Consider the following 288358-nt stretch of genomic DNA (forward strand, 5'->3'; position numbering starts at 1 on the left):
AATACTCTGTAAATAATTGCTGGATTAAGGTTTTCTGTGCTATTAATATTTTCTGTGCTATACAGGTACAGAGCTAATCTTGTACCTTTGAGCAGTTCCAGTGGATTTACAAGCATCAGTGTCCTTGCATATTTTTGCTTACAATCTCGCACTCTTTCAAGGGAAAGCAGCAGTTTTCAGAAGACAGAGCAATGACACACAGCTCTTAGTAAGTAATTATTGTGTATATTGAAAGAGAAGAAATAACCAGGAAGTTGGCAGAGTCTTTATTCTAAAATATTCCTCTCTAGATAAGAGACACTCATGGTTCCTGTCTGCATTAACTGCCGAATTAACAGCATCTAACAGAGCCAGGTAGAGCCATAACGTTGAAGTCTGCATGTGTAGCCATTTCCTCACTGTACAAGCAGGGGATGTACGTGGCAGTCAGCTGTACCCACACACACCTCTCTTTTCCTCTTCCTAGGCAACCCAGATAATAGGACTGTGATAAGAACATGCCCAAGGCATGCTCATTTGAGTACTGAGGGAGCTAGCAGAGCAGCTCACCAAACCATTCCCCAGCATTTATCAACAGTCATGGCTAACTGGGAAGGTTCCAGAAGGCTGGAGGTCAGCCAATGTGACACCCATCTACAAGAAGGGCAGGAAGGAGGATCTGGGAAACTACAGACCTATCAGACTGACCTCGGTGCTGGGGAGGGTTATGGAGCAGATCATCCTGAGCGCCATCACGCAGCATGTGCAGGAAAGCTGAGGCATCAGGCCCAGCCAGCATGAGGTTATGAAAGGCAGGTCCTGCTTGACAAACCGGATCTCCTTCTATGACATGACCCACCTAGTGGATGAGGGAAAGGCTGTGGATGTTGTCTACCTGCACCTTACTAAAGCCTTTGACACTATCTCCCACAGCATTCACCTGGAGGAACTGGCTGCTCATGGCTTGGATGGATGTGCTCTACACTGGGTTAAAAGCTGGCTGGATGGCTGAGCCCAAAGAGTGGCGGTGAATGGAGTTATATCCAGCTGCTTGCTGGTCACAAGTGGTGTTCCCCAGGGCTCAGTATTGGTGCCAGTTCAGTTTAATGTCTTTATCAATGATCTGGATGAGGGAATCAGGTGCACCCTCAGTAAGTTTGCAGGAAACACCAAGCTGGCCAGGAATATTGATCTGCTTCAGGGTAGGAAGGCTCTGCAGAGGGATCTGGACAGGCTGGAGTGATGGGCCAAGGCCAATTGCATGAAGTTCGACATGGAGAAGTGTCAGGTCCTGCACTTGGGCCACAACAACCCCACGCAACACTACAGGCTTGGGGAAGAGCGGCTGGAAAGCTGCCTGGTGGAAAGGGACCTGGGGGTGCTGGCTGACAGCAAGCTGAACAGGAGCCAGCCGTGTGCCCAGGTGACCAAGAAGGCCAACAGCATCCTGGCTTGTATCAGAAACAGTGTGGCCAGCAGGACAAGGGCAGGGATTGTCCCCCTGTACTCAGCACTGGTGAGGCCGCACCTCTAATACTGGGTTCAGTTTGGGGCCCCTCACTGCAAGAGGGATGTAGAAGTGCTGGAGCGTGTCCAGGGAACGGCAATGGAGCTGTTGAAGGGTCTGGAGAACAAGTCTTATGAGAAACAGCTGAGGAAAAAGCATAGAGAAAAGGAAGCTCAGGGGGACCTTACCACTCTCTCCAACTACCTGACAGGAGGCTGTAGCGAGGTGGGGGCCGGTCTCTTCTCCCAGATAACAAGCAACAGGACAAGAGGAAATGGCCTCAAGTTTGGCCAGGGGAGGTTTATATTGGATATTAGGAAAATTTCCTTCACCAAAAAGGTTTTCAAGCATTGGAACAAACTGCTCAGGGAGGTGGTGGAACCACCATCCCTGGAAGTGTTTAAAAAACGTCTATATGTGGTGCTTAGGGACATGGTTTATTGATGGACTTGGCAGTCCTGGGTTAACAGTTGGACTTGATGATCTTAAAGGTCTTCTCCAATCTAAACAATTCTATGATTCTATGATTCTCTAGCCAGAGTAGAGCCATTGATTGGAAATTATACTTCAGTATTTATATTTAAAATGGAGAAATCTGAAAGAATTGATCTGACCTCATTAACATGTAAGATTTTAGGATAAGCTCAGAATAACAAACAGAGAAGTGGATGAAAAAGGACAAAGCTCCCCAGGGTTCAGAAAAAAAGGTATCTCCTTTTTCATTTACCTCTTCACAGCTACTGATAACATCAGGCTAACTCATTTACTAGAGCATTCTACTTAAGGGACTGGTGCTTCTACCTACTTAGTTGTCTAAATTACATCTTTCAGTGTAGTTCACCCACTTATAGCATACTGGTAGTTTTCAAGAAAGACTCTTTTTGGTATGCCTAGGCTTCTCCCCAGTTTCTTCTATCTTTTGAAGTCTTGAAACTTAGTGTTCTACTAGGGCCCTACACTGGAATCTTCTCAGGGAAAATAAATAAATAAATAATGACAAATATGTTTATTTCCTGCTCACTGTAAAGCTTAAACCTTTCTACACTTCCCAAATGTACCTTCAAATACCTTGCGTTTTCTAGAAAGCAAAAAATTACATGGTTCTACCTAACTCCAACACAAAACACATACTAAGACATCTTTTCATCAAGATTTTCATCAAGTTTTTCATCAAGTTAACCCCTCTGCAGGTATGCCAAATCACTCATTTACTATACCTTCCTCCAGATGCAGCCATAAATGCTCTTTAAGCTCACAGGTTAACTAAAAACCTTTTCTCTGTGGAAGATAATGTAGGGTTGGATGAACATCTGATCACATATTGCTTTATGAAACAAAGATCCTTCTTAACAAATATATTTCTTTTAAAATAAAAGCTTTTTCTAAGGAAAGGGAAGAACAGTACATGTGAACTAGTATGATTTTTCAGGATATTCAATACACTGCATGCTGGGAGATTCTCAGTTCAGCTAAGAAAGGTGTGGGTTGTTCTGAGAAGCATGCAGAACCCATTAAATGGATAATGGCAAGTTACTTGGAGGAAGGATGTCAGACTAGAGGGAAGTTCTTAGTTAATCTTACTGAGTACACTATTAGTATTGGTCTCATTAATATTTCCATTCATGATCCTGATACGAAAAGCAGCAATGTGGTTATGGAACTTCTGAAGATGAGATCATTATATAGTAAGAAATGAGTCATCCTGATTACCAGAATAATTACTCTGAACTAAAATGCTAAGTACTTGTTTTTGCAACCAATGAATATCTCTGCTCTAACTTTGGAACCTGCTGGTTGAAAAAAGAGGAAAAGAAAGATCTAAGTGACTTAGCAAAGCCACAGAAATAATTTCACCATGAAATAGACAAATATAATTCTTATCAAAGGTGTTTAGCACAGCAGCGTAGTCACTAACATGGCTAAACAAGGTCTTGTGTATAATTTCAGTAAACCATGATCAAGTAAGATGAAACCAAACTTGAAGACATCTAGACAAGAACTATGAGAATAAGGAAGGAAATTAATATTTTATTTTATGACATAAAGCTTTGATTTATTTAGCTGGCTTAGAGATTATATTTTTGCATTCTAGAACTACATCAATGAAGATATACATGGTAGAAGGCAAAGAATCTTTTCAGCTACAGATAATGCTGAAGAAAGAACAAACGTGTCTAAAATTACTCTGTGAATATATGTAGGCTTAAAATTAGGTTTTTAATAATCAGAAAATTTCTACTTGGAACATCCTTCCAGTAGTTCAACTGGATTTTAAATGAGGTTTATTATTTTACAATTGAGATTACATGCTATTATCTGAAAAATCAAGGAAACAAACTTGTTAACCCAACAGTCCTTTCCAGTCTTATTCTTCCTATTATTAGAAAAAGAATTTGTCTGAGATGACACATTGATGAACAGAGTTTTGTGATCACTGTGAATTAAAAGTCTTCAATGGATCGATTAGTAGCAACACTGACAGCTAGCTCAGAGTTAGTCCTGTGGCCAAGAAGTTCCAACCTTGTAAAAAAAGAGATATTTTTTTTTTCACTTCAACAAATTCTACAGGCCATGTGGTTAGAAATTGCAGCCTCTTTTCTGCATTTCTGACACAACAATCTATTGTGAATAAGAAGAAGTGAGTTTTAATGCAGGGTTAAGAAGGGTGAAGAGCACAAATTGCATCAAGGAACTACAACACGCAGGGGCTTTGAGCCTTCCTCCACTTTCGTGTTGAGTTGTGTAAATATGGAGACTGTGAATGATTTGTAGGAGTGTGTGCACAGCCAACAGGGGAGCATCACCGTCTTTTTGAAAGATATTTTTGGCAAGAGGTGGGCTGTCCTGAGGTACTCCAATGTAGCTGTTGCCGACTTGAAGCTGTGTTTACAGACAGCTCTCCTCAAACCCAGCACGTACATTTGTATACATACTTGCATATTGACACTGTACATCTGGAAAAAACCACTCCAGATAAACATACAAGAATATTCCAAAGTGCTTCTGTTTACTGAGATAAGCCCACTCATGTACTTGGAAAGTAACAACTTTCCTGTGGTAACTGGGCTCGCAGTTTCTTGATGCTCCTCTTTAGGGTGGATTTGGTTCAGCTATCCTGGTACAGCATCCCAGTGCCAAGGCAGAACATGGATGTTCCTATCTTTTGTATTTCCTTGGTCTCCACCGCCTCCTCCTCCTTTGCATCCCGCTCTCTCCTCTCACCACCCACCTCTCCTGGAGCACTGCCCCGCCACAGGCCCGCACAGGCCCACCGGGCAGGCTGACCAGGGCCGCGCTGGGCTCTCACGGAGGATCCCCCGGCACAGCAGGCACGCCGGGGCTGACTGCCTGAGGCCCAAGCACCCTCCGCTCCTCTCGCTGTAGTGGACACCGGGCTGGCCGCTGTCTCCCCCAGCGAAGGCGGGCTGCTCCCTCCACCCCAGCCGCTGACATAAACCGGCCTCCTCCAAGCGCAGGGTTCTAAACAGCCCTAAGCCTCCCGGCCCCTGAGGTGGATCCTCCCTCCCCTGGGCCTCCCAACGCCTCAGGTAGAGCGAGGGGGAGCGCCGGCCCTCACCGGACCGTGCGGGCCGTCCGCGCCCCTCCGCCGCACCCCGAGCCGGGCCAGGGCCCGGCCGCGCCGCCGCGGGACGGCCGACAGCGGAGGGGGCGGCGGCGAGCGAGGGGCGGGCACTGCCGGGCCGCGTCCCCGGCGTGTGAGCATGCCGCGCCGGGAGGAGGGCGTCCTCGGCCGGGCCGGGGGAGGTTCGCTCTGAAGTTAGGGCCGGGGAGGGAGGAAGAGGGAGCGCTGCCGGAAGCGGCGGCGGCGCTGGGAGCCCGCGGTGCCCCGGGACAGCATGTAGCTGGGTGACAGCGACCGGAGCGCGCTGCCTCCGCCGCCAAGGGCCGTCTGCCTCGCCGCCGGCGCGGCGGGCGCCGGTGCAGCGGGTCGGGAGCCTCTCCGGGAAGGCGGAGCGGGACGGCAGTCGCTTCTCGCCTCTGCCCCGCTTTCCCCTGTGCCCTCAGCGCCGTCTCTCGGCGCGGCCCTCCTTCAGCCGCCCGCCTCTGCGCCGCCGGCCGGGGGCTGCGGCCGCTCCGCCGCTGCCATGGGGCTGCCCACGCTGGAGTTCAGCGACTCCTACTTGGACAGCCCGGATTTCAGGGAGCGCCTGAAGTGTCACGAGATCGAGCTGGAGAGGACGAACAAGTTCATCAAGGAGCTGATTAAGGACGGCAGCCTCCTCATCGGGGCCCTGCGAAGTGAGTCGGGCGGCCGGGCCGGGGCGCGGGGGAGCCGGGGGGCGGCGGGCAGGCGAGGGGGCTTCTTTTGTTTGAATGGGCGCCGGGAGCGGGCTCCCCTGCCGGCGGCCGCGGAAAAGCGCCTCGTCAACTTTCTCCCCCTCTCCCTCGCCGCTCCGCCTCGCCTCGCCTCGCCCGGCCGGCGGCGGGGCTGGGTGGGTTTCCCGGGAGAGCGGGGGCGGCGCGGGGCCCTGTCGCACCCTCCCCGGCGGGGCCGGGGCAGCGGCCGGGGCACGGGGTCCCGCCGGGGACTGGGGCGAGGGCTTGGGCGCTGAATGTCGCCGTGTAGAGCGCCGTACGGACCAGGCGTGCAGTGCTGCCGGGGGGGCTCGGCCTGGGGCGTCGGCCGTGCTCAGGTATCTTTAGGTAACGGAGATGTCCCTAAATCTCCAAAAGCAAAGCAAGACATCGAAGTGAATCCATGTGAAAGAGAGTTTCTCTCACACCTTTACATCCCGCCCGCCCCCCCTCCCCTCCCCCCCCCCCCATCCTGATGTAGTAGATTAACTTTTATGTATTTTGAAAGATTCTGAAAGAAGAGAAGAACAGGCAAGGGTGAACAGTTTTGTGCTTTTTTAAAGCTCCGTGAGTTGTGAGCTGACAGCTTCGCAGGGCATGAAAACGTCCCTCATGCTTTGAAAAGCATCGAGTGAAAACTAGCAATTGCCGTGAGCATTGCGCGACTGGGCTTGCCCTCCTCTCCTGTGACTCTGCCACCTACTTCTTGTCTTGAAGTCACCTAGGATCTCTCTTACCTGTTACCCAGAGCTTTCCTTCAGGTAGAGCAAGGAAGTAATTTACAGCTTCTCGCGCTGCAACATGAGATGTTCGAGGAAAAGAATCACTTTAATCCTCAAAAATATCTGCCACATTGACATGGTATGCTTTTTTTTAGTAGGATGAAGCACAGCAATGCTGCTTTTTATGTGAACAGGGAACAGGTGTTACTGTGAGCTTCTTAGCTCATGAGAAACCTACACTGATGCTAACCCGGAGTCCAAACCCAAAGTTTGTTTCTTTACCTGGGCTAGGAGGTCAAATTTCGGAGATTTTGTTTAGCCAACAGTAGGATTGAATGTTAACCGTTCTTGTTCGTGCATCAACTGTGTATAGTTTGTTTGCAGCATTGTTTTTACATAAAGCAGCTACTGTCTTTTTAAGACTTTTTTCATTAAGTGCATGTATTTCTGGAGACATCTCTGTTGTTGTGAGTAGCTGGATACAAATCTAGCATCTTATGTTACTTTGTATTAAATTCAATAAATTCATGTATCCATGGCCACAGAATGTGAGGTGATAGAATGCATAGAAAATCTGTCTGTATATATAGCTAAAAACTCAATGGTACATTATTCTTTGAGATCAAAGAGGTTTGGTTTTTAGTCATACCTTAAGTTTCTCTTTGCTAAAAAGCATTCTCCATGAAACAGGAGGCTTGAGCTTGTTTTAAGTGGTAAAATGTAAGTTTAATAAAAAATTACTGTTACAAACCTGGTCCTGTAAGATGGTATGCACAAATAGTAATGATAGGTTAGATGCCACATGGGTACTTTTTTTGACCTGGACTAGCACTGGAAATTGACTGCTTTTTATTTCAGATCAAATTCGAACAAATATAACTTTCTTCTTAAGTCATCAAAGACAGTTTGCTGTAGAAGGAGTATTGTTTTTTTGAAGGAATTTTTGTGAAGAATACTTTTGAGTCCTTGCTAATTTAGACCCTACATCTATCTACATGTTTAACAATTCTCTCCCTCTTTGAGGAGAAGCAGTATTTCTGTCTCAAGTAATGATTAACTTGTGAGTTCTCCTGATTTTTTAGAACTTTTTATTTCAAATGTTATTGTGTCTGACACAATGCTTATTGTATTCTATGTGCAACTTTAAAATGCTTTGTGCTATAGTGTCTTTTAGCCTTCGGAAAATAAGGTCTTTTCTAGTGTAGTAAGAAATATTTCTCCTTTTGTTCACTTCAGATCCCTTAGTTTCATTACCATGCTTTGCGCAGCATACTGCCTTCGTTCCTGTGTTAGGATAACTGGGGAAGTGTCTGTGTCTGGATTTTTCTCAACCAAGTAGAAAACCTGGCCTCATGCTGTACAGACTCTGGTGTAGATGCTACAAAGACAGTGTACCTGTTACAGCAAGTAGTGCTATCGTATGTTTCGTAGAGAGAACTTCTGACTCCTTAAAACATACTAGCTACTCAGGTTTAAAATGAGTGGAGTGTGAAATACTTGTGCAAGGCTTTGTGTGTGTGTGGGTTTTTTTTTTTTTTTTTTTGTCATTGAAAATGTAATCAAACAGGAGAGTAAGTAGTTGATGTCAGAGATGAACTCTTATGATTTGATCTTTGAATATCTAATAACCTACAGGCCCTGGAGAAAAATAGGCATTATTTCGATGTTTTATCTCTTTAGGTGATCTGGGATTTTTCATTTACCTACGTTTTGGAGGATCTGTTCTGTTGGGGGAAAAATCTAGACTGTGCTGAAGAGCTTCAGTGGAAATGAGTTTTGGAACGTGTCCTTCCTGCCCGTGTTTAGGGAAGAGACAGTGAAGCTGGCTCAATATGATTAGAAAATACTAGAATATTTTTTAAGTTGCCTAAATATAAGATACTATATGAAACCACAGTACGTGCGCTGTTTTTCAGGTGGAATTAAACTTCTATATTATAAAAGTTACAGAATACTAATTTGTGCACAGTCCAGTGTCTAAGAAGCTACTGTAAAAAGGCAATGTTTAGAAATACCTGACAGGAGATTCCACATAAATTGAAGGAAGAAGAGATATGCTTCTTGTAGTATGCAAACATTTTGCATTTTAATTGGAGTGGTCCCAGGGTAAGGTCAGACTTTATTTTAGTGTGGTTTTACTGCATTCATTCTGAGGAGTGCTGCTTTCCGAAGTAGTTATGCAGAGCTGTAATACTGTGTTCCATGAAGCAGCAGTTTATTGTGAATGCGGTGAGAACTGATAGTGATAGGATTCATACAAAATCCTCAGCAGCCTTTTCCTAGTGTTTTTTGCACAGTTTCCTTCTCTTTCTAAATATGTAAGACTCTGGGAGTACCCTAGGAGAGCACAGATTATATGGTCCAGTTCAGTTAGGTGTCAGCATTACATTTGTATGGCCATTGTGACTATTTCAGCCTTGTCCTACAATTAGTATTTGCAGTAAGGCTACGTTTTCTTTTTCGAATCAGCTGAGGTACTAAATACATTACTATCTCTTGAAAGGCTTAGCTTATGCATATAATAGGTGTTCCTATTATATTAAAAAAGTTATCTTTCAACAGAGGTTTAACTCTGTGTAGGCACAGTTAAGTAGTAGTATATAGTTTTCTTTGCACCTGGAGGAGGGTTTCTTTGTTGTTAACTTACGAATTAGGAAAAAAACCCACAAATGTCTTAGAAAAAAATATCTACAACTGGCCTTCTTGATCATTAAGTAATTGTTGATTTCATAACTTCTTCCAGCACCTAATTTAATGGTTCTTTCAGATGAGTGTTTAAAGTGCATATGCTTAAATGCTTCACATAGTGAGGTCCAGCTGTGGCTGGACTCCTGAAGCAAAATAGAAATTTTTCCTTCTCATTGATTCCAGATTGTTTTCAATTAAAACATCAAGTCTATTCTTCCTGTACTTTTTGCCAGTAGTGTACTTTGTAGTTGCTTTGTGAAAAAGCAGCCTAAACAAGGGTGCTGTCATATAGATTATATAGGAAATTTCATTATAGAATTACTTGTATGCTTTTAGTTTCCATAATAGGCCTACTGTTCTGCCAAAGTTAATGAATATTGTATTAAACAATCCAAAAAAGTAACTTGCATCTTGTATAGGTGATATCATGGCTTATTGCTGTTGCAGAAGCCTTCAGCTTTTCACCTTGATTTTTGAGGCCTTCCTCTCCATGTTGTCCTATTTTAGCAACAAGTTCATCTACTCAAAGATGCGAACTACATACGTTTTGGGTTGAAAGGTTGAAAGTTCAGTGGATTTGCAGCTGTTTTAAGTAATGCTGTAACTTTTTTGAGTGTGTTTTTTGTGATGTAAACAGTAATATAGAGCTATGTTGTCATATAAATAAGATTCAACAGATTATCTTTAGGAATTTGTAATTTAGTAGCAATTGCGATAGTTTATTTTCCTACTTAACATGTGGAGAAACAGACACGAGATGTAAATACCATCTTCTGTGGGGAGTGTGAGGGGGTATTTTTTACCAGGGTTTTATAGAAATTCCAAACAGAAAAGACTGTCTTGAAATTGTTTTGGCATACAGTTTTCAGGGATGATTTTCTTCTCTCATAAACCTAATTATAAAAATACAGTGATGTCTATATGTATGAAAATTTTGGGGTTAGCTGGCTGGGGGAAAAAAAAAAAAAAAGACAAAATTACAGCAGAAGAACCTGTGATCTTGTTATCTCTCCTGGGAATTTTTTTCATGTAAAAAACCCCAAGCTGTTTGTATCTTTCCAGAGAGATGCATTTTCCCAGATATCCTGGCCTCACATATTTTCATGAGATTGTATCTTTACAATGTCTTTTCCAGATTCTAACTGGAGCAGGACTGAGTTCATTGAATAATAACTGCTGAAGTTTGATAGTAATCATTCTCTTTTATTAATTTAGATTTTAGCTTCTTCATATTCCTTATGTGATACAATGATGGTGAACATGGAGTTGTAAAAGTATAGCATGCTAGTGAGAATTTCAGAAATAACTCATGTTGCCTTTGAAAACATTGCTTCTAGTTGTTTTAGTCCTATAATACAAAAATGCGTAACTTGCCTTTCATAGAATCATCGTAGAATCATAGAATCATTTAGGTTGGAAAAGACCTCTAAGATCAAGTCCAACTGCTAACCCAGTACTGCCAAGTCCACCACTAAACCATGTCCCTAAGTGCCACATCTACATGTCTTGTAAATACCTCCAGGAAGAGTGACTCAACCACTTCCCTGGGCAGTTTGTTCCAATGCTTGATAACCTTTTTGGTGAAGGATTTTTTCCTAATATCCAATATAAACCTCCCCTGGCCAAACTTGAGGCCATTTCCTCTTGTCCTGTTGCTTGTTATCTGGGAGAAGAGACCGGCCCCCACCTCGCTACAGCCTCCTGTCAGGTAGTTGGAGAGAGTGGTAAGGTCCCCCTGAGCTTCCTTTTCTCTATGCTTTTTCCTCAGCTGTTTCTCATAAGACTTGTTCTCCAGACCCTTCAACAGCTCCGTTGCCGTTCCCTGGACACGCTCCAGCACTTTTACATCCCTCTTGCAGTGAGGGGCCCCAAACTGAACCCAGTATTAGAGGTGCGGCCTCACCAGTGCTGAGTACAGGGGGACAATCCCTGCCCTTGTCCTGCTGGCCACTCGGTTTCTGATACAAGCCAGGATGCTGTTCACCTTCTTGGTCACCTGGGCACACAGCTGGCTCATGTTCAGCTTGCTGTCAGCCAGCACCCCCAGGTCCCTTTCCACCAGGCAGCTTTCCAGCCGCTCTTCCCCAAGCCTGTAGTGTTGCGTGGGGTTGTTGTGGCCCAAGTGCAGGACCTGACACTTCTCCATGTCGAACTTCATGCAATTTGCCTTGGCCCATCACTCCAGCCTGTCCAGATCCCTCTGCAGAGCCTTCCTACCCTGAAGCAGATCAATATTCCTGGCCAGCTTGGTGTTTCCTGCAAACTTACTGAGGGTGCACCTGATTCCCTCATCCAGATCATTGATAAAGACATTAAACTGAACTGGACTCATTGTGTTAGGGTTGGATGAGAGGCAGGGCATTACAACAGGTTACATTTCATTGTCTCTAAATACTTGATTCCCTTAGCAATTGACAAAAAAACCCCAATGTTTTCCATTAAAAGGAAGTTGAAATTCAGTAATTGGCATTAATGTTTTGAAGTCATCTGCTCCCTTGTTGTTCTGTTACTTCTGACAGGCATTTGTGCTGTCCTGCTCAACTTCTGCTGATGTCTAAGTTATCTATGGATTGGGGATGTAACTCAAAAACAATTCCAACTGCGTTCAGCCTTTCATGCAGAGATACCAATGATAAGCTGGTTCTTGGCCAGAGAAGGAGCCTAATTGCTTTCTCTAGTGTTTAAGCAGCTGCAGTCTCTTATCATGTTATCTTTAGCTAAATATATATGGAGAAAACAAATACTAGTATGTGGTGGACTGTTACAGAGCGCAGTATTTTCTATCACATGATTCATTTTGAACCAAGAATCCCTGCAAGTGAGTTCCCGTACTCTCAGTGACAACTACTGTGTTAATGAAGTCCTTGAATGGCTCAACATGGATGTTCTTGTGTTTTTGTATTGAAACAGGTATTCTTTAGAGAAATTTTGTAATCTGATTACCTCAGGTTACCTAAGGATTGGGTATGAGTTTCAAATACCATATGAAATGACAATTCTGCTTTAAGAAAATATGCAATTTTTTAAATAAGGATTTTCAAACTTTTAAACTGATTTCTGAAATGATCAAATTTAATCTGTTTCCTAATGGGCTTGCTGGCATGTTGTCTATTAAGTGCTTCATTTGCTGTGAATAAGATAAATGAATTCTATTAATAAGAGACCAGCTGCTTCATGAATATTGTCTTTACTACAATGGAAAATATGATGCTGTGGTCACTGAACTTGTACAGATCTCTTGGGTTTATGTGGGCAGAAGTGCTACAGCCATTTGCAGTTTCCTGTAATAGTAAATAATTTCATATCCATCCTCTTTGAAAAATACAGAGGACAATGCAGTCGTCCTTTCTACTGAATGATATGTAAAACAGTGCTATGTCTTTGTCTTCTGATTTTTTTCCTGTAGTCTCAAAACTGTAATAATAAATAAATTCAGAATATAGGAGAATTGGGTATCATGGATTTCCTTTGTTAAATCCAGTCTCCTGCTAGTGTAACATCATGAAATCCCTACTTGTCAAACTCCATTTTAAAAACATTTTTTATCTTTACTGTTTCTGCTAGAAGGCTGTTCTAGAACCTTGTTACTCTGAGGGTTGAGTAACTCATTAAAAATAAACTTACTCTGGAAATTCAAACTTGTTTATGCTCATTTTCCTTTCACTCAACATTTCTGTACTGCTGTTTACTTGAATTTGCTTGGGGAATAATCACATCCTTTTGCTAGACTGAACAAACTGTTCTTATCCTCTCTTCTAAGAGCTTCTCTCATTTCTTGTCATTTTAGTAGCTTTTTTCTAATTCTCTTTGAATTTGCTTTTAAGTGTTCAGGAGTTGAGAAGTAAAAGTAGGGGAAACAAAAGTAATATAATAATGTTCACAGGATAGTTCTTTGTTCATGTTCTGTGAGAACACTGATCATTAAAAAATCGGTGTTTACGTTGTTTTGACTATGTGGTGCTATGGATTCCTCGAGTGTATGATTAAAAGGTGAAAAAGTCTTGGAATCTTATAAGCAGTAGCAATGAAGTAAATACTAAACTGAAGAAAAATATCTTTACCTTCTTCCATATTAATATGACATTGGAGTACTGTTGGGCAGTAATCTAACCTCCTGTTGGCACCCTGTGAAGTGCAAATAACTTTCATTAGAAAGATAATATATTTCACAGCATGTTATGAACTCTGGGCTATGTTACAGTATCATTTTTAAGATCAGGGAAGTGATTTAAGTTGGTAACTTCCAACTGTCCTGAATTACGCAAACTCGTATTTCACAGGATGCCAAGAGCTTAAACAACATGTTGTTGTTGTGCTGGTGTTTTGTTTAGTATTATTCAGGCATGGGAAAATAGTATGGAAATTCGGTGTGTCTTCAGTAGTCTTATCTTCTTTTAGTTTAACATTCAAAGCAGGATAGAAGGTGCTGCAATGCTTAGATTGAATAGTTGGTACTGCTGCTGATGTTGCTTGATATTTTGCAGGTTGCTTACAGGAGAGAGGTTAGCATGTCACATGTGCATTGTAGTGTCTCTTTGCAGAGGTACTCTTGTTCCCTGAAAGATACTACATAAGTGAAAGTAGGTATCACCAGCAGGTTTATTTTTCCTCTGTAGAGAGCCTTCAAGTCAAATAATCATGATGAAAAATAAAACGGGTAACAATAGAAAGATGATCACTGAGGTCCGTTCCAACCTGATATTCTATGATTTGATCCTGTAGAATTACAAGGACAAATAAGCCTCTTACTTTGATTATTCTTGGCCTTCTGTGCTTTAGGAAAATCTTTCTTCTTTGGTTTCTTGTAGATGAGGACACTTCAAACATTTTTCTTCTATTCCCCACTGCTTTTTCTTTTCCTTCTTTTCCCCTCCTTTTCATAGATGGGAGTCCAGTGTTCTCTGTCAGTAATGCCTCCCTGCTCTGTGGTAGCAGCCAAGCTCTTCCAAAGTCAGAGTGGAAATGTTAAATCAGATTGGTCTCAACATTAGTCCTCAAATAATATCGACATTCCTCTTTTTGGGTGTTTGCCGGAAAGCCTTTTCCTAGTTGTATCTTATCTATATAGAATCATAGAATGGTTTGGGTTAGAAGGGACCTTAAAGAACATCCACCCGCCCTGCCACGGGCAGGGACACCTCCCACTAGACCAGGTTGCCCAAAGGCCCGTCCAGCCTGGCCTTGAGCACTGCCAGGGATGGGGCAGCCACAGCTGCTCTGGGCAGCCTGTGCCAGTGCCTCACCGCCCTCACAGTAAAGAATTCCTTCCTCATATCTAATGAAAATCTACCCTCTTTCAGTTTAAAGCCATTATCCCCTTGTCCTGTTGCTACAGGCCCAACCAAAAAAATCGATCCCCATCTGTCTTAAAAGCCCCCGTCAGGCACTGGCAGGCTGCTGTAAGGTCTCCCCAGAGCCTTTTCTTCTCCAGGCTGAACAACCCCAACTCTCTCAGCCTGGCTTTATAGGAGAGGTGCTCCAGCCTCTGATCATCTTTGTGGCCCTCCTCTGGACTCACTCCAACAGGTCCATGTCCTTCTTTTGTTGGGGATCCCAGAGCTGAATGCAGCACTCCAGGTGGGGTCTCATGAGAGCAGAGTAGGGGGGACAATCACCTTTCTCAACCTGTTGGTCGTGCTTCTTTTGATGCAGCTTAGGATACAGTTGGCTTCCTGGGCTGCAAGTGCATATTGCCCAGTCACGTTGAGCTTTTTGTCCACCAACACCACCATGCCTTTCTCCTCAGGGCTGCTCTCAATCCGTTCTCCACCCAGCCTGTATTTGTGCCTGGGATTGCTCTGACCCATGTGCAGGACCTTGCACTTGGCCTTGTGGAGCTTCATGAGGTTCACACAGGCCCATGTCTCAAGCCTGTCGAGGTCCCTCTGGGTGCTATCCTTCTGATACCTTCTAACATAAGCTGTAGTAACTTCCATACTTCTGTAAAGTCTGTTTTAGCATAAAGAAAAAGGTTCTAATGCCTCTTTAATAAAAAGTACAGTTAACATAATAAAGATTCTAGTTTGCTTTGTGTACTTAATGCTTTTGTGAATTGTGTCAGCTGCTGTGTTATTCATATAAAAAGCTTACTAATAGTTGTCAGTCAGTGCCTTCAAGAGTTGGGGACTGGTATTTCACACTATCTTACAGCTTGGATTCTCCAACTGAGTTGTGCTTTGAGAAGCCAGACTGCGGAGGCTAGGCAGAGGTGCAATAGTTGAAAACAGACCTGAGGAAAAGAATTGCTACCTTCCATTGGTAACAGTCTGGTTAAACAGGACTTGGTTTAAGCCACAACAAAGTAAGATGGATTAAAATAATCTTTGGGTGTATTCATTTTTTATTAACCATATGCACATACTTTTACTGAAATGCAATATGACTAGTGCTACTTTCCTGACACATCCCCCCCCATTTCAGTCCAATTATTGTCCAAGTCTGCTGGTAAAACTGGAAAAAATAGTGCAGCTTCCTAAGCATCATGAATGCCTAAAGAGATGTTTTTTGACTCATAAATCTCCATCTAGGAATTAGTATCTGAGTATATTGTACAGAATGTATATTAGGATCTATTCCCTTAATTTCATAAATTAGGTGATGTAATTCCATACCACTGAAGTAGCAAGAAAGTGAATGCACTTTTCTCAACATTGTTTCTCATTGATGACTGCCAGTGCTTTGCTTTAGTTTTTAGAGAGAATTTGCTTGCTGCTGCTTTTTGTTTTTAAAAAGTATGGTGAGACTTCTGTGTTGGAAAACTTGCTTTTCTTTTCCGAAAGTTGAATATTGTTAGAATCACAGCAAATGTCACTCTTTGTTGCCCATGTATAGTCTGTTTGGGGACCTTTTCAACAAATCAAGAAGTAGCAAATGTGGCCTGCCTACAGGCCAGTTAACTACTTTTCATAGTCAGTGTTGGTTAGCGGAGGAGGAAGATGAGTACATTTAATAAGCTGAACATGCACTTAGGGATGTGGTTTCGTGGTGGACTTAACAGTGCTAGGTTAATGGTTGGACTCTATGATCTTAAAGGTCTTTTCCAGCCTGAATGATTCTATCTTTCTGTGGGCTTGCAGGCTGACAGACGCCAGAAACGTATGATATCTGTAAGTATAAGTGGAAGGGGTTTATGGATATTGCCTATATTTATTGTGTTTATGGGTGTTGAGTCTGGTTCTGCTGCTTGTTTTCAGGAGAATGCTGGAAAATTGTGAAAAGTGAGAGAAGATCTTTGAATATATGAAAAGCATATGAAAATGCTCAAGCTCCTTAGAAACCACAAGCACCATAAAGTATATGTTTTTTGCAATTGCTTAATCTGAAGAGAAGGTTAAAGATTTATTTATATCACAGAAAAGAATCTTGATGGAATGTTTCTCTATCTAACAGATGAAGGCATATGAAGATCCAAGTGTTGGTAGAAGCTATACAAATTGATTAGAAACATCCAGCTGTAAAAGTTAGTAAGATATTTCCTGAAGACTGTGATGGACTTTTTATTGTTGGAAACTCTTAAACTGTTGGCTTATTTTTTTTTCAACTCCCTCCCCCCATGGCCTGGTACAGCCCCGTTCACTTAGACCTGTTGGATTTGAAGTCCTGAAACTCCTGTTGAATGGTAGCTGATCTTGTTGATAGTATTGGTTCCTTGTTGTCTTAGAAAGAAATATTTTCAGTCTGCTTTCAAGTCTTCAAGTTTACATTACTTGAATGTACATGTCTGTGTGGAACTTTGAAATCTAGAAAGAATACATCCTTAAGATGTTTTATAGTTTAATGTTTGTCACGTTTTAAAATGGTCAGTTCCTTCTGGTACTCTCCTTACTTTGTGTCATCATTGTGATTTGAAATGGAGGTGTTATGCTGTAACAACCGTCTTGTGAGGGTGGTTTTGGTGGGTTTTTTGGCTTTTTTTTTTTTTTAAGTGTGTGCTTTTTTCTTCTTCTTTTCTTTTCCCTTCTTAGTTTTGGATACTAGACTGCATGGCATATTTTAGTGTTTATACATGCATGTGCAAATATGCATTGAAACAAAACCAAACAGTTGAAGATGGTAATACTACCTTTATTTCCATATATATGGACACTGAATAAATATGTTCAGTTCAGCTTGCTATGCTATGTATGTAAAGATAGCAAAGTTAACATTTCTGAAAGTTCCTTAATGTTAGGGAAGTGGGGTTACAAGCTTAGCTTTGTTAGCCTCTTGAGATACAGATTGTCTGAAGTACTTCAAACATCTTAAAATTCTCACAGTTCTTGTTTATACATTGTTTTTTCATCTACTACCAAGACTGGTTTAATCGGGAAAAAGACAGATACACTGATTTAAAACCACAGAAGTGTGTCTCCAAGCAAATTCTTGTAGGCATAAATGTAAGGCTTGGCAATATACTTAATGACGTTTTCTCACAAATACAATTGGTATGGTTGGCTTTTTGCTGTGTGAGCTTAGAGCCGCTGCATCTTCATGCTGTTTGGGAGCCTAAGGTCACATGAGAAATCCAAAATATTTCATTTTATGAAGCAGGGTGTAGGCACAGCAGTGCATTTCCTGTTTATATAGCCAAATCTTTGTATGCCGAGAGACTTCCTGATACATTCAGGCAGGTTTTTTGAGTTGCACTTCAGCTGTAACTTTTTTTGCTTAGCTCATTGAAGATGCCATCATCTGCACCCTAGCCAGTATGCCACAACTCATTTGCCTGTGGGGAAGGGAACTGAGATGATACTTAGCAAAGTCTTACCACGTTTTGTTTATCCCAAGATTGCAGAATGGAAGATGAAAACGTTGACGCCTTGTTTAAGTCATTGGTTTAGCATTTCTTTATTCAGGTTTCATTGGAAAGCGAAAAAATACACGTTTTCTAACAGGCACAATTTCCCCATTCTTTTTCCTGTGTACTCCAAGAAGCAAATTGGTCTCTGGTCTAAGTAGCCCACAGATTCACAGGATCCACTTGCTTCCTTCGATTACATACAAACTGAAGAGCTTCTGATTTTTGTGTTGCACAGTATTGGTAACTGTTCTGTTTAGTGCCTTCTCTATGAAGTTGAAATACAGCAAGTTAAAAATATGATTATTCTTATTTTATTTACGTTGCCACAGCACAGAAATGACGTGATTCTTTGTTTTGTTGATTCAGTTCTTCTGCTCTTGTGTCTTAATGGAGTATATCCCAAATCTCCCTAGGAGTAGTGATTATCTTAGATTTACAAAAGTAATGTTGCAGATCACATCTTCTTTTCCACCAGCTTTCTGACAGTTTCCAAATAATTTGATAGTAAAATATGCATTACGCTAACTGTTACAATTCCTGTTATCACTGGCACTCCAGAGCCTCTTTGATTTGTCTTCTGTGAGAAGCTACAGTTTTTAATACAGCTTAAGACTTTATTTTACAATAAAAACACATTTTCATGCCTGCTTTTGTCACTTGTCTTGAGGAGTCATTATGAAGTACTGGCTACTGTGTTGCTGGGTTAAGTACCAGTCTTGCACTGGTTTTTTTTGAACATTTAATGTACCCAAAGATATTTCATGATATTTTGACAAACACTTCTCTTGTCCATTTGTAAATTAAAATGGCACTTAAACAAGAATATATTTGTACAAATGGAATGAAATACAGGACAGCAGTATTACTCTTTGTTAGTGAACACTAGTGGCTTGGGGGGTGATGTTTTAGTGGATTGATTTTTTTTTTTTGGTTTTGCCTATTTATTATTTTTTTTTAGTTTTCAAACATATTGATTGAAATCTTTGGGGTTTTTTTGTTGTTTTGTTTTTTTTTTTAATTTCTTTCCCTTTGTGGGATATGCAGGAGGGGCTGAGTGCAGTGAATAGGGACAGGGACTCTGAGCTTCTGTGCCAGTGGGAATTGGAGCTTCTGCATATCGAATTCTTGGCAGATAAAAAATTAGACCAGTTGAATGCCCAGTTCTTGCTTTCTTCTTGTCTCAGTTGTCCCACAGTAAAACAAAGCCTGTGGTTTTGGGGGATTTATCTTTAACTTCTGCCTATCTTTGTCTGTATAGATAGTAATTTTGTATGCCCTGTCTTTTACTGTATATATGCATGTGTTGAGTAATTTAAGCAGCAATTATGTATTAAGGGGAATTTCACTTCCATCTTAATTTCTATATATTTTGTATATATTTTATATATATATTTAATTTTTTTAAATTTAATTTAAAATTATTGACATTAACAAAATTATGATCTGTAAGTGTGTTAAATACTTTTATAAAGTTGTTTGGATTTGATTTGTCTACTTTAAAAAAGGCATTTTTTTATGTAGAAGGAGGAATCTTAAAACAGATGATTAGTACTTTGTAACAAAATAGCATAGAAGGAGTTGAGTATTTTTTTTCTGAAGCTAAAAAGATTATTCAGATAATATTTATCTGTTCAGTAGAATATGTCATACTGTCTAGTAAAAATTTTGTCATGCTGTTTTGTTAAACTTCATTAAGTGTGCTGGCTCTTTAAATATGAAGTCTGATACCCCATGAACTCCTTATTCATTGTATTTGTGCCTCTCTGAGACAAATTTAGAAGGAGGGATTTATCGTCGTTTTACTATTTGAGAGATCCAAGAGCTACTATGTGGCATTTGGTCTCTCCAAAAGCTGGTTTCTGCTTCTAAAAGGATGTCAAGTATATGAAAAGTTGGTGTTTTCTTAAAGAAACGAACAAAAAACCTTGACATGATAGAACACAAGAGCTTTTCCACTTCTGTAAAACCTGTTTGTTTCCCTATGGAACAAATTAATGCAGTAATTAAGTCCTATAATTACTGAAACACGGGTTCAGATTTTGTGAGGCTGCTTTACTTTAGAGATGTTTCAGCATCTCTTCAGTTTCAACACAACCGGTCGCGGTCACGTTGCCTTCAGACCTCCAGAATAAAACTGACCAGTCGGTGACCCGTGCAAAAGTACTTAGTTTCTAAAATATGTCAGACCCGGAGAACCTCTAAATTGCGGTAGCATTCTGCTAGTTCCCCCAAGCGTCCTCAAATAACCTCTTTTCAGAAGTGGTTTCATCTAACCTGGGTTTGAATCCAGGTTTCCTGTTAGGCTTCACAGCAGTCTGTGATAGCCAGTGGGGAGTTCCACAGTGTCAATATGCGCTGCAGGGTCAAAAGTTCGTCCTTTGTTGTATGCCTGCAGCTTGGTTATTTTATCTAATGATGGCGATTTTCGTTCTATGAGAAATAGTAACTGTTACCTATATGCATGGCCTCTCCTGGAGTTCATGTGGTTTGGATTTTATTTTTAAAGACCTTTCTTTTCTCTCTTCTTCCTTGCAGGTTTTGTTCCCCAGCTACTCCGAAAAATTCTCGTCTAGTTAGTTTCTGCTTTTAAACAATCAAATCTGTCCCTCTGATTGTCCTTTGTCAACCTTCTTTGTGTTTTCCTTATGGTAGCTGTGCCCTTCCTGAGATGCATTGCAAGAAACTTCATGAAATATTGAAGGCGTGAGTGAACGCATGAAATAATGATATTTTCTGCTTCGTGCTTTTTTTCCATACTAAACCTTAGTAATTTTGACTGTTGCTGATCATTGAGTTGACATTGTAAGAGAATGGTCTAAAGTGATTCCAAGATCTTTCCAGAATATTAAAGCTAATGTAAATCCCATCAGTATGTGAATGTAGTTATTTTTTTTTTTTCCTGTGTGCATTACTGTGTGCTTCCTAAACTTAATTTTCCCCTACTTACCTCCCTGACATTTAAGGTTGTGACATCCTTCTGCTTTTCAAGAAAGGAAAAAATAAAAGCTGATTATAAACATCTATATCAGCAGCAAAATATGTTACTCAGTGTTAACATCCTTTTTCCAATTTGATCTCCAGATTTTTTGATGGCTCTGATAAATAGTAAGGCTCCTTTGAGATCCAGAAAGAAATTACTTGGCAGGAAAGAGAAATGTCAAAAGTGATAATACAGAAAATCTACTAGAGTTTGATTCTGTTATAAGAAGCTGCAGCTGAGAAGTACTTGTTGCTGCCTTCTTGTTTAATTTTTCTTGCAGTAATCTTTTAGGCATACACTTGAGAGTTATCAGAGCTTCAACTTGCAAGTCTTAAGAAGCCAAAATTCTCTCAAGCCCTTCTACTTTGTTTATCTGTGGGGGGATGGTGAAAAAGAGAATCTGACTATTATTCACACTCAGAAAAGTGTTCTATTTTTTTCATTCAGTAGTACAAACCCATGAATTTTAAAATAAGTTTGTTAGGTATAGTTTGGGAAGCTGTGTATACCAGCTAGTAAGGTTAGCAGCTGCATCATCTCTTAGCCACTGGAGAATTCAGTTCAAGAAGACTTGTTAAGCTGAAAACTTTACTAAATTTTATTGCTAAGGCAGAACTTTTGAGGATCATTGCTGGATTTTTTCTTTGAAGGAAGATTTCATTTTTTGTGTTCGAAACAGGAGGAAGAAAGAAGGAGGGTGAGGGGGTGTGGGGAGCTGCAACCTGAGAACCTGAGTGTCATTACTGAGAAACCGGCACTGTAAGTCCTAGTTTTTGTTGGACTTAGTTGGTGCTTTTTCTTAGTAACTGTGTATGGTGTATGTATCTCGGTGGCCTCCAAGCCAGTAGGAAAAGAATGCTCAATAAGGCTATTTATGTCAAACTTTGTGTTAGTTCTCTCATCCATATTATTTATGATTACTGCTTCCCACACTAGTTTAGAGCACAGTCTTTACCCAGTTTATCATTAATATCCCACAGTGATCTTTTTTATTTTCTCTTCCAGCCATTATGAAAATTGACAGCAGAACACACAAGATTAATTTATATATTTAGCTTGAGGGTATGATAGCGAAGTTAAAGCTTATTAGCTCTTTGCTACTAAGTAATGAGCATGACCAGCTTGCACTGAGGTAGCTCCAATCATATCAGTGTTCTAGGTTTTTTTCTGTCCAAAGTGAATCCTAGGAGTATTGTTTTGTATTGAAAGATGCTTGTAAAAGGATTTAGCAAGCCTGTCTTTGTGAATAATTGGCTTGATAAAAGGCGTTATAATCCACTGTATATTTAGAGAGCCAGAGAATCACAGTCCTTATTAGGTGAGCTATTGCAACAGTCAGAAGGAGTCACTATGGACTGTCTTGACAATGTGTAGATTGGGGCATCCTTAATTCAGAAACAATTAACAAAACAGAATTGACTCCTTTGGTGAAACCATGTATTGCCCTGCATGTTAGAACCAAAGATATCTGTAAAAACATCTACTTATTGGATCTTGTAATTTTAAATAAAATAATTAAAAATAAATACATTAAAAGAACCTCACCTATCTATTGCTGTGTTTTTCTTCTCCCACAGCTGATATTTTAATGTGCTTTGTTTGCTAATTTCAAGGAAGCTAACATGAATGTTTTGGGAAGAAGGTGTTTTACTTGGCTGCTCATGCCGTCTCTTGAGTAATTCAAAGATCATAGGCTGTTCATTGATTCATATTTACTTACATGTTCAACTGGAGATGAAACAGCATTACAGTCAATACACATTGAGCTCTGAAAAGGCCATGCATTGAAGTTAAGCGTTTTACATGCTCATGAAAAGAAAAAATATTGTACTCAGAAGGCATTGTGTCCAAAATCCAAACTACTATGTTTGTGCTCTGATTGTTTGGTTCATATTTCTCATTGTGAACATCAAATGTTGCCTAGCTGATTTTTTTTTTTTTCCCCTTACAGTTCTTTCTGAACTTCCTTGAATTCCCTTACAGAGAATTCTGGTTCTGTTTTTAAAAGAATTGATGATTTCAGAATTGCATCCAGTTACAGAACTTGTTTAGTTTTAATCCTGCTAAGATTTCCCATATTTTTGTGAAAAGTTATAACTTCATGGAAATGTTCCCACTTGTGTTAAATGGAGGATAGAGAAGCCAATATGTTAAGTGCTGTTGGACTTTTGAAATGAAATCTACAACTTCTTTAAGCTGCTTTTCATTGAGAAAAAGGAAAGGAAGATGAGCTGGAATGGCAATTCATCCAGCCAACAAACTGAGCTATGCAGAGCTTGTGTTCCAAGTGCAACTTATGTTACGCTGAAGGGAGAATGATGTTATGGTGATGTTAGGGGCACTCTGCAGTCAGTCTTTGGTTAAAAATACAGGCCTAGGGTTAAACACCAAATTTTGTTTTATGAATACCTTAATAACAAGTAACTGGTTCAGGCTCAGAGCATTTCTGGTTTTTTCTTCATCCTCCCAGTGAATTATTGACGATTTACTGACTGTGTGTGGAAACAAGATGGATGTTTTCCAAGAGCATAGTTATCAGCTATTCCAGTGTGGGTTTGTATTTTTCAGGAAGGAGTTTTTCCCATTTCTCTTGGAGGAGACCTGTCCAGGTTTCCCCTAGAACTTGTGTACAAGCAAAGCAGCTCTCTATTTTCTGTCTCTTCAATATTCCTCTGAATATTGATTCTTGAGACTGAGCTATGATGAGGTTAGATTGAAATCTTAGTGTGAATTAATCGTAGTTAGTGGAAATTAACATGATTTTGCAAAAGAAAAATAAAATTTTGCAGCACCTGTAAACTAATGGAAACATGTTATATGCAAAACCCCTATAATAAAATTATTCATATGTAAACTGTTCTGATTAAGAAACATCAGAGTTTAATTGTGCAAACATTAATTGTTTTGTCCTGGTTTTGTTTCAGTCTTCTTTTGTGTGTTTTTTGAAAGATGCTTGAACTATAGTTTAGCAAGTGAGTTTTAAGTAAGCCTGTTCGTGTGTGGAGTGTTCCTCATTTTCTGGGAGACTGACTTGAAACAGATACAGAGCACTAACTAGTGCAGCTGGAGTAACTGGGCATTCTGCAGGGGCTGCTTTAAATGGATTAAAACAAGGTTGTGTTGCTTTTTTTTTTTTGTTTTATTTTTAATGAAATTAGGGGTTTCTTCTTTCCTTTTAATCTACAACTTTATTTTTTTTTTTAAATTATGCCCTGTTGGAAGAAAAACTTGCTGCTTTTGTAGGGACAGGGAAGTGTGAGGAGCTGCATTCTTTCCAGCTCTGGTTAGCATCTCCTGGTTTGAAGGAATGGCATCTGGAATAATGGGCATGAAGCAGGGAACCACAAGGGTCTGCCTAATCACCAGTTTGGTGTGTGGCCTTAGGCAGTCTTGCTTTCAGCTTCTCTGTCTGTCAGATAGGGTAATGATGCTGCATATGACATAGAAATACCCTTCTTTTACTGCCTTCCTGGACTTGGCTTCCATGAAGGCTGAGATAATTCTGTGTTCATTACAGGACTTGGATGGTATGCAGTATGCAATAGTGGGAGGCAGAAAGGAGAAAGCAGTACTGAACTCTGAGGAAAAAACAAGTATTGAATAGTTGTCCACATAGTGACTGCCTTCATGCTAAGAAGTAAGTCAGGAAAAGATATGAAGGAAGAGTGTTAAGATAATATGTGTGTGCAAGCACAGAGTATGAAAGGAGTAAAGCTGTATAATCAGTCCTTATTGAAGCCCAAATGGTAGCCTAAATCAACTTTTGTCAGCTATTTATTGATTAATGCAGTTATTTTTGCTGTTAAAAGTTATACTTTGTGTACCTCATAGCAGAAATCACTAAACAAGGCCTTGCTAGAAGGATTACAACCTTGTAGCGTGACTAAAGGCATAGTGGTCTACTTCCTCTGGCTCTGGAGCAGTTAATGATATAGCTTCCATCTACCCATCATCACTCATCCCCTGGAGGATGTCTGCCATGGTTCAGCCAACAAGACAGAACATCTTCATGATCTTTAATTTTGCAGTGTTCAGTCAGTTCCTCCTCCTTTGTTGTTGTCTGTTCCCAAAATAGGTGACCCTAGGTAGGTGGCTGAAGAGTGCTTACCCTTGATGACGTATTGGCTCATCCATAAGAGTGATAACCTCCTGCTAGCAGATGGTGGTGATCAGCTAACGGTGTCTTGAGACATTCAAGTTATTGCAAAACATATGTGTCCAAATCTTCCTACAAAGAGCATAAGAACAACTGTGCTGGGTCAGACCTGAGGCTTATCTGGCGTTACATCCTGTTTCTAGATACAAGCGACTGCTCTGCTGTGAGTTGTTTTTCTCTCACATGCAGCACTGACTGCCCAGGGTAGGAATAAGAACAGGCAGAATGTAGTGATGCTTCCGCTGCCTCTGGCGGTTTGGGGCTTGAAGATTTCCTGAGCAAGGGGTTATGTCTTTAATAGCTCTCAGTGGATTTTTCTTCTGTGAACTTGTCTAGTCCTTTCTTGAACCCACATAAATTTTTAATATCCACAGCATCCGGTGGCAGGGAGCTTCATGATTTAATTACATGTTTTAAGAAAAAGCATTGCCTGTATTTGTGTTGAGCTTGCTTCTTGCTGTGTTAGATGGCTTTTTGTTTTCACTTCGGAAAAGATAGCCATAGTTTCTGTAATGCTTGTAATATTGTAGAACTCTTATGGCTCCCCAGTTGTCTTTTTTTCAGGCTGACGACTGTGAGCGTGTTCCTTTAAACAAGATGTTCTCACCAGTTTAGTTTAACTTTCTTACCTTTCTTACTATGCGTACCTCATTTTCCCGTATCTTTCTCAAGTGTTTTGGGATGATGTCAAGTAGTAAGACAAAATCAGTACATAATGTTTAAATGTAGGTCTCTCATGGACTCGTAGAGTGGCATTAATGATATTTCTGTTCCTTTTCCCCAGTTTCAAATAATTACTAGTATTTTATTTGTTTCTTGACCAGGCCTGAGTTGAGTAATAAAACAAGCTAGTTATTATTTATCTGTTTTAATGACAAGGTCTTGTTCATGAGTGATAATAGTTAGTTCAGAACTCATTACACATGCTGTAATATAAACACTACTAGTACTAATGGATGGTAAGATTATTAATTAAAGGATATCACTCTGCCAGGAAGATAACAAGAGAATGTTGTCGTATGTTCGTAAATCTTTTTGTGACAGGAAAGTAGAACAAAATTCCAGAGAATTAAAAGTTGAAAAAACCACCAGTAGATAAAATATGTAGAAGCCTAGTTGGTCCTTCTTACAAGTTACTTGACTTAAGAAAAGCTAGGCAGACTTCAGCAAAACATCATTAAAGTTCCTTATTTTTGTCTGAGAAGTTAATTAAGTAAAAGAGTCCAGAGAAATGAACTTGAGGGATATTTCTCTCTTTCATGTAAAGTACAAACAGCCAGTTCTTTGAAATAGTTTTATATATAGAAACTTCATATGATTACTGCTTTTTACAGGGTTTATTTCTTTCCCTGTCTCGCTGAATGTAGTAAAACTGGAAAGTATGTAAGATACAAAAACTTTCATGACCATTAAGGAAATGATCACATGCAAATTGGAGTTATCTCCGAACTCCTTGGGAACACTTGAACACTTGATTCCCAAGCTGTACAAACAGGAGCTCACCTGGTGAAACAGATTGGTAGTTGTGCATTTCGTTATTTAATGAAGAGTATTTTGTGGCTGTTTTTCCCACTCATTATTAAAATGTAGGTAATTTGGTAACAGATTTTTGAGTTTAGAATACTGCAAGTGATTTAATTTAAACCCTCAGAAATGTATCTTTAAGACTTCTAAGTGCTTTCATGGCTCTTATCTTTGCATTTTCTGAATTCCTTTCATATTTTAAAGGTAGGAGAGGGTTTAACTAGCATATTAAGCTAGTTTGCTATATGAAACTGATGTGTATGGTATCCATTCTCCCTAAGCAGTGAGAAGTAGCTATATAGTGAACCATCTCTGTGGTGGACTGAGTGCAAGAAACTCCTTTAAGCCAAATTTGGTAAAGACACTTAGTGCCATTTAACTTCACTGGAAAAAATCCTGCTTGGTTTGAGATCTCAGTTCTTTCCTCCATGTCTGGAAGTGTATATCTAATTGTCTAAACAAATGTTACATACATCTGTTTGTGTGTGTCTGTATTAGGAAAAAAACCCAACCCACACAACCCTGTTAATGTGCAATAGTGAAGTTCATGTGAGTGTGATATTAGTTGTCTGATCAAAGGAATCTAATCAAGTGTTGTATTCCTAAGCTCTAAAAGCCTGAAAGAATTTCATATAGAAAGTGTTTCATTTCCTTTAAAGCAAAGTGGTAGTATTTTTTTTTTTAATGAGCTAAATATACACATTTTAATTCTTTTCCTCTCTCCTCCTCCTTCTGTTCTTACAAAACATTTTACTTTGTTGCCCAAGTGCAGAAAACTGCCAGGAAGAAGGGTGAGCAAAGCTTCTGTTTCCCATGACCCTCAACTCTAATGTTGTTCCAAGAGCTCACTACTTACAAATGCCTTGATAACTGCTTTCATTCCTTTCATCCCTCCCCCGCCATCCAACACAGGCCAATATGACCAGTCCTCTTTTGTGCAGCCCTCTTTGCGGAACAGGGGAATCTACTTAATGTAAAAATCGTGGCACATAAAAGCATTTGAAGATATATTGCAGGAATCTTTACAGCTAAAGATCTGCATGATAGTTGCTGTAGTGATTTCTTCTTGGTTTTCCTGGAAGCAGTTTCTTAGTAGCTCCCTGTTCATGCCAGAACCAACTCTATTTTTTAATTTTTTTCCCCTGGATATGTATTTGGATAGGGGTGCTAGTGGGAAATTGCATCTCATTATACACGTACACATAGGCAGCGCAGAACTGGCAGAACTGATCTTGCCCAAATAGTCAGAACTGTGGCTCCTTACAAATGCGTTGCAACTTAGGCATTAATTATATTGTGAAATAATATTATCATATATTGCTTTTTGTTTCACTGTCTGTAAATAGGAATATGCACCTTTAAAATTTCCCTGAATGTATTGTAAGGTTAAGAAGAAATAGAGAAAACTGTATTTTAAACTGCTACTAAAAGACCCACTGATGCACCAATACCTTACATTACACTAGAAATCTGGGAATTCCCGTGTTTTTTCTGACAACTCCTTGGCTGCCAGACAGGAAGTCACTCTGCTTTTTCAACCTCTGGCAACATCTGCTCTTAGTTTCTCTGTCCTTTTTTTGTGGTGCTTCTCTGCCTGCTCACTGCTCGCCATCTCTGGGATATGCAAGGAGGAGCAAGGAATGATGCAGCAAGCCTGATAAAGCATGTTTCAATGAAAGAAACTGGGAGGGAGAAGACTGGGCTGGACCCAGCTCTCTGGAAAAGGCTGACACTGTTCTGGGAAATAAACATCCATGGGGAGGGGGAAGAATGTGGAAGATCATGAAAAAGCATTTAAAATCCCCAGAAGGAGCAAGAGAAAGTATGTTGAGGGTCAAAGCAAATTTGCAGGGAAGAAAGTTAAGGAACCTAGGGTGGTTAACAGAGTGGTAGAACACTATGCAGAAGTTAAAGTAAAATGATATAGAAGAAGATACAAAAAACTGACAAGAACAACAAAACTGTTAACATTCTTTTTCCAGTTCTTTAGGATTTCTATATAATCGTACACTAAGGCTGCTTCAATAAGTGTTTGTCATTCAAATGATTGTTGAAACAAACCTGAAATTAATTGTATTTGAAAAAGGGAGGAATGTCATCATCTATGCAGTGTTTGATGTTCACCAAACAGTTCCACATGGCTGTGTGTCCTTGAATTGGACACCTTGGTGTGCTGTCTACATTAGTAGTACAGACATCTGAAAGAGGTTATACACTTCCATCTGAGATTTTAGAGCAGCCTTAAGTTACACCAACTTGAGATGTTGCACAAGGCTCTCACCAGTATTAATGTTAATACCCTTTTGTTGTGTGAGAATCAGTGTATGATGAAGACTACAGAACAAAAGGATCATCATGTGGCTCAGGTGTAACATCTTGCCACCATGACCCAGACTCTTCTGGTGTGTACAGTAACTTGGAGACCAGCAAATTGCATCTCTTTGGAAAGTGTAGCAAAATGTACTGAAAGGTATAGGAAAAGAATGGTATACAGCCATCAACTGAAGTAAGCAACCTGAATGTCAAATCTATAAATAAGTAGGAGGGAGTGATTATTTACTGTGTGTTATATCAGATATAATCTTAGCTTCTTCTCAGGTATATATCATGTGCTTTATGGAGTGGTTAAAAAGTTAAAGAGCTGTATCTTCCTGATACAGAACTATGGAATAGTTTTATAAAGGGACACAGGGAAAATACTGGAAGAGTACAGATGAGTGAGTACTGATTTTCAATTATTCGAGAATGGAAAAAAATGGAAATGTGCTTGTTCTTAAAGATTTATTCTTCTCTAACAGGGAAAAAATATTGGAATATTCCAGTATTGGAAATACTGGAATCCTAACTGTGGATGTTTGCCAAAAAGCTTTATTGAATGAAAAGAAGCATATCTGCAAAACTGGCATTCTATAGAGATGTTGTGGTTGAATGTAACTTAGAAAAATGTAATGTGTTAAAAATAGTACTAAGTTATACCCTACAGCCAATCTTTATAATTTCAAAACTAAAATGAAACCAAATGCTTTCTGAAACTTTTTGCCATATTTGTGGAAAATATTCAAAAACCTGCAGTTGGTAACAAAGGAAAATTTTCTGTTCTGCTTTTAACCTTGTGATCAGTCACTTATAAGGTTTTATTGTTGCGTTAATTCTGTGAATATGATTTGACAATTGGAAGGTTTAAACCCTAGTAATTCCATGCATAGTCTGTTTTCTTATCAAATGCAGCAGTATTGTTGAACAGTCTTATAAGCTAAAATATTGAGAAAGAAAGGATTTTTTAGCAATGGTGTAATGAGAAAATGCAAGAATGTGGGAGTATCAAAACAAAATAAAATGACACCACTTAATATGGCAAAGAGCTATGAAGTTATATATGTACCCTAATTTTAGAGAAGCAGATGTGCAGTACATACTGTGCGGTGTCCTCCACATTGACGGTTATAGGGCATACATTTTTAGTTGTATTTTTGTTCTTTCATGTGTTTGTAACTAGGCAAAATCAAAATGACTTGGTCATTTTATAGACTTTACAGTTTTTGTATATTAAACTAAAATTAACTGCTTTCTGTTCTTCTAATTATGTGAATAAAGTTAGATTTACACATTGATAGATGAAGTGAGTTTGGGGTAAGGACAGAAATAGTGAAAAGAGGGATGGGATATTACCAGAATTGTCTTTTGACTGCATAACATTATTTGGTTCAACAGTTATGTTTCTGGGAAGTTTTGGTATGATTTTTTCAAGCAAGCATGCAAATTTGGCCTAAAAAATTCCCCTCTCATTAAATATCACTGCTCTGTGCTTGGGGTGTCTTCTTCAAGAATGTATTGGTTTTAGTGCTTGTCCATAGAGAAAAACTGAGAATCTACAAAATACTGCATAAGTTTCTCATGTATAAAAATGTTGGTATTAATAGCTATGAAGTTTGTAGAAGATACAGAGTTTTCAATAGCTCTTGCATCATAGTGTTAAGAAAGTGGGGATTTTGTTGTATTTGATCAAGGGGATTTCTCAGTGCTTACTAGAATGAGAAAATAAATTGCACACTTTTCTCATGGAAATATTCCTGAGTAAGAAAATGACACTGAAAAATTTCAGACTGCTGTAGTGCCTTATTTAACCCCAGAGGAATGCAGCAACCATGGGCTATATGTTGACATACTCTGCTGATGTCCTTTCCTTGGAGATCATGAGAAAGAAATGAGCTTTCTGAAAGTAAGAGCAAAACATTGAGCCTAAGGTGGAAAAGTAATGTGGGATTGTTGGGGTAGGGGGTTGTTTATTTTAGTTGCTTATTATTGTTCCATGAATAGCAAGTTGGCAAAGAATACACACCAATGAAGCTAGCAAATAAAAAGGATAAAGAGTTCATTGATAGCAACAATGAAAGACTGTGTCAATACAGAGCAACGGCCCTTGTGTTGCAAAATCTTTGGCACTGGACACTGGATTCTGTATTTCTTTATGGTCTTTTCTTGTGGCTTCTTTGGAAGCCATTATGGCAAGTGGCCAGCATTAGCTCCATCTGCCCCTGCAGATAGCCTTTGTGCCAGCTTGCCCTGTGTTTTGCAAAATTAAGTTATTCTGCAGAAATTTGGAAAAAATGTGATCACTCCTAAAAAGATCTTTTTTTCTTCCTCTTTTTGTCTTCTTTTTTAAATATGACAATCAGAAGTTAATTTGATCCAGAAAATAATGCAGCTGAGAAATAAAGAATAACAAGTGTGTGTGTGTGTATGTAAATAATTTCATCAAATAGACTTCTAAAAATACAAGTGCCATGGACAGTATTCCATGCAATGGTGGTATAGGCTATGAACGATGTGTGGTAGGGAAGACTAGTATTGAAAGCCACTTGAAACTGAAGATGGCAGAAGCTATATCAGCTGACTATGCAGATTTTTGTGTGTGTTTAAAATGCATGTTAACATACATTTTTACATTGCTTTCTAACTATAGGTGATGAGGGCATGTGTCATGGTGGTGTTTTATTAAGCTGGGGTTACCTGTTCTGGCAGCAAAATTCAGAGTTGTTTTCATGTCCAGTTGAGGGGATTAATTGCAGTACTGAGGTATGTGCCAGCACCCCCATGCTAAGCATTGCTGCTGTGGGCTAATCTGTAAGTCCTTTACAGGTCCACTTGTTTGTGCTGACCTGCCATCATACACATTGTGAAAGTGGAAGATTTTCTGTATATGATAGTTACCTACAGCCAATGATTTACACGTATTTTTCACTTTAAAGCAGTAGTGAGTGACAGAGTGGAAAAAGGCAAAAATTGTGAAGAAAATGCGTTTTGGTGCTGTTTACTTAATTAAGACCAACAACTATGAAGCTGGGATTTTCAATGAGAAAGCCTTTAAGGTGGGAAGAAATTTGAAATATAGTAGTGATATATGCAATCTTGTATGCTCACTGCTTTTAACTGCTTAATCGTTCATTCTGCCTAAATATAATTGTACTGCCAGCTGCTGTGTTTACAGTCTATGATGTGGAAAAAGATGTCCCACTGTGACATGTTCTAGTTACAATCAAATTGACTGTAGCAAACACAGAAGCTGTTGAAGTTCAGTGCTTCTCAGTGGGGTGTTCTTGTTCCTCCAGCTTATTCCTGGCTGTTGATAAAGCTTGCCTCTGTGAAGCTCGTTCTCATATAAAATAACAAAACCAAGGCAGCTCCTGGTTTATCTTCACGGTAAAGAAGCATGTCATGAAGTATTTAAGGAGACGTGTCTGTCACAAGTATTTTTCTGTTAACTAGTGTTTTACAGATCTATATTTGTAATTCTGAAAGCCCTTTATTCACGTGTATGAATTTTTAATGTTTCCTTGCTTCCTTCAAAATAATATCTCGGTTAAACATCTACTTTTTCAACTGTTTAGATAACTTAGCCAGAAAAATTATTTATAGGATGAGAGTTGCTTATGAAATAAATCAAGAAAATAAATTTATTTGTAAAGCAATTAAAACAAAACCAAAAAACACAACAGTGACTCATTTTCAGGTACTGAGGAATAAATGTCAATTAACTAGATTAACTAGGTTCTCCGCATTTTAGCCATCTTATCAAGTACTCTGGCAATATTGTTCAGTTTCTGCTGTGTTTCATTCACATATGGCTCTTTAATGCTTGGGTTTTGTGAGTAGCTTGGATTTTAATAAACCTGTATGTCAGTGCATGACCAAATGAGATAGCTCATCAAGCATGGCACCACAATGCATATAGTCAAACTGTCTAAAGGTTTGAAATACTGAAGTTGACGGTACGTGGTCTCCTTTCCAGTCTTCAACTGTCCTGAAATTCAACTGACTGAAGAATTGCCTCTAATATCCTGCCAGCTCAGCCATTGCCCCCTTGCTTCTCCTGTCTTTGAAGCCATACGGTAATAACTAGCTTTGTGTCAGATCACCAGATACGTTACTGTTACTATTTTAGTCAGAGTGCCTGTTGTTTGAAGTCCCATTTACTGCATTCCAGCTGGCACTCAGGAGTTCATTTAGGCATGTTTAATCTTCTCACTAGGTTTCAACTGCTGTTTTTCTTTATTAACTCAGTGAATGATACCAGGCTTTTCCAGGATGATTGACATCAGTCAAGAACAGTGTTGGTTATAGGAACTCTTATTTGCTAATGAAGTCACCTTAGTAAGTAAGCAACTGGAAAGACTTTGGCTTTGATGTATTTGCTGAGAACGTTTTCTTGCAGACTGTAGGGATATTGGTCCTTTGCAAGTGCGTGAAGCTGTTGGACCTTGTTTGACTTCTGTCAAAAGCTTGGGCTTGCTTCTTTTCTTCCAGCCATCAGACTGGCAAAACCAAATAACTTTCCCACCCCAACCAAAAAAATTCTTTGTGCTTACCAACTTGTAGAAATCTAGTTAAGTTTCCTTATCTGTAGAACTGTATCCTTGTTGTGGAGGTTTGTGCCAAAACTAATATACTCACTCTTCTTTCCTTCTGATAATATCATCCATAATTTCATCACTTTATTGCAATGTATTGTTCTCTCCTCCTCCTCAAGGCTCTATATAAGAATTTATCTTATAATCTGTTTAGCAAATCTGGGACAAGAAAGTTGAAGAACAATTGTAGTTGAGACTACATCATAGTTTCATTACGGATATGAAAAGAATTATAGAATGGTTTGAGTTGGGAGGGACCTTAAAGATCACCTAGTTCCACCCCCCTGCCACGGGCAGGGACACCTCCCACTAGACCAGGTTGCCCAAAGCCCAACCAGCCTGGCCTTGAGCACTGCCAGGGATGGGGCAGCCACAGCTGCTCTGGGCAGCCTGTGCCAGTGCCTCACCGCCCTCACAGTAAAGAATTCCTTCCTCATATCTAATGAAAATCTACCCTCTTTCAGTTTAAAGCCATTATCCCCTTGTCCTGTTGCTACAGGCCCAACCAAAAAAATCGATCCCCATCTGTCTTAAAAGCCCCCGTCAGGCACTGGCAGGCTGCTGTAAGGTCTCCCCAGAGCCTTTTCTTCTCCAGGCTGAACAACCCCAACTCTCTCAGCCTGGCTTCATAGGAGAGGTGCTCCAGCCTCTGATCATCTTTGTGGCCCTCCTCTGGACTCACTCCAACAGGTCCATGTCCTTCTTTTGTTGGGGATCCCAGAGCTGAATGCAGCACTCCAGGTGGGGTCTCATGAGAGCAGAGTAGGGGGGACAATCACCTTTCTCAACCTGTTGGTCGTGCTTCTTTTGATGCAGCTTAGGATACAGTTGGCTTCCTGGGCTGCAAGTGCATATTGCCCAGTCACGTTGAGCTTTTTGTCCACCAACACCACCATGCCTTTCTCCTCAGGGCTGCTCTCAATCCGTTCTCCACCCAGCCTGTATTGGTGCCTGGGATTGCTCTGACCCATGTGCAGGACCTTGCACTTGGCCTTGTGGAGCTTCATGAGGTTCACACAGGCCCACGTCTCAAGCCTGTCGAGGTCCCTCTGGGTGGCATTCCTTCCTTCCAGCACACTGACTACACCACACAGTTGGTGTCATCGGCAAACTTGCTGAGGGTGCCCTCAGTCCTGCCATCCTGTATCCAGCATGTAAGGCCCTATCTGAAGCCTAAGTATTGTAATATACTACAGTTCAAATTAAATCCCTTTTGGCAGTTTGAAACAAAGTGAATATTAAATAAACCTGACTTCTGGGATAATGCAGAGTTTTTCTCCATATTTTTGTTGGGTAAATATATGTTAAGCGGATAGATAAAAATTATAAAACTTCAGGAAGAAGTACAATAGAGTAACATGTTTCCTGATTCCTCTATGTCTTTCCTGAATGGATGATGGCTTTTATTATCCTTTCATTAACATTATGATACTGATGGTTGGTGTTATATGTATCCAAATTTAATACTGGTCTTCTATTACTGTCTTATGGTTAAGCAGCAATTATCCTTTCATTGTTTCTGGTCACAATGTAGTATGCTTCTTTTAGTACTTCCTCTGTCAGAGCTTCAAATAAACTATATTGCTGGCCACTTGACTTGCTTCAACCTTTACTAAAACAGGCCACTCTGTCTTCTAATTACATCTACACTGTAAGTAGCCTGTAGATGGCTGCTCTTGACTATATGCCTTACTGTAAAACTTAACTGAATCCCCCTTTGGTTTTGGGGAAAACTGGGAACAGAAGGTAAGGTGCAGGTTGAGTATTGTCAGAAAATAAATGTTAACATGATTGTCAGTTAGAAATTCACCCCTCGGTCAGCTGAGGGATAACAGGGTCTGTTTTCAGTCTTTCACTGGCACCCAGAGAGATTGCTCTTTGAATGTGTGCAGAAGAGCAGGGGCAACAACACTTACGGTATCATTGAGACTTTTGGGCAGCCTTCCTTCCCTGGGTGATAGAGTTGTACTGTCAATAAAAGCTAAGGTTTTTATAGTAACTTAGAAGATCAGTTGACTCAGCTTGAAAGAGAATTTTTTTCCTGGGTGAAGTGAAATATCCTGCTTCATGTGGACTCCATGAGAAGAGGGACATGACTATCAAATGTACATTTTAGAAGCTGAGTAAGAGTGATTCTTGCAATGCTCCATAGCTTGCAGATGATAAAGCGGTGATTGGTTTGGTGTGGTGATTTAATTTCCTACATGTGGAAGGAGCAGGATGTATTGGGGGCTCTCAGTGGCATTAAGACTCTGGGGTATAAAGCGGTAAATGATATCTTGTAAAGCTAGACAAGGTCTCTGCTCCATCTTCTGCTCTTTTTTTTTTCTTTTCTTTTTTTTCTTTTTGTCCAGACAAGACAGGGTGCTAGTGGTATCATTTGCATTTTCTTGATTGAAGAGGCAGTTGCTGTTAAATCTGATTTAATTCAGTTTTGAATCTTTTTATGTCTTAAAGGAGGCCTGCTTACAGCAAAACTGGTCCTTTCTGTGACTAGTTAAATTTTGTAATCAAGTAAGGTGATGATGCTCTTAAGAAAGAAATTGATAAATGTGAAATTGCACTGCTTGGTCCAGTGTTGGTGGTTCAACTGCAAAGTTGAGCTTGGAGTTCTTACAGTGTAGCTCCTATTACAGCCTGTACAAAGCTGTCCAAGTAAGCTAGAATTTTCTGTAGAATAATATTTTTTTATATTTTCAGTTAAAATTAACTTTGTATAGAACCTGCAAATTAGTGTCATAGGAAGCATCTGACCTTGGAAACTCATTTTATGCCTTGCTACACTAAACAGCTTTAACCTTTAATATGGTATCTTCTGGTACTTTCAAGTTATTAGAATAGGTCTCATATAGAGGCAAAAATTTCCAAATGGAATCATTCTGGATGATTTTATCAAGTTATCTGATGAGCACTCTCATTCTTACTACATTCTTCATACCCACTATTTCAGAGTTAGGTTGAACATGCCTCCTTCAGGTTCAAAACATATAAGCATTAACGCTGTCTGATTTGCTGACACAATGAAAGAGAGGTCAGCATCTGTGTGTGACTAATCCAGGATATAAAATGGAGACTCCACCTTCGATATTTTTATCATTGGTTTTCCTTTCCCTTGACATTTGTTCCGCTGAGACCCTGCATGTGTAGAAGAGTGATAGGGAAGAGTCCATGCTCCTTTGTTTCCTTTCACATTCACAGAGATGCTGGTCATCAAGGGCAGCTATTAGATTGTCCAGAGGAAATATGCATTCCTATTAGTGATAATTAATTTTTACATTTCAGTGTACTTGCAATATAGAATCTTTTTCATTCAATCACCTTAAGGCCATATTATTTCTTTTGGCATCAATTAGCATGCAGCAATTTTATAGAAGGGTTTAGAACTCAATGTCGTAACTTGTAAGAGGCAACAATAAAACTGTTTCTTCCCTTTGAACTCGTAGCATCCTGCTGTGAACAAATCCATGTTTAAGTCTTTCTAACAGCTGTAGAACAATCAGTCACTTAGATATCAAAGATGTTGTATTTGCATAACCAGAGTGCCTCAGCTTATAAAGATCTATTTTGTTTTATCTATACAAACAGTAGGAAATACTTTGTGTTTAGCATCTGATTTGTTAATACATTTAATAATATAATCTTTACGTACAGCATAGTAGGATATGTTCAATAAGGATGCAATAATTCTGGGGAGCATTCTTTCCTGTTTTCCGTGCTTTTTATCAAAAAGACACAGAATCGTTTACCCAATTCCTTATACCCTAGTTATTTATCAGATCAGTTCTGGCAGGTATAGAATTCCTTACTCATACAAGAAAAAAGTTGTTCATGTCTGCATTGTCTAAAGACTGCTAGTTGGCTTGTTTGACTGCTGTACTCTATAGCTGGGTGTGGAAATATGAAAGCAACAGGCACTAAGTAAATACAAGGATAGGGCAAAATCTTGGCAGGGATTCTGTTGCTTGATAGTGGTTACCTTTAGTTAAAAAAGAATCCCCCCAAATCAGTCATCTTGCTGTGTGGATTCTTACTTGGAAGTGTTTGTAAGGTTTTCAAACCTTATTTCATTTGGGATAGTGGAATGGTTATTACTGTTGGAATTGTTCAAATTTAACTGACACTTTGTTTTGTTTTGTTTGTGTCTGGCTTGATTTAGGACATCAGGCCAATTTGTGTATTTAAATGCTAGTCAGTATTCCTGCCAGGAAAAAGGTTAGCCTTCTGATTTTGTGTCCAGCACTGAGTAAATGAGCATTTATGTCTTTACAGTAACAGAGGCTTAAGGACATCACAGAATCAAAAAATGGCTGGGATAGGAAGGGACCTCTGGAGGTCATCGGGTCCAACCCCCCTGCTCAAGCAGGGCCACCTAGGGCCAGTTACACAGCTCCATGTCCAGATGGCTTTTGAACATTCCCAAGGATGGAGACAGACAGAAACGTGATGCTTTTGAGATAGAATTTATTTGTTTATGTTCATAACTTATCCTTACTATTGACTTTTGATTACATTTAGAAAATCTAATTGCTAATTTTCCTGGCTTCAAAACAGATACCTTTTTCTTTTACATTATGTAATGCAATTACATTACATTTCTTTTACATATGTCCTCTAGGACATAGAGATTTATTGCTGGTTTTCTGGGCTCATCTGGACTGGTAATGGTTTTAAGTCTCAACCGAGTTCATTCATTATCACATTCATCTCTTCATTTGTCATTAGTATACCTGAAAAAGAAAAGAACAGATTTACGTGGTTACATTGATATTCTGTATTTACATTTTTGTTTTTGTAGTTGTTGGAGTGTGTACAATGCTAATGAAATTTTATGCTATGAAGTTTGGATTGCTTTGACATTTCTTTGGTTTGAAGGTCCACTCTGTGTAGTTCAGTGAAAATGGTGCTCATAATCCATGGACGATGTAGTTGATTGGCAAGCGCCTGTTCCATTTTTTCCATTCCATTTCTTTTACAAAGCTTTTACATAACACTGTATAATGTTTTAGTGTATTAGAAAACTTAGAATGTAAATCTTTTGAAAGTGTTTATGAAAGAAACTGTCATGAATTCTACTTTAATCTGGAAACTAAACTTGCAGTATTTTAAACAGTGGTCTAATTACATATGGAATTTACCACTAGACATTCATTTATTATATTAATTTCTTATTTTTCAAGAAGTACATAAATTCTTCAGTTGTCGACATAATATCTTTATTAATGTTTGAAATCTGGCATCAGTTTATTTCATAGGCTTCTGGGATAACTCAGGTGCTTTGATTTTGAAGTGGTGATGAGGTTTTTTGAAGGAAGTCACTGTCCAAAAAAGATACTAGAAAGGAAACTTCGTAAACAGAAAAAATGTTTCATGCATTTCTGGAGCCAACTTGTTCCAATGAAGTTGTAATGGGGTAATTCTGATTTGTTTTTAATTTTTTTTTCCTTTCTTGAATTTTAGATTTATCCATGGCAGTGCAAAAATTTTCACAGTCTTTACAAGATTTCCAGTTTGAGTGTATTGGAGATGCTGAAACTGATGATGAAATTAATATTGGTAAGTACATTCTGTGGTGTGATTGCAGTTAAATTTTATATTGTTTCTTATATATTTAATATGACGGCACATACATAGTGGGGCATTCACAGTTGTTTTTTTTAATGGAGCATGTAACAAAAATAGAAACATTTCAGTAAATAGAAATCATGCAAGACTAAAAGTATAAGTGAAAAACCTATGTCTTCATGACATAGCTTGATTCATTGTAGAGGAAAGTATCCAGCAGTACTTTGTCAACTGAATAAACTGTGAATCTTCCGAATTCTGCTTCTGTATTTAATTTTTAGCCATTTTTGCTGAGATATGAAAAGGTACATGAATTTCCTATGAAATAATATATGTCTCCAAAAAACACTTCAGTGCCTAGTAAGACACAGGAAGTATTTAAGGATCTAAACCCAAGAATATGTTCTTTACAACTTGTGCATTCCAAAGTATATAGTTGTCTGAACTTTTGCCGCTAAAATTTACTAGCTGCTTAATGTTCTCCCTCTGCACACATCCAAAACTTCTACATTCACAGAACTGAACAGCTCAGCTTGTCTTGAATGTAAGCTTCTTTAATATCATCAAAATAGTTTTCCCTCAGCAGACTCATCCTGGAAACATTACCAGGATTCAGAAATTCAGCCACTCTTACTACAAGGCATTGCTGTGGTTGCAGTGATGCTTTTGGGCAGTAGCGCAGCAACTGGAGTGCTGTAGCTCCCGTGGTGATAAACTTGGATTATAATCCATTTTTGGAATGGCTACATTCAGTGTCATGAGTCTTACATACCACATGGCCCCCATGTCTTTCCCAAACATCTCAGAGGAAGGAAAACGGTTGTTAAAGCGTAGTGGCTGCTAAAAATAAATAATTTGGCAGTACAAGAAGGAATGTAGGACTTATTAGTTTTTTGTTGTTGTTTTTTTGTTGTTTTTAATCTGTGTAATGCAGAGAGAAAACTCAGATTTAGGCTTTTCCAAGTGTCTCACTATATTTTCACGTCTCTTCTCCCTTAAATATTTCTCTTTTTCTGACTGAGTTACTAATCGTTGAACTAAAGGACTGAGCTGCTTGCTTTCACTGACAAGGTTTGCCTCATCCTCACCCTACAATACTGTGATAGTTAGGAGACTGTCATCAAAGATGGCTGGTATTGGGTCACTGTCTTCCACTCACCTTTGGCAGGGGTGTGGGAGGGGAGGTTTAATTTTACTGATATATACAAGTAGGGGAGTGAAACCACTGAGCTGCTTCTACTCAGGTATACAACTGCATACATTTTTCAGGTGTATCAAGATTGGAAAGAGACAAAAAATGAATGGTGTGTATGTTTTCTTTGACATTCTACATATTATTTATTTGCTTTTTAAGTTAGCTTGTTCATATTTTATGCATTTAAACTGAATCTACAGTATCTCAGTTATATGCCTTAGACTTGGTCAATAACTTTTTTAAACACGTAAGGTTTTGTGTTTAAAATGAGGTGGCTGAAGACAAAGACAAATTTCATTTTATTTGGAACCTAAATGTAGCAAAGAAAAGACATTTTATTGTTTGGACATTAAACAGGCATTTAAAACCATTTAGGAAAAAAACAGAGTTCATGAAGCTTGACAGCTGATTTATTTCAGTTAGAGCTTCAAAGAAGGGATTTCTAGCTTCTAAAGCACCCATTGCCTGATGGATTGTTACGTACATCAAAGAAAAGGTAAACTGACAGGAATCAAATTCAAGTCTGACAGAGCTTAAATGATACTGTGTGCTTTTATAGGGTAAGGCTCAATTTTTGATCTCCCTAAAGCAGTGACCTAGAATTTATCCATATCTTTAACATGCCCCAACAAGCTAGATGTTTGCTTATCATCAAAGACAGCTTTGTATAGATGAATCCTGCTCTCAGTGCCTCCTTCTGCTTTCACCTCCTTTTTTTTAAGAATATCTACAATTGTGCAGGCCACTTCAGTCTGCAACGATACTCCAACTTAATAAGGTTTGTATGAAACCAGTATATACATAGGGGCTTAACACAGGGACTACATTCTGAAGATTTTAAAATACATTTCTGTTTTAATCAGTGTTGGTGATCACCCTAATGCATCTTAGCATTAAAAATTTACCTTCTGAATAAGGCTTCTTCTGTCATGATGTTAGTTTTTTCTGTTTTTAAAAAAAAATCAACTATTTTCAAAAATGAAGTCTAAATGACTTCTTTTCTTTTTTTTTTTCTTCTTACCGGTAATAAGTGTTTGGAAGTGAGTTGCTAGCTTCATGAACATTTTTGTTTGAGGCAATGCTAGAATTGAAGGCCTCCTTTCAGCAGCTAAGCGCAACATAATTTTAATTTTTATTTTGCCAACCTGAGCTGTGGTAACAGCTTTCAGTTTTATTTGCATTTCCTGTAACCTGTGTTGTTCGAAGTGCTCTGTTTATACAACTCATCTATTCCAATAAGCCCATTACACAAAATTCATGAGAAGTAGTTTCAGTTAAACTCCTTGAAACAGTCAATAAAAACAGAATTATGATGGTGTTCTTCATATTTATTTTAATCCATTTATTATTTAATCCATTGATTTATTTGAGTTTTTTTTGTTTTCTTTCAATTCCTATCTTTGATTTCTGATTTTTATGATTTCTTACTTCAAAACGTTTAATTCTTCCATAGAAGTATTGTTGCTCTCTGACAAATAAAAATCTGCGTCTTTTCATGCATTTTAGGTATTCTTTCCATGCAGTTGCAAGTTACCCAGATTTATCTATGTAGTCACTTTCAGATGTAACATGCCCAGTTTAGAGTCAGACATTTTGTGTGTGGGTTGTAAGCTATTCCCCTGACTTTCTTGAATAAGCAGACTGTCTTATTCTTCTAAATCAGCTACAACTTTTTTTTTTTTTTTTTTTAACTGTGAACATCAAAGGATTTATGCTATAAAAAGCTTTTTCAGATTTTCAGATATTTGCCAGGAAATTTGGGTTGGGAAACAGTGCTCCTCAGCTTTACTAGCTTTTCTCATTTGAAAAATAAACAGCTAGCAACACTTGCCAGTGTTGTCTCTTCCTCTGTTTTGAAATGCACGTGGCAGCATGTGATCTGCAGCAACGCAAGGGTCATGATATTTGACAGGGCCATACTCATTAATAGTAGAACATGGATATTAGCTCCATTTGCCTGTGATTCAGCCAAGCTGTAATATTTTTGTGCAATTGAAAAGTTATGCAGAAAGTGGCATCTTTAAAGCAAAAATAACATGATGAATGGCAATGAATCATTAATACTAAAAAGGTATAGTGATGAAGGTTTGATGTAATTTACCTTTTCTCTAAGGAAAGGGTGTTGCTTCCCCCATATTACTAACAACTGTACCTTCCTCAGTCTGAAATAGCCAAGACTTGACAACATTTTGCCATTGACTCTTTTAGACATACTATCCTGTGCACAGTTACTCTCAGCCCCCTTTGTAATTAGTATTTTGCACAAAGATTAAATGCTTTAAATTTGGCAGTGAATGAATGTAAAGGTCAGTCATTTGCCATGCCCAGTGACAGTTTTGTGCAAAACTGATGCATCATTTTTACATGTTTCAAACCTTACAGGTAACAGAATGTTACACAGATGGGATAGGTGAAAAACCTATAATGTTAATGAGCAAGTGTCTTTTTCCTCAGCACACCCTGTGCAGGCATAAATTTTGTAAGGATAAGGTTTGCCCAGCTCCTCCTTTCTAGTACTATTCAGCTTGTGTCACCTGATTTCTTCCCCAAGAATCTCCCTGGTTTTATCCTCTTTTCTTCTGTTTCTGTTATCTGGATTGTGGCTGATACAGATGAAAATAATAAATATTTTTATTTAACTCCATGGCATCGTGTCATGTTTCTTTAACAAGTTCTTGTCTGTTTTGTATTACAGCTAGTTATAGATCAGTGAGATTTAATATTAGCAGTGTAAGACCATGCTCTTCAGAATTAATGGAAGCCAAGAAAAATAAATACATTCTGATATGTTGGCATTTTAGTTTAATATCTGCTTTTTATTAGTGTGTGCTATTTAGCAAAAACCATTGAAAGGCATGTGTATTTCACTCAGTTACTGCTGGGTTTGGATTTTTTTTTTTTTTCCTCTGAAGAGAATCATATTATGACAGATGTTTCAGGTAGCATCAGATGCTTGATTTAGAAATGTGCTAGGATTATGATCATCTATGAAATCTTTATTAAATGACCCACAAGGAATAGGTCAGAAATTCTAAGATGTGGCACCTTTCCTTGTGCGAACTGAATTCTCCTCTTGCTCCTAGCAGTTGTGGCTCATGTGATCTTGCTGACTCACACTTAAAGTCATTCATGGGGTTATTAAAATTGCTAGCAAATGACCATCTACAGAACTGTTAACTCATACCAGGCAATTATGTTGTATACGGCAGTTAGTTTCAAGTTGAACTTTGAAAAATCAACTAAAATGTACAGAGAAATAAATAAATAATAATTAAAAAAGCTTTAATAGTACTCGTTCGAGTCCACTGCAGTTTTCTTAATGCTGTCTTGTCTAAGTTGAGTAAGAGTGCCAAAAGCTCAGTCTTTTTTCTTGCACTGGGCATCCCTATGCACAATGCTTTTGAGTTAGCAGCTGCTCTGCCCTCTTGGAGAGCTTGTCAGAGGACAAGCATCCTGTCATTCAGAACAGCAAATCGATCTGTCTTTGGAAATTTGTATATAATCCTACACAAATAAGAGAAAAAAATCAGAAAGTTTCCTGCCCCCATCTCTTACAACAATGTAAAAGTTTAATTGGCATTAAGAGGTGCCAAATTCTGTTTTTTTCAAATGGTATAAACTATGCATGCAATGCATAAAATGAGAGACACAAAAAAAGAGAGATAGAGAAAGAGTGACAATTTCTTGGGAGCTTTATTCCTGCCTGAAGTGTGTGGAGGCAAAAATTGGCAAATCAATATGTGGACATTGCAGTCTTCAAATTAGGAGAGAGACTCTTTTGGAGCCACTCAGAGGCTAATCAGAAACCTCGGAAAGTTGCTGTCAAGCTAGTCACAATTTCAAGCCACTGGATCTCTATTGTTTCTTGTGTGCAATGGCTTCTTGCATTTGCCTGGCTGTTTTCAAATTAATTATTAAATGCCATTGAGCCACCTACGGTCTGAATCTCTTGCGTATCTTACAGATCATCTCTTTAATCACTTGAGGTTGTTCAAGAAACATCTTTTTAGGGTTCACGTTCTACCTGCTTTGCAGTGAATTCCCATTCATAACCACATTTCTGGATTGGAATTACCAAACAACAATTAAATCAAAACGAATTCCAGTGGCTTGGGTCTACTACTGCCTTATCCAAACCAAGGAAAGAGGAGGATCTTGCCACCACCTCCAGGTTAAAGTTGTGGGGGCGGACTTTTTTAGCATAGGTATCATCCCAATGACTTTTGTAGTGATTGAGTTTGTTGACCTTGTGGAACATATTAGAGACAAGCATATTTACAAAAGGCGTTTTTTTCAGATGGGTGGGGAAGGGTTGAGTTCTGAATTAGCATAGAAAGCTATTTGCGGCTGAGAGTGAATTTGCATAGAAAGATTGTATGCTGTTTTTCCACAGTAATTACCTGGCTAGATTTGCCAGCTCTTTTTCATCCAGTTGGAAGAATGAATTTTAAGATTAACTTTTTAGGTGACCTTCACTCTTTGCATGAGCTACTTTTAAGATCTGAATCACAGGAGAGAGTTGTTTGGTACTGCTATTGGACTATTTTTATCTACAAAAGTTAAACAGTAACAAATTATGGGAGGAACTCAGCGCAATCAGGGTGTGAAATGCCTGAAGTATTTGTTTAAAATCTGTTAAATCTGTTCCTACCATTATGTTTTTTAATCCCTGTTGCGTATTTAAACAAATGCCACCTGTTTCTGGAACACTATTGTTTCTTGACCCCAAGATATGAGTGATTTTATGCTAGTGCTAGGATCCCGGAGGCTTCGAAACAGCATCTTTACCAAAAAGAGAAGGCTGGCATTCTGTTAGACCAGCCAAGAGCTCTTGTCCTTTCTGTGGAAGGTCAAATGAGACTGACAAAGCAGGAAATAAAATAATGTTGCAATAGGCCTTTATCTGTGCAGAAGGAAAAGAGTAAATAAGATCAACAACACAGGCCTTGTTTTTAATTCTTCTTCAAGATATATATCAGAAGGTTAGAATTTGCATGCTTCTTTCCCTGTTTGCCTTAAGATGTGTATTCAAATGAGAAAAATTAGATTGGGGTGGCTGATGCAGTTACTGTTCTTCCTGTCTGTCCTACCCTTCTTCTGTGGCAGGAGTAGTTGGATGTGAAGCAGGAGATCTCCTGAGTCACTGCAGTTCACATCCTGGTGTGCTAAGGGAGTCTAATATTCATGCTAGTTCATTTTATTAAATTGGACTGCAAACTGTGGTGTCTCAGACTGCCACTTGCTGTTTACAGAAAGAGGCTGAGGCAGGCAGTGGGCAGCAATAGCTTTGGTTCTTCTGGTGCATTCTGCTAAGGAGGTTGGGTGAGTCAACATTCGACCTGAACAGCTGAGTAAACAAGTAGACAACTCCATGCCACTCATGGATTAAGACGCTGTGTCCCTCATTAATAGTTTGATCTTCTGTGCTCTTGTAGGTGCATTCTACGTTATTGTCCTCGTTCCATGCCTTCAACATACCTCTTCTTCCCTCTTTTATTACATAGCTTTGTTCTTTGTAGAGCTGGGCATCCCATTGGAAGTATGAGCGCCTATGGGGAGACAGTCTGAGGACAAGAGAATTGCGTTACAGGCTTGGTTTGAAAATAACTGGTCTGTACTGTAGCTGCATATAATACACTTGTAGTGAAAAGGCGTAACACTTTAGAGTTGTCAAGTTAGTATACCTCTTGAGCAATAGGCACTTGTTTGCAATAACAGGTAGTGGTTTGATCAGCTCAGCTTTGAGATACTCATCTTCAATTTTGAGCAAATAAGATAAAAGATTTTCATTTTCTAAAATCAAAATCCTTAGAGGTTAGAGTTTTAAGCACAGGAAGTCCTTGATCCCTTTGTAGACCTAAATTCCACAAAGCAATTATGGCAGACCTAACATGTGTTGAAGTATTTGGTGATATTTTACCTAATTAAAATATTTCACCATTCAAATAATAAATGCACTAGATTTTATAAATCAGAAAAAAGCCAGTATTGATGATTCTCAGCTGCATTCTGAGTACATTGGTTTTCCTTTTACTTCCCCTGTTTCAGCACGTGCAAAGAGCCACACACAAATAAGGTTTGTACAGCTGCAAAGATTGAACTATGAGTATTTTCCCCCTCATTTAGGATGTGCCTCTGAAGAATCAGAGATTGGCAAGCCTGAGATGTAATCATAATTACTTTTAACTCCTCTGTTTGTGGAATGCTGAGATTGAACGTTACTTTTGCAGCTGAAGATGATGTGTGTTGCCCAGTGGTTATTTCCCACATTGCCTTGTTGTTCAACTGTTCAGAAAACTTGAGCATGGAGTAGCAACTGTTTTCTCAGAATGAAAGTTTTACATGGAGAGTGGATTTATATTGTGATTCTTTTTAGTAGGAATGGGGGGGGTGGTAGGGAGGAAAGCAGGAGATTGAAAGAATCTGTGATTTAACCAGAATCCACCTTTGATTTTATCTATTTCTGAATAGTCCATGGCCTTTAAAGCTATTCTTCCTCTGACAGGCTGTGGATATCAGTTAAATCTGGAGAAGTTTGATCTGTTCAAATCAAAGGTTAATTGTTAATTTAGTTAAGGTAAAGATTAGTTAGATTAAATGGATTTTCACAGTATAGGAACTTAGGCTGTTATTTTCAATGGGTGCCAATTCAAGCTGCTAGGGCTTTGAAGTAAGTCTCCAGAAGTAATTTAAGATCACTTCATACCTGTTGGGCAAAAGCTAATGTATTGACTATTGTTCCCAACACCCTGCTGAGCTATGCAGCTATGGAGTTCAGCCCTAGGACTGCTGTGCATGTGGCTCCATCAGGTGGAAACGGAGGCTGATTTGTCTTTGGCAGATACAATTTTAAACCCTATTTTGTTGTGGCATAGAGATGCAGTATATCTTGATGACCACTTGTCTAAAACTGTTGATTCTTTATTCTGTGAGAACATGATGAAAGTAGATTTGTTGTGGCTAGTCCCAAAAGCCTCCGCTCCTTCACAGAAGTATAGAAGGAAGGAGAGAGACAAGAAAAGTGATTTACTGATTTGTGGAAAGGTTTTGATACAGTGCTCTGTGAGAGCAAGTGACTGCCTGGAAGATCCATTCAGTCACATGTTTCTAACAAAATGGAAGAAATTGCTTAGACCATTTAAAATGTTTCTGCTGTCCCTTCAGGATGCTACATTTTGGGAGCGGTGCTGTAGACTATTAATAGTCTAGAGTGGGATTTTTCTACCGCAGCTCTGCTAGTGTTGTATTGAAAAATTGTTGTGTTGAAGAATTCGTGCTGCAGAAGATAGATAAATTTCCAGATCGAATGATATATTTTCAAAATACTCGCTGCTTTTATGGTCAGAACACTAACACTGAGTAGATATACTGCAGCTGCTCTTTTAATAAAGTGTTAAAAGTGTGGTGGTGGTATTTGAATAATTGGTGTGGGTTTGTTTTGTTTCTGTTTTTAGTTACGTGCTGTGGGATAGACAGCCATTATAAATTTTAAAAATCTTTCAGTACTCTAGAGAATGTTTTGCCTTTGTTTGATCCGTTTTGAATTTTCTACTTGTATTTGCTTTGTGAGTTTCTGCATAAGTAGGGCATGGCAATTTACTGATAAGTTGTCAAGTAATTGGTTTTATTTAAATGGTGTAACGTTGCATGTCTTAAGGTTATCTCTCTGAGTATTGTGTCTGAGGAGCTAACAGTGGATCTGGAAATTCTAGATAACCTGACTTTCTTGCAAGTCTTCTTAGTTTGTGTATAAACATGTTGCTTTTTTTGTAGACTTTTGTTGAAAAGGAGTGGAGTGGAAAGTGTACTTGAAAGTATTTGTTTAAGCTTTGTACAAGGCTTATGTTTGCTTAAGTATTTGTGACACAATAGCTGCTTTTTAGAGCAAAGAGGTTTTGTGTATGATACTGTTTGTGCCTGGATTTAGATAGTTACACTGACAAAAGTCTGTTTCAATATAGCTCTGTAATGGGGAAAAGGATTTTTACTTCTAATAGTGGCCTTACGTTTTATGTTTCACGTATGTTTAGAAGAAAACCTTCATAAAATACCTTGCTATATTTGCTCTTTAAGTTGTGCAAGATGAAAATACTTGAGTTAAAATTCCAGTTGCCTAATATGGTATGTACGTATTACAGTGTACTTGCAAACACATCTTGCAAAGCTTTGGGCTTTGATGAAGCTTAGGTCTTGTTTTGTTGTGTTACATGGTTCGCATATTAAGTCTGCACTTTGAGGTACAGGTTTACTGTGGTCAGGCGGGAGGTTCCATTGTTCCAGTGGAACTTGCTGGCCTCTTCTGCTGGTTTGTCTTGCCTTTATAGTATGACAAAACCCAGAAGACTGGTCAGGGGAAATGCTTGCGCTTGGTATATGGCCAGCAAGAGAAGGCCTTTTAAACATCTGTTCATGGGGAACACTCCCTAAAAAAACATACAGGGATTGAATGCCATAAACCAGGGGAGGTGAAGTGGGAGACCGTTTCTGAATATGTCATAGTTGCATTGCTAGTTTTGTCGACTTGGGGAATTTGAAGCACATATTACTATCTCCTGTCCTAATACTTCAAAGAGCCAATAAACTCCAAATTATTATGTAGAGGACAAAATACCATTGTATTTACTCTGAGTTTACAGTGCTTTAACTCAAATGAAGTAGAAAAAAGCCTTGTGTTTTGTTTGTTTACATTTAGTTACATGGATTTCAGTAGCTGTGCTCTGATAAAGTTCTCTGCTGGCCAGTATATAGTGCAAGATGTGATCATATTAGGAGAATATGATTCTTGAAACAAGACTTTTATGCCCAAATTTATAATTTTGTCATTTTTCTTGCTTCCTCATTTGTGTAATTTATTTGCAAAAGTTTTAAACCAGGCATTTTCCAACTCTGTGTCTCTTTGTCTTTTATCATACTTTTCCCTCCTGATGGATGTATAATGCATTTGTTTGGCAGATTTGGATTTATTTTTGTAAGGTATCACATTGATTTTCAAGAATTGGAAAAAAATGGCAGAATATCTTGCCTCACAGTTCAAGGCAGGAATTGCCACAGGAAAAAAAATAATTACCACTGTAACTTGTGCTCCCTGGGAGGATCTAAGTCTTACAGCAATAGTTAATATTTGTTTTTCTTATGGGCATGTCTGTGTTAAGTCAGGATAAACTATCCTTGAAATTGGGTGGATTTTTTTGGGGGGGGGATTTATTTTTTAGTTCATCAGAGTTGAAAGTTCAGAGTCTGGATTAGGTAGAAATTGCTTCAAAATCTGAAAGATCATGGTAATAATTGGTAAAACATCATGGATTAAGCCCTTGCAGATTTTACTTACCAGATTAATCATGGAGCAAATAGTAAGAATGTTCATTTATTGAGTCCTAAATTGCTTCACTTTGTCTGCTCAGGTGTGTCTTGATTCTGTCACAGAAGCAGTACAGACCAGACAGAGTTGCCTCTACCTTCGTGTACCTTCTCATGATGGAAGTCTTTAAGGAAATTGGTGGTTATTGGGCCTGTGAATTTAAACCACTGTCTGCTGGCAGAGTTTGCTGTCAATTTGAGAATGTCTGTTGGGGTATTTCCGTGTAATTTGAAAACTTGTACGTTTGAATCTTTGCTTCAGCCCGTGTCTTTTACTATCAGAAGAACATTTCATTGTATTATAGGAAGGTACAAATAGCTTTTTTTTTTTTTTTCTGGTTCTGATGGAGGTTGTGGTAAATGTAAACACAGACTAAAGGAATGCATGAGGTCCTTATTATGGATCCATAAAATCTGTTACCCAGATTAGAGAAGTAAGAGGAACCAAATGCAGGATAAGGCAGCTGATCCAATGTTAATATTCCAAGTTTAAACGAGACTGAAACCCCATGAAGGAATGAACTGTTATCTTGTTATTTTAACTTTTTCCACAATGGAATCTTCTAACATCATTTGTCTTTTGACACCAATACTCAGTTTAAAGTTAAAGCACATCTGACATGCTGTCAGCTTACAAACTGGTATTTACATAAATGCCAAAGCAATATTACCTTAAACCTAAACAACAGAAGGCAGTTGCTCTTTTTCCTCTAATATCTTGGGAATGAAACGCAGAAGAGAATGAAATTGGTAAGAAAAACAGTGGTTTCAAATCCTGCACTCCTGTCCCCTTCTTTTGTCTTCTTTTCTGCTTTCCCAGTAAATATTACTTATGGTGCTGAGCTCAGACTCCCAAACTGAAGTTTCTCCAAAAATGTTTCCACTTGGAAACTGAGGGAAGTGGACCTAGGGTACCAGTAGCAGAGAAAATAGCAGCAGCCAATGAAAAATTAAAATCTGAGCAATAACTGGGAAAATTTAGTAGACATGTATTTGTCCAAATACAGCTTTTCTGAAAATCTGGTTAAGAAAAATGAAATACTGTTTTCTGTAGGAATTGTTGCCTTGCACTACTGTTTTCTTAATTTTATTCCACTGGTGCTCAGCCCGGTCAAATCTTGGTTATGAAATACTTATAAATTGCACGAATTATTTCAATTTGCATGCTAAGGTGTTGATCCTGCAGCTTGTTGCATTTGGGCTAAACTGCAATTCCATTTAAAGCTGTAGATAACTGTACACTTTTAATGTTTTATGGACTTTATTCAGTAGAAAAAAAGGAAGAAAAAGAATTGTTAACAAATCAGTCCAGGCTGTGACAGCGGTAAAAGAAAATCTGTGCTGTATAAATAGGGCTATATTTAAATTCATAGCAAACATCTTGAAAGACAAAGAGTATCAGAGGCTTTGAGAGCCCTATTTCAAGACTGTCCTCCTTTGGTTTTACATTTTGGCTTGTTGAAAACTTGCCATAGCGGTCATGTTTTGAGACATCCAGTTTAGTTACCTGCAGATACACACTAGAGATCCTATGTGGCTTTTTTTTTGACATCGCCAGTTCTTGTTAGGTAGAAAGTACTGAGAAATCAGATTATTGTCTCTTTATTCCAGATACTTGTGGCAGTCGGTCAGTGTTAATCTCAAATTTGTGATTTTTCTCTCTGATCAGGAAACCATTTGTTGTTCCTTTTGTGATACTTTCGTCCCCCATCCCCTGCCTTGTACTTTTTCAATATGGCTTAAAGCCGCAGAAAGAAGTATGGAAAATTTATTTGATGTGTTGTTTTTTTTTTTAAAAAAAACACCAACTGCTTGAAATGGCATTTGTGGTAGCAAATAATGCTAGTCATTACAATCTCTGGAAATATGTCTGTGCATTAGTAACTATTTAATAATATGTTTACTTTCATTTTAGAATTGGAAAAGAAAATTTCTTCTCCCAGCACTCATGGATCTTAAGTTTATTTTGCTTTGCTGCTGAACTCTATGAAACAAGTGTTTCCTTATGGAAATTTCCTTAAGGAAATTTCCTTATGGGTCTTAGGCCCATCTTGAATTCTGATTTAGTAACGTATTACTTCCTCGGAAAAACTCCCTTGGAGACTTTACTTGAAGTTCATGCTCAAGCATGAATTCAGAGCCTGCTATAAGATGCCTGTGCTAGACATGAACAGTTGTGGAGAGGATGTACTGGACTGACCTTCCTGCCAAAGTGTGTAAGGAGCAATGTACAGCACAGTCCTGGCATTTCCCCAGTCAGATCAGGAAGATATGAGGAAATCTGTGTCAGGCTTGCACATTTTTGCCTCCTATGCAGCAAGATCTTGCAAGAATAAATGATGTATTTCTGTATGCGTATTTTTGCCATGCTGGCATTCACGTATCTGAAGATAGTGGTGATATCTGCTTAGAATATTATAGAATGTTGTTTGATGTACTTCAGAGTATTTGAAAATTGCCTATGCGTTGTTTAAGACTGTGTCTGTAAGTAAAAGTTAAACCAACAGGCCATTTCACAGAAAAAAAAGTAATTTTTATTGTCTTCTACAGTAACTTTCCATCCTATCTCAGGCTGAACATACCCTTCCAAACTTGGCTTTATATCTTTAAATTTAGTATCAGTCATACAAAACTACTTCTTGGTTTCATACACATTGCTTTCCTTTTTCCATTAAATATAGATGGCCTCATACCTATTGTAACATCTAGTAGTGCACTGTAACACTACTCTTCAGTATTAAGCTAATTTTTGATAGAGTAGCTTCAATAGTGTCCATAGGCATGCTGTTTTAAGGTGATACATTGTCTACACACGTCTCTAACAAAAACTTCATAAAGGTTAAGTACATGGTTTTTCCCCCTATGAACCACAGGGCTGATTTTAATGCAGTAAACCAGAATTCTACCTAGAGCATAAATGAGGCCTATTTGTAATAATGCATTCTAGAAATTCAGATAAATAATTTTTTATCCTTTCTCATTTCTTCCTCATTCACTTAGTCCTACATTAAACTTCAGTTCTCTTTTGATTGTGTGAGTATAGTTGTTTGTGGAGCTGTACCATATTTTTGAAACGATAAGGATAAAAACCCAAATTGAACACATGCATGTTTTGGAAAAAAAAAAAAAAGACATTGTTCATCTACACCATTAAGGTTTAAGATGTTGGCACAGTTAGTTTGCTTCCTTATGAAGCAAATTAATTGAAAAACTTTTCATTTCAGTATAAAGAGGGTGTTTTGGTTGGTTTTTTTTTTTTTTTTATATAAAGTAATGGGAGCTATTTCTCCTGAACAAGGGAAGTTTTGCAGCAAATTATTGCTGGGTTGGGAGCACTCCAGAAAAAACAGCTGGTGATCTGTTTTAATTGTGATGAATGTGACCACAAGCATACAGCCGGGTACATATACGATTGTTTTTACATGTTGGGTGTAGCTTTTCACAGGCATAATTTCCATCATGATGCCAAGTGTATCTTACAAGTCCTTTGAACAGCCTTTAAATAAAAACCAGACAGTAAAACTATTTGGATTTTGTAAGCTAGTATCTACTAATGACTTAGAATAAAGTATTAACGCAGCACTTTGGTTTACTTAAAATGGCCCACCAATAACAATAATGCTTTTTGAAAATAATTAAAAATACCTTCATATTTAACGTTAGGTTACATATTGTATTTTATATTACCAGTATGTTTTCAGATTTTATTTCTTATCAGCACATTCCCTTGACATTTCCTCTTGTAAAATCCTTGACTCATCCTCCCCCCACCCCCCTTTTGTATTTACAAAAGTTTGCTGTAATTCTTCTGTGTCTGTTCTGATTAAAAAGAAGGGGAGGAAAGAAAACCTAAACTATTGCAGCATTAGTAAGAAAAGATTGTGACGCCTGTGCATAAATCCTGGGCTTCCTGGCAGACAGCAGCAGCCTGTCTCTGACTCAAAAGGTTCTGATTTTTAAATCTTCTGGGTTTTAACTGTGCAAAAGCATCTCATATTGTTATTGTTGAAATACTTGTTTCCTGTTGAGAATGGTGAATCCTGAATTAGGTGTGTGTACCCTGTGCCTTGGGTTTGTGCTGAAGTCCTGAGAGGGGGCTGCGTTGTGGAGGGGACTGGCACCCCTGCTGTGCTCTCCAGAGGTGTCCAACCCGCACGGGCAAGCTGTCCTGTCCTGTCCCGTCCTGGGAGCTCATGGCTCTGTATCCCTCCCTCTGCTCAGCCCAGCGCCCGAGTGAGGGGGGGCTGTCACCTGCCTGCAGCCAGAGGGGGGCTGTGGGAAAGGAGGGGAGGAGAAGGGAAAAACTTACAGTGGGAAAAGGGGAGCAATGGCTATCTTGCCTTCCCTTTAACACCTCCCGCTGCAGGTTCCAGCACAGATGAAGTTCTCTGGGGACAGACCCTGGCTTTTAATGAGGTCAGACTGAGTGAGGGTTGTATGGGGAGAAGGGTGTAATGACATGAAATATTCAGAAGTACTCAGTGGTATTGTAGGAGAGCTGATGGTGGTAAAGCCTCTTTTGACGTTATGCGGTGCCATTGCAAGGGCAGAAGAACCAGCGGGGTCACCAGAGGCCTCCGTGTTGCTGTGCTCTGTTGGTGTACTGGGCATGCATGCATCCTTCGTTACGGTCTGCATTACATGATGCACTTGTTCTCCCCGTGCACCTCCTTGAGCTGGGAAAGGACAGTCTGTGGCTTCGTGGGCATTGACTGGCACAAAAAGGGTGGGTGCAGGTGTTGGACAATGAACAGCAGAGGTGCCATCGCTATTGATACAAAGGTGTCTGCAACAAAAGTGTCTCTAGGATCAGGGGAATGGTTTGTCTTAGTACTGCTGAAGGGTATAGGTTCTGTGTTCTTAGTGAAACTTTGACCTTTCTAATCCCGCCACAAAGGTGAGGCAATGGGGAAGAAATGAAGACAGCTTGAGTCTTTAGCTGAGACACTGTATAGGTGACGTTTTATAAGTGCTAAAGATTGAGGAAAATCTTGATTTGCATATTTAAGAACATATTTTTATAGTTTCTTCTCAGTCTGTCCTGGTTTTATTTAATTTCTAAGCGAAAGTTTTGACTTTGAAACTAAAAGCCCTCTGGTTCTGCCTTGAAATTAGGAAGATGAATCAAAACCTTCTCTTACTGGGTAGGTGTGTTTGGTTGTTTGGTTTGTTTTTTTTTTTTTCCTCCTTCTCACATCTTCCAGTCATCCTTGTGCCCAGCTTCTGCTTCCTGCTGTTCTTCCTTTTACTGTATTTTCCCTCCTAAAATGCTGAGTGTTGCCTACCAGAGAGGATTTTTTTTTTTTCTTCACAACTCTATTGCTTTTACTTGCCTGTCCCCCACCCTTTCTATTTGATTTAGATAAAAACCTGTCCATATTTTGGGCTGGGAACTGGCAGTATTTGTGCTTGGCTGATGGAAGGTGTAAACTGTTAACTTCCTCATTGCATATGATGAAGAAAACTTTTTTCATGAACCTTTGTTTTATTAAAGATGGTTTTAATGATGTGTTCAAAAACTTAAGTGAAGAGTACCGTAAGGCTTGATGTGGGTATGGAAAACTTAAATTTCAGTAGGTTCTGGATCTGCTGACAGATATAGTGCTTGGTGTGGTCATTTATTTTTGAAATAGCTCTGTCATTGTGAGTGACTCCACAGTATAAAAGTGAAAAAAGGAGGGGGAATGGAGTTTTAACGTGTGACTGCAGTAACACATCATCTTGCGGTTAAAAATGACCAATTTCACTGAAATAATCTGGAAACAATTTCGTTTGCTGGCTTTACTAGAAAGTCAGATGCTTTTCTGAAGTGCATCCTAATTCCCTGAATAGGTAATAAAATTCAAGCAGTATGTTTATTTAGTTTATTTGAAAATATTAATATATTTTTTTAATGGTGGGTAAAGGATCACACTGCCATATGTGCAAGAGATGAACTGGTTCTGTCCCGTTTTCTACAGGCAAGGAGAGTTTCTTGTGAAGTTTTCAGGGATATCAGTGTGAAAATAAGAAATAGTTTGGCCATGTATGTTTGGCTCATGGTTTATTTAGTTTTTAGGGTTTTGTAATGGGTACATTGAATGTGCCTACCACTCAACAGACTTTTTATCAGGTAACTTAACCAGTCAGTTCATCATCTATTTCTTTATCTGGTTTTGACAGATGGGCCATTATGAAGTAACTCTAAGAGACTGAGTTAATTCAGTGGATAGCAAACTAAATTTTTGATATCAAGATGTAACTGTGATAAAGGCTGACCTGGTAAGTAACTGAAAGTCAGTAACTGAAAGACACAGCTGGTCGGCCTGAGTCACAGAGTTCAGAACTTTGTGCAGGAGGCCTAGGATTTCTTTTACTGAAAAGGTGGCAAAATGTTCTAGTGTTTGTGTTCTCAGGGAAAAATATTAAAGGAAAAGGCTCAAGACCCATCTGGATGGACATTGGGCTTACCAGGTGTACTTGGACTAAACAAAGAGCTCATGACTAATAACAGGGAAAAAAGAATTTGTCAGCAAAGAATTACTTGGAGGTCAAGGTATGCAGGTATAGCAGTATAGTTGCAAAGAATAGGCTATGTAAGGTCTTGCAGAAGAAATTGGAACAAACAGCGAAGTGTTCTTCAGCTGTAAAAGTTAAGAGCACAAGAAGAATACAAGGATGACTTCTGCAAGGTCCACGTGGGATAAAGGATAAAAATTATTTCAGTATGGTCCAAAAACTAAGGAGCAATTTGTGAATGCTGACAAGACAGTTAAGCTGGGTACTGGTTCCCTCTTGGAAGGTATTGGAACATAGCAGATCCTCTAAAAAATGTGCTTATTTCCTTAAAATTTTCAGGGCATTTTAGAGGGGATGAAGCTGTATTATTGGAGACTGACATATTTTGTAAAAACACTTGAGAAGATGGAAAAACAGAGAAGACGACAAAAGTTCTGTTAGCATACCCTCAGCAGTGTATGTCAGTGAACTGTGAAGACTTTTTCAAGCCTGTTCTTTTGAGAAATTCTTTAAGTTTTGTTTCCATTTTTTTCTCTTTCAAAGATGATTTAGATTGCCTCAAGATTGTTTTGAGAAGCTGTAGGATTTATGAATCTGCTTTCTGAGATCAGTGCTTTAAACCACGAAATTCAGCATCCTGTCATTGGCAGCAATTACTGCCAGATGCATCAGGAGAAAGTAAAAAGAGCTATTTAGCTCTCTTCACATTATTCTTCTCTTGCATTTTGTCTGTGGAACTGTGATGCTGAATTCTGAATAACCCATATGCCCTTCAGAAAGTAATATAAATGGAAAGACAGACTTTTCTAGAGAGATTGGCACCATTTCCTTACATGAGAATGAAACCTTAAGCGTTTTTGGAATGTTTTCCCTTTCTTGCCCTCTTTTATGGGTTAATACTTTTATTATGTTTCTGTTGATGTCTGCTATAGCCCTTTCACTTATATTTGAAGGCAGCGTTAAGCAAAGACTCTCTCACAGTTTTAACAGAATTCAAAGCTTGGCTTATAAATCAATCATCGGTTCTTGTCACCTGAGAGCTTGTAGCTGTAAAACATAAAGCCAAAGAGCTGCTAAACCTAAACTATTGGCATAAGTAACAGTTTCTTCTAAAATGATGACTTTCAAATTTTTACCTGAACATTTTTCATAGTTCTTGCAAATATTTATTGTTGCACTTTAATAGGAGAAATTAAATGTTTTTTTTTCTTTGCAGTGTCTTTCTGCTCCTATTGTGCTAATGTAAATTTTGTGGATGACTGTAGAATTCCTTGTTTTGAGACTGATCCTTGCATATTTCAGGAAAATCAGTTCGCTATATTCCATTTAAATATTTGTGATATGAGTCTTAAGACTGAGGTTCTTCTCCTTTGTTTTTTTTACCTGCTCTTGACCTGCTGCTTGCTTCAGTCTGTGCCTCATTTAATGACTACTGATTTCAGTGAAGTACCATATAAGAATAGAGTCTTACAAATACAGCTTCAATCCAAGTAGTGGACTCATCTGGTCTTAAAATGTCATTTTCACTAAGATGTTCTTTTTCTTTGTTTTCTTTTCAGCCCAGTCACTGAAAGAGTTTGCTCGGCTCCTGATTGCTGTTGAAGAGGAGAGGAGACGACTGGTAAGTTTGCTGGCAATAATATGTTACATTGGGCCTCTTTTTGTATATAATAGTACACTTTTCTACTATTCCTCCTGAAGTGCTGTTTTTATTTTTCTTATTTGTGTGGTAGATATTAAGTATTTCATAAGAATCACTTGAGATTCTGCAAAAGCAGAAATGTGCTAGTACAGACTGCAACACTTTTTAATGGAGTGTCCAGCCAAATACTTTTGCATTGATTTAAAAACTGTTCTATCACAAGTTCCTCCCTCCCTGCTCCCCACCCCAAATTAACATTTGAATGCTGCTTTCCTTTCCCCCATCTTCTCTTATTAGTCACAAGGTAAAGCAGTAAACTGTAAACAAATAGCTTATAGTGGAAATGTATATTGGTATTTATATATAATGAAGTACTTTTTGACTGTTGTCCAGTGAATGTATACCAGTAATCGAAGAATATGATAAATAAGTTGTAAGAAGAGAAACCAAATTCATCACCCCTAAGAAACTCTTGCAGAATATTATAGTTCAGACTTGTCAGGTTTGTCCTTTGTTATGGTATTCTTATTCCCTTTGGTTCCATACTGACAGATACACAGTATGCTTTCATTTGTATTTCTATTCAGATGTAACTTGGTTAAAGGAGTTTGAAGTGTATTCTTGTACAGGTATTTTTTTTTAAAAAATTCCACATAAGCAGTGAAACTACTTTTTTTACTTCCTTGGAAGTCGGTCATGAATAAAGAAATGAGGCAAGGATTAACCTCAGTAGGGTTTTTTTAAAATACTGTGAAAGTTTAACTAACTCATATCTATCCAATGACTATGTTGGTCCTGGTTTTCCTTCCTCTTTTGAGTACTTAGGGAGGTGAAGAAAAGGATTTTCTGATTCAGATTGGAAGAATTTTATTAATCCAGGAGGAGGTTTACATAGGGTTCTGTTATTCCTGGGAGTGAATGACCATAGAATTGGTCTCCCGCTATTTCTGTTTATGTTAAAATATTTTAAAGTGGCAAAATCATAAGCACTCATGTGGTGCAGTTCCATAGTTAATATCACCTAAACCTACAAAAGTGCAAAATATTTGCTTCATGCTCAGTACTTTTTCCTGGGTAGATGGAAGAGTGAGGTGACTGCTTGGTACTTAACACCTTAAAAGATGTTTACCAGAACACTTACTAATTATTTAGTTAAACAATGTTGCATATTAATAACTTTCCAGTTTAGTGTAAAGTTTATTGTGAGCTAATTTTAGAAAAAGCAATGAATGGGTGAAGGTTTTATTTTTCAAACTGGTAAGTCTTTCATAATATGTATACATAATTTCCCTTTTTTTTTTTTTTTTAACCCTCAGAGGAGACAATCCTTTTTTTCACTTGTAGAAGTTTCTGACCTCTCTATGGTTTTGAATTTGATCTTCCCATATAACGTTTTACTTTGTATCTTGTAGGACGGCCTTCAGAGTAAATAGGGGAAGGAAGCATTAATTAAGTGATGAAAAAAGACCAGTCAGCTAGAGAGATACTTGCTGTTCTGTTTCAGTATGACTTCAGTGGGAATGCATGGGTTGTATGGCTGAGTGTGGTGGGCTGACCCTGGCTGCAGGCCAGCTGCCCGCCGAAGATGCTGTACCGTTTGTTCCCTTCCCCAGCCCCGCATGGGGAGAGGAAATAAAATGAAGGGCTCATGGGTCGAGGTAAGGGCAGGGAGATTGTTCAGCACCGTCACGGGCAAAACAGTCTGGACATGGGGAAATCAGCTTAATTTGTTACGAATCAAAACAGAGTAGGATAATGAGAAATAAAACCAAATCTTAAAAACATCTTTCCCCTCCCCCTTCCTTCTTCCCAGGCTCAACTTTGCTCATGATTCTTCTGTCCTCTTAGCCCCCAGTGGAGCAGGGGATGGGGAATGGGGCTGCGGTCAGTCCCTGCCGCTCCTTTCTCCTCGCGGGGAGGCTCCTCACACTCTGCCCCTGCTCCAGCCCTGGTGCCCTTCCAGAGGGCGCAGCCCCTCAGGCCCGGCCGGCTCCAGCCCCCCCGGGGGCACCGGCCCTGCCCGCAGCCCGGCCCCGGCCCGGGCTCCTCCCCGCGGGGCCACGGGCCCTGCCCGGAGCCGGCCCCGGCGCGTCCCCCGCGGGTCACAGCCCCCCGCGGGCACCCCCTGCCCCGGGCTGCGGGGGGGAGCTGCTCCCCCGCGGGCTCCGTGGGCTGAGGGGCACAGCCTGCCCCGCCGGGGGCTGCCCTGCCGTGCCCTGCCCTGCCCTTCCCCGCGGGCTGCCGGGGAGCCTCTGCTGCGGCGCCCGGAGCCCCCCCGGCCTCCTCCGGCCCGGCCCGGCCCGGCCCTGCCCCGGGGGGCTGCGGGGCTGCTGCTCGCCCCTCCCGGCCCCCCTCGCTGCCGCCGCTGTTCCCCCCCGCGGGGGTTTTTCCCCTTCTCAGCCCCTTCTCCCCGCGGCGCTGCCCCCGCGGCTGCGGGGCTCGGCCTCGGCCAGCGGCGGGCCCGGCCTGGAGCCGGGGGGCAGCGGCTCTGCCGGCCGGGGGGAGCTGCCCGCAGCGGCGCGCACCGGCCGGCCCCGGCCCCAGCGCCTGGGCACGCGGCCCCGGCCCAGCACTGAGCTGTTGGATGCCATTGCAGGGTTAGAGACTTGGGTGAGATTTCAATCTCACAGGAGAATACTTTACAAATGGCTCTAAATTTAGTAGAATGCAGCCATCAAATCACTGTAAAGAAAGTGGCTAGTAGTATTCACGTGTGGAGAAGCTGCTTTTGATAGGGTATCATTTGCATCATCTTTTTGCTGAGTTTGAAATAACCCCGTTCTGTTTGTTTTTCAAACTGAATGCTCGTGCTGAGAGCATCAAGGGCACACAGTTATCATGGTAGTGGTATTTGAATAAGAAAATTCAGCAAACTTGGAGTTTCTCTGGTTTTAAAAAGTTTTAAAAAGCTGTCTGTTGGTGGAATTACTTTAATAGTTTATTCCAATAATAATTAAAGAATCACCTTTGGCAAAGGTGCTTGGTTTTTATTCTCTGGTTCTCTTGCTGTAGTTTTCTGCATGCCACCATAGAATGCAGAGGTCCTTGTGAGGATCAGTGTGCCATGCTATATGCTGAACAGATTGCTAGTAATAAGAGTTTTCTGCCTGACAAACTTGTGATTTAACTGTGAAATCTTCAAAGCTTTTTTTGCTTATTTCTGCGGAAGTATGGAGCATTATGCATACACTTTGATTTCTTCGCTGAAAGCACTTCAAGCCAGCCAATTTGCAGATTAGTGATGATTTTAGAAAAAGTTCTCAGCTGATGGGAAAGCTTAAGACAGGGCATGCAGGTCTTTAAGAATTTGATTTCCGTCTGTATAAAAAAAGAAAACTTGCAAAAGTGGATTTTTTAAAATAAAAGAAGCAACTTGTTCTTTTTGATATTGTGTAGAAGGCTTGAGAAAAACAGTCAATGTTGACACTGTTTATGGATACACTTCATCATACCATTTACAACTTTCTTTTAATTCTTGATGTATGTGACAGTAAAAGACAGTATTGTATCAGTGAATGCTGGATGTAAAGGAATACGGAATGACAGGTGTTCATTTTACTTATCAGAGCTTGTTTCCTTGCCTTGAATTTTATATTATTGATTTATGAGCATGCATATCAGTGCCTGCATCAGATTTGAATATGGAAAGTATTTATTTGTATCACCAATTTATTTCTCATCTGATGCCTATTAAATTCTTCAAAAGTAAAGTTATGTTTTTGTTTGTTTGTTTTTCTTGGTGAGCACAGTGTCAAGAGCGCTTGAACACTGAGTGTATAAATTGTTTCGAATAGCCAAAGAAATAGTTTGAGAGGTGCTTAGCAAGACTTCTTGCATAAAGAACCAAAAGGAACTTGGGGGTTTTTTTTCTTTAGAAGCTAATGAAACAAGGTATTAAGAACAACATTACTGGGAAAAAAACAGTGAAGTTTAAATAAAACTGTATCATAAATATTCTGTTGTCTAAAGCTTCACAGCCATTATTATTGGCAGCAGTAATAATGTGGTGATTATTGTAAGTCAGTTTCTTTTATCCTTGTCTTTTATTTCCTGATGCTAAAAGATTGACTAGTAGGCTTAGAAAAAATGGAGGTCATGCAGCAGACATTTCCTCTTAAAAAGCAAATAAATGAAAAAGTAACTTGCAAGACACCTTTTTTATGATATGCAGCCTTATGTTTGATATCTGCCATTTCGTGGTGGTGTTAATTTAATGATGATGCTGGAAAATAGTGCATTAAAAAACCCAACCAACCAAACAGCTCTGACTCTTGGGTTTTACAAGTAACATAAATAAGATTAAAAGTCAGATTCATCCCCGCTGCTTTTCCAATGACTTCAGCAACAAGCCACTAGGGAATGTAAAATAATGACCTCTATTTCCTAGTGATTATTAGGGAACAATAGAGAGGCTATATTTTAATTTCATGTGAATATTTGGATCCATATCAAGGGAACTTAATTAAAATAATTTCCTTCCACTCTCGCTGAATTTACATTGTTTCTGTTAAATACATTATATGCTACTTTATTTTAGAGATTCATGCATTGCTTATGTTTCCTGTTCATTTGATGATGTTAGTAAACTTTATAACAGGCAGAAATGTACTGGAAGTGATAGAAATTACTAATTCCTTTTCCTTTCATAGGATTATGCTGTGTTGACATAAGAATAGATTAATTGGTTCATGCTACTGATTTCCTCTTCTTTGAGATGCCCTATCAATTTGAAGCATTGAATGTGTTCTTGAGTGTTACGCTATCTTGAATGTAACTCCCTGATCATTTCTGGAAGTTTACTAAATCCCAAACAGAAATAGGTCTCTAACTGTTACATTCCTTCTTATTTACCCAAGTTTTTATGCGTTGCTGGCAAGTGATGAATGGTCCCAGAGATTTTCTTTCTGGCATTGTGAATCAGTGAGATGTGTATGGTTACTTTGAATTCTTGACCAATATTAAGTACTTCAGGGGATAGTACAAAAATGCTGAAGTGGATAGCTGTGCACTATGCTCAATGAATTAGGATTTTTTTCTATTATCTGTCTCTGTATCTCATAATCTTCATACTTCAGAGGGTATTCCATTGTTGTGGATTTTTTTTTTTTATTAACTGGATGTTCTCATTGTGGTTCTGTATTTGCCCTCACACAAGGGGTCTGATGCTATCTGCTTCCAGGGAGAGCATCAAAATATTCAGCTTCAAAAGCTGCACTTGAAGAAAAATAAATGTACTGTTAAAACTAGCTATCCACGGAATGGTACATAAAATCAGATACTGAAGGACACAGCATGTTGTTGAGCAGAATTAACCTTTTCCCTATAATGTGAAGTGGGTTACAGATTCCATCAGAAAAATAAGCAGTCTTCTATCCGCAGGTGCTCCTTATTACTTTCTTTATAAAGGGGAGAAATAAAATCACATACACCAGCACACTGAGACTACGAAGCATACACCTGACATTCTGTTTCACATGAGTTCTCTTAAAATGACAAAAAATAATGTATGATGGTGTTTTGATATACTTGGTAACTGCTCTCGGTGCTCTTCAGCTCTCATAGCAATTTTGGCATCAAAATTAATCTCTTTGGTAGGAACCTGCTTGCAAGGAGTCTGAAAGCATATTACTACAAATGAAGGAACACCACCACAAATAAGAGTATTTCTTCTATTTGCAATTAGGATTGGTTTGTTGTTTGGGGTTTTTTTGTTTGTTTGTGTTTCAGGCGCCCGCCCCCCCCTCCCCTTTTAAATTAATTAAAAAGCATCTCAAGGCTGGTTTTGGTAGGGGTTGTAGGGTTTTTTTCCTTACACTTAAGGTAACCTTTACAATATCCTATTGAGCAATTAAGGTAACATGTGCTGTGTTGTTCTTTGAAAGACTTTCTGAATTTGTGCATCAGACTAATAATTTGGAAGTACCCATTTGCTAAGTAACTGAGCTTTTCTATAGAACAAGGAGCAGTAAATCAGCACGGGTTTATTTTATTTTGTTATGAAAATTGTTTTTACATTTATTTATTCATTTATGATTTTCTTCCCCTTTTCTTCCTCCTACCCCAGGTGTGGTAGGCTACATATTTGATATTAATTGCAGAAGAAATCCATATCTTTGGTAAGCGGAATTCTGCAAGATAGGAAAATACTGACTTGAATGGTTATGTTCTTTTCTATTTTTTTTTTTTTTGACCAAGTTTTAGAAATTATTGGGAAAATTCTTGAAAACAAATCACATAACTACATACAACTTGTTTTGGTGAACCTTCATTTTGAATGCTTGCTATACTCATTTCTGGTCAGAAAGCATGTAGATTAGAAAAGATACAGAGAGACGACAAGGAAGGCTAGACACTTGGAAGCTCAAGGCAAGAAGAGACTGTCTGCAAGGAGGACTTTATTTCATATAAATTAGATTAATGTTATTTAGAGGCCTGGGATTCATTAATTGCAATGACATATCTCACCACCCTTTAAAAATTTTGGCAGATCAGACCTACTAGTCCTCAGCAACAGGTTAACAGTTGTCCTTGAAATTAAATTTTTTTTGTTTTCTGATACAGTTGTCAGTTTTACTCCCTAAGAACTAACCAGAACAAACATTTCAAGCCTTACTTCAAATATAACTAAACATTTCTGTTCACTATGACCCTGCTTGCTGCCCAGTTCTCCCATTGCCTTTTATCAGAGACTCTTCTGCTCCACTTCCTGATCTGAGCCATTTGCAAATACCATGACAAATGAGTGAAAAAGACAAAAGGAAAAAAGCACCTCATCCTTTGCTCTTCTGTTACTGAGTATATCACTAGAGAATTTATTCTGTATGCAGGGTTGAGGTATCAGTGCCAAATCTCTATGTTCCCACCAGCACAATTTTTTTTCATGCCTTCAAGTGGACAGGAAAGGTCTGCAGAGTAGGGCAATGCATCAGCAGATTATGTCCTAGTCCTCTTTTTGCCTTCTGGGCAAGGGAATTTGGGATCTAAAGGACTGGTTTGGGGAAATGCCTACTTCTAAGAGCTCAAAAGGGTAGTTGCTTTGCTAGAAGAAAACAAAATCTGCAACATTTAAGGACAGTGGTGCCTTAGAGTGCAGAGATCGGTGGTTGCCGCTTCATCCCTTTTTACTGTAAATTGCTCCTGGAAGTCTTTGGACTTGGATTACTCGCTAGCATTGGAGAGCTTAGTAGAGTATCTGCAGCCTCACTGTCTTTCTGCTTCCTTTTTGTCCACTGGAATTTGTCTCAGATTCCAAGCTGTGAAAAGACTTTGTTGATACAGATGAGATTTGCCTAAGATATGGTTGCATGTACGTTGTAGACATCTACATTTTTTTTCCAGTCTAGACTAACATTATGGAGTCTGTAGCAAGAAATGGGAATTTTTCAGATATTGTCAACCTTAAGAAGATGCTTGAAAAGTAATTTACTGATAGTGTGTGCAAATTATTCTTTTTGGGACATGTTTGAATTTTTTCCTTCTAGAAGGTTAATTTGGGTGAATCTTCAGTTTTTGTGGAAGATGCTAATTTATTCCATTTATTTTAGTTTATAGAATAATTTTTGCTTATGATTTTCATTTGTCTCTTCTGTAGAAAAATGTGGTTTGTCCTTAACTTACATAATGTAATATGAATTCTCATTTTTAGACTATGTAATACTATTTTGTTGGGACTTTTGCCTGTTAGCCTTCGAAATATTGCAGAAGAGCGACAATGTAGTCAGCAGCAGTGTATAGTTTTCTACTGTGTTTTAGCTCTGGAATGATTGTAGAACCTGTGCTACAGAAAATTTCAACTACAGAATGGTTTTCAGAACCAGCTTTCTGTCCCAAATCTGAATCAGCTTTGTGTCTCATGTACTGTCAATGTAAAAACTGGGAGGTAGCTCAAGTAGAGTTCAGTGACACCTAGAAGAATGTTTTTGTATTCATATTGTGCATTTGTAGAGTATTTCTTGGACCCTTTAAGAAAATGTCCAGTCTTCCCTGTTGTGTTGGTACAAGTGTTTGTGTAACTGTGTAGTGAACATAACTGGAGAAGTAATCCAGCTGGAAAAATAATTCCTTTGGCCCTGACTTTTTATCAGCTCTTTGCCCTCACTTCAGTGCACACATGGAAAAGGGTGACTTTCTGAGCCAGAATTATTTATCAAGAAGATAGTAATTCCTTTGATATAATTGCTGTCAAAAAGATACTAGAACTATACCTTCACTTGCCTATAGATGTTATCTGTGACCACTATAACTGATAAATTAAATCAAGAAGTAATAGGCCTATTTCTGTCATGCAGGCTTCCTAGAGAGCAGGTCTGCAATGCGATCCTTTGGTTTGTTCTTGTTGAGGAAGAACTCACAATGTGGCTTTTCCCCCTTGCTGTGTTTTGGGCTAAAAGGAATCCTGTTTGCTCTCTTTCTCTGCACCACTCAAGTACAAAAATATACGTGTTCAGTGAATGTTTCTTGGCATTTGTACTCAATTAAAAAAGAAAAATATAGAGTAATAAGAGTAATAAAAGTAAACAGCTCACGCTTTGTTATTAATGTAGTTTAACACCTAACATCTGTATGTATGCATAGACATTTCTGAACTTTCCCCAAATAAAAAGCCACATACTAGGCCAGACAATTTGAATACAAAACTATGGGTGCTCTTAGTACAGAGCATTAAACTGGCTCTTCCAGATGACACTGTGTCAGCTTCCATAATTTTCTCAAATAATAATGTCTATGAATGCACATGGAGCTCTTAGTGTTACTTTTCAGTTTTACACTTGGTACATTCCTAATTTGTTTAAAGTATAGTTCTAATTTATCTAATAATTTTCATTATTTAAAATAATTTGTTCCATTATTTTTGTGGAAATGAAGACAAAATATGGAAGTCATGCTGTGACATTTGATTATGATATTTAAAAGATGAATTGATTTCACTAGAAACTAGTTGCATTAGTCCCTCTCATCCCTCTTACATTCTTGTTACTGCCCACCTGTTGACAACTGAGGATTGAAAATATAGGTCCCTGCTTCTTTAACTTTGTAGAAAGTACTTCTGGAATCATTTTGCAATGGCAGAGCAATTAATGCAGAATTTGCTCAGAGTTTCATGATGATGAAGCCGACAGAGAACCTACTATTCATGTTTTGCATTGTGTTCCTTCACAGCTTTCTCTTTTTTTTTTTCTTTGAAAATGTTAATTGTTTCCTATCGATATGAATGCCCACACTGAAGAACATTTGCATATGCACAGCCTTTTGCACCCTATCCTGCTCAGCCTGGTCCTAGATAATTCCATTGCCTCCTGAACCTGCCAGTTGAGGAAGAAAGCAATCTGGCTATTTTTAGAGACAGTCTTTGCTATTTTCCAAGATAGTTATCCGAGCGTTGAATTGCAACATAGTTGTTTTCTTGTAGTAAACATTTTTTATTGTTAGTGATGTGAAGCATAGTTCTGTCATGTTGATCTCTGCTGTTTTGTGTTGGTTGGTTAGCTGGGATCAAACAGGGAGCACCTGTCTGTCTCATGGGGGCCAAGAGACTGTGAGCAGGGCCCAGAGGACTGTTCAAGAGGAAAGGAAAGGGTAGTGGAAATAAGGGGCTTCACTAGCTCTGGTGTGAACCTGTACATGTACCTGTAACATCTTACACAAATGGTGCAAAAAACCTTAAGAAGGCTTTGATAATTAGTGTCCTTATAGTATTTGCTCTTCAGTTTTCTGCAGAAAACGGGGAAGAAGAAGATCTGTTTATTTTTAAAATAACAATGTGTGTTGCAGGACTGCCACACGTTAGATTCATATAATTAACTATTACAGTTTTTCCTGCTTTCTATATTCAGGGTGCTTGTATTTGCATTTATCTCTGTATAGGTATCTGACTAGGAAGGTGCTAGGATGATTGTTCCTTATTACAATGTAAAATGATTACAGGGGTCTTTAATCTTTGGTCTGTGAAGCATTTTATTAAAAGATCTGCCAGCTTGCTGTAAACAATCCCATGATTTTTGGTGTTCTGGCAAGCTGGCTTGGTGTCTTAGTAACGTTCTTTGCAGTTCTTAATTGACTTAATTGAGTTTGTCAGTGACTGCAACAAGAATAGGATGTGATTATTAAAAACCAATCATTAAAACAGTAACACATGGCCAAATTTCTGAAAACTTCTGGCTGACTTTGCAGCATTTTTCAGTTAGGAGAGAACATTCATAAAATGAGATTGCTTGCCATTCCCAATTTTGAAGAGTATTATTGAGAGACAGAGATATGAAATCATCCCTCCAGTAAAAGCGCGAAATAAGGGACTACTTGGAAAGCCACGTGGTACTTCTCATTTTATAAATCTAATATGTTCTTGATTTCATACACTCATTCCATGTTCCCTGTGTTTCAATGCATGTAATCTTGCATTACAGGACAGCACCTTCCCAAACTGTTTTGCGAGGCATTCACTGAGCAGTGTGGCTGGAAGGAGTTTATTTTAATGACATTCTAGTCTTCACAGAACTGCAGCTAGTTGCTATTTCAGCTTTCAACACAGTCACTAACCGAGTGTCTTCTCAGGTGACTGTTGACAGAGAAAAAGAAAAAGATGTTTGTACTTCTGAATAAGTATTTTTAAAGGAGCCTGAGTTTTGCTGGATCAGCCAACCTTACAACCTTAAAGTATCACACATTTATCTTGTGACTGCAGAGGGAGGAAATGGAGCTTCTTGCAGCAGAATGTGTGCTGTACCCGTTACTGACATGTCAGAACATGCTGTTACCTGACAGTCTACCACTGTCTTAATTTTTTTAATGGATTTTGGATTTATCTGTGCTTCTCCCAGTAGTATGAAAAATCGTACTTCATTCCTACAAACGACTTGGGTTTGATTTTTTTCTTCATTTAATCTGATCTCTTTAATGGTTTGAAGTCCCTGTATTTGTGTTCTTATTCAGTGAATTGGGAAATGTGTTTAAAAACAGAAAACAACACAAGCACTTTATGTACCAAAGGGTAATAGAAACAAAGATACCTTTATTTAAAACAAACAAACACCGCAAAAAAACCCAAACAAACCACCTTTCCACTAGAAAGCAAGGTATTCTCCCTTGGGGAGCACGTAATCTGCACAGGCCCATAGCTGCCTTATGCACAAAGGTGTTTTATTTGAAGTGTTCTCATTAGGCTGTTGTCTTAAGGTTTGCAGAACACTTAGATTGCTTTTGTTAATTCTTTTCAAAAGTCTCTAGAAGCTCCAGTTGTTGTTACTCTGACAAACATTAAGTGCATCTTCCCAGGAAAGTGCTTTTACTTTGAACTAAGACTGAAATAGATGAACTATTTTGTCTGTTTTTTTGGCAGCAATGCCAGTTTCTTATGTACCCACTTCAGAGAACTGACCTGGCTAAAAGCAAAGCAAAACAAACAACATTTTTTACTGGTTATTTTTCAACTGTGTTACCACAGACTGTTTCAGCATCACAACAACAGAGGGCAAAGGAAGCAGTTAAAGAGAGCATGAAGAAGCAATGCAAGATCAGCAGACTCTGTTTCAGCCGGCGTGACCACCAAAATAACTGTCTGCGGTCTCTCTCTCTGTGCAATGTTTGCTGCAGCCGTGCTGTTGCAACTGTTGTGGTCAAGGAAAGATGTTACTTTTCTGGTGGTAAAAGGAAATAATACCTGAAATCTCTAAGCCCCGGTGGTAACCTTTGAGTGACGGGGCCATGGAGTCTGGTAGCCTTAAGGATTAAAATATTGTGACAGCTGCTTCTTGGGATACCTGTCCTTCAGTAAATGCCTTTAAAGAAAGCATGCTAGACCTTTCTCTCCCCCTAAGCTGGCTCTTACACTATGTTTAGAGCTTTTTACATGCTAAATGAGAGCTTTCTAAATTGATTTATATTGTTAGTTATATTTGTGTGAGAGCAGAAAAAAGGATAAGAAACCTGTCTCTGATGCTTCTCCTAGCCCTTTTGCTCTAAATGTCTTGTCATGACACATGTCATCCCGTGTCCTGCATCCCTTTCTTACTTGTGTGCTGTTCCTAACATGCTCATTTTGAACTTTCACCACTGACAGTTGGTAGAACCTTCTAAATTATAATTCTTCAGCATGTGAGGGTTTAAAAACCTCTGAATGTTTTTCTGTGTGTCAGCTATCAGTAAAGATTTGCATGTATGCAGCCATAAAATTGTATTTCACAGTATGGAATTAACTTAAATTTTTCTATAAATCCATATAATATATTTTTGTATGAGTTTATTTATTATTATACCTGTTCTTTAAAGGAGCATTGCAACCTTTTCCTGTGGTTATAAGGAATTAGCCTGAACAGCTACATTGCACATTTCTAATTTATTCTTTAAATTTCACTGGCGGTACTGGAATGCTGTACACACAGTTAATGCTGTCAATAGCATGGACATATAAAAAGATTTTCTGTGGATCCTGTACCTACAAAAGTTTATTTTTGTCTGAATAGTTCAAATCTATGGCTAACATGCCTTTCTTCAGAAAATATCTTCAAAGTTCATACACGTGCTTATGTTTCCTGAAAAGATACATACTTCCAACGTCGGAGTTAACAGTTCCTGGGCATAGTACCATTACAAACAGCTTGGCTGATTTTGGCTGTATGCCTGGACATGTTCATTCATGAAAAAGTTGTTACAACAAAATACAACTTCTAATTGCATTCATCTCTTCAAATAGCTAGTTTCCTCAGTACTTTTATTATTTTTTTATTTTTTTTTTTAAGAATGATTTTGTGGCTTTGGTTTTGTTGGTATTGGAGAGATAATAAATACTAGGTTATTTGGATACTGCCATAGTTCTTGTATCAAGAACCAGACAAAGCACAGAAGCAAAGCATTTATCAGACTGCCCTTCTCAGTGTTTTCTTTCACAGCAAATGTGCAATATAATGCAAAGTGATTCCTGATAGCAACACATAGTACATATTAGCCCCACTTTTGCAGTTACTGGAATTGGCCCATGGAGACCTGCAGTGTCTGTGAAAATGAAAATTAATTTTCGTACTGGATGGTAGCAAAGTTTGGTCACAAATAGTTACTGCAGGGCCAACTATACTACCAGCACAACCCTGCCTGGCTGCTTAGTCAATTCTTGGCTTCACTTAGAGCAGCAGACAGCTAATACATGACAGCTAATAAACTGGTGCACACATGGTTGCGTAGTTCCCATGGCCACCACTTAGTCACTGATAAAGAGTTTTTACCTGGGACAGAAGCAATCATGTGAACCACTAAAAAAGTAGGTTGGTAGATCAGTAGCTAAGACCACATCCAGTGTGAACTGTTCACCTTGACTGCCAAGCTATGACTTGTCATTTCAAACAGGGCTCGATGATTGGGATTCCCAAAATAAATAAGAAGGCAAAGAGGAAAAATGATGGAGGTTTTTGATGAGTTCATAGGCCTGCATAGCTTTACGTTGTGCTCAGTTGTGTATGAGCCTTTCTTTGTCGCATTCTAAAGCTTTTTGGGATCAATTTTGTAACCAGCACAGATTTCACATAAAGTGCTTTGGATATTTATTCAAACCATCTCTAAGAGAGAAGTCACTTCTAACATCAGTGCTCTGGTTTGTCTATGGATTGGCATGTGTTTACCAAATATATTTCAGGTGCATGCATTTTGTATTTTAAACAATACTAGTAGTAACTTTCTGTGTGATTCTAGTGAGACCTCCATTAAGGGAAACCTGTTAGTATGAAATTATTTTCATGGGCCTACATCAGATACTTGTTTCCAAGGTGCCTGTTCCCAAAATGGCAAACAAAGAATAATACTTTAGGATAATATTACTATGATGAAAAGGAACAATTTCCAAATTATTTTTTTTTTAATTATTAAGGGGTACAGTGTCATTGTCTTTAACATGGTAGCGAGAGTTACATTTGCAACCCAGCTGGCAGAAGAAAATTTCAGTAAAGATTAGTCTAGCATAGTATCCTAAAAATGGCAAAAGCTGTTACAAGACCATCAATCCTGGGAATGTGGTGGCTTTTCAAAGCTGTGATAATATAATTGCACTATCTGCTGTAATTTGGAAGGTCCAATTTCCAAATCAGCATAGAAAACTGATGGGGCTACTAGCACTTAAAATCTAATGCTGTTTTCCCTACTGTAATTATCAAATAGGTTTGCTGGGTCTACAGATATTAGTAATGAAGTTTTGGTAGTTGATAACATCTGTATTCAAATGACAGTCATGACAAATGGCTGTGCATTTACACTGACTGTAGTTTACATAACCTATTAGTAGTGTGTCAAAAGTATGTTAGTAAATTGTAAGTAGTTAATGCATCCTTTACAAGCCTTTTCAGTGTCCTAATAAGCCAAACAAATCATAGTGGCAGAAATACATTAATACTTCAATATTGGTAGCATTTTAAGAGCAAAAAAAACCCAACACCTTTCTAAATTTTGACTCATATATGCGTAAGAAGCCAGGATTTTTCATATGTATATGAAAAAAATGCAGTGTATTTATTATAATAGATTAAACATTGACAGAATTGGAATAATTGTTCAAAAGAGTGTAGATACCTAAGCATATGTATAGATAACATATATATAACTTATCTGCTTCTGTGTTTATGTATTGTCCTCATCCTGTCACTTAGGCATTTTCAGAACTTGTTGAGTGTAAAAGCAATGAGCAAATGAAAGAGTGAGCTCAGGATCTGTTACAGCTTATTTCAGATGGTCTCATTTGCATTTTTTCTGCATGAGTTCCTGAAAAGAGAGAATTATAACTTCTCCATTTGTATGTTATTAGCAGATCTTTTATTTCTTTGTGTGGGAAGTGTATTTGCTGCTTACATAATCTAGCTAAGAAGAGGCAATCATCTGACAGGAAGACACTGGGAGAGACTTTAGGCTCAATGTCAGGAAAACTTACTCATGATGAGCTACGTTGTGAAATGCTTTGCCAAGGAAAACAGAAGTTTCTAAGGCACAAACTGAGATTGAGCCAAGTGTTGGAAAATGTAATGTAGAAACAGAGTAAGTATTTTCTATTACTCAGTGACCATGCATCCTTCTTAGCCTGAACCATGGTTAATCAGATTGTTGTTAAATATTGTTTAGTAACTTATTTCAAAAGATGCCTGTTGTGATAATGGGCTAAGAATACGGTGTATTTCTCAAGAAGACTTCCACTCTCTCTTTTTCAAGGTAGGGATTGTGGGGAAAAGGGAAACAATTGGAAGTTAGGCAATCTCTTATGAGTATCCGCTTTTCCAGTTGAATTTAAGAATTACCTTGTTGCCCTTAAAAACTACATTTTTCCAACGCCATTTTGTGTGAGGCTTTAAACAGATCGATTGCAGTATTTAGGAGCCTCAATTTTAATGGAGAGTTCTCTAGCTGGCCAGTTTTTGTTTGTTTCTTTCTTTTAAAGAAAATAAAACAAAGCTACCACTGTGTCAAATATAACCATTTCTGGCAACTTGAAAAATTTAAAACAAAATCCTAGCTCTAGTAAACAGTTCTGCCAACATCTTGGCTTCTTTGTTGGGTTATCCACTTGCTTATTTTTAGACTTGACTATTAAACTTCCATTTAGTTGGTTTTTTTTCTTTGTCTGTTTGTTTCTGTTGAAATTTTGGGGTGTTTGTTCTTATTTTGGACTCACGTTGCTGATGACATTTGGTCAGTCAAGCTTTTGATCTCTTTTAGAAGTCTTGCTAAAGAACAGATTGTCTATCTGCCTTAATGTCTCCAGCTTCTGTCTAGGAAGAAGACACCTGCACTCTGGCTTTCTGGTTTTTTTTAAGGCAGGCATATTTAGTCTGTTTCAGGAATTCTGACCAATGAAGCTTTTTTAAGTAAATGCTGTGGTGAGCTTAACAGCTCAACAACCCTTAAGGGATATTGTGTGCTAATTAAAAAACATTGATTTTACTTTTCATATAAGTCAGAAAGTTCTTACTTTGATTAGTTGTTCGTTTATTCCTTTATTGATTTCCAACTTTCCCTTTACATTGTAATGGACCTCAGAAGGAGGCCTCTTCAGGATGCATTCACTCCACTCTGGAGAAGTGTTGTTGTTGATGTCTGCACAGTGAGGGGAACAGGCCTGACTGCAAAATTTACAGATCAGGATTTGGAAGAGCAAAGAGACAAAGTAGTAAATGTACAGAACTGATCTGGGGTGACTTAAGTAGGTCTAACAGCCAGAGTGAAAGTGTATAGGAAGGTTTAAACCAGAGACTTTATAAAGTAAATCTTGTTGCTTATTTGCTAAGATTTATCTTTATCAGATATTTTCAGATAATTTCTGTAACTGTTCATGTGTTGAATTTTTTAAAATATGAAAAGAAAAAAGCCACACAAACTTTCCACCAAAACAGACGTTCCTTCACTTCTTAAATTGAAGCTTCCCCCCAAGTACAAGATTTGGTTTTGATGTGTCACTTTTTCTTCATAGGAAGAAAATACTTTCCTTGTGATAGAAGTTTAAGAAGTGAAAGTTACTTGTAACATAGTAATATATTTATATTTACCAAAGTACTCAACAGAATAATTTATCATTAAAAATGTTGTGAAGCATAGGTATACTTGAATTCTGAATCTATTTTTTCTTAATTAGTTCTGAGCTCCAGTTACGCTGTTTCCTGTGTTTATGTAGCCATTTCCCCCGTGATAATATGTAATCTAAACATTGAAGTTAAGGATTATTTTTGCTTGTTTGGAAATCCATAACGGGAGGAAAAACCAGAAAAGTTTTCTTCTGCTGGCTATCTGAAATGGCATTCTTGAGTTCTTTTTTGCTTTCATTGTGATTTGAACTCTGCCTATTCAATAGACATGCACTGTTTGTATTAATGGTAGAGATAAAAAGGTAAATACCCGAAGTTGTAACTACACAACTGAGCTGTTTTTCCTTCATTGTGGTTGTACTTGTGATTATCTTTTACAGTTTTCACTGAGTTACAATCCATGGAGTAAGCCATAAAAAGAAATGGCATCTCTTACCAGATGATTAGCTACCTACCATGACGATATGCATTGCTGATTTATGGCTGTCTTCTAAACATTTTCAGGATTTTGCTAAAGAAAAAAGAAGAAAGCAAACTGGGGCTTTTTTGATTTTTTTTTTGTATGTTTGTTTTGGTTTGGGTTTTGTTTTGCTGTTAGTTTTGTTTTGTTTTGTTTTTTTTAACATCAGGTAGTTCTTTTTCTTCAGGTGATATAAATAGTGCCCGTATAGTGTAGATGGAATACACGCAACAAAGGATTTCTCTAGTTATAAGTGTCCGAGGTGCTGTGTTCAAGTTGTTGTCTTCTGTTATTCACCCCTGGATACAAGGTAGTTACTTTTGAATAACACAATTTGTTGATAGACAGAAACTGATAATTTTGGTGAAAAACAGAAAACCAATAGGAGTAAAATGGTTTAGCTCTTTTAGTTATGAAACCTACAGCTTCAGTCATTTTTATAATTCTTCATAGATCAGAAAAAGTTACATGCATTCTTTAACACTTTATGAAGTGGTACCACCTATGCAGAAAATAATTCTTCTGACACAACTAAGCAGCAAGACTAAGAGACAGGAGAGACTAAGAAAAGGAGCAGAAAGGAAACATACAGAGTTTCCAGTTCATGTTGTAAGTTGACAGTAGCAACAAAAATCCCACTCAGTTCTTGCCCACTGAAGGGAAAACAGGAATACAGGACACAGAGAAATCAGAAGTGCTTTGAAGTGTGTCCATGTGCAGTGAAGGAGTAGATGGCCTACATGGTCTTTGTTACTGAAAGGGTTTTTAGGGAAAAGAAAACATTAGCATACCCTGAAAGGAGATGGATGAAAGCACAGGAGATACAAAAATGGAGCCCCATATGTGTGCAGTAAACTTATCCCAGTATATTATCCTCAAGTGGGCTTTTACAATCAATTACAAGCTGTAAGTCGGTTGGGTTTTTCCCTTTTCCTTTTTAACTTAACTGGCTATTAGCTTCTGTTAATCTATTTAAAACTCCTGTAGGGTTAAGGTGTGAATATTTTTCATACAAATGAAAAATATTTGGGGGAGACACACCTTAATGTACAGTGCTTTTGGCATTTGAATATTACTTTACAATGAACAGTGCATGTAGGGTTCAAGTATTCATAAGCAACCAGGCTCTTTGTAGTGTCCGCTCATTGCTCCTGCTTTTTCAGTGAAGTCACTGGGTGTAAGCATGCTCAGCATTGCAGACTCCTTCACTGCCTGTTCAGGAAAATGTCTTTGGTAATGATTTAACACTGCATTATAGTAAGTGAGTCTATTTAAAACCCCAAATCAAGGAAGTAAGTGGAGAAGAACCAGTTCATGCCTTTTGGCTTCTGATTTCTGAGCACAATGAAGATGAGACACTTCAGTGCTTTGTAAGGTTTTTATTGTCAGTACTTAAAACAGGACTTTTCTTGAACATATTCTTGTGAGAGTTTTCTAGAGGATCAACACATCTTAGAGTCTGACCGTAAACATATTTTACCTTCCTTTTTTTTACCTTACCTTTACCTTACCTGTAACTTACCTTTTACCTGTATTTTACCTTGCTTAAGGTTATCTGGCCAGGAACTGTTTTCAAGTGATCTCTTCCTTCTGTGAATTACATGTAACAACATCAGGGTCCCTCTTCTCCATCAATCAGACAGATGTAAACATCTTGCCCTTCAGATTCCTGACATTAACTCTCTGTAGCTGAGCTGAAGGAGTGATTGTGAGTTCCTTTGTAGGCACTCACCAGGCACATTTGGTATTTTCTTAATAAGTTCACACATCCTAGGTTCAGTATTATTTTTGAATGTTAGGAATCTTGAGTTCTCATTTTTGTCTTTGGCACACAGCGGTAGCTATGTTAGTTGCAAGAAGGGTAGTCCAAGCTGTATGAACCCTCCGGCTATTAAAGATTACTGACTCATAGAGACAGGTTTGTAGCTTGCCCTGTTTGTTTAAAATTCAATTCTTAGAACTGCGCTATAATGAACGTTTCCTAAAATTGATCTAGGCACCCTATTTTAGATGTACAGCTGTGGCCCGAGAACCTGAATTAAAGATGGCTTAATAAAGCATTACAGGAACTTAGCTGAAAATTCTGTTGATCTATAAGTTGCTTGAAGTAGATATGACATGCTTCATTTTCGCATTGCTTCAGTGGTGCTGCTAGTAGTAAAACATAAGTACTTTATGCTGTCACTAAGGTAGTAGTCCTCTGAATACCAGCAGGGAGATTTCTGAGCACTGAAGACCTCTTAGACACTTTCACGCCCGTAACCACTACCTCAGGAATCACCAACACCTTAAATTTTGCTCAGAAGCTAACAGGGAGCAGGTAAAAAAGGTTTGAGCACTGATACTTATTGAGTAATTTTATCAGCCTTCTCATAGCATCTCCCAGGGCACATTACAGAGCCTAGCTAGGAGTTGAGAAGGTCTGAAATAACCCCTGTGAACTCCAAGTAGGTAGAAAAAGCTGGTATCCTAAGCTTTTGTATCAGTGCCGGGATGCTACAAGTTTATTCTTCTGTTGCTGTTTAAGAACCCATGAGCAGCAGCCCCCACAGTAGGACTGGCCAGCTGGGACTGGCTTGCACAGACACTGTTAGTAATTCAGCAAAGTGCTTTTCATTGCATGTACTTCAGCAATGCAAAGTTCAAGCAGCACTTCCACCCTCCAAACTTTTATTGCTAATGAGGGCCCTTTATTCAAATCCGTTACTTGGCAAGGCATACTATGAGAGGAATGAAGTCAATTTTGTTAAAAGTTACTGTGGGAGGGCAGTAACAGCATTGTTAAAACCCATGTCTGGGCAATTCCCTTGGTACCATTCTTTGCATCCTGATTTCCCCATGAAGCCTAATTAACAACATGCCAGTATTTACATCTTTATTCAGTACTTGTAATACTTGGGATAGCGTTTGACATTTGGAATAGAGACTTGGCACATGAGAAGAGCTGTGCATTTTTTTTTTCATTATTTTATTCAGGCTACCAAGGGGGAAGGAGAGAAATAAGATGTAGGGAAGAAGTTAGATTTTGAAATAAACATTTTTCATATGGTATTAATCTTTGAATTTTTTGCCCCTACCGCTTTAACTACATTATAAAGCATAACCTATCTGAATTTTTTTGGACCCCTTTTGTACACAGGTGTTTTTTCTGGGGAGTATCTAATGTTTCAAGAAACGCAGGAGTCCTTTCCCAGCTTGTATGCTGAGTAGGAGAGCAGAGAGAAGTTATGTGCTGACTCTGCAAACACTTTCAAGTCTGAGACCTGATTTCCTTCAATTTAACACATATAACTAGTGTGTGTTCATTAATGGTCATAGTACTAGCTGTGCTCTTTAATAATTCACCTGGACTTTTTTTTTTCCTTGATACCAACCTCTGGCATTCAGTTTCATGAGGCCATTTTGTATTACTAGCACAATCTCATTTTTATTTATTAGTTATCAACTGCTGTCTTTCATTTCTCAATTTCCTTGTTTATCTTGTAAAATTTATTGTGGTGCCTTTCTTGAAGGCTATTTTCAATTCTATTTGTATTATTGGTAGATGGCAATACTTAAAGGTATACATTTTGTTATGTAATCTGTTATTATAAAGACCTTTTAAGTGTAAATTTTTGGTATAATAATTTTGTGGAAGAGTAAATATATTTTTAAAGTATGTATTTAGAACTTAGACATTTTTAAAGGTTAGCATCACATGGTTTTCCTCTTGTAATCTGAGTTTATAAAATACTATTGAATATGATGGGACCAGGAAAAGATAGTTTGACCTTATTTGGGTCAAATATTTGAGATATTTTAACCTGTCTCCTCATTCAAGTATCTAAAAAGAAAACTAAATCTAGCAGTCTTTTGAGATTTGCAGTCAAATAAAGAATTATAAGGAAAATAAGAGAATATCTGACTTCATACATGTATACATTTATACATATCCTTGTGCCTATATGTGGAACATGGCTCTTCTCAGTAATCCATTTTCTGAAGGCTTTTTTTCATGCATCTTGAGGATGTAAAACAGAATTAACCTAAAGGTGTTTGTAGCAATTTCACTTCAGCAGTTCACAATGCTTGAAAGGCATGTAACATTCCTCTGAGAACAAATCTGCTTTCTGTACACAGATGGCATTGTATGATATGGTGTAAATAATTTTTAAGGCTGTCTATAAAATGCATTAGACATCTCATTGCCACTACATGTTATCATAAGCATTTTTTTTCACTAGGTACGTGGCAGGTTTGTAGCCTCTGACTTTACTCTAGTTGGAGTGATTGGTAATACATATTTGCTGCACTTTCTCAACTCAGGAGGACAGTTTGAGCATCAGCTATTAAAAAGCCTTTAACAGTAAATTTGGTTTGTCAAACCAGACCATTTAGTAGAAGGTGATTATAATAAATGCAATTTCTGTTCCACATACAGTGGGAATTGAGTAGCTGCTTCTTGGTGCTGTTTAAAGTTGTTCTTGAAGTATTAGTGATCTGACAGTGCCCAAGAATCTTGTTTTTGTGACCAAGACAGATTAGCATACAAACATTAAAACTTAACTACTGTAAAGTAACAACGATTCTGAGAGTTTAAATATAATGATAGTTTCTCTTTAAATATTTATAAGGCAACAAAGACATTTTAAGCTTACTGCAAATTCTCAGATGTGGAATTTAAACCAGATGGAATGATATTTAGCCTTTCCCTCCGGAGACATCACAGGCAATGAATACATTGAGTTGATAGTTAAAGGGAAATAGCGTTAAAAGGAAGTATAAATGAACATATAGATAACATACTTTACCTAGATATACCAAACACCATTTTTCTGTCTTTAAAAACTTGTAATATATGGAAGTTTTGTGGCTAACTACTCTCTTTTGCCTGCAATGCTAAGTTCAGCCAGAAATAATCTGCCTCATTATGCAAAACAAGAACTGTTGAGATGCATATGAAACTTGCTGCCATAACTTCATGGTGCAAGTATTCTCACCTAAGTGCCTTATTTTCTTTCTCTATGTGCCTTGTCATTCACTGAGCAATGTCTAAAATCAGAATCCAGTCTTGCAGTCATTTAGTATTGTCTGTTATGATTGCAGTTCATAAAGAAATGAACAAGTCATTAAGAAAAATAATTGTAAGATGCTTGAAATCATTTGTAAGACCTGTTACTTCCTGTATAGTTCTGTTAAATACTTGTTATGTTGGGAACTCATCCTCTACTTCTGTAAGACCTTGCCATTAGATAACATAGTGGTGTTCCTGGATCAGTGTTATGAGAATAGGGTCAGATGGTGGAGCTTCTGATTTCTTAAGATCTGGGTTTTTTCTGTTGGTTTCCATGCTCAGGTTCAGTCAGACACCACTCCGCTGCCATGTTCCAGAGTCAACTGTTGAATACGGTGTCTTAATGTCTTAATATCCATTAATGACAGAAAACGTGAGTAGTAGAGACAGTGTGCTGATATGGGACTCTGCGACGTAGGGCAGGATGCTTATTTCTGACACTGAATAAAGTCCCATCTTAAAAAGAAATTATATGCAATGGCAAGTTTGGATTTTAACAGGAAAAATAGCTTAGATCAGACAAGCAGTTTTGAATGTGCCAGTTTCAGCACCCCACACATATATAGGTTGGTGGTAACTGTAATAACTATGCTAGAAATGAAGCAAATGAAAGGAAATCAAGAGGTATGATAATATTGTTTAATTTTGTGTCTGAGAATAAGCCATATACTGTATTACCTAATATAATCAAATTCAATTTATGTGTTCCCTATTTAACCTCACTTCAGAGTTAAAATATATTTGACTATTTTTTTCTTTTAAGTTCTGAAGCAATTTATTTGCTACACATTGTCTGTGGTACTTTGGTAATTTATTCTTCATTGGTTTAGGAGTATGACTGCATTTGTGGTTCAGGTCTTCAGTTGCATATTGGGAGGGCTGTGTACCTTTGTGAGTGTGACTTTGGGCTGTGAAATTAACTTCACAGTAACCTTTAGTGAATCCTGTAATGTCTATAACATTTATGCCATCTCTGTTGAATGCAGATGCTTTATGCTGAATGAGAAGCAACTCTTTTGTGCAGCCACAGATTTCTTTGGTCTCTCCTATAAACTTTAAATGGATTTGCAATATCCCTGAGTGAGAGCAGACTTGAGGCCCAGTGGCCCAGACATTCAAATGCTTTGTTTTGGAAATATCTAAATAATGTGGTACTTAGACTTTATACCTCTGCTCTGAATTATCTTCACGGAAGCAGAATAGCAAACTTGAGTTTGATTACAGAGAACCTAGCAATTCCATGATGTGATGCATCTTGTCTGAAAGGCATCCAAATGCATCACAGGAATTGTGTGGTGATTTTCCCCCATTGATTGGGAAGGGAAGCTTATGTGGCTGTATCAAGTGCAGAGACTGATCTAATGTTAAGTTAATTGCCTGGTAAGTTCTTGAGACTCTTTGTACTGGTGTCGTTGCTGAGATGGCAGTGTCCTCTGCCATATCTGGCTGTTGGTAGTTCCTGGACTGATTCATTAGGGGACACTTAAAATTCCCATATTTTGTGAGGGAGCTGTTATTTGAACTCAAAAATACTTTTTTTTTTCTTTCTTTCTCTATTCACTTAAGGCCAGTCCTTAAAGCTCGTATTTCTCTGTTGTTAGTTGGACCCCAAAGAAAGTTAACCAGTTTTAGTACGGAGTGGTCTCCAGGGTCCAGGATTTCAGGGTCATTCACAAGGCTTTGCTTCTGTGAGGATGACAGGAGCTTCTGCTCCACAGTCATTGCACACGTGAAGGATATTGGTGCCATCTTTAAATTACTGTTTTTTATGAAAGTGGTACCTGACCTTGGGATCTTTTGGGTGCTGAAGTACCATAAATATACTTTGCCATAGAGATCAATATGCCACAAAAAATGCAAGATACTTGAGAGTGGTTGGGCTGTATTTGGTAGGTACTCGCTATGTTGCACCCTCATCTGAGATAGCAGAGCTCTTCTTCATCTCATTTAGGAGCATGTGGAAATGGCTCAGAAAGCATACGCCTCAAGTTTGAGACTGTTGGGTGCGAAATGAATAAAGTGTGGCTTATATAAACACTTTATTTTTGATTCTTGTACTGCTGCAATGAAAATATTTTAAACTCAATTCGTTTCAATTATATGCTGTGCTTAATAGGGTAGAGGATAGTTTAAAAATAATTAAAAAAAAAGAAGATATTGTGATGGGGTATTTAAAAAATGATGTGTACTTGCTCATTCCTGCCTACAATTCCTCACAAATTGTACTGATTTCAAACTGTAACGTTTTCTTCCTTGCCTGGTACTTGAGAGGAACAAAGGAAACTACCAAATGGGAGAGAGAGCCCAAGAGGACCTCCTGGTATTCGATATTCTCCCCAGCTTATGAGACAAGGTCACATCTGGTTGGTGATTACAGAGATGGTCACAGTAAATGGCAAGGTTTGCTTGTTTTTATACTGTGTATAACACTCTTCTTAGCATGAGTGGGGCTGTTTTTCCTTTGATTTTTTTAATTGATTTTCTTTATTTTTTTTATTTCTTTTTCCCCTTCAAGTGCAGTCCTGGGAGTAATCCTTGAATTTGCTTCCCTCAGTGAGGTCCTTGGCTTTTCTTTGTTCCATTAGCACGTAAAATGGTACAAGTACAGTCCTGGTGCTCATCGTGCTTTCAAGAATGATGAAATGTTTCTTTTCATTCTCAGCTTGGGAATGTCGTATCTTTCTGTTAGTACTAGTCTCAATTACAGTTGGTGTGATACTCTCTACCTAACTTGCCCTGTAGCTTACCTGTACTGGAGACTGGTGGAGGAAAAAGCAGAGTTAAAATTAACATTGCTAGGCTCTTTATGTTGTGAAGGATCTTATCCTGTCTGGAAAAGGAGACAATAGTGTTTTGCACAAAAAGAAGTGAAAGAACTACAAAATGTGCAGGGTCTCTTTGTATTAAAGAGAAGTATCATTACCTTGATCTGTGTGAAAGATGCACTGTCTTGAAATACGCACAGTAATATAAATTTCTGCAATAGCTTGAACTGAAGGGTTTAACAGAACTGAACCTCTGATATAAAAAATAGCTTTTAAATCTTTATTTTCCCTTCTCCTTCAATCTCCAGTTCAACAGCACATGCCTCTTGGAATTTTCTTTTTTGTGTCTTTCCTTTTAAATTCCTGGAGTGCCACCATGGTTAAGCATGGAGTCACAGGAAGGGCAGCAGGTCAGGTTGAATGCTTGGCTAATTGTTGTGGGATTTGAATATAGCAGGGAAGTAAACTGTAGAGTTGGAGGTCTCCTGCTTGCATGGAATTCGCAGTGTCCTGAAGGAGGAAAGCCACATGGGTGGAAGGGAAGAAGGAGGCTGGTTGAGGACAAGAGTGGTGAGCCATCACCTCCAGCAAAGGAGTCCTGCATGGGTGGAGCTAAGGCATAACTGACTGCGGAACTGGAGACCTCTGACAGTGTTAGGGTCACTCTCTCCTTCAGTCCTCACCTTAATTTTTTCTGTGCCAGAAAGATTTGAGCTTTGCAGGAGAATCTGGTTTTGGTCAAGATACGGGATTGTCAAAATTCTATCAAAAGTATCCTAAATCGTCTCAGATCTTAAGGTCCACCAGCGATCTATGTTCCAAGATCAAATTTAGCTCTCCATAAATGAGGGGGTATGCTTTCTGGTAGCGCTTGTCTCTGTCTCAGCATCACTCAACAAAGAGAGTATGCCACCAGTTTCTTTTCAGATGAACATTAAAGGGTATCACTTCCCAGATGAAGGGGAAGATCAGGATCTCCTGGTTCATACAGGAGTGGATACATCATCTGTACTTGTCTCAAACTTTGTCAGTTTTTCATAGCCTGGAAGTAGGAAGAGGCATTGATGGGAGCAGAACAGGAGTTGATGCCCAAGCATTAAAGTACTACGGCATCATTAAAGGACACAGATAAAAAGACAGACCATTCTTTCTGTAGGACATTTGTCTCTGAAATATGAATGGTTTTAATGAAACCCCTATCTTACTTCATCTCTCCAAAAATCAATATTTCTGGAATAGTAAATACTTCTGAAAGTGTTTTTTTTTTTTAAAAAGAGGGGAGGGAATAACACAGACTCTGATGGCAAATACTTGGAAAGATAAAGCTTTCAAATCTAGCTTACCCACTCACGCATAATTACATGGTCTGAGGGGAAAAATGTATCAGGAAGACTTTTATTTATGAAGACCCCTACCAAGTAATTACAAAGTCAGGATACAGAAAACCTGAAATTATGATTGCAGTGTTAAGTTTCAAATACTAGATGTACAAGCATTTTTTTTTTTCCTGTGTATATATACACCTTATAGCAGTGTGCACTTGTTAGAATAAAAATGTTTAGGTTTAAAAAGTTGATGGTACAATCTGAGGCAGGAATATTCATGAAGACCAACTTTATCCAAGGGTGGATGATTTTTGTTCTGCTTGCTTTGTAATAAGTAGAGAAGAAAAACTTCTTGAGGAGACCTAACATCCAAAGTTAGATTCCTCCTCTATATTGTTCTTCAGAGGCGTGTTTCTTCCTCTAATGTTTCATGAGGACTCCGTAAGCAGACTTTTCTGTGCTAAAGACAGCATTTGTGCATATTCTCCTGTGTCATTTTTTGACTATTTGAAGGAACCGTCATTTCAGGTGTGACACTAATTACTATAGTAATTTATTTTTACACATAAGCTATGCAATATAGAAAATTAAAAATTAATGTTAACTTGAAAAAAGATGAGAAAAAAGTAATTTATTCAGCCATATATAAGTACTCCTGACCTTGATTGGCATGCGATTTATAAGCATCCCCTTGTGGCAGTGTATTAAGAACACTTGGTACAGCACTAGGTTTTTGCTTAGAAGCAGAATGTTGCCTCACCAATTCTACATGGAAGTGTCCAGCCGTTGTTATTACTAGTCCGTACTTAAGACTTTGTTATCTTCTGAACCTGCTTTACTGCCTGAATTTAAACTCAGCTTGAAATAACTGGCATTGTTAGTGATAATTAACACAAACTTGGATATTGTTTGATATCGTCTTTTTCTGTAAATGTAAGGGGATTAAGATAAACTTGAAATATATTTTTTTTGTTGTTGTTTTTTTAAATATGTGATTTGTCTGTGTAGAGTTTTCCGTACAGAGCTGTAAAAATATTTGTCCTACTAAGGTCAAGTAGTTACAGGCACTGAAATTCGAGTTACTAACTTTATGCAATATTTACACTTTTTAACTTTTAAAATAGAAAGTGGGACTTAAATAGATGACTGATTGTTTTAGCGACACGTGTATATTCTTTGTAGCATGTAAACCTGATCCATAACTAGCTTACATAAATGCCTGGTTGTCTGTGTTTGTTCTCTGCTATTGTATTTGAAGTTGTATTGATTAGGAGCTGTTGATACACACCACAGACTGAAAGAAGTGTTTTTTCTGACAGACCAGATGTTAGGAATTGGGGGAAGGATTTAAAATTAAATTATTTCTTGTTGTCTAGCAGAGCAGTATGTTTCTATATTAGAAATGCATTACTATGAATATATTAGCTATGAGATGTGTTCCCTTCTTTGAATGAATTGAATTGGTATTTTCTATGTGTCTTATACCAACATGAAGCAAATTAGTGTTTGTCATGAGTCACTATTTCAGGGAACTTGCTTTTATTTTCTATATGCAAGTGTGATAATTCTGTGTTCCAGTGAAAAGTACTTGTAGTGAATTTAGAGGGAAAAAAAAAAGTCTTTCCCAGACACAATATATAAACCAAAAGTTTTTCAAAGATAAAACATTTTGCTGTAATTCAGATAAGCTTGATATGATTCCTAATTCCATCACTCCAAAAGTGCCTCACTTGGTACTGTTACTGTCATCTTCTAGCAACTGGGAATTCTATTAATTCTCTCTGTGACCTACCTGGTCCTTAGCCCTACAAATAAAAATATAAAACTCAAAAGCTATTAACTGTTCTTTTTACTGCAATTTAATATTGTAGATTGCCAAGTGAAGCTCAAAGCTTGTAAAGTACTTCAAGGCTTAAAATTTCAGTTTCTGTGTTGGTTGTTATTACTTAATAATATTGAGCTGCAACAATATTCTAGTTAAATTTCTCTTTATATCCACTGTTTATATCATACCTAAGTAAAAGAAAATGAAGAAGAATTATGCATGTACATATCATTCACTACCTCAAATTCAGGGCTAGAAAACTCATTCAAAAAAATAACATTGACAAATTTAAGAAAATCTAAAACTATTTACCAAAATTTTATTCTTGCCTTTCTAACATAGTGTAATAATTAGAATTCTCATAATGTTTTTAGTTGATTTTACATTTTTTTCTTCATTCTACTGATGATTGAAATTTTTAGTAAAAAAGTTTTGAAAAATGCTAGTTTAAAATGTCTCCAAGTATAGATGTAGAGTTTCTCTGTGATGTGTGAAAACCACAATTTAATCTCATTATTGGTACATCAGATCAGTTTCACAGCTAACTTCTGAAAGGAAGAAGGGTGGGCTGGAAAAGTGGAAGATCGTGAGGCTGAGTTGGAAAATGGAAGATTATGAATCACAAAAGACAACACTACAGTGCTTCACCACATTGGCTCGAATGCTGTCAGAACGTATTGAAATGTTGCAGTTATGCAAACAGAGAAGGCCTCATAAATTGTTAAATCTGGCTTAGGGAAAGTATTTTTTATTTTTAAATGTTTCTTTTTAAAGTATTTTTTTACAAATTTAATGTGATTTTGGTGGTACTCACTGTAAAGGTATTTTTATCAGTAATACTAAGTAGCAAGTTATACATAAAGTTTAGAAGCTGATTAAGTTCTTTAGCTTAGAAAAATCTGTTTCTTTTTTACTAGATCTAATATATAGCTCTCTCAATCGTCAAAGTAATATTTTCCTATTATGCCTGCCTCTACTACTTGTCTAGCATCTTAATTAAAAAAAGATTGATGAACTGACACTAAGTTAAAACTGCATGATTCCTTTTTGTTGTTGTTGTTGTTTTGTTTTGTTTTTCTGGGGGAAGACCTGTGCTTTTGCCAAACAAGAGAAACAATCACATTATTTGACTGACTGCCACGTATTAGCTGTGCTGGGAGCTGGAACTGTGCAGCATTCAATAATAACTCTTGGATCAAGAAAGTGTAACTTCTTTAAGGGTGTGACTAATCTGAATAAGCTTTTAAGGATAAAATCTGTATTTAAAACAAAACATGGATTTCTAAGTTGCTATTTCCAGAAACTGTTACTGTCTTTTTGACATTGTTTGCCTGTTCCAAGTGACTGTGATTTCAACCTGGCACAGTAACTGAGTAGGAGGCGTATTATCATCTTGGCAGGAAGAAAGTTACTCTATTAGGACCACACAGTGAAAATTTCAGATTTTCTAAAGCAATTGGATTTCTATAGAAAGGGTTGTAGGAGGATTAGTTTCCTACTTTGGGGGAGAATTGGCATTTGTAACCCTTAACAAGGAAACTGTAATGTAATTGCAGTGGTAGGAATCGGAGATAAACAGAAATGAATAAATGCTTATGTAAGGCAAAAATTCTTCTTTCTCTGTAATTTTCAGTTTCCAAAAGCTAGGCACAACCTGGTGGAAATCAACAGGAGTCTTTTTACAGTGGAGCATTCTGCATCTTTTAATACCAGCTGTTGAAATGCGTCTGCCAGGATTCTCTCTGGTACTTTGCTAGCATGTTCTCCCCCCCAAAGTCAGTTACTTGCCTAGCTCCTTATTTTACTTGGAGGTGAATTGCCACATCAGGGCTTTTGTCAGTAGAAGCTTTCAACCCAGGGATGAGCTTGCGGCATGTTCTGTTGATGTGGCTCAGCAGATCTATTCAGAGGTGCAGACCATGTCTAGATGATGTGCGTGACATATTTTAATTAGCCTTGTGATACCCACTGTCTATTCATAGTTGCATATATAACTGTGGGAGTGAATAACATTGTACTGCAGCCCAGCAAAGCCACGTCCCACATCCTCTGTGCTTAACTTTTATTTTTAAATGTAGCACATTTTGATCACTGCATCATTGAGCATGCCAAGTGTTGCCTTTGCTGTCTTGGACTTTGTTACATTAGGATGTCAAACAGAGTCTCGACTTCTCCTGAAACTTTGCCCTATGGAGAGATGTGGTGATTCTGTGGTCTTTCAAATTGTAATGTTAGGTTTGGGAGGAAAGGAAACATGTTTGTGTTTCAATGGGTTTATTCTATATGTTTATTATTACAGCCTTTTGGGAAGCTTTCGTGCTCAACTGACAATGTGACTTATCGATTATTGTTATGGAAGAATCACAAGAACAGTATTTATTCGCATTTGGCTTAGGTACATGTTATCTGTGCCCAGACCTCTAAACCTGCCAAAGCCCAATGTGGAATGTGATGAGTATGGTAAAGACTGGACTAGTGAGGAGAAAAAAAACTATTTGTGCGAAAACCTAAAATTTTGTCTGTAGTTAGGTTAATAGAATACTGTAATATGTTTTATTATGCTTTATTTCTGATGTGTTGGCAGTTTTTAGTTTCATCTGATTTTTTTGCAGTAAAGTCAGTTTAGATGGTTATTCTGCCTATTTCTAAAAGGTACGTGGTGAAATAATGCTACCTTTTTTTTTTATCATTTTTTTTATTTTGATGAATGGCTCGATGGCATGGCTGGCTTTTGTATTCTGCTGCACGTGTGCTTCCAGCACAAATGGCTAGGAATCACTTCAGGTGGTTGCTGCTGGGAACGGTCTTCAGAGGGGGGTTCCCAGGACTGGATTTGCGCTAAACAGAGACCATGAGGGGAAAACTGTGATTCATTAGGAACCCATGTTTAGGTTAAAGTGATAAAAATAACTGCAGGACATCATAAATTGGTTTAAAAACTAGAAAAGTGAAGGAATCCAATCTAAAGTATTTTGTAAATTGCCCACTTGTCAGAGTTGTCTGCCTTTAGTCTTCTCTGTTCAGTATAATGAGGTGTATCATCCAGAGAGGCAACCAAAAAGATTCAGCTATCAAAGATTCAGATTCTGTAAACACAGGCTTTTTCAGGCATTGCTGTTGGTACTACTGTGTTTGTCTTCTCTGTTCTGCCAAAACATGTTCCTGGAAGTTTTCGTTTTCTATTCTGGTTTTAGGCAAGATCCAAGAAATGGAAGTAAACCACTAGAAAGTCCTTCTGTATATTGCAAATAAACTTATTCCATCATTCCTTATAATTGCTTTAGTCATTCACGGAAATTTTCCCTAACAGACCAGTGAACACATATGTTGTATGTTTTATGTAAAGACAACATAATTGTTTGATTTCTATCCATATGCTTTTATCTGAATGTTATGGACATTAATTTTTCAGTCTTGCATATTGGCAGAGTTATAATTACACCGCTTTCTGCAAATAATCTTTATTAAAAAGATATGCTTTATGTTTAACTTTGCAGATCCAGAATGCTAATGATGTGCTAATAGCACCACTGGAGAAGTTTCGTAAAGAGCAAATAGGAGCAGCAAAAGTAAGTGGCTGTGGAAACAGTTCTTTTTCATTTCATGTTTGAGTTTTTCAGTGTTTTGAAGGCTGGACTGAAAACAGGCATTTTGTATTCAAACATACTTGATGCCATCCTCATTAATGTATTAGAAAATCACACTGTATTCTTTGCTTCAGAGAAGGAGGTGATTTAGAAATGGAGTTCAAACTGATTATGTGCATAGGGTACAGCTCTTGCTACTGTTGAGTATTCTTACCATCTGGAGTTATGTTCATCTTCTGATGTCTGCATTTACATTATGTTGCATCTTGGGTTATCCCAGAACCGTACAGGGGGTTCAGAGAGCTGCTATGGGTGCAGTGGTCCTCAAGGGGCTATTGTATAAAGACTGAAAGGAGTCAGTGCGCTTCAGGCATACTCTCTTTCAGTCTCTGCTTTCCCTCTCCGCTTCACACAGCCAATGTAGTGCAGTGATTCATATTCATTTTGCCAGATTATTCATCTTCACGTTGCCCAGAGATTTTCCTATGGTAGAAGTGCTCCAGTTGGTGCTCTAAGCCAGTTCTTTGGTGTTAAGTGCTACAAAAGGAGGCTTAGGGGAGACCTTATTGTTCTCTACAACTACCTGAAAAGAGAGTGTAGTGAGGTGGGGGGTAGGTCTCTTCTCCCAGATAACAAGCAACAGGACAAGAGTAAATGGCCTCAGATTGTGCCAAGCTGAGGGAGGCTTACACTGGAAATTAGGAAAAAATTCTTCACCAAAAAGGTTGTCCAGCATCAGAACAGGCTGCCCCGGGAAGTGGCTGAGTCACCATCCCTGGATGTATTTAAAAGATGTGTAGACATGGTGCTTAGCGACATGGTTTAGTGGTGGACTTGGCAGTGCTGGGTTAGTGGTTGGACTTGATCTTGAAGCTCTTTTCCAGCCTAGTCGATTCTGTGATGCATGATTTTACGATCTGTGCTAGAGAAACAGTGCATGTTGTCTATACCAGGGTTCAGTAGTCAGCCCAGGAAATCAGATATAGCGGGGTAAAAGATGCTGGAAGGAACTGTTAGTCCAGAAGAGCTATTTTCAGTCTGATCCTGGAGCCTTTAAGTAGTTATCAGTGACTGCTTTGATCATAGTCTCAGAAAGATGCATAATGGCAGCTGCTGTAGTCCGTTAGAGGTATTGTTAGTAACAGTTCCTGCTGTCTACATAAATACGCTGCTTCTGAAGCATTTTGCATCTTGTATTAGTGCTTAAAATTTTCTGGGAAATTTTCCATTTGTAAGGTTAAACGGGTACCAAAAAAATCTTTCTTTGGTGTTGTAGCTGAGGTTACACTTGTGCTGTACTCAAACAACCTCCGAAGAGGAACAGAGCTATTGGAAAGAGAGACTGAAGCTTTATACTTTTTGTACTGCTTGTTGTGAATGTGTAGCAAACAGATGAGGCTGCTTCCGCACAGGAACTAAGTAAATGTTTGGGAAGAATTTCTACTGTGAACTTGAGGTCAGATTTCTCTGAAATGGATGTTCTTTACCCTCTTACTTGATATGTTTTTGTGTACAACTGCATTCTTCTCTTGTCCCACCCCTATGCTGCTTTGAGATGCGGGGCTGGGAGTTTATTTACTATGCTGCACAAATCAGAATTTAATTCCAACACAAAATTATTTTTATTTTTCAGTAGGTTTTATTTGCGTTGTTCAGTTCTTTGTTTACTGTTTCATTTCATATTCCTATAGTTTAAGGGATGTCATTCTTCTCTGCAGAGTGCCCTGTTTGAAAGCCTAACTTGCCCTACTATTGACTGGCCTGGTACATCTGAGAAATGAGCCACAGCTGGTTCACAGGGCTCTCTGCAGAACTGTGTAAGACATCCATGTCTCCTTTGAATATACTGCTCAGTAGATGTCAACAGATATTTAATGATCTAATTGAAAATGAATCTCTTTGTTTTTTGATTCAGCAAGTATTTAACATTAGAGGCAGGACACTACAAGGCAAGTTGGGCCCTCTCTGGTATATCACAATGGCTGGTTTCTTTTCCATAGCTCTTCCAGATAAAATACAGGTATTTTCCTATCTTATATAATTTGTGGAAAAAGTGATTGTTTTGACTTCTGTCTGGTCACACAACAGTCTACTGAATGAGTTCAGGAGAGAGCTTGGCTCAGCTAACTGTTATTCCAGTGTCTAATGCACTTTATTATGCAGTGCTATGTGTGTTTTGGGCAGTACAGAATACTGGCTTGACACGTTGATATCATAGAGAGAGCTCTTCCAGCTCATTGCTTTATAAAATTTCAAATAAACTCATCTTTTCTTGCACTGCTTATGGAGTTCAACTGTCAAGCTCAAAAATGAGACCACCTGCGTAACCTGGGTAGCGGTACAAATGTTTGCCTCTGAATTGATTTTTATCAGGGAAAGCAATTACAGCTGGCTTTTAACTAAGTGGAGTCGACACAAAGGAGTGAGAGATTAATTACATTTACTACTGGTTTTCTAGTAAATACAAAATAGCAACATGAGATCTAGGAGTAATGAGACCAATATGAAATAGAGTAGAAATTAGGGCTTTCTGAAACTCATTGTTAGTGAAGTAGAGCATGGTCAGATCGCTTACCTCATGGCTCTTCACTGGGCTCAAACTGACCATTTATGAACTCTTACAAATATGGGATGAGTTAAGCTTGCTAGTTATTTATCTGCAATTAATGAAGGTTTGCACAGAGATTTGACTCTCTGAACTCCTCTGAGATGATCTGAACTGATAGCCAAACAAAAAATGTAGATGCTTTCTTGTTCCTTGGATTTCAGCAGCAAGTTTTACAGGACACTGAGAATGTCACTTTTTATTTGAGGACTTCTCTAGACACATCAGCTATATGGACTGGACCATGTATCAAATGTTACTTTTTACTCTGAAATATCAGGCTTGAGCTGTTGTCTCCCTTAGTATTAACTTAAAACAGTGTGTAGAATTGTGTTCATATTAAACCCCAGATTGCTCCCATTTCTCTTGTTATCCCTCCCCTCCACAAAGAATCCCAAAACATTTCTTTGTGTGTTCCTTTCTGAAGAGAGGTAGAGATGGTACAGATTCCACAGGATAGCTGATAGTTATGTCATACTATATATTTCTAGAGCTTTGAATTTACAATTAATTTGCATCATAACATCATATGGACCGACGTTTTAAGATACTAGATACAGAAGCATGAGGTTAATTTTATATGCCTTCTGTGTTGGCAATTTCAGCAGTAGCTAGAGATGCAAGTGGCTGGTGTTTGCGATCAGCCTTACGTTGTGAGAGTTTGTGTTATAAGCAGTGGTGGGTGTTGGATTCTCTGTCTTCCAAGTAGACTTTGAAAATATTAGTTTTAGTACCCTGTTAAGATGTGATTCCAAATTTTTTGGAGAGGAAAAAATTAGGTAGTTGTGTTACCAATATACATTGTAGGAAATTATATTATGTGCTACTGTCAGATTTTGGTGAGGGGAAGATTATGTGAGAAGCACTTAAGATTGCTTACTGGTATTTTTTCTTAGTTTTTTAAAACACCTGATAAATTGGAGATAAAACCAAGCAATCCCCACCCCACAAAGAGAAAATGTTATAAATTAATGACAGTTTTCACTATGGCAATCACCATTTCATTTTAATAATATGTAACTTTGCAAGATTTTTACTGCCATGATGAACTACGTAGGATTACCCTATTGTTGCATTTAATATAGAGAATGAGATTATTTTATTCTTTCTTCAAAAGCGAATAAAGTTTAGGCAAAGAATATGATCACAGAAATCAAAGAGAATATGGAGGATAAAATATATCCTGTTGATGTTACAAAGCTATATTTCAAATACAAGGACAGCATAAACCAGAGCGCAAAGTTCAAGTGTTTTTGGAACGTCACAAGAATAACATTAAAGACCAATTCTTCGCATGGACTTCAAATACCTGAAGATACCAAACAAATTTGAGAAACATTCCTTATAAAACATTAGTGTTTGTAATCAAACCAGCGATACGCAAATCTACATCACTTGCTCCTCTTGATTTATACTACTCGCCCTTCTGTTTTCATTCCACATATTTCAGTTCTTCCTTTTCTGCACACACTCAGTTTAAATAAAGCTGAGTCCTCTCCAGAGACTACACAGACCCAGCTTTGCATTGGATAGTCTGTTGATTTACTCCATCTGAGTTTAAAAAATATGACCTCTGCAATTATTGTGGAGAGGCGAGGGAAAGCTGGGTGAGGTAACTGGGAAAGGATCTCGGGCACGCAGCGTTTTCCCTTATTTGGTGAACGCGCTTTGCGAGCCCCCAGCTGGTAACGGGGGTGAGATCATCGTGTGATGTATTCTGCACAATAAGGCCAAACGCTCGTGTTTCTTTTTATCCATCGCATACAGTATTTAGCAATATTTGTCCCAATGTTCGTTGACCTTTAGTGCAACTTAAATTAGATCAAAGGCAACAGAAGCAATTTTGTTTTTAAGACTTAAAAGGAGAGTTTTGTTTCCTCCTTACGATTCCATCTGTTTGTTTCCTAAAATTATTTACTTTGGACAGGAGGATTATTTTTTATTATTACTTACTTTCATTCATTCATTCGAAGCTGTGAATTCCTTTCTACTTAGGAAACAAATCCATGTTCACTGCTGGGATTAATTTCCCTGCCTCTATGTCCACATCTATACTCACATGTGGTAGACATGCAGGAGCTGGCATGCTCTGTGTTTTATTTGGATTGTCCAGAAGTTGAGGAGCATAAAACAAACAACAAAACCCCATTTTTAAAAGTCTGTTGGAAAGCCGTTGAAGCAGAGTTTTAGGTAGTTACCTAAGATCAGTTAGAAATGCCAGAATGCCCATTTTGTGAACTGGATTCCTTGGTATCTGATCAAATTATAGCCCTTGTTGTCCTTTAACTGAGAAAAAAGAACGAACTCGCTCTAGTAGATACGGTGGAAGGTGTTTCATTACAAGCAGCATCTGTTACCCAGGGTTTGGTACTTGTGTCCACTAATTTTGGGACATTTTAATGTCTGTCTGAACCGTAGAGGGCAGGGGGACAGGGAAAGAAGCAGAAATAAAGGCCAGGCCAGGATGCTGGTGAAATGTTTTGAGTTAAAGTGCAACATAGTTTCCCAAAAGTGGTTACCACCAGAGTTACCTAATATCTTTTTTTATAAGCTAACTTACTCTGTAGGCAAGGAAATGCAGTGGATCAAACCTATTTCTATTTCAGCAAGGCCTTTAAAGCGCTCTTCATGAGACTTTAGTTTAGATGGGGGTTAGTGTAAGAAAGCAAATCTGCCTAAGGAACTGGCTCATGGGGAAAGGGCAATGAGTTTTGTTTATGGGAGAGATTGGGTGGAGAGCAGTTACTAATCAGAAGATCCCAAGGGGCGATTTGAGATTGGTCTGGTTTTTTTATTTTTGGTGATGACCAGATAGAAAAAAATCTGGTAGTGCTGACACAGCTGGTTGACACAGCTGACACACATAGGGTTGATGTAGGTTGGGGATGTTGCCAAGATAGAGGAGGAGGACTGGAGGGTTGGGATGAAAGTGTAAGATGGAGTGACTGAGCATGAGGCTACTCAATGGTCATGAGTCAGCTGCAAACAAAAAAATCTGATGTACCAATAGAAAACTCAAGTGACAATCTGTTTAGATATTATAGGCTTTTAGAGATCTCTCTCTGGTAGATAGAGAAGTACAAATTTTCTGTTACTTCTAGAAATCCTTGAGTTTTGGATTAAGTTTGTGAACTGTAAGAGAGTTGTAAATTGCAATTATAATTACTTTTAATTTCAAGGTATGGGTCCTAGATCATTTTTATCTGAGAAATAATTCAGAATATTTTGTTTAATCTCTTATCTTATTTAAACTGGTATTGACATATGCAAGATCTGAGAAATTAGGGGGCTAAGCTTAAAAAAATATTGGTTCTGTAATGGTTAATTTTGTTTGTGACAGTTGTAGGAAAATCTGAAAATTTGAAAACTTCTTCAGATTAAATATTGTTAAAAATGTATGTTATAAGTTTTTTGCTGTTTCCTTCTGGATTTCAGTGTATGTGTATAGAATCTTCTGTGAATTGACCCAGATCCTAAAATTTAGAGTAGCTGGATTGGTATTTTATCAGCTGCAGCTGTCTACTTTCCCTTTGTAATTTGCATTTAATGGAAATCCATAGTGTAAAAATGATTTAAAAAATAGAACAAATGTATTTTCTTTTAAAAACATAGCTATTAAAATACATTTATGGAAATAAGCTGTGAAAGACTTGCATCAATTTGGTAATCTCTATTAAAACTATTTTTAAAAAAGTAGAAAATAATTGTATTGTAATGGTAAGACTAGCTGCAGCTTCTTTCATGCTTCTGTATGTGAAATATTTGGAAAGTTACAAAAATAATGGTGAAAAGCCCAGTGTGCACAGACTTCATCTTTTCAGGCAGTCTTCTTCTGTGGAAAGCTAAACCATTAAGCTGGGAGATATCTCTGGCTGAGCACCTGGACCTAGAGATTTTTTGAAGCAAGTAATCTGCTTGGGACTGCTCTTGTCATTCTGCAAATGCAGCAGATTTTTTTTTCTCATTGCAGTTTACTTCAGTTCAATAACTGTTTCATTCAAAGCTGGGAAACTTTTAGGAAGTTAACAGAAAAAAGAACAAACCTGTAAGATTTTTTGATGTCTAGTTACTACTTTAAAAAATAAGACCAAAACCTCAAATCTCAAAACTAAAAGATTATGGACACAGTGATGAAAAACTGTCAGTTCAATTCATTAACTGCAGGTGTTTGTTAGTAAACCAGTTTAATATTATGTGCAAAATCTGTTTTAATAAATTCTGTTAAATGCATTCTTTCTGTTAGAAGTTAGTATGATGAACTGGCTGACTCAATAAAGCCGGTTTCTGAAGTGGTGTTTTTTCTGCACTTTAATAAAATACTAATTTACATCCAAGAGAAAACAAATATAAATTAAGGCTAAATAAATTAGTCCTCTATAGTAAATATAAAATGTAATTCACTGTGTTGTGCCCTAACATGTAAGAATTAAGGCTTAGAATAAATGTGTTAATTTGTGGAATTGCTTAAGTGAGTATGCATTGCATTTTTGTTGGCAAGAATAACCGTTTATTTAAAAAATCTGCAGTTAGTAAACAAAAAAAAATCAAAACTGAGATAAGTATCAGCCCTTCTACTGGAAAACAACAAAAGAACATAAAATTGCAAGAAAACATTCATATTTTCTAATTAAAGGGATTTTTTCTTTATAATTTAGATCGGCCCACTGTAATCCATGTCACAGGAAGGATTTATTGCATCCTGACCCCACACAGCTGCTAGAATCCTGCTGGACTTCTGAGCTGTGATTAAAAGTATGAGCAAGGACATTCACCTACAAACTCAATTTCCAGTTCACAGGGGAGCTGAACTTCTTATTGAGTGCTTCAAGGCATGGAGGAATTAGCGAATATTCTCGGTTTGGGGAAGGGGGGTGGGGGGGTGGGGGGAAGCTTTTCTTTCTTTCTCTGTGGGATACAGTAGCTCTATTCATCTATTATGTCCTTTCCAGCCTTGCTGTCAGGCCCAGTGTGGAGGGGATTACATTCCATACCTGAAAAACAGGTCTTAAGGTTGTTCATGAGACTCTTCAAGAATCTCAAGGAGGATTTAAGAAAAATACAGGAACTGGTCGATTGCCTGTAACACAGAGCAGGACAGGGCTTGCAGGAAGCAGAGTTTGGTATTCTGTTCCCTGCACAAGGGTGCATAAGGTCTTCATTCAGCTAGTCAAAGGCACCTATGCCCCTGCCCTCCCATGCTCAAAATAAGACTCCACCCTGAATTTTGACATCCTTTATCAAACCAAATTCATCATGTTTTAAGAAAGGCGGCTGCATTCTCTTACCCTACATGGATTACTTCAGAGTCATGGTCATGGATGTTGCATAGTGCCACAGCTGTACCAAACACTTCACACTTACATCACAAGGCTTTTCACATGAGTGAAAAAATCTTAAATCTTAATCTGTTACGGGTTGGGTGTTTCTTCAGCTGAAGAACTCCATTGCTTCTCTTTGTTCTGTGGTGTGTTTAAGACAACAGCATAAAAATGGAACTATGATATTTGGGCATTAGTGACATTATATTGGCTCTGTGTGTCTTTATTCCACACCTATGGAGGAGCTGCATTTTCCATTCTAGATAGGAAACAATTTGATTGGGACACTTGGCTGTAGTGCCGCAGGTTCCCCTTCATCCAGTATCTTGCTGTATCTGTGCAGCAGGTCCTTGCAGGGGCCTGGGAACATACCAACTTGTACTTTCTTACCGTTGTAGCAATTTTGCTTTTGGCAAAGCAAGTATGAAATAGCTGTATTCCGAAGTGCAGTGGGTGATCGTAGCTGGAAAGCATCACTTCTCTACTGTAACAAAAGATGGGCATCATTACTTGAAACTTTAATGTATGTTGGTGTAGACAGGGGAGTACCAAGAACTCTATCTTTCTGCCAAGTGAACCAGCTTCGTTACTTCAGGATCTTTCAGGCTACAGTAGCCACCACAGAACCATTTATTCCTGCGGACTTGCCAAGAAGGGGTGGTCCCACATGGTTGTTTTGATGAGAATGTCATCCCTCCCTAAGAAGTAAACTGGGAGCACTGGTTGAGCTTAACACCACCAGTGGGGAGGCATAACTCTTCACCCCAAAGTGATAGTTTGTGTTCCTTTATCAGTGTTGTAAGAGGGATTCTGAAAATAGATGCTTTCAAAACAAAACAAAATAAAACCACTGCTGACATTAACCCCAGACTGTTTCCTTTTTTTTCCTATCTGCAAACAGCACAGTTTCCAATTGTGTGTATTCATCTAAAAATTTTCTCATAACACTCCTCAAGTTCTTCCTCGGATCAGTGCTGCAGTCCTGTTGCGGTGACGTGCAAGGCGGCATGGGACCATAAGCTGTGCTGAACGTGCTGCTGACACGGAAATCAGTGATGGCGGCTGATTGGCTGGCATGGACAGAAGAGAGATTCCCAAGGAGTTCTTTTAAAAATAAATGACTACTTAAGAGATATTTTTATCTTCTGCTTTTCAAATAAAACAGCAAGTATGGGACAATTATAAGCTAGTCTTTCAGAATTGCTTTATTTAAATGACATTATATTCTTTTCAGCTTTTTTGGATTTTCTTTGCTTTAAGTGCACAAAGGAAAGAAAGATGCTAACTGTGCAGATGAAATGGCCTCTTCATAGACATTTTAGTTTGCTAGTGTACCAGGACATTCCTTAAATATACTTCAGTTGTGCGGGAATCTGGCATAGGAAAGGAAGTATGGAGAACCTGAAATGGCAGCACACCTCCGTGGGGAGGAAACAAGCCAGTGCTCATGGGAGGGATGCGGGTGAGGAGAGCAGCAACATCAGGTCTGGGGTGCCAACAAGGCAGCTGCTTAGGGAATGGCTATGGCCACTTAGGGAGACGGAGGAACAAAGAGAAGCAGAGAAGGCAGGAAAGGGACAGTGGTGGAGAGCAAAGGAAGTTGTTGATTAGTGTAATACAGTTTTTAACATTGGTCATTCTTTTTGTAGTTGAGAAATTGACCGTCCTGACTGTTAAGATGAAAGTGAGCCTTACTGTCAAATGCAAAGATGGCGCTACAAAAGCTGTTGTGCCTGTAGCAGCCCTGCGCTGTGCTTACACTCCCCATAGCTGGATACTGTACCTTTAGCATTTCTGTGCATTTATGTCAGTAACTACGAGCCAAGTGTGTCTTGCCTGTCCTTAGTATGAGAACGAGAGAATAAGGAAAACCAAAACCTTTCTTTTCACTGTTGATGCAGCATTGGATAACAGGTTGGTTGACTACTGAACTTGAAAGGGCAACTTCTAGCTGTCTAAACATGGGTGAAGCTGAGAGATTTGTCCCTGCTTAGTCCAGTGCTGATGTAGAAGATTAGGCAAAAATTGGAGCTGCCTGTTCCCCATGAGTAAGACCAGTTCACTTCACTATTATCCGTTGTAATGCTGCTTTTATTCTGTCCGTGCAATTCATATGTGGCAGTTTGCATCAGGGAGTAAGCTAAAGCCACCAAACCATGCAATGGTGTTATTTGTCTTTACCTGTAAACCCTTTTTTCCTTCTGTTTGCCTGACTTTGTCATCTGAACTGAGCTGAATTTGATGCATATGGAAATGAAGCAGAAACAACAAAAGGCATTGTAATTTCTTTTTTTTTTCTCTTTTTTTCTAATGAACTTTAGGAAGCTCTATAAGCTGGAACTAGATAATGAGAAAAAATACAACTACTTTCTACTTACGTAGAGAAGGTCTCCTCTCTGGTCTGATTTTAGTCTAACGTTAATGTTAACAGGTTTCCATGGATAGTCTTGACAACTCAATGACTTCAGCATTTTGAATATTCTAAATCACAATATGTGTTATTGCTGATTTACCTTTTTTTTTTTTTTTTTTTTTTTTTTTGTTAAGAATATCATGCCCCAAATCTCAGTTGGCTTCTTTCTTTTTATCATGCAAGCAATGACTTAGGATTGAGTTTTATCTTCTGTTCTCATTTACTTTCTATTCGGCATGTATAGCCGTATTGATTTCTAACAAGTATCTGCATTGCTTATGACATGAGCAGTTTATTCTAGATGACTTTTGATGAAGTATACACAGTTAATTCAAGCTTCTTTCTGAATTCCTAAAGAGCATGGGTAACTTTCTTTTTTAAATCATTTAAAGTCACAACCTTTTGTACAGGCATAGGAGACCCTCTTGCTGTTGTGATAAAACATTCTCAGCTTCAGAAAACTATCTTAAACCTGCCTCAGAGAAGAGTTTAAAGAGTCAGTTTCTCCTGTTCTAGGGAGTTTCTTCATATTTTTTAAACAGTAACACGCTAAGATATTCCAGCAAAAATACTTCATGTTTAGTAGACAGTAAAAACAATAAAACTAGATTACGTATGTAGACTTACCAGTCCTGCTGTTTGGGCAGGGATTTAACAGATTCCCAGACATCTAGCAGCTACTCCTGGAATCAGCAAATGCCAAATAAACTCCAGACAACTCTGCAGCTGAATAACAGGGAGTTTAATGTGTCCCGCTTTGGGACCTGCCAGTATTGGCGGGTTTGCATGCCTTTTCACAGCAGTGCTGGGAACTTGTAATATTTTTTTCCATTTCAATAGAGAATTTTTTGGAGAGAAACAAATGACATCCAGCAAGCACATTTATTCATTGAATAGTAACTGATTCTTAATTTGAACAGAATTTTAGATCTCACAGAAATAGTGAATCATTTCTGCCTTTTTTTAGTCTCCACTAGTGAGTACCTTCTGTATACACACATCTGATGGAATTACATAGGGAAGTGTTAGGGAATAGCTGTAGGATTCGCCTCTTCCAGGAAACAGTTTTGAAAGTACCTTATATTTGGATTTGTCAAGGCATTGCAGAGGTAAAAGAAAATTTTCTTCAGAAGTTTAGGAACCTGAAAGTTAGACCATCTCTTGCAGGGTTATTCAGTATTTTACACAGATGTGAACTCCATCCTAAACTTCAACTAGTTTTGGGTGGTTTAAAGTATCTTCTAGTTCTATGCATAGCTTACATGATTATAATTTAGGTTCTTTTATTAAACTGCCAGTTTTTAATTTCTGTCTTCATAGCTTTAATGCTGCTAAACAGTCTTGTATTCCCAGTTTATTGCCTTGTTATACTTCGTAGTTGCAATATGTTCTTTTTATTATAATTATTTGTGTCTTACACCATATTCTTTTCTGGATATTCATGGATTACATATGGTTGTTTGTTTTTAGTAAAGAATTGATTTAAAGATACATAGTTGTTAGGTCATTTAATTTTCTACATGATGCATTCAGCTTCAATCTGGAAGTGTTTTCACTAGTAGTTATGAGTAACATAAGTTATAATTTATGACTATATTAACCTTATTTTATATTGAGCAGCAATCATATCATTATAAACTATGATATAACTTTGTTCCACTTCATATTATTTGCTACCGATACATAAATGATGCCCTTTAACCTCCAGGCTTTCTCACAGATTTGGAGAAAGCCTATAACCTCACGATATGTTAAATTCTGATTGAGAGCAGGAGGGAAGGAATTTTATATCCCCTTTTCATTTTTCCTTTTGGAAAATCTCTTTTGGCTTTATCTTGAGCTGCAAGCATTCATATAACAAATCAAAATCTCTACCAAAAAGAAATCCCCCCCCATCCAGTCATCTATCAAAATGCAGTCTGTAGTCTTATATGCCTATGATAATTTCAATTTTATTAAAACCAAACCAAACCCCCCACCCCCACAACCACCTCCATGAGAATTCTAAGCAAAAGCTCAGGCAAGATAAAATGGAAGGTGAATTTATTTCTTTTCTCCTCAGATGAGAAGTTGTGAGACTCTGAGATCTCGCGTTTTCCAGAAAATCTTTAGGATCTGAGTTCAAATCAGTCTTCCCAAGACTAAGTTGAGTTAATTTTCTAGTCTACAGTTCTACTTTCCTTTGTCCTGCTTCTTAGTAAGAGATGGTCCCCAAATTTACAACTCCAAACAAAATTCCAATAACTTTGTAGAAGCACATTTTGAATTTTTGTTTGGAAGGTAATGAAGAAGGTGGCTTTGAAACATTTGAAGTGTAAAATCCCAGCAATGAAACATCTCCAGTGTGTTATTATATTGACATTTCTGCAGTTGTTGTCAAAGAGAAAGAAGGGGGATGTAGCTTTATTGATCTCAATGGAGTTCACCATTGTCTTCAGATTCTTCCACTGACAAATGTGTCTGACTTGATCTATATTCGAGTCTTACTATTGCACTTTTGTGCCAGCTTCTATAGTTTCTGCATTTCAGCTTGAGTTGGTGAGAAAAATATGTACTAATTTTGGGTGGGGGACAAACAGAAATCATCACAGCCATGTTTCACAATGTTCACTTTTTTCCTAATTAAGTAATAGATTCTCATTGAATTTTTTTTCTCCAAAAGGTTTCTTTGCAATGTTTTCTATTTTCATTTCCTTTCTTGATCCTTTTAAAATCACCTCTTACAAAACATGTTTATTTTATGGTTGCGCAAGGATATTGTTGTTGAAAATTAATCTGAACTACATGTGCAAGGTTTTTTTGTTGTAAAGATTAGCATTTTAAAGTCTAAATCTGAATTCTAGGACAAAAAAAAGAGTAAAACTCTTTTTTAGGGACAGATGTAAGATTTGGCTAAGATAAGGTAAGAGATAAGTATAGTACCAGAAGTCATTGCAACTAGAAGAAATGGAAAGACATGAGAAGGATGGCAAAGGCTCTTTGTGAAAAATAGAGAGGAATAATTTCTATAATAATTCTGAAGATACATATAACTATTTTGATGTCTAATACTGCACAGAAAGTAGTGGCAAACTCAGACCATTAAAAAAACCACACCTGCTTTCTTGATGCTCCCACTGGAAAAGAGAAGTCAACTTCAAATGTAATAACTCTTGCTGCTTTACATCCAAAAATACAACTTGTGGTTAAAATATGTAGGAAGTATGCCAGTGATTTGTTGTATGCATATGATCAGTTACAGTATGGAATCAAAGCCTTTCTAAACAGAAAAAAAAATCTGACTTAATTGAGTCACCTTTTTAATAATTGATGTCTGATCTTTTCATAGCCATAGATATCTGTAAAACAGAAGGATAGGAGAACAGCTTTGGAGTTAGACTTTCAACTGGCATATAATAGCTGTTCTATAATTAGTGGTATCTTGAGTAAAATTTTTTTCTGAAAAGATGATTTTCCATTTTTGGAGACTGTCTAACCAGTTTTGAAATAGAACTATAGAGGAAAACTAAGCAGAGAGAACAAAACCAGGATTTAAACCTGGATCACACTGGGTACTGGAAAGTTAGTAGAATTCCATTACATACTAGAAGCTGAGTGTTTGGTTAAGGGCTCTCCTAATGGGGTTGTTAGAAATTTGAAGCATTTAAAACTGTTCTTGAACTTTTAAAATACTTTTTAAAACATTTTAAAACATTTTTTAAAACAAATGGTTTTTATATGTTTTTTAAATGTTTTTGAACTGATTTAAGGCTTAGTGACCTGACACACCTGAGAACAGTTAAACAACTAGAGAGACATTTACAGTATTTATATTGCTTACAGTCTGCAGAACTTAGTCTATACAAAAGGTATTGATGGCTTTTACATCAATGTAAAACACATCAAGGTTTAATATTTTTTAATTTCTGTTTTTATGTGTTTAGATTTTTTTTATTGCATCCTCTCTAATTATCTCAAGTGGTTTTTTTTTTTCATATGTTCTAGCTGATATTTTGACAGAAATGGCTGATAAGTTTCCAGGAAAAAGAGAAGGGATGACGATTACTTGCAGGAAGGATATGCAAGGAAGAAAGGAAGATGGAGGCTCACAGGAATAAGAGACATAGTACAGCAGCCAGGATTTAGCACCTTCCTAATGGCGATGTACCTTATGCTTTGTGTCTTGGCTGATGCTGTCTGTCCTGGTAACAGCACGAGCTCTCTTATCCAGCCACATCTCTTTCCTCCTTGGGGTTTGATCCAATGTGGAATCTAGAGGCAGAAGCAATCCTCAGTCTTCTGAGCTGTGAGGAGATAGATTCACATGGAAACTTTCTTTGTAAACCTGCCGATGAGTGGAAAAGCAGGATTCTCAGTCTCATGGGCACAGATTGCTGGGACCACAGTTCAGATGATTAATTTGGGTAGCAGCTGTGTATAAGAGAGTGTTTTGAGGGTTGCATAAGAAAAGGCTAAAGCTGGAATGAGATCAGTCTGTGACTCCACTTAGGATGAGCCTGTGTGCTGTGAGTCACCGACTGAGTGTGCAAGGTGAGAGTTATCTTGGCAGAAACTGGAGTGTGTCTTCGCTTCCAGAAAATGAATCACCTGCTTCTCAGTGTATCTTTTGGTTAATTTTTATGAAGTAAACAGTTTTCAGAGGCTTCATTGCATTCAAGTATGTGTTTTTTACTGGCACGGCAGAGGACCTTTCAAGCAAAGGGAACTCACCTGTTGGGGCCAGTATTTTTTAGATTTTTCCCAGAAACATGTCTTGAGTAATCAGTACAGTACCAGAAACACTGTCCTGCTGGCTCTACAGCCTTATTCCCAGAAGTATTACCAAGTAAAGATACTAATGCAGTCAAAACTGCTAAGTGATCTTTACTTTCTAGTCTGCTTCTATTTATTCTCTTTGTTTTGTCTGCTTCTAGCTTTGAAGGGAGAAATTTTGTTGTGTTAAAATCTGGAAAAAAAGGAAGAAGTTAATACAATGTGCTGTCCCTGGAAACATTGCGCTTGGGCCAGAAGCTGACCTGGTGTCAAGAAAGCTCCAAATTGTTAGTTTTCTTCTTAACTGGTATAAAAACTGTGAAGGTAGTGGTTGCACAGACCTTTACAGCAGAGAGGTGCAGTCTTGGAGAAGACCAGCAGTGCTGGCAGGAGACCAAGAGAGGCTTCAAACTCTGTGTGTCCTCAGAGGTGGTGCAATGCAGATCTTTGAGAAGTTCCCCGTGAGGTACAAGATACCCTGCCACCGCAATTAGCATATTTGAATACTTTTTTTCCTTGTTCATGGGGGAGTTGTATCTGTTTAGATGTGATCATTTAATTCCTGTGTTTTCCTGTTTGCATATGAAGAGAATCATAGAATCATAGAATACTTTGGGCAGGAAGAGGGACCTTAAAGATCACCTAGTCCCACCCCCCCTGCCACGGGCAGGGACACCTCCCACCAGACCAGGTTGCTCACAGCCCGATCCAGCCTGGCCTTGAGCACTGCCAGGGATGGGGCAGCCACAGCTGCTCTGGGCAACCTGTGCCGGTGCCTCACCGCCCTCACAGTAAAGAATTTCTGCCTTGTATCTAATCTAAATCTACCCTCTTTCAGTTTAAAGCCATTATCCCTTGTCCTGTCACTGCCTGCCCTAGTAAAAAATCCCCCTCCAGCTTTCTTGTAGGCCTCCTTTAGGTACAGAAAGGCCTCCCCAGAGCCTTCTCTTTTCCAGGCTGAACAACCCCAACTCTCTCAGCCTGGCTTCACAGGAGAGTGCTCCAGCCTCTGATCATCTTCATGGCCCTCCTCTGGACTTGTTGCAGCAGGTTCACATCCTTCTTGTGTTGGGGCACCAGAGCAGAATGCAGTACTCCAGGGGGGGTCTTGAGAGCAAAATAAAGTGGGAGAATCACCACCCTCGACCTGCTGGTCACACTTCTTTTGATGCAGCTCGGGATTCAATTGGCTTCCTGGGCTGCCAATTGCACATTGCCAGGTCATGTTGAACTTCTTGTCTACTAACACCCCCAAGTCCTTCTCCTCAGGGCTGCTCTCATTCCATTCTTCACCCAGCATGTATTTGTGCTTGGGATTGTCCCAACCCATGTGCAGGACCTTGCACTTGGCCCTGTTGAGCATGAGGTTTCCATGGGCCCACCTCTCAAGCCTGTCAAGGCCCCTCTGAGCAGCATCCCTTGCCTCCAGCATGTTGACCACGCCACATAGCTTGGTGGCATTGGCAATCTTGCTGAGGGTGCACTGGATCCCAGTGCCCATGTTGTGGACAAAGACATTAAAAAGTGCCAGTCCCAATACCAACCCCTGAGGAATGCCACTCGTCACTGGTCTCCGCTTGGACATCGATCTGTTGACCTGCAACACTTTGAGTGCAGCCATCAAGCCAATTCCTTATGCACTGAATGGTCCACTCATCAAATCCATGTCTCTCCAATTTAGAGACAAGGATGTTGTGTGGGACAGTGTCAAATGCTTTGCACAAGTCCAGGTACATGACATCAGTTACTCTTCCCTCATCCACCAATGCTGTAATGCCACCATAGAAGGCCACCACATTTGTCAGGCACAATGTTTGCACTTAGTGAAGCCATGTTGGCCGTCACCAATCACCTCCTTATATTTCATGTGCCTTAGCATAGCTTCCAGGAGGATCTACTCCATGAACTTACCAAGCACCAAGGTGAGACTGACTGGCCTGTAGCTCCCCACGTCTTGCGTATTTCTCTTTTAAAAAATGGAGATTATGTTTCCCCTTTTCCACTCAGTGGGAATGTCACGAGACTGCCACAACTTCTCAAATATGATGTATAGTGGCTTAGCCACTTCATCCGCCAGTTCCCTGAGGACACTTGGATGCATCTCATCAGGTCTCATGGACTTGAGCACCTTCCAGTTCCTTAGATGGTCTCAAACCTGATCTTCTCCTGCAGTTGTATTTTAAAATGATTCAGTTCATTTTTTTCAGTCCAGTACCTTAACTTCATTGTCTTAGAAGGTAAGACAATATGCAACTGCTTGTACCTTTTCTTCAAAAGATAAGTATCTGTGGTGTGTGATCAGTGGAACTGAATTTCTGTTTATGACCAAAGGAGATGTTGAGATATTCAGGTTGCTCTTTCTTGATCATAAAGGCCTAGCACTTGAGTATTCCCCAATAAAACTTTGGCTGTGGAACCAACCTGTGCTTTCAGTCGCACAAAAGTTGATTTCTTGGCTAATAGGTCACTTGGTGACTCCTGCCTTCTGCCTTCTCTCTTTCTTGTATGAATATGTTTGGGAAGGATTTTGGAAAATAATTCATATAGCTTCTTTTCACTTACTAGGCAAAATACAAGCTTTTATTTTTTTATCATTATTATTATTGTTTTTGCTTTTTTTCCTTATATCTGCATAGCTGCAATTAAATACAGAAAGCCTTGGTAGTTTTTCTATATTGTTAATTAATATTTTGTTGAGTCAAGTGCCTTCTTTCCCTTATGATGTCTTTTGAAGATATTTCTGCTGTCAGGTAATGAGAACATGAAATGGTGCATATTTTTCATACTAAATATGTTTGAACTTTTTGTAGGATAGAAAGTACATGATGTGGTTTATAGTCTACTATAATTACCATTGTGAACTTTAGTCACTGGAGCTAATCAGTAAGTGGTTTGTTGTTACAGCTGGCTGATAAGTTTTCATTCATAGCATTAAATTCTTCCTTATATTTCTTATTTCTTTGACTGACCTGCTTTTCCTACGATATGACAAAGAAAAACAGGGTGGTGCTACAGTGCAGGGTAGTTATTTTTGTTTTGTATATAACAATTTCTAGGGAGAAAGGAGTGAGGAAAAGGATCACTATAGTTCTGAGGATGACCTGATGTTACTGCGTTATGTCCAGTAATTATTTTTTACACCATTAATAACTTTTGCACATGTGTAGGTAGGACTGGTTGTGTTGAGTTTTCTTTTTGCTCAAAATATTCAATTTGTTAATCATTAAAACAAAACATTAGGACACACCTAAGATTGTAAAATTAACTGGCAGAGAGTTGCTCTTAATGGGATGATATATAATTTTATAATTCAAATTTATATTTTTATCATTACTAATACTCTGATGGGATATTTACTTTAAATCCTTCTCCTGTTTCCTGAAATTTGGCACTTCTTGAAAGATGGAAAAACTCTTGAGGCAGCTGTCGTCATCTTAAATTTCAGATTTAAATTTCAAAATAGCTGATTTAAAAATTAATGAAGCATAAATTCTAAATTAGATTACAGAAAATAAGATGTTTCTGAATTCACTCAGAGCAGTAGCTCTCTTTGGTATTATGTATTAAAGTAGTTTTATGGTAGAAATGTGAGGATTGTCTGCACATGATGGGAAAAACAAGGAGTGGGAAAGGAAAAAGGTAGGGTAACTGTTTTAAATGAGACAAGCTTAAATATTCAGACACATCAAAACATTACTTGAAACAGACTTTTGGACAAATTTCCTTTTGCATCCACATATGTGCTTTTCCATCGTCCTCATATTTTAAGAGTGCGGATGGAAAATAAGCATATTAGTCTTAAATGCAAAGGATAGGCCTGTATCATCATCAGGGGTTTTTTATACTCATCTACCTCTTCCACTATGTTTTTATTCACCAAAGACAGCATGACAGGTAAGTACCTTTATAAAACCTGGGGAAGATTATTTTGCATTAAACATCTGCTTAGGAAGATACCACCTACAAAAAAGCTCACTTATATTTGTTATGGGAAACTATGTGAATCTGTTGTATAAGTTTATTATTGATGGGAAAAATCCTGCTTAATATTTCATTTAATAATTGAATCAGTCCTCCTAGTATCTTCAGGCCTAATTCAGAATTAAACCCTAAAAACACTGGAACGAACAAAAATGGCTTTCTAACCAGGCACATTTTGGCACCTATTCTTTCTTTCAAGTTAGCAGTGATATTTAGCCAAATACTTTACATGGCAATGTTTTGTTTTTCAGGATGGGAAAAAGAAGTTTGACAAGGAAAGTGAGAAATACTATTCCATCCTAGAGAAGCACTTAAATTTATCAGCAAAGAAGAAAGAATCTCATTTGCAAGATGTAAGCACTAAGCACATTCTTAGCCGGTTTCACATTTGCATAGAGATCATGATAACAAACTGTTTCTCTTCAATTAATGCTATATTTTGTCAGTGTGAAATTGAGGTAATTTCTTGTAATCATGCTTGTTGTCAATATAAATTCTTGAGTGGGATTAATGTGACCCTAATAAGAGTTAAATAATTTAACAAGGCAATGTTCTACATGTCCAATTTTGTGTACATCAAGTACAACTAATATTTATTGGTTGCAACAATAGAATTCTATTACAATAAAAATGTGACTTTTATAAGGTATATGTGGAATATTTGAAAATCAAATAATTAATTGCTTTTTTGCTATTTAATTTATTACTCAATGAAATTACTCTTCTGTTTCACATAAATTTTAATCTCTGAGTCTGAATTGAGATCACTCTTGCAGTGCTTTTTTATGCTTCTTTTTAACTCTTTTTCACCTTATTCTGATATTGCATCCTGAATTTTTATCCACAACATCAGCTTTGAAGTGTCTGTATGGCTAATTATTTGTGTTTAAAACAGACAAACAAAAAAAAGATATGCATGAAGACTTCTAGTTTAACGGGAGGATTCCAGGGCTTTTCAGTATGCTGGTAGAAAATAATTATGATTTCTTTTTGAGGAAAATCACAGTAAACCCAGCAATTTTATATCAGTGACACTTTGGGATTTGCGCCAAAAGTAGAGAAAATTTATTTTGATGGGATTACTCTTGCCACAGTGACTTTTAAATGGTAGGGATTAGTTTGCAGATGGAGTTTTCACAGGAGATGTGACAATCGCTCAGTCACAAATTGTAGGATATTTTTTTCATGCTTATCGATAATACTGTAATTCAAATTAAATAAAGATTAGCAATTCAAAATTTGTAATAATGTTTATACTACTGAATTGTCATTGCTGTCTATATAATAATCAGTCTAGATAAGGCATTAGTTGTGTAGAATTGGTTAATTGTTCCACTTGCATGTCAAAGTTTTCTATGGACAGCTTTCACTTTTCCTAAGTATGCTGTCTTGATGAAGAAACATTTCTGTTAGAAGCCAAGCACAGCTGAGAAAAAAAATACGTATTTCTTATCAAAACGTGGAGAAGCACCAATTTACTTTAGAATAGAAATAAAATAAATAAAATATTTTACTCTTGAGCCATGAGGACAATTACAGTCTAAAAACAGCAACTGAAGTGAAAAGTAACAACTGTGAATCTAGTAAACTGTGGTAGAATAACAATGGATTTGGCTCAAGTATATAAACTAATGGAAAACCAGAATAAATTTTTCCACTGTGTCCTTAAGTGACATCTCTGGATTTAAAAGTCTTGTAACTGAGGCTGAGGTTTTTTGCTTTTCTGGATGCCCCATTTGCAAAGCATCTAGGCCATAACTTGTCATTTCTGTCTTCCCCAGTTTGATGCACCTATAGGTGCACTGAATCAGCAACACAGACCCACCCTGAGCAGACGGTACGATAGCAAATCAGTACCAGTAATGTTAACTGGGGAGACTTTGGGCCTGTACCTGTATTGTAAATAAAAAAACAGGCCAAGCACACAAAAAAAAAAAATAAAAAGCCCAAAGTCCAAGTGACAGCTGTTGACTCACATCCAGCATGGTTTGGGTGAGCCCTGTTTATGTCCACAACAGAGGTTTCTGGAGCAGCTGGCGGCAGAGCTGGGGCACAAAGAACCAGGTGGTGCTGGTGGCTGGGGCTTCGGTGCTCAGTGCAAGTGACAGGCAGTCCTTGCCTTAAGCCACTGTCATGCACTTAGAGAGATTTGAATACCCTTTTTTTTGACTACTGTCATGCTGAAAAATACAACTTTCTTTTTTTAACCCACTGTTTCTTTGAATTGTTGAGGTTTCTTGGTACCTCATCACATTATTTGGGTTAGAGTACTGGGATGGGCAAGGCGTAGTTCTTGTACTGTATTGGGTTATTCGGACATGGCACTTAGAGACATGGTGTAGTGGTGGACTTGGCAGTGCTGGGTTAATGCTGGGACATGATTTTCTCAAAGGTCTTTCCAACCTAAATGATTCTATGTTTCTATCATTTGACATATATCGCTTGAATGTAATTCAGAGCACCTTAATTAGGCATCTAAAGTTTGATGGTCTGGACATATTCTATAGAGAGTGGTTTGCATATATGCATCTAATTGAAATGTGTTGGATATTTTAAGAGCCTGCAAGGCTGTTTAAGCAGTTTACATAACGACTAGACTTTTTTTCCTTTAGCATCAAGAAGAAACTTCCTAATACTGTCTTTCCACTGCCTGTGGAAGTTCACAGTGGAGCAGAAAATGGTTAGAACCGAGTGATGTGAAAAATAAAGTAATAAACTCATTGTTTTATTTCTTTGAAATCTGCTCCAGAATCAGGCATAAATATAGAGCAAAGGCTTCAGTCTCCAAGCTGATGATGAGTTCTGGTATATATTTCAGTAATATCCCATATCAATGAAAGTATTACTCACTATAACTATATATCATGCAAATAGAGACTGGAAATCATATCCATCAAATCTTTTTATTTTTTACATGCAGTTTTAAGTCATAAAAGAAGTGTGAGAATCCTTTCAGCTTTTGAAACTTTAAAATAATTTTCAAAATAATTCTTAACAATCTGAATCCTCAGTGTTCATAAAAACTCAAACTTCTACAGAAGATGTGTTTTGGAAATTAGGATTTAGTCACTGTACACTAGTGGTGATTGTGGCCTTGATTTGGGAACCCATCCCTGAGTTTGAGATGGTACTTGGTTGTCCTAAGTATCATTACAACTACAATCTCCTTAAATGCTGTTCAGAGTAGAGATGGATTTAATAAGGTGTTTAAATACTTTTTCTGTGTCAATGCCTGAAAGAACTAATTTCTAAACCCAGGTTATGTTATTTGCTTACAATTAAATGTGAGAGCTGAGGTCTGTCTCAAGTGCTTATTGACTTATTGACAACAGCACTGTTGACAGTGTGAGCAAGGGCTCACTGGATCATGTCCCATAACGGTGGCACCTGGTTCTGTTCAGCTGTGTAGCATTGCCTTTGTGATACATTTTTTGCAAAATAAAACTATTAACAGAGCATTAAAGAAAGCAGTAGCCAAACGCACTATATGAATGGCACATGGCAGAGTTAATTCTGTGGTAAAGCGCTTGATTATTGGGAATTTTGAGTCTTGATTCCTGCTTCATAATATTTGTGTACTTAATTTTGTGAGTTTTTATAGGCATGGGAAAAAAATGCTAGTCCTGAAGCATTTGAAACATATAATTGAGGCCTGTCCTTTAAAGCAGCATTAGAGCACTGTGATAGGGAGATGATTCAATATTGTTAAGCCTCTGTGAGGCCAGATCATGATAGTAGCATGTCCTTGACTGACAAAGCAATGTTAATTATATATGGTGCTATTGGTGACCAAGTCCTCCTTGAAGGAAAACACTGTGTTTGTAGTGTTTAAAGTACCAAACCTCTTTTACGATATGTTTGCTGTCAAGGGAAGACAACATCTAGCTTTTCCAATTTTCCCGTATTTGTTATTTTCAATGCCAGAATTGAACTAGAAAATATACAGACATATACTGCTATATTTTAGCTGGCATATGTCAATAATAGCTGAACTGGTCTTACTTCTATTGTTGATACTTGATAAAATTTCACTTCTACCTAAGATTAAAACCTAACAAATGCAGCCCAAAAGGGATTTGCTTGAGAAAATTATTTGTTACAAAGGAGGATGAATTAAAATGGAATCTGCATCTCTTTTTTAAGCATTATCCACATACTACACCCCTTGTCTGTTAGGTCCCTCTCCCATGGCTTGTTTAAATTGAGGATAAAAGCCTATTACCCTCTATCAGCTGATAAGAGTTAATTCTTTAGCTGTTTAGGCAGAAGACACTGTTTTGGTACTGGATCTTCATGTCGGGTGATATTAGACACTTCTGACAAGTATGGCCTTGTAGTTCTGGCATTTGAAAAGCAAAACATGAAAAATAATTGATTTATGAGGTTAGAGACTTAAATATGTTTATATTCCAAGAGCATGTGACTCATACTATGAAATAAGTTGCAAGATGTCATTGTTAAAGACAGTCTATTTAAGAAAAAAAATACCTTCTTGGGAAGGTATTTGAAGCTGAGAAACAGGCACGATTTCAGTGCATGTGATACTCAAGCATTTCAATAGAAATAATTATCTTTTAGTCCCCCCTCAATTCCTATCCTACTCTCCTATTTCTTTTTCTAAATTTGCTATATACCAGAGACAGAGTTCCTCCTGTCACCTTTGTTTCCCTCCAGGCTTGTCCTAAATACTAGAATATTAAAGTGCCAAAAGTTAACAGGAAACCAAAAAGGAGTGGGGAAAAGACATGAGGCTAAAATGTGTAATGTTAGCTTCTTAAACTTGTGTTCACTTATTTTAAAGTAGGTATTCTAATTTTCAGGAAGAAAACTGAACTCCATAATGCCTGTAAAGTCATCTTATGGAAGATCTGTGTTAATTACAAAATCTGTTTTCAAAGCAATCATGAGAGTAAATGAATGCTGTCTGTATTTCATTTTGTCTTGTAGGCAGATACACAGATTGACAGAGAACATCAAAACTTTTATGAAGCATCATTAGAGTATGTTTTTAAAATTCAAGAAGTACAAGAGAAAAAGAAATTTGAATTTGTAGAACCTGTAAGTTGTATGTTTTATTTTCTTTGGAATACATGCATTTAAAGCTGAAAAATTAATTTAAAATATCTATGTTTTGCTCCCTTTTTAAATCGTGATTGGAGGTTGTTTGTGTATAGACAGACATTAAGATCTTGACTTGGGCACTTTCCATGTTTATTAAAGGATTATGTAAGAGTATCATATCTACTGTGAAATGAAATGTCTGATGACTTGGAGTGTGGGTAACATTTTAATGGGACGACATGTAACATTGTGTCCATGCAACGCATAATGGTTTCATGGCTGAAATTTTGAGCCAGTTTTTGGGTTTAAATATTCCATGTAGGCAGTGTATACCTATGCTTTTCTGAGTTACGCTTGAAATAAAGGGAATAGTAAGTTTTTGTGTAGGATGGGTAAGTTTGTTTTTTTTGGTAGTGGAGTCATTTGTCTTTAGTTTACTTTGCATATAGAAGAAATTATACGTTGACATGCCATAAAAGAGAAGATTTCAAAGTTTCATCTCTAGATCTTGGATTTTCTCTTGGACTGTGTTTCCACCCTCCACCTCTAACTATCTTCTGCGTCAGTTAATACCAAAAGCTGCTTGGATATGATGTGCTAGCATATTTCTGTGGCACATTAATAGTATTGCTACTGGTCATGTCATACAGGACTAGCTTACCAGTTTCCTTATTTAGTTAGTACCTGTAGCCCTTGACAGAGAACTTCCAGTGTCATCTGTCCCTTCCCATTAAGCACACTGAGTGTAGCAGAGCATCAGTTGTGAAAGAGAAACATGACAAGTATTTTTTTTTCTCTTTCCACACCATCTTCCAGCTTCCTTATAACTAACCGAAACAGCACTCCTGACTGTGAAACAGGTTGAATTACATGTCTAACACCCAATATCATTAAGAAGAGCTTCTTAGGTGCCTCCTTTCCATGAGATGAGAATGTATAGTACAGTGAATGTTTGACATTGATGCAAACTAATGAACCTGGATTCAGCAAGCAGTACTTATAGAAACCCTATCTTTATGGCATACAGCTGCCATATCTTAGAGATTAAAACTTTGCTCAAATTCCTAAATAAGAACATTTTTCTACCTGTCACAGATTAATCCAGTGTCTTTCTCTGTCTACTTCTGCAAAACTCTCACATCCTGGAAAAATCTAGCAATCTTGACCTAGCTCTGACCCTGGTATAGGAGATTTTATGTTCCTTTAAAGCAATAGAAAATTTCTGTATTGAGAAGGCTTTGTATGTTGGGAAATGTTACTGTGCAATTGCATATAGTTAAAATAGGACATCTTTCATCCTATTGTGCTAGACAGAGAGAAAAAACAAATTTGATTTTATGTATTTTAGCTGCAGATACTGAACTTTATCCTTTTGACCAGGAGCTGTACCCACATTATGTCAGCCATCACAGCAGCAGCTATGAATTACCGAAATCAAAAAGCGATTTATCAGGTCACCAGTGCTAATACTGAGCGAGCAAGCAAGCAGGGAAGGTTACTGGTAAACTCAGTCTTGTAGACCTGGGTGTTTCTGTAACCAGGTGTACACATGTAGTATGCAAAATTTACTTTTTAGTGGATCAGTTGCTATCCTGTGTCAGATCAGTAGGCATGTTAGCCCAGTATGCTGTTTGTTGGACACAGGTCATTACTTGATGTTCCAGAGGGAGGTATGGCAAATACTCTGGTGACTGGGTAATGATAGCCCTTGCAGGCAGTGTCTTCTGGCTCCAGGTGTGAATTTTCTATAATCAATCTGAATATAAATGGAGCTTAAATTGTAACATCAGTTGCAGAATTTTGAACCTTTAATTTTTAAATTTTTTTTCTAGTCTGTTGCATACAACATGCTGGAATAAAAGCATTTACTAAAACCCATAAGACAAGGTATGCCAAGTAAATTGTAATACACGTCAGCAATACCATGAGACAAAGAAAAAAAAGAAAGTCTTCAAAATAGACTTTCTAAAAATGCATAGTTTATGTAAGTGATGTTGGCAGTTTGAGCATGTGCTCCTAGATGCAAGTAGATAAGGATGTAGCCTAACACTTTAAAATCACATATCAAAAGAATTGCCATATTATAGTTTTCCTCTGTGTGCTCTGCAGATGTTCAGATGCTAGAAGATGCCTTGTGTTGTGTCTATATCGGCGTTCTTCCTCAGGAGCTCTGCTGGTTGTGGAGCATTCTAGTGCATGTGCTCCTTATGTGTCTGATTTATCAGCTCAGCGTCATGTCTCCATGTAATTCACAGCCTGACATGTCGCTAATTGATTGAAGGAAAATTTAACAAAATAAAAGAAAGGCTGTTAGTGCAGTGAAGGAGGAAATTGTGATGCCTATGTGGAAGAAGGATAAGTTCATGACATGGGAATAGAACTTGAAATGCAAATGATTTGCTGGAGCTTCTTCCAAGATCTTCGGCTTGTCTGTGCTAAAGGATAAGGGTGGTCTGGGAACCAGAGTGGGAGGAGCAGCCTAGCAAAAGTTGTGGGGTGGGTTACACCTAGGACTGTAGGACAGCTTAAGTTGGTTAAGAGTGGCGTGCGTTCCTTCCTGGAGGAGGGTGGGGAGAGATATTAAGGTACAAAATGCTAATGATCCATACTCTGAATAGAGGATTATAATATTTAGAGTAGGTTTATGCAGCTTCTCCTCAGGCCCTGGATTTCTCTGCTGTTCTCTGCATCTTGTTTGAAGTTGTTGCTAATGTGTACTAGTGTAACTGACAGCTGCGTATTTGTGATCCTCCTAGATCTTGATTTTTTTCCAAGGAAAAGAAACAAAACCAACCCTAAAGCTTTTCATATGGATCATTAATTTAATTTTTTTCTCAAGGACAACTTAATGTTAAAATTTACTTTACAGCAGGTTAAACACAAAGCAAAGTAAGTGACAATAATCTCTCATCCTAGCTTTGCCCTTGTGGGCCCACAGAAGCTAGTCCAAAGCAACGCTGCTTTCTGAGGGTGTTACACTTAACAGAAATACAGACACCTTCCTAGAGCTCCAGTTTGTCCCTCAGCAATGCCAGGACTTCTTTGGCCTGTAGAAATCTGAGCAGAGTTCATAAGCAGTAAGCTATCTGAAATCTGAGGGGTGGTCCGTTAAATGTCACAAAAGCCCAGAAGTGTTTATTTAATAAAGAAAAAAAAATAACCAACAAACCCTGCCTGTAATTGCATGCAGTCCTGTGAGATCTCGCTGTGGACATTGAAACTCAGTTTCTCTTTTCTTGGATTTTCTACATTATTAACTGCATTCACTTTAATCTGATGAATAAGTGCTATCTACTTATAAATAAAATGAAACCAGGGAGACAGAGACTTCTGGCTGATGTGCTACAGGCCAAAGGTTAAATTCCTCCCCTATCCGAAACCTAAGTACAGTCTTCTTCCTGTGAGAATGAAATGACCAGGCAGTCTTGAGGTCACCAGCTCTACATAAAAATAAATAAAGTCTCAAGAAGTAGTTGGATTTTGTTTCAGGTTCTGTGTTGAAATCCTCATGGCACTGGGGTAGTGAGTACAATGGTATTACAGAGTTCAGACCTCGCTCTTTATTGATGTGACCGATTAGATACTCAGAATGAGGTAACTGTAAGGGACTTGCTGAAATGAAAAATTGTTAATATGAACACATCAGGCATCGTATGTGATGTCTGGTGAAACAAATCACCTCTTTATATGTGAAGACCACCTCAAAATACATTCTGAAAATGTTTTTTTAAAGAAAAAGAGGGCTGTTTTTCTTTTCTTTATTATTTAATATAAATCTTTTTTAAATTATGAGCCTGCCTTTAGCAGCAGTGCCACTTCTAACACCAGCAACAAGAAAACCCCACTGTGAGCATAAGCCTAAGGCAGAAGTCCTTGGCTTTTAGATCTCTTCCATGCGATGCTATGGCTGTACCTGTCCTGATGGAAGTGGTTATGAAGATGCCTTAACAGCACAGGCCCATTGCGCACAGGCCATTTTCTGATCCCTCTTCTTCCACCACTCGTGACACTTACATAGAAGCAAATACCATCCTTAGTATCAGTTATTTCAACAAAGAGTTTGAATAAACTGGCTTAGGACTTGCACAAAATAAGCATATTTTTACTTTTATTCCCATTTTTCTAAGTGCTTAGAGAGTGTTTGTCAAGAGAAACTCAAGGCCAGACCCTCTGCAATGCACAACTGCCAGAATACCTAAGGAGTACTTTAACTAAAATGCATTCAGGTTTTTCTCGGGGTTTGGGTTTTTTTTTTTGCTATTTTTTTGCTTTCTGATAAATTCAGCTTTGCTGCCATCTTGTGTTAAATATTTTCCTCCTCAGTATTTCTTCTCATACTCCATAAAAGCATTTTGTATGGTGGGAAACAGTTTTCTTCAAGTATTGAAGCTGAAATTTAAACAGTCTATAGTGCATTCTCCTGAAATGCCCTTTAAACTGATCTTTAAAATTCAGGCATAAGCTGACATACTGAAAGATTCTTTCACTAGTTCTTCTGCTGTAATTTTGGTGTACTGTAATGTTCTGGTCTGGCTGCAGTTTTCCTGCAGTGCTTCTTCAGCTGAAAGGAGTGGGTTTAGCAGCAAGCTCCTACTTACAGGTTAAGTTAGTCCATGTCCTTTTTGACCGAACAAAGTCAGAGTAAGCACAAGAGTAGTTATGCTGCTGTATCTGAAGGAGCTGTAGTTGGGGACGCTCATGAGTAACTGCATCTATTACTGTGGGCACGGGCTTTGTACAGCTGGAGCCAGAGCAAAGCCTTAATTATAATTTACCTACTTATTTTATACTTTAGTTCTAAAAAAGGAAGATTAGTTTTCTTTTATGTAATTCTAGAATTACATTATAACCCTTAAAATTATAGAGCTCTTCCTATGTGTTTACATAATCAGAGATTTTTAAGATAAATTGTTGTATTTGGACCTTTGTTAGAACCACTTGAATAACCAGTAGGAGACTTTCAGGGCCAGGTCCTTAGCTGAGGTAATGATTTCAGCTGGACAGATGGTGTAAAGCTGAGACAATTTATACAAGCTGTGGAGCCCTTTACTTGACTGTGTGGCCTGCATTGTTTGTTTGATAGTGGAGTGTTTGAGGAATTCACACCCATTGTAGAGGCCTCACAAAAAGAGGCTTTTATGCCCAAGGATCTTCTCAGTTCTTCAGGCTCTGTGACCAACTTACTGGGCAGCCATCGGCTTTCACCACCTCAGCCTGAGGCCAGGGTTTCATCTGATCCTGCAATGCTGGTAAAAACCAAGGGTGAAGTCCTTCTCCAAGCCATGCCTTCATGCTTCTGTTTGTGTCGGACTGATGGTGTATTAACCTCAAACTGCTTTAATTTCCTAATGCAGCAAAACAGCAGCCTTCCCAAGACAGAGGTGCTCACTGAAGGGTTCAGTGATGCCAGAGCTGGCACAAGGATGCGTGGGATGTGTGACAAAAGCTGAATAGGGAACAAGACAGAACGGGAAGGGGAGAGCAAGACTTTGGTCTGGTAGCAGCAAGCCTTCATGTTAGCTCCTCTGCTCAGTGTGCTGCATCCTTGATCTCTCATCTGTCAAGCTGTGGAAGTTCGCTTGTTAAAGGATGTGAAATGTCTTGCAATGCTGGAATGGATGGGGCTCTAAAATGGCAAAAAAAATTATTCTAGCTATTCCCCTGAAATACGTATGTTACCTTAGTACAGCAGTCTCTTGGTGAACAATAGGAAGGAGGGAGGCAGAACAATTTCTTCAAGTAGGGCTGAGTGTAAATTTAGAGAAAATATAAACACAGTAAAAGCTACATTTTTAAGCTGTTTCACTTACAGTAATCTATGGTATTGGTAACACAAAGAAAAGTGCATTAAATATGAATGAAGGAATTTTTGTTGCCTGAGTCTAGGCTACTTCAATAGTCGATGGAGAGAGATAAATGTTTCCATTGGATCATTCATCCCATCCTGAGAGAAAAGTCTGAAAAAGGAAAAAGAATTATGGTCTTGAATACCTGTGGTTTTTTACTGAGTTAGGAGGCAGCCTGGACAGTCAGTTGCTTAGGCTAGATGATTAGCTCTTCAATGGCTGTAATACACTAAAATAAATCCGAACTGTTATTACAGCTTTTGTTGTTGTACATCCAAGTTAATCTCTCTTTTTTTTGTTGTTGTTTTCTTTACTTGTTTTTTGTAAACTGAATTATATATATAAAAAACCCCAGTCCATAATGAAAAATTAAATTCATGTTATTTAATAGCAGGTAAGATGGTTTACAGCAATGTCAAAGCACTTTTAAAATTTAGAACAGAATAACAAGGCTTTGAAAACTAATAGGTGGTAGGAACACATTAAATCAACAGCTAACACTAGTTGCACTTTTTACCACTTAAACATTATTGTAAAGCTAACTTTAAAAATAATTTTCAACTGGATAAGTACAGACTTCCAACTGTTCTGTTGGAGTCACTCACAGACATACCAGATAGGGTTTGCATTTTGTTCAGAGCAGGAAGAAGTAGTCTGGTTTTCTTGTGTTGTGTTAAGCTGTCCAAAGCATACTTTCAGGAGTCTCATTTGTAGAAAATAGGTCATAGCCCAAGCAATTGCTATGAAGACAGTGAAAAAAATTTTGAAGAAAACTTTAAACTCTGAAAGTATGAACTTGGAGAATGCACACCATCAAAGACTCCAGCTGAAATAGTGGATAAAATTACTAGGACAGTGAATTAAATTATTATGGAATTGACAACTGCATGGTGCAAAAGCCTGTTTAACTCCTCTCTCTCTTAAGGTCTGGCCATGGATTCCTTTCTCAGCAAAACTTTGCTCTTGCAAGTAGTGAAAGCTTGGTGTGTTCCAGGAGCTAAGATGCAGAATGTGTTTTGCTGATTGATTACTGTATTTTGCTGCTGAAAACTAACAGAAAATAAAGTGTCCTTAGTTTTTACTTTCTAATATCCATCTCAATGGAAGAAGTGCATAGCAGTTGCCAAAGCCTATTTTTTCACTGTCTCAGGCAATACCTATTCCTTGTAAGTTAGTGTATGTTCTGTTATCTTTGTGTTATATAGCATTACGAGCATATGTTAAAAATATATAACGCTTCTCAATTTTACTTTTTCAGCTCTTGGCCTTTCTTCAAGGATTATTTACATTTTACCATGAAGGATATGAACTGGCTCAGGAGTTTGCACCATACAAGCAGCAACTCCAGTTCAATTTGCAGAACGTAAGGATGATTTGTATTTATGCCATTTTGTTTGCTAATTTAATTTCAGGATATTAAAGTAGCCTCATAGAACTTGATTGGAACTCTAAATCTTGCTATGTTTCAGTAAGCTGAAATCAAAATAATATGTGAATAGGTAAAAGTTATTTTTGGTAAGGTTGATGTAATCAAGGTTCCTGTCAACAAATAACTTCAGAAAAATTAAACTTCACATAGTTAATTTATGTTTTTCAGGTTCAAAATTTTGTGAGTGAGAACCAGAAAATGAGGACAGCAGCCAAGCTGTGATTAGAAAACAAGTAGTCCAGATAGGTTTAAACATGTGTAAATGCTTTCTTGAGTGTGGGACCTGTCTTCTGGAGTAGGCGAATGTCCCAGAAATGCTCCAACTGGTATAGAACGATGCAGTTTGTTTCTTTCAGATCACAAATAGCCATGAAAAACTTGTCCTGCTGTCTGCTAGCTTCCCACTATATATAAAGCATATTTGGGAAGCCATTCTTTGGAGCATCAAAGAACTGGTGGGGACTTCTTCCACAGTGAGCAGCTCTCACAAGCATGAAGTTCCACTGGAAGAAAGGATCTGCTATTTGTGTAGAGACTTACTCTCAACTGAGAAGGTGGATCTTTTGCTGTAGATTGGTCTGAACTTGGTAGTAAGAGCCATTCAAGGTGAACTGTACCTGAAAATTCCATAGCTTTCAGAAATAACAAAAATGCATTTAATCAATGTACTTCTCTACTCATCATAGTTGCTGTATACAAGTGTATATTTATTTCACTGTGTAACTCAAGATGTTACACTTACAAGGACATACAAGTAAGTAGATAGAAAACATTTTTACGCCTGATTTGCATTAAACAACTGTCATTTGCTTTTAAGGCAAAAAGTGAATTTCAACATGTTAATATTGGACCAGCCCTACATTTTTTGTGACAAGTAATGTCAAAGTACAGAACAAATAAAAAAAAAAAAAAGTGAAGATATTGTATCATTTACTCCAAATGCCGTATTTTTTGCAGTTACTCCATTTCTTTTCCATTCTTTCAAGTAAAGGTACTCACCCAACAGAAATTTTTGTAGCTGCAGTAGAGTCAAAGAATCTACAGCAGTTTAGAAGATCTGACATCAGCTTTTCTAGATAGTTCCTTGGCCGCTGAACTTAGGGAATATGAAACAGGTCTGGGAGTACAAAAGCACCTTACTGTGCGCAATTGCTATTGTAATAAAGAGGTTGGGGTTTACTGTTAGTGTGGGTTACTGGAAAATAAAATACCGGCATTTTCCCTGTAGCAGCTTGCCATTAGAGAGGCGTATGTTGGCTTGAAGTTGGAAGACAGCATTGCCTTGGCACTGTTAATGTAGGTCTGCATTCTTAGGAGTACTGCACTCTTCCAGGCTTTGCTGCAACTAAACATGCACAGCACACCTCCGTGGTCCCCTCCCCTTTTATGTCTGTGGTTTATATATAGCCGTAGATCCCGTTTAAAATGCTGCTTGATGAAATAATGCAAAAACTCCTATGTGATTAACCGTTTTCTTTTGGATCAAAATGCAAATGTTGTATGTCTGTAGGGCATCTCAGCTCCTTGTTTGTCCTTTCAAATTATTTATTTGCTACTTTTGGTTTGCTACTGAGACTTTTCAGGTAAAGGCACAAGGGGTCAGTGTTGTTGCACAGCACAGTTTCAGTGAAAGGGTGAAAAACATGCTTCAGTCCAGAGATTTGTTTAATAAGGCAGGTTCTGAGAGGAGTGTGAGCCCACAGCACAGGGCAAAACTGGCATTGTAAGTTAGAATAAGTTGGGATCTTCTATGTGCATATCTAGAGAAACAGAATTATTAACAGATTTTTTCAATTTCAGTGTTAATTAAGAAATAGTTAAACTTAATCTCTTCTTAAATATTAAATAAGTGCAACTTGAAGTTTTAAATAGACTGCAGAGGTAGAGGGAGATGTAAAGTTCGGCAGAAGGAACGATGTATTATGATATTTTGTATTATATTTCTACATCAGAGAAACATGTACATGAAGATATAGTGGGATACAGTACATCATTCACTGCTGTTATACAAAAGTTTGAATTCTGACTCCAGATCTAGATCCACATCTTCCTTTTGCTAGCTTGGCTGTCCACTGATTTGTCACTCAGAGGATCACCCGGCCTCAGACTGAAGTGAAATAATTTATGTAGAGAAAGACAAACTGAGGACAGAGTTCAGGGAAAATTGTGTTCAGCCTGTCTGTTGTATCTCTCAAAAGTACTCTTCTCCATTGCATTGTGTTTTAAGGTCTTGGAGAATAGTTGATCCAAACTGCTGTTTCTGTTCTTAAAATTGTCCTACAGGTTAGAGTAGGAGCAGTAAGAGCCGTAGGAGTAGCAGAGCAGTGGCAGACTGACAGCTCTTATCAGGTCACCATGTCCTAGCATGACCTGTTTTCACTTTCCCTGTTTCAGCTGGCCGGTGGCCTCTTTGTTTGTCCATTTGGCTTTGTCTTCTATAACTTGATTCAAAGTCCTGGCTACTTAAAAGTAGTCATTACATATTAATTAATTAATAGACAAAGAGAGGTAAGCTTTCAGAATCAAGACATTCCTCCCTTCAATGGCATGTCCCTCCTGAAGGTCTCAAAATGATCTCTGTTAAGTTCGGTCTGAAGTGATATTTCATCCTAAGGATATAATCTGAAAAGTTCAGGGAAGAATTTTACCTCCCTCTCTAATAATAATGTATGTCTTCAAGAAGATGTAACATGTATTATTATACTACTGTGCAGCTCCATGAACGGTCTGCAAAAAGGGGAAAATATTCTACCAGGGTGTAAAATCCTGAAAACATCTTTCTGACTAGTCAGGATTAGAGTCTATAAGATGACTGCAGAAACATAAAATTCTTCCCTACTACCTGTAGGACAAAATGTTCAACACCTGGTATGTTGGTAGCAACCTATCGAACTTACAGCATCTGATAATAATGCTCCTTTACTATATCGTGCCAGGTACGTGGAGGGAAACCCTGGCCTCACTGAATTCAATAGGAAAAAATGTCCATTTACATGCATATAGATACTAGCAAATGTAAATAACCCACCTTGCTACCTAATTGTTTGCCTGGTTACACACACAATATTTAGGGTAGACACTTCCATGTTTTTGGCACAGTTTTGCCACTTGTGACCTGTTTCTTACCTAGCATATTTATGTTATTCTTTACTGTGGTGGTTGCATAGTCCTATCAAAAACTGTTCATGACATTGCCAGTAACCTGACTGTTCTGAGTATCAGCAGCTGTGGTATTACTGCAGATACGGATACACAGTACATTTGTCGCTTCCACACGTGGAGACACTGCAGCTGCCTGGAGACATTAGCCTGGCGTTAACCCAAACTAGTGTTTTCTGTGCTGTACCTCAAGTTGTGCAGTGGGACTTAATACCTGGAGCTATGCTATCAGCAGCTTCTAGTTTAGCCTGACTTCCATCTGTGTATCCTAAAATACATGGAGAGAAAGCGTGCACCTGTCTGCAGAATACTATGTAAGCATACCTAAAGATATGAAATGACCTCCTTTCTGAGGTTCAGTGACCTGCAGAAAGAGGAATGTTACTGTTCTCAACTATGTTTCCTTTACACTTGTGTGCTGACATTGAATTCTTTATTACTATGTTGTTCCTAGGCTTCTAGAGAAATTAAAGGTATTATTCTTTATTGGGTTTTTTTTCTCTCCTTTTGTCTCTGTCAAGTGCTTCTGTTGGTCTCTGATACAGTTTTCTTGGCATTATGACTAACTAGTTCTTCATTATTGTTTTAGTACTTGCATGACATGATGAGGATTTTTTGTTTGTTTCCTTTTCCGGGTATTAGACACGGAATAATTTTGAAAGCACTAGGCAGGAAGTGGAGAGACTCATGCAAAGAATGAAATCGGCCAACCAGGATTACAGACCACCAAGTCAATGGACAATGGAAGGCTATCTCTATGTGCAGGAGAAACGTGAGTAAAACAGTTGTACCTTTTAATTTTATTTGAAAGGCACAGCAACATGCAAAGATGAGAAAATGGTTCAGTTAGCAAGACAACACATCAGCTCTCTGTTTGAATATCTGCAGACTTCTGCTGTAGTTGCTTTCCAAATGATTGAGAGGTTCAAAAGTGTTTGACTTTTCAAAAAGCTCTTATAGAGTAGCTACAGTCAGATGGGATGGTGATCAAAACACTTGTAAGCAACGCAACTCCTTCCCTCTGTCCTTGTGGGTAGGTGCCTGCTATGGGTCACCTCAGTGGCTGGTAGCAAGCTCTGCTCTGGCTGGCTACCCTACACCTTGCTGCAGAAGCTGCAAGATCTCAGCACTCTGCTTTGGCTCTACCTTTCAAAGCCTGCTGCCTCAGGTACTTTCCGTGCCTGAACAGGGCCTATATAGTTCACCCAGCAGGAGCAAGTTCCACCTTGTACCAGGAATTTCCACTTGACCCAGCCACCTTGAGAGTAAATGAATGTGCACATAATGAAAAACAGAGATGTAAGAAAAAGAAAAGTAATCTAAATACAGTCTGTCGGCTCCAAAATAGCTGCAAATCTATACCTGTGTTCTATTCACTTCATAAAACATGAGAATGAAATGATGAACTAAATGAAGCTATAGAACTAAAGTTGTCGTAAGTGGCTGAAAGTACTTGGAAGAGCCTAGCAGTACATCAAGTGATGAATGAAAACAGAACCAGGAAATAAGTGAGAAGGCAAAGGAGAGAATTCAAAACTATACATCAGCTGAAGTATCAGCTGTCAGTGATTTACACTCTAGCCAGTATAGAAAACCAAGCCAAACTAGCTATGTTAGGCAGGATCATACAAAACCCCCAGTAAAATAGTTTTCATTGCATGGGATACCCAGATTTATATATTTATTTAAAAAATTTTGTATTTGCTGTGGAATCAACCTGACACTAGCGGATTGTGTAGCGGTGTTTTGAGATAGTGTGTACATTCTCATGCAAGTTGGATGTTCATGCAAAAATTATTAAATGCAACTTTACACCTGATTTCTCAATCTAAAAATAAATAGAAGCCATCTGGATATAGAACTCCTGTGTCAGATTTGACCCCACTTGACCTCAGTTTTGAGGATATCTTCTTCACTGCTTGTTTTTAGGTGATAACTGCGCCAAAGAGACCACATGGAGTTATAGATAATTAATCTTTATTCTATATGTGAGCTAAAAGAAAGAAGCCTCAATGCTTATCAGTTAACATCAGCCACTCTTATTAGCACTGAAAGTTTTAAGAAGACCCTCTATGTTTTAATTGAGTAATAATAATAAAAGAAACCTGTGTTAAGTGGAAATTACATTGAGCTCTGGTAATGGGAGAGGGAGAAAAGGAGTGAAATATTGGACACATGCTGTGCTTCATTAAATAGTGAGAGGTCAACTTGACATCCTTTTACTGAAAAGAAATTTGTTCATTAATTTATTCTGGAGTAAGAGTAACAGGGTCTGTAATATCTGTGTCAGTAGGAAAGGTACTAGTTGTATATTTCCTTGTCATGCAGGTTTACTTTCCTACAACTATCATCCCATAAATTCTTGTCAAATTATGGGTAATGGGGTTGAACATCTGCTATTCTTGAAAGTCAATCCTGTATATATTTATTACTGGTATGCATGGTGGCAAATATGTTTGGTTTTGTTTTTTTTTTTTAAATGGCAGTAGGACATAAAATGTTTTCATTCAGATGGATGGCCATGAGTGACAGACTTAAAGTTGCAATGTAGGTGTCTTGCTACACTTTTTTAATGAAAAACGGGTGACTTCTAAACTCACTTAGAACTGCTTTGGGAGTGTTCATCCTTATATACGCTGAAACATTTAATGAAATGCCATCAGAGGAAAAATTGATGCGAGTAATTATAGATTTTGTTTTGCTATGTGAAAATAAGCTTAAATATGGGAACAGAACAGCTAACTTCTGCGGGTGGGTAACTAGTTGACTTTTCAATTCATGACATTACTTTCCTGCAAAAAGCAGGCAATGGGAGAACTTTCTCCAAGCTGACATCACAGACCATGCAAATTTCCACATCTACATTTCTGGGTTGCCAGACATCTGACTTACAAGACTGATGCAGTCTCTTGTATTTCCACCACCCTTGTGGAAGGCTACGTTTAGAAGGCAAAGCCATTTTATCTATAGTAAAACTATTAGTTTTGTTTTTAACACTTTACATTTTTATTTTAACTGGTTACATTTGAAAAAAAACCAACACCACCACAAAACACTTGAAATACTACTTTTTTTTTTTTAACTCAGAGCTCTTTCATTTTAAAAAGAATTACAAGGTTCAGATATACTTTACTTTGAAAAAATTAATGTCTTATTTTTCCTGTGAGTGTTTACCATTGAAGTGAATTAGAAAATCACGTGTGGGTTGAAAGTATCATCTAGTCCTTTCCTATTCTGAATTCACACACTAGATACAATACTGCATTAGATACATATATATTTTGCTTTGGCATATACCTTTGCAATGGTTCTCAGAGAGGGACCATGTTTGAATGCCAGGCTCTGAAGCATAATGCTACCCAAGAGGAAAGAAATTATTTTCTTTCTTGGTACCTCTTCACACAGCCATTGTGTTTGTTCTCTGCAGCTGAGTACCCAGCAGCTGTGTCGATGCTAGTAAAAAAAATGGGGCTGTACTCAGCCAGAGACAAGCTTGCCCAGGGTATCCCATCCTCTGTGTTAAATGTCCTGTCCTCAGAAATCAAGAAGAGTTTTTCATGTTACCTAGTCAGTGTGAATGCTGCCAGCACTGTTTATTAACCAGTACAGTTATAGCCATAATCTTCTGACCCAAGGGGGGGCAGTCACACTGCAAAAACCTGAATTGTCCTGTTCTCTGCAGTGCACCACCCCTCCAGATGGATCTGTAAGAATCCGGGAGCTTATCTTGTTCTCTGTGCTACAGTAAACGTTGGGGTTTTTTCCAGAAAATTGTGGGAGATCTTAGCTGTACTTGTGGGACATGGAGAGAATTACGGAAATAGTGGGAGGATGTACTCCATGTCCTCGCAGCAAAGAACACGTTATAAATACAGGTATTTACAGCTAGGTTAGAGGATGAAGTTTAAAACACCATTTAGCTTAAGCTCAAGAGGGTTTTGTGTTTAGATTCACTGAAGGTTCACAGCAATGCCTGAGCAAAACTCTGGGTAATCCAGGAGTGATAACATCTTCTGCATCAGAGAGCCTATACTTTGCAGTCGGATTAAGAAGTAGCGTGGTGTGACCTCTGCAGGATAAGGCATACATCCATGCACTTGGGGATTGCTATAGATTTCATGTGTGGCTATCTAAATGAAAGACTGGTGAATCCCTAAGTACATTTTACTTTGGTGTTGTGAGTGTGTGCAGTTGTCAGTTTGTGGACAAGGTCCACTGTTACAGCCACCACTTCCCCAGCAGGACCCCTTTCAAGACATAAAAGGCCAGTGTTTCTTGCTGAAGGTGCCACCTCTGCCACCTAGCATTATATCCCTCTTCTCTAAAACACTGTTGGGTTAGAGTGCACTGTTCCTTTCCTTCCTTTCCACTCATGTAATGAAATCACCTGTTAGTGTTCAACTATCTTAAGATTCTGTCTCTGAGCCAATGCCATTTTACCCACTCCCTTAAGGTAACAGGTGGAAGAATAACTTCCCTACGATACTACCAAAAGTATTTGTTACCTTTGACAAGAACTCTGAAAGGAAAGGGAAATGCACTCTTGACTTCATGACTTCATCCAGTTTTCTGGATCTAATAGCAGACTTCAAGGTTTCCCTCAGAGCAAGGATGTAATACTGGATCGTTGTGCTTCACTTGGGTTCAAAAAATCTTCAACTCTATTTCCTAGGCAGAAGAATCCTCAGGATCTTGCCTGTCTCCTGCCTGTGTACCCTAGTAAAATGCTGTTACCCATTCAGTTGCTAAAGAAAATCAGTCTGCTGGAACTTTGTTAAGTAACCTTATCAAGCTGTAATATTTTTTAAAATTATACCTGAACAACATGTTCACATTAAAAAAAATAGGGGTTTTATTATTATTATTCTCTAGTCTACATGTGATTGCTGTTACATTTAATTTCTCTATTCTAACTTCAACTAAAGTAACGATAAAATGCCAAAATAATTATTTTTAATATTGTCTCTCTTTAATCTAGGACCTCTTGGATTTACATGGGTAAAGCATTACTGCACTTACGATAAAGGAACAAAAACATTTACAATGAGTATAGCTGAAACAAAATCTGGTGGAAAAGTGGTGAGTTGCACATACATGAACACATACATGAACATGTAACTTATAATCATGTCATAGAAACAGATGCTGGTAAAGTTTTGAATTTAGGGAGTTTCTGAAATATAATGATTAAGTAACAAATATATGACAGAAAGCTCTTAACTGTAGTCTAAATTTATACACAGAGGAATTACTGTATATGTTCCTAAATAATATTAATCCCCATCTTAATGTGTTCTTTGGACTGTTTATACAGTTAAATTTGAGATGTGAAGCCAAGGTATATCAGCATACTTGCTGTGCTAATTTAGTTTTGTTTTGTTTTATAGAATGGCCTTGTCACAAGCTCACCAGAAATATTCAAGCTGAAATCTTGCATCAGGAGAAAAACAGATTCAATTGACAAACGTTTCTGTTTTGATATTGAAGTCTTTGAGAGGTTTGCATTTTTTTGTTGTGTTAACAAATTGAAAATAATTAAAAATAGAAGCATTTGTAACAAGTATTTTGCAACAAAAATAATAGTTACTCCTGTAATAGGAACACATACTTCTCAATAGGCCTGTATCCAGACAAACTAGGCTTTCAAGACTTAGTACTTGTTTATTCAAAATTGTTTTTCTAAAAAACATCATTACATTTCATATGTGTTATCTTAACTATATTATATTTGTGTGCAGATACAGGTTCTGTAAGAATCCATCTTGTAGCACAACTGACTACCCTTTTTTAGGAACAGATCATAAATACTTTTATAAATACTTACTAATAAGCATATTCTGTACCAATCTTTATTTATTTCAGAAATATATGGGAGCATATAATTTTTCTTTTTTGAAAATTACTTCTACAACATTTTTCCCCTCTTTTTCCTGAATGTTAAAACTACATAAGAGAAATGAAAACAGCTTTCTCATATTTGAAGTATATGTATACAGTGCTTTGTAAAAGTATTTTTTTCAAGCTTGGGAATAAGGAGACATATTTAATTATTTTTTCCCTTAAAATCGGATAAATAGACTGACTTTTGTAGTCATTTGCTTAAGAAATATTTTATGACTGATACTGTCATTTAAATTCTATTCAGAACTGCTGTATTTACATGAATATTTTGAAACTACTTTAATACTTTCAAATATAGTACATTATTTTTCTAAAATAGACTTCAAGTGAGTCCAGGTTTAAGAAACAGAAATTTTATATGAACAAACGTTGAGACTAATTGGTCTCTTGAAAGCTCCTAAGCTTGAATTGACAGGTTGAGTCTGAAATTGGTAGTTTTTTCTTTCTAAGTAGAATTGCATTGATTAGACATATCTGTGGCAGTACCATAGTAACGTATTCACAAGTGAGTGTTGTCCCTTCTGTCTCCCTTGCTCTACTAGAATGTCCACAGTTCAATAGAACTGCACAGAACAATTAGTTCCATCTGCAGTTCTTCAAGTTCTCGTTAAAAAGATAGTTACAGGCACTTCTTGCATATCATTTATTCCCTTTGGACATTTTGATTGATTACAAATGTGCATGGCCTACAAGGTAAAGTCATTCTGGAAACTTGGGCAGGAGATGGGAAGGGCTGTAGGATACAAAGCTACCTGGTCATTATTGTAAGGGTCTAACTTTCCCAGGCTGATGGAAAGTTCACTTTTACAATTGATTTGTTATTCAGCAGGGAAGTAGTGATTTTTTTTACAAGTCAGCAGGGGAGATAAATAGACAATGGAATACCTAGAAATATTTGGTGGGAGTTCATATACAGGGGCAACATTAATCTCTTCTGAACGTTTTGTTGGTAAAACTTGGATTTCACCTAAGAAAGAGAAAATACAGTGGCTGTTACTGATGTCAGTAATGTGTAAGAATGTGAGAGCTGATGTAAATATAAGCACAGGACTGGAATACTGAAGATTCAAAAGTCTGTGATAATGATTGCATTTGAAATAATTTTAAGTTCAAGACTTAATATTATTTACTTGGAGTATAATGTTTGACATCACCTGCCAAATACAGAAAAACTTTAAAAGTAATGGGCATTAGTAAAAGGTGAGTTTCCTTAGTCATGTGAAGGTATGACTTTTCATAATGAAAAAACTTTTTAAAAATGTGCAGCTACACCAGTCTTCAAGATTTTGTTGCAAGATTTTGAGTAAATTCTGTCTCCAAATACTTTTATCCCATAGAACTAATTATCTCCTTATATTTTGTGCAACATTGTAGGAAAAGTTACATGAAATATTATTTTATTAAAAAATTGGAAGACCACGCAGACTGATGTGCACATCTCATTTCATGAAAGGGCCATGTTAACTGAAAGAAACCCTTGTGAACAAGTAATGGAGAACAGACACTGTCGGCTCTTCTAATTGACATAATTAATTTAACATTTACTTTGGTGTCTGTCACACCTACATTCAGCTCAGACTTGTAAAAACTAATCTAGAGGTCACACCATCTTATTTGCACTGGAGCTATAAAAAGAGGTAGCATCAAAAAGTATGTTTTACCTTGAATGTAGTGTTAATTTCTGACAAATTACCACCTGCTTCAGTAACTAGAGAGAAAGTTAGCTCAAAACATATTGGAGTTTGTTTGGTGGGGTTATTTTGTTTGTCTTTTTAGAGGAAACTAATATTTGAAGGTTGTAGTGTTAGATATTTGAGTGTTAAAACATGATATACAATGACTGCAAACTTGGCCAACAGACTGAATCAGAAACCCAGAGCTAAGACCAGGTTTCTCTGAGCCTGAAGTGAAATGACACTGAGAAATTTCTGCTCTTACTGTACATGCTGACCAAAGGGACTACAAGTATAAATGCAATTTTCCAACTTAAATATTAATCAGTAGTCAGAAAGAAGAAAAAACAAAAATCAGTTTCTATTTCTAAAATGTTTTTGAGAGAAAAATTCCTAGGGCAAGAATCTGTGAGTAGGGAGCAAGATGGAATGTTAAAACAGAAATAAACTTAGACTGTATATAGATAGAAAATAGAAATACAAACCAAAAAAAAAACCAAACCCAGAAACAGAAAAACAATCATACCTCTTAATCTGGATTAACTGTATTTTTTACACTTGTGATAGTAGATAGCAAACAGTACTCCGCTTGGCATTTTTATGTGTAAGGGCAGGGCTTGCTGCTTCTTGAATGGTTTGGTGTATGTGTGTGAACACACATTTTGATATTTTATATTGTCCAATTGCTTTCTTGCATGCTTTTTAAATAGAAAGTGACAGTGTAGGTCTTTTGGAGCAAGTGGGAAAAGGATGGTGGGGTTTTGGGTAGTTATTTTTTATGGTGGAAGATGAAAACCTAGTAAAAACTACGGTGTCCTTTTATTTGTGAACTTACCATGGAAAAATCACGGTTTGGGACAGTCTGCTGAAAGTTTTGAGCAGAGTTGTACTAGCCTAGTGTGGGTGCAGGAATTTTTAAAATTGACTGTCTCATGGGCATTCTATGTTCGCAAATCAGTGAATTAATTTCAAAGCATTTCTTAAAGGAGTAATTTGGCTATGATCACAAGTAGAGACTAATTATTTGTATTTACATGTCTGTTCATATAGTTGTTCCAGCAACAAAGACTGAAATTGGTTCCCTCATCCCTTCACTGGTTCCCATGACTCCTTTTCTGTGCAATGTCAAAGCTTCATCAACAGAGAGTATACGCCTATTTTTTAACTCCTATCCTAACAGTTAGATCACAGCCAGCGGAAAGAACTAGTTTTATGAATCCTCTCGAATAAAGAATTCCTGCTCCATGACAGTACTCAGCTCAGTTGGCTTTACATCTGCAGACTTGAGATACCATCTCAAAGTGCTCTTTTTAGGCAACCATTTTAGGGCACATTTCTTTTGACTGACTTTGGATGTCTATTATGGGGTATGATGGCTTTTAGATTAGAAGTACCTACTTCTCTTCATTTGCTATGAAAGGAATGTAGATAACTAGCTCAAAGCATAGACTATTTAGTCAAATTGAGCTGATGTATCTTGCCCTTAAGTTTTCCACCCTGAGCATCTCTCCCCACTGAAAACTGGGTTGTATGGGATCCTGTTTGCAGATTTGTAACTCATCATGCAATATGGAGGTGCCTAATACCTATTAGATGGCTGTAGTGTTTAATACTAGGCATCTAAAATCACGTGTTGCAGTACCAAGCTTTTAAAAAACAGACCTGTTTTTCAATCGAGCTCGAAGTTACTGTGTTATGTTGGAAGCTATTAGCTTTCTTTAACTTCTCTCCATCTTTTTTGTATTCACTTCATGTCAATATGCATGTGGATTCTGCCCTCAGATACGAAATTACTAGCTTCAGTGTATGTCTATGTTTTTGACAGACCTGGAATCATCACACTGCAAGCTTTTTCAGAATCCAACCGAAAACTGTGGCTTGAAGCTATGGATGGAAAGGAACCAGTAAGGATATTTTTTTCGTTTTCTTTCTTTTTACAGTTTTATGGCACACATATTAAAGAAAGAAGCTACTATGTATTTCAGATGCTGTGTTACAGTACAGGCAAATACCGTTCTGTTCTTTTTGAGACACTTATTCCAAGTACACAGCAAAGTTAGGTACAAAGTAGAAAGAAGAACTATTAATGCATTTAAGACTTGATTTGTATATTATTATGTTAAGATATTTAATGTTCAAGTAATATGATAGCATATTGTCTAATAGGATTCATGGTTCACATAACATTTGTGAAGTAGTAGGTTCTGCATTGGTAAAGACAAACCATCTTTTGGGCAGCATCATGGAGCAAACAGTACCATCCTGAAAGGCACTGCAGGGAGCATAAAAATGTGTTGAAACTTATGAAGAGACAGGATTGTGTGAGATTTCTTCCCACTATTAATCTTGCTCTTAAAAAAGTCACTGAATGAGGGTGATGCCAGACCTGCATCCAAGGGGAAAAAAATGGTTGGTTGGTTTTATGAGCTAGATGAGTGTTTTTACAAGCTGCTTGCTTGACTGAAACAGTAGAGAAATTACATCAGTAGTTGTATTGAAATTTAACCCATTTGGAGTCTGCAGATGTGATTTCTAACACATTTTAGGTGTCTACCCCAACACCTGTTAACCTGGGTGAGTGCTGTGGGGGTAAACATCTAAAGAAGGTGAAAGGCAAGGCTGGCTTTCCCCTAGCAGCAAGCTAATACACAGCATGTTGCAACTACCAATAAACCTGACAATAAAGATTTTAAAGCAGACACTGACCTGTTGTGTTTTGTGTGGTTTTTTTTCCCACAGATCTACACGCTGCCAGCCATTATTAGCAAGAAGGAAGAAAGTAAGCTCTTTCTTCATACAGAGTGACCAAATATTGCTATATTTCTGTAGTATGGTTTCTAGATACGTATGTGTAAGAGAGAAATATTAATTATTTTATGTTTTCTTTCTATTGCTATGAAATAACTGCTGGATTACATGATTGGGTTACACGAAAGCACGTCTAAGCTATGTAAACTGTGAGAAAGCCTTCAACTTTTGTATTACTATCAAACATAAATTGGAAGAAAATTTGATTGGGCCGGAAGCTATAATATATTTAACAAAACTGTAAAAAGTTTCTCAGTAGTCTGTATACCTAAATATAAATACATGTCAGTGTGTTGCAATAATACTCCTATATAGAATCATAGAATCATTTAGGCTGGAAAAGACGTTTAAGATCAAGTCCAACTGCTAACCCAGCACTGCCAAGTTCTCCACTAAACCATGTCCCTAAGTGCCACATCTACATGTCTTGTAAATACCTCCAGGAAGGGTGACTCAACCACTTCCCTGGGCAGCCTCTTCCAATGCTTGATAACCCTTTCAGTGGGGAAATTTTTCCTCTTATCCAATATAAACCTCCCTTGGCCAAACTGAGGCTGTTTCCTCTCATCCTCTTGCTTGTTATCTGGGAGAAGAGACTGACCTTACTACAACCACCTTTCAGGTAGTTGGAGAGAGCAATAAGGTCCCCCCTGTGCCTCCTTTTCTCCAGGCTAAACAATCCCTGTTCTGTCAGCTGCTCCTCATCAGACTTGTGCTCCAGACCCTTCACCAGCTCCGTTGCCCTTCCGTAGACACGCTCCAGCACCTCAGTGTCCCTCTTGCAGTGAGGGGCCCAAAACTGACCCCAGTACTCAAGGTGCGGCCTCACCAGTGCAGAGTACAGGGGATGGTCCCTTCCCTTGTCCTGCTGGCCACACTGTTTCTGATACAAGCCAGGATGCTGTTGGCCTTCTTGGCCACCTGGGCACACGGCTGGCTCACGTTCAGCTGGCTCTCAGCCACACACCAAGGTCCTTTTCCACCAGGCAGATTTCCAGGCACTGTGCCCCAGGCCTGTAGCGCTGCCTGGGGTTTTTGTGACCCAAGTGCAGGACCTGGCACTCAGCTTTGTTGAATCTCATACAGCTGGCCTCAGCCCATCACATCTTTTTGGGTTTAGGTGTATAGGCACCATTGAGTAATAAAATGAGCGTATTTAAAGTTACTGTGAGATCTATGTCTATAATTGTATTAACCTTATATTAACACATATTTGTTATTAACATAGTACTATATTAACACAAATATGTAAAAATAATTTAAATATATCTGTGGGTGTGTGTATCAGAGAGATGTGTCAGATGTGGACATACATCTTTATAGGAGGTATATTTGAGACTCTGAAATCTAAAATTGAAACTGCTATGTCTGTTTTTTATATGATAGTGTTTATTTTAATAGTGACAAATATGCTGCTTTGAGATCTTTATTTAGCTAGTTAGAGCAGTGAAGATACAAAAATTAATGAGAAATACATTCACTTCAAATAACATCACTAATCAAAGTCAATAACAAAGATTGTTTTACTGTGTTACCATTTTATGAGTGGTTATGTGCATGTGCAAGGAACAAAGAATGTTGTATTAAACCCAACAAATATATTCTGTTTATTCTGTCCTGAACTCTTCAAAGTGTTTTCCTCAGCAGAGGAAAGGGAATACAGTAATCTCCTATTAAAGCAGCAAGCTTTCAGCTGTGTGTGGAGAGGGGCTACTGATTTCTGAGAAAGACGGTAAAATATTCTGCTCCTAATGATACACTGATGATTAGAAAGCTGGATTTTGAGTGCTAAGGGTGTGTCTGCAAGAATACTATTACAGAATGTGTCGTAATCTTGTGGATAAATGTGTATCAGTTCTTCTTGACTAACATGTGAATGTAGCTAATCACAGAGATTTTGTGTATTGATAAGTTAGAAAAGAATTACCTTTTTTCTTCTTTTTATAGTGTTCTTAAATGAAGCAGGTTTCAACTTTGTGAGAAAATGTATTCATGCTGTAGAAACAAGAGGTGTGTATTAAATCACAAATTACGTATTAGATTATTTTAAGTATTATTTCTCAAATGCTACTTTGATTAATCCTACATGTTTTACAGCTGTGCTTTGGAGTGTGTCCATCATTTGGTTTGTACTTTTCACATTTTATCTGTATGCTTTACACTTAAAACTGTTGCTACAAGTTACAACAAAAGTTCTTAATGTATCATTTAAGTGGGCTTTTAAAAGATTTTCTGAATTTCATGTTATTTAGGCAGCTTGATTCACACTTGCACACATATTTAATTTGTGTGCACAGAATTATGCTTTCTTTTGGTAAAACTGTAGTGAGTCTCAGCTCCCAACTTTGGTTTCTGGCATGAAACCTGAACACCAAAAAGTGGCATGAACACTCTGCTGAAACACCATTTTTGCAGAGCATAACTCCTATCATTTTATTCACTTATTTTGTACATGGTAAAATGTTTAGGAACTCTTTTTTTTGGCAGTGGGTGTATACAAAAAGAAAGTAATAATCACTCAACTGCTGATGTGATATATTGCAACTCACAGCAAGTTTTTTATTATACCCTTCCAAATAAGGATGTATGGCTGTATTGTCTTCCATAAAAAGAGGTAGCCTTTTCCTGTCCATGCCCTGAACCGTCATTATGCAACTCTCTTCTAACCCAAAAGGTGTGTGGTCTTTCTGTGCAACATTGAGCTCAAGGTGAATTCAGTTTTTCAGGTAACAGTGTTATGTAGCTTTTGAATCACTGCTGATTCAGAGCTTGCATTTTTTTCTGGGGGTCGGGGAAAGGATTTCCAAACAAATTGCCTAGGTTATCTAAGTGAGGTCAGACTTTGGAATGTTGTTTTCAGCGGAAAAGTGGACAATTTTTAAATTGTAAGACCTGAGGTAGGCACAAGGGAAAACTTTTAAATCCCACTGATTTTAAAAGAGAGGTAAAACCAATAAAATTATCATCACTGGAATACTGAAATACTGTGTTGTGAATGTCACACTTTAAACGTTATTCGTTATTAGTGTCTGTGCTATAAAAAAAAAACAGCAATGGAAACTTATGGGTAAATTGGGACTTGTCTCTATTTTGCATGTGCATCCATGCATAACATATAAATTCTCAACAGCAGTGTTGCAACAGTGTACAGTACATGTGTCTATTTGGAGTCCAATCATTCCTGCTATAAACATCGATCAAATATTAATTATAAGGGATGATGGTCTAAACAAATATAGATGCATAATAATTCCACTGAAGTCTAGGTAAGATAAAACTTATTGACATGTAATGTGTTTTAAGACTGCTTTTGGGTCTTATTTTTCATTTTCCCAGCCATCTCCTTGTTTGCTAGTATGGGTCATTTCTATGCAAAAGGGCCCTGTTAATGGAATGCATTTATTGATATCCCAGAAGGTAGTTCAGGAATGTAATTGTACAATTTTCCATAAACACATTCAGATGTTTTGAAAACATACAGCAAGGATGCATCAGCATATATTGAAATAACCATATTTTCATTGTGCTTGTTTTCCCCAATGTAGGTATTACAATCCTGGGGCTGTACAGAATAGGTGGTGTAAACTCCAAGGTGCAAAAGCTGATGAATACTATATTTTGTAAGTATCTGAAGTAAACCTTTGTCAGTGTGCAGTGCATGTGCTGTGGTCCCTTTTGCCTTAACTCCTGTGCTCAGAAGAATATGTCATACTAGTTACAATTTTGTATGTGCACTTCGAGTGTACAGTCTTAAAATGAGTGATCCATCTCACTAGTTTCTTATGTGCATTAGGATTCAATTTCTACATGTAATCATTGATAAACATGAGCAAATTAGTAATAAAATGCATTTCTTCTTTTAGCTTCCAGGTTGTATTTATTGGTATCCATTTGGCGTATTTCAGAAGTGTTCCAAATCTTAGTTCTGTAACACAGCATAACTCAGTTTATAGACAGTTGTTCTAGTCTTTCACTTGCTAATTTGGCACTGCAGTGCCTGTGTTTGAATGTCTAAGCCAAATACATTTGTTGTTGGCTTGGGCTTACTTTACACTTTTATACAGTGCATATAGCTAATGTTTAAAGGTACTAAATATCAGTGCTACATTTATTTTTATTAATACTATGGCAGAAATTAAAAGATTCAAATTGTTCAGATTGGTAGTTAATCTGGCTAATAAGTGATCACGTGAGCTAAATGACTGATCTGTTAGCTTCTGGTTTGCAGCTTTACTAGCTAGTACTATAACACAATCGTAATTCAATTTTCTACCAGCCCCTAAATCTCCTCCTGATATGGATATTGATATGGAACTTTGGGACAATAAAACAATAACAAGCGGACTAAAAAACTACCTCAGGTAAGTATGATGCTACACAAATCTCAGTACTCCTTTTCTGGCCTACTAATCTTTTGCTGATTAATATCATATTACATTTCATGTATCCATTAACATGGTAATAATGGAGTATATTATTTTGCCTAATGTCCCTGTGATTATGTATAATAATAAATCTAGAATTTGTAACGCACTTCTGCCTTATTAAGATAGTCATGCATTATATAGCCCTAAATTTGGCAGCATTTAATTATTTACATTTTTTAATTTAATTTTTTTTACATTAATCACAAAGCATGTTGTGCTTAGTCTTTCTTTTCTGAATCCCTTAAGCTACATACCGTGAGGTTTCATGGCATCATTGTTGGAGCAGAATAAAAATCTCTGCAAAAGTTTAGGTTTCTATCCTATGCTGTTTGTGTCTTCACCAACACAATATTCTTCCCACACTACCATTTATTTTAAAATTTTTGCTAATAACAGACAGAATTTTCAAGAATTATGGGACTTTTAAGATAACTCTTTTTTGGGTCTCAATATATAACATTCAAAAGAAACATACTAAAAAGCATCAAATCCAGATGGTGGGTGTTCTATGCCTTCTAAAAATCTACATTTCCTAAACTGGTCACCTAACAAAGGGCAGTGTCAGAAATCCCTATTCACTCTGGAAAATACACCTAGGATTTAAAGTGGAATGATCATGTACGCTTCATTGAAAAGACTGGCTTAGGTTGAAGAAATTTATAATACATCTTCAGAAGCACAAATCGTTGTAGATACTGTGTGTGTGTGAAATTAGAATGTGAGCTAGCAGTAGCTGTGTGTTTGTCTATAAGGCAATTCCCAGCCTGCCTTTCAAAGGATGACTTTTCCAAGATCTCTCAGATCAGAATTTCAGTCCCAAATTTCATCATGTTTTGGCCTTGCTTGGGCAAAAGACTGCTTCTGCAGCCCACTGTACCATGTTCTGCAGCTGTATTTATTCATGTTCTGCGGTATGGAAGTCAGAAAACAGTGAGTCTCTGTGCTGACGTCAGTGCCAGTAACATTTCTCTTACTCATTTATATGGTGGCACCAGATTCAGCTCAGAGGTTTCCAGACTATGTACATGACTGAGTTGTATGCTACTTGTAATCAGTCATCACTGAATTGGGTTTCCTAAAACATACCAATACACATTGTGCAGCTGTTGAGGCTAGCATAATCACATCCATAAAACTTAAAAAACTTTGAGCAATGGTGTTTGGTTTTGTTTTTTTTTTTTATTTCCTTTTAATATTTTTTTACAACCAGGTGTCTCTCAGAACCACTGATGACTTTCAAGCTGCACAAAGATTTCATTGTTGCTGTTAGTAAGTAAAGTAATTTCACATTCATGAAAGCAATATTGTTTCTAACCCTTGCTCTCCTCAGTTACAATCCTTACTTCTCTCCTTGGTCTGTTATTCAGTGATCCAGCCATAGATCCGAGTTCTTCCATGTCACTGTATGTGACAGCACAGTGCCACATGAAATCCTTCAAAACAGAGAAGTCACACTAGAGAAAGCTGTGCAGTGGTTCATTCCGATCTTTTTAGAGGTGCTGTGTGACTGCCTTCTGCAAGAAATTTTGAACCTTGATTTATATGTATGTTTGTTTTATATAGGCTGATAATTCTTTTATGGCATTCATCAGTCTCATCCAGGGACCTTTATTTTCCCAGCTTGCCTTGAAAAATTGGAGGGGGATGATAATTACCTCCTTTTCACAACTGGAGTGATTAGATACAGAGATAGTAAGATTGCTTTTCTAACAACTTCAGTTTAGAATTTAAAGTTATTTCCCATTTCCTCTTGCCTTGGTAAGAATAAAAGACATTCAAGAGTTTTAGATATTTTAAATACCAAGGAGTAAAATCTTGGATTTCACTGAAGTGGCACATCAGGTCAACATTGCCCTAATTTTGTTGGTTCCAGAATTGGTGGTAACTGCTTTTGGTGACTTACTTGAGAAACAGATTTCAGAATGTTGTAATAAATATAATCAAATTGTCCTCATTGTTTTAAAGGCTAATTGTGTTTGGCTTCTTCTAATGCATGTGTATATTAGCATACAGGCATTGGTATCATTTGTAGTTGCATCTTAGCATGTGTCTAATTTACCAAGAATATTCGTTTTCTGTTTAATAGAGTCAGATGATCAGAACTACAGAGTTGAGGCAGTGCATGCGCTTGTGCATAAGTTACCAGAGAAGAACAGAGAGATGCTGGACATCCTTATCAAGCACTTGGTCAAGTAATTATTAATTTTTTTTTCTCTTTGGCACGATTGTAAGATGCGATCATTTCTGCTTTAAATTTGTCAGTGTTGCTTAATCCATTCTCTGTGTTGAAACCATGCCACTTGAAATTACATTTTATTTCTAAAATGCTGTTCTCAACGTAGCTGAAGAATACTTACTGTAGAAACAAGATAAAAACACCATAAACAGTCACCAAAATGACCAACTACATTTATAAAATTAACCCACTCAGTGTTTTTGTTCGCATTGCTAGTTACTACAGGAATTGTCACTAATTAAATTTAAGAAACATCTAAAACTATGCTAAGGTCAATAGAAAATGCTGGTTTGAATCCGACTCGAGGTCCCACAGTGTTTCAGAAATGGAGACTAGACTAATGTGATAATCCTTGGCCATGTTTGATCTTATTTTTCTCTTAACAGCTCTGAAGTGTAGTATCATTTGACACGAGTTTGAAGCATTATTATTGATATTTTTAATATCTATATAAATGTCTAAACCCACTGTTCATTCTCTCTTGTTTCATCAGCTTCTCTGAGTATTAATTGTCAGATGGAAAAGAGTTTGCATTTCTTTGAACTGATGACCTTTTGTCTTCACTAAATTATACTTAGCATGTGCTGTGAGACAAAAAGGACAAGTTTTTATGTCTCTGTCTTATGTCTCCATATCACTAGCTATGATTACATACCATTATTACATTATAATTTATCTTATTTCTTCATGAAACATTATTCATGTAAGTTTTACTAAAATTTTGGTCAATTTATACAGGTATTTGCCGAATGCTTTTTAATATGTATTATACTTTCAGATTTAGGATGCTGTATACTTTTTAGTACTTTTATCAGTGATCTGGAAATGTGAATACTGAAACAGCAGTGTTCAGATAAGGCCTACATGACCAATACATGTAGAAGATGTAAGAGAGGTGTCCATATTGTTTTAATTTTGTTCATTATGTCCCAGCTATTGCACTTCTTTGATCACAGCTTGAGCCACAGCCTGCAGTAAGCTGTCTACAGTGGAGCCTAATACAGTTTTGCTTCCTCTTATATATGTGAGAACTTTGAAAATTTATTTGATAGGAAATTATTTAGCCCTTTATATCATCAGCCCCTGGAGAACTAACATGATAGCAAGCTGCTGTGAATGTTTCCATTGCAAAAACTGATTAGGCAGACCCAGCATCTCATTATACATGGGGTAACCCAGAGAACCAGATGAAAGTAAGTTTCATAAGTTTCCTTGCTCACAGAGTTGTTCGATTAGCTAACGAAGATAATATCTACTGTTTTCTAATCCTCTAAAAAGTTAAACATTTAATGAGGGTTTAATGATTTTGTAAAAGCTGTTCATCTGGAAGCCCCAAAATTAGAAATATATACGCTTAGGAACTGACTTATTTGTAGGCAGAATTACTTTTAGGCAAGTGTTTCTTTCTTGACCTCTTTTCCTGGCTTCCTTATTTTCAGTGTGACCTCAGGTGCATTTTCGAAGAAAAGCATGCCTGCAGTATTTCCTTCTTTAATTGTTCTCTTTAACTCTTGCCTATCTCATCTTTGATGTAATTCTCATTTCTGATGAATGTAGTCTTACCATTCGATACTGAATGTTTTCAGTTCTTTTCTTTCCAGCATTCAATTCACCCCTTCTAAGCTGTCATATAATTTACCAGCTGTTCTTTATGCTAGCAGTTCTAATGAGACTGAATTCAAAATTGGTCTCTTGAGTGTATTAGTTATATTCCTTCCTCAACTTTTTCCTACCACTTGTGTGGAGATTTTTTCAAGAAACAAATAGCAGATAAAGTGCCTAATTTTATGAAAATGGGAAAATATGAAAAAAACACATAGCCTCCTGTTTCTTTAATCTTTTGTTTAAAATCCAGTTTTAAAAAGTACATCCTTTCCCTATATTTTCCCTATATTTCTTATAGCTGTTCAGTTCCTTATGTATATTTTTGTGTCTAGGTGAAAATACTGTACCTGTAACTATGGGTTATAAAATAAGGGTAAGATTATTTTTTCTTGGTTTAGGCCTTAAGGTCTTACATCTCTGCCTATGCTGACTTTTGTGTCACTGTGCAAAATTAAATATGGTCTAGATGTTGTGGGGTGTAGATCACACTAAAACCAAACCAAACTAGGAAATCCTGAAAAGCTCCCTGCAGAGAGGTGATACTGCGTGAGTATATATTCAGGCAGCAGCTAGACAAACATTGGAAGTTTGATGTTATTTTCACATAGGTAACTAATTTCTTTTTTTTTGTTTTTAAACCTTCCTAGTCAAAATACTTGTCCATTTTAAAGCATAAATCATTCTTTGGTACGCTTTAATAACACCACACTTTTCTAAAGTAGTTAGAAGTCTACAATCCGGCAGTATCAAAAATTTACTGGTGATAGATCAAAGAAAGAGATTGTGAGGAGAAAGCAACTGCACCTTAATGAATGTCGTACAGCTGCCTGAAATGCATCATTACTTTGGCTTGTATCTATTCAGTAGCCCAGCAACAGTAGGACTAGGTCAGGGGAAATTACCTAATCAAAATGATCCATTTACGGGCATGGGCTTTTTTCTCTTTTGGAAGAAACTGAGCCTTTGAAACACTTTGTAGAAAGTCCTTTCTGGTAACAATGTTATTAAATTCACCATTCCTTTTATTAACCAAGCTACCAAATTTGTAACCAAGGAAACCCAAACACAGGCACTACTTTCTCTCTTACACTGCAAGACTAGAATGTTTGTGTAAGAAACCTTAACAGTCACTGGGCAGCATAAAGCAGGGTAACATAGAAAGGGTTTGCTCGGTGGTTTTAGGTTTTTCTAACAAACCTAAAACTGAGTAATTCAAAATTCCATTTTAATTAAAATACTAGTGAACTTCCCAAACACCCTTTAATGACCTAAGCCAAACATAAGATCTGTAAAAGAAAATTAGATCAAGATAATTGGCTAAAAATGTGCTTTAACAAAGTAGTAGTTTTGATGATACGGCTTCCAAATAACTATCTCAGCCAGTGCATCTGAAGTAAAATTTTGGGAAGTTTTATTGGCATAACTTAATGAAGCAACATAGGAAACATATAAGAAGATTGGCATTTATTTTCCTGCAGTTTATAATCATGTTGTCACCAATACAAACCCCTTTCCCATATTTCTCGTGCTTCTCAATGTGAATGGGATGTGAAAACACTCCTCTTTCAAATATGAGGGGAGTTTTCATTATAGAAGTAATTGTACAGTCTATCTCACTTCTATACCAAGATAATTCTACTATTCTACTCATTCTGTGTATTATTAGTACCTACTCAACAGTGAGACTGAGAGAAAGGGTAATGTGTAAGTCCTGGCATGGGTTTGATCCTGATCCTAACAAAATCCCCCAGTAGCCTAGGGAAAATCTTTTTATCACTGCCTTTTTAATCTTTGTTAAGGGGATAGTATTTGTCTTATTTGCTACCAAACTGACATCAGATAGGTCATTTTACTGATGTTTGCATAACATTTTAAGAACAAATAAAGCTATGTGAGAATATTATTGGAAGGAAAATGTAGCAGATGTCTCTGTAAACCTGATTAATAAAGGCTGTCAGAGAAAACCAGAAGATAAAATTCACTCCTAGAATCTAGTCTTCTAGTATTTTATAGATTTTACTGTTTCTTAATTCTTAAAAGAAAAAAAAAATGGTTACGAGAATTATTTTAGTTATATAAGAAATGGCTCAGTTTGAAAATGGTAGCAGATAGCAGTGAGAAGGAAGAGGAAAATGTGAACAAGTGCCTCGATAACTGATTCTATTTGGTAGCAGATTCAGTAAAATCAACCATTAAAGTAATTATAAAATCTTTACTTGGCATGATGTTTCTCAGATATGAGGCAATAGGGCAGCTGTGACTGGGGAACCACTGGCAGTTATTTCAAAGGATTTATAGTGAAACAGTTTTTACTTGGAAAATCTTATTTGTAAGGAGCGAAAAGGGGCATTGAGGATTACTGATTGATAGTTTTCATTTTACTATCTGATACGTTATTGGGACAACTAAGTTTCTGAATTTGGCTTTAAGAAGAAAAAAGACAGAAAATGTACAGTAAGCAATAACAGAATATACAGACATAAAAGGTTAATATATTGTAAAGCCAGATGTCATTATGATTATCTAGTGTTATCTATACCACAGAAACAATGATTTGACTGGCCCCATTGATCCCATGTTTTCAACATATTTACAAAGAGATCCTATTGCAATTTAAGTGTTTTCAGTAACTAAGCTTCTTTCCTCTACATGAAAGCTAAGGTATATGGTTGACCTCCATTATCACATAGTATTTTCAGCCAATCCAACAACAAGTATGAGTTCCTGTATAATCATTGGAGAGAGATAGGTGTCTAACCTAAGATTCCTAAACTTTAGATGGTCTGGATCTCTCTGTGGAGACCTTCAAAAATCGTTGCTATTCCCTGTCAATTATGTCAGGAATGTCAATATTTCCTTTAGGAAATCCTTCCTAAAATTAGGAAGACGTGTTGTTATTGCAGGATGGGAGCCTTAATGGAAGTACAGTAGTTGTACTACACTGTATTTTGACTCTAGTAAAAGTGAAAGTTTTTAAAATGTTTTTAAAGGGGAGATGTGAACTTGGGATCTTCTTAAAGAAGTAGTCTTAACAGGTTTTTGCCTGTTGGAATTGTAGTTTAGCACAACAATTTAATTGCGTATTTTTTGTGTTCATTTAAAGGGTATCATTACACAGTCAGCAAAATCTAATGACTGTATCCAACCTTGGTGTTATCTTTGGACCAACTCTGATGAGAGCCCAAGAAGAAACCGTGGCTGCTATGATGAACATTAAGTTTCAGAATATCGTCGTTGAAATTCTGATAGAGCATTATGAAAAGGTAGAAATACATTATCTGACTGTTTTGTGATGAAGTGAAACTAAGATCTCATTTTTATTACCATCATTATGTTCTTAAGAGTAAGAACTAAGATCTCATTTTTATTACCATCATTATGTTCTTAAGGGTAAGAAATCCAGCATTTTTAGAAGGTCATTGATAGAATACCTTCTTACCACCCCATGCTATGGATCTGTATTCCTAGCCATTTTTTTGTGGCAGTGCAAGTACAGATCCAAGGCATCATCTCCCATGTTTTGAAGGAGTTTCTCTGAATCTTCAGTTGCCTTCTGAAGATCGCTGTGTCCTTCTTACATCTAGAAACAGAATGAGAAGGTCATAACTTTGCTCCATCTCTTCCCTGCTAGCAGTGTATGAAGGATCACTCTGGGTGAATGCATGGATTCTCCCCTGAGTGCATCAGGTCAGAGTCTTTCTGACCATTGCCGTTCTTCGGGGATACGCCAGCTGCATAATGGAGATCTAACATCATGAAACCCCAGCCATCCTTCAGTTCCTCTTTTCACAAGCAGCATCTATGTGGATCCCCAGCAGAATCCCCTATTTCTCTGCTGTGTGTCATTTTTCCTTTTGTAGATACTAGATTAAAAGTAAAAAAGCAAAAGGAAAAAATAATGTATCTTACATAAGGTTTTATTCCTAGTTACAGGTTTTAAGCCCATCATGTCTTTGTGATTTAAAAGTTCTTGAATGATCTGGAACGTGCAAACTTCTGTAGGTACTCTTTTGCTTTGAAGAAAGGCATGTCTGTGATTGCCTGATTTAATTTGTTTTCCCCAAAGAGGCCAGTGACAGCAAAGGTCCATCCCAAACTCTTTCCTGGAACATTGAATAAGAACTGTTTCAGAGCTTGAGAAGGAAATCTCAAACATTTACTTTCAGTCACTACCACTGCAGTTATCAGCCTCACTGAAAAGCCTCCTCAGATTTTGTTTTATTTTAAACTATTTGATTTGAGAACTCAGCAGAACAGTCAAGACCTTCTTTACTTGATGGAAAGAAATTATATTTTGGGGATCTTTTGCTGATATGTATCACCTTCTCTGATAACTACCAAAACAAAGTGAAAAAACTTTGGATTTTTTCCATTTCACATTACTCAGCTAAGGGGCAGTATCTGGTCAATACAGAATCCCCTCCACTGGTTGGTCAGTAATTACTGACAGTACTGCTTGGTATCATCAGTTATATTTCACAGGGACTCCTCAAAACCGGTACGATATTGATAGCCTCCTTGGCTGTAACTCCAAAACATATATATTAGGGGTTTCCAAGACTGACTTTACCCTCCAGAAAATTACAAGTTCATTCAATACAAAGACGGTGGCTGCACAACCAACATCAGCCTTGCTGTATTTCTCTGTCTACAGACATGGTTTTGTATTGGTGTGCTGCTCACTAATGCCAAATACAGTTTTAATGTACTTCATGAGCATCTCAAGATGTCCATTGAAGTATTTACTGCTGTGGAAGTATATTTGCTTTCTTCCACTTCTGTGAATGGCACAGAGGGATCTTTTCGTTGTTCACTTCATCCTCTCCTGGGAGTGCCCTGTTGATAGAGGGTCCAGAAATCCTTGCACAGACAAATTTTGGCGTTGCATGCTATTTATCCTACAACACTTGGCCTTAGGGAGACTGTATGTTTCTGATTCTTTTAGTAGCTTATTCAGGCAACCTTTCTCTGTAAAACCTCTTCTCCATTCCATAGAACTAATTCCACTTCCTTCCACAGAATGCTGTTAAGAGATACTCAGAGTTTACAGTCTGCCCTGGGAGGAATAAGTGAGAAAGAAGATCTGGTACTAAAACCTGCAAAACTTTTGATTATATTTTTTGCTTTGATCATCCTCCAAGGCAATGATCATTTTTGCTAGAAGTAACCAGGAAGATTTTTAGGGTCTTTCAAGATCTCTGCTGCCTGTGTCCTGGATATTGCAGAACAGGCAATACAAATGAGAGTCAACCAAATCACTGGACCTTCTACATTTTGCTTGCTGGTATGCTGGCCAAACTTATCAGCAAAGTGCTATTTAAAGCCTCATGTGTAGCTATGTCAGATTGCAGTAGTCACCCATAAAAATGTGAGGCTTTTCTGCATCAATGAAGTGCAAAATTGACCAATGGTAGCAGTGGTATGTAAAAGAGAAAAACCAGCAGATGCTCCAAACAGAAAGATGTTCCTTATCAAACTTGACCTTTTTGGCAAAGTAAAGTGGTTTTCTGAAATATAAACTGGACTGTAGTAAGTTACAACTGTGACACATTTCTATGACCTACAAAAGCTTTCACAGGAACACAGAAAAATATCAGTCTTTTCCTAATAGCTAAAAAAATGTATTACTTTCTGGGCAGGAGTTGGTAGTAAGCACCTATTGTAGGTTTTACAGTTTAGACTGTTAAGCACTTTTTAACAAGGGCTAAAAAATAAAAATATTTAACCAAATATTATTATAATTAGTATAAATTTTAAGTAGAGCTCAGTATTGTGGTTCTTGGATTGTAAAATGAGATCAGAGGAAAGTTTATATTCTGTGAATTTACTCTTCTGTAATGTTTGGGACTATTACAGGATTAATTTTGGACACAGTGGTGAGGAAAACAAATGCATTAATAATGGAAGTGTAAGAGTACCTCTATTGTTTATGCATTTTTCCCCTTTTCTTTTTTAATCATGCAGATATTTCACACTGCACCAGACCCCAATATTCCTCTTCCCCAACCTCAGTCCAGATCAGGTTCAAGAAGAACAAGAGCAATTTGTCTCTCCACAGGTTCACGTAAACCCAAAGGAAGATATACACCCTGTCTAGCCGATCCTGACAGTAAGTTTGTCCTTGTTGACTGCTTGTCTTCCTTTGTATGTCTTGTTTTTTAACTTCCCTGGATAATATCCAACAGGTATTATGTTCCAATAACTATAAACATAGCAGATGTTGTTTCATCAGCTTTTTAACCTCTGTGAGTCACAGACACACTGTTGAATGACTGCATTACTTGCTTCTCTAGATGAGGAAGGATGTTTGGTTTTAGGCAAGTCTTTTATTGCATACAGTGCTCAAAAATCACTTAGAGTAGACTTTATATTCTAGTCTAACTGTAGTCTGCTTTGAAACTGAGAAGTTCATTATTTGAAGTTCATCTAATTTGCTTTTAAGATGATTAGTAAGTTTGGGAAAATGTAAATACATTATTTCCTCTCCTCCTGTAATGAATGCAATTCAGTCAGAGTCAGAAGATCAAAACAGTTACTTGACTTTTTCCACATGCATGGGACTGTGGTCATTGGTTCAAAGTCAGCCATTGCCTAGGTTGCCAAAACCACTGAAACTTTGTTAATTTTTCTGAAATGGAAAAAAACTAATGTTTTTGGGAGAAACAGTATACTTATAGCTTGCTGTTTAACAGCAGGGAGTTATGTTTATACTTAATTGCTGCTTAGAATGCTTATTCATTTTTACATAGATGTGACTATTCAGAAGTTTCACTTAATTAATTTTCATCTAGTGGGCCATCACTTTTTTACTAACTGGCTGTAGCAGTAAGTATTGAAACTTTAGCAAAGAATAGGTTGTTAACAGTTCCACTACTGCAACAGACTTCCAAAAGAACTTCTGTGTCCCTTGGTTCTTCAAGGAGATTTACATGAAACTGGTACAGTGAATTAATCCACATTTAAGGTGCTTCTGTTCTTGAGGATCTGTAGTAATTCTTAAGAATTCTTAAGACTTAAGTCTGTAATGTTAGGAAATGTATCCTCAATATACTCTTGCACAGGTGCTGCATTTTCTATAGCTTTATATTACATAATTCCTGCCAGTGAGGGTTTAAATACAAAATGAGAGCAATAGCTGCCCACACATCAATTGCCAGTGTGAATGGCATGGGATGCCGAGTAAGAAGTTGCAGAGGAACCACCAGTTACATTCACCAGAGGACAAATTAGGCAAGTTTCAACTGTTTTTCACTGTGCAGCTGCAATGACTGAATGCCAACATAAAAAAAATAAAAGTAATTCCTGTGCAAGTATTTTGCAGAGCATGTGCAAGTTTATGCTTCATTCAGACACATATTATCCTGTTGACTCACTTGGAAGTAGGTCTGACCCAAGAGCTCTTCACTTGTGCTTTGCTTGTTAGCTCAAGCTCAGCACTTGTCTACACAAGTTCCAGTTAAGATCTCGCTTGTGCCTGGAAGGCTGAGGCAGAAGCAGAGGTATTCTCCTTGACAAATATGTCTAGGTGTAGCTGGAGACAGGCAAGAGGGAGCCTTGGCTTCTGGCAATAGTAATTTCTGAAGTACTGGGTGGTTTTAAGTCATCATTTAGATGAAGCACAGACGCTTAACTATATTGCGGGAAATTAAGGGATTCCATATGGCATGAGAAAATGGCATACAAGTTTCAAATGGCAGGGAATGATAGAAAATTATAGAAAATGCACCTGACAAATTTAGGCTTCGGCCAACCTTGCAATTTCAAAGAGACTAATGGTCTGTAGAGGGGCAGGATGAGGGACAATCTAATCTGGAATACCAGAATTCTGGCCAGAAGTGGACAGAGTATTACACTTCTGTTCCAGTGGCACTGCTGATGTCAGATCCACTCACTATGCAAGGCACTGGTATTTGTGACCTTATCTGTAGTATTCTGTGTCGTTATGGTCACTTGTTGCCAAGGATATTGAAACATTTGGAGGCAAAAGCAGCTGCATCATGTTGGTATAACTACTGTGTGGTTGAAGAATATACATTCTCTGCTTCTTGTCAAATTTGTGAATTTATCTCCTAGCTTTTAGGAAAAAAAATCCTATTAGAAACTAATGTATGACTCAGTAGACTGAATCCAGTCTTAAAATAATCCAGCCTTCACTGTTTCATAGGCCAGTCCTTCCTCAGTTCTGTGAGTGTTCCTACCTTTATATCATCAGCAGATTTCTTTAGGATATTCCTACTTTTTGTTGCAAAAGATTATTGGAAACATCAGTACAAAGATTTTTGTGTAAGTAGGTAAATTTCTCTAATATCAGTCTAATAAAAGAAATTCATCAAATGTTCAACATTCAAGTTGTAAATAAAGGGATGAGTAGTTGTCCTTCTGCAGGATAGATTTCATGAAAGCTATGATGACTCAGAAAATAGGATATCTGTAGACAGACTTAGCCTTACAGAGACTGCAAAGATTCTCAGCAGCTTGGTAACAGAAGTAAAACTTAATTCTTGTGCCTGTTGGCAATAAAGTCATGCATTTACGAACAGGTGTGGCAACCACAACATTTGCCTTATTATGGAAATCCAGCAAGATTCACCACAAAGACACTGCAATGCCTAACTGTTGTATTTTCTAAGGATTACTTGGATTGCAGGCAGTTCTTTTAAAATGCAAACTTCTGTGTGAAACAATTTAGCCTGTAGCCCGTTACATTCATCAGTTTTAAAGAAACAGCCACAAAAGGCATCTCTTCCAGGTTAAAAATAGGAATATGCATGAAACATGGCGTAATTAAATAGATATTTTGTCTTAAGAATCATTGCCTCTGAAACCACAGATTAATGAATTTGATGACCAGTAAGGTGCAAAGGGCTATAGGTGGCATAAGAGAAATGCACATGATTAGAAAATGTAAATTTTCCCCCCCTCTCTCTCTCCCCCCTCCCCTCACTCCTCCCTAGGTGACTCATACAGCAGTAGCCCAGACAGCACTCCCATGGGCAGCATTGAATCTCTCTCTTCTCACTCCTCTGAGCAGAACAGCACCACCAAATGTGCACCTTCACAGCCCAGGGAGAAATCAGGAGGGATTCCATGGATTGCCTCTCCCCCTTCTTCTAATGGCCAGAAGAGTTCAGGCCTCTGGACTACAAGTCCAGAATCCTCATCAAAGGAGGATGCAACCAAAACAGATGTGGAGTCAGACTGCCAAAGTGTGGCTTCTGTCACTGGACCAGAGAATGCCTCTCCACCAACAGACCTGACCAAAAAGAGTTCTTACAGCCTGTCCGGGCTGAAAAGGTCTTCAGCATCTTCCCTTAGATCAATTCCTTCAGCTGAAGGTAATTTCCAAGGGCTTTTGGGACATCAGTGGTTTACTGTGATGGATCAGAGAGCAAGAGCTGCGTCTGAAAGCTAATGATAATCATTAATCTTTTTTGTTTTCAAACTGTCTGATTGTTTCTTACCTATACAGCTTACACAGCTTAAAAGATATCAGTGTTTCTCAGAATTTAAAGTGCAATCTATCCTGCTATGTCTTATCTAGACCACTGACTTGCAAGGTGTTGTTTTATAAGAAAAGTTGGTAGCTATTGTTTATCACTGTGCCAAAGGAATGAATCCTTGCGATGTGATTGATACTGATCAAAGCTAGCATTTAAATTTTAAAAGCACTAGGCTTAACATGTCTAATTGGCTGAAGTAGGAGACTGAAGGAAAGGTGGTTTGTTTATGGGTTTTTGGGGTTTTTTTAAGCTATGTTTTTTACTGTCAATGCCTTTAGTTGAGGTAGGACTGGACAGATGGAATAAAAAGATAATCCCTGGCAGGAAATGTATGTCTGAAACCCTGCTGATGGAATGACTGCTTCATTCAGCCCTACTTGCAAGGGTTGTTACCCAGTACTGCAAGCAGATTAACTTGAATGCAAGATTATGGATGAATTGCCCTGTATATGGACATGATGTGCAAGAAAAACCACAAGTTTGCAATCCCAACTTCAGGAATCCAATTCCAGTGCGTAAGTTAGGACACCAGTCTTCCTGTTCAGTCAAAGAAGAATGCTGCTTCAAAGATCCTGTATAGGATCCTGTATATATACACAAAAATAATGTATATGCAAACAAGGCAGCAGTCCACAGATAGGTCAGCTTAAAAGACACATGTGGCCATCCCTTGTATTCATTAAAAGGACTTCTTTATGTGCAATACAGTCTGTGCAGCTATAGATTTGTTTTATCAAGTTACAGTAGCAATTTTTAGGCAAATCATGATCATTAATTCCTAAGTATTTTTTTAAAACTGTATGAAGCCTCTGTGGGTACTGAAATATTAATTCTTACAGATTAATGTGGTCTGATTTCATAGTGGAAGCTGTCTTGAGCAGGAATGTGGACTAGATGACTTCCTGAGTCTCTTCCAACAATTCCATGCAGTATACTACTTTATAAATGTTATTTTTATTGTCACTTTGTAGTGAATGTACTATCTAGCCATTTCAGTGCAATGTAATTTTTTAGCCTTCACAATTTCAATGTAATTTCTTCATTCTTGCTGCTGGTCCTTTTCTTCTGGCTTTCTGCCTGAAAGGCTGTTTCTTCTTGCACTTAGTAAGTATTTTCTCTACCTATTTGGCTTCTTAAAAAAACCCCAAGCGCGCACACACACACACACACACACACCCATACACCCCCCAGAACCAAGAAAACCTTTGCTTTGCATGTTATACAAGTTGTGAAACAACTTAAATTAGATTTAATATTCTCTATAATTTGGTTGTTTTCTTTAGGTAACAAAAGCTGCAGTGGATCTGTACAGAGCTTATCTTCAACAGATACCAAAGATACACCAAAGGCTCCACCAAACCCTGATTTACCTCCCAAAATGTGCAGGAGATTAAGATTAGATACCACATCAAGTAATGGTTATCAAAGACCAGGATCTGTGTAAGTCATCAAGACCCTTTGGAGATTTGTGTTTTTACGGTATTGTCTCTGTAAAGTGATCCTAGAGAGGTGCATAAGTACTTGAAAAAGCATCCATGAATACTTGATTTTAATATTTCTTTATTTGTGAATTATTTATTTAGCTTCATTAAAACTCTAAACAAAGGAGACACAGCATAAAGTGTGTTGAAGTCAGTTGGAAGACTCCCATTGACTTCATTGATCACAGATAAGGTCTATAATGGAGAAATAATCTTTGGAAAGTGATTAATATTATTATCTCTGGTTCTCATGGAATTTAATGTTTCAAGGAGTGTAAATGTTACTTACTCTCTATGCTGGTTTGTTCAAGAAGATCATCAGATTTTATTTGTGTAAATCCAAAATTGGAGGAAGGAAAAGAAACCCCAAACTTCTGCTCTGAAATTTCTTTGGTTGCTCCATGTTAAATAGTTAATTTCTAGCAGTTGTTTTTCTGGATTTTTTTTTACGTTGAGAGGAGGATAGTTCTAAGCAATAGAGGTTATAATTTAGGCTGTTGAGATTTGGGTTAGCAGCGTTTCTGAGTGCTTTTAGCACAGACTTAAGAATCAAAAGATCTTTGCTGTATTCCTGACTTTGACCCCGCAAACAAGAGATTTCCAGATCCGCAGAGCACCAAGAAGTTCTCCAAATACTGCAGGACACCATTCAGCCTCTCCACTTTTTAAACTCGAAGGGATCACTGTAGTAATTTCACAGACTGTTGTGTCTTAAACAGAGAATCCTGCACAGCTCAGAGTTCCAGCATGATAGTGACAGACTGGCAGTAAAAGCATTTCCAATACAACTATTGGCCATCCATGAACACTATTTTAAATCGGGATGTTGAGATTTCCCTTGCTGACTCAGCAAGGCACTAGAGCATGTGGAAGTCAGTGGCCCCAATTAGGATACACCCTTAAGAATTCTGTTGATTAGGGACTTAAATTCAGCTTTTCAATTTCCTCTGTTTCCCTGAGTAATTATAACAATTTTTAAAAGTGTGCCCAATGTCATTAGATGGTTAAAAGTGAAAGTAGTTTGTGTCTTTAATTAATGGGCAAAGTATAAAGCAAGGTGGTTTTCTTTTCAGAGTGGCTGCAAGAGCGCAGTTGTTTGAAAGTGCTGGTTCACTTAAACAAGTTTCTTCAGGACGGTAAGTGCTACATACTGTTTAACAATTTGTAAAATCCTCTATGTTATGCTGCCTTCAAAGTTTGAAATAGAAGTGTTGGAGATTTTTTCTGTGCCTTTTGGACAGCATCATATGGCATGAGAAATTTTTGTGGTTTATTAAACTCATCCTTTCTCCAACAGAAAGCTAAACCTAATAGAGAATAACAGCCAATCTGGCTGTTCTGTCACCTGAGGGAATTGCAGTGAGAGATGCTCAGGTTAGTGATCTGCTGAAGGACACAACTACAAGAGTAAATTACCAGGATTTAAGTTAGGATGAGGGTGCTGTACTTATTCCATACAGCTATGTGGAATTGTATATACATGATTTCAGCAGAGTAACAAACATGTTATTATGGTAATTGGCTTATATATGTAGGTCTTGAACAACAGCTGCTTCAGAAAGTTCAGTGTTAACTCAACCAGGATTTCTGTCTTTACCATCACACTTCCATCCCTCAGGGTCTGTCTGGAGAGACTGTTGCCCTTTCTTCTTGTGTAGTGTGCAGCAGAAATTTATATTTTTTTTACAATTGTTTGCATTTATGTGGTGGATTCGAGTCATTCTTATGTTAAATTAATTTAGTGTTCTGGTAAGTGTTCACCTAGGAAGCATTATCTCCCAAACATTATGAACCCCCTTAAAATTAATAGACTAAAGCAGATAATTAAGTAAATGGATGTGGAGAAAAGTCTGTCTCTTTTTTCACTGTCCCTGCATTTCAGATTCTTTGAGACAGAACATACGTTTTGTATGCTGAGATGTGCAGCAGTGGAATATGGCTGTCCTCTCTGACAGGTCTAGCGGGGAGAGAAAGGGAAGGCTGACCTGCAAAAGCCCACTGATTTTGTTCAAGGGAAGCAGCTTACAGGAATCAAGGCTGATCTTGTTTTGTATAGTACAAGAACTGTAAGGTGACCAAAAAGGGGGATGGCAGGTGAGAAAAGAGGTATGAAAAAAGCACGGCAATAATTTAAAGAAGAAAAGTATAAATGAAGAGACTGGAATGTTCTTAAGCCAGTGCCCTAAAACGGAGAGCAATGACTGCTTCACCAGTCCTGCATCATTTCACCTCCAACATTGTTCTTTCTAGTATTTTGTATTACTCCCTCCTGTAAACTGTCCCCTGTTGTTCCCTCAAGAGCCTGTGCCACCTGTATCTGTATATAAAAACTATGAAAGGAGCAAAATCTGACAAAGGAAAATGTACCAGTTTTATAACGGATATGGAGAAGCGGTAACAAAGCTGAAAACGCTGAAAGGCTTAATAGCTCCTCTACTTCAGCCTTCCTAAAAAGGCAGAAGAGCAACAGCAACAAGGAGAATGGAAAATGAGAGGTCAGCAGGCAGAATTAGGAAGAAATAAGAAGTAGCTCAGCTGTTCTTACAGTGCTGCTTAAGTCTGAGTATGCTTTTACAATTCAAAGCCAGCTTTTATTTACCTGTCACGTTATGAACATGAAGGCTGATTTAAAACCTTATGATAATTTTTTTTTTTTTTTTTTAATTTGAAGTATGTAGAAATCATGGTAATTACATCTTGATCCACCCAGTAGAAAGGTCTTCTGTGTTCATAACTCTGCTATCTAAAGAGTTGATGCAGGACAGAGTGTAAGAAAAAGAAACTATTTTTAGGCTTTCTGGTTTGATACCAGAAGTACTCAAGTCAAGACAGTGTTGAAGTCTCTGCAGGGGTAATTTACCCTGCTAAAATAACTAGTTTTGAAATTTTAAGCTACTGCTTACCTATGCATTATAGTATCTAAATAGCTTCATTCCTAATTGAAGCACCTCTTGCGGTCATTTGTACAGCAGAGGGATCAAAAGTACCTATATGGCTTTAGCAGTCTCACATTGTTTTCTGTGTTCCAGCAGATAATTTTGCACTTGATACTTTACCACCACAGTGGCCTGGTTTTACTTAATCCTTTCTTCCAAGTAGTCTTTGCAACCCTGCTTTCTGCCTTCGTATAATGTGGTATCTCTATTATGAGTGTGTGTCTCCCCTTTTTCTTTTTTAATGCTGGGACGTTATTTGACCTGGCTGTTTCCTCTCCTTGTATACACAAGTACCTGCCCCTGTAGCACTCCCAGTTTGAACAGGTTTCTTTTAGTCAGAGAGAATGAGGGGCCACAGTACGTGTTTTAGGGTTGGAAAGGGAAGACCAATATGTTATGCCCTGTCCAGCCTGTGCTCTCTTTTTCCGATTCCAGAGTTACTTTGACTTCTCAGCCTTCCCATTCCTTCCCTCCTGACTTCAAGTTTATTATTCATCCATCTCCCTCACTGTGGTATTAAGCTACTGTGTACACTGAAACCAATCCCTATTGCTAATCTAATATACACTTGAAAGAGGCGAAAGAGTTTTCTTACCACTTTCACAAATATTGCAGTTAGATAACAGTCTTAGTAAAGCCCGAGTTCTCTTTATTGCAGCCTCTGTACAAAAATGTACCAACACGTAACCCCTGACTATGTTTTCTTAACTTTGATTCAGTTACATGGAAAGTCAAGTCTCCTGAAGTGAGAAACTGCATTATAAAGATTTTCATTAGAAAAGAATACCTGGAATGGGAAGGAGGACTCGGTGACAGCAACAGCTCTAGCTCGGCAGCAGGATCTCTAGGTGATGGGATGGGACTTTAACAGGAGTAGGGTGACAGTATGAAGCCCTCTAGACCCATGCTCCCCCTCCCAACCATACGATTAAATATCCTTTCCCAGCCATTCTTCTGTTTTTATTTGCATGCTATGTTTTGCATTTCCTTAAACACCTGGAATACCTTGCCCAGCCCAGCCCATGTTTTCTGCTCCATCAAGCCTGGCTGTAAGTCTGCCGTCTCCAGGACTCTATAAAACTTTCTTCTTCCTGTAAGATAATATTAATTGATGAGTCATCTGAGAGAGATTCATGTGTTTTCCCTCATTCCTCTTCTGGCTTCTCTTTGTCTTGCTAGACTAAAACTCATTAGGGCAGGGGCATAGTTTTAAAGCCTATTTATAGCTTTTTAAAAAATATTATTGTTATTATTATTAAAAGGGCCTCAGGTGGTGCTGACTGCCTGTAGTGAAGCAAAATAATTTATGATCTGATGAGCACTGCCCCTTTCACTACTAATATAATTTTATAATTATGGGCTTAAACCAAGTGTAATAAAACATAGGGAAAGAAAATGCATTTTTCTCATTTGGAGACTATCCAGTAAAGCCATAGGAAGAAAGAACTCCTAGGAAATGTGGATACCATTTTCTGAAGTTGTTGGGATTTTTTTCTCTGCACTAAACAACATGAATCAGACATTAGCATCTTAGGAGAACCATAATAGATGATGGTGATGTTATCATATGTTTTTTAACAAACAGATTTGTTTGTAGGGAGGACGGTATTAACACCATAAGTAACAAGTCCTTTTTCATTAGTTGCACACCAAATAAAAATGCCTAAGAACCGGCAAGCCCTTTTCGTGGTTAATGCTTCTAGCTGGATAGGGTTGAAGTGAGTAATAAGTAATATGGGAACCTAAGCAATCAAATCGAGTGAGGAGACAATAACCAGGGACTTGAAAATTGCTCCAGAATTATGAGAAAATATTCTTAGAATCATTCTCTCATACCATCATGTACAGTTTGTAGATAACATTGGAATGTAATTACTCTGTGCAGAAGCAAGATTGCGGGAAGAATCCTGTAATTCGTGAGCTTTTGAGAAACTGACTTCTTTGTACCTTATCTCTCTGTATCTATACCTAAATGTCAAATGCTGGGAAGCTTTGGCTTTCCAGAACTCAGCAAGTCAGAGTCCATGTTTTCTTATCTTTTCAATTTTAAGGTAAACATACTTGGATCAGGTAAAATTGGAAGCTGAAAACAGAATAGTTCAGGAGACATAAAAGAATATAGGAGAATTTTTTTTTTTCCTAAGGGCACTAAAAATAGCATGTTATATTTCAATAATATCTTACATAATTCTGCCTCACATTTAAATATTGTTCTGTTTTATTATTGCCCTAAATGTCATTTGTCACAGCATTACTCAAATGTCCCATTCTTAACCTGGGAAACTGGCTTGATAGTCATGCCACTAAGTAATGAGATGCTACATATTAACCGGGTTTGGAGGCCTCCCCTGCACTTTAGTAAATTCATTGCCAGTTACCTTAAACTTATTGCAATGATAATCACTGTTAACAGTTACTCTACTGTTTTATATATGTAAAATCCATGATTATGCTACACAGGTGTACTGGGTCTGCGCGGCCAGGTGTCGGTACTGGGGGGCTGGGGGGTGGCTGCTTCGGGCAGCTGCTGGCAGCTCCCCCATCTCTGACAGAGGCGATGCCAGCTGGTTGGGAGTGAGTTTGAGCGCAGGAAGAAGGGAGGGCAGGAGGGAGGTGTTCTGAGATTGAGGGTTTATTTCTCATTACCCTGCTCTGATCTGATTGGTAATAAATTAAACTAATTTCCCCAAGTCGAGCCTGTTTTGCCTGTGACGGTAACTGGTGAGCAATCTCCCTGCCCTTGTCTCGACCCACGGGCCTGTCATTGTATTTTTCTCCCCTGTCCAATTTGGTAGGGCAGGGACAGAGTGGCTTTGGTGGGCACTTGGTGCCCAGCCAGGGTCAGCCCACCACAACAGGAAATAAGTTTTGTCAGACTGTTACCAACCTGGGTCAGTGTAATTAGAACCTTGACTTTGAAGAAAAATGATGTTGAGTTTAAAGGATTGAATTCTAGTTGATATCCGACCTTCAGGCAAGTCATCTAATCTCCCTCTGTATATTTTAGTATATATTATGTAGATTAGTGTGTATAATTTTGTATATATTTTGTAGAGTAATATGCTTCACACCTGTCTTGTCAACTGTATGTAGGTGGCAAGTTCTTCGTAACAGTGTGCTCCAAGGAGTTGTCTTGGACAAATGCTAAACAGAACAGTCTACACCAGCCAGAAAGCAAGCTGGTATTTAAGCAGTGTAGACAAACAGGGGTCCAGTGCTCTTGTTAGCAGTAGAGATGTATCCAAAATGACAGTACTATGAATTAGAAGTGTTTTCAACATCCTGAAAATGAGGTGCCCTTGGATATCGTGGGCACAACTCAAAATTCTTGACCTCCTCTGGAAATCTCAGCCTGAGAGTATAACCTTTGGTGAGTCAGCTTCTCACTTAAGGAAAACCATACCATTTAGTCTAGTCATTAGTCAGCTTCAGAGAAATGTAGGAAAAGCTTTTTCTTCAGAGAGAGGAATACTTTCTGGAAAGTTCACACATACAAACTTTGGAATATGTCTGTCCGCTCTCATGCCCTTTTAAAGGCTGAGATGAACAATGGTATGCTAGTATGGACTGGCACCAAGTTATGAGGCTAGGGTAGAGGGATGCTCTCTGCTTCTGCTAGGAAATCCCTCCCTTCCTAACCTCCCCATGGAGGTGCGGAACTCCAGAGGTGAAGTGCCGTGGCCCCATCGGCAGTACACAAAATAAAATAGACTTCCTGTGCTAATGCTTATGATGCAGCACTGTTATTAATCTAACCTACAACTGTCTTATCTCACTATTTTGGAAGGAAAGGCAAAATAGATTACACGTCACTTGCATCTACATAGTCTCAAGAAGTATGCAAAAAATGTTAAACTTGACCACAAGTTACATATTGGGTCACTGAGATAAATCCTGGCTGGGAGGGAAAGCTGAATCAGTAACTCCCCATCACATCATATAAAAGTGAAATAATCAACAAGTTCATCTTCACTTGCTATAATGTAGGTTTCCAATAAGTTTAAAGAAAATCAGAAAAAAACTTGTGGATCTTATAAAAATTGCTTTGAGTGTATAAATTAAAGTCAAGGTATTAGGTAAAGCACAGGAATCTAGAGAGAACTCTTAATTTCCATCTTCATGTTCAGTCCCTCGTTTTGTACTTTGCAGAATCATAGTGCTGGAAGCTGTATGAAGAGGTGACCTAATCTGTCCTCCTTCTCTGCGACAGAATCATTATATATCTGAGTTTTGCAACTATCTGTGTAGTGCCTTTTTTCAATTTGTTTTTTTAAATGAGTTTTAGTAATAGGAATTCTTCAGCTTGGGGGATTCTCCAGACCTTGGCACTTCCAGCACCTCACTGTTCTAACCAATAGAGGGGTCTTCCAGTTACAGATTAAGAGACATAAATTTAGCTGTCTACATGTAGGTGTCTTCATGTCAGGTATTACTTCAGGAAGTATTTCACTGAAGGATTCGCCACAGGCAGGGGAAGCTGGTGGAGCCATTCATTGCACTCTCAAGTACATGTCTACCATAGCAGAAGCCAGGCCTGGAGTGTCCATGGAGCTAACCACACAGGTTACGTACAGACATCTAAATGTAGGTGGCTGAAGCTGAAACCCACTCTAGACGCTTAATTTAAATCTCCCTTGCTTCAGTTTAAATCTATTTAAGTCCTTTTTGCAGTAAGCCTGGAGAACAGATTACTCCTTTTTGTCTCATATTTATCTTTTGCATACTATTTTCTTCTGTAGACTGGTCCACAGTGGTTTCGCACAAGTCATGTTTTTAGACCTTTAATGACTCAGTGATCACTTTTGAATTATCTCCGGGCAGTCGGTCACTTGTTTCAAGTAATACACTTAGTTCAGTACTCATTGGAATTACTACTTCAACTAGAACAAAGGAATAATTTTAGTAGTTAAAAGTTATGCTCCTGTTTAAACCTCTAAGTAGGATGTTGGTCTCTTTTCGCCAATAACATGGTTTTTAACTCCAGTAAGCTTGGAGCTATTATCTGCTATAAGTCTGTTCCTCTGAGCTGTTGTGTAATTGGTCATTATCATTCTGCATTTGAGCAGCTGGTTATTCCTGCACTTCCCAGGTTTTAATTTCTTTTTTTATATATATGGTTTTCCTTGTTATCTCATTTATTGCAAGACTGTATTTTTTTCTTTCAGACAAGCAAAAGCCATGTATTCCTGTAAGGCTGAGCACAGTCATGAGCTGTCTTTCCCACAGGGGGCAATATTTTCCAATGGTAAGTTATGTTTTACATTGTCTTTTTAAGTAGAAAAAAATAATATATATATATAAAAATTGAACCATATTTATAAAATGAGAGTGTAATTCCATTTTCAACTCTCAATCTTTGCCCTGATCTTTCAATTGCTGTTGAATAAATACTATGTAAATAAAGAAATTAACCATGTATAGGATCTTGAACACTGTTAATTAATTGTAAATATGTTTTCTTTTTGTCTGGCTGTTTTTTTTGCAGTGTATCCATCAGTGGAACCAGGCTGGTTAAAAGCAACTTATGAAGGCAAAACAGGACTCGTTCCTGAGAATTATGTTGTCTTCCTCTAGTAATCTTTAGTGGACAGCAATATCTTCATGGTATCCATGGTAACAAATAATAAGCACTACGATTTTTATCTGACACAGATATGGGATCAGCCCGTTAGCTGAGTGGTAGATTTCCTTCAGATACTGCAGCTGCAGGTTACACATCTCCCTATCAACGGAACAGAATGTAATGAAACAGTTAATAGTTTCTGTACTGAAGATGGTACTGTTTAAATAACTTCCATTGTTTGCAAAAGGTTGTTCTGTTCTTCTTCTATGGGTAAGGAACACCAGAGCAATAAAATCAAAAAAGTTGCTTTTTAGCTGCAGGCTTTCAGGTCCTGGGATGTTGCTCACAGAAGTGTGAAATTTAGAGGCAGTGCACTCTGAAATTTCTTGCATTCTATGTTTTTTAATATGGAAAATTGTATTCTTTTTATAATGTAAGTAATGCTTCTATTGTGATCTGAATTATCCCTTAGAAAACTTGATTCTAAAATTAGTCCTAATCATTTCAAATAAGAAATGAGTTTTCCATAAGTCAGAAGTTAGAACTTCTGTTAGTCATTGAGATTACAATATGGTATAGAATTTTTTCAACTGATAATAAAATCAGTTTATACACTGCCTGAGCAGTAAGTGCTCATTCAAAATGTGATGTTCAATGAATGTTTCATTAAAAATACTTCTTAGATTTGCTTTCTTCTTTGTGTATAGATAATATTAATAACTTTCATTTCTATTATACCTGTCATCTGGAAGATATTGGCAGTGTACCTCAGAACATGCGTAGAAAACAAGGAGATGCTGAACCTGGAATGATTGGTAGTCATGTGAAGTGACCAGTGAAAAACAGCAGTATGTTTTGAAACCTGAGATAAATTGTAACCGAGTCCTTTTACAACTTTTTTCCATTGCAAATAATACAAATGGCCTGTGAAGTAGCTGATTGTATAAGCTATGAATGCTGAAAGCTCCATGTAGCAATAAAACTATTTAGTATTATTTCTCCTGACTTCTGCTAAACTATTTGATAAAGATTTCTCTCCTTCCATAGAATAAAAAAGCCAGCCTTACTTTTCAAAGGTTTTGTAAAGATCCATTGATTGTTCCTGGTAGGACTGAAAAAAAAAACAACCCACCACCAAAACCTACAAGCTGAAAAAGAAACCTCAAAAACATAAGCAGTTTTCTCAATCTGAGCATCTTTCTTGCACACCTTGAGGGAAAACACACTCTGCTTGCTTGGCTACTTACCATGCCCAATTGAAAACGAAGATATTTAAGCTCCATATTAGTAATTCTTCAGCATTAGTGCTACAGAAAGAATTCACTGTTTCATAGACCTGATTAGGCTTAATTTCATAGACGTATCAAGGCTTAGTTCTTTTTTCAGTAGCAGAAACCAACATATAAATCTTCTGTTGATTTCTAAGTTGTACGCTACTTCCAGAAATTTTAAGGAAGAACTTCTGTCAGGACTAAAAATGTCAGTAATCTTTTAGTTGTTTGGTTTTTTCTTTCCATAGCCTTTTTCTTGTTTAAATTAGAAAGTAAGATTTATTGCCAACATAAACAAGCACATCAGAACCTTCTTTATTTGCATGGAGTGCATGACTTCTGCAGATCAATTCTGTGTTGGAATTCAGGCTGGTAGCAAAAGCCTGCAGGATCCTTCTCCTCACCCATTAGTCTCGAGTGATGATCAGGGAAGGAGAGAGGCTGGAAGAGCATCCTCCCAGAAATGGTCTAGCTTTTCAGAGGGGGACTCTGGGTAAGACTGACTGCAGCCAGTTGAGGACAGACCCCTAGAATTAGTGACTGAGTGATCTGGGTTCGTTCTTCACTCTAAACAGTTTCATTAAGCCCCAAATCATGTTTCACTTCACCTTAAGTCCAGACTCTGTTCAGTGCATTGTGATGAAGGGTTTGTTGCAGATGTTGTCATGGGCAGTAAAGCAGACATGTGTGTGCTTATCTAATTTGCCCAGAGCAGATGTGAAAGGAAGTGAAGAGAAGGTCTTTTCTCACCAGGCTGAGCCTTTCTTAGTTTTAAGGCAAGCCAGGTTTTCCTAGTGTAAGCTAGGCCTGAAACTGCTGTTGCCCTGAGAAGATCAACATGGTTTTGGCTGTGGTTTTGCTGTATTTCACAATCCAAGAGCTGCAGGCTTTCAAAAGGCTTACCTCTGGTGACCTTCCCAGGAGAAGTGCTGCTGCAGGCAAAAAGGAGCAGAAAGGGAGACAGAGCTTTGAGCAAACGCTGGAGGCGCAGCACATGTCCCACCCAGGCAGAGAAATGCAGCAGTCCGAGAAAAAATCCCAACTTCTATCTATTGCACCAGGGTCAGTGGCAAACTGACCTGCGTTGAACATCCTTTGATGACCTCTTATACCTCTTAGGAACAATTTAATTGTGAAATTCTTGAGGAGCGAAGAAATAGAAAATGCTTGCTCTTACTTGGCACTTCTTTAGCCTGGTTTAAAAAAAAGGGGGGGGAAAAGCTAACCTTAGGCAATCTCACAGCCAGTGTATATAGCTGGATATTCTCCAGTATTGTGTTTTGAAACCAGCTGATCTGACTGCAAGCTAGAGGACTCAAAGACACCAAGTCCGTTAAAAACTTTGTAAACATGAAGTTCAGTTACAGATTAAGTATACCCTGTAAGTGCTGAGGGAAAGATTGTGGAAAGACCTGGAGGAATCCCGGCAGAGGAGGGGTGATCTGACTGTTCCCATGCATTCGTCTCACATTAGACACAAAATTGAATTGCAGAAGACAGCTTCATAAGAAACTGGATCTCATTTATCCTGCTGCTTGCAAAACTAAACTGTATTTTCCCCTGAGTCTTTGCATTTTTTCAGGCCCTTCTTCTGAACTAGCCATGATGATCACATAAATAACTTTAAAGTAGCTTAGTTTTAAAATGGCATTTCCATCTGAAAAAAGGTTATGCCCATTCTTAGTTAGAGTTAACCACTCACTCTCAACGAGTAGGGTTTTTCATTTTTTGAAATATTTTATGGGTTTTCTTTTCCTTTCTTCTGTGGTACATAATGCACTTTTTGTATAATCTCACTTCTGGGTTGTAGATACTTTCCTGCACCCACAGCTCTTCCCTGACTTTCTAAGAGGAGTTTTATGTCTACAAGAAGCTGTAAAATGAACTGGAAAGTTAAGTAACGAGGTGTTCAAAGACTGAAATGGAGGGGAGGGCAGCACCAAAGCTTATCTAATGATGGTACTCTCAGGCCTGACCAGAAATCCCTTCTGATAATTGCAAAGGATCAGAAATCCATATAACATTTAAATGAAGATATAATATCTTGAAAGTGCCTTACCAGAAAATTCGGCAAGCTGAACTAAATTAGTTCATAGTATTGATTTACTGTTTTTTATGAAACTCAGATTCACTCTACAAGCGAAGGTTGCGCAATTTTTTAAATTATTATTATTATTATCCGCTTTAAAAGGATGCAGCATTTTTTTTCCAAATATCACTGTAGAACTCAAGGTAGATGACGTGTTGCAATTGCTGTTTGTCTTGTGGAAATAATGTCTGTACCCAAACTTATGTAATTGTCTGTGTTTTTTCTTTGTTAAACCTTTTGATACATGTTGCAGCACAACATGAATCAAATTAATAGTGTGAAGAACTGATATATTGTATGATAAATACATAAAGTATATTAATATTTTATATTCACGCTTTTTATTAATGTTAAAGGTGAAAAATTATTTTGGTGTAATTCCTATGAGTTCAGTATTAAAAAGTCCTTGCCATATTTTGGCATTTAGAGTTATATGTAACAAAACTCTTAAATTAAACCATAGCTATCACTTATGTCCCTAACTAATCTCTAAAGTTAATTGTTCAATTATTTCTGGGAAAAAAAGATGCACGTATTTGCTGACTAGCGCTATTCAATGATAGTAGTAGTAACTTATTTTCCTTTTATATGTTTTCTGGTGCTGATCTCTATTCTTTGTCTGCAATTGGATTGAATCATAATGTGCCTTTAGGAAAGACATGTTAGGAGAGGAAATGTTGCAAAATTCAGCAGTCCAGAACAATAATTACAACAAAAAAAAGCGTTGTATGGCAGTAATTGGATTTCTTTTTGTTACATTTCTCCACTGGTCTATTATCTACTTAAGATAACATCAGAATAAATAATGAAACTAAAAAACATATTGCTCTTCATATTTCTTTTCCTAAGGCAGCGGTTTGTGCAATTTTGGATGGAGCAGCAAGGGGAGAAATCCCAGTAGGGGAGCACATCCTCCACACTGGGGTGGATCTTCTTCACTGATGGAAACTCTCAAAGCTCTAGTGAAGTCAATGACAGACCTTTGGGAATTTGTAGTGATGGTTTGCTGGCAGAAGCCACCAGAAAGTAAATGCAATATTCTGTTAATGGAGTAATATATGATATGGCTTGGCATTATCCTTTCTTGCAGCAGAGTGCCCTATATGAATCATTCAGTTACCGGTGATCAAGTTACAGGCAATGTTCAGTCTTGCTTTTTGTGGTCACGCAGCCCTGACCGCTCCTGCTGCCACAGCCCTTCCAGTTACTGCTCATGCTAAAGTCAGACTGTTGATCAGGCTGTTTCAGCACAGATTAGGAGGTCTCTTTTTTGGGGGTAAGATTTTGCATGGGCTTTGGGATTTCACTTTGTTTTGTTTTAATAAGGTGCTTAATATCCAAACAGCTACTAATTCGATGTTGTAATTCAGTCACTGAAGATCATAGCATTGTGCTTCTTGTCCTGTATGTGGCAGTATTTAATAAACCATTGGATTATCCATGTTATTTTAAGTGTAAAGAATGGTGCTTGAACACTGGGATGTCTCATCTGAAAGCTGTTCTGCATCTGAGCTTTTTGCAAGTGTTTTACCAGGAATTGTCATTAACGTTCTGGCACTAAAGACAGCACCATGATCTCAGCACTACAGGAGTTTATGTTATAACAAAGGGCAAAGCAGTTAACAGGGCACATGGATAGTCTCAATTTTCAATCATATTTATGACAATTTTGGAGGTATTAGAGTTTATAAGGGTTACTTTAGATACTATATGGTATTTTAATAGGAAAGTATATACAATCAATAACTATATATATATTTAATAAAGTCCTACTAAATTATCTTATTGAACTCTTTGTTTATTTTGTAGTGTGGTTTCAATAATTATCTGCACTCTGTATATATCTACATGTAAATAACTGGCATGACATGCATAAGCTGACTTGCAGACATAATTCTATGTTGTACTTTACACTGTATTTCAAAAATTTGAAAAAACAAATATTTTCAAAATAAAAAGCCTTTCTACACCAACTGGTTTCTTTATTATTTTTAAATTCGAGCTCCAGTTCAGCCTTTTCTTTTTTCAAAGTAATAACACCTTTGTGCTACTTCCATCCACACCTGCATTCTTGAATGATGTTTCACCGTTGAGGATGCTTTACATAGAGGACATTGCAATGGGCATGCGTATGAATAGTAGACAACCGTGTATCACCTGCTGCCCTGGTCATGTGGAAATCTCCACAGATGTGCCTTCTGAGGAGAGGCACATATGAAAGCAAGAAGCACAACCCTGGTATATCAAAACATCACTGGTGAAGGCTTTGCCTCTGAAAATTAGCGAGTGGGAGGGGGGTTGGTGACCCGATTCCAACAGCACTGCCTGTGAGGGAAGTAACATGAGTCAAGTGGTTTCTGCAAGTTCCCTCGCATCCCTTTCCCAGCATATCTCCAAGGGTTTTCACCTCAGGGACCTGCAGCTTGTCTAGCCCTTGGGAGGAAGTTATTTCCATCACCAGCCATGCCCGAGGCAAGGGGAGCTGTGAGGTGCCCTGCCTCGTCTCAGTCCTGACGGGTCTTTCCAAAATCCTAAGAGGCTTATATACCCCTGCAACAATCAGGCTTTATTGTGACATTAACTAAAAATAACTTCTTAAATCAGGAAGATCAAGCCAACCAGCTGATAAACTCTTTCCCTGTTCTACTGTGCGGTTGGGCTTGATAGCCCCCAAAACTGCTGCATCGGACCAAGGGGGGATGGGTCCCAGTCCCGCTGGCCTGGCTGCGGGCTGCCTGCCCAGGGCACACGTGGGCTGCCGCCGGCCTCACCTCGGCCTCCCCCGCGGGGCTGCCGGCCTCCCCCAGGGCACGTCAGCCTCACACGGGTGCTGCACCTGCAGCTCTGCTCAGGGGGACATCGGCTATCACTGAAAACAAAACAAATACCGTGGCCATAAGTAAAAGCGAGGTAGCTGGAGAAGCAAACCAGCGCAGACCAGGGGGACAAAGCCTTTCCCTTGCGTCGCTTTCTAACAGCTGCTCCTAGGTGAACCATACTTCATAGCTCTGCCCGTCCGAAGATTTTAGAGATACGGAGTCTGCTTCCGGGAGTCAAAGTCACCCGCAGCCTGTGACCATCAAACACAACCTGTGCCTTGCGGCGTGGGGCCAGGGAGAAGGAAAGGCTCCCCTTGCCAGGGGCCGAGGGACGCAGCCAGCCTGGCAACGCTCTGCTGGAAAAACCTGAGGAGAGGGGCAGCAACAAAGGGGGTTAGAGCTCATCTGTAACTTGGTGTCCTTACTTAAAGCACACTGAACTACACCTGAGGTAGGGTGTAACAGTAACGAGGTAGGAAACACCTGTGACTGACCCTGTCACCACTCCTTCCCTGAGGTGCTCCCCGGCACCACAGGCACTGCCAGGGAGAAGGTGAGTGTGGGGGCCGGGAGGTGCCTCCCCTGCCCTCCTGATGGCTTCTGCCTGGTGGCTTGGCCCTGGGTCTGTCAGCCCCTGCCCCTGCCTGTGCCGGCCGGCACCGTGGTGGGTCTGGGCCAGAACCTATGGCTCGATTCGTCTCTGCTCCTGTTGAGGACCATGAAGGTGCATATTGAAGGCAGCTGCCGCCGCCCAGCTCTGCACAGTGAGTTGGCATTAGAGGATGTTAAGAACATGTGCATTCTGATAGTTTGCCAAAAATGATAGCTGGGTTTATGTTAAAAAAATGAAATGAAATGATTGTTTTTTCTACTAGAGCTTTCTGCCCTTTCCCATGGGGATACAGGCTCCTTGGCTTTCAAATCCTCTAATCTGCAGAAGTGACCAGTTTGGGGTCTAGACTATGCCCTAAAATAGAGCTCATCACACATTTTCCCAGCATCTATAGGGCCATTTTACTTGGCGTCACAAAATAACTAGGATTTTTCTCTATTTCTGGGAAACGTGGTCTGGCTTACTATATTTTTACATTTCAGTGAGCATTTAAATGTAAAAGGACTTAAATTCCTGTTAAACTAACACAGTATTGTGTTATCACCGAATTGAAAACCCAAGGGATGAGACACCTGTGTTCCTTACCAGAAAGTGTGACGTGAAATTTCAGTATTTGGTTGTGTTAAGGCACCTTACAGCACATGATTCTCATGTTTGGAAAAATGGATCACCTGCCCTGCAGGCTTTATTTCTTGATAAGCCTACAACATGGACGATTGAGCAAGTGACTTGTAGAAGAGTTGTGGTATAAAATGGCTGCTCACGAGAGCCACGACCGCGCAGAGCCCCTGCAGCGCTCAGCCGAGGGAAAGCAGGACGCAAGCAGGGCTCTGCCGCCGTGCTGGCTGTGCCCCCCGCGGAGCCACGCCGGCCATAGCCCCCTGCGCTCACACACAGCAGAAATTTCAGCGATCCAAAGAAACAGCCTAGGTGTAGACTGAGCAGGCTGCAAAGTCAGTTCACGTCCCAGTTGGGAACGTTTCTCTCGTTAACTGGGCGTGATTCATTCCTTCAAAACCAACCTGTCTTTCTAAGATGCACACTATGCTTATTAAATATGGTAAATAAGTTATTCGCACTTTTGTCTTCTAAAATCCTGTTTCACATTTTTAAAGCTTTTCCTATGCAATTTGTGTTAATTGCTGATACAGACAGAAAGCATTGAAAGATATTCTTGGCTTCTTTTGTAATGGTTGGCTGCTTTTCTATTGTATTTATGGCAACAAGCTCAAAAGCTGAACTAACCTAGAGCAAGCACCTTTGCCAAAGATCATGGTGTCCTTTTTTAGTGTAAACATGCAGCGATTCATGGGAACATTGAGTGACCTCCACAGCCGGTACAGAAAGGAGTCTTAATTCACTTGAAAGTACTTTGGTAATTGGAATACATCCTTCTGCCAGTATAATTGAGGAGCTGATTGGTTAGACTTAGCACGGGTGTATTTCATTTAAAATTACTGTTAATGTCTCTTGGGTGCCCTTAGAAGGGATTAGAGTCCCGCCTGAATGAAAAACATTAGCCATTTATTTTTGTTGGTAGTCATTGCTTTTGTCTTCTTACAAAAAAACACATCCAAAGGGAAACACGCAGCTTATCTGGATTTTGGGTATTTTTAAAATGGGATTTGAAATGGCATGCTTCATGCTACCACAGCCACAAGCTCCAATCCCACCAGCAGGCTGGGAGGGCTGGTGGGCTCAGCCCTTGGTGGACTCAGTGGGGTGGATGGAGGGCGTGCAGCATGTTCAGCAGAGCACGGCTCGGAGCTGGAGCTGTGGGCTCCAACCAAGCTCATCTGAGGGCTCTGTAGTCCAGACATGTCCGTGTGCTCACAGCACGGCTGGGGAAACATCAGCATACTCCATAAGCAGGTGAGATCGCTGCACAGCGGGAAGCCCCTTAAGAAACCTTTCAGAGGGCCATTCACAGACCTGGGCGGAAGAAAGGTATGAAACCTGAGCTTCATCAATCTATAGTGTTCCTCTAAATAAATTGGCCAGCATACAGGATGCAACTGATTCCTAGAATGAAACAAATGCTGTTTGCAAGGGCCTCACGAGAAGGTAACAAAGATTAGGGCTTCAGTGTGCCTGAGCCAGGAAGCTGAGCACAAAGCACTGGAAACAGAGGCTGTGAAAGCAGTGACGACTGCGAGTCCTGAATTACCACAAAACAAGTAGGATGCCTATCAGCAGGGAAAATCCACCAAAAAACCCCCATATCTGGGGGCTCTGGTGGCACCCTCCAGGGACATCTGAAGGAAGCGGGTAGATAGCAGAAGACATCAGAGAGCTTTAGGTGCAAAGAAATTTTGCTGGGTGGTGGTGATGCGAATATATCCTTACATAAAACCACAGCTTAAATAGTCATTTGAAGTTTGTTATTTTCTGCTGTTGCTGTTGGTTGAGGGATGCTTATGTTTAGTCCTGAAAAGCACCATTTCTTTTCTGTGATCATGACAAATTTGTGCTTGCCTTGGGTGAGAAAAAGGTCATGCTGCACATCGTCCTGCCTCCCCTGTTACAGGTTCAGTAGAAGGCCCTTCCTTGAGGAATTTTCAGGGAATGCCATACGAGTGTTTCACCCAGGTTCCAGCTGTGATTTGTGACACCATTTTGTTTTGGCACAGGTCCTTCTCTCTGCCCTCCCTATCCCCCTGTAGTTCAGACAAAACAAACAAGCACAATTACTCTTACCTTCAAAGCAATGAAGAACCAAGTTGTATGAAGAGGTTCAGGTTCTCCCACTGCTGAAGCCTTTCCTTAATAATTTTTTCTCATCTTTATTTAAATGATCCCTGGAAACATTTCCTGACTAAATGAACTGGGAAGCCAAATGTCCAGATATCTTTAAGTGCATCAGCACTTATCAGGTGAATATTGTTGTGGCTTTTTAGCTAACACAATTCGCTTTGCTGGGTAGGTTTTTTCCAGAGGAAAAATCAAGAAAATGTTTTTCTTTACCCAGATGTTTGTTATTTCTTTGCATCTTTCACAAACAGCTCCTCTCCTGAACACAACAGGAAAAAACAAGCTCCACTTTTCACAATTTCCAAGGCACTCATTCAGGTCAGCCTTCCCCTGTAGGATACGTCACATTTGAGTAAAACAGTGGTAACACAAAACCCATTGCAGCACAGAGGATGATTTAGGAAAGTGGATCTCCTCATAGCATCACCTCAGCCTTGGCTCAGATTGGTGCCTTCTCCAGTGTTACAGCATCTTCATTATTGACACATACAAAAATGATGGTTTCAGCTGAATTACTGCATGGCAGGATCTTTGACACCGCTTATTTGTTTCACTTAAATAATCACCAACTAGCAGGGCTGGCTTCCCTGTGAGCAGCCAACGATTATTGCATGAACTCATTAGTCTGTTTAAATGGAAGTTCACATGTGCTGTGCAGAGACGCGTGGGTCTCTGTAGCATCTGTATCATTACAGAGCCTGAGATGTTACAATGAAAAAACATCTCATTTAGGCAGGCTGCTATTAGCTAAAGGTTGAAGCAAAAATTCGTTTCAAATAATGAGTAAACTCATTTTACTCTTTACACCCTTCCATTAACACATCTGTTAAAAAACAAAACAAAACACCCAAACCATTTTTCAGCAAGAGTTATGCATTAAGGCTGACTTTGGATGTAGCGTACACATCGGAAGTCATTCCACTCCATCCAGAGGAAGATCATTGCATAAATAATGAACTGTGGACTAAATAAAGGTACCAGTGCAGGTGTGCTCAACTGAATGCGTATTTAAGTAGGAGCACAGACTTAAACTTTGACACCTTGTAGTTCTTCAGTGTCTCAAAAGCTCCTTAAGATTATTTTCTTCTGTGTGCTAGCTGCTAATAGAACTTCTATTTTAGAGAAGTCCATGTATTTTTTATTGACCACATGCTTTCCACTATTTTTTAATACTACATGGAATGTTTTAATACTAATTTGGAAAAAATCTTCCCTATAGTCAATCTCAGCCTTGTCAAACTGTTCCTAATGTGCACACGGAGTACTGATAATGTCTAAGAGATCAATTTGCAAGACCAAGGACATTCAGAAATCAAAATGAAACATCACTTTCAAGATGTACTGCGTTATGTAGAAGTAACGTGAAAAAGTATCATTGTTGTTGGCATGGTTAATGCTTCTCTGAAAGCAAATTAACGCTGAAGTGCCTCCTTAGCAAGGGGGTGACATCCAGACCACTGGACCAGACCTGAATTACCAGTGTTCCCTTAAAACAAGAGGGGAGAGAGGTGGTCTCTGCCACTGAAGAACACATCGTGCTGCCCAGCCATCCTGTGGGGCGCCTGTGCCCCTTGGCTGGGGTGCAAGTCCAGCTTCTTGCCCATTGCACAGCAGGTCAGAAGGCAGTGGGGTGGGAAGTGGGACATGTTAAGGATGAGGAATGGATCACCTGAATGATGGAGTCAGTTCCTCAAAGTGGTGATGTGCCCTGTTGGTGCAGTCAAGCAAAGGCTGCACCAGGCCTAGCCAACGACTCCGCTGTGCACTGGCAACAGGGAAGAGCCTTCTCCCCCGAGCCCGGGGACTGCAGGGTGGGTGGCATCCTGCAGTGTGCTGCATCTTACGCCTTGGGAGTCAGATCTGGCACACCCACGTTTGGCAGAGGAAAACTCCAGCTCTTGGTATGGACACAGCAGTGAGCTCACACAGAGCCTCTGTAAAATCTAGGGACGTATCACTCTCAAAACCTGGCTATAAAATATATATAAAGAAATCATTACCCAATGTGCAGGTTGCTGTGCTAGTTGTGTCTCTGCTCAGATATAACACAGCACAGTGCCACGGCCTCTGCTCCCACATCAGCACTTACTGTGTGTATTTATGCTGGGAGATCAGGAATACATTGTGATTTATTTTTCTGGGTTTTCTACACTAGCACTTTGACAGTTTCTAGTTTTTTATTAAAATCATTACCTTCCACATAAGTTAAAAATAAACATTATTGTCTCCCATTCTTTGAGCCTTGTAGAGAGTTTGAATTGAAAACAAAATGGGAAGTAATTCCCCACAACTACCACCACAATATAGGTTTAAATTCAACAAATAAGCATTGGGTGTTGTCTCTAACCTGGAGCTGCCAACGTGGCTCCACCAGCCTGGTACTGGCAACTGCAGATGCATGTCCTGTACAGCACGGTGCTGTTTGTAGCTTCACCTAGTGGTAACTGGAGACTTAAACACTTCTCATACTACTACAAAGTAAGCACATCTCTAATTTATTGGACATGACACACACATAGCTAGGCAACACCTTTACAAAAATACTCGAAAGCTGTTGTTTCAGATGTACAAATATATAGATGCAAGTTCCTCTTCACAAAATACAGAAATCTTATACAAGTCTGTTTTAAAAAAATAAAAATAGCAACAAACCATGAATCATGTTTATCGTGATCTTGAATGTTAAATACAGAAAAATACTATCATCAGTCCAAATATGTCTCAAACTTAAGGATTATTTGGCTTTCTACAGAATTTTCCATTGAGTATTACAAAGCCTCTACAAAGTACTAATGAATTACACTTCCAAGTAATCTTTGGGAAAGAAAGTGTATTGAAGTCAGGGGAGGGAGGGGAGAATAAACATTTTACAAACATGGGAACTGAGATGTAGAGATTGTGTGAAATTCAGAAACCGCAAGAGATCGTGCATTGCAAGAGTCCCCAGCCTGGTTTTTAACCCTTAGGTTGTGCTTTTTTCTGTTATGTAGTTTTTTCTTAAAATTAATGGCTGTCTTCAGGGAAAGCTTTAAGGATACTTTAAATGAAAATTTTCCCAAAGTAATATTTTCAGAATTTCAGAGGTTTGGATTTTTCTTGTCTTAATGTCAGATGTTTATAACCTTGTTTTGTGAGCAAATAGACATGACTTGTATTACAGAGCTTGAGAAAGCGTAGCCATTTCTGTCTCCCAGTAAAATATAAGCTGGCTGTAGCCATTGATGTAAACTGTATGTAACAGCAAACCCAATGCTGATGCTTTTGTGTAAAATTATCATAAGAAGTGAAATGGCTGGTGCACAACATGACTGTATCATAAGCCGAGCTTTCAGATACAAAACGTCTTTGAGTGAAAAGCCTTGCCATCCCCAGCTGGCCAACATGTGATAACAGTCCCAAAAGGAGATATTCTCACCCATTGTGCGTAATGCCAGCATGACAGACACCAATCTGACTGTGGGGACACGTCTGTCACACTCTGACTCCTTGCATATTTCAAGTCATGTGAAACTTTCTAAGATTCTGCTGTCACATTTCTTGTGTTTACCATTTTTGTTGAGTCTGTTGTATTTTGTCTATAATAGAATAATACGCTTACCCAGACCAGCAAAATCCACATTTTACTGTTACAAATGTTGCTGGGATCTGGAAAACAGTGGGGAACATATTAATTGCTCTACAGACATCTTTGTTGCTATTCTGAAAGGGAAGTACCCCATTTCAGATACAACGTCTCCAAATATTTTAACAAAAGGAAGGAACCTACTTCTAACAGTCTGCCACCCGCTAGTCTGACATTTCAGTTCCTTCACTGAACATTTAAGTTGCAATCCCAACTTTCTGTGAGCTACGGGTGACAACTCATCCACTCAAACTGCTTTTGATTTATGAAGATGCATAAAGTGAACTATGATATTTCTATAAAGGCATTTATGCAAAAAACCTATCCTAAGCTGCCTCTCTCACACACACGAAATCTCTTACACAATGGCTCGCGTTGGACATAGGGGTGCTAACATAGTGGCGTCTGTGTACGTTTACCTATCTGTGCCTGCGTGTGTGTGACCTTTTAAGTATTTCAGCTATGGTGCTCCTCAGCTGTCAGAAAAAGTGCTGTATGAAACACTCGTAGTAATGGCTTTAACTTTATGTTTAGATATATTTGGTAGCAGTTGCAATCAACTGCCTTTCAAATAGATGTGTCCATTTGGGGGAATTTATAGACTTTGTGAAATTTTTCGTTGTCAAACATTATATAAGACTTCTTGGAGCTTCCTTTTATTGGAAATGACTTAGAGATGCTATTAACTTTTAGTGTAAAATCAGCCTTATTCAGGCACTATATAATATAATCATATATGCCTTTGAAACAAAATTTACTTTTAAAACTGCATAGTGATTGCACATTGCTGGGCGAGCCTTATTCAAGTACTACAAGTAAAAGCATTTACACAGCTTTCTGAATGTACATTGCCACGTGTACGTCTGTCTGGTTCTTTCCTTTTTCAAGCTCCATATAGCCACAATCGACCTGCCACAATAGGTTTTTTTGGATTGCGCTATAATGAGAACATTGTTCTCAACTGGAGGTTTTGCAGCTTAGAGTCTCAGACTGGACATAAACCAATAACACAGGATATTTAGTGTAAAAGCATTACGTTGTATTTATCTAGTATATGAAAAATCGGCATATGGGAAATCTGTACATCCAAGATGATATCAGCAACTTACACTGATGTTCACAGAAGTCTCACCTGTATAACACAAAGGTCTCCATACTGGTCTGCCCAGTTATTTCTGACTTGATGGCAAAGATATTTATTAAGCCCACTAGATGCTTTTCACCCAATCTAGCCCCTTATTTGCAAGTACACAGTCATGCAGTTCACTGATGCAGAGTTCTGAATTCCTGTCAATTAGATATTTCTTTTTCCTCAACACAGCAAAAAGAGATTTTAGTACTAAACTGGCTGGGTGGATATTTGAGCTGTGGGAAAACGCAATAGAGTGAGACTGTTTAAATGACACTGTGAGAACTTCCTCACTGATATGCCTGAATGCTGAACTGGTGGAACTATTGTACCTGTAGAGGCGAAAGGGTAATTTAGTTTTCATGGTCAGGAAAACATGATCTATGGCTAGAAGACTTGTGATGGTATTTTTATAATGAGCATACCACACGCTGAAAAGAAACTGAAATGTTGCCAATTTTAAATGATAAATTAGAATTAAATGAAAGCTCACCACTCCTTGATATCCTTTATATTCTTTAAATACCTCGTACAGAGCACCGGGGGCCCAACCCAGGAAAAAAATGCCTAGATGTGAGTGAAAAAATACATCAAGGGAACAGCACTGCTCATGTACTTGAAGTTACGCAACCACTGCATTAGTTCCAACAGCACTGAAGGATTATTTTCTGAGGATTATTTTCTCTTGAAGTTAAACATCCAGCTAAATTTTAACTTGTTATTATTATCCATGCAGCCACCTTTTACTGCATGTTTCTGTCCAAGCATCTGAGAAGCTACAGTACCATTCAGTATGCAAATAACATCAATCTAATAAGTTAAGAGTGCTGATTGGAAAAAACCCCACCAACAAACCCTCATAAATTTTAAAACAAAAGCCACCTAAAATATGACTATTTTTCCTTTTCATCTTCCAAGGGGGAAAAGAGAACTAAATTACAAACAAACCCTCTGTTCAAGTCAGGTCATCATGACACAAAGCGGTACAAACCAATAAATCCAGCAAAGCTGACAGTCTAGCCTGGCAGTGTGCACACAGGCTTTCGAGCTATGGAAAGTTGGGAGGGCTTCAGATGCTGGCTCTGGGGCTGCAAGTTGACTTCTTGGACGGAAAGAAAGGTCAGCGTGCCACAAACGGCATGTAAGGCAAGAAATGCGCACTTGGGGGCCTATTCGCTCCTGCTCTGGGGATAAACCAACCTTAAGTTTATGCAGGTAGGAGAGTACAGGAAGGAAGGATCCCTACAGATGTTACTGTTCATGTACCGGTATGTCACTGACAACTGAGACAAGTGTTTGGTTTTAGATAGGAACACAGAAAAGCAGCTGACCTTCCCAATAAAGATAATTGAGAGTGACATATTACTGTACTGTAAAAGAAAAAAAAAGCAACCAAACTGAGGTACTAATGAAGCATTGACAAGTCAGGAAATACAAACTGAACTCTCAGCTTCTCTATATAGATGTAACACAAGAAAACATAACTGCATTGCAGCCGAAGGAACAGCTGGAGTTCAAAATTATCTAAGCTTCAGTTTATTATGCACACATATAACTGGACTATTCCAAAGTGCCATGAAATCAATTGAAAGTTTCTCAGACTACATCTCCCTTCATCAACAAACCAACACCCCCCCTTCCCTAAACGCCGGCCAAAACCCTCGATCCAACTAAGATCTTTGAAAACATGAGCCAAGTGTTTCACCTTTTGTATTTCTTTGAGCGCAGCAGGTACAACTGCAAAGCAACTTCTTGTGAAAGCGCAGGACAGCTTGCCTGGGCTGGAGGCCTCCTCTTCTCTGCACTGCGTTGTCACAGCTCTCCAAACACAGCTGGGCTGCCATAGCCAGGCACATCAACCTCCAAAACAGTTTTTTTAAACTGTAAATTGTGATGCCTCTACAAAGCTGAATAACGACAGTAGAGCTCAAATGAAATGGTTGACTTCATGGGTTTGTCAGTTTGCTTTACTGAAGTACTGGCAGAAGACAAGGCAGAAGGCCTTGGATCAAAAATCCCTAAACTGTACAGAACAGGAGAGGCTTAGCCTCAGGCATAGCTTGCATTATATAGCTAAGATTAAGAACTTTTAATGATAGTTCAGACAAAATTTTTTGTCTGCAATATGCAGACGATGGCAAGCTTTCTATTTAGTACAACAGGTCTTATACCTTCAAAATGTAATCAGGCACATCATAAATGTCAGAAAACAAAAAAGTCCAGCCGCTGAAGCCTCTTATTTCTAGTGTGCAAAATGCAACATAAGAAGATCCAGCATTATTATAACTTGTTCAATATACTGAAAAGCACTACAAGGTATTTTATTTAGACCTATTTGTAAAGCTCAGGTCAAAAAAATACCTTGATCTTTAAACAAATATTAATGCAGAGAAACACAGACAACTAAAAAGCCTCGTACTCTCTAAAAAACTCCAAGAAAAACCTGGTTTGCTGATGGCTCTCTGGACATTGCTGCAGTGTTAAGAAGTCACAGTACACGAGATTTCTACAGGGAAGGAAGCAGTCTTGTGTTTTCATCAGTGTTCATGGCATCTGTGTAATCCAGAGCAAATGATGGTATCAAAATGGAGACTAAAGGCAATTTTATAAACCGGGCACGAAGCTGGAAGCGCTCCAGTTAAAACAGATTTTTCAAGCTTCAGACAATCACATAATGAACACCGGACTTTCAAATTGATATAGCAGCCACATTCAGCCAAACTTGTTCTGTCTGATGCAGTGCATTTATCGTGACCATGAAGTTCTGGGAATTTTTTAATGTGAGTTAGAGATCTTTAGGAAATACAATTTCAAGTCGTTTTTAACCTTTGATATCTATTCCCAAGACATCTTTTCTTCCTTTTTGATTATGCCTTTGAGACAAATATACAGCATTTCAGACTGCCATATTTATGGGACACAGTGACATGGCAGCCACTTGGAAGAAATTTTAGGGATTGTGGGTAAAAGGCAGATGTTGGCTGATCCGGGGCATTCCTAAGGCAAACATACTGCCTGCTTGGTTTTCTAATTTCAGAATTAGGGTGTTGAGGAATAATTTTTAGTGTGGGAAGTTTTTGTTAACAATTTAATCTAAACAGTAACATAGTCTGTTTATTCAATGGTAAATCATCTGGCAATGCTTAAAATTCCCAAAGAATGCATGAAAATATCGTTGTTACACAAAGTGGAATGGTTGAGATGGACTTTTTTCCTAAGCTCCACAATTACTGAATGCAAATTCAAAGAAAAATAAAGAAAAGAAAACTTCAATATGTAGAAATGAAGAATTTTGTGTTATTTATTAAAATATAATTGCTTTAAGGATCACCGTTAAAAGTCAGACTGTAATGAATATGAAACAAATTGCTTGTCTCCGGGCAGTTAGAAATGACAAACCTAGTCAACTAACACAAAAGTCTGCTTACAGCATTTTATCCAGGGCCACATCTTTGTACCAGCTCTAGTGGGTTTAGTACTGTTTTTTGGGAATCTCGGAAACATCTTTATCCCCAGTCATAATGTGGCTTCTTCTTCATTGGTTTTATGAAATGATAAAGTTAGTTGTCTACATTTTTTTCAAGAATCAGGATGTAATTTTTATGAACAAGTAACATCTCTTACACTTTTAGCCAGGGCACCCTGATTTAGTCAGAGATACTGAACTTAGGTCTCATGGGCCTTTGTTCACCTGACAAGGATATGTCTATATAGATCAAACTATACCCCAACAGCATGCTGTCACACCACGGAGGTATCCAACATGTAACGGGGAAGAGCAAAAGTGTATGGCCAGCAAGTACCCTAGTAAGACTCACCATTTCCTACATTGTTAGAAAATTTAAGTATCATTTTCAGTGACTGGCAAAATTTGTCATATTTTAATAGACTCACAAATTTTTCTGGAGCTTTATCCATTTCTTTGTTGTTTGAATATATCAACAATTTTCTGCCTTAAATGCACGAGTTGCTTCATATCCACATCAAAGGAACAAACACCACATTATAATTTTTCAGCCAAATATTCATTTTCATAGTAAAACATGACATTCTTCTCAAATGTATAAAGCTAATTTAGTCTAATTCCTCTTTTACAGTTACCCCAATTATAATGGCATGCCTTTAAAATAAAATATGCAGTTCTGAGATTGTACTAAACTGAGCCTGATGTGTATCAAAATGTTTGTCGTCATATTTTCCATTTCTTCTTGCATTTAATCTCACTATAATTTGATGTTAATGGCTGTTTGAGTATTCAGCACTGGAATTCAAAACATTATTAAGAGCTGTAGTCGGTGAAAACATCTCTATTTAAAGCTTCTGAAATACAGAATTTTAAAGCTGATGAATTTAAGACCATAGCTAAGTGATTTAGTTTTTATAAGTGCAGAACTTTTAAGGAAAATAATACAAACCAAAGCTTAGTGGGTTTGCACACACATTACTTCTGGTGTAACAGACACTGAAATTTTCCTAAGCTTTCTGATTTTTGAAGGAAAGCTGCACTGAATGGTGCAGAAAACAGTATGCTGCACTCAAGAGTTTCAATGCATTATGAGCACAAACAAGAGTATGAATGTATACTTTGTGCCTAGCACTTCAGTTACTCATGAAGGTATTGCAGTGACATCTACTTAATCCTGGACAGCTGACTTTGAAGAGATATTTCTGTGAAGCAGATTAGTTAATAAAAAGTGAAATACCTGTGAAAAAAACATGGGCAATGTTTATTTTAAATCCTCAAAAATCTTGTACCAAACACATGCCCACATGTTCCCATGCACACAATGTACTAAAGTTAAAAGTTTACACCACGTCGTATCAGAAATTTTAGCACGTGTAGTATGTAAGAAAAATGTATAACTGTTCTTTGAACATTGTCATTCTTATGCATAACTAAAAAGCAACCTAGCCAAGTTTACAAAACATTTTTTATGACTGTTGTGATTTTTGCAGTTAAGGAATCAAGAACTCACAATATGTACATCAAGCTTAAATGGCTTGTGTATGTTACAAGTATAAAGCAGTAGGCAGGGTAAGTATGACAAATATACTGAAGTCCTGACATTGCAAAATCTTGACCAAAATAAACAAAAAGTGACCCAGAAATCACCTCTATGATAAAAGACATTTCACTTTTTGTGAAAGAGAAGAGGTTTCACCATCCCTGCCAGAATCTTGGGTAGCTGAGCAGCAATCACCTCTGACATCATCTCAGGGAATTCAACACTCAGTGCACGGGACTGGAGAAATGTGTTCAGACAGAAGAGATGGAGCTGTTTCACTAGCTGGATTTAATAAAATACAAACACGATAAATCAGGCTAACAGTAATGCAGTCAGATAAACATGCTGTCAATCACTTATACATCCATCAGCTGACACTATTATATACCTTCCTCTGTCATTTGTTGAATCAATAAGGGTACATGTCATTCCCTATTAAAATATCCTCCCATGACAGAAATCATAAATATAGGTAAATGGTATGTCATACAAAAACAGCGCCTCACTTATATTATAAAGTAGTATCATCCTCACTCATGACATGCACCATGAACAATGGCAATTAATAAACAAGTCTTTCATTTTATTCTCACATTCAACACACTTCAATGCCTTGTTCGCTAGATACTATTCTGACACTGCTTTAAGGGACAGTAATTACTATTTACTTGGGAGTCTTTCCTACTCCAGGCTTTGATGACATGCAGTCTCTTCAGTCTGATGATCTATCTTTCCCTTATATCTCACATCACTTTACCAGCCCAAGATGAAATAGGGACATGAATGAAGATACTCTACAGACCAAACGCCACCCTGACCATCACTTTACTGGGTATTCTGCAGCAAGCCTCACTCACTCACTACCACTAAGGCTGTTTTACTTTAAGTATTTGAATTTAAGAGATTGACTCTGCAGCCCAGTACTCAAAGAGTTTTCATCTGGATGCTGTGACAATCAGATTGCAAATTATTACGCCAGGTAGGGCAGGAAGACCTTTCATCCCACACAAGACTGATCCAAACAGGTTCCTTGAGCACTGGGCTACTATGAGTAGTATACTGACCAGGACTTGTTTTTGCAAGTAGAAGGTAACTGACTGAACTCCAGGCAAAAGTTTAGCATTGACAGTCCCAAGTGACAACTGACTACAGTAAACAGTTAAAGCTAAGCTCCATGTCCTCCCCTCAGAATTTTCTATTGTCTACCTTAACCTGTAAGGATGTTTTTCACACTCTTCTCATTTTTCTTTTGCTGGTATCTGAGATGACGTTAATAGCTAAATGGTGAATGTGAGTTCTGTGGCTAGCAGAAACTCATGGAGAGGTTATGGATCAATAGACTCCAGACAACCTGGTGAACCACATAATTATCAGTCGTTACCTCTCTTAACTCCCATAAATGGGATTCTCAAAGGTTGGTGGTTTTTTTTCCCCATCAGAAGGGGGAATTAGTGTCCATTAAAGGTTTTAGATTTAATAAATTAACTTATTCATGAAAAATTAAATTAAAATGCAGATTTCCTGAGTGCAGAATACAAGCACACAAAGACCCCGTCCTTCCTTGAGCTCCCTGCAAGCTCCTCACAACCAACACGGAACTCAAAAGCATTCTTCTTAAACCGCCTTAGTGCCACTTCCCCAGCACTTGCTAAAAGCACCAGGTATGGCCCTGTACCTCTGCTTTTTACCTCTCTTGCAGAGATACACAAGCCATTACACAACATTCAAATGAGCAAAGGTTTATATGAAATGTAATTCCTCAGTTTTAATGGATGTTAGGTCAACAGGATACATGCTTGGACTTTCAGCAATGTGGAAAGGATTCAGCTGCATCTTTTGAGACACTTATGGATCCCTATGATATCACCACTAGAGTTCTCAAAGATTATTCAATTCCCAGATATATAGACAGGCACCGAAAAAAATGGTATAGAATATACATATAAAAGTAGTTTAATTAAGATTGCAGAACCAGTCTTGGTTGTCTTTCTCTAATTCTTTGTGGCCTGACTGCAACTTGACTTGCCTATTCTTTGAATTATTTAAATATTTTCATAAACATGTAGACACATGCACACGCACATACGCACTGCCCCCTACCAAAACCTGTAACTGCACTAATTAAATTACAGAAATAATGAAACAAAATGGTAGCTTTCAAATGCATGTTTCTCAAATACTTCTATCTTGTACACCATGTAATACAGACAATATATATTGATGCTGCATATATAGCTATGTATTCACACAAATATACACACTAAAGAAAGCGTAGGAGTTTTTCTTTTGTTGTTTAGAAAAGCTGACTTGCCATTTTCTATAAAATTGCTTTTAAAAATACTAGCCCCTTCTTACATAAAACCCAAAATACATTAACAAGTAAACTTACGTCATGCATGGAATCCATCAGTTTTGTAAGTTGATAGAAACGCTGCGAGTTGGCCACAACTCCTTTCTGGCGCAAACCAATTGCCTTCACCAGTTCCCTAATGTAACTCGTTCTCATCTCATCAAATTGGCTTTGACTTCTTAGACCTTCCAAAGGAACTAAAAAGAAAGTAACGCTTGTGTTGCAATTTATTCTGAAGGCAATGTGAGAAATTCAAAGACAGGAGCAAGTTCTAGTATTTCACACTTTACAGTGGAATTCATCATTCTAAGCCAGGTAATTTTTCCCATTGAACAGGTACTCCAGAAACAGTGAAACAGTTAAAATTAGATATACCAGCAACAATCAGTCAATTCTGCTAACTGCTGATGTCTAAAAATAGCCTTAAGCTTCAGCTATACCTGTCTGCTGAAAAGAAGATGGCCAAAAGAACTACTCCTGTCCTTGAGGAAAGATGTTATGGACTGGCACTTCTGAGGGTCAGCCCTCTTCATAGCAGATTTATGTTAAAGATCTAGCTGGAGTGTTTCAACATGGAGTCAAGGAATGAACCAACAACTCTTAGGTAGTGTAGACTGTATGACATCCAGGGCTCAACCTTCCTGTTTGGAGCTCTTTCACTTAACAGAATAGATGCATTATCAGTTTTAAATGTGAACAGCTTTTTAGAGAAATTAGCAGAGAGGAGCAAATGGTTGAACTCACTCTTCTCTTAATGGTCTGCTATCAGGACCAAAATGAGGACACAGAGAGAACACTGAGAAATGAGCCTATTAGTGACTGCTAGTGATAAGACCATATTTGATCACTGGTGACAAGTGTTGGTAGCATTGTAAGGGAACAGGCGTAAGCCCTAGACTCTAATTTCCTTGACATGGCTGAGTGTTAACAAACAAGTCTTATAACCTATGCTGTCAAAGGCAACCAAGAAATGAGAAACTTGAAGAAATGAAGCTCAAAAAAATATTTCCATCTGGCAATCAAACCTAAATCCTTGGTTTGCTCTAATAATCATACTTTAAAACATTGTCCTGTTTAAAAAAATACTGGTTTTGAAAGCTGTTACATTTCTTCCCTTTTCCCTTCTCCCTTACCAATGCCATTTCACACTGCAACATCACATTTAACATTCTGTATTCTGACATAAGCGTGAGGTAAATCCTTCCCCTCACCAAACTTTAGACATTTTACAGTACAGGCATATCCACCTGGGTTAGTTACCACAGCTACCTGTAGTCTTAGCGGGAAAAATCAGGCAAGTCTTGGGCACAAGGCACTTTGAGTTTTAGCAGTAACCTTAGAAAAAAAATAATTATGCTGTAAAGATGCTTATTTTTCTCCATGGACTGTAAAAGAATGCCATGTGGACTAGCTCACATAGTTAAATAAGCCACCTGCTAGTTATCTAGGTATCTAGTACATCTTCAAACTGGTACCAGACCATGACTAACGTTGGGCCACAACAGATTTTGTTTGAATCTTTCTTTACAAACCCAAGAAACTTGGTTCATAATGACACTGACTTATTCAATATGGTAACACCTGACTTTCAGATGATTTGTCACTTTCTGGAATTAAAACATAAATACATGTGTGTACTGACTCTCTGTACAATGCACTGTATTGTTCAATACGTAGGAATGGAATTCTTAAAAGACAAGACACCCTAAAAAGGAGACTGCTGCACAGGGGTCGGACCTAAACCTATTCCCTGAAAAAGAATTAAGTAGCAAACCCTGCACCGAGAGCAAAACTGTTCTCCATTCAGAAACTATAAAACCCTGTTCTGACATCTGTTAAGTCAAGTATTGCCTGGTTCCTCAGAAAAATGTAAGAGGAAAGGAGACACTTCAGGCAAACACATTAAAATTAAAATTCCCTCACCTCCAGCTGAGAGCACGCTGACAATGCAGAAGCTCAGATCTCTGTTCTACCCGACTTAAGCAGAAGCCTCCTATTTAACAGGAGACTGCCCAAGAAAGGAAATGATCCAGTTTGCCAAGGTTGTCTCTTGTTTATTGATTGTCTCCTCAGACAACTGAATGTCTGGGGGAAGGAGGGAAACACGCGTACAGAAAATAGCAAGTTTAAAGACAAGTGTCTAAGCACTGAGCTAGTCTATGGAAGTCAGGGTCTGCCACCTAACTAAAACAGAATTCAAACAAAACCAGAGAAAAGAAATTGTGACCACTTCCACAGAAAGTACATTTGTAATACCGTATCTAATAACAGTCCAGCCTTTAGGGATGCCATGTTAGCTTTCCTTTGGCAGCTGATGGAGATGAAATACTGGATGAGGTGGGTTTTTATTTTGACTCAGTATGGCCTCTCAAGTCCAGACAGACAAAGGAGGTATGTGAAAGCGTGTCTGACACATCTACATCAAGGGTCCGAATGGAAGGGACGAGTTCTGGTTTGTGAGGAATGCAATGTGCTTAGGAGTAATACAGGCAGGAATACTCACAGCAGCGAAAAGTTATGTCATGGAAAAAAATAGCTGAATTTTCAAAGCATGGATGGTTCTGGATATGTCTTAACAGCAGATTTACAGGTATCTATGAAATGTTTTTCATACAAAGTGACATTTTGATGGAATTTAGGGTTAGGTGGATGCTATCCTTGACTCATATCTCTAAAACAGCAATTAAGTCCTTCCTTCCTTAAGTCATTCCCTTGTGAATTAAGTTAAAAGATCTCTTCCAGCAATGAGTGACCTGTTACCCTAGAATTCTACAAAACCAGTCACATTCCCATCTAATCACAAAAAAGTTCCACTACGCTGTTCATTTAAATGAAGAATTACAACGTCTTACATTCACAAATGCACCTTCAACACAGGTAGCTCAAATGTTCCTTCGCCCTGAACAGACGTGAAAAATGTGGATGCTTTTATTTGATGGCAAGAACCCAGCCAAAATCTTATGCAACAAGATTTTGCAATTCCTCTAAATCAAAAGTCTGGAAACTGTTACAGCAAGAACTGAACATGCGATATGCTTATTTCTCTCTTTTTGGAATAGCTCTACTTTCTTAAATCGTAAGTCTTTCTGAACTATTCATACTATTAGTTTCTAGATGTATGTTGCCTCTGCAAGATGGAGCGCTGTTTAGAACTTATGGGGCTCTACTACACAACACAGTATGTTACATATATTAAATAAGGACCTGTAAAATGGAAACAATTGTAAAAAATAAAAATGTTGGTCCACTTTTTGCAAAGACTAATTCTGCTTTCATGACAGCTTTGGAACTGTCATAAGTACAGTATCAAGAAAATGTCTAAGGGAACCAAGGGAAATTCAATGGAAAAACTGTAAAAAAAAATAATAATGTGAATACTTAGAGTGGGGGGGTGATTCATAATTAGAAATGTATCACGACTAACATTTAGTTATGTTTAATACAAATTACTGCTTCTTCAAAATTATATTAAAAGTAAAAACCCGTTAATCTAAATAATAAATCAAAGAGGAGACAGATGAGACTAAAAGTTCAGACTTGATTTACTATTAGTATATGAAAGCTTGAAATGGCCATACTTTCACATTGAAGAGGATTAAGATGAATACCATGACTAAAATAAAAGTAGTCTTAAAAAACACTTTATAGCAACAATGACGTTATATATATTTTTCTGAAAACAGTGTTGTGGAATTATATTTATACAGTACCAAACGTTTACTAAATGTCTCAGCAACAACGGTTAGGTGTGTTCCTTTTCCCAAAGATCTGACAAATTGTTTTTTCCTATAAGACAATAAGTGCGGGAAAGATCAAAAAGCAAAACTCATCAGCACAGGTAGAAATACTTTTTTTTAAACTCATTTCTTGAATATATACAAACATATCATCCTAAAAATGAACTTCTGAGCACAATTTATTTCATAAAGAATGATGAATAAATTTTGATGAACACTTAAAATTACGCACTAGTAAATGACAGGGATTGGACCACTGTAATGTTTATTTGAATTTGATTTGAACTTTCTGGGACAGAAATGGATAGCTATAATATCACAAATTTATCTAAGTTTTGCTGAAATTTCAAACTTCCCTCTAAGGTTCAGAAGATAGACAAGGGAGTTAATTGGTGATGCAAACAATGTGAAAAATATTTAAAACAGGAATACATTCAGATTCCAACAAAGCAACTGGAGTTATATCAGAGAGGGATTTTTACCCTCATTTTTATTGCTTTAGTAGAGTGCATGGTGTTTTGCTATTATTTTAGTAATTATGTTCATATAAGCTAAATTTAATTTTTACTTCTTATGCTCTGCTAAGACCAAAGTTTTTTTAAGCATGAACTTATGCAAAAACCAGCCAAGTACAGCTTAAGAAGAAATAAACTTTAATTCCTTATCTTTTACTAAAACTTTATACAACCAACAAGCAGGTTATGCAGGACGTGCATATCCCTCCTCCAACTCTCTGTATAGAGAACCAAACTTCAATATTCTTCCAATTATATTTCTCAAAGTGCTTATTCTCATTTCTAATAGCACCTGTACAATTTTAGGACTTTCTATTTGGGGATTCATAGCTAACAATTATGGCCTCAGCAGATGTACTTTTTAGTCTTTTAGAAAAGGTTTTGGAAGATAACTTCATCAGCTACCACATTTCCCATTTGAAGTGGAACACAGCTGTATGCTGGATTCTTTAAAGATGTGTATGACTAAAAGTGATCACACATTTTATCCTAGAGAAACAAACCAAAGAATAACATTTCCATTTGTTTATATCTATGCTAAAACTGATCTGTTTATAATGACAAGAAGTTAAATAAATGTCAGTATAGTTTGTCATGTCCACCTCTAATTTTTTTGAATAAGCATGCTTTATGTTCTTGGCCAAGATAAAGCCCTCAGTCCAGACAATTTATTAAATATTTTTAATACATTCCTAATGCTTGTGAGGTTTTTTTTAACCTGTGTAGAGCCATTTAAGCTGAAGGGCTTCCAGGCAGAAATACTGTGCACTTAATTTGAAAATGTGTAATACAGTACAGCTATATACCTAAAAGGATCCAACATTTGCTCAGTGCCTTTATGCAGAACAAAACCATTAGTGAATCAGAAATTACTTGTTCCTTATAAACACTAGAAAAAATATTTTTAGTTCTTGGAATACCAACATTCCTCCTAAAGAAGTTTCCATTTATTAAGCCAGATAGCTTAGCAATTGTCAAGTTAAAATTACTACTGATATGTTACAAAGAAATAAAAAGAACCTACTTGTGTTGAGAAGTAACAGTGCTTTCATACATAGGAACTCTTCTTGACTAACTTGAAGTCTGACAAATTCCTGTGGGAGTTGCCACATGGATAGACACAGGGAATAGAACGACGATTCTTTCATCCTCTGTCTTACACCCAGAAAAGGTAAAAAAACCAATAATTTAAAAACCCATGAAAATAAAGAAAAATAATGGCTCCAGTACTAATTGTTTGAAGGAAGTGCCTTGTTAGCAGTTTAATTACCACATTACAGAACTTAAAGAAAGAGGTTATAAAAATAAATAATTTTCTGACTTTTTTGTACTTACACTATTTTTTTACTCATAATGAATGCACTATTATTTTGGATGTTTAATCTGTTACTGCTGCCCAGAAAAAAAACACCACCTTGGAGACTATCAAAGCTGAATGCTAACCACCAAAAAAGATTTTCTTTTATTGATTAAAAACACCCATACGATTATTGTGAAGTACTTTTTTTTTTCTTTCAGATGTTGACAGATTTTTACATTCTTTGAAAGTATTTCAAAGTGTAAAATTGAAGATAAACCTGGAAGTTTATAGAAAACTTGCTTTTAGGTTTTGCAGAAATGTCTACATCAAAATACTTTGTTGCAAGTCTAACACTGCTAACAGATATTTTGTAGCATTTTATGCCATTAAAGAAACAGTATATAATGTTACATGTAAATATATACAAAAAGTTTTAAAGTAAACTTAAGACATTATTACAGCATTATTTAAACTCCTGCAGAAGTAAACAGGACATATCACACAAGGAAATACACAAAACCGTTCCGGTTTTTGCAGCACTCCAATTTTACTTTTCTCTTTGAGATTTTTATATACTGGGTATATGTTATTGTACATAGTTACTGGGAAGGCAGTTTTCAACTGAAATGACTGCAACACTAGCATTACAAAGCCTGTAATTTTGACTGAATTCATTATACATTAACCTGAAGATCCATTAACTTGGGCTAATTTCACAAAGTTGCAGCTAAATCCAGATGAATTGGATAAAACAATGATAACAAGATTAAATTTTGCCCTCCCACCCCCTATAAAATTCAGATCAGCATTTTAACCTGATTGCAGATAGTACCATCAACAATGAAAACAGGAGATATTTTCCATGAAAAAAAGAGAGACTTTTCTCAATGCACCGAGGGTTGGTGGTTTGTGGTGGGTTTTTTTGGTTTTGTTTTGTTGTTGTTGTTGTTGTTATTTAAAGTGTTACTGTTAGCTTAAAGGAAAATTATTTCAGCTTTGTTCAACATATGATATCCTGTAACAGCTCTTAAATGACTTCTAGAAATTTCATCTGTTAGATCTAAATGGACTGGTTACTTCTAGATCTACTTTAAATCTCCTTACCTACTCCTTTCTGATAGTCTGTTCCTAATGAAGAGTGATAGCAGCTTTCAAGGTATGCTTCAATGCTGGGTTTAGTCATGTTTTCAAACACTGCAAAGTGTGAGCAACAGTAAAACTTTGCAGGGGTTTAATACTAATTCATGAAATCTTTGTTAAACTCATATTCCTGGCTTTCTTTGTCTGAAATTGACCAAACACGTCATTCCCCGGGAGCACCACAACTCAGTTTCCTAAATGACAGAGTAGCTGTGAAACAACCTTTGGACTGTGGTTTCATGGTCATTTTCAAACAACTCAAGTGTGTGTTGCCTCTGCAGAAGGAATTTCCATTATCTCTTTCCACCTCTAGGTGTATGCTCCTGCTAACCTGGCATTAGCGCCTGCACTCCCACATGGGAAGTCAGCTCAGGGATCACCTCCACCTGCTAATTAATGGCTTTTTCTAGTGTATTTCGCAAGTATATAATTTCCTTAGCTGTTTGACAGTGCAGCCAGATAGTATTCAATCCAGCTTAAGCAAAATCATGGGGACACATGACCAGGGCAGAGAGCCAGGTGGAGCTACCTTTTTTTTGGCAGTCACCTTCGCTTAGAGTGATCCTAGCACAATCTTAAAATGATCTTAAAGTGATCATGAAAGTACAATCTTAGACAACACCACAGACAAGAAAGTTGCTTACATTTTACTGATCTAAAAGCTAATTTATTTCCCCATAAATACGGTTGTGTGCCAGTTACTCTTCATGTCTAACTCTGTTTACAACATTTTTAATATGACCCTGACAAGATGCTCTACAACCAAGAGAAGGGTACGTTACCAGTCCGCCTCCCCTTCAATGTAGATGGTCTTGAGCTGCAAATAAGAAGCTGTCTCTGAGGGTTTATAATCAGGGTTCATAAATCTCAACCCTATTCTGGAAGAAAGTACTTAGCCTTCTTCACAAGGTGGCAGCAGTGGACCACAGGCAGAGTAATGCCCCAAGCCCTAACGTTACTGCCTAAAGACGGACACTCGGTGTTTCTTCTGAATGTAACCATGAGATATCTCATAGACTACGCTGGGACAGAATACAGTCAGAAAATTATCTCAATCCCATCCCTTCAAATTATTTCAATTTGTACAGCATTAATTAATTCACGTGGGGGAGGAAAGAATTCATTACTCTGTATCATAACAGTAATTTACAGTCATCTGGAACAGAAAAATCCAGGAGCTATGGGGCCTGCTCCACTGAATATTTTCTATAAAAAACCCTCACTGTCAAGAACTTACATGTTCACAGATTTTACATTCTGGTGCCCAAATCTTCTGCAAATCCACCTTTTAATGCTTAAACAGGTATGTCTTACACAAAAACTTGTTTAACTTTCATCTCATTTCATAGTAGCTCTTTTAGGATTTTAAGAAAAAATAACTAAGAAAAACGCATTAAGGAAAAAAAAATAGGGAGCTTAAATCACATTTTACTGTTCCTGGAAACCTCCCAAGTACTATAACTAAAATATCTAAAATTACAGCTTTGACAGTATTAGTTTGCATTATTTGACAATAACTGAAAACTACTAAAATGAAGATTTTCTGAACTGATCAGCACAGTGAAGGAAAATCTAAGCCAACAATCCCTGCCCCCCCCAAGCCAGAAAAGTGCCATCTCACATATTTTATCCTTGATACTAAAATTCCTTGCTAAATTATTACAATTTTCTAACAAGAAATGTACTTTAGAGAAGCAGTTTTATCAGAATGTATCAAAATGAAGTATTTAAACTATATACAAACTGTTTGCAAAAGCCACCCAGTAACCTAAAAAAATCCCATGTAGTTCTATTTATTAAACATTAACTCATGTCTTACTCAGATGAATTCAAGTAAATCTCCTGACAGCATATTTTTTTATTATTTTTCTCTTAGATAATTAAAATATTATTTTAACTCCTTTTGTTCGGCCATATCAACAGAATATTTAGGACTCCCACAAAACTCTTTCCAAAGTTACTAAGCTTTAATATGATCAGAGTACTTTGCTGTTAATTTTGAAACAGAACAAGTAATGAATGAAATCTTGGCCTCAATGAAGTCACATTCTCATTTACACAATTAAGCTAAAAATGTCATTCATATTATGCAAACAGCGGAGTCTACTTACTCATTTAAAATCAGATCTGGTGCAAAATATAACATCTGACCACTGACATGTTTGTATGATCTCCATCCCATTGCAAAAACCATTAGACTCATCCAGGAATACTGGATGAGGGTTATCTGATCATCAATATGTAAATTCCGAAATCCTGGAAATGAAATTAGAATACTTTATAATTCTTACTTAGACACTGGCTGAACAGGTTTTCTGGGATGACAACTTTGAGCTACAAAACTGAGAACACCTATAAAGACAAGTGCTTTTGGGGATGTAGCTCTCAGAAGTCTGTGAAGCTTGTATAATAACTGGCTATCTCACATTGATAGCTTACCTCTTGTTTTTTTTGTTCTGATCCAGTATTTTGAACTGATCAAAGCAAAATTAACTTTAGCAGTCAAAAGTGACTATATTAGGGAATAGAAATGCACTTCCTTCACCTTTGGTAAATATATGAGAGTTTGTAGCATGACAACTGTAACCAACTCTTATTTAATATAGATAGCTTGGATTTCAGTGTTCTTAACAAGAGATACAGTTGTAACACAATAAGCATCCACATATGAATAACTTTCTTGCATTTAACTAAACAGAAGCATATTCAGTCATCTATTTGCTTTTGATAACTTCCGATCTTTGACAGCTTTAAGGATTTCTATGAATGATCTGTGTCAATCTAACAGCTTCCTGCCACTGAAAGCAGTGGTCCTGTTCTTCATTACCTGGTCCTGTTACCTCCTTCAAGCAAGCTCTGGCATTCATGCTACCCCTCAGTGAACTGGTTCAGCTCATGAAGCCATCAGAAAACTACAGAGAGTAAAAAAAAAAAGGTTTGTTTTCTTCTCACTTAATGAGATGAATCAGGTCAACCAAGAGGTCTAATAAGCACAACCAGCAATGGTGAAGAGCACTGATAGGGACTACCCTTTCCTGCAGCAGTGAAGTGTCAAATTGAACTCATGTGAAATCCCTTTTTCTAGACCTTCTGCTAAACATATTGATTTTTATATAGCCCAGGATCAGATATCTAGGACCATACAGCAGATGTATGGTCACATAACATACACACCTAACATGGACTTTTTTTAATTATTATTTTTGGGTTTTTTTGCAATCCAGTCTTGGCTCTTCATATGTTCAATTACTTCTCACAGCCAGTCTACTTGTAGAGCTGCTTAGTCCTAACTGGTAATATCTACTGCATTTTTTTCTCTGTTCAAAAATTCATTTTAATAAGATTAAGAGTAAGGAATATGCAGACATATAAACATATTTTTATACCAAAAGAATGAATAATAGAGTAGGAGGGGTGGGGTAGAAAGGTTGCTATAACCATCACATACAAAAACTCTCCGGGCTTCTGTCATAATTTGGAGTGAGTCTAAATATTTAGATGCATTCCTTCACAAGTGCCCCCCTGTTAAAACGTCTTTGGTAAGATAATTTATCTGATTAAGTGGAAGCTTAATCGTTTTAGAATTTGTTAAGAATTAATTAACAGGCAGACGGCAATATTCTTTTTTGACTGCTCATCATATGACATATTTGTTAACTAGAATTCACCATATATAAGGAGTGCTATTACCTGGTAGCAATTTAGACCATTTGACTACACAAAGAAGTTGCCTCTCACAAAGATGATTTAGACTGGTCAGCAAGGAACTTGGTGTTTCGGGCTTTGTATTGTCATAACCAGCATAGACAACTTCTGGCTCAATGCCTCGTAGAACACTGATCATTGGGGGAACAAACTGTATTTCTTGATTTGGAGAAAAGGACAGCCTTTGGGTTAGAGTCTGGCCTTCATCTTGAAGGGCTGCGGGCTGCTGGAGTGCGACATCTAATGTTCTCACAACCTTAATTTTGTTAAGCTTTTTTAATTTTCGACCTGAAAAACAAAATTGTTGATCTGTTAAGAATTAACCAGAAACAATATTTTCCAGTAGCTGAATTACATTTTTCATCTATACAAGGAAACTAGAACTGTCTTTGGAATAAGTTTTCTATTTTTTGACTATTTATATAATTAAGAAATAATCACGGAAAATTCTGAAAAAGTTTCTCCCTCCATATCCTTCTCTCTTCACTAAGAGATGAACAGCACACACCCATTAAAATTATTGCCATGAATTCTAGGTTACAGTGACCTCATAAAGTGTTTTCTGGTTCAGTTCCCACTGCTCTATCATATGCTGACAGCTGAGCCAACTGGCTCTACAATTCAGTTTCTATTCAATGTTAATTAAGGATACTGTTTCTTCTTTCTCCCTAGTATTCAGAAACAAAAAATCTAGAATTAATTACTACACATAGAAATCCCATTACTCCAGTTCCATAAAAGCATTTCAGTCTCATAGCTAAATTTCAGTTTGATGATCTGTAATGTAATATTTTCCTCCTGTTTACCAGAAAGAAAACAGAATTCAGGGGATGAGTGAAATTCCAACACGTACTGTAAAACCATATGCCAACACTTACAGAACTCTTTACTTTCTAACAGTAATTTCTCTTTCTCAGTATTTGCAATTCTTATTTCCATACCGCAGTGGTTTGAAAAACATTGACAAAAAAATATAAATAGCTGAACTGCCTTCCTAAAATAAACGCAGATACTACATCTCGTATGGCTATAGAAATATAGAGTTCTAACTAGCAACTCTTCAAATTTCTTTCATGGAAACAGTCTGGCAGTGCACCATAGAGACACAGAAAATCAAACCTTGAAGGGTTCAAAGACAATAACCCTCAGTAACATATTAGCATATACACAAGTTTCAATAAAAAGACAAATCCATGTAGAGGTGGCTGCATGGAATATATTTCCTTTAAATAGGTACTGAAAGGTGATGAAAACCCTACTAGATCATTAGTTCTGCACAACAAGTTTGGCTTAGTGAAAAAAAAAAAGGATAAAAAAAATGCAGTAAAGATACTTATGGTGTGATTTAGATGATGGTGGGACAGTAAGAGAGATGCAGCATGATGGAAAAACAAAACAAACAAAAAAAAAAAGGTAAATCATTCTGCTAACAAAGCAAAATAAAACATGTCTCAACCTTGAAGAAAATAATAAGGAAGAAGGTTGTGCTACAAAAAACACCCAGAATCCACATGAATATTTTTACTTGTTGAGGTGCTGCACAAGTATAAAAATGAAATTTCACTGAATGAAAAGAAAATCCATGCCTATCAAACTGCTGAACCACTGAGAAACTGCATTATAAAATGGCAATATGCAGATTGTCTTTGGAAAAATGGCACTTTTATTTACAAGTGAAAGATTAGACAAGGAAACTCATCACATCCTGAAGAAGGTGACAGACTTCTCCATCTCTTACTGCCTTCCTTTTTAGTTAAAAGTAGTGCTGCACTCTCAGAACCTAACTAGTGCAGCAAAGAGGCCCTAGGACACAGGAGTAGGGAAGCACACCTAAACTCCTGCACATGCTCTGAATCCATTTTCAACTATTTCTGGAAGGAATAGAGATATGGTAGCACAGTCAGACTCATTATTATTTTCCTTCTTGGAAAGTCCCGGTCTTCCAAACTACACAGTAAACCAGAAAGGTTCAATAAAAATGGCTTTACTTAGGAACTTATCTATTCAATTTTTTTCAGGTGCTCCTGTATCATAGAAGATGAACACAATCTAAAAAGCCGAAATCAGCTTTTTTAAAAAAATAATTTTTTGTTATCCCACCACATATAAGCATATTCATGCATTTCACATACAAAAAAGTTGCACACGACAGTGTAAGACTTAGTTTTAAATAAAACAGTATTTAAAATCCAAAAGGAATATACTGAACAAAATTTCAAGAAACACACTTTACTGATAGTATAAATATGAGTGATGGGCTCTTCAGTAACACTTACCATCCAGTGAAATCAGGGATCATATTCCCACTAACTTCTTTGGGAGTTTAATTACCATCAAATGCCCCAACAACCTTATGCTCATTTTATCACTTGTGGTAAGAATATAAATATTTCTAAGTAGTGACTTAGTAAAGAACCAAACACAAACTTACACCTTCTGTTACTGCTGAACAAACACACACACACACACACACACAGAGCCCCCGAAGAATAGACAATATATTATGACAAGAGACCAAGGGCCAATTTCTATCATAACAAAGCTATACATAGTCCTAAACATGCTGGGAATTTCTCACTAACTGTTGTTCAGGCATGAAGGAAAACAGAAGGAACAATGCATTTGATAGCTCATAAATAATGATTTCAGGTATTTTTCTGAAATAATGGCTTCAGATACTTTTACAGTTCAGAGGACAAGTAAAGAAAGAAACTAAACAGAGCACTTATCACATGGAAATGTTAGTAGTTAATAAGTACCCATGTTTCCAAGTGATTAAATGTATCAGAATTAATGTCACACTGGTTTGCGGAATTGCTTATGTGTTTATTTCTAATTATGTTGCTTAACAGCCACCAATAAAGCAACTCCACTTGTTACCCATCTACTGGAGAGGTGACGACTAATAACTCACAGTAAACTTTCACATCTACCACAAGAAGACCATGTAAAATTAATGCAAACTCTTAAGGACATAAGGAAAACACAGAGATTTGGCAATAGCTTAGTTATTCAATTGCTGCCTACAAAAATATCCAGGTAAGTCCCTGCTGTAAGACAAACAATTGTCTCCACTTAGTCCTATAACGTGTAAAGAATACTAATCCACTCTGGCAACCATTCATCTTAATACTAAAACCTGTCTGTGCTTATTTGGACGGCACACCTTTGTAACATTTGTTTTAGATAGCCAATGACTCAAGCAGTTTCTTAGTACTCACAGTTAGTTCCCTTACCCTTGATTACTACAAGTAGTATGCATAGTGTTTGTGTACTACACATACCTAGAAAACAAAGAAATTTAAAAAATAAAAGGTACTTAATCTCCTCATCAAATATATTACGATTTTTCCCTTAATACTTAATTCTGTATTTTAATATTCTTTTAACTAGGCATACAGAACCAGGCAAATCAGACATTACTGATGGTAGTCATTTCATATTAAAATGGCTGGGTTTCTAGTGAAAGTCTAACATCTCACTATCCTTCCCCATACCCTGTAATGAGGTGAATAATATCAATCATTTATTATTCCTGACAGAACATTATGGCTCTGAATTTTAGGTCACTATGCTCTTGCATTTTGTGCAGGAGAACAAGCTGTGTACACCTTAGGAAGGTGTATACAAAATAAAGGAACAAAGCAGTAAAGTAATACGTCTTGATCTTAATAAACCCTTTGATGCTACCTCAGAAAATATTACCTGGAAAATTACCTGGCCCAGCTACCTGCTATCCTATCAGACTAGAAAAGGGATAAATTAATGTGGCCAGTTACGAGATTGTAAAACTCAGACACAATTATCGTTTCCTCAAAGAATGACAATTAAGGAATTAGGAAACTTGTTTTCATTGACACTTCGCTTCTATAAATTAAGAAAGAAGAAACAGTCCATATAGTGAAATGGACTACTAAAGCTATTTGTTACTATTCTATAACTTACTTACAAGTGACTAGAATTTGTTTTAGAACAATTCAGGTTCATTTAATTGCTTTGAAATTAGCATCAGAAAGTAGAACTGCTGTCAATGTAATGTAATATTATTTTGTATCTAGATGGTTGCCACTCAGTAACATCCAGTGGAAGATAAGCATACTTCTCCCAGCAGTAAGTTTAACTTAATTAATGCAGTTAGAATCTTAAGAATCTTACAGGTAACATCCTGTAAAATCTTAATCTTTCTCACCTTGATTAAACACTATTGGAGGTCTGCATCTAGTAATTGAAGGCTAGCATTAAAAAACCAAGTAGCAGGAGTAAAAGACCAAAAATGTATCTAAGTAAGTTCTGAACGGCTGACATCAGAAATGCACAAAAAACCTTGCAGTATAATAGGCTGTAAACACAAGACAAGACTTGAAGTATTGATGATTCTGATTTGTTTAAAATACTCAAGGATGTATCTAAGTATGTAATTTGTTCCATGAATTGGAAATTTGCTTATGGAAACTTATGTCCTTGTGAAAAATCATGTAAGCCCAGCAGTACCCCATACACAATACATACTGCTTTGATCAGCATGGCAAGTCATGGGTGGGAAATATTGCTCATGTGATAGAATAAAGAAGAAATATACATACATAAGAAATGGTGGAAGAATAAAAATAAGATGGCAGTAAGAGCAGAAAGAGCACTATGGTTAAACAGTCTATCTTGAGATTATTTGTTGTTTTGAATTTTAAATCATCATTTACAAATAATATAATCTCATTCCAGTTTTTCTCATTTTTTGGCCTACATTTGTCTTTTCTTCTCCTTTTAGTATTAAGCATTTCATTTCAACCTGAGTAGAATAATTAGCTTCCTAATCCCCCCAGAACTGTTGACATCACCAAGAATGCCTGAAATACTACACTCAACCTGATGCAGCTGAGAAAAAACTAGATATACCACAGTCCTGGCTGGTTATGAATGAACACAGACTAGAAAGATAATGACATTACACACAGTATATAATGCCAGTTCTTCCTTCAGGGATAAAAATCTAACATAAAGTGCAGAGAGAGAGGAATGTTTGATGCACTAAAATAAATGAGAACCACCAGGGGTTTGTGCATATTTTTTTTAATTCCCTTTGAGAACACATTCTTTCTACCATCTTTTTGTAGCCACTTTCTTATAGTCTTAGCCATGTATTTTCAAGCTTTGTGTTGATCAAAAACTCTATATAGCTAAAGTTTTAATACAAAAAGATGAAAAAAATACAGGAAAAATATGCATTCCTGCATGTTAGCACACCAAAACTTGTCACGTGACAACTCGATCCTACTCCATTTTCTCCCTGTAGTTTTCAAAGACATAGTGCTCAATTTTGATTAATATTACATAAAAAAGTAAATCTGTTATGGCAAGAACTAATGCAAAGGGGATTTCCCAGCATCTAGCATGCAAAGTCTGTAGTGCTGGTGCAACCACCGCCTGGCCCTCTTTGGTGGAACAGAAGGACTGATTTTGTTGACATATACTCAAAGCAATTATGGAGAGCACAACAGAAAAGGGAAGGGGGTAGTACTGATTCCTGATTTTAGTATCAATCTCAATTTGCTTGTTTTTTACCTAAATCAAATTTTCTGATCCAAAGGTATTAATACACACCAAACACACAATTCCTGTCCTTGCTAGAAAATTAGTAGAAAGGTACACAGTAGAAGAGACAGATTCCTGCAGAAAGGTATTTTTGTTTCAGGATTTCCGGAGTCATTAAAGAAAAATTATAAGGAATTTTAAAACATCAGGTAATTCTTCCAAAGATAATACTTTAATGGGGTTCCTTCCTTTACAGTATCGAAGTAATGTTTAAACTTAACAGACTGAAGGTACTGTTCTTGACTGCCTGTTTTTCTGAATCAGATTTGAAAAGCAGCTCACCTCCCAGGACCATACCGGCTTGGCAGCACTTCCTTAAGCGACATGCTGGACAGTTCTTCCTACGGATTTTATCGACTATACAGTCATTTCTTCCAGCACATAAATAGTTGTGCTGTCCTGTAGGCAAGAGAAAAAACAATTAATACTATGTTAACTAACATGACAAAATTATTTATATGTATAAATGTTCCAGAAATAACAGAGGATTAAAAAAAAGATATACTTGAACCATTAAAGGACTCCTTCATTTTATGCTAACTTTCAAATAATGATGTGTTACTATTTAAATAATTTATTTGGCCTGTTTAAGAGTGAAAAACCCCATCTACAAAATTAAAAAATAATTAGCAGACATGAACTGCTTAAATCATTGTACTATTACTTAAGTAAATCAGGCATGAGGACAAACCCATTAATTTCTTTCAAACTTATTTTTCTTTTAAGTTATTGTTCCTAATTTGAAAAAACTTAAGTAAATTTTGCTTGGATTGATGTGGAGTTTCTGACAGAAAACTGAATGAAAAAGTTGGGGCAGTGCAAAAAAGAGCCCTTTAAGCAGAGTAAATTACCTCTGATGGAGAAGCAGTTTTGCACTAGACCTGCTGAAATACCAGCTGAACAGATGCAGCCAACACAGCCAAAAAAGGACAAATCAAAAGTGGCTGTAACTGTTTGATTTAGTTAGCTCTTAGTTTATTGTTTAATTCTGAACAACTCAGGAAAAGCCTGTCATTACTGTATTAACATGGAATCTTTTTAAATGAAATTAGCTTCCTGCAGAGCAAAAAATTAAATTCAGCTGATAACCTGACATTCTTTTGACCACAAACTTCAATGATACTTCCAAATTTCACTTGAAGAGAATGAAAAAAGTATATTTTTTTGCTTTAGTATAATATTATAATTTCCACAAATTATTTTAATTTTGAAAAGTAAACAAAGCTAAGTACATAAGTAAGAAAAAGGCAAAGCTAATTTTCTGCTAAGCAAAGGTAATCCTTTCAAATTAAGCCCAGGTTTATAGTATAAGGTTTTACTTTTAAGATGTGCCTGTTTGTGCACATCATCCTCTACTCACTTCTGTATTTTCAATTTCTTACCAGTACCTAGCATGAAAGCATGAAAAAAAACCAGAAAAAAAGTGTTTGAGAGCAACAAAATGGATCAAAAAAGTATGGACAAACTACAGAAGTGCTAATATCACAGATACTTCCTTCATGGCATATTGTAGATGTGGATCTCTAAATATCATCAATAGCAAACCTTTTAAATTTTCAGCAATTTCTAGATCAGTATCACTCTGACTCAGCCATCTGATGCCACCAGTAGCTAACAGATCTCAGTTGATTATTCAACTCGGATGCTGTTATTCAGCTTTCTTTATAATCCTATTCTGTCCTTTCTCTGCACATGGTAAAACGAGCAACTGTTTGCCGATAACTTTTCTCCACAGAAGAAAGCCAAACTGAAAATGAATCCTCAGATGAAAATACAGAAGAAAGAACATCCTATACTAACAAAAGAAAAGAGCTAGTGCTAAACCATGTGAAACAATGGATTTGTTTCTGTGCTAACATTTCTTTAGATAATTGATTTACTTCTTAGCCATACTTTTAAGAACATCTTATTTGGGCTTAGTGAAAGAAACCTGCCTGCCTGAAATTCATTTTTATAAGTTTTTGTTTGTTTGTTTTTGTTGGGTTTTGTTTTTGTTTTTTTAGAAAACAAATAAACGGTAAATAAAAGGTGAATAACAACAGTTGCCTCACACATTGCCTGGCATTTTACAAGTATTTAGTAATGCAGTCAATCAGAAGAAATTCTCATTTACTTTCTCCCATTAATTCTAAAGCTGGATTCCTTCTTAAAGGAAACATTACCAAAAGTAACTGAATGAATGAAAATCTGTCTTCCTTTTTGCAGCTGACCAGGAAGGAAAACACTTATTTTGAACACATCTTCCTTGGGATTATTTGCATTTTTTCCTCATCTTGCTTTGCCTTTATTAGCTACAAAAGCATTAAGTCTTTTGATAAGCAACAGTTTTAAAACTCTGTTAGCTTAACTAAAATCTATGAATCTATAAAGCATCAGATTGTCTCTACACTGTGGCATTCTGATGCTTTAATGTACAGTTAATTTACAAAGGTACACTCAAGCACAGATTAAGTTTTATTTGTGGGTGTCTTGGTTTTGGGGGTTTTCTTTGTCCCCTGAAACATATCTCTTCTGAACCTCTTTTCTAGGAAATCCTTTGAGTCTATACACCATGGTCTGAGTCCATATAGCCCATGTCCAATGCAAGACCAAGAAATGTACGTTATGGAGTAAATGCTCACAAACTGCTCACAGGCATTCAAGTTGCACTTTTCCCCCTATAATGACAGAAAAATACTTACCAAAGCCAATGCCGTATCATGAAATAGTGCTCTTCAAGCACTCAAGAGAACACTGCTTATACGTTCTGGAATAATGTCAGTATTCAGAATTTGCTCTTGATATCAGTGTGTGCTTTGCATACTGAACACCCAAGTGCATGCTCTAATCACCTAAGGAGGCTAAGGAGTTTGGGTAGAATCATTAATGGCAACTCTGTTCCTGCTAAAACAGGAGATAATCTGGAAAAACAGAAGTTAATAGCTTGATTTATACTGCTACACATTTAAATAGCCTGTATTATTTCAAAGAATCACAGAATGGTTTGGGTTGGAAGCGACCTAAAAGATTATCTAGTTCCAACCCCCCTGCCACGGGCAGGGACACCTGCCGCTAGACCAGGTTGCCCAAAGCCCCATCCAGCCTGGCCTTGAGCACTGCCAGGGATGGGGCAGCCAGAACTTCCCTGGGTGATGTGTTCCATCTGCACATGTCTCACCATCCACACAGTAAACAATTTCTTCTTAACATCTAATCTAAATCTACTCTCTTTTTAGTTTAAAACCTTCACCTTTTGTCCTCCTGCAGCAGGCCCTACTACAAAGGGGCCTGTCCCCACATTTTGTATGAGCCAGCTTTAAGCACTTGAAGTGATTCAACATTATGCACCTAAGTTTAAGCATTACAAATCAAACTTTAAAATTTTAAATTTACATTTACACATTTAAGTTTATCTACAGATGTAAGAACCTCTTCATAACTTAGGGGTTATCAGTAGATCCAGCTTCCACTTCAATTGAAAATGCATTAATTACTTCATCATTACATAACAACTCACAAACTGCTTATATACATCCAAGACTGAACAAGATTTTTCACATTTGCAAACCAAATTTTAAGTGAATCACAATTATCAAAACTATTCTTCAATGTTCCCATGTTCTAGAGTTTAAGATCAGACAGGATTAAATAATCTCTTTGTCCAGTGCATACCATGGAAGAAATGAAGTATTTTATTGGAATTTAGCCACAGTAAGAATTTGCTTTGATCTTCAAAGGGTGAATATTATTTCATTCCCTTTCATTTAATAAATTGTATTTAAAAATCTAATAGTAACCAACAATCCAATCTTTATTACATCTTCACCTAATTTATTTCTTCAATAAAGACTCCATGATGATAGCATAAAAAAACCCAGAAGCAACAAAAAGCCAAAATCCTGCCAACCGAAGCCTCCCATGAAATTATGGCAATAAATTCTCAAGCACTTCTTGATCCATATTGTCAACCACTTCCTTGTTTTCAAGGCTACAAAAAAGCCACAGTCATATCCTTAATCTTACTTAAATCACACCTTCATGAGAGTTCTCCACTCATCTCTATCCGATCTCTCCCCAACACCTCTCATCCCAAAGTGTACTTCCTTTGTTCTGATTCAGCTGCAACTTAATTGCAAAACACATAAGGTTCAATTATATAGCATTTTTCATAGCCTCATCTGTCAGGGATTTTTTTATTATCTCAGTCACTTGATGGATCTCATATCTATAGATAAATATGAGTAAATGTTCTCATCTGAAACTGTTTCTACTGTTGTGCAGAGCTGGGTTCTGAGAACCTGCTACCTGCTTGACATTAATATTTAAGTGGCAGTAACCATCTGAAGCACAGATTGCATAAGAAACAGAAAACATGCCAGATATTTGGTTAATTTCAAAATTATGGGACAATATTTAGTTAGATGAAGCCATCTGGAATGTTTTCATGGGATACTAAAACATTTATTTGAAAACATATTTGCTGTATCTCAGTCTTTATGATCATCTATATTTTAATTGATTGGCTTCAGTATGTGAGTATTGATATTAAATGCATGTACTAATGAAGTATCCAAAGAGCCCTGTCAAGATAAAATTCCTGTTCAATTGGTAGCTTGCCATTCAATAAGTTTTATATGACTACTGTCATTACAATCAGGAAAAAAAACCCAGAAAAAACAGGATAGTGTAATCACTAGATCACCGGTCAGAGAGTAAAGATTGGTATTTGTGTTTATTACAAAGACATGAATCTGGTAACTTCCTAGAAACTGCCAATTGCTCAGAATTCTTCACCCAATGTTATATTTCCTCTAAGTTTACTTTTCACCTCTTTTTGAAAGTGTGCGCTGTAGCTCTCTCTCAACCTATCAATGTATCAGCTTGTGACCTGGATATGGTTGAGAATATGGAGAAAATACAGACTTATCTTCTGTATTTGTCTCATCTCTTACTCATATATTCCAGATTCTTGTAGGATAGCATTTTTCTTAACCTCCCTCAAAGTCCATTTGTGTTACCAAAGGTGGAAGTCCCAATGCAGACTGGCAAATACAGTTTTAAGTACTGTACTAACTATTGCTATACTGTCAGGTTTATAAGAGAAAGATGACAAAATGCCAATGGCCCACACACACAAACATGGTCACAGGTTTTGCTATCAGTAAAGCTGCACAGACCATACTCCAGCACTGAGACATTTTAATCCAAATACTACTGGAAGTAGCACGTACAGCGTCTTTAAAAACTGCATGGTCAACTTAGCTCACTGACATGCTGAAAGTCACCTAAAATCACTCGAGTAAACTAAAGTTGCAGAGGTTTTGCAGATGTGCAATATATGGAAAACATAAGGCTTTATCTGCACCAGCGGCATCAGACGCAAGCAATTAGTTATTTGGGTAAGTGCATCTGTGCTGGACTGCCGCCACCCTGCACAGAAGCAAACCACTTGTTAGCAAACTCTCAGTTCCTCCTGTCTGCAAATAGAAGCACTTTTTTCAAATCTTTTCTCCCTCTCCCATATCCTGTGCTGCCTCCCTGTATCTTAACTGGCAATGCTTTTGTGTAAAATCATCCTATCCGCGCCACTGAAGGACTGCTCTTTGGAAAACATAGCATGGTGTTTATTCAGTCTAGTTTTAATTTCTGTCTAAAAACTGCAGATATCTATTGCAACTCTATAAATTATTTTATTGCAAAATGTCTTCCAGTGTTGACTTTTTGCTTCCCAAGAGCTAGCCTCCAGGTTTTGCTCAGTAATTTACTACCAACATGCTTTACCTCTTAAAATATTTTTCAGAAGTACCAATTAAATCAATAGGTTTAAAACCCCAAAGGAATTACCCTTTTAACATCACTAAACTTGGAACTCCTTGTCAGGGGTTCTTGTGGAAGCCGGTAATAACCATGTTTTCAAAATAAAAAGGAAAATAGATTCACCTATACTAAACATAATGGTGCAGAGGTAGCTTTCAAGTAAAACATTGACTTCTGGAAGCTAAGACAATACACTAGGGTAAGGATTATTTTGTACCTGCTCTGGCAGTCAGGTTTTCCATAACTAGCGTGGTTCATCAACAGCAATTGGAAACACAACTAACAACCTTTGCTCTGATCTAAATCTAATGCTCTTCTATTTACACTGTTTCAACGTGCAAAGCAGCAGACATGGGTTGACTTTACCTCTACTACATGGGTTTATGAGCTTCGGTCTTGAAGAACTAGGAATCTATACTGCTACAGTTTGTAGTACTGAAAATATACCCTTCATGTCCCTGTACACCATTATAGGCCATTACACTCTCCCAAGATTCCACACACCTCAAATAATGTTTTTTAATCATTTAATACCAATTTCATTTCTGGGCTAAACATTTTCTCAAAAAAAAAAAAAAGGTGTGACTGAAGACTCTGACCACTTAAAAAAATACATCCACCACTGACTTTACCATGCGTAATCTCTTTACAAAAAGCCCAGTAGCTAGTGGGGGGCTCACTTTCAATTTCCCTCTTTGCCCACTGAAATAAAATTCTCATTTCCCAACTCTTAAGCAGGTGTTCTGACTACTACTACGAAGTCTATACTGGTCCAAAGACCTGCTACTGATGCAAATCTGCTTCACAGGAAAGGATTTAAGATACAATGGACCAAAGATGGCAAGGATTCCACCCTGGAATCTTCTCCCAGATGAAATAGTGTGGAATTCCTTTCTTCATAATGATACAGTTTGAAATGACTGATCACATCCCAAGTCATCCAACAGCCTGGCAGTCAGGGCTGCAAGGAGAGAAAGGTGTGTCTGATCCGCCTCAGGAACTGGAGAATGATGAGCATGGATCTCATACCCTGGATGACTGACTTACCTCACCAATGTACTCAGTGATGGGGTTTGTGATTATAACAGGTACTAGTAATTCATTCATCTTTATGAATCTAGTCTTTCATTCCCTTGCCTTAATTACACGTGATGGAAAAAAAGGCTTGAGTAATAAAAATTTTGTTCAAAAAGAATGTAAAACCCCAAAATGTTTATTCCTTAGTCAAACCTAGTTTTTTTTAATAGTCTATTTTGCTTTGGTGAACAGAATTACTGCAAGTAACTCTACACAAAAAAAAAAGTTTGGTATTCTTCTACTCCATTGTCTGCTGGTTTTAAGCGCGTAATCTTACGTCCTCTGTTAGTTTTGAGGGTTTTTTGGGGTTTTGGGGTTTGGGCGTTTTGTTTGGTTGAGGGCTTTTTTCTTTTTTTTTTTTTTCCCCTCTAAATAGACCAAAGAAAATTTGTTTCTCTAGAAGGGAAGCATCATTTTCAAACCACCATATCTCTCGCACTGCTTTCCTTCTCTTCAACAAGTCACTACTGATGTTTGCAACACCCTTGACTGACTCTTTCTCTCTCCTGTATCCTGATCTCAAAATCTACCTGCCTTCTGCTGTGAATCCTGCAACACCATTGCCTTTTCCCCTCCAAAATCATTTCTGCATAATCAACCTGAGCACACTGGTTTTATACCTACAAAACAAAAATTAAAATGTAGCTACCCTATTTTCATTCATTTCTGGACAGAGCTAAAAGTTACACTCCGTTTTAAAATCCTTTTTAAATTTCCCTGTCTGTTCCATCATTTCCATAAAGGAAAAAAACAACAACACAACAACAAAAACAGAAAAACAAAATGAAGTAAAATTAAGTCCTATTTCATAGAAATGATCACGAACTGCAAAATCAGGGTTACTGTTTCATATTGATTTTCAGTTGGTTTGTCTAGATCATTTACCACATCAACATCTTGAAAGACATGAAGTCTTCCAGTCCAATTATGGGAACTGACAATAATGAATTTTTTTTCCACAGCTATTACCTTTCATAAGAAGATGCTGCTACAAGTCAGTATTTCCAGTTCTTTTTACCGCACTGTCACAATTGCTCCTTGGACAGCATTTTTAAGTAATTAACTATACCAGTGGTATAAATATGTAAAAAGATGGAACTATCAGCTTTTTTGTCAGTAAGAGGTCTATTTCTTTTAAGTACAGAACACAGGATTTAAACACAAAACCTACTTTAAAAACACTCCAACTATTTCAGAGGTATACATCATTAAAGTACTATTTGTTCTTCTTCTGATCCCCGAGTGTTATATTCTTTTACCAACATAAGAAGCGTTATATTTGTATTTCAGCCATCCTGTCTTTCTGATTTTTCTTCAAAGTGTCACAGCACATTGCCATGATAAGTTTTTTGGTATCTATTTTCCTCTTATTCCTTGTCTTGTCATACAACTGAACTAGTGGGACAGGGGTCACTCACTCTAAGAGTAATAAGGTAGAAAAAACAGGAACATTAGTGCCAGAAAAAGGCAATGTGCCAACAAACAGGTATTGCTGTCAGTTGATTGTAACACCCAATGGAAAATAAACTGCTGAAAAAATGCAAAGAGGAGATTTATTTGATTAATTAGATTCTAAAGTGTAGATATCAATCAAAACAAGTAGAATACACTCCTTTCTTGGGCATGAGAGAAAAACAGGCACTTCAGGATCTTGAGAAGATGTCTAAATTAGGGTTCTTTTATAGGCTGTTGCTCTCCAAAGGACATTTAAAGTGATTAGCTCAAATATGTATGTCTACATCGTAAATGTCTGCAGCTTGGTGAAACAAATCTCACATAAAATACTGTATTTGAGGATAAGTGAAGATAGCATCATAACAATTGGACAATAATAGGGTGATTTTTCTCCTGGATCTCAATGTCTGCAAGTAACTCTTTCTATGTTTTAATTGCAAAAGATTCCAGGTTATTGACATGTGCTCATATGTTAATGGCTACTAAGCAACAGCCACTTGTGAAAATGCAGTTGTGACTAGGTATAACCAGGAGACCTCTGAAGTGCGACCTTGTATCACTACACATAATGGCAGATTGTAACATACCATCTGTTAAGTTTTTTCTATTCAGTAGTTTCTAAAGAACCACCTCTTACTAGCACATCATCAGCACTGTGGAACAGATACACAGCTTAAGGAGGTGGACACCATCAAACCTAAATCTGTCTTTAGGTGGTAACTGTTTGATTATAAATGCTTATAATTTCTAGAACATAAGTATATAAACTGTAAGTATTTTAATACTTAAATAAGAATTTATATCTAATAACTTATAGATATAATGTTACAAATAAGTAATATGAAATGGGTATTTTTATACTTATTATATTTTTTATATACTACATAAATGCATTTAGCTACCTTGTTGATTGATACGGGTGGGATTCATATCACTGAACACAGACAGCGTACATCCTCACACAACACTCCCTTATGCTCAGTGCTGAGTTATAATTGACGGAGAACTTACAGAGAAATAAATAATGTTAAGAATACTGTTATTTTCATCCCAAGTAGATAATTAAAGCAAGTAAGTGAATTACTTCCTAGAAGTTCCTGTTTCTCTCCATTCACTGCAAAGTGAACTTAAGATGAGCAGCTCAGGTTACTCACGTTATGCTCATGTGAAGTTAGAACAGAGGAGTACCAGCAACACTGAGCAGTTGGTTGCTGGTGCCCTTGAAGCATGCAGTTTTACACTACTTGAAATAGCTTCTACTTCACTTGAAAAGGCATCTAACATGATATTCAATACTGTTTCTAGAAGACCCCGTAAAGTTAAGCCAAAAATTTTAGCAATTCAGATTTCTGCAGCTATGTTCTAAGCCAGGCCTATCAGGAAACCAGTAATAAGTCACAATGAGAGCAGTAGGAAGCCCAGCATTTGCACAATTGCCAAAGTACCAGAACAAATGCAATCCTAGTTCAGTTGTTGTGCCTCATACGAATCAATTAATTAACATTTGTCAAATGGCTGAACAACAAATAGTTTTGAAGTCATAAGCACAATTATGTATTGGTACAGATTATCTTTCCTTTCTCATGATGCAAATTCTTTGTTCTCACAAAGGTGCTGTTTCCCACTTGAATTTTAGGACTCTCAATGAAGTATTTGTATTTGTAATTTTCTGTATTTGAATTTGGAAATACACTTAGCTTACTATACATTAACACATTCTGATCATGTGCAAAATAAAAGAGCTTTAATAATAATGCATCTGTCACATTAAGTGAAAAGCATTTTCATCTCTCAACTTGCCAAATGTATGCTTTGTATGTTTTCTACATCATGAAACTTTCATCACTATTAGGTTTAAAGTACACGCTGTACCAAATCCTGATCCCAAGATCCAGCCTGGAAAGTTGGATTAAAAAAAAAAAATAAATCAGAAATCCCTGTAGAGTTAGGAGAAAAAGGAACTTTTTACATCTGCCTCATCAATTTCACAGCCAAAAGGGTCTCTCTAGTAATGCATTTCACTCTGTTTTCAAAGAAGATTTTCTATTAGTGGTTGGCATTTTTAAAACGATTTGCCATGCTGTGCCATTTTACATTCTTTAGCTATGTAAAAATACAACGGTTTAGCCCAGCAATTTTCTTATGTACAGTTTCACTAGTTACATAGTGAATCACACTGTCATCATAAAACTGCGTATTCATAACACAAGTCAGATAAACTTTATCAGAACGTTCGGCTGAAGTCATGGTCAGTCGTCTTACTGTGTAGATGTAGCTCATCTTGAATCCCTCCACTTTCCTCCATGGTACCTCTCCATATACAGACAGCAAAACCTTGTGGAAACCCCACCTTCTGTCAGGTAGTTTGCCAAATACAGGTCTTCGAGAGAGGAAAAGTCCACACTTGGCAGTTAAATGTTATTTGCTACATATGTTCCCTGAAGCTATTATATGCACAGAGCTGTAACCCTGAGCTTGAAGGATGCATTAAAACGAGACAAATCTGCTACACAATCATTTGATCAATTTTGTAATAGGGTTCCAGGTATTTAAACAAACCAAAAGTTAATTTCTGACCCATCCCGTGTAATATCATACATTTATGCTGGCCTCAAACTCTTCAGGTTTGGGCAACTACTGTTCATTAGATGTCAGTATTATAAACAAAGTGTATATATAAATACAGAACAGAAATGAGAAGTGGGACTTCATACAGGAAGGAAGACTTGATTTTTTTTTCAGGATTTAGGTAATTTTAATTTTTCATTAGTAAAACTACTGCAAGAGATACTTTCAACAAAAAGGCAAGAACACAGGCCACCAAGAAACCATGTGTTAGCTATGTATAACTCCAGAATCTCAAAATTCTACACACTGGGTTCCTGTTCAGGATAGGAATTTTACCATGGTGTTACACAAGCACTTTCATCATGGTTGCCCTGCATGGTTTTACATGAAGGTATGTTTATAAGACATCGCTAATGACCATTTGACAATTTAGCGCTAAAAAAGTAAGAGTTCATTTCTTAATATGCATTCTGCTAAAGCCCCATTGGAAATATTATACTCTATTTGTTACCATGAAAAAGATAAATTTCTAGCACATAAATAATGTCTGATCATCAATTGCAAGTTACTTTGCAAATATAGTAATTCTACATATTTGAAATACTTTTAAATATTATTTCTGCATGGTTTTTATTGCTGATTCCAAACTGCTCGTCACTCTCAGCTCACTGACAGAACAGAACTACCCATGAGCATACTGAGTCCAATTTTGCCTTTTCAAATTTCTTAAATGAATATAAATAATTTTGTTATTTTCATTACACCCAAAGGAGATCTTTTACGCATTTTTAAAAAGCCTTGTAATTTGTGTGCATACTAAGTTAACCCATGAACTAGTAAATCAGTTCTTTGTAAGGGACCAACAGAAGAGGTACAACCTCTAAATGCAAATATAAGTTTCCTAAAAAAAAAACTCTGTCCATTTTCTCCTCCCCACTTCCTGCACTAATTTTTTTTTCTGTATTTTCCAAAAAAAACTTTCATAGTTTCCCCAAACAAGGACTTGCATTTTTGTTTAACCTTCTTCAAGATTCTGCTTAGCGTAAAATATGGTTCTTGTATTAGCACCATCCTTTTCTTTGCATATATAGGCACAGGTCATACATATTTAAGAGTTCATTACCAACAGATATTCTAAAATAATTTTAATTCTAAATCTACACTTTCATCTTAGTGATCCACACACAGTTCTGACCCCCTGTTAAGCTGTATGTGTATCTACAAATTATAATCAAATGTATGACTAAATCATACTTCCTATAGAAACTTTTCTAGGTTTGCCTATACAGTTTCAAATGATTGTTCAGTCTGAGTATTTTACATAACCTCTGGTTTTATTTCAGATAGATTAGAGATGGGAAATGGGAGTTTTCCGGATAATGGTAACAGTCCATTTTATCCCAAAGGAAACATTTAACTACTACATTTTCCACACACTAGGGGAAAGTAAAATAAATGGCATATGAATAGGACAATTTCTGTGAAAAAAATTACAGAGACTATTAGATTTGAAACGGCCAACATAACTTAGATTACAGAAACAATTAAAATAGAAAATAGATATTTTCCAACAAATTTAATACCTTATCTATGCACTTGAAAACCTCATAACATACAAAAGAGATCTGGAAATACAGAAAAACCCATGAGGTGGCAAACGCCATCTCTTTCCAATCATGTTTTAATTTCTCATAATGAACAGTACTTTAGGGAAAGTATGAAAAGCAGAGTTTTGATCACAAATTTGCACTCAAAGTTTAAAATTTTATTTGCATTAATTATTATTTTAAAACCCCCACATCTGTAGCACAACTAAAAATTTTTAAAGGTACTTAATGTATTCTCACTCAAAGAAATGATGGGCAGGAGGACATCTTCTGTAAGAAAAATGTCTCAGATTTATAGAATTGCCACTGTGAATTTTTAAATGCTATCTTCTATTGCATTTACAATAAAAATTTTCTGTTTCTTCTTACAAAAAGAATCATTTGTCGTCTTTATTTCTGATAAGAATTAAACAAAAAGTGCTTTAACTCTAAATGAAATCAAGTATCTATCCATAATTTGGATTATTTCAAGGCTAGTAATTATATCTTATGCTTCCATTAACATCTCTTTAAGGAACTCTCTGTAGACTTGCACTTTCTACACAAAACCAGGTAACTGTTCCGTTCATTTCGCTCATGCCTGTCATTCCTTCCCACAAGACTCAATAACCTGTATCTTTTCTTATTATAATCAGGTTTCTGAGATAGTTGTCCATTCTTTAAATAGTCTTACCAAAAAGCCCAAACATAATTCCTCACCATATTCTCAGTCTTTGGAATAATTTAAGAATTGAAAGTATGAAGTTGCTATGTAAAACCTAAGTCTTTTGTTTGTGTAACTCTGTTGACTTCCTATTTCTCTGTATGTCTACATTCTTAATCTGGTAAGATTCTGCAGATACAGACATTGTTTAAATAATCAGTGAAAACAACCTTAAGATGTATCTACTATCAATTTATATGCCTTCTTAACATTTATTGTTAAAACATTTATGCTGAACAGTAATAATCTATGTTTTCAAGCAGATTCACCTACTGCACAAACAACTGGACAGCGGTTTAGGAAAGAGATGACTTTCAAAAGTGGTAGAATCAAGTTCAAAATAAAAATTAAAATATTACTGGATAGGTAAAAAGCAAATAATAAAACTTCTTCTGTAATATGGCACTCATAAATTACACTACATTCATTCTTAAAACTTAAACTCCCTGACTTTTTGTAAAAAATATACGGTTGATTTACCAAAACAAACACAGCAAAAAACCTGCAGCCAAACCAAAAGACCAGTTAAGCACAGTGAGCAAAACTTAAATGTATTCCTGTAATTGACTTAAGAGCCAACTGTTTTCCTTGCAGCCTAACTCATATGTTTCTAATAGCTTTCTCATGGACCCCATTAAATGTATTAGAGAAACACAGCGCTAGCTCAAAAGTTCACCTAGCCCACCTAATCTAGTGTTAGCACTTTGCAGGTATCTTGTATGGTAAAGAACGAACATGAGCATATGCTTAAAGTAGAAAGTAACAGCACACAAACAAAAATTCTAACTACATTATTTTGCTAAGCTTTTAATTTTCCAATGTTTCCCTTTTCATTTGAAGGCAAATAAACTCTATAATGTTGAATAAACTATGTATCACAACAAGAAAATGCATGATGGATTTTTTATTATTGTTATTTTTAAGGAATCCAATACATTTTAAGAATGATTTTGTTAAGTATACGGAGCAGAAATTTTAATATCCTAGTTCTTACAGGATCAGATAAAAATCAGAAAAGGAGAGAAAGCATAAAGTGCAGAAGGATTTGTTTTATAATAGTTCAACTGATGAAGCAGTAACCTGCCCTTTTATTCATATATAAAAATCTCATTGGACATGTTACACAATTAAAAAAAGAAAAAATAAGCACAGGTATTGCTACTGATTTATTAAACCTGCAGCTTGACTTTGTAATTTAATGGCTATTTGAAACATGTGGCAAACCCACTTATTATTATTATTATTATGACTTGAAATAGGCTCAGTGAAACTTGAAATACTTCCATAATTCTCAGAAAGCCCAATTCTGTATCTTGCAAGCAAGACAAATTCCACAACTTAAAAAAAAAAAGAGAATGAAGCCAAGATAAATTCTTATCTGCCTATCATTAGTTCATACCCACAAAATTTTCCTTTGAATAGCATTTACACTTTTTAAAACAAATTGTGTAATACACAAGATTTTTATGAAACCGCCTACTCAAAAAGACTGATAATAAATAGCAAATGCCTGAAGTAAAACTAGCAAAATCAACTAAGAAACAATTTAGTCAGTATTCACTGTAATATTTAAACACTCACCAAAATAAAACCCATGACTATAGTGATAATACTTTTAAAGTTCAGCAATAAATAACCAGTATGTGCTTAGCAGTGCCTAGAAAGATATATTTCACAAAATCAGGAACAATGGCATCATATAGTACCTTCCATTGCCCTTTTAAAGAAGACTTTACAGCTTCCACAGGTAAGTACTCCATAGTGGCAACCAGAAGCCTCATCACCGCAGATGAGACAGATCTTCTGGGGCAGCGATTCAAAACTGTATTGAGAACTTTGGCTGGTTTCTGTATCTGGCCTTCAAAAGAAAAAGAATTAAGAGAGATGAAATCTAGTTTTGCAACAGTTAACTACTCACCTGTATGAATCAGTTTCACATTAAAAACCCCCTTCTAAATTTTGTAATCAAACTACATGACAAGGACTAAAAAAAAAAAAAGTATGACTGCCTTTCTGCTTAAGGGTTTGTCTCTACTAAGGTAAAAGGCACATTTGTAACATCTGGCCAGTCATTAAACAGGAAATTTGCAAGCAAAAAGCCTAGTTGCATATTAATCCGTTTTAGCTGAAGAAGGTACCATCTAGAAACACTGTTAAAGTTATCATCTTCCTCAGATCAACAACCCTTGTGAGTGAAGTCATACTGACTGATACTCTTTTTGCCTGTATATAGGGCAGTACAGAGACAGAATCAGATTGTAGTTAATTGAATTTGAAAAGCCTCTTTCACATAAGAAATAACTGAGTTTCACCTCAACAAAAAAAAATAAAAATCTTTAGTAATCAATTTGTTACCTCCCATTCAGCTGCAGCGTTCTCATCAGTAACGACCTCTGATGAGCACATTGAGGATATTTCCGTATTTCTCTCCAAGAGAAGAAACTGACAGACCTAGTTAACCATTATGTTTACAAAATAAAGGATTTCCGCTGGCACTGTAGCATTGCATATACGTATCCTTGCACAGATTTCTAGGTAATGCCCATCATCTTGGCACGATGATAAGCTGTTCCATTCTAACAAATCAATACACAAGTGTTTCAGTTTTCTGTGTGAAACTAACTGTATTTTTCCAAGTCAGGAATAATATTTTAGAGAATATTGAGGAGTTTTCGAACACCACCTCGCTGTCAGCGGGGCCAGCCCGAGCAGCGCTGTACTCCCCGCCTCCGGAGCCGGTCCGTCGCTCAGACATCGGACGGCACCGACCCGTCAGGCCAAGCCGCCGCCCCGAGGTGCCAGCTGGCCCCGGGGGACCCAGGCGCGCACAGACCGCGCTGCAAGTGGAAGCGCGGCCGCCGCCACCGCCTAAAAGCGCAAACGGGACCCGGCCCGCCTGTGCCTCGGCACCTTCCAGGCGCCCCCGGCAGCGCCAGCCCCTCACCCCGCGGCACAGCCCCGCACCCCGGGGGGCCAGCGCCAGGCTGGCCCGCGGCCCCTCGGCCCGTCCCCTCAGCGATGGCCCGCCGCCTCCCGCTCCCCCCCTTACCGAACGTAGCCGAGGTAGGGCGGGCACAGCTGCGGCAAGCCCTCCTTCAGCACCGCCGCCGGGAAGCCCAGGGGCTGGTGCCCGTTGAGGCCGACGGGCGGGTAGAGGCCCGGCGGCGCGGCCGAGGTGGAGGGCAGGCTGTCGGGCGGCGCCGCCGGCCCGTAGGCCGCGGGCAGGAGGGCGGGCTCCGCCTTGTAGAGGACGCACTCCAGCGCGGGCTCCTGCCCGGCCCGCGGGGGCTGCGGGTAGTCGGCGCAGCCGGCCGCGGCGGTGCCCCTGCCGCCCGCGTAGGTGGCGGCGAGGCCGAGACCCTCCTCCTTGATCTTCAGAGCGGGCTGGAAGTCGCCGTAGGCGAAGTGCCCCTCCTTGGCGTCCGCCGGCGGGTACACGTAGCCCGCCAGGTCCGGGCCGGGGGGCGAGGCGCGCGGCCCCGCGCCGCCACCCTCGTACTCGGCCACGTCCAGCAGCTGCCGCGTGCGCGAGGCCAGGTAGGCAGAGTTGAGCGGCAGCAGGGGCACGTGCAGGCACTCCTGCCCCGGCTCCCCCGCCCGCGCCCCGCCGCGCTCCCCGCCGGGCAGCGCCGCCAGCCCGGGGGCCTCGCCCTTGGGGGCCGCGGCCGGACCCTCCGCGCAGCCCCCCGCCGCCGCCGGCCGCGGTTTGTCGGCGGCGCTCAGCGCGTCGCCGGCCGGCCAGAGCGGGGCGGGCCGCGGCGGGGGCTGCGAAGGGCTGGCGGTTTCGCCCGCCTTCTGCGAGGGGCCGCGGCTCATCGGGGCGCCGGGCGCCTCTGCGGCCTCCGGCCCGAAGAAGGACCAGGGCGCCGCGGGCGCGGCGGACCTGGCATGAGCCGCGGGGGCCAGGAAGGTGTCCAGGACGGTGTCCAGGGAGTCCTTGTCCGAGAGGGAGCCGCTCCCCGGCCGGTAGGAGAGGGAGTCGCGGGGCTCCTCCTCCCCCGGCTGCTGCTGCTGCAGCTCTTCCTCCTCCTCGTCCTCCTCGTCGCTGCTCTTGGGGCAGAGCAGCCCGTCCAGGGCGATGTCGATGGTCTCCGCTTCCCTGCGGAAGGGGTCTCGGCCGGGCTGGCCCTGCAGCAGGACCGCCCCGTCTCTGGCGGGCGGAGGCGCTCGGGGCTCCTTGGCCTTCACCTCGGTCATGCTGTCCCGCGGCGGGGCTGCACGCCGGCGAGGCTCCGGCGCGGGGGGCAGCCGGGCGGCCCTTCACATCCTGGACGTGCCCGCTGAGGCGGCGGCGCAGGTCCCGCTCACATGGTGCTGCCGTCTAGGGGGGCGGCTCAGCCCCGGCCCCCGCCGCCGGGAGGGGGGTGAAACGGAGCCGGGGCGGTGCAGCCTAGAGGGGAAAGACGGCAGAGGCGTGGGCGGGAGGAGCCGGGTCCCCGCCAGGCTCCGGCGGCGACGGCTGGGCTGCGGCTCGCTAGCTCCCGGCTCCGCTTTTCCCTCGACCACTCGGCCCAGCCGCCGGCTCCACGCCCCCTCGCCCGTCCCTCCCCGCCCCTCCCCACCGCCAGCCCCTGCCCTTACCGGGGGGGTTGCGCTGCCGCTGCGGAGCACGGGCTCTCGCCTCTCCCGGCGCCCCGCTCCCCGCCTGCCCCGCCGCTCCGCTCTGCCTCCCTGGGGCAGCCGGCCCCGGGCGCCGTGGCTGCCCCGGCGGCGTTTCCCCAGGCTCCTCCTCCGCTCCGCCTGTCCCGGTCCTCCCAGCGCCCGCCGTGCCCCGTCCCGTCTCCCCGCGCTCCGGAGCTCGCCGCCCGCCGCTCCCGGCCCTTTCCCCATCCCTCGCGCAGGTGCTCGCCCTCACGCTTCGCCCTCCCGAGAAGCGCCGTGCCGCACCGGGCGCGGGCTACAGGCGCATTGCGCAGGTCGCCGGTTTGGGAGCAGAGAGCAAGACAAGCTTTACTTATTTGCAGTGACGACAGTGCAGCCTTCCCTTCGTCTGTTTCTCACCGTCCCCTTCAGACGTTCACTGTAACGTTTCAGGATTACGCTCCGGCCCGATTCCTTTCCTGATACATCCGTTTTCCAGCAGCAAATAAACCAAGCCCTTTAAATTACACTCAGGGACCTCAAAGTATGCTCTGCACCAAGAAAGCACAACATCTTTTCTACAAAATGTTTGGGGAATGGCGCATTCTTTGCTTCTGATATATTTCCTTTGATTGCTTTGTTAGGGTGAATGAGATAACATTTGAAATTGTTCGATGTTTACAGGGGCTGGCTGGCCGCGCCAGATGTAGCAAGTTACAATCCAGCCCGAGTTAGTTCTGACCAAGAAGCTGTCACCAGCTAATTACTGCCTGGCATTTTGTGTAAAATGCTGGCTTTGTGGTAGAACCCGTTGAGCTTAATAAGACAATTACTTATTGAAAAAAAACCCACAAAGCAACAAAAAACCCAACCCTTAATATGATTCGCATTATATAGCAGTCTCAGAAAAGAAACTTGTCTTGAAAGGTAGAAAGAATAAATCAACGTAGGAGTCATCCTTGTGACTTTGAGTAGAATCAGCATATTTTGATTCATAAACATGTGCTGTTATATGCTCGTCTAAACTCTGTAAGTATAACGTGCTTTTCAGAAATTACATCTTTTTAAAAAACTCAAAATAGTTGCTTTTGTTGTTTTACTCTCAAAATATTTTCAGACTGAAAAGGACAGCTTCTTGGGGAGAAAAACATAACTTTTTGAAATTATTTCAGTGTTCTGAAAGCTAGCATCAGAAATCATGCAGGACAAGTTTTTAGAAGCAGTGGCTTCACATAAACCTTATTCGATGTGGTATGTGCTTTCTACGTTATTCCTGGCAAAATACTACTGGCCTATAGACTGCTTTGGCAATCTGCCTTTTATTCCTTGAAGAAATAGGAGAAATTATTTTTTTTTCTTCATTTGTTTTTCAAGAATTATGGCATTGTGGTAATAGCTAACAATTTAAAACTTTGATGTCACTTAGGCACCTATATATACATTCAGGGGGTTCAACAGAATGATACACATCAGAGTATACTTGTGAATAGGAATATAGAAAGAACTCTTTGACTAGCAAGTAGCAAGGATTGAAGATATCTTCACAAAACCTATCAGTTGAACCAATGTTAAAATAATATTTTCAAAAGGTGTTATCCAGTTCTGTTGTGACATGACATTAAAAAAAAATAATTTGAAGTGCTACTCTGGCTACTCAGTTTCTGGTTTTCGTGCTACAGTATTTCTCCCTTCTCCTCATGCTACAATATTTCTCCCTTCTCCCCAGCCTTCCTTTCCTTAGAAGAGACAGAAGTTCATCTCCAGCACCGTTCATCTTCATAATTTCGGTTTTGCCTGATGTTTTCATGCTTAGTCAGCTAGTTGTCAAGCCTGTTTATTGCCACTGTCTTGCTTGCTTATTTCCACTTCCCCAAATCCACACAGTGTTCATGGCCTGCATCTTTACAGAAATGTGCTGCAAAGACTTGCTTCGTTACAGTGACTCCTTACTACTGCTTCAGGACGAGGAGAGGTAAGGAGCCACAAGAGGCAGGAATAGGGGGCGTCCTGAAAGCAAACCAGCACTGAGTAGTTTCCACAAGACCAACCTGCTGCTGCTAACGACTTGTGTGCCAAAATTCTACAATAACAAGGCCATGAGTCTGTAAATACCTGTAAATTCACAAGAAATATTTTTTTTCTATATGCATTACTTGTCTAAATGTTAGCAGTTAAAGACTGTCCAGGTTTTCAGTTGTCATTCCTAACTTCATTTTTAAGACCTGCCAAATATACTCAGTTCTTCAATGGCAATGGTGATTACACTGAGTTGTCATTGTTTAAGGAAGAAGTTTTGGGTCCTTTGTCCCAAATAAAGGACATTTATTGGACTTCGATTTACATTGGCTTCACATGATTTCTGTGAAATTCCACTGGAAATTTTTGCTATTTTCTTCATATTATTCTGTCCATAACCTTCATGCCCCATCCCTGGCAGTGCTCAAGGCCAGGCTGGATGGGGCTTTGAGCAACCTGGTTGAGTGGGAGGTGTCCCTGCCCATGGCGGGGGCATTGGACTAGGTGACCTTTAAAGGTCCCTTGCAACCCAAACCATTGTATGATTCTATGATTCCTTTGTTTCCTTTGGTGTCAGATTTTCTCACATCATTTAGATGCTTTCCCTGATACTGCTATGTTATCAGAAGTTTTTCAGGAAGAACATTTCAAAGTATGCCCTGTCAAATTTATTGATATTCTGATGGTGTCATTTATTCATTTTGTTGCTGTTGTGACAATCAGCATCGCAGAAAAACAGGTTTTCTTATAGTATTTCCTCAGCTAATTTTCATTTACAAGCCATTAAAATTGAAACTGACGTTTTCAATTCAGATCACATTTTTTTATATTCAATAAACTTTTACTGAACATAAAAAAAATTAAAAAGAAAACAGTATGAATAGATTTCCACTTCAGAATTTTGAACCAAACAGTAAAACATTGGAGGGTTTGATTGACAATATTGTATTTTTCAAAATTCAACCAGAACTTGCAGTATCTGAGAGCTCAAATAATTTTTGTGCCTATTTCCTTGCTCTGTTCAAAAACTGTGAATGAGTAACAGCTGCACTTAACACAACTTCTCAGCTGTCTTGCTTTGCAGCACAATTCCCGTATAAAATGTGAACAAGAGTTATAGAATTGTACTGAGAACTCTCATTGTAATGCAGTAGATTTGCATTTATTTTTTAAAGTATTTCCATTCAAACATTCAACTGTACACTTTTAAGCAGTAATTTTTTTTTATAGACTCTTCAAAATATTTCTAATGTTGTTGGTTTAGGTAAAAGGAGAAAATGCCGTATGAGAAACAAGACAAGTACACAGCCTCCTCAAACGCTACAAATATCAAAATCAAAAACCTGTTCTATGACCATCTTTTCTTAAAATAATCTTGAAGCATGGACTGGAGGTTGAAAAGATCCAAGTTCCATTTCTCAGACTGAAGTGTTCCATTTCTGTGTCAGGAGCGCTTCATATAACTGATGCCGTAAAATTAGTGACAATGTTTAAATCTGGGAAGAACAGATTAATTACACTAGAAAACCTGAACTAGCGTCTTAGTCCATACAGACCTCCGTCCATACGGTGACCGCATTATTGTTTTGCACAGGCTTTTTGGGAACAGAGCTTAGATGTTAAAAATAATGTTTCATTTTTTCACAGTTAATCAATGCCTGACAGTTTTGTACTATCATTGTTTTGGATATGATACATCCAAAAATGTGATTAAATTTTTAAAAACTAAGATGAAGAGAGACAACCTGCCTCAAAGAGCTTATGAGCTCATGATCAAAAAAAAAAAAAAAAAAAAAAAAAAAAAGCACCTTGCATAAGGAAAGGCTTAGGGGCTATAGGAGACACTCAGAGGCTTTTGCTTCTGTCACAGAAATTAGACCTCTGTAGCTGCATTTTGCAATTCCTACACTACAAAAAATCCCTATATTTTCATCATGTAGTGTACAGTGTACTAGTATCATGCAAATAACAGCACATTCTTGGTATATTACAATACTTGGAGATGTGTACTTATGTGGTTCTACCCCTATTCTGTAAATATTTAGACCCCTAGTTAGCATGCTAAATTTCATTTAAATTAGGATCCCAGCAGGCATTAAATATGAACTTCTCAGAATAAATTTGAAGCACCAGCTAAGTCATGAAAGCAGTTAAAACTAGGGATGTGGTCTGATCGTAAATGTTCACACCTGAGCCAGGTGATTAGGCTTCTGTAGTCAAGTAAGAGTCATAGATATTTGTGGGGACAGTTCATTTCATCTTCTGGAGCTTTTCAGAGACACTTAAGTCTTCTTAAAGAGAAGGACTTCTGTGATCTGAAGCACTTTGATTAAGAGCCGTGACTTTTTGCCAGTGAAATGTCTAGGATCGATGCCTAAAGTAAGAGGTCTGGAGAGTCCTAAATCTTTTAAATGCAGTATCAATGTGCTCTACTAGGGTGATTAAAAACATAGGAATCATAGTTTTGGAAATTGCACTGTAAGCATACTTTCTTTTCCCTTAAGTAAGGGTGTGCCACAATGTAATTAATCTCTGTGGTGTGTTATCAGATGTTTTGCTAGCTTAAGCTAAACCATCAGGTTTAAAAAAACAGTTGTCAAAATTGTTGGCTTACTAAATACAAGCATGTCTTGAAACAAATGTAGATGCAAAAGGGATCTGCAAACAGCAAGGTATGTGGTAAAGAAAGTAAGCAATAGAGTTATAACAGGAAATGCAGGAAAGGAAGCTAATCACAGCGCACGATATATTATTTCTTGCTCTCAGGTGCTAAAGTTGCCACAGGGCTAATATTGATACGGTAGCTGAAGTGGGCTCTAGACACATTTATCTTTATAAGTAGTCCAAAAGGGGGAAATAGATGGGTATTGGGTTATATTCATGAAAGTGATAGCTGCTTCTGGAACAGAAGTAATATATTTTATTTATTGTTCTTTTCCTGTTTATACTTTGGCTAATGCTCACTGAACTGCAGAACATAATAAGCTTGTAGCTGAGAAAATAAGCAGGAGCATCAGAACTGAGGAAAAAAAAAAGAAGAGAGATGCTTTCTGGTTTTATGCTCTACAGAGAATGCCGTTGCTTGCTGGACGACATCTTCAAAAACTTTCGCAGATATTTTGTCCTGTGGCTTTCAATGAATGCATCACCTCGAGGTGTCAAAGGCCACATATACTATGCATCCCTCAAGGCATAACCAGGAGACCTCTACGCAAACCCACTACCTTCCTCACAGTAGTTTTGTTCCTATGTTGTCCAGCCTCAGGACTAAGAAATAAAGGTTGTTTTATATCAAATATGGTATTTAATTATCTGCATATATGAAATATGTATTTCATATAAATATATAAAGTGGCTGTGTATACACAATTGAACTCAGTGCTGCTAGGTGTAATGAGATGACTGCCAGCAGTTTAACATTCATGACAGTCAATGTATTGCAACAAGTCTGCCTGGAGAGTAGGAAGTTGCAGCCAGCGATGCTAAAGAGATGTTAGCATCTCTGAAATTCAGAAAGAGGTCATTAATAATTCTTCAGAAGTTTTAGAACTAATACCCTGATTAAATTGTGACTCCTAAATAATCATAGAAAAGAAGATAAAACCTGGATAGAACCTCAGGAAATTTACAAGTGAGTTTGGAGATCCCAACTGATGTGAAAATGCTGTGCATCACAAAGATAAAACAGGGGTTGAACCTAACTGTGGCACTTTCATAAGAGTTCATAATCTGGATAAAGTAGAGCTGACCCTGGAGTTGAGCTGCAGTGTAAGTGGAAGTAGGCGTGATTTTCTTGTGCTTTTGTGTAGCCTCTGCTGCCAACTTTAATTTCAGAAGAGACATCCTTCCTGTGCAAATTCAAATTGTCTTAGTAAGGGTTAGTCTTGCATCTACTTATTATATTCCCAAGCTTTTCTTCCTGTTTCTACTCAGTGCAATTTCCCACTAGGGACTTGGTTGTCCCATGAAGTCTCAAAGTTGACTCTTCAGCCTCAGAATATTAACAAACTCCTCTGAATTACCAATTTCCTTTCACAACCTCAGGTTAAAGGCACATAGGCATTTTTATATGGAATACAGTATTAATCAATTGCATTATACTTAGCTATCCCAAGATGAATTGGAAATGGCTAAATGGCATGGTATCAAACATGTAAAAGATAATCTTACTTACTTACTTACGGTGTCCCATCACAGCTAGATAAAGACTAAAACATAGCTTAAAAATCCACCCACTGTATAACAAATTTCCAGAGAGTTTTAGTTCTTACGGAGTTCCAGGTAATTTTATTTACTCTATCTCTTGTCCAACATGTTGTTCTGTGTCCTGCCCTGTCTACCTCTGCCTGTCAAACCACGCAGCTTTCCACAGGAAGCAGAGAAGCCCAATGTACCTATACCTAGCTGCATGCTTCTTGCACAAGCGTTTGTGCAACAGGAGGCAGGGAATAGTAAATTTTCTGTCTCCAAGCAGTGGCACAGGCAGAGTTAGTTTTCCAGAGCAGGCTGGTTGAAGCACTGGTGGAAACTTGAGTGCCAGCATTTTCCTGGCATTCAGCTTTAGCTGGAATTTAAGTGGTTTGGGTGCCCACGTGTGGGCACATTGTTTTTTCACATTTCTGTAGGTGAATTGACTTCATAAGATTACTCTTGGGTGACAAAAGAGGGATTAAAACCAAAAGCTCTGTTAAACTTCCTATTCAAAAAATCATGTGAAGTCAATAACCATAATACTATTTGTGGCAAAAAAGAGCCTTGCATTGGTGTAACCTGAGATACAATTCTTCCTTCTTTTCTTCTTTTGTTTATGTTTGAATCAGAAAATTCTTGGGTTGTTTCTTTAATTATGTCCTCTATCATTTCACTTCCTCATTAGAGCTCAGCAATAAAATTATTCAAAGCTTCCAAAATATAACTTTACTTCTCCAAAATACATATGCCCCTTTGACATGGGATAACCTATATAACCAAAGTAATAGAATAAATCTCAAAAATTGTTTTAGCAGTCTGCAAAATCCTATTTTGTAGTAAAATAATAGTCTGCCACATAATCTGGGAAAGAGAAAAGCACAAATAGGTCTTTCAAGGCATTATTTGTGTATGAATTTTAAAATGGCATAAATATTTTCCATGTCTGCTCACATTTAATAGCTTCTATATCAAAACTGCTTAGCTTAAAAAGGATTAGTCGTTTTCCTTGGTCTTTCTGCCTACCTAAAAGTTAGACCAAGCTACCTTCTATACAGGAATGAGCTGCATTAACAAAACTTCTGCTGTGAGAACATGAGGCTACACTGACAACGGGAGTTGGGCTCTGGACTCTGCATTGAATCTGTCATACTTGCTGTGTATATAAGCTCTGTGTAGCACACATCAGATTTCAGTATGGTACTTAATTAAACTTCCTGTTGTAACATTAATCTCCATTTAGCTTTTACTGCTCTTTCCAGGACATATTGTTATCTTACATTTGCGCCCAGAATGTAAAGACTAACTCTTAAGCCACACTGAATTATTCATCATCATTAAATTCTTTAAAATCAGAAATTATCCAATTTTTCTTCATGACCCCTTCACAACCAAGTGCTGGTTTTCCACAGTATTTTCTTTGATGCATTCACCAATTTACTTGGTTAAAATACAAATTTTAGACCATGCGTTTTGCATCAGATACTCAAACAGCATAAATCAGCATGCCTGCATTAGATCTGGTGAAGGAATTCAACTTAGAAACTGTCAAAGCCCTAACATTCTTTCATTCTCCCAGTCCTAAAATGTGTCATTTAAGGAGAATAAATGCAGGGCCATTGTTTCCCAGGAAGCCTGGAAGACTCTCACATTTGTACGTTTGGGTCTGGATACTTGTCTAAATAGTGAACTGCTCTCAAGGTGTCAAACAAAACCAGTGTTTCACATTTGGCCGATTGAAAAGGGCTACTCTCGGGGAAGAGAGCATGACTGAAATGAGAGCAGCAAAAAGATGGTCAAGAAGCCCAGAAGTGGAGATTTGCCATGCAAATACTCAATTTAAACCTCAGTAGATTTTAATTTATTACTCGCTATTCAATAAAAAAAGAATCAGAATTAAGCCAAATCAATAGAGAAACTTGTATGGAATATGAAAAATAAGAGCTCACCACTTCAATTGAGCATTATCTTCTAAAAGAAGAGAAGCGTCCCTAAATTGAACTGTTACAAATTCTGGGCTGTTTAACAGATTAAGAAAACATTATTTACTACAGAGCAAAACTTTCAAGTTACACAAACTCTTTCTATGTTCGCCTGAAATGACAATTTGAAGATGCATCCCTTAACTAGACATGGAAAGATGTAAAAGGCCTAGTTCCTTGTGTTTTATGCTAACTCCAAAGAAGCAAATTTATTCATGTCAGTAAAAAGCAAAGACTTTCTAGTCCTTGATTTTGAGAAACTCTGGCTGAAATATTGCTTTGTCAAACAGCCTCATTTGTTCTGTCAGTTGTAGTTGCTGGTGGTGTGTTCATCCCTAGAGGTGTCTGTCATTGAGCAGAGCCTCCAGTTCTATAAGTATTTAACAGAACAAAAAATGTCCTGAAATCCACTCACAGAAAATTAGTTTTATATGAGTTAATCTCACATAAAATATGAATGTTAAGATGATGGTGTCTTTTGTCATAGTAATCTAGATACATATGAGGAACATGTTCATTTAATCACATGCCCAGAGCCTGTTAATCACTCTGCCCTAAAATTAATCTCCAGATATGCTGTCTTTGAAATTCTGGCCATAAAGCATCTTTACAGGGTTATGGTAGGGTGTGATTTTCTCATGACTTCTGCCACCCTTAGGTTAAAAAATAATAGCTACGTTTTCACTTTGAGGGGCCAGTGCACTTACAAGGAAACATAACAACAAAAAAATTGCATAGTGAGGTGCTATCTGTAGTACTGTTTGCCATAAAACTTAAAAAAATCAATGACTGGTCATGCAAAAGTAGATTAATGAGGTAGGAACCAGATTACCAGACATATCTCCAGAGCAGCGCAGCAGGTGACAGGAGGGATGAAGGAACCAATGACTAGAAAGCAGAAGGCCTGGCAGTGACACCAATTCCATGGTTACATTTTTGGGTGCCACTGGGAGCCTCTGCTGTAAACATGGAAACCTGGCTGGGTTTGCTTCGTCATCATCTGTTGGTCCTGTTCTTCTTCACTTATTCACAACACATCTCATGTGAAGCCAGAACTGCTAGATTCCTGTAATATTTCCAATAAACAGACCAACAAATATCTGCTAAATTAGCATACAAATCTGAGTAAACAGATTAGGTATTCTCTCTAAGATTCTCTCTAAGATAACATGTTAAGTTTGATTCCTGATAGAATACAAACAATGAATGAATAAGACACTTGTTCCAAGCAGCAGAAAAAAGTGGAGTGGGATGAATAATATGAATATTAAAATAATCTTAAATATTATATATTTTTTAAATTATACATTATACAAACATATCTATTATATAATTTTATATAACATTTTATATAAATTATATAAATGTATTAACTCTCCCCAAATTAATACTTTGGTTTAAGGAATGTTACTACTACCCTGACTCTACTCAATGATGTTCAAACTGCATCATTCCTCTCTCAGCTAGAAGAAAATTTCCGCCCCAGTCCCAAATCCCAGATTCAGAATACATAACCAATATACATCAATTGGATATGTTGAAATCTACTGGCAAAACAGGAAACATTTAAGGTTAAAAATTATAAACGAAGCTTTTCTTGTTTGACTTTGTATTTGTTCTTACATTTGTACATTTTTCTTACCAGTAAATAGCATTTTTTCCCGTAGTCTTTAACCCTAGTCTCTATTGCATGACCATTCTGCCATGAGTTATATTTGCTTTTTAGTATGTTTTCTTTCTTGGTTCACTCCTCTTTCTCTGGTCTTTCAAAATGCGATGTTCATTCCTGCTTTTTAAGTAATGAAAAGTGATCAACAGTGTATTTGTGTGAAGGTCCTCTAACACAACAGATAGAAAATAAAAAACATGATAAGAAGCTGATGTGTTTGATATGACACTTATTAAAAAGTCACCTATATTCTGGAAAATGAAGTACTGCAATTTCCAGGATAATATATGATGTTGTTTACAAAACACTTTGTTGTATATCTAGTTCTATTCACCCTTTTACAAGCAAATGGGGAAAATGAAGATGACCAAAGACACCATGTCTGATCCAAAAGGAAATTTGAACTGGAGCTACAGCTCTGTGCTTTGAGCATCATTATGAAATCAAAGCAAAAGCAGTTTTTGAGTAACCAAAGCATAAATACAAAATCAGTCTTAAACCAGAAAATGATACTGACTTATATTTAGATGCATCTCAAAGTCTGATACATTTAACTTGCTCTCTGTTACTAATGCAGGACTTTGCTTGTCAGAATAGGTTTCTATCTCTGGTATAAACCTCAGTCAGTGAATGTTCCAAAGCATTAGCAGTTGTTTAGAAATTATATGAAGAATGTTCCATTTCACTAGAACATTAAAAAGCTTTCAAATAGTACAGAATGCAATTACCCAAATAAGAACCAGGTCACAGCACTAGAACTGCTGTCCTGACCCATGCAAAAGCAGCAGTTGTTTTTTTTTAATGGTGACTGATGTTGAAGATGTGACACAGTGACTCAGAAGATCTGTACACTGTGCAGGAGAGAGCCGGAGAGGAGAATCAAAAGACATTTTTAAGGATTTTAAGGAGAAAATTAAAAATGTGAGTTAAGGCTTGCAGGTTTTTTTAAATGTATTTATCACTTTCAAGCTCTGTGCAATCAAGCATGCAAGAATTATGAGGACAAGGAGCAAGTAATCAAGAGGTCATTTAGTCTATCATAACAGTAAGGAAATGCAACAGAAAGCGCAGACTTGAAGTTTTTCCTTGTTTTCCTTTCAGTCTAGTGATGGCTCAGTGTAGACCATGGTCTGAGTTTTGAATTTGTGACGGTTCGTGGCAAGTGTGAAGTGACAATAGTTTTTTTTCTTAGACTGGCCTTGTTGTTTTAAAAAGACAAGAAATTAATCTCACTAGAAACTGCACTTTCTTATTGAAGGTGGTTCTGTCAAAGTTGATCTGAACAAAACCACCCAAACATTTGTTGGAGGATGTGGTTACCTTTTCATTTTAAACATTTCATGGTGTAAAGCCTTTGTTACCTCTCACCCACTTTTGATATGTGGGAAAGCAGCCTGATGGTTATGGAAACATAACTCATAGACCAGTGGTGATGTGGCAAGTATGCATGTACTGTAGTGGAAATTACTTTTCTTCCTTTTTGAGTGATTATCTGAGTGGATTATACTAATCTTAAAGATTTCTATGTGTTTTACTCATCAGGAGGAAAAGAGAAGAAAAAAAAAAGAAAATAAAAGAAAAAGGAGATCTATAGCCAGTCTGAAATCTTTTAGCAAAGCATGCTGAGAGCTGAGGATATAGACTAAGCTCTAGGAAACTCCTGCACAAATCACAGAACCAGGAATATTCATTAAGTAAGATCTAGTTGTTGAAATAGCGAGTATAAATGTATTCTCTTTTTCTGCCAATGTCCTGAACAAACTGGAAGATTTTCTCGATGTCTTTGCTCTATACGAAAGGATCAATGCCCCACCAGAACTAGTGCAATTTAATTTCACCTGGGCTGGGATAAATATTTAATGAAAAGAACAGGAGGATGCATTGATTAATTAAAACCAAAACCAAGGCTACCTAATTAAAAAAAGAGTTGTCTTCATGGGAGATATTGCCCTTGAAGCAAAGAAGGCCAACATGATCTAAGGCTGTACAAGAGTGTAGCTAGCAGGTATAGGAAAGTGATCCTGCCCCTTGCCCTGGTGAGACACATCTGGAGTGTGTGGCCAGTTCTGGTCCCTCCAGTACAAGTAAGACATGAGTCTAGTGGAGGCCACCAAACTGGTCAGGGACTGGAGCTCAGAACATACACAGAGACTGAGCAAGCCGGGTTTGTTCAGCCTGGAAAAGAGAAAGCAAAGGGGAAGCCTTATTGCTGTCTACAATCACCCAATCAAAGGACATCAAGACAGAGTTAGACTCTTCTCGGAGGTGCACAGCAATAGAGAGAGCAGCTATGGACACAAACTAGAACATGCAAAGTACCAGAACAGTTTGCTCTGACAGGCTTTAGGTTTTCCATCCTTGGAGATGTTCAAAACTCAGCTGGACGAGTTGATGGGCTTGGATTAGGTGGCCTCCAAATATGCCTTCCAACCTAAATTGTTCTATGGTTCTGTGGTTCTGTGACTGCCCTAGCACCTAAAAACAGGTGGGGATGACAGCTAGATACACTTGAATGGAGGTAAATGAAAGCTTGTGTTTCTTTAAAGAGACATTTAGACAGTTTTTATATATGAACATATAATACATATATTTAGGCTACATATACAGGTATATATATTCCAGGATAAGTAGAATTGCAATATATTACAAAAGTAATTGCCACACTATCACTCTGATGGAGCATTTCTTGCTCTTTGGGTCAAATTTCTGCTATTGCAGGTGAGGTGTTTCTGTGACAAGTCTGCGGCACAGACATAGCATCAAGTTGTCAGATAGAGGGAAATGTATCAGGCTAATGTGAAAAGTTGATCAGCTGATCAGCCAAGATACAGCTAACCTGTGGGGTCCAGAACAATCTTTCAGGCTCTTCTGTGCACTCTACGTACATCCTGGGTTCATCTCGGGATGAGACTGTGTACCATGACTCACCTGTACCCTTTTCTCTATTAGAACAAAACAGGAATGTGGGCAGAGAGGAAGCCACAGTATGATTCAGGAACTAGGGCTGGGAGGCATACCATAGTATGTTTCAATACAGTGCAGGGAACATGAGTACAAGTGCCAGAAATGCCAGGTCTAAACTGGCACTAATAGACTTTTCTGACTAAAGTCATGCCTGGGATTCCTGGTGATTTTGTGACTTAAGGAAATTGTGAGAAGATGCAAAATAACCTCAGAAACTTTGTTGCAATTCAAAGTTTTATTAGGGTGCTTATGTTGGGTTTAATAATGGAGCAAAGTTCTAATGTAGAAGTCTATCCCCAATATTTTCACGTTAGTATCTGCTGGTCCAGCCTTAGCATTTGTCATTCTGTATATTCTGAATTAGCCTAGTGCCTCCTTCATTGAATCTATGCTCAATGGTTCACGTAGGTATCTCTCAAAAATGTGCCACAGCATTAAGCACATTTGTAGATGCTGAATTATTATTTGCTTTTGTGTCTTTGAAGCTGACCAGTGGCTATAGGATTCTTTGACTGCTCCTTTGATTTTCTCATCCCTGGAAAAATAAGAAATATTGGTGCTTCTTTTTATTTTAAAAACATCTTAAAGCAAAAAAATTGATTTAGAAATCCATTTTCAACAATACACGTAGTATACAGTTTGCTAGAAAAAGCAAGGCTCTATTTTCTGTCCAGAAACAAAATGTAAGGGTAAAGGTATATCTAATAGAAGAACACAAAGGAGAGGGAAGATAGGACTCGAGATGTCAGTAGGAAACAGATCTATAAATGCAAACCACAAAGATCCTGTTCTTTCTGACATCAAAATGAATGGTACTCAGTTACATTTACCGCTGCTCTTAGTGGAGCTGGTTTTTCCTGCCATGTTGAATGAGAAGGGGATCAGCAACCTCTGACATGGACTGGGAGGAAAGTTCAAACCTCTTCCCTTTTCCAGAATGGGAAAGTGCCGGCAAAGTAAGAAATTAAAATTCTCTAATTAAAGTCCTGGGAAAAATTGAGCCACCAAATTAATTAACAATTGTGATTGATGAACCTGGGAGTCTGAAGAGCTATTTATGACTCTAAATCACACACAGTGTTCTTCCTCTTATTAATATTTCATTATTGTTTTTCTTTTTAAAAAGTTACACAGACAATTCCAAGAGATATCCATTAAAAATGTCTCTTAAATATTTTATTGAGATATTAGACTGAGAAATAGATTTCTTGGCAAAGAATTAAATACTATGTCTAAGTAATAAGATTTTTTCAGAAATCGTTTCTCTGACATTTTTAATGGTTATTGCCTTTTTCATTTGATTATTGTAAGTTAGTTCCCAAGGTAAAGAAACCTTATATGTATCTTTTCCTTTTTAATGCTTATATTAAAGAGCCTTTTGTGGCTTCACAGGCAGTTTAATTCTCCTTTCCTTTCTTTGCCAAAGGAAATAGTTGGAATTTTTTTCTTTTCTTGCTTCTTCATACAGATGATCTGGTTTTGCTGTGCACACTTCTCTGAGTCAAATTTTGCATTAGAGAACTGAGATTCTTTTAGCTTGCAAGAGCACATGACAGAAGCCACCAGAAAATATTTTTTTCATAGACTGAGACTGCAGGCATAGGTCAGTAGACATATTACCACACGGTATGTGTTTTCCTCTTTATAAAATCTGGAGTTATCTGTAAGGATTTAAATGATGGCAGTAAACATAAGGGTAGTATTAAGTTTTATGCAAACTGCTTCACTTTGGTTGTGTCCATAAAACAACTTAGCTCTGAGAACTACTGTTTGTGCCTCAGCTCCCATGTAGCCAAAAACACCTTTTATTGCTAGAGATTTACACAAAATATAACGTGCTATATTCTTCAGAATTCCAGAATGTGCAATATCAGCTAATACACATCGTCTTCCAAAATTCCTCGGTTACATATTCATCTTGTGAATGATGAGACCTTCCAAAGCTTAGAGATTAAATGGTTTTGCTCTCTGCTATTTCCTTCATTCTGTTAGCCACTTGAAAAATAACCTGGTTAGAACTGTAGGCAAAAATAATAAAACAACAAACCAAATTACGTTCACAGGAGAGGCTGTGGAAGTCATCAGTTAAAAAAATGCTACTCATAGCTGCTTTTACAGACTGTCTGCATGCATGTAATTACGAGAATATGTAGGTGTTTTGAACACTGACAAGATAAAATGAGGCTGTCAAGTTTTCCAGTTCTGAATTTGAGAAAGGTAGGTTGGGAGTCATTAAAAGTTATTATTTTTTTCCATTTGTACATCTGACCAAACTAAGGATCTGTTGCTTTCAGCATCTTTTCCATAAGTCTTGTCTGACTCATATCCTCTCATCTGATAAGTGACACGATCCTGGTTAGTAGGTCTCTTACTTCATGGGGTCAAATCTTAAAAAGACTGCTGTGTGGCAAAACAATTACTGTGTTCTTGCTCTCATCTCTCATTATCATAAAAGTAAGATTAAAGTATGCAAAAGACACACGCTTTATGATCAAAATAATATGTGCCTGCTTTGTTACTTCTTTTTATCGATTTAGGTTTGTTATTTAAGGTTGATCTTATGCTTTTACTTTATTAATTTTTTAAATATGTCATTAGTCTTTGCATATTATGCAGTGTGCTGTGAGCTACAGCTAAAAAGCTCTACAGCCACCCTTCAGATCTTCTAAGGATGGGATGTCCAGCTCACTTGTTTTCTGTGGGCAAGGGCAGAGGTGCGATACCAAGCAAATGCAGTTCTTTGCCTCCTGGAGCAGCCTGGTTCTGCAGGAGTACCACCAGTTCCATCAGCATGAAGCCCAAGATCATAAGCCCTCCCAGGACTTGCTTGGCCTCACACAGGAATTACAGTTTTGGCAATTGAGTAGAAAAGATGGGAGACTATGAGAGCCAGGGGAGGGGGATTTAGGTTTCAGGACACGTAGTACGTCCCTCTCTCCTAGGTGTCAGTAGCAGTAACTGGAAAAGCTCTGGCCTGTCTGCTCCTGTTTTAACCCCTCAGGCCACTGCCAGGACATGCGTGAGTCCACACAGGAATTAGTACTACACTGTAAAAAACCCAGGCTTCATCTAGTTGTCTTGAGTGTAAACAATATACAAACATTGTAGTAAAGGTCTAGCATACTCAACAGCAGCTGGTAATTAACCTTGGCTGTCTTGGCAGCCGTCACTGTCTTGCCTTCAGTATTATTGGCACGAGCTGGGTACGTTGTGCTATTTTGATTGCATCTGCATAAGCTGCAGCAATACCTCCATAAGCATAAACACAGCGTGAACATATACACAAAACATGAGTAGGCGCCGTTGTCCATTTTCACCAATCAGATAAACAATGTGCCCTTGTCTTATTCATATATAAGGGGAAATAAATGTTTAAGTATGGTCAAATTTAAGATTTGGAGAGCTTGGCAGGCTATATTATGTGATTTTAGAGACTGGACTTTTCCAGGGAACCCTTATTCACCATCTGTGTGGTACTTTATTTTCGGTCAAAAGTTACAGTGTGTTTTCAGCTGCTCTATCAGAGCTGCTATTTTAACTGTTTCTTGATGGCAGCTTGGTCTGCCAAACTCATTAGATGTGATAACACTAACTAAGAGATAGAATAAGACAGCTAGGTAGGAAATGAAGTTATAAATATTTGCAAGCTACATATTTGTGAGTAAGAGCAATGCTGACTGCTTTGGAAGTGGGGTAGTCAATACACATACAATGAAGCATTCTGTTTTCCTAATGGAGCATTGCACAGATAGAAATCAAATCACCCATCCCCATTTTACTATTTTTGCACCAACCGCTCCAGGCCACTTACATTTTCACCCCTTGAGAAGCAGAATGAATCAAACCAATATGATTGCTGTTAACCAGGTCATGCCTTCATCTCTGTGTCTGTGAGAACATCAGTATCATTCTGGTGCTCTGCTCAGACCTGTATGATCAAAATATTTAGTAGCATCAGAAAATACTTCTCAAATGTAAGTAGTGCTTTTATCTGAAAGAGTCCTAAAAAGCATACCAGAGGCCCAAACAGCTACATACGTATTAAGTCCATGCACAGATACCATCATCACATACTGCTGTACAACATCCCCCCCTTTTGTGAACATCCCCATATGAGACTGCCTCCATAATTCCCACTGTATTTGCTTTTTTCATTTAAGAGTTGCCCTAATATTCTGATTTGATCTGTTTCAGTGTCTTGCACTTGTTTTCTTTTCTTTCTAGTTGGCTTGAGCAGGGGATCTGATCCTGAGAGGGACCAAATTGTCTGTTCTTACAATTGATTAGGTCTCATTTTAGACAAATTTGCCTTCAGGTATCTCTATGATATTGGGAACAAATTGCATTTGTTGTTTTGTGTATTGTTTTCCAGTGACATATAAGTCTTATGCCATCTGCCATCTCTTGTGGACAAACAATTGTGTTTTGTTTATTGTTACTTATTTTCATTTCACTGTTCAGTCCTCCTGTGACCTTGGAGAAAGTTTTCCCCTCCTCATTAACTGCTCCAATAAAAATACCGCTCCCATAAAGAACAGTAACAATTTGCATTTTTACAAATTAATTTTCCTAAACCGACACTGCACATTTATAAAATGCGAAAACTTGACTGAATTTTGTAGAAAGGAAGATAGGGACAGGAGACATTTGCAAGCAGCTTTTTGCCACTTATGGTAGTACCTGCCAAAGTGAGAAAAACCCTGCTATAGGGCAAGTTTGTGGTGGTCACTATAATTTTTGCCTCCTTCTACCTTCTTCTGAGTGGGTGAAAAAGGGGGTTTTGTTGGTTTTTTTTTTCTTTTTAGTTTCCTTCTTTCCCTTTTACCTGATATTCTGGCTGATGCTTTCCCCACCCATCCAGCTGGCCCTTTGCAGCAGCAATTAGCAGCTAACCCTGACTGCCTTTGAATTTAGTGGAATTTTTGAGGCAATAATAATGATTTCCAAAACCTCAGGTATTCTGAGCAGAAAATGATAAGGAAGGTATGAGAGGAGAAAAAGTATTTGAGAAGGTGGATCATAAATCTGACTGGGCTCTGGATTCTTTTAAAGACAGGGAATGTTCTTTTTTCCTTCTTGTTCTAACAGAGAAATGACAAAGAAATGGTAGAGACCATGGTAAAAACTGCAAGGTTTATGTTGCCTAATATTGGTAGGTATGTTGCTGTCCGCCTCTTCTGTGTATCTGGTCAGTCCTTGGCATATACCCATTTGGGGTTGTGCCTGGACACAAACATGGGGGTTATACACACTGTGCATACTCCACTATTTTCTGTTTCATAAATGCGATCATGTGTTATTCCAAATAGTGTTGTAACATAAGCAGATGATCATAGCATGGATGCTGCTACTTAACACAGACTCATAGAATCATAGAATAGTTTGGGTTGGCAGGGTCACCTAGTCCAACCCCCCTGCCACGGGCAGGGACATCTTCCACTAGACCAGGTTGCTCAGAGCCCCATCCAGCCTGACTCCGAGTGATTCCAGGGATGGGGCATCTACCACCTCTCTGGGTAACCTGTGCCAGTGTTTCATCACCCTCATCATAAAAAAAATTCTTCCTTATATCTATTCTGAACATGTGTGTTATTTTATCAATGATACTAAAAAAGGTGCCATGTAAAGGACATCCCTACTGCTGGCTACTGAGATGAATGGGGCTATCTTGTATACACAGACTGGACAATGCGAGCTAAGCATGGCCTGGCTCCTGGCACCTGCCAAAAACAGAGGAAAAGCAGAAAACTGTTACCTCTTACACAGCACAAAAAAAGTGGATCACTTTTTACCGAAACAAATGTTATTCTAAGTAGTCTTTTCCTGCTTTTTGACATCCTCCTTGTCCACAGATCGGTGCTGGCAGGCATCTTGCAACGCACTAAATACAAACCTGTTGTTTATATTTGGTGCCATCCAGGTGGTAACTTTTGCCTAGTTGATGCTGTCATTTTTCAGAGGGTGAGGGAATTCCAAAACAACAGCCAGAGTGAAGGTAAGTGCAAACTCTTCGTTGACAGTGTCCCCCTGGCCAGCAGTGCTATGCTGTCTGCTCAGAGGCCTGAATAGAATGTTTGGTCTCTATCACTTGTGTTCTGTTCCACTTGGCAGAGGAGTGAGCTAAAGCACTGGCCAAGTGGGCTTTGTTTCATTCGTGGGCTTGTTTATACAAACAACATTGATAATGTCAACATGGCTTTAAGTGTTTGCTAACTCGTTCTGGCTTTGAAACAACAGTTATAAAATACCGTAGCATTTTCACAAACCTGTATTTCCTCATTCATCATAAAGTGGGCATAGTGATAACGTTTTAAAAACAACAGGGACACTCCTCACTAAACCATAGCAGTGTAGAAGAAAACTTGGCTAAGCGTCAAAAGTAGACTGGGGATCTCTCTGAATTTTTGAAGCTATAACTAGCTCATACATTGACTATTTTTTCTGAGCTAGATATAGTTACATCACTTTTGTTCATTCATTCCAGAATGCAAAAAATACCAGCCCAAAGAGGGCTGTGGGTAGGGGAAATGTATCTTATCAATTGCAAGAGTTTGTGGGAAAAAGTGCTATTGAATTGCAAGATATTATTAATATTTAATTACTATCTGTGAAAAGTGTCAAGATATAATCAACTTAGGCCTCTGTTGATAGATGCTGTCTTTATGTTTTCACAGGACAATAACATCTACATACTTATTTTCATGACCTTGACCTTGGTTGTTTATTACATGTATAATAATAGTGCAGTAAAACAGTCTTCACCCAGCAAGGTAGGGAAACATTCTATAAATTTAAGCACACCATGCAACACTGAAATTGGTTATCCCGATTTTTTTTTTCCCATTATCAAACTGAAGCAGGACCCTAGGAAGAATTCATAATACACTTATTTTTGTTGCTTTAAAGTTTTGAATGTTTAACATTTTTGCAGTCATTTAATGTGCTTTGCCTTACAGCAGTTGTACACATATGTCACAAAATATATCGAGCATCCTGATCAATTTTGTGAATCAACAGCACAAATTAAACCAAAACATAATGTTCCTTGAATAAAGCTAAGTCAGTTAAATGCAGGTTTCAAGAGTGGTCAAAACTGCCAGTTCCTTTTCCTTATCCTTTCTGATTAATATCCTAGAGTTTTGGTATAAGTAGAAAAAAAAACACCAACAAAACAAAAAGAGGATATTCCTTTATGTTTTTTGGCGAAAACACCTTGTCAATTTAAAATTGTTGTTTAAGTGTCACCAGGCTATTTAAACGCGACATTCTGAGGCAGAGTCTGATTAACAGGTGCTGTGGGAAATTTTAGGTAAGCATGTATGTTTTGCATAAATTCTTACTGGCTAATGTGTATTTGTACGAGCAGGAACATGATGAGCTAGTAGAAAATCTGTAAAATAACTTGATAACTTTAATTTAATTTTTTCATCCAACAAAACTATAGAGATTCTAACAAACTTTTCAAAAAGGTAGATTTTTAGGTGGACAGTGATTTAATGGATGCGTTCACCTGAACTGAGCAGGCACTGCTCTAGGTATGTTAATTTTCTCATGTGTCTGTGAAAATGAGGTGTTACAATTGTGGCCTTTGTCACACTCAATATAAGCCAGTGTAAATACTTAATTTCTGTAGTAGAATGAGTATCCAGAACTTGTTCTTCCACACTAACGTAGTTTGTAACCCTCCAATATTCAGAATTTAGTCTTTGAGCACAGTTGCCAATGACTGTTTTAATAAATCAAAAAGAAATGACAGCCTGTACTTCTGTACAGTACTCTGAAGGAGAGTCTACAGACTCTTTATACAGAAGTGTAAATCACTCAAATCCTTCTCTAGGTTGTTACCAGAAGTCAATAAAACAGTGAGAACAGTTGTTGGGCAGAGGTGGTGATGGCACCTGTGAGCTAGGTAAACATGGCCCGGAGGCATCTGAGGGGTGTCCTACTCTTGTAAGAAGGAACCTGGTGGTGGGGACAAGCACAGCGCAGAGGGGAAGGTGCAATGTCTACCTTTTATTTGCTATTTAACTGACCCTCAGGGAGTGCAGCTATCTAAGGGACTGCAGGCAGGGACCTGGCAGGTGGCATGGCACCTCACATGGCTGGGCACATACAGGGGGTCTGGGGCATGCTTGGGCTGCTCCTCACTGTTGGAGCTTACCGTTTCCTCAGCAGTCAGGGAACTGCTTCTACATCTTCTTGGTCTTCTGGGAACTTTGGAGAAAAACTGGGAAGAGTTCTAAGAACTTTGGGGTGTTCAGAGGAGGCTGCTGAGATGGTGGGGCAGGAGCACCTGCCCCATGAGGAGACACTGGGGGAGCTGGGCTTGGTCAGCCTGGGACAGAGATATCTTTGGTGACACCTAACAACAGCCTGACAACAACAAAGGAGAAGTTACCAAAATGACAGAGCCAGCCTCTTTACTTATATGCAAAGTGGGGGAACAAGAGACAATGTTCTTAACGAAGACAGGAGAGGTACAGACTGGGCATAAATAAAACCCTTCACAAATGAGAATAGTTAAGCCCTAGCACAGTCTGCCCAGTGAGGTTGTGCAGTCTGCATCCTTGAACATTTTCAAGACCTGACTAGAAAAAGCCCTGAGCAACCTAGTTCAAATGCAGTGTTAAACCAGCTTTGAGCACCATGTTAGACTAGAGACCTCCTAAGGCCCTTTCCAACTTGAATTATCCTATGGTCCTAAGAGCAAGTCTCTTCTGAGATATCACAATACTGTTACAATTATTTATGTATGCATGCACATAGTCATATTTCACATGAGACAGTACCACACCTAGTGTCTTCCTGGCCTAAAATCTGGGTGGGTGTGGGGCAGATGGCAGGCTGAGAACAAGAGTGGCTTTGCAGCTGAAAGTGGCAGTAGGTTCAAAAGGATGAAGCTGACAAAAGGTTTATTTTCCATTCAGAACCACACAATTTCGGACATACAGGTGCTCAAGTAGTATAATAGATGTAACAGAAATCTGAAAAAGGGTAGGCTGAAGAGACAGAGCACAATTACGCTGGCTCAGACCATGCCCTGTCATCCAGGCTGCAGACAGACATCGGCAAGCTCAGCCTTGCACCGTTTGGAAAGAATTTCGGTTTCCCTCTCAAAGAGCTGGAGCTGTTGTCATACACAGGATTCTGAGCTCGATGAACAGGTAATCTGCTCTCTGAGGCAATTACTGTGTTCCTGAGGCACTGAATGAGGTCTCAGGGACCCAGAGCAATATATTTCAGTAAATATAAATGATGTTGCTAGACCATGCCATTCTTATACCATCTCAGCATGTTGGGATCAGCAGCTACTATTATAGTGAGTAGTAAACAACAAAGAAAGTTTTAAAAATGTACAAACATGCCTCACAATCACATAAATTGCATTGGTTGGATTTTCCTTTCATTTAAACTAGCTTAATCTATTTGACTTCTTGAAGCGAGCCCAGTTTGCATTCATGGTTTAGCCTTGGGTTTCCACATACTCACCCTGTGCCTTGCTCAACTCTCTCCAAACCTGGCCACATTTCTAATATCCTTACACCCTCCCTATGACCTCCCTACTGCTGTTCTTGATGGAGACTCCTCCTTTTTTTTTCCAGGTCACTTCTCAAAACTACCTTTTTCCATGATGCCTTTTCACAAACCAAAAAAACTTAATATACTTGGAAGAAACTGCATGCATTGTTTGAATACTATGCCTTTGATCGGTAGACCTTGTGCTTTAGTAGCCTTCTGGGAGCTTAAACACACTAACATGTTGACAGCATTCAGTAAATAATTCAGTTGGAAAGCTTCCAATTAATTTACTCAGTGAAATATCAGCCTTGCATTACAATCAATTTAGATTTGGTTAGGAGAAAATAGACCACATATTAGTAATTTTCTGACATCAGATGATATTATTTTACTCCAGTCTCTAAATGTCATACTTCAACTATGGCCTTGTATTTTTTTAAACCTATATGTGAAGGACTGCACACTATGTGCTTATGGAAGGATTAAGATGGGAAAGTTTTAGTGTGCAAAAAGAACCTTTGTATTGAATTCTGATTAGAAAGAACATTTACGTTACTTGTGAAGTTACTCCAACTCATTTGTTACATAAAAGCTATCTTGATAGAGTGTAAACAAGACATAGAACACTGAAAAAAACAACTTCTGTTTGTTTTCTTGTTTATAGGAGTACATGTAAAACTACTCTTAGATTTCAGGTGGACGTTTTCGTTATTAACATGTCTTGTCTAAACAAATTAATGCTAGTGATAAAATTACAGGGTTTTTTCACTTGAAAATGAGTAAATAATCTTCATTGAGCATGATTCAAATTTCCTAGTACTATGTAATCTACTGGCACGCTATCTTGTACTAAAGAATCCTGCTTGTCTAACCTTGATTTAATTGTGCTCTGTGCATAAGCAGTGACCTCACTTGGGTCATGAATCGCTGAATCAATGGAGCAAAAAGTACCACGTTTGACCTTGCCATTAATGGCAAAGCCTTAAAGAGTGCCGTATTATGTTCTTCTATGTAATAGGTATATTTTCCTGACAACATTAGGTAGTTTTCATTGAAAAAAAATAATTTAAAAAAAGACAACTGATATTCTGAATGCTGCCCTCTCCCTCCCCTTTAACCCAGCAGGCTGTCCCTGAAAAAGTTCAGTTCAACTAATTACAAGCTAGGATTTATAATATTAGCAAATTTTTGCTGGAGTTTTGATTGTAAAATCACACAAAATAGGAACTGTATTAAACCCGCAAGATAGTGGTCTTATAGCATATTTGAAATTTTAGTTAAAATTTTTAGTCCATTCAACAGTTTTATTGTAGTGGGATTATACAGGCATTTAATGTGACTGTAAGATCCAGCCAGCTGACAATGAGAAAACTAGGGAATGTTGCTGCTGCTGCGTTTATCCCTTCAGAAATAAAATTGTACTTTCACGAATAATATACCTTACTTACACATAGAATGCCACTTGACCTGCATCACTGGCTTTCCTGTGGCATACCATGGGGCCCATGTCATCGTTTTTATTTGCTTGCTTTTTTACAGTTCACAGTACTGAATAATAATGTGAGAGTGGTTGCTTTGTATAATCTGATCCCGAGAGCATGTCACATGCCTTGGGATATGGCATGAGAGCACACTGAAGTGTCTGATGTGTTTGGATAAGGCTAGAGGACATTGTAGGGGCAGCCAGTGCCAAATCTGGAGCAGCCTGGTTTACGCTATTGATAGGGAACACCTGTCAGAGAGAAGCGCCCCTAAAACCACCCTGGATTTTGCACTGTAGGGAGCTAGGGGTTCACCCTAGAAGACATCCCATGGTGTGCACAGTCAGGAGATCCAACCAGCTCCAGACACCAGCATGGGAGTTAAGTTATCGATGGTGTACCTGCACCTAACATCCATCCTGCATCACGCTGTGGTACATTTTGCTTCATTTACCGGAGTCAGATGCAGAGCTGGAAGTAATAAACCGCAGTGTGTTGTTATTGGTTTGTGTTTATCTCATTACTTCAAACTGTGTTTGTTATTTTGTTTTTGGACAACCCAACAGTGTGTTTGGGAGCTGTGAGGACATTCAGGCTGATGTGACAGTGAAGCAGCTTGTGGGAAGACACACTGTGTAAACATGCCATTTGCTATCAAATTTGCAGTTGAACAAAATGAATTCCCCTCCTGATTGTGAGTGGAGATGTTTTTCTTTGACAGGACACAGAGAACGGAACTGTGTTTTTCTGCATTTCCATTTTGCAGGTGGACAATGTTGGTGTCAAGTGACCCCCAAATGGATACCTGACTGAGCAGCTTCAGAGACCTTCGATTCTTAAGCTGAAGCCCAGTGGGAAAAGTAGATTTACAGGCTTTCAGTCATGGAGGGAATTCAAAAAGATCTCTCTTTCCTCTTGCAAGATTTTGGTCTGTAGGCACAGTCCTCCACAAACATATCAAACAGCAAAGGTCTCTGCTGTGGTTATCCCATGGGCTTCCTGTGTGTCATGACTTGAACAAAGATTTTACAGTAGTATTCTCCCAAGTCAAACTGTAATGATTTCTCCTAATCTTTGCTTCCTTGTCACCTCATTGTTTCTTGTACCGGTCCACTCTGCTGTATTTATCAGCTAAAGTAGTTATGTTAAAATATTTGAACCAAAATGGTGATAGAATAGCTCTCCGACTATCATTCCTGATTTTTAGCAAGAATGAGATGCCATGTTCTTTTATTATGGTCTGCTTGCAGGACTTGGATGGCACTCCAGTGAGCAGCCCATCTGAGACAAGGTGCTATCTCTGAACAACTTTTTTGTGCCATGGCAAGAGAATGCATAGTTCTGACCAAATTAAAACCTTACTGAGATGAAAATGTACTCCTGAGAGGCAAGAAACAAGAAAGGTTTTCTTCCTCCCTTTATTATTCCAGAGTATTAGCTGTTACAAAGCCTTCTTTGTAAGCATAATACCCTCAGTCCCTCTCTATTCCATCTTATCACTTTAGAAGAGTAGAAATGAGTAGAATTTTTCTCTAGTAGTTATGGAGAATGGTTCTATTTTGAGGATTTTCACTGCCTTGTAGAGGTCATGCTGGCATTTCTAAGAGCTACTTCAGACTTCTCCAAAATTTTTTTCATTATGTTGTTTTCTGTTGGGGACTATAATTCTTTAAGCTAAAAACAGGCTGACATTAGTGCTCAAGAAATAAAATCATGGGCACAAAATTTGTATTCTTACAGTAGCTCCCTGAACAGCAGAGTGCTCCACTGTTATCATCTGAAATGTCATTTAAGAGAAGTTTACTGTCATTCAGTTCAACTTCTGCAAATGTAGCTGTCTTTACTGTAATTTTGTTGTGAAGTTCTTGTTAGTTTTACTGTAATTATCACTTACTACTTGCATTACTAAAACAGCAGTGTTGATAATGGCATTTTTACATTGAGCTGTACATAGTAATTGGGCAATTGTGCTGTGTAGATGAAACATTAAAGTCACTGGAAACTTTCCTTTTGAGATGAGCTCAGAAATGAAACTTCAGAAATTACTAAAAGCATCATTAAAAATTTACAGACAGTCTGGAACCCTAACATTATTTTCTACAAAGAGACCAAGTCATTTTCTCTTATCTTCAGCCTCTCTTTTTATCTAAGAGAATCTGTTAGTTCATCTGTGCTGTCAGGTAAGTAGAAAGTTAAAGCTTCAGGATTGAACAGGATTGAGCAACACTGTGTAGGTTACAGTTGCTGATATATATTTCAGAAGGACCAGAAGGCAGGAGCAGAGGGACTTTTTCAGGTCATCCAGTGATCACAAGCACTTAATGATGACAAGCTAATAGGTCATACAATTTAATGCTATTGATAGATACATCAAATTCCCTCTTTGGTTTAGTTATGCTAGTGTTAAAAAGTTTTACAGCATCCCACTTACAGCACCTCTATGTTTATTTCCAATTTCCACCAATGACAGCAAATATACATCAATCCAGTTATAGTTTCATTCTTTATATACTAACTATATCTAAGCTATATGAAGATATATATCTAGAGTATATATTTCTCTTTCAGGAATTTATGTAGGTAGCATCCTCTTGAATGAACTTTAATCTTACTGTCTCTTCTGACATGTTCCACAAGCCTATTACTCTTTCTATAAATAACTACTTCTGTGCATTTTGAATGGGAGTCCTGCTAGCTTCCTTGATGCCCCCCTTAGTCCTGTACTGCAAGAAAAAATTGATCAGTGAATCTCTATCCCGCTTCCACGACACTCATTGCTTAACAGACATCTATCACAGACCTCTCTTCCCAGGTCACGTTTTTCTCAGTTTTAGTAATCCTTACCCAGTCGTATTATCTATATTGCTCCTTTTTCCCCCTTATTGGCCTGACAAAAACTTTGAATGGTGAATTCCTGCATTCCAGGTTTCTTACAGGTGCTTCTTACCACCTTCTGATAATTTCAGTATTTGCATTTATGTATTTTGATTTAATCTGTTTATAAAAAAAAAAAAGCAGTCAATACTACATATGGGTGGGGTTTTTTTTACCACCAATTAAACATGGGGTAAACAATAAACCTAAGTGAAAACAATCCATAAAACTCAAAATCCAGACATTCTCATATGCCCATCTCCATTCCAAAATACCAGTCCATTCCTGTGTACTTTCCCTATGATCTTCAGAAGATACAAGGAATAATAGCTACTAAGACCAATAAATTCAGAGGCTGTCAAACTCAATAGAAAATCAATTCCACAGCTATTGCCATGGCACTCTCAATTTCCAAAGCTGCCATTTAGCTAAACGAATATAAGGGAGAAAGTGGAGGATCCATTCCAAGAGATTTTCTGACCCAAACCCTGCCCTTACACCCAGAAGTGTAATTTCAGTGTCAGTGAATAAGCTGTCCCTTTTCTGAACTAGAAATCAGCATTAAGAATCGTTATCAGGGAGTGCTGAACGCTGGAATACAACAGGGGAAAGACCTATTTCTTACTTGTCCTTTGTTATTTCAGAACAGAATCCAAGTTTTTGAGCAAGTGACCCCCTTGGAACAACCAGCAGCTGATGAGTTGCAGGACCCACGTCCTGGCATAATTTCCCGTGGCTTTTGCAGAAGCTGAGTTTTAGCTCTGCATTCGACGTGCAACCTTGCGTTGCCTGAACTCTAGCCTACTCTGCAGAGGCTAAATAAAGAACTTGGAAAACAACGGGTGATTCAACATCAGTTTCCACAGGCTTGTTTATACTCCAGATTCACCGGCTGGAGGGTGGGTTTAATGTGTGGTTGTAAAAGTCACATCCTGGCCCAGGGCTGTCCTTTGGCATTTGCACTGCAGCAGAGCTGTTACAGCACTATATGACTGAAAACATCCTTGACCTCTGGGACTTACAGCATACTGAAGTGTGCTTTTTAATCTCATTTGATTAGTCTTTTTAGATAATGTCTTTATTCTCCCCTCCTTTTCTTAGAAAGGAGAATTTAGTGTGATAATTTACGTACTGCGCCTGTGAACTCTGTATTATGGGAAAAGATAGGCATTGCCAACAGGCAACAACAGAGAATCAGAAAAGAAATGATATGGCAAAGAAAACCAACAGCACAGAGTTATGCATTTTTGCTTTTTATTTGTGCCTCTTCCAAAAATTTTCCTTAGTCCTGTCACACAAGACTTACCCCCATGGCTTTAAGGAAGCAGCATGCATTTCACTGATGAACCGCTAGTGACAGTGATGTTACGGACACATAACATTGTTGTCGTTAATAGATTATGATTAGCAGTGATAGTAATATTACTAGCAATAATTATGGACATATTTGGCCCTGTAAAACCATGAAATGGCACAGGACCTAAACCAGCACGAATTTTATTACTTATGCCTGTACTTAGAAGGTTTTTTGTTGCCTGAACATCAAAGTGTTTTGTGTCTGGCCCTGAAGAAGAATTCCATGTTCAGGAGAAAACTAACTCTGTGTTCAGTGTCAAAAAACGAGAGAGGTGCCTTGGAGAAGCTATCCAAAAAAGTTGCACCACTGAAGTGTCTGCTGTGGTTGATGTTGCTGGGTGTAAATCTACCTGATGCAAAATACAGTAATATGGGGGGAAATCTTGGCTGCTTCTTCATATTAGAATAAACCAACAAAACAGACACTTGAATGCATTTGAGATAAAGTGGCACTCAGCACAGAATATACAAGATTTACTAGTCATAATAACATTACATTTTTCTTCTCTGTTTTCAAATTCTTTTTTTTCTTTTTCATATGAATGTTTTCTCTAAACATTAAAATTTTATCACAATTAAATTATGCTCTGTTAATTTCATCTTCTTGCCATGGTGATGGTGAAATAACCATTTTGTCCAAAAGAGCATCTACTCAAATTAATAATGATTGGGCAGAAAGAATTATTATATGACTACTTTCCTCTAAATTAACCATTAAATTTAATTAGGGTTGATTAAATCATCACCTCCTGTTTAGAATGAGTTTGCTTTTAAAACCTGCAAGGATTACCACTTGTGAGAGCAACTGGCAGCACCTGTAAGGATTACATGCAGTATATTAGATAATTGTAATAATATCCAAATAGCAAGTAGGTCTTTGGGAAAAGTCTGTTCTGGGTTTGTACAGTATCCAACAAGGAAAGTCTTATTCTATCTGAGAGGTCTAGGCTTTACTGTAATAAAATTACATGTAATGTATTTTATATATTAATTATATGTATTTTAATAAAATAAAATTTAGACAATGTTGCAATATTTTAACATATCCATATTGGAGTGAGAAAGTACAAAGGTAGTATGCACCAATACTATTTTCCTTGGGAAATGCTGCATAACTGTAAATGTATGCTCACCTGCCTTGGTACCAGTGAGACTCAATGACATAATGCAGTTTTTCTTTTCCTGTAATATAAACCTACATCTTTAAAGCAGAGTATATTAAAAGATAATATACATGATTTTTTCCTCTCTATCTTTGTACCCTTTCATCATCTTTTCATTCGGAAGAAAAGTGAAAAACAGAAGTTGTTTTATACCTTGAGGCTGTGGAGTTTCTGGCACAGTACAGACTGCCAGTCAGTTTTTTCAGTAGACAACCGCTTCAATTATGACATGTAGTAAATTCCAGAATTACGAATGTCACCATCCTGTTTTGCTTGTAACGGCCAATGCCAGTCTAGCAAGGCTGTTTGTCAGGACTGCAGGGTCCATCAGGACTGTAGTATGGTTACAGCTTTATGCAGCAGGGTGACAGTGATCCTTCACTGAATCCTTAGTTGGGTAGCCTAGCTATATAAAGTATTGATTGCTGCTTATATGACTTCTAGCATTTTATGTGTGTACTGTAGGCTGCGAAGATCTTGGCCAAATTAGGTTAATTTCTGCCCATCTGTCCTTATCGTACTCGGAAATCTGGGGGTTTGCCATTTTCTCTTTGTGACAGAAAACTGTGAACTAGATCTGAATCTCTTCTGAACCATTCAACTGAATAAAATAAAGCATCACTGACATGTTGCAGCAGTCTACAGTGGCAGCATTTACTACATCATCTGCTGGGAATCATTATCCAAATCAAAACCATATATTCATAGTGCAGCTGATCTTCTAGATATGAAACCCGTATACACTAATGATTATTTTTGTTCTGCATGACAGCCTGTAGCAAAAACACTGAGATATATAAATGGTTGCCCTTTAACAAATCACTTCACAACCCCACCCCCCACCCCCCTGTGATTTTTAACTACAGATTTGTGCATGAAATAGAATATTCTTCCGTGATTTGTGCAGGCTTCTTATTGATTCTGTGCAGGTGTGAATATTGGGATGAAGTTTTTTGCTATAAGATGTAAGAACAATCATATTTCTGGGTAAAAGAATAGGAACATAGAGTGTGTATATGAGAAAGCTTGAAACTTGCAAAAATATTTGCTTTTTCATTGAAAGTTTAAATAATGTCTACCTTGTGCTTCAGGGTTACAGAAAATATTTGACAACTGTGGACACAAATGATAGACTATATGCTTGGTAGAAAAGTTGGGAATCAGTCCTTCTGAAGGCATGGTCTTTGTGGAAATGCCTTCCTCACTGCAGATGGACACTGCTCTCCATGCTGTGCTGCCTGTTCCCTGCCAACCCTAGAACCATGTGGAGGGTTCAATTAAAATATTTTACAAAAGAATCTAGAATTAAAAACAAAAATATTGATATCTCTGTTCTTCCCTGGACTAGGTCAAGATAAAGGGAATAGCTTCTCCTTGATTATTATCTATCAGTCTACGCAAGACTAAAGTCTATCCTCAAAGATATTTTCATTTCATATTCCAGTTACCAACATTCCAAGCCTATCAGCCAAATTTGAGCCAGGATTCGAAACCAAAAACAAGGTCTTTTTTTCTTATTCTTTTAATTATTCAGGAGGAGATTGATAAAAAACTGATTACGTATACTTTCTATATGAAATACATTCTGAATTCCCAAGTAATATTACAAAATAACAATACTTTGTTGATGATGTTGAAATGTATGTATCAGTAACAATCACTTCCCTAAGGCATATTTTAACTACAAATCCAGCTGAATACCACCACCAGTAAATTTGCAACATTCAGCTGAAATATCAGGCAGACCACTTTTTGTTCATACAATTACTGAAAGTAAATAATCCAATCTACAGAGAAAGCCAAAGGCCAAAGATAAGAGAAATTTACGTCTGCTTGTCCACCTGTTCTGATGCAGACCTGCAGCTTCAGTGGCTGAAAGTTGTTCAGACCGATATCAGTTTTACAATTTCTCTCCTTAGCTATTTCTTGGACTTTTAATTGCATGTGTTCTGGAATTAGATTACAAGCACAGGTCCCCTTTTCCTTTTCCTCCCTCCCCATCTCAGGCCCTTGTTCATATCTGAGTATTACCAGGGTTATATATTACAAAATGTTCATCCTTGAAGAGGATTTAAGGTATTTTCACTCCTGTTTTGCCACCTGCAGCTGGGTTGTGTGATGAGATCACTCTGCCTCACAGTGACGAGCACAAAGAAGTAAATAAGTCAGAAGCCCAATTATTTTTTCATACTTTCCTGTCCGTCAAAAGACTCTCCTGTAAGACTCAGTCAGTACAATTGTTGCTGCCAGGTGTTTTTAGTGACTTATTTTAGACATACAGACTCTTTTCTTTGATGACATTTTCCAAGCCCAGAATATGTAAGATTAGGATGATTCATCAAAAGTTTAAAAGTGTTTTTTGAATGTAATTTGATAGAGGCCACTAGTATTTGCTAAAGGCTGTACAAGGCAGAGAATAAAGACAGGTCCTGCCTGAAAAAGCTAAGTTTACAAGTCAGAGTGTAGAATCTCAGAAAAGCCTGGAAACCCAATTTTAATTTTATAAATCAACTGCCCAACTGCAATGCCTTAGAAACCTGAAGTGAGGATGGAGTTACACCACAAACATATGTAAAGATAAAATTAACCTGTTCAAATGTGAATCGCAGGCAGTTTTATCTGCTGCTGAAACTGCAGTCTTGCTATGGCTAAAGGAGAGTAACGAGTGCTTTTAGGGCACAAGTCCTCTCATCCTAATGATGATCCTTGCAGACAAAGTGTGGGAAGGGACACAAATGTGCAGGGCAATGAGATGATTTGCCCAATTCATGCAGGACATTAGAGCCAAAGCCTGAAGGAAAACCAAGCTTTGCCTACCTTCTGTTTAAACTCAGCAGATTCCACATGTATCACTTGTTTCTCCTTTCTTGCAAGTGTTATTTAAGAGGGGGCTGGTGATGGATGGTGAATTGAATCAGACCATGGCCATGATTAATTTCTTATTCTCCATATTGCAAGAATCTTGACCTATAGATGTGAAGTCATACTCCTCTTGCTATTTTTCATTTTCACTTTGGATTCTAGAAGAGATTTTATGTAAGTCTGTACAAAGTAGAAATGTATATCATCTTAACAGTATTTGGTTATCATTTTCTATACTATTCCATTCGCATTTTTTCCCTTTGGCTAATCTTCTCTTATGCTTACCCTGGAATAGGCAACTGTCCAGTATAATTTCACCATTAAAAGCCTCCCCTTTATGGTTTACATTGCCTCCCAGTGAAGAGAATGTAAATCTGTATAATGCCTTTGAGAAGAACCTTTACATATTTTCTCTTCAGGTAATTTGATACTTTATTTTAAATTGTTTGCCTTCAGATATACAATTAAGTTTATATACCTGAAGGTTTACTGTTTGAAATAATGATTGTATCCAATTGCAATTGGATATATTTAATTTCCTATATCTTTAAACAGTATTTAACTGAATTATCTTGTGTACTTAGTTTCCATGAAAGAGTTATAACCCCAATATTCTTTAAAAAACACATCCTAATTTGATCTGTAGCCATCTCCTAATTCCACACACCAAATAAAAGTAAAATATTTGTCTTTAAATGGAATGTTGAAAATGTACAGTTGGGCAGATGAACCAGAAAAAATGTACTCTATAATTTGCTACTTTGTAGTTTAAGTCCCAGCGAGGGATGGAATTAGGTCAGTAGTAAAGTTTGTGTTGAAGATTATTTTAATTACAGTTTATGTTGTTTTAAATACGGAATTGTTTTGAAAAACACTCTGTAAGGATGTGAAATTGTCTGTCCTAAAATGGCTTATATTGGTTTGCTTATCAAATACCCAGTAATGGTTTTAACACTATATTATTTTTGCCCTTCATCCTTACAAGTACTTGCTAAAACCTCTGTGTTCTGCTTTTTTTATTGGTTTGTCACTGTCCGAAGGTAACAGAACACTTTAAGCCTTACAATCATACACAGTTATTCGGGAGAGGGAGACTACATGGCATGGGTTGGAGGAAGAGTACAAAGAAAAGGGAAGGTAGGAATGATAGAACAGTTTGGGTTGGAAGGGACCTTCACAGAAGGGTGCTCGCCTGGTTTTGCAACTCTATAAGGTACAGGTCCCTGTAGAGATCACCCAGGCACCGGCCACTGTAGACAGGCAATGGAAAAATATTTATTTTTCTGCAGTCCTGTCTGTGCTTGCCCCAGTGTGAGAAACACTGAGGACTGATCAGGCATTTGGACAGCAGGCAGAGAGTGTGAGCCCATTGGTAGGTCAGGAGTGGGGCTGTGGAGGAAAAAGTTTTACCCTTGTTCCACTTCTACAGGTATGCGCTGTCTGCATGATACAATGGATTTTGTCATGGGCCATCCAGCTCAAGATAGGTGACTCCCTCAGGGCAGCAACTGCAGAAACCTTGCATTGTTTCTTAGAGGTGGAGGGGGTGGGAAGGGGAGAAATCTCCTGTGTGGAAGATTCTGGCACTATCTTACTGTCACAGGTGTCACCTATAAAGTGCCATGGATGCTTGGAGGAAACATAATGATGTGGAGCCTTTCACAGGGGAAAAAAACCAGCTGACAATGCCTAGTTCCACTGCCCACCAGCTGCCTGCTTTTATAGGCAGCTGTTTATATTACATGCACCCTAAGCTGTAATTACATGCAAATACTTACTCATTTCCCATCTACTTGCATCATTTTCTGAAGGATATTAATATAATCCATTTCACTCCTGTCAATATTAATAATGCTCTGTAAACACAAATGGGAAAATTCAATTTTACAACGGCAACAGGGCTTTTCATCCAGCCCATCTTTAGAAGGTTATTGCACGTCTCAAGTGGCTGATGTCACACCACTGTCAGCTTCAGAGCTCATAAACTCACCAGAGCTATGCTGTAATTATCTAAAAATGAACCTTTCAGAATTTCTTCATGTTTCCCAGCATCTCCACGAACAGGCACCATTGCTGCAGCTGCCTAAGCATCATGGATGCCTGGTCCAGGGGCTTGCAGGTGCCTGGAGACCCAGGGGAACCTTACCTGTGGTGTCCCACTGCCTGGCAAGGTCATGCTGACCTCCTCAGGTTGCCATGGTGACACCTCCAGCACAAGTGTCACCCAATAAGGCATTAAAAATAATCTGACCTTAAGAAATAAAATTCTGGTAATCCTGACCTTGAGAAATGGATGATTTTATTGTTGTCATAAAGGAACTCTGCTTTTTAGAGACAAACCAACTGATTACATTTCTTCGTAAGTTTTATAAATAAATTCAGATTCAGGAGTGTCTCTGCTCTGCTGGGGTGGTCCATGACCACAGTCCTTCAGGAGTATCCTTGCCCCTTTGGCATGGGGTATCCTCAGCAGGCTGTCTGCAGCCCTTCATGGCTGCTCATTTCTTTGCAACGTCAGTCCTTCATGGGAACTTCTTCAACAATGCCATGGGTGGGAGTCTTATTACAAGGTTCTGCTGAGGGTAAGGTTTTAAAACCAGAGCTAGCTTTAGGATTAAGTGAGAGATGAAGCCTAGTGCTCCAGCTGGAGTAAAGCTGCAAAGGAGTTGCTCAGGAAAGGGCTGGGCAGTGAAAAAGAAAGAGGTCCCCTTAGAACTTTGTTAAAGCAATGAACTCAGGGGGTCTTGAGCTAAAGCCCAGCCAAGCCCAAGCCTGGCTTAGGGTTATATTTAGGGTTGGAGTTAGGAGAACCCCAAAGCCTCAGGCTCAAGTGTGGGAGCATCCTGGGGCTACAGATGGAGTGGGCTGCAAAGGGGCTGCCAAAAGAGGGGGTGGACATTGAAAAGAAATCATCCCTGGGAGCTTGATTGAAAGTCTTGGAGAAAGGCTCAGTCACTGACATATTCATGGTCTTATGTGTAGGCTTAGGGTTTAGGTTAGGCTTAGGGATTAGGTTAGGGTTATGGTTAGTGCAGAGACAAAGCCCAGAGCTTCAGCTGGTGTGGGGCTGCAGGGGGTTGCCAGGGGAAGGGGTAGGCTAAAGACAGAAATCACTCCCTGACGTCTTGTTCAACACTATGGTGCTGGGCATGTTGCGTTGAAGATGCAGCTGAACCCAAGAGCACTGCTCTGCAACCCACATGGTATTGCTTTTCAAAAAGTTACCAGAAATGATATATTTTTTGACCCCCTCCCATCTCTTTGGCAGCCTTACCCTCACTGGAGCCTCAGGCTTTATCTCTCACTAACCATAACTTAACTATAGGTCTTGTCCTTGACTGAGCCTTGGCCACAGTTGCCCAGCCATGGCACTGTTTAAGAAATATTCAGAGAACTGCTGCAATGCTGTGCAGCAGTGTTTGTTTTCTGAAGACTGTATTCAGTGAGTCGATAGTATTTTTAATGGTGTCTACCTCACCATGCTATTTTATTTTGGTGTGCATAAATACACGTCTGCATCTGAATATGTCTGTGACCCCTGCATTCCAGCACAAGTTTTGGTGAATTTTTGCCTAGCATGTATTAAAACACATATCATTGCCATAGCAGTTGGCAGCTTCATGGAGCCCCATAAAGATAAATAAATAGCTATTTCTCATGCTACTTTTCCTTTAATGAGATATATGTTAATGATTAATCTGACCAGCACTTTTGTAACCCGCACACTTACTCTGAAACATGTGAGCATAACCCTCGTAATGCCAATAGAGCTCTTTCAGGTGCTGCTGCTGCTGCTCTGAAAACTGAATCTGCAAAAAGGCCATAGGTCTGTGGTGGCAGACAGACCAGACAGCAGTTGCAGCAGCTGGACCAAGTCTAGGAAAATAGGAAGCAACTGGAAAGGGAGGGAGAATTCCTGGATGAAAGGAGCTTGAGAGTTTGCGGGGGAGAGAGAGGATCTGTGAGAGTCATGGACTCCAAACACTGAGGTCCCCGGCAGTTACATTATACTCTTGTTTCCTCTTACAGGAAAGTATTGAGTCCAAATATAGCTGGTTTTCATCTAATCTAGGTATTTGTCTTCTTTCTTGACGAGTAGGTAACGTTTTTTAGTCATTCAGTTGCATTATCTTTTTCTGTTTGTTTTCTTTGCTTTGTGATTACCTCAAATGTGCCATTAAATATTTCTGCATGTCTGCATGGTTCAGCCATTTACTTTGCCCTGAAAGCAGATGATCACTTAGTGAAGCAGGATGCTTCCACTCACAGTTCTGGAAGTAATGCCTTGCTTCTATCATGTATGCCAGGAAAAGTGCCAGTGAAATAGCTTGAAGAAGCATAGTCAATGGGTACGCATTGTGCTGAGTTAAAAAAGATTGCGAGCCAAGACAGGAAGAAAGTAGAGAAAACATGCAAAGTGGCAAATGAACTAAAAGAAATAGAGTGATTCTCGGGGAAGGGGGAAAGAGCAGAAAAGAACAGTGTGAAAAGACAGAAGTGCAACAAAAAAGACAGTGGCTCTAGCAAAGAAGTGTGAGGTGAGGGAAGTAGGCAGTTGACAGAATAATCTAACTACACAAGACCAAGTAACAATTAAGGGATAAGAAAAGAGATAGCCATAGGAATGGTGCAGGCATTGCTGGGAAGAAATTATTTAAGTGAGAAACAGTGCTCACAGATAAAAGATGGGTTGGTTATTATACTACCAAAACCAACTTTCCCTTGACTTGGACATCTGCATCATCATCTTTGATGCATTTCCAGAAGAACTGACCTTCATTTAATTTCTATGCCTATCTGAAACGTACAGTTCTTAGCTGGAAGTTCTTACGTTAGATTTTTTATATCTGTAGCAAAGTTATAGGAGGAATCCAGAACCAATGCTTACAGCAGCCTGTTGTTTATACTTGCCATGTAAGGGATTTTAATGCCCAAGGCTACCTCCAGTATGAAGATACATTTTGTTTCTGGAAAGCCATATGTGAAGGAAGGATATTCTTCACAGCCATTGACTTCCACTTCCATTTAGAATGCTCAGTGGAATGAAAATAAAACACCCCGCTTTCTGTTTTAAAGGCCATTCCTGAGAAATCACAGTGTACCCCTTGTTCAAGTGACAAGATCAAAGGTGGCTGTTTTTAAATGCCTATGCCCAAAGTCCGCAGATTTAAGTCATTAAAAACTGAAAGACACTATAATTCTAACAATCTCATTTACTGAATCTGCTAATAATGAAGGGGTCTGACTTAGTCACCAAGTTGCCAAGTTAGAAATGTCAATTTTATTCTTTTTTTGCTTATTGCAATAAGTATGCTTATTGTGCTGTGGCACATCCCTGTATAAACCTAATTTAAATTGAAGCTAATTTCTATACACCAAACTGTTTTATCAAGATTATTGCATAGCAAAATAATTGAAACATATGCATACACTGCGTTTTATGGACAGACTAATGACACAGATTAATAGCTATCACGTCTCAAACCAAATTATTTTAGATTGATCTTGTGAGTCCTTCTTCTATAGAACTAATATTTTAATAAAAATAAATTCCTGCAGTTAGAATACTTTGTATTTTGGTAATCAATAGTCTTTGTTAATTCTTTCTGTTAATCCAAACTCAAGCAGCAACAAAACCCGATGCACATTTTGAGTCCAATGCAAGATCTTAACAAGTTGCTGTGTGACTGTAGAAATTTTGTGATGAGATGTACCCACAACTTTAGTTCTGATGACCAAATTCTGCAAACCAGTATCTTTAACATGTGTGTAAACTTTGTCTCAAATACTTGTCCATGGTTTGACACTTCTAGGAAGCAAGTTAAGTGTTTTCTGTTGGCTGCTGAGGACTATTTTGGCAGGGTTTGTACTGAAAACTAGAAAGCGAAGTCAAACTGCACAGCCCAGTGCTGCTGTAGCAAGAATGTTTCCAGTACATGAGCTGGCTTCTTCGAAGTTGTCTCACACATCTCTGCACTACCCTGTGGCCTGCAGGACTAGCACACTCCTAATTTCACGTGGTAGTGGAAAAGGAAATGAAAGAGGGAATGTGTGTGACTTCCCTAGAATGTAACACTGTGGGCAGTGAAAGGCCTGGGAGCGGTCCTAGCACAGAGGAGGTTTGAACTAATCATCTCTTCTGTTATCTTTCTGTGTTTATTAACAAGTACCAATCAAAATTAAAAAAAAAAAAAAAACAACAAACCAAATGTCAGGAATTGAATGAGTTTGACTTTAACTTAATGTGTAGTCAGTGCTTGTAGGTTTGGAGAAGTGCTTGAATTATTGTTTCTGAACTTTTCCAAATTCGGCTTTTAAGATGTGAAACTGAAGAGAACCTGACATGGGTGATGGAATAGCAACAGCAAGTTTATTGAAAGTTATAAAGCAGCTGCAAAAGTTGGCTTCAGTCCTGTAGAAACAGCAGAGTCTGTTCCAGCAACAGATGGTCTGGGGTTTTCATTCATTTGGGAACTGTTAGTATGTACCTGCCCATTTCTGTCTGCAGTGGAAGGATGTCATGAGGACACAAGAACAATTGTACCGGGTCAAACATACTTCCAGCCCCGTATCCTGTCTCTGACAGTGGCCAATGCTGTCTCAGAAAAAAAGCAGCAAGAGCAGTTCAAGGGGAAGAACCTTTTCTCCATATGCTCGATTTTTGCTGTGCCTGCTGCAGCAATTTGCCTTGAATGTTTGCTGTCAGGTCACTCTACTATCTACATTACTCCAATTCTTAAAGCAGCTTTTGTGGAGACAAGCATATCATGTTCCAGTGCAAAGCAAAATGGAACTTTAAGCTTACTGCTCTTGCACACAGTGTACCTCTGTAAATGACCACCTGGGAAAAACCTGTGGATCTTCAGTTGCCATGAAATGCTGTTAAGTGCTCTGAGAAGCTCAAGAGTTTGCTCACCTTAATCACCCCAGCCAGCTTCCCAGGAGATGTGCAGCTCACCAGCAAGAATGCAGATCTTACCAAGCCCATACATCTGTTCCTGAATTGTGTTCAGCTAAGGGTGAGCTGACATAATTTCAGTTGGCCTGACCCTCTGCAACTACTGCAACTACTACCCTCTACTACTCTGCAAGAAAGAGAATTGTAGAATCAGGCATGTAAGATCCCATTCAGACAAGCATTTTAGGACAAATTTAAGTCTTGTTGACCTACATGAGAAGTAACTGTGTGCTTAAGAGTGTTGCTGAACAAGAGATACCGTTATCAGTAAGTCATATTCTACTTCAAACTTTTTTAGAGGTGACATCCATTGACTTGAATGGAAATATGAATGTGGTTGAGCCAACACCAGATAGTTTTAATCACCTGTATGAAAAATATGTAAGATAATCTACTGCTCTTCAAAGTGACTTGCATACCTCCATTATAACCGATATCTCTCTACAGCAGCCTATTTCATAATCATAAAATTGGAAGATTTTTATCAGCTTTTATTACCTTTTCTTCTTTCACATCACAAAATTACATTGTCTTACATGCTCCTGGTTTAGTCTGAGGGCTTTTCTTTAAATAATAGTTATTAGCAGCCTAGGTAAATTGTAACCCTAAAGAGCACTAGCACTTGAGCCACTGTAATTCCAGAACAGATAGCTTTTTATAAGTTTGGTGCTGATGGCTGGACATATACCTATTACCAAAAGAACAACAGGTAGACAATATAATAGATGCCCAGAATAAGATGTGTAAGTGGTTTCAAAACCTGCTCATTATTTTAGATGCAAAGTTAAGGAAGATATATATAGCATCTCAGAAGTTTCCAAACACAGGAAAATAAGTGAGTTATAAATATGGGTATGTTAAAGTTATATCAGAGTCATCTCATGCTATTCACTCACATTATTGTATCTCTGAAAAAAAGCCCATTCATTTGACTGAGAAAAATGGAAGTATGTATGGCTGGCTGGTCACAGCTTTGGTAAAACTATAACTATTAATAATATATTATATATTATTAGTAGTATCATCAATTCATTAGATAGTTTGGATAAGCTGTTTTCTCCAATTCTTCCTAAAAGCAATTTACAAAAATGATGAGGTAGGCAGACGACTAGTGATCAATATCAAATTAGTCTAAGTGACTAAGACTGCAGTTTAATCACAACCATGAGAGACATCAGCATTATATAAGGGAGAATCTGACTGTTGCTGAGTCAGAGCATAGTGCTTTCAGCTTGACATACAGTCATTACTCGGGTTTTCAGTACCAAACCATCTTGTGAAGGGTTTTTAACAGAAGTCTTCATAGAAACACGAAACAATGTTGGATTAAATTTAAGCAGAAAATCACGCAAAACTTTTTTCATAGTTCAGCGTTCAAAGTGGGTGAAACACCTTACAAAAAGCCATGTAGCTTCAAGCTCAGTCAGAGAACATCTGGGCTCATAGACAGCAGCTGGTGAAAGGTTAACATGGGAAGCACTCCAGTGTTCTGCACTTGGGCAGCCTGCAAGAGCCGAGCTTCTCATGCAGGACAAGCAGGGCAGTAAACCACCTTCAGGCACTTAGAAAGAAGTGGTGCTGGCAGCTCAGCTCGCCCCAGGGGCGGTGAATTATTGCTGCTGCTGGACAGCGAGGCAGCCATCGGGACTGCGCTCCCGGAGAGGGTGACCACACCGGCTGGTGAGATGCCTGCCTGCTGTATAGGGCCACCCTTTCTGCTACTCACACACCGAAGAGGTTGTCCTGCTGGTCCCAGGTGTGGGCCTTTAGTTATGAGTCCTTCTACCTGCTATGTCTGTAGAGCAGGGCAAAGATCCCTTGATGGACCATGGCTCAGCAGCAAAATATTTTAAATGCTGGGCAAAGCGCCACGTGTTCATAGCTAATACCGAACAATCACTAGGAAAACATGCTGTGAATTGCCACTAACAGCTTTTGTCAGTGTGGGAGCTGAATGGCAGAGGGGGAGATTGGCAAGCGACCTAATATATATGCAAAGCTAGTAATTTATCACTCTGTATCAAGAATCAAACACAGGGTGGAATCAATGGTCAATAGGCAAATTCCTATAAATGCAGGGCTATGTTGTCCAGTTAAGCTGTACTGAACACTGCACTGGATAATCTGGGCTAGCGTAGCAGAGGGAAAAAACCTGAAAGGATCAGCTTCTGTCCTTGTGCTACTGAGAGGATTTCCAAATTACTGTAATGAGGATAACCCAAACGGTGGTGTAATCCTCACCCTGGAGTCAAGGTGGTGAAGGTCATGCAGAAGGAAACAAAAATTATGAAATTATCAAAGGATGAGACTGTGGCAAGCTAAGTGGTTTGTTAATTCAAATGTCCGCACAGTATCACTGCCACAGTACCAAAATAGGCAGGAGTTTATTTGTCTGTCCTGTTATTAAAGGAGCTGAGCAGCTCACAAAGCAGCCTGATACCATCAGCTCTACATAGAGCCTGGCCCAAACTACAGATTTACTGTAGAATTTACTTTCTCTTCCTCCTGATGGAGGTCTTATCCCAGGTTCAATCCATTGCAAACAACCACTGGATAGTCATAACTGCTTTCTTCGAATTTTTGGAGGTGAAAAGTTTCACCCACACATCAGCTTGTTCATTCTTCCTGGTCCTGCCCGACCCACACCCTTTGCACCCTCTTCTGCCCTTCAGGAACCTAATGGCTTTAGACAACTTCGGTATCATCCATTTTAACCAAACCTCTTTTGGTGACTTTTGAAGTTATAAGGCTCTGGTTCTGCTTTGACTGAAGCTGTACTTCAGTGTACAGTGGGTACACTGTGTGGCTGGGGTTTATTTTGCTATCAAAATACCAAGATGTGGGTGTATGCAAGAGGGTGGCTACAGATAAACCAGGTGGCTTAAGTTCCCCCAGTAGATGATGGAGATAGAGTAAAATCGTCAGTGTAACTTGGAGATAATTCAGTTTACCCAAAAGTTTTGCCCATTGGGCGTTCCTATAGCGGACACCTTATGGCTGGTCAGATGAACTGTTAGCCCAAGAGAAAAGAAAGAGCAGGCAGGTAATCTGTTAGCTAGGTGCTGTCCATAGGTTTTGCTGTGCCTGAATAGAATCATGACAGAGGCGTAAACTTCCCTCTTAAGGACCCTTTTTTTCCAATAGGGATTATGTCAACTACAGATTCACCTTCAGGGGGGTTCCTTCAGCCTCAGTTCTGACAGTGGGTTCAGTCACAGCACCATCCCCATTCACGCTCGTGTTACGCTGCATCTCAGATCTTCAGCATTTGCTACATAACGTGCTAGTCCTGCCTGACAGGCCCAGCTGATTCAATGTTCAGATCACTGTAAACAGAGATTTTTTTGTATGTTCATACAAAACTTTACAAAGTGCACTTATACAAATAAGTGCAATGCTTTTTTTTGGCCACACACAAATGCTTTGCCTGTTTTAAAAGTACATGCTTTAAATTAATCTCATCTTTCTAAGCAATAAAAGGTTAAAAAAATTCTCAGCTGCCCTATTATTTCTAGCTCATTCTATTATATTTTATAAAATATTTTATGGGAGAACAAGGACTCTTGGCTAATGATTAGACAGGACAGCAAACATGTTTTGGGGGAGTAATAATGTGTTAGGAGCAGGTGATGCCTAAACATGGTTTACTAGAACTAGGGCACAATGACAAATACCGTACTTTGAGGCTGAGCAGTGGTTATTAATTAGCTATACCTGCTTATTTTAAGCTGTCTCTGGTGTGTGAGTATTGCTGGGTTGGTAAATCTTCCTGTTCTTTTTCAAGGTACCTTATTCAGTGAAAATAGCAACATGTGGTGGGGTCAGTACACCCTCATTTATTTTTATATTTTTTCTTAATGTACATTGAATATAAAAATGTTTGTTCTGGCTTCCATTAACTATAAATGTCATGCTGCCCCTTAAAAGTATGTCATAAACCGTTTCTTAACCTTCTTACTCAGATCTGCCAGCTACTTGTTCAGTACGGCACATAGAAATGTTTCACTACACACACCTCACATCCATGAGGGAGCACTGCATCTTCTTCTCTGACCTGTATCATTGTAAGTCATTAAGTTTTGCACAAATAAGCTTTTCTAAAGGCTTACACAGAGTAAAATTACAGTCACTAGGATGAAGTATGTGCTACCAGTTGACAATAGGAGTGCATAGGGTGCTGCTAACCTGGGGTATCTAAACAGTAGATAAGCTGTGCCTTGTTCATCACAGATGAAGCACAGAGTGAAACAGAAGTACCCCGACATCTCAGATCTGAGGAAAGAATTGTCCCAACCCCCAAACCTAGCAACTGATATAAGTCATTATATCGAGGACCAAAGCTTAGAAACATGTTTTTAACAGAGAGTATAAGAAACACTACTTAACCTCAGGTAGCCTGCAGACACACTTGTGTGGATACACATTAGGCACAGAACTTCTTCCAGAATAAAAGTCTTCTAGAAAAATCTGACTTTATTTTAAAGATTGAGTGGTGGTAAACTCACCATCCTGGTCTTATCCTGTATTTCTAGGCTGAATTTCCTATCTTTGACACCCAGCGACAGTGTTTTGTTATGTCCCTATTAATTATGATAGAAAATCATGCACAATCCATGGGAAAATACTTACAGAGTAGGATCCAAACCATTTCTCAACCTTCTTTTCAAGAAGCCACATAATACTGTATTCTTCAATCCTTGCATTGGTTTCATGGCCCCCCTCTGAAATCACTCGTGTGTGGACATTGACTGTATGATCTTCTTCAGCTTGAATAGCTTTTCTACAGCTGTTGGAAAGGAAAAAAGATAAATTTACTTTTTCAAACATAATTTACTGAAAACAAATCACAGATTATAGATAAGATATACAACTTATCTGTACAACAAGAAAATGGAGGTTTTCATGGAGTTTCTATAGGCTCTCAGTTGGTCTGACATTTTAAAGGGCATTTCCAAACATATACTCTTGTTTTCTTTGTGTTATTTATTTCTTGCCTTCCAAATTAAAGCAATACTGGAAAAATATTTTTACAATTTAAACTCGATTTGTTGTTTGAGTTTCTTAAGTGATTAGTTTGAAGTACTTTTCTTTTTGTTTTCCAATGCGAATGTGTTGCTTTGCTTAGGGAGATTAGAACAAGGTGGTTTATCTTATTCCTCTTGTTTAACAAGTTCAAAAAATAAAAAGTATACTTATAAAAGCTTCCCCTCCTTTGCCTTTTGAAGACTCCTGAGTAATTTAGAAAAGCAGAACAACAATAAAGTACATATATTTACATTATGCGTGGCAGCTAACAAATGTGTTTTGAGATGAGTCAGACTTCAACATGTGAACTTTTAGTCTGATCGCAATCTCAGCTAGCAACAGTTTCAGTAACACAAAGTACAGCCTTTTCCCAAAGTTCTGCCTTCCAAAACCAAGTATTTTAAAACCTGGAGGTATAACCTGTGTGCTTAGTTTTCAGACATTTTACCTGACCTCTCACACTGAAATGCATTTATTTGCATGGTCACTGTGGCATATACATAGAGATATATAGACATACATAGACAGTGGCATAACAGTGCTGTCATCTGCTCTGCTATCTAGTCACTTCCAGCTAACCCCTCCCAGTCTACCATGGCTCTGCCAGCTGCTGAGCAGGTGTCTGTTACAATATCATGATTATCCATTTCCTCTGTGGTTTCTGCTTTCAGCATTTGAATGCATCAGTATGTGCTGTGCTGTTGTTCCCCTGTATATATGACTTGGTACATATGTACAAATAATTTGGGAGGGGGGTGTGTGGTGTGTCAGTTTTACCCTTTTTCATATAGAGGACTCCCACTTGAATCTTTGAAGCCTATCTGTCTTCAGATATGCCCATGTTCCTGGATTCTGCTGAATTCAAAAGCCAGCAAATGCTGAGACACAAAGATAAGGAAAGAGAATAACTCCAGGTCATGCTGAAATAAAAAGGCATGGACACTGACAGCAATGGAAGCCAGCAAAAAAGCTTATTCAGCTCCTAGGTGCAGAAGACTACATATCCGAATTACATCAAAGCACAGTCATCAAATTTAGTGTATCTGTGGTGTCAAGCCTTTATTTGCTGTTTCCTCAGTCAGAGATGATAGACCTGTGTTATCTTAGATCACAGTGATGTATCTAAAGTCACTTTATCTGCGGAGAAGTCACTCACTGATTTTCTGATTTAGGAGACATCAAAATAAATGCAAGCATCTCAAAGACCTTTGCTGTGCAGAATGAACAGAAACAGGATGGTTCTGCTTAAACTCAGTGTTGGGTAATCTTAAAGATTTTTTAAGCATCTTCAAGACATGATGAAAAATATTGCAAGTGTAAATGGCAAATTATTATTTTCTCATTTATTGGAGTTTTTCTTTAATGAAAATGAAATTTGGTACTTATCTATTCTAAATGTAACTAATCTAGAAAAAAAACCCACAAACACAAACCAACCAAACAACTAAATTTATCCTTCCAAATCTTTACAGGATTGTTCTAACTTTTTTAAAAAAGTCTTATAATACTTAAAAGCTTTCAAAGTCCTTAAGAGCTTTCAAAACTGAATGTAAAATTCAGAGGTTAGGTATGCTTCCCAGAACTGAATTCCCCACAAGTACTGTGTTACAAGTATAGTTAACTACCTGTGCAGCAGCATCTACCGAGCAGTCATTTAGAAATTATGTTTAGATCCCCTAAAGGTCATTAGACTGTCAAATCTGATAGCTACATGAAAGGCAGTGAAAAGACAAAAGTAGATGTCAGTAGCCAGGAGCTGATGAGTCAAGACTGACATTAAAGTTTTACTGGAAAAAAAAAAAAGAAGACGACGCTGTTCTTCCCAAAAAATAAAGCAGGCATTGCCTGTTCATCCACTTTTGATGTGATAACCAGATACCCAGTGAATTCTCCAGTCTTACCTTGTAAGAAGTCAGGGTGCTGCACACATCTCTAGAAAGCATGTTTTGCTAGAAGAAGGGGGAACATGAGGATGAAAGCAGTATGCAATGTGTCCTGTAGCAAGACCACTCTGGACATAGCCTGAGATGTGTCATCTGAAAAGACAAGACTTTCCTGAGCCCATTGCGGTCACCATGGTATGATACCAGAAGGAGTGTGATGGGATCACATACTGGTAAGGTGCAGGAGAAAATCTTGAAAGACCTTGCAAAAGACCTGTGTGGTAGTGCTATGCCTTATGTATGGAGAGAAACACAAATTCCCCCTGGGAATCGGTCAGTCAGCCCTAGGGACTGAATACACAATGTGGAGTAGTTATGGACTTACCCAGACATAATTCAAACGTAATAGCAGTATGTAAGTAATGTATATTTAAAGGATACCGGACTCAAATGAATAGATAGATTTCAAAACTACATGCTTTTCATAGATCACGTAGTTGGAAAGGCAATGGGAAGAGACCAGGAACGTGTCTTAGCTTTCCACGCAAACGTATGGGCTTCTGTCAAACTGCAGGCACTACACTCTGCAAGTAATACATCGAGGTACTTGACTGCTTGGGTGCCTTGACTTTGCATTTTACAACCGTCTTTACTTTCATAGTATAGGTGCTTATAGTCGTATAATTAAAAATAACAAATTAAACCAATGAATTATGGTGGCAGCTCAGTTTTCTGAGACCATATAAATTAACCACCCTCTCATCCTTCTCTGACCTTGCTTCAGTAAGTAGGTAGGATGAATTCATTTGACATTTACTCTTTGCCAACTTTACTTCCTGAACATCCTCTGCAAAGAAGCAGATTAATTCTTCAGGGTTAAAGTGTGATGTAGGCAACACAGCTGTACAAGAGACGAAGAGGATAAGAAACCCTCTTACCACATGCTCTATCACCCACCAAAAATTAGTGATGACCCAGCAAACCTTCTTCCTGCCAGCCTTGATCAGATGGGAACGGGGGTGACAGCTGATTTCGGTTCTGTCCCTGAAGTATCATAGCTTAACAAGTGAGTATATTCAACAGCACATTGCTGCTTTTGTCCCTGAGGCTTACTTTGGGGTAGGGGTGGGGTGGCAAGGGAGGGCAGTGCCTTTGAAGGACTGTGCAGTAATGCACAGATCATTGCTCAGTGCTTTTCCTAACCTCAGAAGAAACACTGTTTACATGAGCATGACTTGAATACAACTTGAAATAAGATAACAAATACAAAAGACGATTAGTAGAAACTGTTCTAACAGAAATAGCAATTGGATGCCACTGTAAAATTGCTGAGACTCATCATTTTGTCTTTCTGGTATTGCTTGAGAGAGGAACTGTAATAGGTAATAAAATATTAACAATATTAACAATACTGAGGAAAAAACCCAGCACTGACTGATGTTTTGCCACAAGGATCTACTGGCTACCAACACAAAGCTTTTCAGGTCACTGTGTTCCATATTTTCCTTGTGAAATGTACTGTGTGCTTCGGTCACTTGGGATTATGGCAAGTTACCTGGATGTACAGCTTAACACTTCAAACAGATCATTAACTGTAAGTTATAGCTATGGCATATGCCAGAGATATAGATGAAATGGAAAGTTTCACAGCTTACTCAGTTGAAGGGGTTACATTTTTGCAGGGTCCCTCACATTTGGCTCACCATATCGATGTCACACGGCTCACTAGGCAGAGACAATAACATGGTCTTGCTGGCAAATCAGTCATGTAAACAACACCAGCTTACTTGTCTCACTGAGGGCAAGTCATTTTACAGCACCTGGACAAAGCATCTTGTTACATTTGATTCCTTGAAGAGAAATTCTGAAGGCTGCTTCTATTTCATGTTCAGCATTTCAAGTTTCCTGGGTTTTGGAGAATAATTTCATAGGAGGACTCTAAACTAATTGATGGTCCTAGGCTGAATGACTTGAGTGTCTGTAAAGAGATAACCACCAGGAGATTTTGCAGCTGGCAGTACAGATATGCACTTTATGTGGGAGGCTGAGCAAATTTGTTTTGTAAGACTCCTACAGGCATGAAACGTAGCAGAGGTGTGTGAGGAGGAACAGGTGAACCCAGCATTAGGGACCACTTGCATTAAGTATGCAGGAGCGCTGCTATCCTTCTGGTTCTTCATAACTGGCATTTTTCAGAACCCAGAGTGAGGCTATGGAGTCTCAGCCTATGCACCGTGTATGGGGTCAAAATTGTCTTTGTGGCTTGGGTTGCTCTATGTTGAAGGGAGGAAGGTGGGCATGTTGCTGTAAACAGCAAGGAATATCAGCAGGGAGCTAGTAAATACCATTAGAGCATTGCCAGCGGCAAGCTAGGGAAGGGGGGCCAGGTGGGATAACCAGTGAATTATTTCAGCCAGTGCTGGTTTATTTAATTGCTGATTCTTGTCTGGGGTTTTGTGTAGTCACACGTAAGCACATTGCTGCTGCCTGCATCTGCCTTCTTATTCTTAAGGCTCCCAGAGACAGTTTTAAGAAAGGCAAGGTTTGTAGAGAGAGGTAATACTTAAACAATTATCACAGTCAGTAAATACAGACAAGCGTTCGCTCAAGGACTCCCTCAGGCCTGAAACAGAAGTGGTGACTTTCACACCAAGCACAGTTTGGAAACAGTTACTCTGACTTGAGATGAATTACATTAATTTTCTGAATGCTTGGGCAGGCATTATGATTTGCTGTGAAGTGTCAGGCAAAGGTGAGAGAGTTTGTTGTTTTTATTCATCTCCTTGGCACAGAAGCAGAAAAAGCAACCAATACCCACAAATAGTTTTACAAATGACACCTTCAGAGTGATCTTAGCAAAAGACACTCCAGTCTTTGGCTGCTTGTTCCTCCTTCCGCCTGCCCCCAGCTTGCCACACTCTTAGAGTTTTGCCTGTTCCTTTTATTAAGAAGTAAACTGGATCATCAAAACAGAAGTTTGGGGATTCTTTTTTTCAGCCAAGTGCAAAGTAAAAGGAGAATCCAATCCACAAAATATAATGACACACTGAATGTCATGATTTTTCTAAATTAGAAACTATGAAGGGGCACAAGACATCAGGTAGAAAAAGGTGCTGGCAGGGCTGAGTAAAACCTAAGTCCATTTTTTAAATGTGCAGGGAAGAGAAGAGATACTAAAGCTAATATTTGTCAGAAAAAGGCAGGAATTAATAATGCCAAAAAAAAAAAAAAAAAAAAGTGGAAATAGTAATTAATCTTGCTCTGGTCCTGGGAAGAAGCAGCTGTATACTAATCTAGATGTTAAGGTACTTCACTTACAGAGGGTGATAGCAGACAGTATTTATTAAAATATCATTAAAATGGTTAGGTGTGTATATTCTTTTGTCTCCACTACTCCAAATGGCAGGTTATTCCAGATCCTCACTGGTCTTATGATCAGAAACATTTTTAATTTGAAGACTATAGTCCTTTTTGCTGAATTTATACCTATGCATTCTTGTGTCGATCTTGCCATTTAGCAAGAAAAATTGGGTTTTCCCTAAACTATGTTGTAAAAACAATAATGTTCCCTCAGCTTTTGTTTAATTGTGTTAAAAAAATGAATCCCTTTTAGTTTCTGATCTATGAAAGGCTCTCCATTCCCCAGATCAGCTTCATAATCCTTTCCAGTCATGCTGAAAATTCAGTTTTCATCCCAGATAACAGCAGTGCCTTGTACACTGGAGCACATATTTCAACTGATACTGAAATTTTCTACTTTTTCATATGCTCAAAACCTTTTGCTTTCCATGCTGTCAAAGCACATTAATGAATTAGTAAAATGTGACTGTAATTTTCTGAAGTCCCTTCTCTTCCAACCCATGTGCTTCCAGTTTCCAGGAAATTTTTGAGTGCTTTACCTTTTCATGCCCAACCCTGCATTTTTCTGCTAGTAATTTTTCTTCCTGTCCTCAAGGTACTACTTCATATATTTATCGTCCTGTATTTTGAGAAATTATCCAAGACATTGATTAAAAAGATCCTAAAACAGCTCCTTCAAGAATTTCACCTTTAGCTCTCCTTAATCTTGCATTTCTGTTTGATTCCCAGTCCGTAAATTCTCCACTTCAGTTAGTTCTTGATCATTTTCTAATCTGTGATCTGATCTCTATCTTTTCCAGATTAGAAGCTGTCTTTGTGGCACTGTATCATCTTGACTTTGGATAATATTACCAGGCTAGCAGATTTTGCTGCAAAGGAAATTACAAGTCTTCTCCCTTTGAATATTTCCTTTGAACTGTTGACTGAAATAATGAAAAACTCAAAGTGAGATCCAGCTGAAATTTTCCTATTTCAACACATTCTTATTTAAGTCGCTATGAAACGGTAACTTGTGATTTTTTAGCTCATGAGTGTACATATCTGTCAGAATTCCTCCAGAACAGGGTTGGATTAGGAAATTTTGGAGAAATACAAACAAAAAAAGTATGATTTGATAAGAAATTTATTATTTGTGTATGATCATGGGCATAAATCTACCCCTTCTCTGAAGTACTTGTGTCCATATTTGTTTAGTTAAACAATAGATTGATCGATTGTGTGATAATAGAGAAAAAAATTATTATAAACCAAACCTTTTTCTGGAAAGGAAACAGCACTAACTCCTTACAGTAGTCACAGATCTGTGTAGTATACTTTAATTTACAAAATTAGATATTCAGTGGGAGAAGATTATTTGAGGAATACTTTGTCGATCAACTACTCATTATAGTTATCCAACCTGAACTGGACTGTAGAACATTTAAAAAAAACCTCTCTGAAAGACTGGAAATGAAGAGAACCATTACAGACTGCTTTTGATGCATTTTTTTAAATAATGCATCAAATGAACTCTGCAGTTCACACACTTTCAGACCACAATTAAATATATCTCTTTTTAAGTATTTGCCTTGAGCAGGCCAAGGCCAGAGTGAAGGCCCTGCCAGCCTCAGGAGCCATGGAGAAGCCCACCACCCTCCGCAGGAAGGCTTCAGCTGGGATGAAGTGCACTGAGGGGGCATCACCTGGGTTATTTATAAGGACATAGCCCAAGAGCATCGTCGTTACTCAGCCAAGCACCTCACACCTCTGAAACAGTTTTTTCCCAAGCCCTACACCTAAAATCGGGCTGCCTGTTGCTGGGCATGATTTTCATGCCGGGTGTTTTCCATAGATCCCCCTTCTGTCTCTGCTGGAGCCAGAGGGTGGAGATGCATGCCCGTGGGCTAGGGAAAGGGCACAGCTTTAAGCTGCTGCTCAGCTCAGTTTGCCAAAGCTGAGGCCAAGGGGAGCCATTCTGGGCTGTTGTTGGCTGGGGGGTGCCTGTGCTGCCCAACACGGCTGTTGGGAGTCATGAGCATCGGTTATGCTTCAGGGGAGGAGTTGTAAGTCAGGGTGACCCTGGTTAGCAGAGAACTGGAGGGAAGCTAGCCTTGCACAGAACAAAACTCAGGAAAAGCTCCTTTTACTTGGTTTTGTTCCTAGTCCTTCAGCACCTATTCAGGGCTAGCTGGGCTCTGTCTCCATTTTCTCTGCATCATTTTGTTCCACATCTGCTGTGCAGAAATTATGATGTGGGTAGGCTCTGCTCTCATAACAAATACCAAGTCCCTTGTGCTCCTATAAAATTATTCTGTCTTTAAGCCTAGAATCTTCAATTACAGATCCACATGGTCTTTATAGTCCCTTTTATAGGGCAATAAAGTAAAAAAAAATAAATTATTAGGATTATGCCACTGAGGCAGCATTCCCAGAAGACATCTTGTGTGAAACAGATATTAATCAAAGCAGTTCCAGCAGTTCCTGGAGGGCAGCAGACTCTACTTCATCAAGTATTGCTCAAACCAATACTGGCCTGTGCACGCTCTCAGCTGTGTACACAAGAGCAGCTCTGGAAATTTCAGCAGGTGAGGAAATGGCCAGCTGCACATAATGACAAAGCCGGGGTGCTCCCATAACAAAATATGCACTGAATTTCAGCTTGTCAGAGTGTTCTCCTCTTTTCCTTCCAGAGGAAGTATTATTTGACGGCTAAGAAAAATGCTTGAAATTGTCACATTATATCACATGAGACATAAGAAGGAGAATGTGGAAATCAAACTAGATTTGTGGCTCGTTAAATGCCACTGACCTTAAAATGCTCACACTCCTCTCATTCTGGTTTTGCTGCCTGACTGTGCCTCTGTGCATCACTGACAGTCAGAGGACAAGCTTTCTGAGGCATTCATAGGGCAACCACTTTGTTCACTTGGCCAAATAAAATAACCTAAGGAGCAATGATTGATACTTTTACAAGCTAGTTTTTCATCGTCACTTTGTGTTTCTGTGGCCTGGTATGCATTTGGCAAGCAAACATTTACCCTTAAAAATGTTTGTCTCCTCCACCCACAGCAGGACAGAATGATAAGGTTTATGGACTCCTAAAAATGCTGCAATGAAAACTGCAAGGTACCTAAATTATCCTCATTTACACTCACCCTCATCATTCTGCAGCAGTGTGATGGAGACAGGCATTGTTCAATAAAAGCCAACAAGACATGGTTTATCACAGTTTGTCACATTGAGGTACATGTACAAGCTGTGCTCTTTTTTTGCCTTTTCCTGATTGTTATCTGCCTGGAAGTTATAAAACCACTTCTGCTTTTTAACATCCCTAAATTTGATTGTTTCATAAGACTTTAGAACTTCTAAGTACTTAAACAATTCAGTTTAACTTCAGACTAAGAGTTTTTTCTGTCTTAGGTGACTAAAGATGTATCTATTCTTTGGCTTCCCAGTGAACATGACACTGAGTGAGACCCGTGAGACCCAGCTGCTGCTTTGTGCAATCTTCCTTGATAGCCTGAAGTGAAACATAATGTTATCAGGTGGAAGAAGGGCTGAGTTAACTTGTCTGAGTCTTACTCCTACTGTACATTTAATACTTACAATTTGGACCCTCAGATCTCCACCCACTGGCATATGTTTACATATCTCCATATACATATGGAGATATATAAACAGAAGGCACCTTTTCCAGTAGGCAAGTCTTTATCACACCTGTCTGAGGAAATATCTATAGCTGGGGGGTATTATACTGTCATACCTGGGCCAAAACCAATCAGCCTGCGGAGCAGATGGTTTGTGTGTATTTCACCAAGGCCCTGTCAAGTGCTCTGCCAGAGATGAGGAACAAAACCAGTGCCATACTAATTTCCTGAGATTTTTTTTTAATAGTTGGAGGCTCAACCATGACACCATAATGAGTAATAATACATGGTTAATTATTCTTGTTTGGCTGCCTGCGGCTCTGATGTCAAGAATCAAGTCACCCTGATGTATCTTCATTTTGCAGAATCAGCTCTGTGAGGCACAGGTTATGTCACATTTACCTTTATCTAAAGATATTCTTAGTCTGAAGCTTGAATTTTTGAAGTCTGTATCACTATTCAAAGGAAAAAGGGTTTAATCAGAAGCTATTATATTGTTTCTGAGCCTCTTCCATGCAAAGACCCCACTCGACACTTTTTCATTCATTAAAATCAGCAAAACCTAACATTTTTGTTCCCAGCATTATTTCAAGCCTTTCAAATTCAAACTGAACTTTGCAGTCATAGCAAATGTAATGCCTCACAGTCCGCTTTTGAGATTTAAAGTACCCTGCTGCTGTTTTTGTCAGCCTAACTTTCTTCTAAGAGCTCCCTAAGTGTCTTTTATTGTAGCTGATCTGTATATATTTTTCTCAGATTTCCAGAAACCATGTCAAGCTAACCTAATCAAGTATGAAACTGCATTCTTTGCAACAGCTCTCTCTATTAGGAAAGTGTGCTAGGACTTTCGGTAGGTATCGCTCCAACCTCTTTTGCCCTCAAATAAATTAAGTTCTTTTTAACATGTGCGCGGTGCCCTGTGCTATTGGGTGAGATGGCTATACAATATCTGCCTGTCTTTCCACTTTTATCGCCATTCTTGCAGTAACTGAGTTCTTCACAAGCATGGAAGAATGCTTTGTTCCTCAGAGCACTGTGGCTTAGAAGTAGGAATTTCATCAGGTCTGTGGGGAATGAATGGGCAGGACAGATTAAGGGCTGAGCCCTAAAGGTACTTAAGGCTCTGTGTTAAGGCCTGCAACACAGAGATGAACAACATCTGGGGTACTGAACCCAGGGCATTCTTGTCTCCAGGTCAGTGAGCCTTGGGGACAATTAGGCACTTGCGGAACAAATCCTGAGAAACCTCTGAAGCTATTGAGGATTTAATTTTAGAAGGAGGAGTTGGAACTTAAATGGTGCTGCAGGTTCCTGTTCTGGTGAGTATCTACACTTGGTGCAACAAAAATAATAGAAATGATTGGAAGGCATTTATCTCAAATAACTGAAAAGTTAGACTATACCTAAGGTATAGGAGGAGGAAACCTGGGTTGAAAGAACCCAGTCCAACATAACAGGGATCTAAACCAGGTTTCCTACACACCCCACACAGATCTATCCTAGTTACAAGAAGACTCTTGTCCTCCCCCAGTGCTTGCGTAGTTGTACTACCTGGCAGGATTGCCAGTCAGGCATTTCTGAAGTCCATAGCAGCTCATTGGCTGCAGGGTCATATCAGTGCTTGCAGCACAGCAGCTTTGTACAATCTTAGATATGTGGGATGCTCAGAGACCTAAGGTGTTTGGGGACTAACCAGTGCTTCCTCAGGTTATCCGTGGGTCCTACCGGGACTGTGGCTTTTGTTGCACAAAAAGAGATAGCAGATACCTCTTGTCTACAGAAACTTAAAGGTCTTATTCATCTGACCTGCCTTAGCCCTGAGTAAATTTACGTAATAGTGCCAGTAAAGATCATGAAGAGGAGACTGCAGTTTTCCTTGAACTTGTAATTATCTTTCTCACTATTAATTGCTGCGTACTGGTGGAGTTGTGATTGCCAGCTCGGTGTTCCTTCATCAAAATCTAGGACATAAATTTGAGAATAAGTTAATATCAGTACCCCCATATAAGCCACCTGCTTCTATGTGCTCTATAGCTTTCAGTCAAAAACAGTTTCCTCTAATCATGAAAGATTATTTTAGAGATTAGCATTTTTTTTAAATAACCATTTGTATTCACCAATACCTTTGATACTTGGAATTATTTGCAAGTTATTCACATTGGTGTGGGTGGCATGTTTGCTGTTCATCAGTAGTCATACCATGCAATCCAAGTCAGATTATTTTGTACCTATCTGCACTATGAAAGGATGACTTCCAAAGCTGTCTTTGCCTCAGCAAACACTTCTGAACATATCATCTTTGCCATGTCACATGTTCAGGGTAATTCAGCTCCACAAAGCCTTTTTCTTTTCAGTTTTGTCCTTCTGGTTAAAATATCTGTAGATTGCTATACTGGAGAGAATCTGTTGATGCTAAGAAATGAGGTTAAATTGTCCAAAGTAGCACTATGCAGGACTTAACATCCGACTGGCCAAGAAGGAACAACAGTTGGAAGGGCTAGGAATGCAGTCAGTGAAGGGATTACTTAATGCCTTGTTAGTCTTCTGCACTAGAGAAACTTGGAAGTGTGCTAGAAAATACTGCTAAACAGGGCTTGGGGACCTTAAGCAGCTGGAATGATGGTAGGAAGGTCACTTGAATAGTATTTCTCCCTAATAGTTGGGGGTTTTTTTATATAACCCCTTTTCTTCACAAGTATCTTTATTAGCATTTTCTACTATTTAAAAACTATCATTATTTAAAGGAAAAATCTAATCTCACATTACATTTTTGAGTTGGTTGGATGCAGTGGAAGAGAGAGTGTGACTGTGTGAGGGCTCTTAGGTTACTTTTTCTATCTGTACCATAGTATCCTTCTTCAGTGCAACAGGGACTATGCAATTAACTTCAAAAGGTAATTTTTTAATTGATTACTGCAGAACAGAAGATAAGCTAATAAGGCAGCTTTTGAACTATCCTTTTTCTTCAGACAGTCAAGTAGTTTTCATTGATACCAAATATCTGTTGAGGAAACAACCCTAAATCCAAGAGATGTAACTTCACAGCATCTTTGAACTTCGGAGAACAATCATAGGAAAGGATGCTTAATTCTGGAATAGTGACCAAGGAGTGGAGGAGAAAACCAGCAAGCCAAAAAATTATCAACTAGGCATATCAAAGCAACAACTGGATGTTCACTATGTTCTAACATTTCACAACACACAGGCTATTGCTATGCCTACAGCAAGGAATGTTCCTTTATAATTTTGCACACTTTACAACAGCTTTTTTGCTGAGATGCATTATTAATGGAGCTGGCACAAAAACACAAATGGGAAATGAGCATGGAGTGACAGCAGGTTCTTTAGGAAAAAGCTCTTACAGTATTTGTGAGGTCTAGAGAAATATCTACTAATGTTACTGTGTTTATTTGGCTTTTTTTCCTTTTCTTTCCTTTAGTACAGAAAAGTGCCCATACTGTATGTTTAATAAATCTAATTTCAAACAATAATTTATGATGTTTTACTTAATCAGGCAGCTACCTAAATTTTCTTCCTTAACATGCTCCACCTATAAGTTGAGGTTGATACATATAATTTCTCCAGGAAAAAAGCTGTTCAAAAAGAGATCACAGAACTGTGGCTGAGTTTTCTCTGTTGTGTAGCAATGACCTTTTAAACAAGTCAGAACAGCAGCTGAAATAAATAATGTATTTTAATTCATGGTGACTCAACCACTTCCCTGAGTAGCCTGTTCCAGTGCTTGACAACCGTTTCAATGAAGAAATTTTTCCTCATATCCAATCTAAACCTCCCCTGGTGCAACTCAAGGCTGTTTCTTCTTGCCCTGCCACTTGTTATCTGGGAGAAGAGACTGATCCCCACCTGCCTACACACCTCTTTCAGGTAGCTGTAGAGAGTGATAAGGTCCCCCATCAGCCTCCTTTTCCCCAGGTTAAACACCCCTCTATGCTAAGCAAATCCAGTTTCCTCAGCTGCTCCTCATAGGACTTGTGCTCCAGACCCTTCACCAGCTCTGTTGCCCTTCTCTGGACATGCTCCAGCACCTCAATGTCTTTCTTGCAGTGAGGGGCCCCAAACTGAACCCAGTATTTGAAGTGCAGCCTCACCAGTGCCCAGTACAGGGGGACAATCCCTGCCCTTGTCCTGCTGGCCACTCTGTTTCTGATACAAGCCAGGATGCTCTTGGCCTTCTTGGCCACCTGGGCACACGGCTGGCTCATGTTCAGCTGCCTGTGAACCAACACCTCTAGGTCCTTTTCTACCAGGTAGTTTTCCAGCCACTATGTACATGATCTCCAAGGAGGTACATGATATCACAAATTAGCATTTATAACATCTTAGCCTCACTTAGAAGAAAAGGCAGAACCCACCAGACACACAGTGATATGTACAAATACTTCAAATTCTTTCCCATCAAAACAGAACAGGTCTAATTTAGCCACTGAAGCTAATTGTGGTTGTCCTGCACTGAAATATCTTCCAAAATGGAATATCGCCTAGAAGGACTTTGTCTCAGGAAAGGTACCTTTGTTTCCAAAGAACACAGGCAAAACAATGTGACTGCCAGGAAGATACCCAGGACCAACAAGTTGGTATCCCAGTGAGGACTGTAATGAGAAACATTTGACACATGGCAAGTATTGGAAGGCCTGTATGCAAAATTTTCTCATGACCTCTTCTCAGTCAGAGGCTGGATAGCAGCTAGACCTCTCATACCTTTTGTAGGATGTGGTTTTACATTAACAGTAGCATATCTACCTATATACACATTTCCAACACCACAGGAATAAAATGTTTTCACTCCATGTCACAAGGAAGTTGTATCCTCAGTTTCCAAGAGAAGTTTTCTCAGATGAGCCATCACATAATGGGGAGGAAGTATTTCCTAAAAGTAATGCAGCTGGTGCAAAAGGGGCATGAAGTACAAGGAGCAGAGCATCTGAAATTCTATACACACAGCTGGCACAGTTATCCACCTAAACTGTCAGATCCTCTACGTGCTTATCTTCAGTTCCTTCTGACTTTGCCAAAAGTAAGTGAAGGGTAAGAAAACAGTGATGTTCTGGAAGGAGATGACAACAGCAGGTCCGGGCCAGGAAACAGCATGGCGGATGGTACCAGCACAGATCCTGACACAAAGACAGATGGATGCTGCAGCAAAGCTAATGGAAAATAGAGTGATTGGAACAACAGGTTTAATGCATGTGGGAGCAGAATAGGAAAGGGGTTGAAAATTAAGAGGGAACAAGAAAAAAATAAATTAAAAATGACCATTACTTAAAGACACAGCACTTAGAATGTATAATTAAAACCAGAATCTTGAAGTCTTACCTTTGTCAGTAGTAACTGTGAGATATCTTGGCAAACCCCCCTGGGTAGACCCCTTTCTTATTTGGCTCATGTAGCTTGTTATTCTCTGTCCATGACTTAATCAGTTTCTACGTGCACATATGCATAGTCATAGCAATATTAAAATTCAGTGTGACACCAACTAGAAGACTATATATAACCTGGAATTTGTTTTATTTTTTACCTAAGACTAACTGAAAATTGTGTGCAAAGTTGTACAAGAAACTTCAGGTTTGTCAATCACCTTTTGAGTACTTTTGATCCTAGAGCTTTAATATCCCTTTAACAGCAGGCTTAGTGACTAAATAGGGAAGTTAGAGTGGGGCATCCTGGTGTCCTCAGGGCATTTGGCCAGAATGCAAGCAACACCTCCACCCATCTCCTGAGGTGCTCTGGCACAGCACCATGTGCTAGTAACAGTTCCAGAAACATGGAGGAATCCAGACACTCTCAAGGAAGCTGCTAAATAAGCATAGGTCCAGGAGTCTCAGTGCATTCGTATTCACTAGTATTGGAGATCAAGCATAGCAAACCTAACCATCTCCTGGTTATAGCCCTGTCAGCAAAACACCATACCGGTTCCTTGCACAGTTAAGCTTTCTTTGGCTGCATGTGTTCAACAGTTTTTTCTGCTTTCTTTGAAGTCAGCCAAGGTATGAATGAGTATAGAAATACAGACCGATAGTTATGTAAGCTTTCCTCTTCTGTAAGTTACACAGCTTTTACATGAGAATAGACATTTATGTCTGTATTCATGACATTTCACTCCCTGATAGTTCTCAAGTATGTTCCTGAGCAGTAAAGCACAACAGTATGACCCCTCACATTTCCCAGACAACTCCAATATTGTACTTTTCTCCTCTATAGCTTCACCTGGCACCAGTCACATTTTACCTGGATGGGTTGTTTTTAAATTAACCCTCGAACTCAAAGATAAATACCATAATTTGCTGGAGGGATTGCTAATCAAGCCCCTTAAACTAATAATTTATTAATAGTTAGGACGTGTTATAGCCAGAACTTTTTACTGGTAATAGTTATGGAAAATTTAGACATAAGCTTACAAGCTGAACATTTACCAAAGGGTTTGTCCTTTGCAAACAGGGAGTCAGCTGAAGTTGAATTGCTGGTAATTCATAAAAATAAGTGAAGAAAAAATGTAGAACATGTAGAGCTAACATGCAACTAGCAGACACCACCACAGAAAGCCCACACCAAAACCAACAAACATTGTGAGAGACTCTGCCAAACCAACCAAAGTGGAGGGCCATAGAGGCCAGGGTCAGGCCTCCACACCGACAATATAGCCTGTTCCCATCACAATAAAAGATGAAAGTCCTAAATGACTTCTGAGACACTGCTCTATGTTACAGCTGGAAAAAGGTAAATATTAAAGCAGCATAAATCTATTACATCTGTGAAACCTGGTAACAGACACAGTGCACTATAAAAAACGTTTTTGGGGTTTCCTCCCCATCCCCCGCCCAAATATGAGGGAATCTGAGGAAAACACTTCCTCACATCATCAGAGTGATTATAAACATTTCAGCAAAAAAGGGCATGACCCTCAGAGAAAGACAAAAAGGCAATTCTCACATAGATCATGGTCTGCTGCCAAATCAGGAATCCTCAAAGATGGGTCATAAGGGAATAAACACCAGGTACGCTGCAAAGATTTTTCCTCAACAAATATATCTGTGTAATATATTTAGCTCTTCTTGAGTGATCTCATCCCTTAAATTACCTTTTTATTTTCGGTAGCAATACTGGTATAATGTCTGCCAGTGCTGCCAGTAAATGATCCAGATTTGTAAAAAACTAACCAGGCTAGAGCTGTAACAACTTAATAGGGCTTCTGGCCTCAATTCGGGGTGCACAGAAGGACAAAGTGATTGAAAAGTATCGGTAGAGACAAGTATCTTGTGCTAGTTCCCTTCAAGTCAAGTTAAATGGAGGGCACAGAGAAATAGCGTAGAACATGATGGAATAATGGTTCTAAATACAGCTTCAAGGAGAGGCTAGGCTACATTGCAGAAGGTTACAAAACGTATTCGAAGGAAGAAAGCAGCTCAGAGGGAACTCCACGGAGATGGAACAATGCACACAACAGGCTATGCAGCCCACTGCAGGGAGCTAGTCACACTGGGATGGGGCCAGTCACTGGTGCCCATCCTGAAAAATATAGCTGTTACCCTGCAGAAAAGCAAGGTCCACAGAAGATGAGATGGAAGGATGCTACACACAAAAGGACAAATATGTGCACAGCTCACACAACTTCTAGTGAGGAAAATGTTACACTGACACTGATACCATTGTCTCCTTGTCATCATTACTTCATCAGCAAACTATCTTGTATTCCATGTTCCCCCAATAGTGAAAGAAAGAGAGTATTGCCTGTTTTTATCTGCTTGTACAAAAAAAAATCATCTGTCCTGGAAACTGCAGGAAGATTGAGAAAGGCAATGTATGAAGTTAATTGCAACATCAGGACTAGGGAAATCTCCAGCAGCCCTTCTTGTGATCACCAATAGTGCCTGGAAGAAGGCTCATGCAGCTCCCACACTGTTTCTGCACCCCTATCTTCCTCACCACCCAAAGGCGGCAAACACCGAAGGCTGTGTGCAGTCCACCGCTGAAGCTGTGGGGTGGAGATAAACCTTTCCCCTCTCCACCTAGGCAGCAAGTACCCCAATCCAAACATGAGGCTGCTTTAGAAACTGCATGGAAAGTGAGCTCAGGCAGCTGCTGAACAAGGATCGATGAGAACAGTTTGGGGCTGGGGTATTGATACTTCATCCTGCTTTAGTAACTAAGCCTCTTTGGACTTTTCCAGTGAACTAAGAAAGAGACCCATAGATGAAAAAATTCTGTCAGGAGAGTGGATGGAGTTCAATCAGTTTGACAAATGAGAAAGGCTCAGTTGAAGGGTGATGATAAATGTTTGCCCCTTCTTTTCTACTGTGCTGCTGGAAATATGAATCGAAGATTCTTTGTAAAGAACAGCCCTGAAAGAATTAAAAACCCATGATGCATTCCCACAACAATGCAGTTAACAGGAAGCTTCTCATGTGGAACACTGTGAATTAACAATGCAGTTATTAGCAGTGCCTGGAAACTAGGTGGCATGGGAAGGGATGGCTGCTATTACAGAACCTGAAGAAGGTAAAATATGATTATTTTTTTTTAAATATATTGCTATTGTAAGTGATCCCTAAAATAATTAGAACTGAAACATATAGGGGGATGAGGGTGAAACCTCTTTCATTTTTGTTTGGACCCTGCTCCAGTCAAGGTGAATTAGTCACAAAAAAAATTAGTGGGGCTACTCCATGTGTAAATAACTACACGTCAATGAGATAAGGGGTTCACCATCCAGTCAAGGACTTCAGCTGATCGCCTCAGGAGCTAGCCTGCATTTCCAGTACAGCAAAAAAGGCAGGGAAACAGTCTCTTTGAAGCCAGGTAGAAGTTGTGGAAACCCCAATTAGCAGTTGCCAGCATTCAACACCATTCAAAATCACTATATAAATGCATGCACACTGCTTCTGTCCTTTTACCTTTGCACCAAATATCTTGCCCATCTCAGATGCTGGAAAAGGAGCATGGTCAGCAGCAGATGCTCCTTCACACAGCCAGAGCAGTGGTGGCTCGCTCCAGCCCTGTAAGGGCAGAGAGGAATACCTTGGTCAAGCTGGATGGCAGCATCATAACATCTCTCACAAAACCTGATTTTTACTCAGCAAGCACACGAACAATGTGAGGAACAGCAGCCCTCAGCTGAAGTCACTGGTGTTATATCAAGGGATAGCTTTGACCAGACTCTTGAAGGTCCTAAGGCATCAGCTCTGCAAAAATGCAGAGCATTCAGTTCAAGACAGAGCTGGCAGTGACTGCGGAGCTGCTAGAAGGCAGGATAAATGCAAAATCATGTGGACAAATTAGAGAGATGATCTGTGGAAAACCCCAAGTTGAATATCATTCAATTAAAATGTGAGCAGAAATCTAAATCTATCTACAGATTCATGCTGGGAAGCAACAGGCTAGAAATTCTGCCCAAAAATGGGATCCAGGAGTTACAGTAGGTTAGGAATGAAATGAAAGTCACCTGTGACATGCTCTCAAGAAAAAGACCAGCATAAACTGAAGGTGAGCTGGTAAGAGTAAGTCATACTACAGCTCTGTTTTGTCTTGGCAGGGCCTCAGCTGGACAGCTATGTTTGGTATGGGACATAAAAAGTTTCAGAAGAAAAATTCTTAAATGAGAATAGTCTAAACCACATGATCTGGGGGGAAAAGAATTGGTGTTCACGGTGGGAGAAATGACTGAAACCACAGTAGCCCTCAAATCTATAGTAATCTGTGGCAAAGAGGAAGAGAATAATCTGTTGGAACTCTCTATGCTGGGATGGTATGGCCTGAAAATACAGCAAGAAAACTTCAGATCATTAAAAAAAAGAGAAAGAAGAATCTGCCTTTAGGGACAGTAAAGTGTGTGTATGGGTTATGGTTGCTGTGGAGGCAGCAGCATCTGAGGTTTTAAGAGCAGACTGAGACTATCTATAAAGCTGATCCCGTATCAGGATGAGGGGTGGACTTACGAGTCTGGGTTTTTAAAAGGCTGACTCCTGGCTGCTTTTGTTGACCTATTAACACAGATAATATTTTAAAATACCTGCAAGTTTTTCCCAGCAAATGCACTATTTTAAGGCAGCAACACAGCACTTAACAAATGGGTGGGAGCCTGACTCCCTGAGAGCAGGTTTTTTAGTAGATTTTGAAGGTTTTTACCAGTAACATTCCCAGTGAACTCTGAAGGAACTTGTGGGTGTCCTTATAGATTTCACCAAAAAGGTAATGCTCATATTCACCTAGAGAGAAGCAAGAGCTGGTAAAGATCCTAGAGGAGGTCTGGAACACTGGAAAACAACATTTTACTTTAAACACTCGCACCCACATCTCCTCCTGTAAAGCCCAAAGGCAATATATCAACAGAAAACAAATTACAGACAGAGAAAATAAACCTCCCTCTTTCTAACTTATAACATCTTTGATCAGGCCTTGACAGATATTGCTGGTGCAGCTGCCAGTGATGCCCTCATCCTAGCTCCAGCAGACAGCTTGGAGCATCAAAATGACAAGGGAAAAAACATTGAAGAAACCTTTTGTGGCCAGATGGTTGACTTGTAACACTCTTGCACTTCATTATTTATTCCTGATTTTTGGTTGTTGTTTGTGTTATTCCAGCCCTATAGACTTGTGAGAGACATAAGAAACCATCACTGGAGAATTTATAAGAGACAAGATGGGAGTGAAAAACAAGCTATCGTTTCTCTCACACCAACAAGAAACAGGCACAGAAACATTATGTCTCTGCCGTTTTCCATGTGAAACCCTGCCAGTGCATCCCAGCAAGCAGGCAAACTCTTGCAGGAGGTCCACAGTGGCAACTTCACCTCAAGCTGATGTGGCATCAAGGTATTTGCAGCTGCTTTGAGATACATCAGTATTGACACCTGCAGGGGCTCTAAGTTTGGTTTCACCCTCTCTAGTCTGTGGACTATGATTAACAGCTGTGGTAGCTGGCATGGCCCATAACACTCACCCACAGACATGTGCAGGGCACAAGTCCATGCTGGCATCTGTGGCGACCTGGCTGTCTTCAAATGTATGTTTATTTTAGCTGGATTACTGCAAAACCCTAAACCTGAGCTGCACCAACAAGTTTGCAACGCAGACATGGTCTAACATGAGGTGGGAGGTCTGTGCCAGACTGGAATCAAACTCAACTGTCTTTCCTCTGTGTCTTCCTGTGCCATCACAAGCGCATCTCTGCCTTTTTTATTTTTCCTTTGCTATCTTATTAAATTCTGTGTGCTCAAAAGACATACTGAATATAGTATGTGTTTGCCAGGTGATCTGAAAGACCTTCAGAACAGCTGAACACAGCTTCAGAACAGAAGTGTCTTTCCTGCTCAGTCTATTTTCATTGCAAGTAATAGCAGATCATCTGTCTCTGGTTTTTTTCTGTTTTGAAAATGAAGTTTTGAAACCACTTCCATAAAACCCACTGCAGGTAGTTTAATCCCTAAATATACTTTTTACCCTGTGCTAGGAAGAGTTAACTCCTTGCATGTTTTTTCCCTAGGCGCTGATAACTTTCTGGGTCACTTACAGAATTTCTTTGGACATGGCAAAGTGATGCTGCAGATGTCACTGGGAACTGATGGGGGAAAAATTCTTCAGATATTTTAAGAAATTAGAGTATTTGTGCTTCAGACCAGAAAAGCCTGCTCCCACTTGATTTTTCTGTTGCAATATGTCTAGCAGTTCTTTTAGAGTGAGCTCAAAGAGTAATCTTTTCAGTACCTAAAATACAGAAGATGTGGCTGTTTTTTAAAAGTCAATGACGATTTTTCTGACAACTTCAACCATTTCATATCCTGTGGGTCCCAGTCAGTTTTAATAACATCTCCAACTAGGATAAAAAAAGATTTATTTTGACTGGAGATTTATTTTGCTCTTGGAATTTGGCCCTTTATTTGTGATTTATAGTGATGAATTGGGGGGAAAAAAGGTTAGAATTATGGTTTTTGTGTTTTAACCTATATTAATAGCACATGATCATGGATGAAGTCTGTACAGCAATGGTAGCCCAGGTTTAGGAGTGCCAGAATCCTGTGAGCCAAGTGTCTTGGTGACATTTCAGGTCTAGAAGACACATATATCTTGCCAAACCCTTTACTCACAGAAAATTGAATTCATAGTTCATTTAGTTCGTATGGAAAATGCCTTCTTTTCCTGGGTCTGGATTAACCAGGAAGTGAAAATTCTGCTAGTTTGGCATTGATAACCACTGAGGCAAGTTATGCCCTAATATTTTGAGTTCTGTAGACATTTGATTAAATGCAAAATGTGTGTTTGTATATGCGTGTCTGAAAGCATGTTTATTTATATAGAATTGTATGTATTTTATGAATTTTCTATATATAAATATAGATGCACATGTACATAAATTATGCTGTATAGATATGTACATGCAGACACTATATATAGGATACTTTACCTATTCACAATATATTGTCTATTTGTTGCATATGCAAGTTCGTAAGTATACAAACAATGTAAGAATTTCAGAAGGTTAAGAAGGAGGTTTGGAAAAAAGTGGATTTTTCCCAATAAGGAATTTTGTCTTGTGTAGCTAAAATTTTATTTGTAAGAAAGTTTTTGATCTTTCCTATACAGAAGCAATAGGAAATGGCACTGGTCAAAGCGGGGAGGGGGTGGGTGGGGGGGAAGGTTTTCTTCTGGAGAAAAAGAGAAAGAAATCTTCATTTTCCCATCTCAGCCTACTTCATCCATTTTCACAGAAAAAAACACACTGAGTGCTTCTAGAGCACTGGCAGGTTGTCACTCCAGTCCCTCGCTTGTCATTTTGATGCTTTCTGGTCAAACTCCAGGAGCTGTAACTAAAAGTGCAGTAAGTGTTAATGAAAGTAATACTATTTTTTCATGAAAATACACTATTTTCTTGCCGTCATATCCAATAAATAGGTCCAGAGCAAGGAAGTTCAGTGTGGACCTCTGGACTGCTTGGGAGCAGCCCATGGAGGGGCAACTGGGTGGATTCCCACAGGTATAGATTTCTCTGCTGGGGATCCTGTTTGGTGGTAAGGACAGACAGACCCCTTCCCAATGCATTTCTAATCCAAAAGGTGTTCTTATTAATGCTAGAAATTAGGCAGCTGTATAAGCACTAATATTAGACAGTAGAAGCTGGTAACAGCACTACACCTTGGGGTAAACTCCAAGTAGAGCTTACAATTTCCTTTAAAAATAGAAGGATACCTTTTCTGCCCTGGCAATGAAAGGCTTCTAACACCCTTTATTTTGCTCCTCACAAAGCACTAGGGCCAAACACACAGAAGTCGGGTCTGTCTCTAGGTTAAGAGAGGCTGCAGCCTTGCTGTTTGTACATGTGGGGGGTGATGTAGTGTTTTCTTACGGAGCACTGGTGTTGTGCAGAACATACAGCGATGAGACATTCATGCCTTGATCTATCCGATGTACATTAAAGAAGTCGGTTTGCCAAAACTCAATCAGGCAAACTGGTCGGGTCATTTTTTTGGTGGAAGGATGCATCCTTTATCATGTATTTGTTCCACACAACCCTCTTCCCTTAGGACCTGGAAAGCAGCGGTGCAGACCTTTCAGACAACAATATTGCCTACCTGTCCTCCAAAAAAATCCAGTGAAAGCGAGAACATTTCCCAGCCATAAATAGGGAAATGTACCTACTCTGTTCTTCCAAGTCCTCCTTAGATCCCATATAATTTCACAAACCTTGTCTACAGCAAAACTTCTAGGGAATTTTAACTCACAAAATTTGCCAAAAGGACACCTGTTTGGTTGAAGAATTATCACTAAAACTCTGAAAAGTCCCTATTCCTTTCTGAGCTGCAGTGTGCAAATTGCAGTACTGGCTTTAGTGAAAATTACTTATGAAAAAAAAAATAGTGTTTAAATGTAATACAGCAATAAATAGCTGTGCTTTTTTCCAGGTAACTAGCAGTTTCAGCTTAGCTTCTAGCAGGCATAGAAAACTTGTGGTCAATTCACTCACTTCACTCCTCAGCCCGTCAAGGCTCAAGAGCAAGGGAAGGAAGTGGGTAGGAACAAGGCCATGTCACCTAATCACTTTTCTGCAGATTAAACCCCAGAGACTGAAGTAATTCAACCCTAATGACCCTGCCAGGATCGGAGTCGTGCCAGCCCCAGAAGAAGAAACTAGATATCAGACCTATGAACGTAAGTCACAAGGACAGTGAACATTAAAATGAGATCTCATATTTATAAATAAGACAATGGGCAGTCAATTAGCAGATGTGGAATTGCATGGATGAGAAATATAAAAATACAGCCTGATGGCGCTGCATTTTTCACAGTTGCAGCATGACCCAAGGAAATATATCTGGCCCAAAATCATATTGTCTGTTCAAGGTGTGCCTTGAACACAAGCTGTGGCTTTCTGTGATGCTTCAAGATGCTGGAACAGGTGGCAGGCTTGTTTCATTTTTTATGGGTAAAAGCAAGACAGCCTTTAGACAGTTCTGAAATGAGAGACATTCGGGAGCCAGTAGACAGGTCTAACACAGGAGAGCCAAAAAGCCATGCTGCTGAGGGTTATACTCTCATGTGTCTCTGCAGGCTCTATCACTGTAAAGCCAGAGCAGCTGAGAATCAGGGGTAAGGAGCACCAGCCTCCACGTACGTGCAGAGCTGGAAGGAGCATTGGTCCTGGCACTTGTGCTTTCTCCCATCTGGGCAGCACAGATCTGCTGCCTGTGTGGAGCAGAGGCCAGGGCTGTCTCTTGTCCCTGAGCTCTTTTTGAACTCCAGGGCTGCTGGGCCAGTTTCCCTGCTCTATTTTCAAATCTTATATATGTCTAAAGAGGCTATTTACCCAAGGACATCTGCAGAAACCTCTGGCTCCATCCTTTTTTTGAGTGAGGAAAATACAGCACAAGCCCTGTGCAAAGCTGCAACACGGGCTGTTGGAACTGGGAAATATTTGCATTCATGAAGAAATAATGAATGAAAATAGAGCTTATAGTAAATCAACTTCTTTTTACAAAATCTGAATAAATCTAGTAAAACTCCAGGAACAAAAGAAAGAAGGAATCAAAACCTATCTCATATTTACCTGTAACCTATTCAAGTTGATCCATGACAATTAAAATGCAAAAAAATCCAACTCATTTGTCTTAATGCTGTATATCCAGAATAGATTATCCGCTTCTCTCTCTCTCAACTTTTCCCACTCTGAACAAGCTGACAGACACCCACCTCCACCCAGCTATTCCAAAATCAACATCAAATATTGATGACTAAGGGTTTATTGAACAAAATGGTACAAGATAGGAAACCAGAGAAAAAGATTTTGGAGTCATGTTTCTAGAAACAGGATGATATGAAAATAAGTGAAGTAGAGCACAACCCATTTCATCCTTGGAGTCTTAGCCTTAGGAGTGACAGCAGATGTATTTTAAGACTTAAAAGTTTCCATGTTCAGGGATTTAAAACATTTCTATTGAGTTATACCTGAGGTGTAACTTCTTTTATAGAGCTTCATTTCAATGTTACCACATAGAATTGATACAGTATCTTTTCAAAGAATTAAGACAATTTTCTAGGCATTTTTTTCAACTCTGTTGCATCAGATTAGAAAATTATTTTTTTTGCTACATGAAAATGATACATTTTGCAGACTCCAGCCTTCCCACGTAAGAATGAGTGCATTTTTGTTTGCCTGTATTGATTTGTCTGCTTGTGGCTTTTGCTTGGCTGCTTTTTCCTTGGTTGTTTTCCTTGGCCAGGAAAACAAAATAAACAAATACTGGAAAACTGCTGTGTTTAGATGAGAGGGAAGTGATTAATCATAGATCTAGAAGCCATGCATAACAATTAATAAATTTCCCAGACTCACCAAGGGAAAAGCAAAATGTTGAAATCTGAGAAGATTTCTTACGTCCCTTCAATTACTGGAACACAAACCAGAGGCTTCACGAACGTGGCTGGTCCAGGACCCCAGATAGTTGCTTTGGATAAATACAGATAACACTTTTAATCACTGAGGCTTGTAAATGCCTATAAAGGTATCCATAATATAATCAGAGAGATACAGAATAACAGAATAATTTAGTTTGAAAGGAAGCTGAATAGATCATCTGGATCAGCCTCTTGGTCAAAGTAGATCCAACCCCTGCTGAGACGTCTCAAGGCTTCATTCAGTCCAGTTTTTTAAAATCTCCAAAGATTAACACAGTCCAACTTCTGTGAGCAGCCTGTGTCAGTGTTTGAGCATGTCCAGCGGGAAAATACATTTCCTAATATCTAATGCAGATTTACCCTCTTGCACCTTACGTCCATTGCCCCTTATTCTCCTGGTGTCATTGAGGTGCATAATTCTAAGTCTGAAACATTTTCCTCAGCATTTGCTGTAGCCTTTGGGCGGTTTCACTACAGTCATAGTTTCACTTTACAGTTTGCTTTATAGGAAATGTTGTATGGGAACACCCAAGGCACTGTGAAAATCAAATAAGAAAGTTAGGTGTATGTGTGTGTGTATGTATAATGTATACATATATATGGTGCATACACACATATATATACAAGTGTGTATGTAACGTGTGTAAATTTATATGAACATACGTCAGTATGTATAAAACAAAGCGTGTCTGTTTGTGTCGGTGTGAGCACGTTTTCCCAGCGCTGCTCGGTGGTGTGAGATGGCAGGTTTGGAAGCACTGTGCAGTCAGTCCATCACCTGCTCGTTAAGCAAAACCAGGGAGTTACTGCCCCAGCGTGGTGGGTTGTGCTCTTGCACGTGCCTTTAAAATTGCAGGTCTTGAATTCACTGAACTTTTTCTTACTTTCATCCTTAAAGCTTTGCCACATCGATACAGGTTCAGAGTTTTGGTCTAGTTTGTACTTCAGTTTGCCTGAACCTCAAATAACAGGTTTGTTTTTTAATTAGGAAGCAGCAACAGTGCCATACGTTGCTTTTTGTTTAAAAAGTCATACCCAAAACAATACACTGCAAATGAATATAAACATTTCTACACAGACTGTTTAGAACATTTGTTAAAAGTGATGTCTGTGCTGGTGCTTTTCTCTGGTTTGGTCAGTCCATCACCTTGCGCCTGAGAGACCTCCTGGAGGCACTAGCTCTAGTCACACGTCGTTTTCCCAATTTTTTTTAATCCTAGGTAGAAAAGTGGTGCCATAGATCCGTTTCACCCAAAGCATGTGCGCTGATACGCTCTGTTGCTGCCCTTAGACAGCTGTAGTTCTTGCACCTGCATAACAGAGGAGGCCTTCTTGTACCTAATTTATAGGATTTTAGGCAAATTTATCTGACCCAAGCGAGCCATATGGAGTCGAATGATGGCACTATGGGCATTACAACAGTGACCTCAGGCCAGATGAACATCATATCCCTATGTCAGGTCCATATACACTTTAGTTAGGATACTCTTGAATAGTCTTGAACCTACTTTGAAGATATATGTGGACTCAGCCTCCACACTTGGATTTTTCTTAACAAACACCTTCATCTGAATAATCTAAATGGGAGGCAGGTTTTAGCTCGCATTAAGGCTTGTGTGCATGTTGGCAGACAGGTTACATGCACACTTCCAGGAAAATAGAAAGTATTGTAGGAATAGAGAGAGAGCCACCACACCATCAGGGGCTGATGTGTTTTATTTACACCGATGCCCAGCCAGGACATCCATTACATTCACCTGCTGCTACAGCCTGAAGGTGCAGGTAAAATATGAACTGGGCTATAAGGTTTGAATTTTATAGGGTTGAAAACTGCTGAAGGGGATGTATCTGTAGTACAGTTACTTATGGCCACTTGTAGCACTAAGGATAACTTATCCCAGCAGTAACTGGGCTTTTAAGGGCCTGTTTGTAATACTCAAATCCTTTTACACCTTAAACAGCAAGAAATAAGAATGAGGAAAGGGGTTCTGGTTTCTAGGACTGAGTTTGCTCAGACAACTGTTTGTTTATTTTTGTTTTTCCCC

General features: G+C 38.5%; 2 protein-coding genes across 2 annotated transcripts; one reads left to right on the top strand and one right to left on the bottom strand.

Annotated features, from left to right (window-relative positions):
* Nucleotides 1-5211: 5211 nt before the first annotated feature.
* Nucleotides 5212-167400, top strand: ARHGAP42 (Rho GTPase activating protein 42). Its single transcript, XM_055702383.1, has 24 exons — nt 5212-5746; nt 39018-39113; nt 57732-57793; nt 89284-89355; nt 108694-108795; nt 113390-113500; nt 120608-120712; nt 124580-124709; nt 128916-129016; nt 129325-129434; nt 133337-133415; nt 134251-134290; nt 136267-136329; nt 137865-137939; nt 138596-138680; nt 139957-140015; nt 140833-140938; nt 145691-145850; nt 148552-148696; nt 151542-151922; nt 153371-153527; nt 154642-154704; nt 161670-161749; nt 161990-167400. The coding sequence occupies exons 1-24, from the start codon at nt 5593-5595 to the stop codon at nt 162076-162078; spliced, it is 2625 nt and encodes an 874-aa protein (XP_055558358.1). The 5' UTR covers nt 5212-5592; the 3' UTR covers nt 162079-167400.
* Nucleotides 167401-179636: 12236 nt separating this feature from the next.
* PGR (progesterone receptor) lies at nt 179637-217685 on the bottom strand. The gene is made up of 9 exons (XM_055702430.1): nt 217491-217685; nt 215959-217299; nt 214616-214767; nt 199986-200102; nt 194100-194402; nt 192521-192665; nt 188994-189124; nt 183757-183914; nt 179637-181649 (listed from the first exon to the last, which is right to left on the bottom strand). Exons 2-9 carry the CDS (start codon nt 217104-217106, stop codon nt 181494-181496), a joined length of 2310 nt encoding a protein of 769 aa, XP_055558405.1. The 5' UTR covers nt 217107-217299; nt 217491-217685; the 3' UTR covers nt 179637-181493.
* Between the last annotated feature and the right edge of the window lie 70673 nt (nt 217686-288358).

The sequence above is a fragment of the Falco cherrug genome, chromosome 2 (genome assembly GCF_023634085.1).
Source record: "Falco cherrug isolate bFalChe1 chromosome 2, bFalChe1.pri, whole genome shotgun sequence".
NCBI classification, from domain to species: domain Eukaryota; kingdom Metazoa; phylum Chordata; class Aves; order Falconiformes; family Falconidae; genus Falco; species Falco cherrug.

Coding starts and splice junctions, on each gene's coding strand:
- PGR (XM_055702430.1), bottom strand. CDS start 217,106: ATGACCGAGGTGAAGGCCAAGGAGCCCCGAGCGCCTCCGCCCGCCAGA. Junction 214,768..215,958: donor CCCTACCTCGGCTACGTTCG/GTAAGGGGGGGA, acceptor TTTCTTTTGAAG/GCCAGATACAGAAACCAGCC. Junction 189,125..192,520: donor CCAGATCTGATTTTAAATGA/GTAAGTAGACTC, acceptor TCTGGGTGTAAG/ACAGAGGATGAAAGAATCGT.
- ARHGAP42 (XM_055702383.1), top strand. CDS start 5,593: ATGGGGCTGCCCACGCTGGAGTTCAGCGACTCCTACTTGGACAGCCCG. Junction 89,356..108,693: donor AGCAAATAGGAGCAGCAAAA/GTAAGTGGCTGT, acceptor TTTGTTTTTCAG/GATGGGAAAAAGAAGTTTGA. Junction 136,330..137,864: donor TCATGCTGTAGAAACAAGAG/GTGTGTATTAAA, acceptor TCCCCAATGTAG/GTATTACAATCCTGGGGCTG.